Source organism: Vicugna pacos, chromosome 3, assembly GCF_048564905.1.
Source record: "Vicugna pacos chromosome 3, VicPac4, whole genome shotgun sequence".
Taxonomy (NCBI): Eukaryota; Metazoa; Chordata; class Mammalia; order Artiodactyla; family Camelidae; genus Vicugna; species Vicugna pacos.
In genome coordinates, this window is record NC_132989.1 from 71,276,989 (window position 1) to 71,523,470 (window position 246,482).

General features: G+C 39.3%; 5 protein-coding genes, 1 non-coding gene and 1 pseudogene across 12 annotated transcripts; 3 read left to right on the top strand and 4 right to left on the bottom strand.

Moving 5' to 3' along the window:
- The first annotated feature begins 18,275 nt into the window (after positions 1-18,275).
- Positions 18,276-103,320, top strand: FAM169A (family with sequence similarity 169 member A). Of its 6 annotated transcripts, XM_072958504.1 has the most exons (14): positions 42,579-42,697; positions 61,932-62,066; positions 63,132-63,231; positions 63,536-63,621; positions 65,693-65,864; positions 79,232-79,411; positions 85,475-85,603; positions 86,243-86,355; positions 89,401-89,440; positions 89,953-90,103; positions 94,722-94,878; positions 97,399-97,602; positions 99,044-99,633; positions 100,420-103,320. In XM_072958504.1, the coding sequence occupies exons 1-13, from the start codon at positions 42,692-42,694 to the stop codon at positions 99,590-99,592; spliced, it is 2,022 nt and encodes a 673-aa protein (XP_072814605.1). In that variant the 5' UTR covers positions 42,579-42,691; the 3' UTR covers positions 99,593-99,633; positions 100,420-103,320. The 6 variants fall into 6 exon arrangements, with proteins under 6 accessions (XP_072814607.1, XP_006197644.2, XP_072814606.1 ...); XM_072958506.1 differs by lacking the exon at positions 42,579-42,697 and adding an exon at positions 18,276-18,294 and having other exon boundaries at positions 99,044-103,320; XM_006197582.4 differs by lacking the exon at positions 42,579-42,697 and adding an exon at positions 40,704-41,017 and having other exon boundaries at positions 99,044-103,320.
- LOC140690250 (centrosomal protein of 120 kDa-like) lies at positions 83,631-84,512 on the bottom strand (annotated as a pseudogene).
- Positions 103,321-104,335: 1,015 nt separating the features above from the next.
- Positions 104,336-111,550, bottom strand: NSA2 (NSA2 ribosome biogenesis factor). The gene is made up of 6 exons (XM_006197581.4): positions 111,404-111,550; positions 109,511-109,698; positions 109,268-109,418; positions 107,435-107,614; positions 105,445-105,637; positions 104,336-104,563 (listed from the first exon to the last, which is right to left on the bottom strand). Exons 1-6 carry the CDS (start codon positions 111,404-111,406, stop codon positions 104,496-104,498), a joined length of 783 nt encoding a protein of 260 aa, XP_006197643.1. The 5' UTR covers positions 111,407-111,550; the 3' UTR covers positions 104,336-104,495.
- Positions 111,551-111,665: 115 nt separating this feature from the next.
- GFM2 (GTP dependent ribosome recycling factor mitochondrial 2) lies at positions 111,666-154,964 on the top strand. Of its 2 annotated transcripts, XM_072958507.1 has the most exons (21): positions 111,666-111,879; positions 116,972-117,055; positions 118,521-118,605; positions 120,545-120,602; positions 121,046-121,143; positions 124,505-124,630; positions 125,339-125,427; positions 128,673-128,761; positions 130,425-130,485; positions 130,740-130,919; positions 134,149-134,229; positions 135,574-135,722; positions 137,535-137,675; positions 137,759-137,858; positions 138,714-138,903; positions 140,993-141,069; positions 143,061-143,199; positions 148,819-148,998; positions 150,297-150,412; positions 153,740-153,922; positions 154,568-154,964. In XM_072958507.1, exons 2-21 carry the CDS (start codon positions 116,996-116,998, stop codon positions 154,694-154,696), a joined length of 2,331 nt encoding a protein of 776 aa, XP_072814608.1. In that variant the 5' UTR covers positions 111,666-111,879; positions 116,972-116,995; the 3' UTR covers positions 154,697-154,964. The 2 variants fall into 2 exon arrangements, with proteins under 2 accessions (XP_072814608.1, XP_072814609.1); XM_072958508.1 differs by lacking the exons at positions 111,666-111,879; positions 121,046-121,143.
- Positions 138,057-138,130, bottom strand: TRNAV-GAC (transfer RNA valine (anticodon GAC)). Its single transcript has one exon. It is a non-coding gene; the product is annotated as a tRNA-Val (tRNA).
- HEXB (hexosaminidase subunit beta) lies at positions 154,923-185,330 on the bottom strand. The gene is made up of 14 exons (XM_006197662.4): positions 184,979-185,330; positions 181,298-181,443; positions 177,166-177,231; positions 171,686-171,732; positions 171,313-171,423; positions 163,394-163,495; positions 161,052-161,181; positions 159,503-159,683; positions 158,878-158,961; positions 157,709-157,781; positions 156,751-156,925; positions 155,734-155,824; positions 155,502-155,606; positions 154,923-155,109 (listed from the first exon to the last, which is right to left on the bottom strand). Exons 1-14 carry the CDS (start codon positions 185,197-185,199, stop codon positions 155,043-155,045), a joined length of 1,599 nt encoding a protein of 532 aa, XP_006197724.1. The 5' UTR covers positions 185,200-185,330; the 3' UTR covers positions 154,923-155,042.
- A 38,170-nt stretch (positions 185,331-223,500) lies between these two features.
- ENC1 (ectodermal-neural cortex 1) lies at positions 223,501-236,012 on the top strand. The gene is made up of 3 exons (XM_006197578.4): positions 223,501-223,931; positions 227,459-229,273; positions 233,421-236,012. The coding sequence occupies exon 2, from the start codon at positions 227,472-227,474 to the stop codon at positions 229,239-229,241; it is 1,770 nt and encodes a 589-aa protein (XP_006197640.2). The 5' UTR covers positions 223,501-223,931; positions 227,459-227,471; the 3' UTR covers positions 229,242-229,273; positions 233,421-236,012.
- The last annotated feature ends 10,470 nt before the right edge of the window (positions 236,013-246,482 follow it).

Here is a 246,482-nt window from a genome sequence, read left to right on the forward strand (position 1 = left end):
CACACACAAACACATTGTGATGCTGTGATATCATAGGAAATATGGATTTGGTCTTCATCTCAGTTCCTGGCACAAAGCATCTAAAACCCTTTTAACTTTCTGAGTGGTAGGGGTGAGAGGAATGTCTTTGGTTATTCATAATAAGCCCCTACCTGAGTTTCTGCTTAGTGAGGTGACTTTTGGAAGATGGGGGCTGATTTCCAGAGGATCCAACCAGTTGGTTAAAGAGTTGGAACTTTTAGCCCTATGCCCTGACCTCCAGGGAGGGGAGAGCGGCTGAGGGTTGAGCTAATCACCTATAGCCAATGATTTAATCAGTCACATCTACATGGTGGAATCTTCATAAAACCCCTAAATGACTGGATACAGGGAGCATCTGGTGGGTGGTAACTAGACTTACCATGGTGATCATTTTGAAATGTATTGAAGTATTTGTTGACTGAAGACAAAATGTGAAACATAAGAGCTGTGAGTTGAATTTCATTCAGTGTCTTCCCAAGGACTATAGCCTTGGAGACCCCTCTCAGCAGCCAAGAACTACTCCAAAAAGGGAGGGGAGGAGCCAGGATGTAGATGAATTTTTGTGTCTGGGAAATACATGTAGTCAAGCAAACATCTTGGTAAAAGATTACTGCTAATCACAAAAAAACAAAAACAAAAACAGATACCTCAAGTTTATTATTTTAGTGCTTACCTATGTTTGGGAAGATGCAAGAATCTAGGGTCATTAAAATTCTTCCTCAGATACGTATCTTAACTATCTAGGGGCCCTTGTAACCACAACACAGAATGCTCCATCCTGAATCCCTTTCAGGTGCACTGTAGGTCTTTGATTACAGCAGTTAGTGACTTGATCCTTGTAGAGCAGGAATGGCAGGCAACATCTGTTTATGGGTTGAAGCACTACGTGTAGCCGGAACTAGCACTGTGTCCTAGGTCAATTATACATCAAAGACAAACAAACAGACTCATAGAAAAGGAGATCAGATTTGCAGTTAACAGAGATGGGTGGATGAAGGCAGTCAAAGGTGCAGACTTCCGGTTATAAGATAAGTAAGTACTAGGGATGTAATGTACAACATGATAAATATAATTAACATTGTATATTGTATGTTATGTGTGAAAGCTGCCAGGAGAGTAAATCCTAAGAGTTCTCATCACAAGGAAAAAAAAATTTTTCTATTCCTTTAATTTTGTATCTGTATGAGATGATGGATGTTCACTAAACTTACTGTGGTCATCGGTTCATGATGTGTAGAAGTGCAATCATGATGCTGTACACCTTAAACTTACACAGCTCTTTGTGTCAATTATATTTCAATTATACTGGAGGGAAACAAGAGAGGGCGCATCTGGTGGGGAGGGAGGTATATTCTCCATGCATTCACATACCCTGCATTTCATAGAGTAATAATACTTACATATTCATAGAGTTGGGCCATTTTTTTTTTCTTAGCATTTCCTTTCCCCTGCATTCCTTGCTGTTCATTTTATGATTATGTATTCCTTCAGTTGAAAGTCAAGTCCCTATATTAAATTCCAACAAAACTCTGTGTCTCTAATTAGGATACTCAAAAACTGAACTTTCCTTTACTTCCCTTTCCCTGAACATCTACAAGAAGAAAATTCTAAATTCTGCAAGAGTGGGCGTGTTTGACTATTTTGTTTAGTGTTAGAGTCTGAGCACCTCCAACAGTGCTTGGCACATAGTTGGCACTCAACATGTATTCCTTGAGCAAATGAACGCATCTGAGAGTTGTCAAGCACTTACTTGCCATGACTCCAGTTGTTGCTAGTTTAATCTGGGGCTGTATGCTCACAGCATTTTCTTTTCAGCACCAAAATCCTTTCAAGAATTGCCTTAGCATTTGTATTTGTTACAAGTTCATTTTTTGAAAAACTTTAAATTTGGAAACAAATTTTAATGCAGCTATTGACACTCAATTTTGTGAGGTGAATTGGTTTCAATGTTCCACTTCTTTTTTCTTACTCTGACTTTTCCAGTCTTGAGTTCTTGATTTTAAGTATTCCTCTGGTGGCTGGAATTTGTATTTGAGTAAATTTTTTCAGTAAGGATTCATGAATGTGTTGACTGAAATAAAAATACACAATGTGAGAGCAATGAATTTTGATTTTATTGGGGGGACTTAATGAGGACTACAGCCCGGGAGACAGCCTCTTAGATGGCTATTAGGAACTGCTCCAAAGAGGAAGGGGGGAGGTCAGTGTATATGTGATCTGAGCCCAAAGGTCTGTGCACTCAAGCACACATCTCAAAGAAAGTTACTGCTAGTTACAAAGAACGGATATCTCAGTTAAGTACTTTTAGTACTTTTCTAAGTATGGCAGATGCAAGAATCCGGGTTCATGAAAAATTTCTCCTGAAATATTTCTATCTAAGGATCTATTTTGACCTATTTTCCCAGAGCACAGAGTCCCTCATTCTGATCTTTACCTTGAATTCCTTTCAGAGTATATTATAGGTCAGCAACTGTAGTGGCTAGTGACTTGATTCTTGTAGAACTGGGTGGTGGGCAACATTCTTTATTTTACAATTAGTAGATTTAAAAAGCTTTGACATATGTAAGATTTCTTCTCCAGTGGTTTTCAAATTATTTTGCTAGCATAATCTTGAAAAGAATTTTGTAAAACTGTGTCCCTCTCACACATTTTAAAATTGACATATGAAAGTTTACACCATAAGTTTAAATAGGAACCAAAGGTGTATTTTCCAACATATGGTATGTATTGAGTTTTTAAAATGAAACTATCCCTTTACTATTTTTAAAGTGGCCAATGGAGTCTGAATATCATAGCAATTTGATATCCACCATTATCCACTTCAAAGATACATGAGCCAGCTCTTTGGCTGTCAGAAGCTTTACATAGCCCCTTTTGTCTTTGAACTCATATTTCCATTCCCACACAGAATTTGATCCTAATAAATCTTGTGCTTGAAAGTCTTGTATTGGTCACTTTATTTTTCCCTGCAATAAAAAATATATATCAATTGAATTTTATTAATTGACAATTGACTAAAACAAATAAATAGATCATCAATTTTAATCAAATTCTGATGAAAAGTACAATGAGACTGGAAGTACATCTCTTGAAGAAATGGTTGCTTTTTACTTCCCCCAGTTCATGACTTTGTGGAGGAATATGACTTATTACTAGAATAAGATAGTGTTCATTTCTATTCCTGTATTTTGTTTTTATAGATATAAGCACTGAGAAACCTCATTCACACAAATATGTTTTAAATGATGAAAAGAGGCTTTTTTGGAGCAGCTAAAAACTCTGTGAATTCGTGAGTTTTATGCCAAAATGTGTTTAGTACGCTATCATTGAAAGTTACTGTAAATTATATCCATCTATGCTGTTCAAAGTAAAAAAGAGAACACCAGGCTGACAAATGGATTTTTAAATCTGGTCATTATATTCGTTCGTTTTTTTCAAAACGGACACAAATATTTCAAACTGCCCTTTTGTTTTCTAGCGCAGTACCACCCGTGTCCCCCAGGTGACGCACCATAGAACAACTCTTCTTTCATAAGGTAGAAGAAAAGGGGCTAGAAAGAGGAGGGATTGGAGATCCTAACTCTCTCATGGGCAGGTTCTTAGGCAGGTGCGTCATAGGAAAGGTCTGGTGGAAACACTTCCATCCAAACACCTGTGCCCATGTAGCACTTGGAAATCTTCTCACACTCAGTTTAGAAGCTGGTGAGCCCTCAAAGTGTTTCTCAAATATATTAGTGGTCTGTTTGACGAAATATATTGGTGGTATATTTAAAGACAATCTTAATCCTTACAGTTTCATACTTATTCCTGTGGTTCTATTCTATTCATGGTCAGCAATCCTGGTTTTTGTTTCCTATTAAATGTTTAAACATTTTAAATAGTAATTTTTTATTTTAAAATAATTTATGTAAGAGATACATCAACTAAAGATTTAAATACTGGTTCAGATGGTACATATACATGACAAACTTATTAAGATGGTATGATATTTTGATATAATAAGAGATAGATATTTTGCTCTGGCTCCTGGCCAGAGCTCCTAAAGGCTTTGTAACTTCCTACGTGGTTAAAGTGCTAGGAACATGTTTTGTTCTAGTATTTGGTCTTTGACTCTGGTCCCTGATCAGAGCCCCTAAATCCGTTGGAATTTCCTGGGTGATAGGAGTGTCTTTTGTTCTAGTAAGATGACTCTTGGTGGGCCTCTCCATAACTTCAGAATGGGGACTGGTCACCAGTAAGACCAAGCCATGATTAGAAGCTTGAAATTTTCAGCCCTACCCTCCATCCTTTGTGGAAGGGAGAGAGGCTGGAGATAGAGTTAATAATTGATCATGCCCATGTGATGAAGCCTCCATAAAAAGTCCCTAAACTATGGGGTTTACAGAGCTTCCAGGGAGGTGTACACACCCAAGTGCTGGAGGACAGTGTGTCTCATCTCTAGGGGGACGGAAGTTCGTGTGCTTGGGACTCTTCAGGACCTCATCCTATCTACCCCTTCTTCTTACTGTTCATCTATAGCCTTTCTCATATTCTTTAACAAACTTGGCAAATATAAGTGTTTCTTTGAGTTCTGTGAGCCATTCTAGCAAATGATCAAGCCTAAAGAGGAGGTTGTGGGAACCTTGATTTATAACCCATGCGTCAGAAATACAGGTGATGACTAGGACCTGCCACTGGTGCCTGAAGTAGGGGCAGTCTTGTGACTGAGCCCGCAACTGTGGGATCTGATGCTGACTCCAGGTAGATTGTGTCAGAACTGAATTGAATTGTAGGACCTCCAGCTGGTGTCAGAGAACTGGTCAGTGTGACAAAAAACCCCAACACATCTGATGTCAGAAGTATTCTGAGTGTGAGTAAAGCAGAAATGAGAATTCTTTTCTTTACACGTGGTACCCAAACTACCAAGCTTGAGAAATGTTAACCTTTAAGATCCCGCTCAGCCCAAATACATGATTCTCTGTTCTGGCAGTAAGAAGCGACCCCTTGGTGTCCTGGAGGTTTACTCCACCTCGCACCTAGGAGACAAGAAACCTACTTCTTGGACAGGGTGCTGTCTGTGTCAGAACTAAGTGGACGTAGTGTCCCATTCAGTGCTGATTGGCAAGTAGAATAGCCCACCAGCCTGGATGGCTATCGTTTGTCTGCACAACACCCCTCCCCGCCTCCCCTCTTCTGAGAATTGTACCCTCTTCCTTTGGGGTAACTGTTCTTCCCTCCACTTTCACTTGTTGTAGTCTTAGTTTGGGGCTGTGTCTTAGTTTGGATCTGCCCAAAAAAGATGCTAAAGCGAGGATTTGGGTGTTAGAGTATTTGGGACGGGATATCGGATAGCACAGTGCAGGAGTCGGGAAGTGGGACGGGAAGAGGGAAGAACCAATCAAGAATACATTGTCTGGGGAGAGGGAGATCGCTCGTTGGTAGAGTGCATGCTTAGCATGCATGAGGTCCTGAGTTCAATGCCCAGTACCTCCATTAAAAAAAGAAAAAAGGTACATCGTCAAATGGGTTACCGCTGTGAATATCTGGGCTTCAGTCCCTCTGACGATCCTCTGAGAAACTGTAGAGCATACTTCAGAATTGTCCCACCAGGAGGTGAGGAGCAGGAGTATTTCTCTCCCAATGTCCAACTGTCCTTTGTCTAAGGATGCTCCACGTACTGCACTGGGGGTCTGCAGCACATGCAGGGTGAGTGTGCACCTGTACCACAGAGATGGAGGGAACCACAGGTGAGTTCAGCAGCGATCTTGCAGGGCAAGCTTGAAGGGACATGAGCACTAACAGCATCTGCTAGAAAGTGCCAATCAATCGTAACGGTAGCATCCTACTTTCTGCCAATGAATAATTGGTCCAGGCTAAGAGTGTAATAAGATCTGTGTCAATCCTAGTCATTCCCTTAGATCTTTTTCAATTTGCACTGAGAGACATAAGGCATACCCTCTCTGATGTCAAAGATGAGAGATGAGAGTCTGGGAGCTGCAGGCGGCTAGATTTCAGTTCTACAGAAGAAGCTGACTTGACAGAATGAGGCCGAAGCAAAGAGGGAAGTGGAGATGAGAAATTAGAGGGAGTCCCAGCTGCATCCAAGGCTCTGATTCTGAGGGTCCTTGAGGCTCATTTTCCCTAGACCTCCAGTTTACATCTTCAAGTCAATGAATTTCTTCCAGTACTAAGCAAATTCAAATTGGATTTCCATACCACTCAGCCATAAAAAAGAATAAAATAATGCCATTTACAGCAACATGTATGGACCTGGAGATCATCATTTGAAGTGAAGTAAGCCAGAAAGAAAGAAAAATACCATATGATATCACTCGTTTGTGGAATCTAAAAAAAAAGACACAAATGAACTTATTTACAAAACAGAAACAGATGCACAGACATAGAGAGCAAACTTAGGGTTACTATGGTTACCAGGGGTAAAGAGGGTAGGAAGGGATAAGTTGGGAGTTTGAGATTTGCAGATACTAACTACCATATATAAAATAGATAAACAACAAGTTTATACTGTATAGCACAGGGGACTATATTCAATATTTTGTAATAACCTATAATGAAAAAGAATATGAAAAGGAATATATGTATGTATATGTATGACCGAAACATTATACTGTATGCCAGAAATTGACACAACATTGTAAACTGACTATACTTCAATTTAAAAAATGAAGGGGGAGAGTATAGCTTAGTGGTAGAGTACATGCTTAGCATGCATGAGGCCCTGGGTTCAATCCCTAGTACCTTCACTGAATAAATAAATAAATAAGCAAGCAAGCAAACCTAATTACCTCCCTCTGTAAAAAAAAATGAAACAAAAACAAAAAACAAACAAAAAAATGGCTTTCCATTGCTACAACCAGAAAAGTCTTGACTACTTTTGAACCACCTCCTTTCCAAAAATATCTGTTCCTTCAATCTGCCACATTTCCTACAAGTCATCCAAAAGACAGCCACTCAGTTGAACTTCCAGGAATCCACAGCAATGTACAAATACTCCAATACATTTAATTTCAAAAACCAAGAGGGAAAAATCAGGCAAACTAACAATTTTAGAACAGCAAAACAAAATTCAGATGGACCATGTTTGAATTGACAGATGATTCTAAGGACATGAATTAAACCTCTAACCTAAGGCTTTTTATCATATCTTTCTGTGTGAAAGTTTCAGACTTCTATAGAGATGGACACTGTTAATTTAAAACATAAGCCCTAAGGATGGAAAATAAAAGTTGGACAGTATAAAACCACTGTAGAATACAAAGAAGCAGTTCTATGTGGACTGATAAGATCTCCAGGATATAGTGTGCTTGTTTGTGTGTAAGAAAGAGGAATATGTATATATTTGCATAAATAAACTCTTAAAGGTCATACAAAAAACAAAAGTGACTAATAAAAGTGGTTATATAGGGGGAATTGTGTGGACAGGACAGATGACGGTATACACAGCCTCATAAATGCTTTGATTTGACGTGCATGTCTTACCTACTCGAACTGAGATTTAAAATATAAATGGGGGAAAGTAATAGTTCAGCGGTAGAGTGCATGCTTAGCAAGCATGAGGTCCTGGGTTCAATCCCAAGCACCTCCATTAAAAAAATACATATATATGTGCATATGTGTGTGTGTGTGTGTGTATATACATATGTGTGTGTGTGTATAAATAAATAAAAGAAAGTTGACCCACTTTTCCCGAGAGCTGATGTGAACAGCACAGAATTTCACAGGTGAATCACTGACAAACTGACGCAGACCCAGAGATGACAGCTGCATCCAAAATCCTCAATGATAATCCACCTCCATCAAAGCCAAAAGGCTTAAAATCAATGGGTTTTTGAAACTGCGTCTCGTTTCGAAAGTGAAGGAAAGGAACACATGATGTCAGGCACATGGGAACCTTAAACTGAGGCATGAGCTGACATAAACCTAGGAACACGCTGTGGAGAAGGGAAAGTATTTGCTTCTCCTCCTCAACATGGAAAGAGGAAAGAAATACAGAAAGAGGGAAATAGAGGAGTAAATAAGATAGACATGTGTGAAGTCCATACAGTGCAGGACTGAGGTGGGCGTTGATCAAGAAATCGTTTCTCACGTTGATTCAGGCATGTCTTGATGAGTATGACGCAAAATTCTATGAATAGGGATAATGATACAATCTGAGGAGTTTAATGAATTATTCTGATTTAGTATTCAATTCCAATTCTAGAAATCAATGGATGTTAGTTAATGTATATAAAAGTTTTTTGAAAAAAAAACAAACCACAAACTACTATAAAAAGATTACTTTTTAAATTTAAAAAGGGATTGTCTCTTTTTAGATGAAGATTTTGAAAGATTAGAATGTTTCCTGGTTTGTAAACGAAGCATATTTCATTCTTAGGATGTATATGAGGAGAGTTCATCAAAATGAAGATTTTTATAGTAATAAGAATTATTATTTTCCTATTGTGGCAAAAGTGTGTTGTAAAATATTGTGCATTGCGATTATGTTATTATTATGTGTTTTGGATAAATTTAAATGAAAACTGAGAGTTGAAATATAGAAAAATGTAAGCCAAAGTGTGATAGGATACAGGGGTAGTCAGTGAAAGGTGTAAGGAAGAGCGTTAGGGGACAGAATTAACAGAGGTGTCCCAGTTCTAAGAGGTCTCAGCTCCAGTGCCCAGCGTTGTGGAAAGGCAAGTGAGCAAGCCAGCCTGTGGCAGCAGTGGCAGACCAGCCGGACAACACCTGATCCCTCCAAGGAGGGAACAGACTGTTCAACCCCAGCTCATTATCTGGGCTCATTATTCCAGGTCCTCTTTTTTTGTTTTTCCAAGAGAAGAAGGAAATCTGGATTTTGATGTGAACTCAACTATTTTTCGTATCGTGGCCGAAACCAAATCTGTCTATAAGCTGTAACTGACTCAGGCATCCAGTTTTGTGGGGGCGTTTAAAAATGATGGTGACTTACCATGTGAAATCAGCCTTTTCCCATAAATAACAGGAATCAGCAAACTCCAGCTCAGAAGAATCCAGCGTGTCCCCTTTCTATAAATAAGGTTTTTCAGGGACACAGCCACGTCCACTTGTTTGCATATTGTCTGTGCTGCTTCTGCGCTATAATGGAGTCTCAAATATTTACCATCTGGCCCCTTACGGAAAAAGTTTGCCAACCATGATAATGTTTTGACCTTTAGTCGCTCTGAATATATTGTGTTGAATTATGTTCTAAGAAGGTTCTACTAGATTTTAATGTTATATTATTTTAAGCTAAAGTTTTTTTCCCTCCAGAATATCTGTTAGACCATTTAAAATAATCATTTTGCATTAGAAATTTCACTCAATCGAATCTGATAGGAAATGGTGTTAAGAACATTTAGTAAAATTTCTTTTCCATATTTATTGATTTCTGTGGATCACAGATGTGTGTTAAGAAATGGACTAAGCAAAGAAAAAAAAAAGAAAAAGAAATAGACTAAGCAAACTGTAATAAAGAAGGTTAGAAAGGCCCTTTGTAAGGTTATGCAGAAAAAGTAAACCTAAAGTTACTACAAATCATCTCCTGTAACTAAACCTTGAAAAAGAGAAATTGTTTTTAGCTTGCACCATCTAGAGGTGAAAAATATAATTTCACACATAACCTTACCAGAGTGGAAAGGCAGTGAGTGCCCTGCCTCTGTCATTTGAGTTTGTGTCATTTCTGTTAGGAAGGGATGAGGGGAGATTGGTGCTCACTGACCGCAGAACACTGGCTAGCACAGGGTTTTCTAGCAGTGGTCTTCATGGTGCTTAGATTTTACCGCTTCTGTTATTATTAGTCACTTACTTTCTTATGTGATGTTCAGTAAAAATAAACTTTTTTTGAATTACTTTTTAAAAATTAATTAATTAATTAACTTTTTATTGAAGTAAAGTCAACTACAATGTGTCGGTCTCTGGTGTACAGCACAATGTCCCAGTCATGCATATACATACGTATGTTTTCATATTTTTTCCATTAAGACTTGAATACCTCCTTTTGGCTCATCCTGAAAGAACTGAAGGGTGTATGTTTTGGACATCCTTGTGAATGTGTGTTTGAACATCTTTGTCTAATCTTAACAAGCACCTTCATTGTAGGTAAAGACTTCTTTGTAGAATTTTTATAATAACCCATTTGTGCATTCTCCAAGTTATTTTGTACTTGGATCCAACTATTAAAATATACCTATATCTGCACAAATAGGATGATCATTTGTATCATGAAACAGATCACCCATTTGTATAGGCTCACTACAATCCCTCTGTGAGTTTTCGTTGGCTACCAAAAGAAATTTTTGAAAACTCTAACATCATTTTATTGTTTTAGGCTGGCTTCCCTATGTTGTACAACTGAAAAGCAAAGTTTTTAATATTGTTGTTGATCCCAAAATAGATGTGGTAAGAGTTGTCTTAATCTCCTTTGCCCAGCCCACAATGACCCAATTCTAGCCAACACTTAACTCTTCAGCTACCCTCTTTCCCACCTACACCTCTTTCCCTACTATAACCATAATCTTTCAACCCCTCTTCTCCAGGGGTGTATTTCCCTTTTTAAAACTCAACTCTGACAACCCCTGGGGAAGTCTAGGAAAATATGTGAACTCATTTATTCATTTATTTATGGTGGGAGGAGGTAATTAGGTTTACTTATTTATTTATTCTCAGAGGAAGTACTGGGGATTGAACCCAGGACCTCATGCATGCTAAGCGTGCACTCCACCATTTGAGCTATACCCTCTGATGTAGAACATAACTGCTTCCTTTGTGTTAAAAATGCATATTCTCTACATCCTGGGCATTGAGCTTATATGAACTTGTTTGATTGTGTTCTTCAGATCTTCTAGACATTCATTGATTTTTTTTCTACTTGATTTAAGAGTTATTGAGAGGTATATTAAAATCCTCCAGTGTAAAAAAAAAAGTAAATTCAGTTTTATATTAATTATCCCAGTGCATCATGGAGTTCTATTTAGGTATTATGACTTCAGAAATTCATTAAAGACACAATGGAACTACAAATGCAAAATAAATTTCAATATTATTCTTTAAAAAAAAATCCTCCACTGTGATACGAGTTTTTCAATTAATCCTTATATTACTGTCAATGTGAGCTTTATACATATTTTGAGTCATATTTATAGGTGTAAATGAATCCAGAATCATTATGTCAGGTTCACCAACACACACGCCCACAGCAGCAGTTCTGTCCCTCGTCTCTGCTTTCTTGGAGCGTGGTCGACAACGAGCACACTTTCAACTACATCAAGCCTGGTGGCATCTAGTGCAGCCGGGCAGGAGAGACCTTCAGGAGTTCTGAGCAGAAGAGATTCTGCCTTATGGCGGTGAATTTTCTTAAAGTATCTAAGGAACATTCGAAACAGCTTTACATTGACTGTAAAGACAGACTGTCTGAAAGTCATGGACTCAGGACCAGTTGTGACGATTGTCTGGGAAAGGCTGAATATGGCAAAGACAGCATGGAGACTTTTGCATTGAAGTTGGCAGGAACATTATTTATGGCAATGGTTCTTTAAAAACGGTTATGAAAATTTTCATGGGGACTTTCCTTCCCTACAGATGGGAGTTTTCTCACTGTTCTTTTTGTGGGCCAGCTGTTGTCCTAGTTCACCCTTTCACTAAGAATGCTGCCTCTTATTCTCCTATCCTGCTTCATATTCACTACTTTTATACAAATAGAATACTTCTAGAATAATACAGCATGCTAACAGTTACTCTGGGGAGAGAGCACAGAGGACTGGGGTCTGAGGTAAGAGGACATTTTCATATTGTTTGAATACTTTGCATGTGTGTTTAATTTTTAAAAGCTACCTAATTTTTTTGAGAGGGGCTCCTTCTTCTCATTTCCACTAAAAATGCATTAAATAATATATCTTTTGTTGCAGGGTGCAACCATACTGCTATAGGTTCCTACAACCTTCCCCTTTAAGGAACTCATTTAATTGTGAACTGTAACCTTCCAGCTTTGGGAAGGAGCCTAGACAAGGCGCTGAGGGCTCATCCAAGTCACCGCAGAGATGGGCAGAAGCATCCCGCTCTCTAGTTCTTTATCTGCTCACCAGAAAGTGCAGCTCTTCCTAAGATTTCATCTTAGAGTCTCATTAGAGAGGAAACAGCTGACCTCATCAAAGCTCTCACATCCTCTTTGGTGGAACTAGATATTTCCCCGGGAAGGATGTATCTGAAACTGAACTGATAGCAACAAATACGTTTTCAGCTTTAAATAATATCTTTTTCTGTAAATAAAAATGAATATTCATTGACATGAATATGAACTATTAGTACTAACAGAGAAATATCTCCAAAACACGTAATGAAAAAACTAATTTTAGAACACTATACATAGTACTGCTGTAAGTTAAAAAAACTAAAGGCCAAACTAGTGTTTTATAATAAGAATATATCTGTATGATATATAACTCTTTGATATTATGTTCATTGTCTAGATTATGGTAGATACAGAAAAGTTTAGGAAGGCAAATTGAAAATGAATCATAACACTTCCCAACAGAAATAATTCCTAGATCCAAACTGGTAGATTTCCTTCCAGCTTACCTGTCTCTCTACCTCACTGTTTCTCCTTCTTTCTATTTTTCATCTGTCATATGTACACTGGGATATAGATATATAAATATTACAGTTGTAATTCTAGTGGGGAGGGTATAGCTCAGTGGTAGAGTGCACGCTTAGCATCCATGAGGTCCTGGGTTCAATCCCCAGTACCTCCATTAAAATAAATAAATAAACCTAATTACCTCCTCCCGCCCCAAATAAAATAAAATAATTGCTTAGTAAACTTTAAAAAAAATTACAGCTGTAATTCTGCTTTACTCTCTTTGCGTTATATTATAAGCATGCCTCCATGTCAACAAATATTACTTGAAAATACTGTGGAAATATCATTTACTTGGCCATATTCCTATTTTTGCACATTTCCTTTTTTTCTGCTGTGTAACTAACTTCAGTGAAATCCTAATATGAAAAACTTATCTCTATCTTCAGTCATTTCCACTGGAAAATTTTCTAGGAGTAGAATTACTGGGTCAGGAAATGTGAACATTTGAAAGCAATTTTAAAGCCTAATTTACTAATCGTTTTGTCAGTGCACACTCACACCAAGCCTATAGGAATGCCTAATGCCTATTTTCCTTATCCCAGCAGTGGGTATAACTTTCTTTAAAATTCAGTACTAAACACACACACACACACACACATACACACACACACTCTTTAAATTTCTTTAATTACTAGAGATATTGAAAAAATTTTAATGTTTACTGACCGTTTGTATTTCTACATTCGATTTTGTACTTATTCCCCATATAATAATATTAATTTCGCTTCTGAGTATGAGTATGTGTATGTGCGTGCGCATGTGTGTTCTAGGTGCTGAGAGATGAAGTGTGCAGAGTTACCACAAGAGGCCCCTAGCACAACAGTTATATCACAACTGGAAGCCTATTGGGTTCAAGTTCCAGCAAGTCAGCCTCTTTAGGAGTGGGGACAGGTTCATTAATTCTAGTCTTAGAGCCTCCAAACAACTGTCCTGGCCTCGTAAGACCAGACCTTCTGACACTGACAAAAGTTATTTAAAGGAACCAGGGACAGTAACTCAGGAATTCAGAAAGCTGGGTGTCAAACAGCTGAACTGTGCCCTCCTGCCTCCCTCCTTCACTTCCTGTCAAAATCTCCTATGACTTGATTCTTCTTATTAGATATAGTCATTCTCAGATTTCCAGAGAAATGTAATCACTTTGAGTCTGAGATGCCCTTGCGTCATTCATTTGATTGTCCAGCAAATATTTCCTATTCTTTTCATACTTAACCAGAAGAATGATGGGCTTTTTCTTTTGACTCAACAAATATTCACTACCATGTGCCACTGTCCTAGGTACTGGGCGTATAATGATGAGCAAAGTGAGACCCCGACCCCAGCCTTGCAGAGCTCACACCTGTCCCATCCATCCTAGGACCTCCACACAGACCTTCAGGAAATTCACCCCCACAGATGCTTTTGCCTTGATAGGAGACATGGTGTGCAGCCCGCACGGGGAGTGTCTGCTGCTCCACAGTCCAGAACATTGTCTCCAAGACCTATGATTACATCCTGGTCTCTTCTGCATACCACACCATCTATCTAGCTATGACTTGTAAAGAACTTTATAGAATGTAATATACCTACCCCATAAAGAGTTCAAATTATACTCAAGTATAAGTAACAAAAATGAAAATGACTCATAGTCACAATCTTCACAGACAGCTATCTTTTATAGACAGATCATTACATACACACACATTTGACAAATACGTATTGACTGCTCACTATGAGGAAGGCATGTTCCAAGAGCTGTGTCTTAGTCTGCTCGGGCTCTCATAACAAAACATCATAGACTGGGTGGCTAAAAGAACAGAAATTAATTTTCTCACAGTTCTGGAGGCTACAAGGCCAGTCAATTGGTGTCTGGTGAGCGCTCTCTTCTTGGCTTGCAAAAGGCTACCCTCCTGCTCTGTTCTCACATGGTGCAAGTGTAGAGTGGAGTGGGGAGCTCCCTTGTGTCTCTTCTTAGGAGAACGCTAGTTCTGTTCGTTCAGGGCCCACACTTACAACCTCTTTTAACCTTAATTGCTCCCTCACTCCAAATACAGTCATGCTTGGGGGGTTAGGGTTCAACATATGAACTGGGGAGAGGGGACACGAACATTCAGCCCATAACAGGCTGTGAAGTCCCCACATGTGAATGTGAATAAAGCACAATGTTTGCCCCCTTCCCACTAATGTAGGAACTCATGATGCAAACTCTCTTTCTGTCTCTTTGTGCTTGGTTTACATTATTATCTTTTGGCATTTCCAGCAAGGGTGGATATGCAAGGTAAAAAGAGGAAGTGAGATTCAAGAAAGTTTTAGAAAACTGTCTCTGGAAGAGGAGGTTGGTTGAAGCTCTTGACTACTCCAGAGATCCACACTGAAGCATCTCTCATTTTCTGGCTTCTCCCCAAGGAAAGGAGGCTGTTAGATGTACAAGACATGACCCGCCCTTTACATCCACCTGCTCTACAGAGGAGCGACGATTCCAAATGGGGCTGGATTCATTCCTTCAGAACATGACTGCTGATGCATCGCTAGATGGGGATGAGTGGGACAAGGTCTCTGTCCTTGAGCTCATGGCTCAGTGAACCAGTGCCGAGCAGATCATGTGAGAAGTGCCGTCTGAGATGGAGGTAAACTCGGAGAACTCTAGGAGAGAAAAGGAGACCCAGAAAGACTTCTGGGAAGAAATGATACCCCCCACCGAAGTCTGAAGAAGGCTAAGATTGAGCTGGGGAGGAAAGGGGAAAGGCAATCCAGCTCAGGCTATCACAACGTGCAGCCCACCTGTGCAGAAATGAGCTGCGTTAGGACAGAATTCTGAAAAAAGCAGGTTGAATGTGCTCATGCAGGCAACTGTCCAGACTGTCTCTGGATAGCATGATCCCTCAAAAGGTTATCTTGAGATTTTATCAAGGTGACAAAAACTTATTTTTAATTTTAAAATGTATGTTGTATAATAGGATGGCAAATTCCATCCACAGAGGAGCCTGTGGGAATCCTCAGAGCCAGAGGAAAATGTACCTCTTCCAAATCTACCAGACCAGAAACAATAAACATTTGATTCCAAAAATTCCAACAAGAAAAGATAGAACAAAACTAACAGGAAAAAAAGGAGTCTGATGAAAGTGAATAAGAACAGAAGAAAACAAAACCAATCAATAAATAATATCTTTGGAAAAACAATAGAAGATTTTGCATCCATAAAACAAGGATAGGGTAGTACGGAAAAATAAAGAACGCTTGGAAATTCAAAAAATACAAAAACTGAAATAAAACATTGTGATAAAGAGTTGGAAAGTCAAGTTTATCATCCAGCAAGTGGAATAAAAAGACAAAAACAGAAAATAGAACAGAAAGGGGCTGATGACGTGAACAGAGCATCAATCCAGGAGATCAGACATCATTAAAAAAAAAAAAGGAAGAATGTTTCCCAAGGAAAAATACAAGAAAATGTCCCACATCTGAAGGACACAGAACCTCCAGACTGAAAGGGCCCTCATGATAAGCAAAATATCCACAAGGAGGCGCATCCCTGACACTTCAGAGCATCAGACATAAGGAGGCAATCTTAAAAGCTTCCAGAGAGACAAATCAGGTTATACACAAAATAATGAGAATCTGAGTGTCATAAGACTTCTCAACCCCGCTGGATAATAGAAGATAATGGAGTAATGACTTTAAAATCATCCAGCCAAACCATGAGTCAGGTGTAGGGGTTGATTAAGGGACACTCTCCTTTCTTGGAGCCTGCTGGAAGCTGCCCTTCAGCTAACACAGAGAGCAAACCAAGGGAAAGACTGTCGTTGACTCTAGGAAAAGAAAACCCAACAGAAGAGAAGTAGTTTGAGAGAGCAGGGAATTCTCAGCATGACCACGGTGCAGTAGGGCTGAAGAGCAACTCACTCAGACTGCATGGGTGGGTAGCGTGCTGTGGGAGAGAGGCCTCCAAGAGAAACATGGAACTGGATTATCAGTAGGCTCGAGCACTGGGGCGAGGGGGAAGAAAAACCTACTGGGAGTACTTGACAGAGCAGATGAACCACTTTGGAAAAGAGAAAACAGAAAACAGAATTTGAAAAATTGTTCATTCCAGGAAAGGTAAAACTTTATGCAAGATATAATATATAATTAATTGGATCATCACTAAACTATATTTACATAGCCATAATAATTCATTGGCTACTGATTTATCTAGACTTTTTTATCCTGGAGAAGAAAGGAAGTAGGAGGTGGCAGTACAACAGACTAAATTATCATCTACCTAATAGGAGGTTAAGAGTTTTAAATTGATAAATCAAGAAATAGCAGTATAAATATATTACTTAGAAATATGAAGATAAATGCCAAGTTTAGGGGGGAAAAACTAAATTAGTTCAAAATAGTTGCCTCCAGGGACTAGAGGACAGATATTTTCATTAAGAACTTCCAGTATTATTTTGAGCACCTACTATATGCCAGACATACACCTCCTTCTCCTCGAGACCAGAGTCATCAGTCAGTCCACTCCCAAAGAGCCATATGGTGATCCCTTTCATTACCTCCCCCAGGCCCCTGCTCCATCCATATCTGCTTTTTTCATTTCCATCATCAATCACTCCTCTCCACTGGCTTGTCTCCCTGTGCTAACTGCTGTGTCCAAGAACTTCCAGCTTGGCAAACTGACTGGCCAACTTTGGCTTCATGCCCTGGATTCTGATCTCATTTCTTGGCACAGTGGATATCACTGGAATGATATCTACTACTAATGAGCCCCCACTGGGCCCAGCTCCTGGACCTCCCACGTATGGGTACTTGTCTGGCACAGAATGCCAGCCCTACCTGCCATGACGGGCACTTAGAAGTACAGGAACTGTGGAAAAACAAGAAAGGAAGGAGAAAGAAGAGTAAAGGGTGACATCAAAAGATGGCAGGGCCACTGTTGACACTGGGGACTCAAGAGCAGGACATTTGATGAGGGAGGTGAGGAATATGATAAGTTTCACTTAACTAAATTGAGTTCAAAGCTTATAGAATTGGGTAGTAATCAGGGTAAAGTGGACAGTTAATCATGATCCAGAAACAGTGAAATAGAATGGGAAAGGTTTTGGAGTTAATATGTATCCGATTTATATTCTGGCTCTACCAGTTACTACCTGAATTGGCAAGTTAACTTCCCTGAGGTTCAGTTTTCTCATCTACAAAATAGGGATTGTATCTTGATTAGGAAAGAGGCATGACAAATTTGAGATATCACCAGGGAAACAGAAAGTGATTCTTAGTGGCTGTGGTGTGAAGATAGATTGGAGCTGTCAGGACAGCAGGTGGGTATTCTGACTGCAGTGGCAGAAGATCAAGGATGGTGGGCTCAAGGGGTACTTGAGGGAGGAGGCAGCCAAGAGTAGAGAGAAACGGAACAATTAAGGAAATACCTGGGAGGCAGAACTAGTAGGATGCGGTGATCTCTTGGTTTGAAGCAGGGAGTTGGCAGATGATGTCAATGCTCCCCCTGTGTGCGCTTGGATCCCTTTACCAAGTTCATGCTGTGTTTTCACTTCCAATAGCCAACACCTGCAAGGAGAGCCAGACTATCTGGGATTCACATCGCCATGGGGAGAGACAGAGCAAATGGCTTCTGGCGCAGAAGTATAACTCCTCCCAGCTTCCTTGACCCTGGTCCAGACTGCTCTCAGGTATGACTGTCTCCAGACTCTTCCGTGGAGTTGAGCCTAAATCCCCCTCCAACGGACTTTGTTTGATATCAAATACTTGCTTCACTTCCTTTTCTCCCATGTTCCCCTTCCTCCCTCCCTTACTGTTTTTTCCTAGTGGCATTTCCTGAGTCAGTTTCACATGAATCCTCATCTCAGGTCTGCTTCTGAGGACTGCATCCTAAGACAGTGTGGTAGTCAGTAACACTGCTTACTAATGTTTCTGTTCTCTGCCTTCCGGGCGCGTGGTAAGGTTGTGCTTCTTGGCCGTCCATGGCTGGGTGATAGGGCCAAGTTATCACCTCTAGCAGGGGTGATGTGTGTAGCTTTGGGGCTGAGCATCAAATCGCCGGGATGGAACCCTTCAGAGCTCTTTTCCTTCTGTTACGCTGACCAAGAATGTCCCAGATAGTGGCTGCTCTCTCAGCCTGGGACCTGGGGGCGGTATGAGAAAGTGGGGCAGAGCCCTCACTTGGACTCCGTAGTCAGAAGGAGAAATAAAATCCCACTGTGTTAAGCCACTGAGAGTTGGGGGTTGTTTGCTTAACAGCAGTATAACCTAGCATGTTCTGACAACGACAGACGGTGAGAAAAGAGAGGAACCAAACATCACTAAGATTGCTTCTGCCTTAGGCTGGTGGATGGACGGCGCTGAGAAAAGCAAGCAGAAAGAGCTGGATTTTGTTTGTTTTTCTAGATGGGGAATTCAGTGCAGCTTTAGATGTTTTTGAGTTTGAGATGCTTGTGGAAATCGAAACTGAGATGTTGAGAAGACAGTTGGTTCTGGATCTCTGGAAAGTGATCTGAGCTGGAGACAGATATTTAGAACATATGTAGTAATTTAGGAAAATAGGAATAGAAAATCAGGACCAAGGGAAAAATAAAATGCATAGGTACTAATAATAAACATTAACAAAGATGCTACGATTGCAGTTTAAATTGGGCATTAAACTTCCTGGCCAGGGAAACAAAGGACACGTATTCTAATATATGACTCTCACTGTTGGAAAGAAAGAAGTATATCGGTTCCTTCTCTTGAACTAAATTTCAGAACGTCCCCCTCCCACTTCAACCAGAGTAACTTCTAAATAATACTGTCTTAGAAAAGGAACTTCATAACCCCTACCCCCACCACCAAAATGGAAAATTACAGCTGATCTTCCCTGAGTATCACTTTGGGGTAGATTTGTGATATAAACTGAATGGCAGAAAATTCAATATCTATTCTCTGAGGATCTCCAAATGGTAGAGTCCCAGGGGTATCTAGGCAAAGCTGACGTTTCTCCAGAAAGCAGCTTTGGAACTTTCCCAGCATTTATTTTCACTATCAGGTTGTCCTGTGAAGTTCAATTTTGTGGCTGGTAGCCCATCTTGATCACGAGTTTGGACAGTGCTGCTCTGTATTTGCCAGCATCTCCACTGAAGAGTGACTGCTACTGCTTTTGTAGGCACAGAACTTTCCCAACGAGTATTATAATGTCTTCAACAGAGCAGAAGGGAATAGTCAACCACAAAGGGGCCTGGAAGTGATTTTAATCATGGAGAATGACATTGCAAGATGACTACAATACTTAGCTAATGTGATGTGTAGGATTTCCTTTCACAGAACCGCAAATCAACTCAGTTCACTGAACAGACGTGGTCATTGGTAAAGCAATTCATGTATTTGTTGGCGTCTGGTAAGTTTTGTGAGAATGAAAGACTAACTCTAGCATATCTGTAAAATATCGGCATTTGAACAAAAAGCAACTGTAGGAAAGAAAACAGAAAAAAAATCACAAAAAATAAAAAATTTAAATTTAAATATCATATAAGAACTACCAATATATGTTCAATAAGAAGCCATGATAAAAGTCTTGTTTTATAGGGTTAATTAAGTCAACTAAAGCACACGTTTGGTATTCACGGTAAAGTCTAGAAGGAAAAGCCACCGTTCTTTAAAACACAAAGGCAATGATTTAAGTGTTCTCTTTAAGCTTCCTCTTCTAATGGGTTCCATAGGGTTTTATGGGAAACCTTAACTGTAAAAACACTCATAGAATGGGCAAAACATAGAACAAGGATAAAAAGCCAGTTGTAGGCACGAAAAGCACAAACCATGAAAGAAAAGATTAATACATTTAGACATTAAAACCACAATTTTCTATTCATCAAAAGGTATTATAAAAATAATTAAAATTTCTTGCCATCAAAAGACACTGATGATAGTAATGTATGTTTATATACTGCTTCCTAGATGCTAGGCACTGTTCTAAATACATTATGTATTTGCTTAATAATACTCAGTACTTACTGGATAACACAATAATACATACTTGCTTAGTAATGTTACTTCATTTTACAGATGAGAAAATTGAGGCACAGATGATTTTTTAAAAGTGAAACACAAGTCATGGACCAGGAGAATATATCCAAAACACACATGCACGCGCACACACACACACACACACACACAGAATTCCTGTGAAACAGTAAATAGAATAAAAATTAGCCAGTAGAAGAATGGGGGAAAGAGTATAAATAGAAGAGGAGACCCAGTGGTCTGTAAGTGTGAAAGATGTGCACAGTCTCAGTAGTAATAAGAGAAATGCATAGCAGAACAATGATGAGACCACATTCTCAGTGCAGCCCACCAGCGAACAAGACTAACAGTAGTGAGTGTTGGTAAGAATACAGACCAGCTGAAACATTATTCCACTGGTGGCTGCAGCAGAAATGGGCACAACCACTTTGAAGAACAATTCGACCTTATCTAGTAAAGTTGAACAGACTCAGCGCTTACAATCCAGTAATTCCACTCCTGAAAAGACACTCTGGAAAATTCAAGCTCATGAATATAAAGAAACATGAGCAGAAATGCCTACTGAACAGTATTTATAACGGCTAGTTATTGGAACCATATTAATTTCTACCAATAGGAGATAAATTGTAGTTGATTCACGTGCTAGATTAATACACAGCCGTGAACATTAATGACGTGCACCTGCCAGCCTGTATCTCTGTGAACTTCTCACTGTTCTCTCCTCTCTGCTTCCTGGGTTTACCAGATCTTTCTCCTCACATGATCTTACTGTGAACAAGGCAAATACAATCCATTGCCTTTCTGTTTATTAAATTACAGGGTTTTGCGGGTTTTTTTCCCTTTCTTTCTTTTTTGAAATCCAAGCATCTCTAAATTCTTCAGTCACATATTTATACACAATTTCTTGTCTTTGTCCTCCAGAGGGCTGATCACATACACGGTGTATGTGGTTTGCTTGTTTTATTCTGTGGTAGCCTTATTTCTAAATCACTGGGTAAGAGACATCTCACTGTGGCCTCCAGATAGAAAAAACACCCTTGTGTGTGCCAAGTTTTGAAAGATAATTAGAGTTTGCCTAGCATCCTATGGCAAGTAAGGGCATTCCAGCTGGAGGAACGAAATTATGTAAAAGCACAGAGACGGGATACAGCTGGGCTTGTTCAAGGACCTATGAGCAGTTTATAAAGCTCTCAGCGTGAGTGCAGCAGTGTCAAGGTCAAGCCTGAACACAGGGGTGTCAGATGGGAGAGGGAGGGCTTCATGTCTTGGGAGGGGTGAGGGAGCCCATAAAACAGGAATTTGACTTCTCTGCATGTTTATTAGTCTTGCTCTCACACTGCTTCCCCTTAGCTTTTGTTCACCATGGCCTTAGCAAGTCACGTCAGCATATTGATCCTGAAAAATAATCACTGAAAGGACCCCAGTTTTGAAGAACGCGCTCAGGAGGAGCAGTGTTCCTTTTGCTCCCCACTGTAGATTCCTTGGAGAGGTGGCTGGAGGTGGAGGTAGGCTGTGGCCTGATCGCGTGGGGCTTGGGACAGTGGGCTAAGAGCTGGGACTTAACCCAGCATGTGATGTGCCCAGCAAAAGGTTTTAGGCAAAGGAATAGTCCCCCAAAATCCACAGATGTGAGAGTAAACACACATTCCTCCACACACGTGAACATTTATGTGCACGTATGGATAAATAGACTCACTATTTAGAGGCATTAGATTCTCTATAAATGTATCAAATATGTATGTGGATATATATACAATTGCTTAGTTCACTGTACTTACACACATATGGTATGTTATATATATACACATACATGTATGTGTATACATATATAGTCTGGTAAGTATATATATGTAAATAAAATGATATGTATGTATGTAGTGTGTGTGTATATATGTATATCTAGATCTATATACTATATATAGGGAGTAAAAAGCAGTTGGAGAGAGTCAGAGAGATGGAGAAACTGGATGGATACCTACCCACACTATTAACAGTGGTTATACTTCAATAAAAAAACTGGAAAAAACTTAGGGAACCTTATGCAGATATAGGCTAATAGTGAACACACAATAAATGCCCAACATTCTATGGAAATAAGAGAGCAGTGGCAGTGGTGTGAGGTAGGGACTGGGGTCTGCAGAGGCTGGAGGAGGAACTGACTGGAGATCAGTCAGGAAGTCCTTGCAGCAGATCCGGGAGAAGATGAGGTGTGCAGTATATGCACTCTGTCACTGTGGAGGCTCTGTTCCTGCTCCTTGCCAAACTGGGAATCTGCCTCCCAGCCCAACTTCTCCACATACAGAGATTCTGCTCATCCTTCAAGGCTGAGTTCAAATCCTGGTTTCTTCATAAAGCCTCCCCAATCCCAGTCTTCTTGCAGGAGTCGCCTCCTCAGTGTTCCCACAGCTTTTTCTTTTATCTTGTTCCATCACTAGTTATTTATACCTCTCAACCAGACTGTAACAGCTTTGAAGGTAACAGCCATTTCTCTCTCTAGCCATTAAAAAATAATCTCTTGATTCTAGCACAGGGCTTTGCATGTCATAGATTCTCAATAAATGCTCCTTGAATGAAAATCATTCAAAAGAACCATATCTTGAGATAGAAACCATTTTAAAGTGACAATTTCCTTTCTTTTCCTGATGTCACTTATGATAAATAAACAAAACTTTTCCCTAATTTCATTACACTTCAATTTAAAAAACTGTAATAACCATATATCCCCAAAAAGTTTATTTTCCTAAACAGTGAAATTTGAAGTTCTGTGTATCAGTGTCTGCTTTATGGAATTTCAACCTTGTCTTCCCGGAAGAATCACCTGGGGAAATGTTTTAAAAGTATGCTCCCCATGTATTTTATTTTGAAAGTTGCTTGGACCTTAAAAGTAGATCTTAAAAGTTATCATCACAAGAAAAAAAATTGTAGCTATGTATAGTGATGGATGTTACCTAAACTTCTTGTGGTGATCATTTCTCAGCATATACAAATACTGAATCAGTGTTGTACACCTGAAACTAATATAATGTTATATGTCAATTATACTGCAATTAGGAAAATACAGTTTCCAGAGTTACTTACAGAGATTTTGGTTCAGTTGTTCAGGAGTGGAGCCCATGCCTTTATTCTAAAAGCTCCTCAAGTGATCTTGGCGTGCAGCCAGGGCTGAGCGTTCCTGCTCTAGTCCACCCCGGAGGAGTTGGACAGTAGTACAGTTCCTTTGAACTCCTTTACCAGAGGGAGATCAAAGACATCACCTGGATTCACTTGAGATCAGTCTCACTTGGCCATCTGGCTGGCTCTCCAGGTCCTGCTCAATTCCACCAAAATTCTAACAATGTTGAAGCCCCACCACCCTGTCCTCTCACCCCCTCAGCACACACACAGAGGTCACGAGCTTTATTCTTATTTCACTTTTTAAAAAAAATCATAAACACAGAGCACCTTATATTTCTTCGTAGGACACTGGAACATCTCAAGGCACCATCAGTATGTTCTCCTTTGGTTACTGTAACAACCTGATGTGACAGAAATGGACTTAATAATATTGCTGTGATTTCATGCTTATGTTTCTTTCTCCACTGACGCCTGCTTTTGAGATATTCAGGCTGTGTCTAACCTAGATGTTATGTTCAGAATCCCAGGCCTGGAGCATGACCCGTCTGCCTCCCCTTCCAGCCGGTGTGTGTTATGAATGCTAAGTTAAGGCATTTGAAGGAGAGGATACATTTCCAACTAGATTCTCCCTGCTGTCACCTTCATGTGTCTCTTAGTTTTTTTTTTTAATTTTGTTTTTCATTGAAGTGTGTTGACTTACAATCTTATTTCACTTTTTTAAAAACTCTACTCATAAGTTTGACAGATTATACTGAACTTTGCCGTTTTCCATTTACAGTTCACTATAAATGTCTTTGAAATAATTCTTCCAACTTTATGGCTTCATATTTTTCAAAAATACACTATTCATATAAAAAGATACAGGTGTATGCGTGTTGCATATATGTAAGCACACACACGTATGTATATCCCTGTATCTATTGTTCTGCACCTTGCTTTTTTTTTTTCAACTTTTTCTGGGGTCTTTCAAGCATACAGAAGAATATATATAAGAAGTAAATAGTCAATAAATGGAGGCATAAATCCAAATGACCAGTAGGCATATGAAAATATTCTCAATCTCATTGTAATTAGGAAAATGCACAAACTACAGTAAGAATATATTTTACATCTATCATCTTGTCAAAAGTTTAAAAGTCTGACAAGGGGAAGGCGTGGAGCAATGGAATGATACTGCTGATTTGAGTAGAAGTTATACAGCTGCTTTGGAGAACAAGTTGGCAGTATTTCGTGTATTAGTCAGCCATGCCATGATAATTCTGTGTTAAAACAACAATAAGAACAACAACTCCAAGTGAGCAAAGATTTCTTAAACAAGACACAAGAGAAAAATGAAAAGAAATGAAAACTTTGATAAGTGAACTTTATAATCTATTCATTAACACTGTTAAAAGGGTGAAAAGAGAATCTAAAAACTAGGAAAGATATTTGGAATAATACATCCTACAAAGGACTTATATCCAGGACATATAATCCTACAGATCAATAAGAACAAGAAAAAAAGGTAAAATTAAAAATAGGCAAAGTCTTGAAGAGACACGAAAGCTGATATTCAAGTGGCCAATATGCACATAAAAAGATGTTGTTCATCAAAGAAATAAAAGGATGGAAAAATATACCATAGAAACAGCAAAAGAGAACTGGAGTGGCTATGCAAATGTCAAAGCAGACCTCAACATAAAAAAAGTTACCAGAGATAAAAAGTGACATTTTATCATGACAAAAGGATCAGGAAGGTATAACAATTACACACATAATACTTACCTAAAATTGAGCCCGAAAATACATGAAGCAAACTTGACAGAATTGAGTGGAGAATTAGACAGTTCAATAATAATAGTTAGATTTGAACATCCAACTTTCAATAATGAATAGACTTAAAAGAAAACCAGCAAGGAAATAGAAGGCTTCAACTACACTTAACAGACACACACAGAATATTTCACCCAACAACAGCAGAATACGCTTTTTTTTTTTTAAGTACACATGGGAAATTCTCCAAGATAAACTATATTTTAGCCCAGGAAACAAATATCAGTAAATTTTATCTATCTATGTATCTATTTATCTAATGGAGTTTCTGGGGATTGAAGCCAGGACCTCATGTGTGCTAAGCACATGCTCTACCCTTCCCCCACTAAATTTTAAAAGATTGATATTGTACAAAGTGTATGTTTTCTAATCACAATGGAGTGAAATTAGGAATTAATAATGTAAAAAATTTAGAAAATTCACATATATGTGAAAATTAAACAGCATACTCCTACATAACCAATGGGTCAAAGAAGCAATCCCAACAGAAATTTAAAAACACTTTGAGGTAAATAAAAACAAAAATAGTGCTAAGTGGGAAAGTTATACTTGTAAAAAAATTTAAAAAGAAGAAAGATCTATCATCCAAAAAAAACACAAATAACAAGTGTTGGTGAGGAAGTGGAGAAAAGGGAACCCTTGTACACTGTTGGGGGGAATGTAAACTGGTGCGGCTTCTCTGGAAAACAATATGGAGGTTTCTCAAAAAACTAAAAATAGAACTACCAAATGACCCAGCAATTCCACTCCTGGTTATATATCTGGAAAAAACAAAACCACTAATTTGAAAAGATACATGCACCTCAATGTTCACAGCAGCATTATTTACAATTGCCAAGATATGGGAACAACCTAAGTGTCCATCAACAGATGAATGGATAAAGAAGATGTGCTGTATGTATGTCCAGTGGAATATTACTCGATCATAAAAAAGAAAAATTGCCATTTGCAGCAACATGGATGGACTTGGAGAATGTTATGTTAAGTGAAATAAGTAAAAAAGACAAATACAGTATGATATCACTTATATGTAGAATCTAAAAAATACAACTAGTGAATATAAGAAAAAAGAAGCAGACTCCTTACACTGCCAAGATATAGAAGAGAGAATACTTCATAACTCATTCTATCAGAGTTCAGCATTACTATGATAACAAATCCAAAGATATCACAAGAAAACTGCAGACCAATGTCACCTATGATCACAGGTGCAAAAATCCTCTGCAAATACTGGAAAGCCAGATCCAGCATCACATAAAAAGTATTATACACCATGACCGACTGGGATTTATCCCAAGAATGCAATGTAATACATGATATTCATAAACTAAAGGAAAAACCACAGGATCATCTCAACAGACATAGAAAAAACATTTGACAAAATCCAACACCCTTTCATGAGAAAAAACACTCAACAAAATAGAAGGGAACTTCCTCTGCCTGATAAAAGGCATCCATGAAAAACCCACAGCTAACATCATTCTTAATGGTAAGTGACTGAAAAGTTTTCCCCTAATATCAGGAACAAGACAGAAGTCTGCTCTCATTACTTCTCAACATTGTGCTAGAGGTTCTAGCCAGGGAAATTAGGCAAGAAAAAGGAGGAAAAAAGGGGAATCAAAATTGGAAAGGAGGAAGTAAAACTATTTCTATTTGCAGATGACATGATCTTGCACGTAGAAAATCCTAAAAATATCTGGAAAAAAATGATTTGAGCTGATAAACAAATTAATCAAAATTGCAGGTACAAGAGCAATGTACAAAAATCAGTCATTTCTATATACTAACAATGAACAGTCTGAGAACTGAATTAAGAAAACAGTTTTAGTACAATAGCATCTGGAAGAATAAAATAAAATAAATTTAAGAAAGTACAGGACTTGCACACTGAAAACTATAGCAATGTTAAAAAAAAAAAGACGCTCTAAAGAAATGAAAAGATATCTGGTGTTCATATGTTGGAAGACATACTATTGTTAAGATGACAGTAATCCTTAAATTGATTTACAGATTCAATGCAATCTGTATCAAGAGTTCAACCACCTTTTTTGCAGAAATGGACAAACTGCTTCTAAAATTTATATGTGTTTTGTTTGAGGGTGGTGGTAGCAAACTATACTCAGAGACTGAGATTATCTTTGCCAATATTTATTTATTTTGACACAGGTTTACTGCAGGAATTATAATTTCACAAACCAATAGCATATAGGGTAATGTCTCTTAGTAAGTCAATAAAAAACATAGCTCAGACAAATGATCGATTCATGACACTATTGTTCCAGGCAAGGGGAGATAAAAGGAATAAAGTCCAAATTTAGTTCAAGGTATACCTTTATGCAAGTTGGTTTTGGGGAGAGGCAGCTTAATCAACCATCAGCTGACATCCAGATGCCAGAAGAACAAAAATGAAAAGTCCCCTGTTGCTAGAACACGTTGCTAGGGAACCATGGCGCTGGTGTTGGCGGGCAGATGATCTTCTTGGGGACGCTGCTGCATGGCTTGCAGCACTGCTGCTCGAAGAGTTGCCTTTACCATGTCAGGTGCTAATGCCTTAAGGTCTTCAGAGAGCTATTTAGATCAGCAAAGGGTGGCCTTACCCAAACCGAACACTCTCAGGCTGTCCTCACAAACTCTCGGTATTTACAGGTCTAAATGTCCCTTCGCCAGAGTTTCTTCTTCATATGTTCTTCAGCTGAGCTACTGAATGCTTATCAGCAGCCACAGATGTGGATAATAACATCCTGACATATGATTTCAGTTTTTTATCAAAACAATATCTTCATTCTTAAAAAAACTTCATTTTTATCATAAACAAGGAGATTTAAAATCCTATCAAATGACTCTGCAACAATTACGGAAATGCCAAACAATCTTGAAATGACTGAGTCCATCAACCAGAGAAGGGGCAAATCCATCATGGCATTTTTATAAATGGAATACTGCACAGAAATCAAGGAGAAACAGCTACTTCTTCTACACTCAGCAATGTGGGTGAGTCTCACGCACATAATGTTGAGCAAAAAAGTCAGACAAAGAAGTTCATACTGTATGATTCCATTTATATGAAGTTCAGAAACATAATGTTGTCAGGTGTCAGAATGATGGTTACCTCTAGGGAGAGGTACTGACTGGGAGGGGGTTTGGGGGGACCCTGCTGACATGTTGGGAAATGTTCTCTATCTTGATTTGGGTGGTAGTTACTAGGTGTCTACATATTAAATATTCATTGAACTGTACGATTAATATTAGAGACCTTATGCACTTTTCTGCAAATGTGATGCCTTAGTTAAATTTCAGAAGTTTATATCCCTTCACTTTGTCTCATCTCAGTTTCTCTATTGTGTGAGTAATCTCACCATCTATACAGTTTTAATAAAGGGAGTATCTATGATGTTTACTCAAAATGCAGATTCTTTGGTCCCATTCTAGATGTTCTGGGTTGGAATCTTTGGAGGGAAGAGACTCAGGATTCAGCGTTTTTAACATTGAAGCTGGAGGGGAGTGCAGAGAGCCTGCACACTGAAGGCCAAGTTCCAGCCCAGCCCCCACCCCCGGTGGCGCTAATCAATTCCACTGTAGCGTTTGCAAACCAAGGCCAAGCTGAAAATTGAGAGACATTGTGTATTGTTTCAGCCTTGATGTGGGAGACACAGAAGACTGGCCCTCTTCTGAGCCTTGGCAGGACATGCCTTTCATAGCCGGATGTGCCTTTGTTTGGATTGAAAGTTCTTCTCTTTTTGCTCCTTTCCAATATAAAAGAAACTAAATGTTTTGCCTGATCTTTTCTTTTTCCTAGTCAACCTAGTGAAGCTGGAGGATTCAGAGTTTCACAGGTTTTTGTTTGTTTATTTGATTGATTTTTTTAGTTTTGAAGCTGGGGAAACAGTCTTTGCTTTGTGTTTTCTTGATTATAACACTTATTGTTTCCACCTGCAAATTTTTCCTTTGGAAGCATTTTTAGTTCCAGTATTATCTGCAGGACAGAATTATATAGTTGTTATCAAACCCCTCCTTCCCATAACTAAGCTGACATGAAAAAAGCCAATCGGTAATATCGCCTTCTGCTTCGCAGTATTTTCAAAAAGCAGTAAATGAACTTGGCAGTGGTGTTATCAAACCAAAACTTGCGTCTGCTCACCTGTGTGCAGTAAAGCCCATCCACTGACATGCGGTTGTGGTGAAGGGAAGTGCAGTGTTTACTGCGAGGTGCTGTACAAGGAGTCTGGACAGCGAGTGCTCAAGAGGTCTGAACTCCCCGAAGGGGTTCATCAAAGCAGTTTTAAAAGCAAGGTGAGGGAGGGGGAGTTGCTGGGTTTGTGAGCAGCTTGTGCACAATTCTCTGATTCACTGACGGTGAGGTAAACTAAAATGGCAATCGGTGGGGGTTTTAACCTCTATAAAATAACTCAGGAAATGTGCATCAGATATTATCTGGGTAATTCAGAGGGGAGCTAAAGCAGAGAATATGCAGAGGGGTCTGTCCTGGGAAGGCCCCATAGGGTCCTGCTTGCTTACAGTGGGGCTGGGCGGTGTTGGAGGTGTGGGTAGGAGGGTGAATGGCAGGTGTGGTGTTTTAATTCCTCTTTATCTTTAGTAAACACAAGTGTAAGTACTGTGTACATTTTGGTTAGTCGAGTGTTTGCATAACAATGTGCTCAGAGTGTGGACTGTGCCACCAAAAAACAAAACAATGTGCCAAAATTCATTTTCATTTAACATTATGTCTTCTTATAAAGTCCCGTAAAGGTTGATCTCAAATTGTCTTGGATCTGCTTTCCAGCGTCAAAGATCCTTCACTTAATATAGTTAGGATCACCTTAGTGTAGAAGAACACTTTGTTCAGTTTGAAAAAAAAAGATTATTTTTTTCCCCAGGATAGACAGATTAGTAAAGGTGCCCTGTCCTCTGGCTGATGGAGTTAGGGCGCTGGGCATGGCCCACAAAGCACAGGTAGGTTGCAGCCTTTCCTTGTGCCACCTCTGGTGTGTGGCCCTGTGGACGGCCTAGCATGTGTGAAGACCGTGGAACCAGGACATTCTGGCGTGTGTTCCCAGGCTCCCACTTCTTCCAGGGATTGCCTCTGCGGGTGAGTGGGCAAGGATTAACGAGCAGGGGCTCATTTATTATGAGATTGGTGAGGCAGCGGCCATTACCCAGTTGTGCGGGAAAAGGACCTATGCAGCCTCTCCTGGATCTGTCCCCTCTTGATCTGGGACACGTTGGCCCCGAAAACTGCAAAAACTCTGGGTACAAATGACTCCATACAAACCCCAGCACTAGGAGACGTGGCCAGACTCTAGCCCGGCTTCCAGCAGCCTGAGGCGCTGGGGTAACCCAGCCTCCCTTAAGTTCCGGTCCGGAAAAGCTCTCAGTTGACAAAAGAATGACTATTTGTTCCAGCCAACACCTGATGACAGGCCCTGGAATGCCCATTCTCAGAGCATTTATTGAAAAAAGTTACAGTTGTGAATCCTTCCTCTGTTCCTTTGGGATGTATGTGAACCTCCTACAACTCAAGAAGGTCTTTCTCAAAGACCTGAGCTATAGCTTTGAAGTGCAATCATCAGGATGATAAGGTCTCTGTCTCCCAGGCTCTGTGGGACGTCGATGCCTAACTTGGCTGAATTCCAGTTAGCAGACACACATGGTCGAATCACACTGACATTAATCAACCCTCTTACCTGCTTTTGGTAACTTTTCCCTTTTCTAATTCTGCTCAATGGCCACCGCTCCCCTTGCTACCCCCTAATTCTGCTTTTGAAATGCCCAGTCACCTCTGCACAAATTGGAATTGAGCTCACCTCTGTTCCCTGCTGTGGGAGTTGCTGAATAAGATCTGTCTTTAACCCCTTTAACTAGTGTGTGGTTTTGTTTATCCTTGATAGTTCTTATCAAGCTTCTTTCTGTAAAAGTAACATAACTTGCCATAACAACGTTCTAGCACACGTATTTTTCCATGTTGAACCCATTATGGTGTATGATGGGTTTATGTGCCATCAATTTCTTAATCAAAAACCCATTAAATCTGTTCTTATTATAAAAGGACTATATGTTCATCATGGAAAATGAGAAAAATAGTATAAACAAAATACAAATCACCTATCCCGTAATCCCACTACCCAATTTTGCCTCTTTTGAATCCATTTTCCAACTTCCGGTCTTAACAGTTCAATTTATATCCTTATGGTTTATACGTTCTTTAAATATATCTGTATGATTCAGCATACTTTTAAAAGCAAAAGTGAGATCATATTTTTTAGACAGATTCTTTTCTACTTAACAATTTCCCATGTCAGTAAATATTCACAATGGTGATTTAAGTGTTCAGAAAGGCGATTTAAAGACTATCCCATGTTCCATTGTACGGATGTACCAACATTTCATTATCTTCACAACTATCGTGGTGGGCTTTCCCACCACCAGTATTTCCCCCTTATTAACAATACTGAAATCATCTTGCTGGCAAATCTTTGTGCTCACCCTTAAATATTTCATCGGATAAACTCTGAGAGGAGCGTTTAACTCCACTGATGACTCAACTGCCTCTTTCGTTGGGCTTCAGTGACGCCACATGCATTCCCCCTTTCCTCTCTGGCTGTGCTGCCCATGCAGCATCTTCTTCTGTCCCCATCAGATTCTGCCTGGGCCTGTGCTTTCCCCTCCCAGTCTCCTGCACGCTGCGAGCTCACTCATCCTATGGCTCCAACTTCCATCCCTACGATAATGACTCCTCGTCTGTAGCTTCAGTCTAGATATCTCCCTTGTGGGGACACAGGGCAGGCCGCCTCAGAATAAGCCTCAATGGCACGTTGATGATTTCTTTTGTTTGTTTGTTTGTTTGTTTTTTAGGGGATGGTTGTTGTGGGGCAAGGCAGGCTGGTACCATAGGGGTGGTAAAAGAATTTACCAGAAACAAAGAAAAGTGAAAAGAAAAGTTTATTAGATACGCTGCTACAGGCAACAGGTGAGAGGTGTCTGTGTGCCCTGAAGCAGATTCTTAGAGTCTTTTATAAGGAAGGGCCTGACCATCTACCTGCTTTAAGGAAGGTGGTTGTGTTGAAGGTTTCCAGACATTAGTTGATCATTATCTAAGGGCTTAAGTTCATTATGTTTGGGGAAGTTACGATTTATCTTTAGGAGGGGATTTGTTAGGTCATAATTCAGGGTTGTTAGTTGGGCTAAAACAATTACATGTTGGGAGAGGAATGTTCTTTGTTTTTTCTGGTTTCTCTCTCCATGACATGAGTGATTAGGGTGCAGGGAGACATCTTGGGATTGGAGCCCCCTTTGGCTCTCCCCTGGGGCCTCTTACTGGTCCTCGAACCCCACAGTAGGTAACTAGATGTATGCATGTACGTACGTATGTATGTATGTATATATGTATTTATAATGGCAGTACTGAGGACTGAATCCAGGACCTCGTGCATGCTGAGCTATACCCCCCCAATATACTGATGATTTTGAATGAAAGTTACTTAAGAAACAGCTGATGCAGTATAGATACATTGACCCTCCTCTTGTTGCTAAACTAAAGTTAGTGTGCCCAATGCACATAGAGGCCAAACAACCCAAAACATTGGGGTTTGGAGCAGAAAAAGGTTTATTGTAGGGCCAAGCAAGGAGAACAGGTGGCCCATGCTTGAAAATCCCAAGCTCCCAGATGGTTTTAAGGGAGGTTTTTTTTTTTTTTTTAAGAGGAAAAATCTGGGGTGGGGGCTGCCGGGTGTGTGACTTTCTTCTGATTGGCTGGTGCTGAGGTAAGAGAGCGGTGCTCCAGGAATCTTGTGCTCAGCCTGAAGTTACCATCCTCCACCTGGGTGGGGGCCTTGGTTCCTGCAGAAGAACTCACAGATATTTTGTTATGTGTATCCCTTGAGGAGGAACCAGGACTCTGCCCCAAGGCTGCACTGTTGTCTCTTGACAGTTCCTCCCTTGTCTCTGCATTCCCTCCCTTCCCTGATTAGTAACTGTTTGAATCTGCCCTTTGGAACTCAGGAAAGGTCAAGGAGGCTGAGTGAAGCCTATTTCCTACAAACAAGAAAGCGGTGACACGGAGAGGACTTGTACCAGGGAGGACCCCACAGGGTCTTTCTGTTTTACTCTCTGTCTCTCTGAAAGCAAGAAATAAATCTCCCACGTGAAAGGTGCCCTCCCTGTACCGGGAGGTAGAAAGACATCCTTATCACCAGAGACAGGGAATTCAGGGCAAGAAGCTTGTGTAAATAAACCTTCTTACTAATTTACCACCCAAACCCAAACTTTGCTTAAATTCCTTATTAATTAAGCACCCAAATATAAGGTTCTTTGTCCTGTCAAATCCTCACAAATTTATTGTTTCTTTGTGTGAAAAGATATAAAAGCTGCCCACTTTTGATCACTCTTTGAGCATCATTTTATGATCTCCTATGTGCATGAAATTAAACTGATTTTTCTCCTGTTAATTTATCTTGTATATTAGTCCAATCACTGTTGCTGAACCAAACTTGGGTCCACTCACTCGTGTGTGATAAAGCCTATCTCCTGACAGCGGTTTGAGGTGAAGGGAAGTGTAGCGTTTACAGCAGGGCACCAAGCAAGGAGTCCAGGGCAGCTGGGGCTCAGAACACCCTAACTCCCCGACGGGTTTCAACGAGGCATTTTTAAAGGCAAGGTGTAGGAGAGGAGTCACAGGGGATGTGACCAGCTTGTGCACAAATCTCTGATTGATTGATGGTGAGGTAACAGGGTGATGGCACAGGGGTTAACATTATCAATCCTCAGGTTTTAGCAGGTCCGGAGGCTGCATGCTCGTGGTCACCTAGTAGTTAACTTCTTCCATTTGCTGGGGGTTTTAGCATCTGTAAAACAACTCAGGAAATGTGCATCAGATACTGTTACCTAAGTACTTCCGAGAGGAGCTAAAGCAGAGGACATGGGGGAAGGGATCTGTCCCAGAGAGGCCCCACAGGGTCCTGCTCAGTTATAAGACAAGCACTCAAGAATCCAAGAGGAGTAGAGGGGGAAATCCACCACCACCCCACTCCCCATCCCCGACTGCCTGAGCTGAGCTCCAGTTCCTGAAGATCTCACTATTTCACAGGTCCCCACCTGGATGTCTCACAGCACATAAAACTCAACATAGCTGAAATGGAATTCATGATTTTCCTCCCAAATCCTCATCCTCCGGTGACACCTATTGCAGTAAGCAGCACCGACATCCACCCTGTGGTTCAAGCCAGACACCTGGTGGTCTTGCTCGTCTTCTCTATTATGTTGCATATTTTGCCAAGTCCTATTTGATCCCATTTCTCACCTTTGAGCTTCAGAATTCATTTACTTCTCTTCATCCTCACTGTGACCCCTAGACCAGACTGCCATCTCTCACCCAGATTACTCATTCTGTTCAATCGCTGGCTCCCTGCCTCCAGTCTTATTTTCCTCAATTCATTTTTCCCATTGCAACTGGAGAAAATTTGCTAACATGCACATGTGGTCGTGTCACTCTGAAACTTAAACTTTTCAAATGGCTCTCCCCTGCCTTTGGAGGGAATCCACACTTACCATGGCTGACCAGGGTTTTTCAGAGGAATAACTGGTCCTGCCTGTTTCTCCGGCCTCATTTCTTGACATTCTGCTCTCTACTAAAAGAGACCATGGTTGTCTTCCCCGTCTGCTAATATGCCATCGTTCCTCAGGCACATCCACATTTCTCGCAGTCGCATTTGTCACTTTATCACATCACACAGTCTACCCAACACAGAGCCTGGCATGACAGACCTTTCAAAAGACACATGTCGAGTCAATAGATGTGTAACATTGGCTGAGAGGGGGTTATTATTATTATTTTTTGATGCTTGGATATATACTAATTAAGAAGCAGTGCAGTTAAGTCTACAGTCTAGTGTCTAAAGTCTAGAGTAATTCAGGACAGTGGGCAAAATCCTACTCTGCCACCTTGGATCAATTTCTTCACCTCCCTAAACCTCAGTTTCCTCATCTACCTCAAATAGATGGTATGAGGACTAAACAAGACAGCTTAAGTAAAATATTTAGTATAATGTCTGGCACATTAAGCGTTTAATAAATGTAACCCAGCAACAATGACAATGGTGATCATGATACTTTGCCTCCAGATGGGTGGTCCATTTTGCATTCCAACCTATTATAGAGTGAGTTGCTGTTTCAGTAAGCCTTGCGGTGGTTATTAGAAATCAAAAATAATACATTTTGTGGGAAGGGTATAGTTCAAGTGGTGGAATGCATGCTTAGCATACACAGGTCCTGGGTTCAATCCCCAGTACCCTCTCTAAAAAAGTAAACAAATAAGTAAACTCAATTACCTCCTCCCCCAGAAAAGTAAATTTTAAAAAAAATTTTAAAAAAGAGTTAAAAAAAAAATCTTTTATTTTTGGCAATAAAATAGGCAAACTTTTTTTGTATTTCTTTGATTGATAGCAATATACTGATTTAGACATTCATGGTATTATTTATACATTTTGGCTTTCTTGAAAAAAATGCTTCATGACATCTTCATGCACTTAGCTTTTTCTCCCTCACAGTTCTGAAAATTTTACTTATTTTCTTGTCATTTAACTATTCAATAGGCACTTTTGGAAATACACTCAATAAAAAACATTAGACTGTAGTTAATTTTTTCTTCTTCCTGAAAAATTCCTTCACATAAATTTCTAAGATTAGTATTAAGGGGAACATGTTCACACTCTCATCAGTTTTGGTATGTATTGCCAAGTTGCTTTCTATAAAGTACAGACTACTCATTCTAATTTTAGGATCCCTCTCTCTGTCTTGATTCTTCTACTTGTGTGTGTGTGTGCTTTTTTTAATTGAAGTATAGTCAGTTTACAATGTGTCAATTTCTGGTATACAGCACAATGCTTCAGTCATACGTGAGTATACATATATTCATTTTCATATTGTTTTTAATTAAGCATGAAAAGTGTAACTTACTTTTCTGTGTATTCTTTCTGTACTTGGCATGGTGATTACTTTGGCCAGTAACTTGTTTCTAGACCACTCTCTACTGTCACTTGTCCTTTCTCACAGTGATATTTGAGACTTAACTGAGGTCTGGTGTGAAACGTGTAAAATCAAATGCACTATATGATTAAGTATAAGATATATTTTTTCATAGTCAGGAAGTAGTATGTGTTCTTCACCAAATACTAGGTAGGTAAGTCACAGAGAGCACTGATTTCTGCAAAATGCAGTTACTTAAGACAGTAGCAAAATCCAAGAACAGCATCTACATAGTATAGAATATATGTTATAGGACAGTGTTCTTTTTTCTATGTGTATCAAGGAGACAGTGGCTAACTTAGAATTTTAGTGAGGACTGCATTTGTTGGCAAGTAACAGAAAAGATTGGAGGTAGGCACTCTGGCATTGGTATGGGAGCTTCATAATGTTACCATTGTCCCATGTTCCCATGTCTTGGCTCTGGCATAGTAAAGTCACAGATTTCATCCTCATGGTCAGCTCTGGGTACAAGGTGGCTGCTCTGATCCCCAAGGTAAGTCCTTCTTCCAGACAAGAAGAAGAAAAAAGTACAAATGGCAAAAGGCAAAGGGATAGCTCAGGGTGTTCTTATCAGAAAAACAAACGTTTCTTGGAAGCCACACCAAATAATCTGCTTACATTTCATTGGTCGAATGGTCATTTAAGCTGCAAGAGGAGCCTGGGAAGGAAGATGGCTTTAGTTGGGCACATTGCCACCCTGAACAGAATTGGGTCCATCAGAGAAAAGGGGAAAATGGATGTTGACTGGGCACCTTGCAGTATCTGCCATGGATGCCAATATGTTTGTAATTTTTCTTTGGTAATACGAAAAATATCACATCTTCTTTCTCTTAAACAGACACTAAATTTACCAAATGCCCTGTGCTTAAGCTTTTATCTCATTTTAGACCCAACCAGTCTAGAAGAACACATGTAACTGGTCTTCTCAAACCTGTTGTTTCTCTTGTTCTTTAGTTTGTTTTTTTTTTCCTTCTCAGTTCAAAGTGTCACTCAGGAATTTGAAATCTACAGATAGTTACAGTGTTTTGACAAAGAAAACCCAATCAAAATGCTGCTTTTAATCCTGAAAGCATTTATGTGACACACTTTGTTTACGCGAGGAAGGATTAAAGCCTTCTGTGATGTGCAATCCTTTTTCTTCTGGTGGAGTAGGAAAGGTTACCTTCTCCCTTCCCCTTTGCCGTGGCTGACACTGTTAGCTAACTAGTAAACTAATTGGCTAATCTTTTAGATCTAAAAGCCCCTGGACCACCTCAGTCATTAAAACCTTCTCACTGTAATTTTATGAACATAAAACATATGTATTGTTTGTGTTGGATCCTAATTCTACCCACTGAAGTCGAATGGGGGGTCAAAGATGGTGAGGAATCTTTTCCGAGGAACTGTGTTTCTTCCATTCAGTAAATAAATATAAAAACAAAACTTATAACTCTACTCTGGAACCTGAAAAAAAAAACTTGGAGAACAATTACCCTTAAAAGATGTGAAAAAAATTTTTTTTGCTTTTCAAAAACTAACAGATCATACAATTTTGCTTAATATATATGTGAGGAAGCCTTACAAGTTATCTTTCTAACTAATGGTTTAATTCTCTCTTCACGTCTAGGAAGATACTACTAGATTGAAGAAATTATTTAAACATGAATGTATTGGGTATTTGGTATGTTTTAGGGTTTGAAAAGCAAAATTCAATCATAATGGCGTAGGATTTTTGTGCCCATGAAAGGTGGTATAGAACACCTGTTCAGGGAGTGTGCTCTTGAGCCAAACTGCCAGGATTATTAGCAGTGTGACCCTGGGCAAATTACTTAGCTTCTGTTTGCCTCAATTTCCTCTTAGGTAAACTAGGGATAACATTAATATGTATCTCGAAGGATGGTTATGAGAATTAAATGAGTTAATTTCTACAAAGAAGTTAGTAGAGTGCCTGGCAATTTCTTAACAATCAAAAATATTAGTCATTATTTTAGCCGTTAGGAATTCCTCTTTTCCAGTAAAAATTAAGGGCTCTTTGCTGGGTCATTTGTATCAGCAACATCCAAAATCCAGTGTTGTGGCAAGATTCTCTTAACATGGTTCCACTCCCCTTTTGACATATACTAAAAATGCAATGAGAACTCTTAATATATTTCTTTCTGCTTATAACTTAACAAAGTAATAAAAGGAAGCATATACAACAATGAAACCAAAGCCATCATCCTCTTACTCTCTACAAAACTTTTTAGACAAAAGCCTCAAAGCATATTTCAAAATATTTTGATAGTGATTTACAGCATGTATTAATCTGATAAAAACTTATTTTTTTAGTTCTTTGTCCACTAAAAGCCTGTGAATGCAAAATATCGCCTGCCGTATCAGTAAACAAAGGACACTGCAGCCATCAAGTCATCAGCCACTACTGCAGCACGCCCACAATGGAGGGCAGGAGGGAGCTCAGAATGGAGACAGACTGGCAGCCGGTTTTCTGACACAACCCTCAAAGTTACACCTTGAGTGAACTCAAGATGGGAAAGAATAGGATACTGGTCCTAGACAGCTGAGTGCATGCACATCAAGGGAATGATTTCAATGAGCCCAGACTTTTGCATCTTCCCACGTATAGAAATGTGCTAAATTCTTTAACTTGAGATAACTGGTTTTCTTTAATTAACAGTAATCTTTTGATGTCCAACTACCTGGTCTTTGTTGCAAAAACTCCTATGTATCCTGACTCCTCCCCTGACTCTTTGGAGCAGTCTCTTAGAGTGATCGATTGGAGAGGCAGCATCCTGGGCTTAAATCCTCAGAAATGTCCTAGGAATAGAATGTAACTCTCAGCTTTTAGGTTCTGCATTTTTTTCAGTCAACAAGTGCATGGATCCTCAGAATGTGGGTAAAGATACAAGCAAGATTTCATGCATCTCAGCCAAACAGAGAAGCAATTTTTTTTCCCCTTGAAACATTCAAAGCCTGTTGCAAGTAAAGAGAATGAAGTCAGAGCCTCCTCACAGGACACTCATCACAAGGTAGGAGACAGGACTTTTGTAGGTCTCAGCAGGAAAGACCTTGCCATAGGAAGAAAGCTGGGCTTAGCTGATTGAATGGGGGCCACTGGACCCTCTCTTTTATGGGACTGGGAGGGTGTAGTTCTTATTCCTAGCAAAGTGGCCAGACATTTGAGAGGCCTCCCAGGCACAAGTACTCATGCACTGAAATAATATCTAAAAGCCAATTACACTCATGCATTTCAAACATTACGAACAAGTTGTATTGGCTAGCTTTGCACTAGGGCCCAAGGCTTCAACACCTGCAGTCTGGTAGCCAAAAGAACATCTTCCCAAAGTGGCAGGAATTGTTTGGAATTGCCCCAGGGACTCCTACTTACATACAGCTCAGGAAATACAAATTCAAACGTTATATAACTTCATTCATTCACTCAAGATTTGCTGTGGATTAAAACAATTCAACAATTCAAAATTCCCACTCAGTTAAATCTAGTTCAGTGTTAGGGTCCACTAAAAATGGTAACTATTTTATGTATAACATTTAAGATTGCTGCAAATTAAATATTACAAATTAAATATAACAGTGTGAGGTTGATTCTTACGAGCAACTGGAAGCAGAAGTCTTTGATTAAAAAAACCCTGAATCAAGTATATCTCTAGCAACAAGTATTCTTCGAAATATTTATTGATTTCGTTGATCATCAGTAAATTCATGAAAGGTTGGTAGTGTGATTGCTAAATATTTCCGAGGAATTAAAGATGCAATTTCAAGTATCTGGATGAGCTGAAAACAATGCCACTGCTCTTAGATGATGAGTTTATTTTTCAGAGTTTATTGATGCAAGGAAGTCTTAAAATTACCCAAATACAAATACTATTCCTCAATACAATTATTAAACCTATTGAAACCATGGCATGCCTTACCTTAAAGAAATCTACCATGCTCTAAATACTTGAGAGCTTATCTTTCTTCCTTGGGAGTGTTATTAGCAACAGGGCCCTGGGCTCTGAGGCAGATGAAGTCAGTAGGGAGGGGAAGGGGAGGAAAGGTGGGTGGAGCTGCCGTCCTTCTGGGTCAGGGAGTGTTTGCTTGTGCTAGATTCTGAAAGAGAAGAGGTCAACGCAGGAATTTGGTGGTTCCTTATTATCTCAAGATGGAAGTCTGGGCGCTTGGGCTTGTCCAGATTGTGAAAGGGACTCTTGGCTTCCTTTTCCCTCGCATCCTCCTGGGAGGCAGTGAGGAGGGAGGTGGCGGGAGGGGTCCCTCCGTCCTCGCGGCGCTCTCCGCATCCCTGTCCCGAGGCCGAGCTGGCCTCGCCCACCGGGGGTAGATTCCCGGAGGTCCCGCCCCTCGCTGGAGGAAAACTCCGTGGGGCGTGCAAACGGGCCTCTGCGAATGTTGACATTAAAGGAATACGCAAATTGAGCGTCGTGGTCCCCGCAGCTTACCCGCACCTATTTTTATACCTAAGCCAAGGTCACTCTTTAATACCGGGCCCTTGCCTGAGCTGGGGCGTCGCGCTCTGCCTAGCGACGGCGGCCGGGGCGGGAAGAGGGGGCGCGGGTAGCGGGGCGGGGGCCGCGTGGCGCCCCCCGGCCGGTCAAGCCAGTACCTGCCCGGCGCCCGCCTGAAGAGCGGGCCTGGCGGGAGGCAGGGCGGCGTCCCCGGCGCCGAGGAGGGGCCGCGCGGCGCGGGCGGGCGGACGGACGGGCGGGGGGATTCGCGGTGGGCGCGGGCGCCGCGCGGCTGCAAAGACTGGAGGCGCTGCAGCGCGAGTGCGTCACGCCGGCGGAGGGCACGGTGGGCTGCGGCCGACCCGCCGACCAGGAGCCGGGCGTCCCGGGCGAGGGGCAGGCGGCAGCACCCGCCCCGGCAGCCGCCAGCCGCGCGGCCCGGGCCCGGCCGGGGGTCGCCCGCGAGCAGCCGCCGGCTCCATTCATTCCCGCGGCTCCGCCTCTTTTCCCGGGCTCCGGCGGCTCCGGCGGCGCGTCCGAGGTGAGTGCGCGGCCCGTCCCAGGTCGGGGCCGCGGGCCGAGGCCGAGACTGCCTGGTTCGGCCTCGCGCCCCGCGGGTCCCGGCCCCGCATCTCTGCGGGCGGCGACGCGGGCCACACGCTGCGGGCCGCCCCGGGGAATCGGCCGCCGCGCAGGCCCACGCCGGCCGCTCAGGCCCGGGGCGCGCGTCCAGGTGCGGGCGGCCGGCCGGCTCCCCCGCGGGGCGTGTGGTGCGCCCCCAGGTGTGCCGGCCTCCGCGCCAGCGCCACCATTTTGTTTGAGGGAATGCCTCCTTCTTCCTCCGCCCGCCGCGGCCGGCGTCCTGCTCCCCGGCTGCTGCCTGCCGAGCCCCCTCCCCTCCCCTCCCGGCTCTCCCGCCTGGAGCCTGTCCTCTCGAGTCGATGGCCTTGGCGTGGGGAAAGCGGACCTGGTGGCGGGTGGAGCGGAAGCGTTGAGGTTCGGGTTCAGCCACTCAGGTGGCCTCCAAAGATGCTCTAACCACCTCCCTTACCTTTAACTACTTTTGGAATAGGTATTGTTTAAATTCTCTTACAGAATGCAGGTTACTGCAATTTTGTTTTAATTCTTAGGGGCCCATTATGCAATTTCCCGAGGCCTGTGCCCCAGGAGATCGATGGGTGAAGCTCTGGATTGTTATGGCTCAGGGACCTGGATTACATTTACTCCCATTATAGCCCTTTGGGAGAGATGAAGAAGTATCTCACTAGCTTTTCAGCATTTGGAAATTGGTATGGGTATTTTACCTGGAGTAGATTCTAAAATAACCACGACCCCGTCCCCCTTTGGGATAGCCTTTCAGACCCTCAGTCGAAATGCTCTCGAGTGAGGTTTTTTTGCGGGGAAAGAGACAGGTTGCTAAAAGACTCCCTAAAGGAAAACTTGTAACTGTGATTCAGAACTGTTACGTATTTTATCATTTTTTCAAGGTTTCTGACAATATGGCAATTCTTGTTTTGTCCCCTCGCAAATGTGCCTAGGTACCTAGGAGATTATACTCTGGCCATTTGTTTTTTATCACAGCATCACAGACGGGGATTAAAGTCTGGAATGGTGGTTGTTGCATAATACACACATTTGGGCCCTGGAGGGAATTCACCAAACGGATCTGGGTTTGTGCAGTGTATCATCTGTTTGCATGAATGTACGTAGGTACAAAAGATGTACAGGTTATCTTTGCAAACTATATCTTATTTTCCTCCTACAAGAGGAGCGGTTTTTAGTGACTAATAGAAACAAGACTAAGTTTGTTTTGTTGTTTTTTTTTAATCTTTTTGTTTGTTTGTTTGTTTTGGAGGGGGAGAGCGGAAGCGAGCACAGGTAATGTAGTGGTGAAAGGAACCTGGTAAAAGTTTATTTGTGATAAGACTTCCGGTACAAAAGCAAAATATCACAGTCTTTCATGGAAAGCCTGTAGCTGTCATATAGTGGTCTCTCTTTGAGTTCATGATGAGGATTGGTTTAGGGAACTTAGAAAAAGCTTACATCAATAGCCACATTGGCCTGCTGCTTGAGTAATTATGACCTAAGATGCTTTACCTGTGGATTTAGGTTCTAACAAGTTTCAAATTAGTCTGACCTTTGAAATAGTATTCAATTAATTACAAATGATATGCTTTCTCTGATAAAGATACAATATACATCAAACAAAAGGCTTAACTTTGATTTGGAGAAAAAATATATGATTAGATGCTTTTGACAGTCATTCTCTTTATTAAATTACTCTAAACTTTTTTTTTCTGATTGGTTGAAGAGTCACTTATTCTCTGTGCAAACAGATGATTCCATATCATGTACCGTCCCTCGCAGAAATGTCATGCCTCTTCTTAATGACATGTCCTGTGGAATTATGAAGGTGAAAAGGACCTTGGACATTGAAAGATCAGATGAGTCTTGTTTTAGAGAACTTACGTAGGTAGAGATTGCTAAGGACAGCATGTACCCTGACTGTACCTATCCTAGGTCCTTGGGGATTGAGTTCCACAGGGTGTCAAACACAGTCCCTACACCTTTATATTGATTCTGTTGATACACATGTCAAAGAGGTTCACTGAATTGGTAGTGTTGTATTTAATTAGTGCGAGTCTGCAAGTGATCTTGATGTGCTTTTTATCATGGGATTTTGAGCATTATTTTACCAGTGGTTGAAAACTTGAAAAGAACCTGTAACATTTTTCTCCTTAGCTCCTACCTAACTAACCCTTTTAAGCCTTCTCTGTGTATTCTATGCAGCCATCTGACTAACAAGGCAAAAAGACTTACTTTTTAGAGGTAATTAGAATATAAAAGGATTGAGTATTCAGACAGATGTTCAAAAATATTTTATCAAGGATTCTGTAGCAAGGATTGTTGGTTGGTAGGACTTCAAAACCTTCATGTTTCTTCCCATTTCTAAGATTTTCTGATTCTAAATTGAAAAAAAGAATGGCACGACTATTGTGTTTACAGTGATTTCTCTCTTCACACACCACTAAGTTTCTGATCCTTTGTGTATTTAACCCTGAAATTAAAGTTCTAAATTTGGTATGCTTCGTTGATAGTAGGGCTATTTCACGATTCTTTCCAACAACCACAACAACATTACCCAAGGTTAAGTTTATTAAGGAAAGGTATGATGATTTAAAAATAATCAGGGAAGAGTGATAATTTATTAAAGGTGTTATAAAATAATTATTAAGACTCATTGAATTTTAGAGCTGGTATATGAGACCTTAAGGTTTATCTGCTCTGTAGGAGGGATCTACTCACCTAACCCAACCTATTTTTTGGGCCAGAAAGTTTGTGACTTAACACATACTTTTAAAAAAAGTGTTATTTTAGTTACAGCTCCTCCAATGAGATGTTTCAGGTTAACACCAAAAGTAGCTTTCACTGAATGTCTTTATGTTACTGGGCAGAAAAACAAATAAATCCTACCTTCATGGTGTTAGTGAAGTATTGTGAATTGAAATGTTAAAAGTTCCCTTAAAATCTAAATGCACAAAGATTTTTGCAAATATGAATTGGAAACAAGTCAGTTTAGTAAATTGCATCTTTTAAAAAAGTGGCAGATTGCATGTTGCAGGGACCCTTCCAGTCATGGGTTGTGCAAAGGAGTGGGTTCAGTTGCTGAAAGAAACTGAGGAGGGAAAGAAACCAAGAAGTAGCATTGAGGGAGAGTGTTGTCCAAGGAAAGAGTGAGACTTTTAAGTAGCAGAAAGTAGTCAGTTGGGTCTCGTCTGTCATAAGGACAAGAGGGGTGAGAGTGCAAATAATCCCTTGAATTTGGGAGTTGAGAGGCTACTGGAGGCCTGAGGAAGCGTATTGTCAGTACAACTGTAAGGAGAGAAGCCAATTTAGGAATGAGGAGACATGGAGGAAAGTCAATGATCTTGACTTTTTGTTGTATAATGATTGGTAAAGTAGTAAGTTGTACTGATAAGGAATTTTATCGTCGTCTATAAGTCTTTTATACATATATACCAGTGCTTTCGAGTTTGGATCAGCCCACCCTTAATATATCAGATGAACTGATTCTTAAGTTAACAGTAGTTATTATTCACAGGCAGTATAAGGCCACATTTTAAGCTAAAGAGACATAGGTTTGAACCCTGGCTTCATAAAAGGGTAGTTACAACAGAGTTCATTCAAAACGTTGTTGGCAGAATTAAATGTGATAATATTCCTGAAGGTGAGCTAGTACTGATATCATCAATGAAATTAGGATATATATATTTTTGAGTATCTAGTTCAGTGTTCTTCATCTTTTTCTCCTTTTTATTATGGTTGTTGCCCCACAGCCACCCCTTGTACAGCACTTTTTTTGAGGTACATTTCAAAGCAGTAGTTTACTTTTTTTTAAAATTGTGATTTCTCTACCACTTGTCAATCAGAGCTTTTGCTCTTCATGAGATAAAATATACCAAACGAGTTGAGCTGGTAGAATTTTAGTTAAAATTATGAAAATCTTTGGTTTTTGTTAGTTCATGTATTAATGTAGGGGAAATGCATGTTTTTTTTAAAGCTTGAAAATAATTCATGCAATCCCCTTTATAGCTTTTGTGGATCCCAGGCAAAGAATCTGTCTTCTAATTTTAGATTTGGTCCTGTTTTCTATTAATTATTTGTGTATATGAGTGGAAAATATAGATAAATTTAGCAAAAAGCGACCACATGCTAGAAGTCTTGGTATTTAGTTTTGTAATACAATGCAAATCTAAAAGTACTGGAAATAAATTTCAAGGCTGAGGAGATTTATTGATACTATTTTCTAAACCATGAAAAAAGAAGTTGAAGTGATTCTGAATAACTTTTGTTTGGAAAATACTTTTATCTGAGTAGCTTCACAGAATGGCAACCACAAAAAAAGACGTAATTTTCTTTTATAAAATGATTCATATGATTTTACAATTTCATATGCAGTAACCACTCAACTGAAGTCTGTGGACTCGTGGCTCTCCTTGCTAGAACTGGCTTGGATGGAGATGGAAGTTCTTGTGGCTTTATTTACAACGGAGCGTAGAGTTGTTACTCCAACCAGAGTTGGACTGGATCACCTGTAACTCTCCACACTCTTTGACCAGCTAATTCACTGGTCTGGGTTTTCATGCAGTGTGATACATTTGGGTCGAATTTATTGTTGGAAGGGCCTATTTCTTTTTTTTTTTTTTAATTAATTAATTTTTTTTTTGGTTGGGGAAGGAGATAATTTGGTTTTTATTCATTTTTAATGGAGGTACTGGGGATGGAACCCAGGACCTTGTGCTTGCTAAGCACACACTCTACCACTGAGCTACCCCTCCCCCCACCAATGCGCATTTCCTTTACTCTTTAGGGATATGTAGAATAAATCTTAAGTTTTCATCTACATATTGACACTTCAAATATTTGAAAGGTAACTTTCTTTCCTCTTTTCCAAGACTTGACCTCACTGATTTCTCCCAGTTCCTGTTCCTCGTCTCCTGTACCATGGTTGCTAGATCCTTTACCATCCTGGTTTTTTCCCACTGGTGGCATTCCAGTTTTTTGGTGTGCTTTTTCTTAAAATGTGATCATCAGAATGGAATAAAAAACGATGGATGCTGTCTGACTCATGAAGAGGGCAGACATCTTTTTCTATCTCTGCATCTGGATAGTCAGAATCCTAATAATGAAGCCCTATTCTGGGGTCATTTTTGCCTTAACTGAAAATAAACAAACAAACCTTGCTCACTAGCTTGTGTTGAGTCTAGTATCATCTAAATCTCAAGGTCTTATTTATCTCTGTTCTTCAGTAATGGGTAATTAAAAAAAAACTATAATGCAACTTAGTGAATTTCATTTTTTCCCCTTAGCTCTATTTTATAGTAGTTTCTTAAGGAAATATTTGATAGACATTTTACTTTGTCAGCTTTTGTTTCCCTTTCACTTTTTAAACTTTAAAACAGTTGGCTTTGGATTTATTGTGTAGTAAACATTTAAGCATTCTGAAGAAGATGGATCATAGTGATTAGAACAAGCATCTAAAGTCTGAAGAGAAGATATTGCAAGATTTAAAAAATCAAATGCCTAAGGAGTGATTGACCAGTATGCTTGATATGTTCTGTGATAGTTGTGTAATCAGTTACATCATGGGTTATATTGACCTTTTGTCTTGACCTGGCAGCCTGGCCACCAGGTGAAATCCCCCTGGAGACAGACTGCCTAGGTTTGGAAACTGACTCTGACACTTACTTACTAGCTGTGTGAACTGGGCAGCTTACCTGACCTTCCACACCTGAGCCTCCTCTCTGGGAGAATGTGTGTACGAATACCTGCCTCATAGGGTCATTTTGAGGAATACGTGGGATAGTATGTGTGGGGTGTTGAGCATAACGCCTTGTGCAAGGTAAGCAAGCGATAAACTGTAGTTCTGTTGTCATCCTCAGAAAGCATTCCAAGTTATAAAAAGTGATTATAAACAAATTTGACAATACCACCCCTCTGTAAATTAAGACCTTTTTTCCTATCTTCTTCCTCCAAGTAATCACGTGTGGGCACCTAAGTTATTAGGAGGGACATCAGAGATTATTTGACCCGTCCCTACTTTCTATATGTTTGGAAAAATAGATTATGCTTCTCTGGAGATCTGAGCCTGGTAGGTTAGATGAAGAAAAGTAAATCTCACTATCATGTGATAAAGTATGTTAAAAGAAGTATGCTGAGTTACTTAAGAGGAACTCATAAGTGTTTCTCAACTTGTCTTCCTTAAATTCTACCTATTAATGCATCCCACACACAGCTGCTGGATAAGTTGTCTTACAGCATAGCCTTGGGTGTCTCTTTTCTGCTCAGGATCTTGAATTGCCTCCTACTGTATGCCAAATAAAAGTCCAAACTCTAGTCTGGTGTGTTCCACCCTCATTTTATTTACTGCTATGTCTTTTTATGTACCTTAACTGTCTTGGTGAACCCAGCTATTTGCCATTCTCAGCATGCTTTCTGGCTTCTTTTTAGAGGGCCTTTCCTTCTCTCTCTGCCTGCTGAGGGACCATCTCTTCATCCAGCAGCAGAACTGTGTATGTGTCTCATCTGGGGCAGCTCTTCCTCCTCGCACCAGCGCATACTTTATTTATACACACTTTTGTTTAGTCATTTATTTACTCGTTTATTTAGTAAATCTGTATTGAAGCCAGATAGGAAGGCTACTACTGTCTTTTTTCCCCTAGGCCTGCTGCCAGTGAAAGGTAAGAAAACAGTTTCACTTGATCTGGGTAAGCAAACCCACCTGAGTTTGCAAGAGGATTGCCGGGCAGGTGTATGGGGCCGCGGCTTCGAGTGCAGAGTTGGGGAAACCTGGGAGAGAGGAATGGTTAGCCTGTGGTTCAGAGGCTGCTGTTTTTCCAAGATGATGTGATGCTCTGCAGATAGTGGAAACCCTTGGTTACATTTTTAGTTGCGTAGTGAAAATATTAGGGGATGGTGGTGGGTGGTGATGGTGATTGTGACTCAGCAGAAGATTTCATCAGTCGAATGTCAAAATTAAGCACCACGTTTTGTTTTTGCTTTTGTTTTGAGCTAGATTTTTTTTTAATGAAAATACAGTCTTCGTGATTCTAAATGAGACAAACCTCTGTGATATTTTCTATTAAAGACATCCACAACAATATGCATATTATTTAGACTATTTTTTAAAATTGCCTGCTTCCTTGAGGTTTATGCCAAACCCCTGTTAACCTTAATAAAGCATAAGGAAGTCAGATCTTTTATATGGTAAAGAAGCCAGGTAAAAACAATAAAGAAATTGAGATTGTCTAATGTTGAAATGAAGGACAAGACTTTATGATACACTCATTTAAATAGTTCTTATTTTGTTTTCTTGACTTTTGTAAACTGCTCCTGTGAGATTGTTAACAGTGTTCAGGAATCTGGGTCCTGAGGGGCTGAGTGGCTGATGTGTTCCAGCAGCAAATGTCTTTTCTGCAGAACTGTATGTTGTCGGCCAGGTGGGCGCTTCAGTTACAAGCACATTTTTATTTCTTCCTTTCAGATATCACCTGTTAATTTATTGCTAAGCTTTTGCATATGTATCTGAGGAGTGTCAGTAGCTCTCTCTGTATCTTGCTCCAAGTGCGTAGATAGTAAGGCAAGGATTTCACATCCATTCCTGGCTGTGGCCATTAGTATTTATGTTCTGACTTGACTTTGCTTATGAGTCTCATTTTAGCCCTATGAGCCCTAATTTGCCTCCCCGCCTCCTCCCAAATCACATTCTGTCTCCCTTGGAGGTCAGATGCAGGCATGTAACCTAAATTTTGCCAATCAGATGCATCCAATAGAGACTTACTACAAAGTGAGTAGTTTGAGGAAGGAGGCTCCATATGGAATCTCCTTTCTTCCCCACCTGTCCCCTCCCTTGAGTCCCTCCTTGCTCCTTCACCAGGTTATTACTTCTGTTAACAATATAATGTAACCCCATCCAGATAATTTTCTCTACAATCATATGTGTATACTAATATTTTTTGTAAATTAATTTGTTTTAAAAATATTTGTGATCAACTTTTTAAAAAAATAGGAATTGAGCATTTTTTTGATATTTTTTAACTGAGGTATAGTCAGCTTACAATGTTATCAATTTCTGGTGTACAGCATAATGCTTCGGTCATACATGAACATACATGTATTTGTTTTCATATTCTTTTTCACCATACGTTACTACAAGATATTGAATGTAGTTCTGTGTGCTATACAGTATATATATATATATATATATATATATATATATGTTTATTTTATATATAATAGTTAGTATCTGCAAATCTCAGACTCCCAATTTATCCCTTCCCTCCCACTTCCCCCCTCTGGTAACCATAAGTTTGTTTACTATGTCTGTGAGTCTGTTTCTGTTTTGTAAATAACCTTGTCTTTTTTTTTTTTTTAGATTCCACATATAAGTGATATCATATGGTATTTTTTCTTTTGCTTTCTGGCTTCATTTAGAATGACAATCTTCAGGCGCATTCATGTTGCTGCAAATGGCATTATTTTATTCTTTTTTATAGCTGAGTAGTATTCCATTGTATAAACATAGCACAGCTTCTTTATCCAGTCATCTGTTGATGGACATTTAGGTTGTTTCCATGACTTGGCTATTGTAGACAGGGCTGCTATGAATGTTGGGGTGCATGTTTCTTTTGGAATTAAGCCTCCCTCTGGATATATGCCCAGGAGTGGGATTGCTGGATCATATGGTAGGTCTATTTTTAGTCTTTTGAGGAATCTCCATATTGTTTTCCATAATTGCTGCACCAGACTGCATTCCCACCAGCAGTGTAAGAGGGTCCCCTTTTCTCCACAGCCTCTCCAGCATTAGGAGTTGAACATTTTTGATGTTTGTTTTTCCTTTTTTATGAATTATCTGTTTATGCCACTTGCTTATTTATTTGCATCTTAGTTTAAAAACCATTGTATTTGGAATGGAGGGTATAGCTCAGTGTAGAATTTGAACTTAGCAGGCACAAGGTCCTGGGTTTAATCCCCAATACCTCCATCAGAAATAAATAAGTAAACCTGATTACCTCCTCCCCACCCTCAAAATTGTATTTGTTTTAAGGAACCTAGCTCGTATGTGTCATATTGGTTATAGTTTGTCTCTGAGTTTTTTGTTTTTAGATGTAAAAATTTTAATATATGTTGAAAGTTACTAGTTTTTACCCTGGCAGTGTATTCCTTCCTCGGAGATCCTTTTCCTCTGTCTGTTCAAGTAATTTGCCCATGGTCACATGGAGATAGTCCTGGCAGTTTGGCTCAAGAGCACACTCCCTTAACTAGTATTCTACATATTCCCCAGTTAGGGGCCCCAAATTCTATGCCATATGATTAGATTTTGCTTTTGAAGCCCTTAGATATTCCAAATACCCAGTACCTTTGTGTTTAAATGATTTCTTAGATCAAGGACCATTTCTTTGACATGAGGGAGTTAAACCCTTAGAAAGAAAACTGGTAAGATTTCTCTTCATATGTGTAAGCAATCATATCATCTTAGTTAGGGTCCTAAGATGCTATGTTTTCAGACACAGCATGGTGACTGAAAGAATAGTCCTTAGAGCCAGACTGTTTGGGTTTAAGTCCTAGCTTTGCCGTGTTCTATAGTGTGCCCTGGAGCAAGTTACTCTGCTGCTCTGTCTTGGTTTCCTCATCCCAAAATGAGATAATTAAATTACCCACTTCATGGGTTTGTGATAAAAGCTCTATCAGGGAATGCATGTGAAATGTGTTGGCTAGAAGTAGCCACATAGTCCACTGTTGGCTCAGTGATTATTACTTCAAAAGATGATTTTGCTTTCTACGTGAAATAAAAAGAGGCAATAGGTATGAACCCCATTTAACGTCTGCCTCGTTACCTATATAAACTTATAGGCAGTTCTCACCTGTACGTAATCAAATGTTTTTCCTTTCCCAGAGGACAGAAAAGGATGTCTGAGCAGTGTTGAGCCCACCTGAGGTTGGATAGTTGTAGCAGCCTATTCAGTGGTTTCATTTTTGTCATACTCAAAAACTCAGCTCTAAGAGTGGAGAAGGATTGATCTAGGCTTTAGGGCTTTGTGTAGGGCGGGAGAGGTAGAAGAATAAAAGTGAGTACGGTAGACCAGTTGAGCTGATGTAGCACAGAGACTAGGTTAGTTAGGGAAGGACATGACGTTAGGGAGAAAACAGACAAGGGAAGAATCAAGAAAAGAATCATAATAAGGTCCAGAAACAGGCTTTTTGTGTAACAGGTTGAGAGCATTGCGGATTATGTTGCTTGGATACCTAACCTATTTTCGGTGTTGGGGAAACAGTCAGGAGAGGTAGGATCATGACTTGGTTGAGATTGTTATTTTTTCTTTAAGAACTCTTTCAGCTCTAAAATTTCCATTTTTTTTTTGGATCTTCTCCTTCAAAAACCCCCAAATAATAGCAATAATCTATAAGAATCTTGAAATAATTTAGGAACTAAATTTAAAAAATATATTCCCCTATTTTAAGAGTATACTTGATATCTAGTGATTAACCTTAAATAGGGGAAAAATCACAATAATAGGAATTTGATTTTTAACTCTTTCTCATATTTTTTTTCTTGTTAAGAGCATTCAGTCTTTCAGATAGTTATATAATTTTTCGGAAAAAGGGATGAATTACTAATAGATGGGTGTAAAATAGCTGGTGGGCATCTTGGAGTTCTTATGTAAGAGATGTGAGTTATTAAGTTTTTATACAGGTTAGCCAGGATTAATGAACAAGCCATTTGCTTAATTTATAAATTAATTTGGACACTTTTTACACTTCGTTGTTCATTCTGCGTAAATTTTTTGATGAGTTACTTTGCTTAAGGCGATATTAAGCTTTCTCATTCATGTAGAATCTAGTTAGGCCTTTTTGCTTCTCCCATGGGCAGAGCATAAACTACTTGACACGATTTGATCTGACAGCTTTACAGTTATATAACAGAACAGATGCTTAAAAACAACAAAAAAGAGGGAGAACTGAGTGATGTATCACAGCAATCTCTATTTCCCTCTTCTTGACTCCCTAAACTAGCGGGACCAGCATAAGGCTAGTAAGTTGCACAGTCTTAAGTTAACCGCTATTTTTTTAAATAAACATTTACAAACTTTTAGAGGTGAAAAAGGTCTTTGGGTTTATCCTGTCCTATTGCATCACATTACAGATGAGAATACAGTCGCCTAAAGAGGGTAAGTACCTTGCCTAGGGTTGCAGAGCTGGTTAGTGGCAGAGGTGACCCAGGAGACAAGGCCACCGGCTTCAAATTCTAGTGCTTTCTGGTGTAATATGTGAATAGAATATTTAATAACAAAGTAACTGTTGCAGTATTTTACAAAAGGAAATTTCATATAGCCATGACAAATACCGTGATATTTGATTTTGCATATTGAGTGAAATAATTATATTGGAATATTATATATATTGGAAGGTATATTTGATTGTCTGAATTCATGTTCTTCTAGCTCCATAGTGGTATGACATTGATCAGGTCTTTTAATCTCTAAAGGTCCATTTCTTCATCTATAAAATGGGGCTGATAGAAGTACCTTATTATATATTAAATGTAACAGTCTCTTTAAAGTGTGGTATGTGGTCACTCCTCAGTAAGTGTTGCCTGCTGCTATTACTGATTTAATAATAATTTCTAGTTCTTTCATCTTCTTTAAATACTAATAAATAGGTGATTATTTAGCCAATAAAATTGAGCAGTGAGAGTGACTAGTAATAAAAGTAATGGATTTAAGAACAGCTACGAAAACACAAAAAAGATTTTAGAAGGGGTATGTGTGTGTGGGGCTTTGGAATTAGGGAAATATTTTCTATTTTTTCATATTAAAAACTATGATGCTATAGTTTTTAAACTGTATTCAGAATTCACAACTTTTTAAAAAAATTTATTTTATTATAGAGTTACAGTCAGTTTACAATGTTATGCCCATTTCCATTGTAGAGCACAATTTTTCAGTTACACATGAACATACATATATTCATTGGTGCATACTTTTTCACCGTGAGCTACCACAAGATCTTGTATATATTTCCCTGTGCTATATGGTATAATCTTGTTTGTCTATTCTATGTATACCTGTCAGTATCTACAAATTTTGAACTCCCAGTCTGTCCCTTCCCACCCCCTTCCTCTCTGGCAACCACAAATTTGTATTCTATATCTATGAGTCTGTTTCTGTTTTGTATTTATGTTCATTTGTCTTTTTCTTTTTCTTTTTCTTTTTTTTTTTTAAGATTCCACATATGAGTGATCTCATATGGTATTTTTCTTTCTCTTTCTGGCTTATTTCACTTAGGATAACATTCTCCAGGGACATCCATGTTGCTGCAAATGGCATTATGTTGTCATTTTTATGGCTGAATAGTATTCCATTGTATAAATATGCCACATCTTCCTTATCCAAGCATCTGTCGATGGATATTTAGGCTGTTTCCATGTCTTGGCTATTAAATAGTGCTGGTATGAACATTGGGGTGCAGGTGTCTTTTTGAGGTAGGATTCTTTCTGGATATATGACCAGGAGTGGGATTACTGGGTCATATGGTAAGTCTATTCCTAATCTTTTGAGGAATCTCCATACTGTTTTCCACAGTGGCTGCACCAAACTGCATTCCCACCAACAGTGTAGGAGGGTTCCCTTTTCTCTACAGCCTCTCCAGCATTTGTCATTTGTGGACTTTTGAATGATGGCCATTCTGACTGGTGCAGAATTCACAACTTTTAACTTTGTTGGGAGATGCCTTGGAGGTGAGATGAGAGAGAACACTGAAATAATTCCTTCTGTAGTGAAAAGAAATACATTCATTTTTAAGCCAGCTTTGGATTTAAGGACTTAACTCAGTTAATGCTTCCAAATCTCAAGAAAAGGTTAAAAGAATGCTTGAGATCAACAATATTAAAATCAAGTCAGATGTATCTGGAAATTGCCAGATTTCTGGAGCTCCAAGGCTAAAGTTTTTCACTGTAAGACATGCTCTTAAGGGTCCTCAAATGTGACACAGTACCCACTGTTCTATTAGGAAGGGCTTGGGTGTCAGATCCATGTCTAGGTCTGGGGTTTGCCACTCATTCTCTGTGTGACTTTGGGGAAATGAACCTCTCCAAGGTGGTTTGCTTTCCTGTAAAATAAGAATATTAATTGGGGCCACCACATATCTTTGCTGTAAAGCTTGAAAGAGAGTGAATGGTGTGCTTTTAGCACAGTTCTGACATATTCTGGCACTTAATAAAAGATAGCTGTTAAAAAAGAAATCCCAACTTACCAAGTAAGGTTTTTTTTTTTTCCCTCCAATAATGTTCTTTATGCAAATTTCAGAGTATTTAAATGATTGGATTTCAGGAAAACAGGACTGTTTCATTTTGTGTGTGTAAAAACATAAATAAAGGAATAATCCTTGACTAATAATAAAAATAAGCCCAGAAGTGATTATTTTTCTATTTAAAAACCATAATCTAAAAAGGTTTAAGAATGAAGGATAATGAATTTCTCTTTTTATGCTTTAATTAGTTTAATAATTCTTGCCTTTGCTCTGCAGCAGTTTTCTGGTAAGCAGCCCCATACATACACAGTGCAGTGTTTTCTGGAGTATGCTGACATATTGTCAGTGATTTAGGAGATGTTTTTAACTGGTGTTCAGGTGAACATTTTAAGTTACAATAGAACTTTGTATGATCTAATACATCAAGTTGGTGGTTTCATAGGTTTTATAGTGTAAAGTGAATAAAATGTTTCTAAAAAAGTAAGTTGAGATTCTGATGCATGCTACAACATGGGTGAACCTTGAAACCATTATGCTAAATGAAATAAGCCAGACGCAAAAGGACAATTACCGTACGATTCCACTTATTAGGCTCCTAGATAGACTAATTTATCGAGACAGAAAGTAGGATAGTGGTTACGAGAGGCTGGAGGGAAAAGGACTGGGGAATTACTGTTTAATCAGTACATAGTTTCTCTTTGGGTTGATGAAAAACTTCTGGACCTGGAGAGTGGTGATGATTGTTTAACAGTGTGAATGTACTTAACTGCCACTGAATTGTGAACTTAGAAATGGTTAAAATTGTACATTTTATATGTTTATTTTACCAAATTAAGAAAGGGGAGGAGAAGAAAAAATGAATTGAGAAAAACAGTAGTTAAGTAGTGTTAGAGGCACTTGATACACTGGAAAAAATGTTGATGGTGGTATGCAAGTTATTGAAGTTTAATTAATGCTTGGAAGGGAAAAATCTGTGACTTAGGGAGGGAAACCTGGTCTGTGTTCAGTCTCATCCTGCTATGAACTTAGAGTGGACCCGTACACCACTCTGTAAAAAGCATTGGATGAGAATGCAAGACTTCTTAGACTAGTTACTACCCTGAAGTTCTCTGATTCTGGGCTTTGCCTTTGGGTTCTTTATTCAGGTGACCTAGTTTGCCTATTTAATAGAATTTCCTTCTTTTCATTAATAAAACAACAAAAAAAGAAGAAAATATATTTTTTCCTTTTTTCAGTTTTATTGTGTAGAATTATTACAGTTTGCACATACACTTTATATTGCATGCAAATACATATATACAGTATATTGCACTTCTTTTTAGTTTACATATATGTACCAATTATTGTTTCTAAGAACAGATTAGATCTTTAGCTTTTTAAACTTACATAGTTATCAAAGGAGTAAAGCCAGCTACAAAATAAGAATCAACAGAATATGGTAATCCAGTCATAAAGGACAGTCAAATGTGCTTACGCATATTCAAGAAATCAAAATAATAATTAGTTCATTGGTGTCATTATTATTGTTATTAGTTTTTAGATTCTTCATGTAAGTGATATCATGTTATTTTTCTTTCTCTTTCTGGCTCACTTCACTTAGAACGACAATCTTCAGGTCCATCCATATTGCTGCAAATGGCATTATTTTATTCTTTTTTATGGCTGAGTAGTGTTCCATTGTATATATGTACCACATCTTCTTTACCCAGTCATCTGTTAATGAATATTTGGGTTGTTTCCATGTCTTGGCTATTGTAAATAGTGCTGCTATGAGCATTGGGGTGCATGTGTCTTTTTGAATTTTTTCTGTGGATATATGCCCAGGAGTGGGATGGCTGGATCACGTGGTAAGTCTGTTTTAGTTTTTTAAGGAACCTCTATACTGTCCTCCATAGTGGCTGCACCAATCTACACTCCCACCAACAGTATAGGAGGGTTCCCTTATCTCCACATCCTCTCCAGCATTTATCATTTGTTGACTTTTCAGTGATGGGCATTCTGGCTGGTGTGAGGTGATATCTCATTGTAGTTTTGATCTGCATTTGTCTTAACAATTAGCGATGCTGAGCATTTTTTCATGTGCCTATTGGCCATTTGTGTGTCTTCATTGAAGAATTGCTTGTTTAGGTCTTCTGCCCATTTTTGGATTGGATTGCTTGTTTCTTTGATATTAAGGTGTCTGAGCTGTTTGTGTATTTTGAAAATTAGTCCCTTGTCAGTCACATCATTTGCAGGTATTTTCTCCCATTCTGTAGGTTGTCTTTTCATTTTATTGTTGGTATCCTTAGCTATACAAAAGAAGGAAATACATTTTGAACATAACATTAGCATTTAAAATCTTTTAAGAAAGTTAATTTAGTAATAGTAGATGAAAAAGAAAGAAAATCACCCATAAACTTGCTGTTCTATCAGTCTCTTTTTCCTTATATGTCCATTTTGTATTCTTTGTCTAAAATGTGATATTTTTATGTGGTTGTAATCAACTGTGCTTTTGTGGACCAAGTTTTTGGCAGCAGTCTTCACATATTAATTTACATTTCATCCTTTTTAATCATGATTACTGTTTGCAGATGAAAAATTTAAATTTTTCATTCATACCTTGTTTTGGTAGCTAGAGTCTTTTGAGTTGGTTTAAGGGGAATACTGTGATATTAACCCTTCCTGGGCTTCATCTAGTCAATGGTATGGTACATTAAATGTCTTCAAATGTTTTACTTGGATGCACAACTGAGATCTTACATGAGAGGAAAAACAGCTATTAACGTTCTCTTAACTAGTGTCCTGTTTGTGCTTCTTTCATCCACTATTGACCATTTGTTTTGTGTTTTTAGTTTTGTCTAAATTTTAATCTTTGTTGCAATTATTAGATTTGACCACGGAACGTAATGTTGTTTTTACTTAGTTTTCTGTTGCATATTGACTTTGATAGAGACACAAAGATTTGCCAGACTAACAAATAAGCTTCCTTCAATGTAGAGCTGCTGTTTTATTTTATGGTCCCTTTCTAACTATAACATCTTATTTAGATAAGCTAAATCCTGGTTAATCTCTCTTGAAATCCAGCTTTTCCCCTCCTTTTTGTAAGTTGGCTGGAAATCTTGTGATACTGCTTTCATAAATAGTCTCAAAATTTTTTCTTGCTCTCTCCTTTTATTTAGACATTTATATTTACTAACAGATGGACTGAATTTATGTGTTCTATTTCTAGGTTTTGATTTTTTTAAAATAAATCAATTTGACTAAAAAATGCATATATATAAATATATATATTTGTGTGTATGTAAATTTACATATACAAATTAGGTCCCCAAACATGTATGTCAAGTTTTAAAGTCCTTAGGACCAAGATTTCAGATTATGGTAAAAAAAATAAGTTCCTCTCATGACCATATCTTCAAAATTTAGAAAAATACGTAATACACTTTTTAGAAAGAGTCATGTATGAGTCTTGTCTTTTATGTGTTTATCTCATATTTCCCTTAGATTTTCAGTTCCTTGTCTACTAATACTTTTGTTGTGATAAAATAGCTTTGAATGTCACTTTAGAGAAAGTAACTTTCATATTCTCAGTTTATTTTCTTCTCCCTTTCCCTTTATAAATTTTTTTAAAAATTAAAATTGAAGTTATTGACAGGTATAGATAGCAGTGGGGCTCTGCACTTTTTATGTTGCATAAATACAAGATAATATATACTAACTTTATTTATACCTCTTTTAAGAACTAATAGATCAGTATTTGACATAGATCATAAGTTTATTTTTTACTTACCTTTTTATGAGGGGTATTTTCAAGAGTACACAAATCAGGGTCATCTTCACAATGCATCTGATTGATGTCTCTTAAGTTTCTTTTAATTTACATTGGTTTCCACTCTTCAAACTCTGTGCCATGTATTAATTGAAGAAACCGAGTTATTCTAAATTTGGCTGGCTGCATACTTTAAATGTCATTTTACATATTTGTCTAATGACTTCATTAGATTTGGCTCCAATTGTCATGTTGCATTACATCTAGATACATATAGTATTTGGTTGTCTTGCTTTTAGTAAGACTGATAAGTGTGAGTATGCAGACCCATCACAGATAAGTGTGTTTACCTACTGAAATATTTGTGCAGCAATGCTCCTGGCAGCCCAGATGCCCACCAGCAGTAGAATGCTAACGTGTGTATGTGTATGATGGAATACTCCTAGCAATAAAAGGACAAATTAAATGATAGATGCAGCACCACTTAGGTTTCTCACAGAAGTGATGTTGAGTGAAAGGAATTGACCTATAGAGGGCATACTGTCTGATTTCATATATAGAAAGTTCAAAAATGGGCAAAATTAATTTCTCATTTAAACATTTTGTAAGACAGACCAGTGGAACAATAGTACCTATTAAAAAGTCCTCTTTCTCCCACTATTTGAGACAGCTCCTTAATCATGTATCAGTTTCCATAGGCATTAGGGTATACTTCTGTATCTTGTTCCATTGGTGTATTTGTATGTCTGTATCACAGAGAAGCTTTATAATGCCTGTATCATAGAAGTTTTATAACATGTTCTCATACCTTAGAGGGCTAGAACCTTTCTCCAGTCATTGCTGTGCCTTTTTAGGATTTTTCTAGTAGTTTTTCCAAATTAACTTTATAATCAACTTGTGCTTCAGGAAAAATAACCCTAAAGATATTTTCATTAGGATTACATTAAATTAATAGGTTGTTTTAGGGGGAAATGCTACCTTTATGATGCCGAATCTTTCTTTTCAAGAACGTGGTTTTTCTTCCCTGTTATTCACTTTGCTTCTTTCAGACATGCTATTTTATAGTTTTCCTTATGTGGGTTTTTGTTTATTGTTGTTAAAATTTAAGTCTGTGTTTTTGCCGTTGTAAACGGGGTCATCTTTTCTATTTATTATTTCTTCTTACTGGTTATTGTTAGATATGTGAGGGCTTGATTTGTGTATATAGTCTTACAGTCTGCCATTTTACAACATTTTCTTATTGTTTGGAATAGTGTTTCCATTGATTCTTTTGGGTTTTTCAATTAAATATATTGTTTGCAAATTGAAGTAGAGATAGTCTTCCCCTCCCACCAGCCCTTGCACCCATCCCCAGTTGTTATGCCTCAAGGGGTTTTCTCTTATCTAATTGCACTGAAAAGTATCTGTAATGTTACATATTAGTGAAGTCCTTATTTTTCTTGACTTTAGTGAAACAGTCTTTAGTGTTTCACTTCTAAGGTGCTGGCTTTTTTTAAGCAGCTGTACACATGAGAGGTAGAGCTTACATACTGTAATTTTTACCCATTGCAACTGTACAGTTCAGTGATTTTTTTTTAGTAAATTTATAGGGTAATGCAACCATCACCACAATCTAGTTGTAGAACATTTCTGTTCTTCTAAAAATTTCCCTTGTGTTGTTTTATAGTGACTTTTATGTTGACAGGTATATGAGGATATGTTTGTGTGTTTATATGTATATGTATATATCCTATACCTGTATAAATATTTATCAAGGAATTATCTGTTTTTTAAAATTGAAGTATAGTGGATTTATAGTATTAGTTTCAGGTGTACAATATAGTGATTCAATATTTTTATAGATTATACTCCATTTAAAATTATAAAATAATGATTGTATTTCTCTGTGCTGCACAATATATCCTTGTAGCTTATTTTATATGTAGTAGTTTGTACTTCTTAGTCCCCTACCCCTATCTTGCCCCGTCCCCTTTTCTTCCCCCACTGGTAACCACCAGTTTGTTCTCTGTATTGGTGAGTCTCTTTCTGGTTTGTTACATTCATTTGTTTTATTTTTTAGATGTCACATACAAGTAATAACATACAATATTTGTCTTTCTCTAACTTACTTCACTAAGCATCATACCATCTAGGTCCATCCAAGTTGTTCTTTTTCTTTTATTCTTTAAAAGAAAAAAATTATTTTTTATAGCTGAGTAGTATTCCCCTGAATACCATGTCTTCTTCATCCTTTCATCTGTTGATGGACACTTGGATTGCTTCCGTATCTTAGCTGTTGTAAATAATGTTGCTATGAACATTGGAGTGAATGTATCTTTTTAAATTAGTGTTTTTGTTTTTCTTCAGATATATACCCAGCAGTGGAATTGCTGGGTCATATGGTAGTTCTATTTTCAGTTTTTTGAGGAACATCCATACTATTTTCCATAGTGGCTGCACAAATTTACATTTCCTCCAACAGTGTACTAGGGTTCCCTTTTCGCCACATCCTCTCTAACATTTGTTATTTGTGGTCTTTTTTAATTATAGACATTCTGACGGGTGTTGGGGCGATATCTCGTGATTTTGACTTGGATTTCTCTGATGATTAGCTGTGTTGAGCATCTTTTTATGTGCCTGTTGGCCATCTGTGTGTCTTCTTTGGAAAAATGTCTATTTGGGTCTTCTGCCCATATTTTAATTTTTTTTTCTTTTTACTGAGTTGTATGAGCTGTTTATGTAGTTTGCATATTAACCCTTTATTGGTCATATCATTTGCAAATATTTTCCTCCTAGTAGGTTGTCCCTTCATTTTGTTGATGGTTTCCTTTGCTGGGCAAAAGCCTTTCAATTTAATTAGGTCCCACTTGTTTACTTTTGCTTTTGTTTCCTTTGTCTTAGGAGACAGATCCAAAAAATACTGCTTCTATTTATGTCAAAGAGTTTTCTGCATATGTTTTCTTCCAGGAGTTTTATGGTTTTAGTTCTTACATTTAGGTCTTTAATCCATCTGGAGTTTATTTTTGTAAGTGGCATGAGAAAATGTTCTAATTTCATTCTTCTACATGTAGCTGCCTAGTTTTCCCAGCACCACTTATTGAAGAGACTGTCTTTTCTCCATTGTATATTCTTGCCTCCTTTGTCATATTAATTGACCATATGTGTGTGGGCATTAATTCTTATTTCATTGCTGGTTTTTAATACATATGAGTGCTTTAAAGTTTTCTTTTTGACATACATTTAAATCAGCAGGCTCAAGTTGTAGTCTACCTTGGCATAGTAAAAAAGAAGTCTCCTTACAATAAAATGCTGCACTAGTACAATAAAAAGTTTTTTCTGTGAGTTAAAGAAGATAGCATTTCATATTCTGAAACATTTTGTCCCCTGTTGTTTGTTAAAGAGGATGGCATTCCCTGTGGATATGCTGGATAATTGCAGTCACGAGGAATTGGAAAATTCTGCTGAAGATTACATGTCAGATCTAAGGTGTGGAGACCCTGAAAATCCTGAGTGTTTTTCTCTTCTCAATATTACGGTAAGGTGTCCTGCAGTGATTTTTATCAATCTTTTCAATTGAGTTTATACATGAAATCAATATAATTTTATTATCATTTTAAAGTGTTAGCTAATCACTTCCGAAATTTTTATCAGAAGACTTCAGTAGAGAGGATAAATATTGATTAGTTGGTAAAAAAGCATGACCAAGTTTTAAAAAGACAAACTATAGGCTATTGCTTATTATTTGTGTTGTGCCTTTAAAATTATATCTAAGTAGTTTACCAGTTTTGCTAAGACTGGTTACCATATTTAAGCTAACTCGTTTCCTTTAGATTTGGAATTTGTAGTTTTAGAAATTTTTTAATTAAAAAATTAAGCAAAACAGTAAATTACACATTTTTTTAATCACAAATCTTCCTTTCCCCAAAGTATTAAAATAAGCTGTAATTAGTAAGCTGAGATGTATTTGATAGAAAGATCCTTAGACTTGAAATTATTAGAATTCTAGTGTGAATTTGATGATAGACAAATTCTCTAACCTCTCTATGCCTTTTCTTCTGGAGTTTTCTTCTGGAAAATGATATTTATTTTAAAGGATTCTTCAAAGTTTCTCCCAGCATCAATATTTTACAATTCCCTGAATTGTAATATTGTGTGTAAATAGGGAATTAGTGTCAGATTAATGAAGGCAGAAAAATTTTAAACTATTGCATATATCTCACTGGAAAAATGAATTTGTCCTGGTATCTTTTACTAGAAAATGGAATTTTTCCTCCTCAAGTAGTCTAAATAACAGATAATAAAGTTGTTTAACAATGTTAGTGATCATATCATGCTTTTGTTGCTATTCAGATGAATAGCTAGAGTACAGGAGTATTTATTGAAATAGACTTTCTTTTTTTTTTTTTTGCAAGATAATAAAATTCCTGCAGAAATGAAGTCTATCTAAATTACTCTTTTTTTTTTGAGACTGCAAATATCGCCTATGAAATGAAATTATTTAGAGTTAATGTATGTTAAAAATTTTGGTAGAAGTGTGGTGTTTTTGTCTGATATTTTCTTTACTGACTCTTCACTAATCTTTAATCAATTGTCATTGCAGATTCCTATTAGCCTGTCAAATGTAGGCTTTGTACCTCTTTATGGTGGAGATCAGACCCAGAAAATTCTTGCTCTTTTTGCTCCTGAGGACTCACTCACAGGTCTCTATTTTGCTTAATCTTTATACACTGATGGATTTTTCTTCAAACAATTAGAAATTTGTTACAAATAGGTACATGAAGGAATTAAAAAAAAACTTCTTCAAACTGTAAATTTAGGAAAATATAATGCTCATTTGCTTATAATTAAATGTTTAGTGAGTAAAATAAAATAAAAATGGTATAAATGGGGCCACATTGTATTGTAAAGTATAGGTATATTTAAGCATATCTGTATAAACCTTACCAAATGGTAATATTGTTTACTTTAAGACTTAACTGTTAATAATCATGTATTCTCTTTTAGCTGTGGCCCTTTACCTTGCTGATCAGTGGTGGGCTATTGATGATATTGTGAAAACATCTGTCCCTTCTAGAGAGGGGCTTAAGCAGGTAACAAGATCGTGTAATTTTAGAAGTGTTTCTTATGAGGCTTTTATTTCATGATATGTTTCCCACAAACAGTGATAGTTTTTGAAGTTATTGAGCTCTTCTCCACTTCAGTGTTAGCAGGTGATATTAGCCCTTAGAGTTTCATTGTTGTTGTGAAATTGGCACTCAGTTTGGGCTTCCTCAGTTTTATGTGGTTCTAAAAGTGTCTGCGAATGGGGGTGCGAGGTGGCGCGGAGAATGAGTACCTGTGGTTTAGCTGAGGGGTAGTTACTCACATCAGCATCAGTTGCTGAGTTTCCTTTTGGATGGGAGAAAGCTCATTCTCTCTGTGTGGTCGCTTCGGTTCTCCATCTCTAGGAGAGACCAGGAAACTTGCTTATAAGTAGGGCCATTTTGGGTAGTCTGTTCAGTCGTTTCAGACAGTGGAATGGGAGAGAGGTCCTCAACAGCATGCTGTGAAACAGTCCTTTGTCCTGTCCCAGTCACCATTTTATCAGTTACTTAGAGGAAGACATAGGTGGCGTGCTTATCAGTTCTGCGTGCCACAGTGCTGAATGGGAGAACTAATCTGTAAAGGCAGATTTAGGAAGCAAAGAGAAAGAACTAACACGATGAAAATAAGTGACTAGGTGAAGTCAGATCCTTGGGTTCAAAAAACTAGCTGTACGTGTACAGCATGAAGACCAAACTAAAACAGCAGCACACATGAGAAAGGTTGGGCTTAGTTAATTAGAAATAAAAATCAAGGTAAGCAAGAAAGCTAATAAAAACCTTAACATTTACGCAGAAAAGCCCCATTAGCTTTCAGTCTCTTCAGTGCTTATATTTGTAATATCTGTGTGCCCAGCCTGAAGAGAGATGTTACAGCTCTGGGGTAATTTCAGGGGAGAGGACTGGAAAGGCAGGAGCACCCCAGATCATTTTGGATTAGTCTTTTCCTGTGTTTAGCTTTGATATGAAATTTAGAGGAATCTCATGTCAGTCTTCAAATATCTGTAGACTGTGGCTCCAGAATATCAAAGTATAGTCTTTGGGAATGAGATTTCAGCTCAGTATGAGGAGTTTTATCCTGGTCAGAGCCATTCAAGGAAGGCATGGGCTGCCTTGTAAGCTAGCGAGCTTTTTTATTTCATGCGGTGTTTGGTATTACAGATCCCCTCTCAGGGAGGTTTTTGAGGAGTTGTGTATGCTTTTTCTCTCCCTTTACCTCCTTAAAGAAGACTCTTGTTTTTCTGTAAGGAGACTTGGGAGAAAAATAGATTTCACGGGTAGACTCTTATTTTCAGCAGTAAAAGGTGTCTATGCGGAAAACCCCACTGTTCAATGTCAGATAGTTGGTAACGGGGTCTTCTGTAGGACCGCATGTAGGAAGTGAGGCTCTGTTTCCATTCTGTGATTGCCTCAAGTCACCAGACATCCTGGTGCCACTGTCATTGCTCATCTGGTCTGGCAGAGGGCTATGTGTGTATGTGTGTTGCGGGTAGACGGGAATTCCTTATAGTTAGACAGCAGAGACATAATTGATAAATAAACATTTACCTGGAAAAGATGAGACCGATTCCTTTCCCAAGAGCATAATTATGGCTTTGCTCATCAAATGAGATAATTGTTATTAAAGTCTTTAGGGTATAACACAAAGGGTCTCCCTTTCCTTCCTTCCTTTCTTTTTTTTAATGTTTAGGTTGGAATGGGGTGAAAAAGAGTTGAAGCACTAGAGATGGTGGGGTCAGCAGTTAGAGATTGTGATCTGGGCAGCTGGAAGCAGAAAGAAAACACCGAGTGTTAAAGAGGAGATGCTGGGGCTTGGTATATTGGAAGCCTGTTTTGCCTGTTTTAGAATTTGCTGAGAGGCATTATTCCATGCATAACTTGTGTCTATAGAAATGAATTGTTATTGGTATGAATGACTCGTCTCATTTTGTGATCATAAAATGGTTTACAAATCATTTTGAATGTATTCAAAGTGCTGTGAACTTCAGTATGAGGTATGGAAGCAGGGAGCAAGGTAGACTGCATCTCTGAATTGCTGCGTATTGTAACTGTTGTGCCTGGTGTCTGACTCTCTTTGTAGGTGAGAACTCTCGGGGAGAGAGTGGTTCTCTATGTTCTGAATCGAATTATTTATAGAAAGCAGGAAATGGAGAGGAATGAGATCCCATTCCTGTGTCATAGCAGTACTGATTATGCTAAGATTCTGTGGAAGAAAGGAGAGGCCATTGGGTTTTATTCAGTTAAGCCTACAGGTGAGTCTTTAAAAGTTATTTAAAATATGTATTACGGAAACCCACTTTTTGGACCCCAACTGTGTCACTGTCCCTTTTAAATGAATCTCTAGAGTACAAATTGAGATGATTTTACTCAGTATTTCTTGGGAGTACTGTGATTCTATATAAGTGAGGATTGTTAGGAAAGTCTTTTGAAAAGAAAATTAAAATAAACCTTTCACAGAGGGGAAGATTTTTCCACATACGTGGAAAGAGAATTGTATGTTGAGCCTCAGATTTGTCTGTCTGCTTTCCTTCCGACGTCTTTCCCTTTATTTAGAAGCCCTTGTTTTACTTTGATTCCTGCTGCTATCTGTTAGTGGCTTCTTTTAAATCTCCTGTCTACCTGTGGACCAAATGCCTTGCCTTTTTCTTTCAGTGCAGCTGACTCAGCCTGACATATTAAAGGCAGCTTTGCTAATTACCATGAAAAACAAAGTACTTTAATATGTTTAGAGAATCTAAAGAGCTTTTTTGAAATAGTCAGTCCTGTAAAGTTTGAATTTCTGATCCTGAAGCTCAACTGTACCCTGTTCCTAAAAGACGAGTGCAGCTGCATCTCCCTTTACCAGTTTTCCTGTCCATTCAGCTCACTGGAGCCACTGGAGCCAGAAAGAGGAAACCTGCTTACTCCGTGCACACGCATACCCCCCGCCTTACAACCACCATGTAGCAAAGTCAGCCTTGTTCTGTACCTTGACCAAAAGACCTTTCACATTATTCTTCAGTCTTTTTTTACATTTCAAACCTTTCAAATGAAGCTCTTCTGGTCAGAACCAGTCTAAGATCATACCAGATTCACTGCTATATTGAAGGACATTTGTGACTGATACCTTAATTACATAATTAGGATACATTTATGATGAGAATTAGTACATAGAGTCAATAAAAGGAAGGTCACTTTTTCTCAAGAGTAAAAAAAAACCTGTGATCTATAGTATTAAATGGGTTTACTGTTTAGTAGGTACTTTAATTCTCCTGTAATATGCTGTTTTATTCCTATATAAATTTGAAATAGAACCAATAATTTATGTAACTCCGGAAAGATACCACCATACAGAGGCAGAATAATAATGTTTGTTAAATGGAAGCATAGTGCTGCATTGCATAAAAGGCATCACTTTATTGGTTTTAAAATGTTTTAATAACTATAACTCAATTAAAAAATGTTAAAAAAATTAAAAAATATTTTAATAAGTTTGAGGCCAGACTATGGTTTAAATATCTGATGCTTTATTTTATACAAGATAATTCCTATGGGAATTGGAGGCTTTTTGCTGCTCACACTGGCTCCAGGTGGACTTTCTACCTGAAACTAGCTCATCAACGTTCGGAGCCCATATGAGTTTATACTTTTTTATTTAGAGCTTCTGTAGATGAAAGACATACAGTGAGTAAAGGGCATAGCAACGTTCCCCTTTCAGTATTACTAGTTAGTATTTGATTCCGGGAGTGGGCTCCTCTTTGTTTTATGTGTACTTGGGGCTCCTCCTCTCCTCTGGGACCTGGCTTCTATTTTTGCTTGTTCTGGTGGTTAACTCAGTCTTGTATGCTCGAGCTTCCAAATGCTACTTGTCTCCCACTGTCAGCACCTCCCATGCTTTACTAATTGCCTTACATCCTTACTATTTATTTCAGTTCTTTCCCGCTCTCAGCTCTGGCTCTCATCTACCAGAGAACAATGGAATTAGACGTGCTTATGCTAGCCTTTGAGTCATAGCCATCTAATTCAGTCCGGAAGTACTTTTTATACAAAGAAAACCTAAGCATAAAATATTTTGGAAAAACTGTCCAAAAAATACTGAAACACTTTGTGATAGAAATATTCCTAATGTACATATCAGGAAAAAACTGTACCAGTAGCAAAAAGATAAAATCCTTATTAAATACATTTATAGTTGAATAAAAACCTTAATGATATCACTTATTTATGATTTTTAAATTATCTAACAAATCAGTAACAGGCTGTTTTTAGTTGGAACATAGAAATAGCCTTGATGTATAAAAATATTGAGTAACATCACTGTAACAAGATTTTCTGGTCCCTTTTACTGTTAATAAAGACTTATCCATTAAAAATAAAAAATAAGAACAAGATTAATGCTGAACCTTGTCTGATTCTGGTAGTAAGCAAGATTTATTCATAGACTCATAAACTGGAAAAAAAAAAACCAAGGTAAGCTCCATCAGTTTCATTAAGAGATGTACTTTCAGTAAGTTTTTCAAATGTGTAATATACTTGTGTTTTGATCCATCATATACTAATATTAAGTATAATGATAACTCAAAAGTTGCTTTTGGATTGGTACTTAGAATCTTATGATCATAAGAAATTTTTAAAATTTATATACAGATTGTTTTGCAGAGAATGATTAGATAATTAGCATATAAAGTATAAAAATATTACATCAGGATAACAGTCTGTATTTTAAATATAATAGAAGTTCAAGGGTAAAAAGGAACAATGTAAACTTTCTGAGTGTTAAGGAATGGTTAGTTCAGTAGTAAAGGAATAATTTGTTCAGTTGATGACAGTTACCAAATCAAACTAGTAATAGTTTTTAGGGTCCATCTGATACATTTAAAAGAAGAGCGATGTAATAGTTTTTGTTTTTCTTTTGTTAACTGAAAAGGGAAAAATGGTAAATGTACATAAAGAATCCTGGCAGACACCATGTTAACTAATAGATCATGTTTAACATCACCAGGAATAGGACATATCAACATCAGAGACCTTGATTTTTGGTGTCCTGAGAAGGGCGTAACATCATTTCTGTGGTCTTTTTGCCCAAAATGCATCACCTCAATTTTATCATGAGAAAACATTAGACAAAGTCAAATTGAAGGCTACTTTACAAAATAACTCATCAGTAATCTCCAAAAGTGTCAAGATCATGAAAGGCAAGGAAAGAGGATGAGTTATCAAAGACCAGAGTTTAAGCAGACATTAAACTAAATGCAGTATGGAATCCTGGACTGGATTCTGAAACAGAAAAAGGATGTTAGTAGAAAAACTGATGAAATTTGAATAATGTCTATAGTTTAGTCAATAATATTTTATCAATGTTTATTTCTTGGCTTTGATAATACTATTTTGGCTATGTAAGATGTTAATAGGGGAATCTGGGTGAAGGGTATGTGGAAACTATATATTTTTGCAACTTTTCTGTAAGTCTAAAATTATTTAAAAATAAATAGTTGTTTAAAAGTGAATATTGATAAAATGCTAGAAATTACATCCTTTGTAATCATTGAAACTTAAGTTGGAAATTTTAGATGTTACCAAAGATGTACGAATACATGGTATGTATTTCAAAATTATTTGATGGTTACATGAGCAAAACACTTTGAGGAATTTGACTTGGCCAAGAAAAAAAAATATTCTAAAAATACCAATATAAATGGTTCCCCTGGAAAAGGTCTCAGCTCATTGTCAGCAATCCCCACCTTGCACACTGATCAACTTTTTAATGTCTCATTCTTAACTATGAACAAACAGCTTAGGGAAACCTGATGTGAAAGATAAGAAATCAGAACAAAAAAAGAATAAAAGCAATTTGGAAGGGACCAACAATGCAAAAACAAACAAAACAACTCTTAATATGTTTGGAAGGTAAGAGTAGTTATTATATTCTTGAGAGTGATATATTTAAAGAATGTCCTTAGAGCTCTTGGAAGTTAAAAACTCAATATAAGGAAGATAAAGTTGATGTTGGTTAGAAAGGAGAGCCATGCTAATTCAGCTGCTAATGAAAAAAATCTCATGCAGTTATGAAAACCAAAACATGACACTCACTTGTTAATTTAGTGAAAGTTTTGTAACTGTCCTATGTCAAGAAATACAAAAGATATAAATGTGTATAAATCAGGTATAGTTCAGTTTAGACAAGCTGAGAAGAAAACAAAATTGAGAACACTATCATTAGGTGCTATTTGGGAAATGTCTTGTTATTTGGCTTCAACTGTGAATCACTTTGATCCAATCTGAAGACTCAATGTTTGGGAAAACACAGTAAAAGAACCACATGGGGGAAGCACTGTCTAATCAACAAGTACTTTAAAATCAGTTTGTTGACTCACTGCTAAAAGGATTTATGATCAATACCAGGAGACATATTTTTGGTTTTTGTAATCTCCACTTGCAGTAATTTATAGTGGAAGTGTTTTTTCTCTTCATTTGCTGGTTAGCTTTCCTTCTGACTTTCTGACTTTACTGAGAGCTATATCTGTCATCTTCCTTCCTTTTTTTAAGCAGATTACTCACTTTCTGTTCACTGAAATTCAGATTTCTGACCCTTCTGGTATAAGAATATTTTAAGGAATAACAAAACTAGATCATAAAATGGTAAAGACTGATAGTACGTATAGCTAAAGGCAAAACATAGCACAGGTTTGTGTGGAAAAGGGTTGAAGTTGTATTCTAGGGCTCTGAGCCTGTCTGGGTATAATCCTTTTTTTAAGGAAGTGAGCAAAGGCCTGGGGGACTCCCACATTCCTTTGTGGTTACCTGAAATCTGTCATGGGGAAATGAGATAGGTACTTAGTTTTCTGGGAAAGTTCTACCCTTCTAAAAAGCATACGCTCTCCAGTAAGATTTTATTTATTGGGAGGTAAGGCTGACTTCATCCTCCGAGGAGACACAAGATGACTTCGTGGGGTCAGAACCTCAAAGCACCAAAGATCTAGTGGGTAAAACAGAGGACTATAGCCAGCTAATCACAGTTCAGTTTGATAAGTAGTATATTTGTGGTATTAACAGTAGTGATCATTGAAGAATGGAGCAGTTAATTTTGCCTAAAGGGAGGTGTCACTGAGAAAGTGATATTAAAAGTGACTTTCACAACATTGTAAATCAAATATACTTCAAATAAAAAAAAAGTGACTTATAAGGGTAGGTGAGCTGTAAGTAGGCAGAGAGAGGAAAGAAAAGGAAAGTTCTTAGCAAACATATGAATGGAATATGAATATATGAAAGAAGGCAGAGTCATGAAAGTTCAAGGTGTGTTTGGGACAGCACCCTGAACAAGCTGGTGGGACTAAAGTGAGTGTAGAGTGGGGAGAGGTGAGGGTGGAGGTCCCCTTCTAAAGGGTCTTAAATGCCACACTGGAGCTTGATAGCTTCCTTGCCAATAAGATAAAAGTCCAAAAATTTTATGTAGGGGCAACATCATTAAATATTTTAGGGAGATAATTTTTGTAGCACTTGCTGATGGATAGGAAAATTGTATTCTGAGGTCAGGGAAGTCAGTAAGGGATATTTTAGTAGTTCTGCTGAAAGAAGGACCAGTACTGGGGAAATGGCACTAGGGATAGGGAAGGGAACAGAGTCGAGGGAGATTTCTGAATGGACAGGGTGGGGTGACTCCATCTTCTGTGTGTTGAAAGAGGGTGAGGAACCAGTGATGAATTTTGAGGGTTTTGGTGTGGATGTCTATGTGGGAAGCTGGTAACTAAGACTGGGAATAGAAGGAAGAGTTGACTTGGTAATACTTGAGTTCAGGTTTGACATGTGAAGTTCAGTGTTCCTATAGGACATGTAAGTAGAGCTACATGGTTAGGAATGTAAGTTGGACCACCTGAGGAGGTGTGCACATTTATGTGGGCCACAGAATTCAGTATAATTTTAAAAATTGAATGAGATCAGTCAGAACTATTCTGTAACATGAGTATATATTTGTGAGTATTGATGTGAGGCCATAAATTACTGACAACAGCCTTAGATAACCAAATGTAACTTTCAGAATGTTAGTCTACTGGGAGATAAGAGAAAGCAGAAAGTTAGCTGAGGCTGTTAGCTGTTCACCAAATATTTGTGTTTCATCTTCTATAGTCTTGTCATTGGCCAACAGCTGTCCAGTCAGGGATTAGGTTTTTTCAGTCACTTACACCATGAGGTGTGTCTGTGTGATTGGTTCTCCCATAGTAATGAGAAAAATGTTGTAGGATATCAGATCAGAGTGGTCAAGATGCATTCCTTTTCCTCATCTGTGTTTGGAGGGATACTGTTTTAAACAAAATGGTCAAGGGAAGCATCTCTTAAAGAAGTGAGGGAATAATGAGATAGGTGAATTTTCAAGAGGAGAGGTTTTCTGGCAAAGTACAGACAGGCAAAAGCCATGGGGCGGAAGCAAGTTCAGAGTGTTTCAGAAACAGCAGGGAGACCAGTGTGGCCGGAGTGGAGAGAGTGAGTGACGAAGGGATTCAGAGAGGCAGGGCCACATCCTGACAGGCCTAGTACACCAGGGGAAGAGTCTTAGTCTTGTTCTGTGGGTGACAGGAATCAGTTGAAGGGTCTTGAGCCTGTGTGTGAGTAACACTCTCATTGGCCTTTTAAAGAGGTAGCCCTGTTGTGTGGAAAACCAGAAGGAGAGATGGCAGGGTTAAGAGCTAACTTAGTTAAGAGGCTGTTGCAGAAAAGCCCTGGTGAGAGGTGATGGTGGCTTGAACAAGGAAATGGGGATAGAAGTCTTCATATTTGAGATAAATATGAAGTTATTGCTGTAATGTTTCTGATGGATTGTACATGGGCTGTGAAGGAAGAATCAGGGATGAGTTCTGGGTGTTTTGCTCTGAGCAATTGGTAGAATGGTGGTGAGACTGACTGAAAAATTAGTCAGCTGGAGGAGGAGCAGGTTTGGGGAGTGTCTATGAAAAACCTGATTATAAATGGTTTACTTGAGTCACATGTATAAATTTTTTTCTACTGCTTTTTTGTTGTTGTTTTAATTGAAGTATAGTCAGTTACAATGTCTCTGGTGTACAGCACAGTGTCCCAGTCATGCATATCCATACATACATTTGTTTTCATATTCATTTTCATTAAAGGTTATTACAAGATACTGAACATAGTTCCCTGTGCTATACAGAAGAAACTTTAAAAAAATCTATTTTCATATATAGTGGGTAACATTTGTAGATCTCAAACTCCCAAATTTATCCCTTCCCACCCCACATGTATAAATTCTTATGTTGTTTTATTTACATTTTTTACAGCTTTATTGAGGTTTGTTCACATACCATACAATTCACCCATGTAAAGTATACGATTCAGTTCTTTTTTAGTATATTCACAGAATTATACAACTATCACCATAGCCAATTTTAGATCACTTCCATCACCCCAAGAAGAAACCCCATACTCATTAGCAGTCACTCTCTGTTCCCTCCCCTCCTGTTCTCTCTGTACCTGGCCCTGGGTGACCACTAAGCTGTCTACAGATTTCTGTCTCTATAGATTTGTCTGTTCAGGACGTTTCATATAAATGAAATCATACAGTTATACCATCAGTAGTGTTTTGTGTATGGCTTCTTTGGCTTAGCATACTGTTTTCACGTTTCGTCCATGTTGCAGCATGAATGAGCACTTCATTCCTTTTTATGGCCAAATAATATTCCCTTGTATGGCTTTTCCAATATTGTCTTTCATTCATCAGTTGATGGACTTTTGAGTTGTTTTTACTCTTTTGCTATTATGAATAATGCTGCTATGAAGGTTTTTTTTTTTTTCATGTTTCTGTTTCTCTTGGTTATGTTCCTAAGAGTGGAATTCCGGGTTGATATGGTAACTCTAAATTTTGCCTTTTGAGAAACTGTCAGACCGTTTTCCAAAGTGACTATACCATTTTATATTCCCACCAGCAATGTACCAGGTAGCAATTTCTCCACATCCTTGCCAACACTTTTTTTTAAAAAATGTTTTCAGAGACTATGTAATGACAATGGAAAATATACTATTTAAGAAAAAGCAAACAGGATATAAAGTGCTTCTTTTTGTTCGAAAGGTATATAGATACACAGAAAATATAAATAATATAAATATTTCATTTAAGTGTTGCATTGTGAGCCAACAGTTGTTTTTATCTGTCTTTTTGATTATAGGCAACCTAGTGATGTAAAGTGGCATGGAATTGTCATTTTGATTTGCATTTCCTTAATGGTTAAGGATGATGAGCATCTTTTCATGTGTACATTGGTCACTTGTATATCCTCTTTGGAAAAACGTCTATTCAAATCTTTTGTCCATATTTAAATTGGGTTGTCTTTTTTTTTTAATCCTCCCCCCCAACTTTATTGTGATATAACTGACATACAAAAAATTGCCCATATTTAAAGCTTATAACATATTGTGTGCGTGCGTGTGTGTGTGTGTGTGTGTGTTTGTTTTTTGGCTGGGGGAGGCAATTGGTTTTATTTATTTTTAGAGGAGGTATTGAGGATTGAACCCAGGGCCTCATCTGTGCTAAGCATGCACTCTACCGCTTGAGCCATACTCTCCCTCCAATTTATTGTGTTTTGACTTAGGTGTACACCTGGGATTTCATCACAACCAAGATAATGAACATAGCTGTTATCTCTAAAAGTTTCTTTGTACCCTTTTAATAATTCCTCCTCCCCCAGTTTGTTCCCAAACAAACACTTATCTGCTGTCTATTATTATATATTAGTTTGCCTTTTCTGGAATTTAGCAAAATGGAATCACAAAGTATGTGATTTTGTTTTTTAGTCTGGGTTCTTTCAGCTTAGTTATTTTGAGATCCATCCTATTTTAATCCCCATATCATAAAACTCAGTCTTTTAAGGTCATTTTTAGTATATTCACACAGTTGTGCAACCATCACTACTGTCTAGTTGCAGAACATTTTCATCACCTCAAAAAGAATTCCTGTACCAATTAGCAGTCACTGCTCACTTGCCTTACCCTACAGTCCCTGGAAACCGCTAATCTACTTTCTGTCTAGATTATTTATTTTATAGGTTTTTTAAATGTTTATTTTATTATGGTAAGAAAACTTAATGTAAGATGTACTCTCAACAGATTTTTAACTGTAGTTTGCAATATTGTTCACTAGGAATGTCATACAGCGCATCGCTAGAACTCACTCATCTTGCATTACTGAGGCTTTAAGCTTGTTGATTAGCAACTTCCCATCTCCCCCTCCCCTTGCCTTTGGCAACCATTGTTCTGCACTTTGCTTCTGTGGGTTTCAGTATTACAGATACCTCATATAATTGGAATGATGCAGTATTTGTCCTGTGACTGACTTACTTCATTTAGCATGTCTTTAAGGTTCATCTGTGTTGTTGCATAATGCAGGGTTTCCTTTTTTTAATCACTGAATATTCTTCTGTTGTGTATATATATGCATATATAACCACACTTTCTTTGACCATCCATCCATCAGTGAACATTTAGGTTGTTATCACATTTTGACTACTGTGAATAGTGCTACATTGAACACTAGATTGCTAATATCTCTTTGAGATACTGATTTCAATTATTTTGGACAAGTGCCCAGAAGTAGGGTTGCTGGATTCGTATGGTAGTTCTATTTTTAATGGTTTGAGGAACCTCTACTTTTTTTTAAAGTTTTGAAGAACCTCAAAAAAACCTCCTGTTTTTCATAGTGCCTTTACCATTTACATTCTCATTAACAGTATACAAAGGTTCCAGTTTTCTGTATTTTTGCCAAGATTTATTATCTTTGTTTTTTTTGATTTGCCATTTCCCTGATGATTAGTGACATTGAATATTTTGTATATACCTGTTGACCATTTGTATGCCTTTGGAGAAATGTCTGTTTAAATCTTTAGCTCATCTCTTAACATTGGGTTTTATTTGTCTTATAATTACTGATTTGTAAGCATTTTTTCATGTATTCTAGATACAAGTCCCTTATCAGATATGTATATACTTTGATAATATTTTCTCTCATTTTATGGGTTGCCTTTTCACTTTCTTCTTCTTCTTCTTCTTCTTTTTTTTTTTTACTTTCTTGATGATGTCCTTTGAAGCACAGAAGTTTTTAATTTTGATGAAATCCAATTTATCTTTTTGTGTGTCACTTTTGCTTTTGGTGTTGTAGCTAAAGAAGCTTTTCCTAACCCAAGGTGATAAATATTTACTGCTATGTTTTCTCCTGAGACTAGTTTTAGCTCTTACTTTGATGTTTATGATCCATTTGCAGTTAATTTTTGTATATGGTGTGAGGAAAGGGGGTCCAACATCATTCTTTTACATATGTGGCTATCCACTTGGCTCAGCACCATTCATTTTAAAACGTTATTCTGTTCTCATAGAGTTACCTTGGGGCCCTTGTCAAAAGTCAGTTCACCATGAGTATGAGGTTTTATTTCTGGGACCTCTGTTCCATTGATCTCTATTTTCTTGCCAATACCACACAGTCTTGATTACTGTACCTTTGTAAGTTTTAAAACGGCAAGTGTGAGTCCTCCAACTTTGTTGTTCTTTGTTAAGATTGTTTTGGCTGTTTGCTTTTTTTTTTTTCCATTTCTCTGTGAATTTTAGGATTACCTTCTCAATTGCTGCAAGAAATACAGCTGGGATTTTGAGCCTGTAGGTCTGTTTGGGGAGTATTGACATCTTAACAATGTTAAGTCTTCTGTACTGTGAACATGGAATGTCTTTCCATTTATTTAGGTGTTCTTTAATTTCTTTTAAATATTTGTATACAAATTTCAGTACACAAGTCTTGTACTTCTTTTGTTAAATTTATTCTTAAGAACTTTATTATTTGTTGATGCTATTGTAAGTAGAATTGTTTTCTTAATTTCATTTTCAGAGTGTTCATTGCTGTTGTATAGAAATACAATTGATTTTTGTATGTTGATCCTGTATCCTGCAACCTTGCTGAAATCTTTTTTGTTTGAAATCAGTGTCAATTATTTTTTTTCCAGGATTCCTTAAGATTTTCTATATACAAAATCATTTCATCTATGAACATAGTTTTATTTCTTTCCAGTCTGGGTGCCTTTCATTTCATTTTCTTGCCTAATTTCCCTGGCTAGACCCTCCTGTAAACATTGAATAGAAGTGGTGAGAATGAACATTTTTGTTTTGTTCCTGATCTTAGGGGAGACATCCAGCCTTTCACTGTTAAGTGTGATGTTAGCTATGGGTTTTTCGTAGATTTCTGTATCAGGCTGAGGATGCTGAGTATTATTATCAAACGTATGTGCTGGGTTTTGTCAAATGGGTTTTCTCTCTCTATGGAGATGACCATGTGCTTTTTGTTATATTTACATTCATACGAGCTCTTCCATTGTTGATCTTGGAGTAAGTCTCATGCATTACAGGAATTAAAGATGAGTGGTCATGAGCATTTGGATAAATGGTAGAAGCCTTGAGAGTAGGTGAGGTTACCCAGAGAGAGCACACAGAGAAAAAGATGGCCAGAGATGGAACTCTGAGGAATATCAATATTCAGGCTGCTATGTGCAAGGCTAAGTTTTACTTCATTTCAATTAGTAGATTTAATTTAATGAAAACTTCATTTAAGTAATTATGTATTAAGTAGTTACGCTATTATCTTTAGCTGTTGACGTGGCTGAAGAATCTCTAGCAACATGGGAAGTTTTTCTGCCCTTTATTTGATTGTTTCTGTATAAAGTTAGAACCCTGCTCCAAATACAAAAATAAATATTTAAGATATAGGCAAAATAAGGGAATTAGCATGCTTTTTTGAAATGAATATGGACGTGGTGAGTAAATAGAACTTTAGACTTTGTGAGCCCTACTGGTTTTATAAATTGACCATTTTAACACAGATGCTGGACTTTACCTTTTTTCTACTAAAAGGAATATTTGTGTGGAAACAGAAAAAAAAATCAACTTGTGGAACGTTTACTTCGTACAGTTGGTGTTCTTTTGTAAGGACCGAAGCACGCACAGTAGTAAATAGCAGCAGATCCTCAGACTTTGTACTGAGAACCAGAACTAGACAGTACTTTCTCTTCTCATTTTCGCTTTGTCTTCTGAATTACTGCTGCTCACGAAGTAATGTCTCTCTTGATGTCATTATCGCTTCTGGCAGTGACTGTTAGGAAACCCTGATTTTAAGACATTAAGAGCTGATAATGGTCACAGTAGCTTGTTGGCGAGACTACCTGTTAGATTCAGACAAAAAATTATTTATTTATGTCAGTTTTGTTGAGCATAATCGATACTTTAAAGTTGTATATATTTAACATGTACAGCTTGATGACTTGATATACATTGCGAAATATTCACCAAAATCAAGATAATTAACATGTCTTTTCTCACATGGCTACTATTTTCTTCTTTTTTTTTTTTGATGTGACAACACTTAAGGTATACCTTTCTAACAAATTTTCAAATATATAATACAATATTGTTAACCAAAATCACTATTTAAGACATTTTGACTCTTATCAGTATCCTAACAATGTCAGCAGTTAAGATTCAAGCATATAGCAATGTATATTATGTATTCTAAACTTAAATTAGTTGATAGTCTCTGATAGTCTTGGAGACTATTACAAAAGGTTATTGAAGTTCTCCAATTTAATCATAGATCATTCATTGGTTGAACTATATAAGAAGTCTTATTATATTGACCAACTCATCAAGTGATATGATTGGTAAAAGTTAATTTGTGAGATGTTTGTTTCCTGAAGTTTTGTTTCTTTCTTGAACTATATTATTAGAATTAATCCAGAATCATATGAATAACTGAGAATAATAGATTATTTAATTTAAGGCACAGAGTTGAATATTGATTAATAGCTAACTGTGAATTAATACTACAATTAATAGAAAGTGGGATGCCCCACCATGATGCCCTCAACTTGTAAACTGTCTTAAGGCAGGAGCTGTCACATCTCTTTGAGGGTCAGAAACCAAATGAGGGTTCTTAAAAGACAAATCAATACAACTGTGTAATGAAGAGTCATATTTATACACTACAATGAACATTTCTTCTGTTAAACCTTAAACATACATATTTTAAATAGTATATTCACAGCAAAAAGATTGCTGACCTAGCCATTTCTAAAACATGTTTCCATTAAGTCCTAATCTATAGTCCTTAAACATTTGGAGAACTAATTCATTTCTTTGCCAGCATTAAATAGATAAAAATGAGACTATACTCAATAGGGAAAAAGTAAAGAAAAGATGACAGGTATGAAGGTTGGAATTAGATACTTCATGTATTATAAACTGCATACAATCATTAAATACTCTTTAAATTTGAAAATTTAGTAGTTGATGAGTTTTAAGGTTGTGCGAGTCTATGAACAGTGATATGTATTCAAATATATAGTTCATAAAATGGAACTAGTTATTTGTCTTGTTAGATACTGTGGCAAACAAAATACATAGCCCTTCTCATCTCAAGTATACATTATGATGTGTAATAGCTGGAAAACATTTTACCATATAAAGTTTATGCATTTCTTGAACATTCTTCTTGATGTAAGAAAAACTAACCAATTTTAGAAAGGCTTAACCCATGTTCTCTAAATATATATACATATATGGCCTTTCAAATGTGAAAAATTGTTGGACTTTTGTTTTATGACTGCAGGCAGCATATGTACCTCATTTCTTACCCAAAGCTACCAACTGCCAGTTCTCGATACAATGTTTGTAAGAAAGAAATACCGAGGCAAAGATTTTGGGCTTCACATGCTGGAGGACTTTGTTGATTCCTTTACAGAAGACGCACTTGGCTTGCGGTATCCACTGACCTCTCTGATGTACACAGGTAATTGGAATAAGTTTTAAAAAGTTATACTTGTCTCAGTGTCACTTCTGACCTGTTTTTGCAGAATATTGTAAATATGCATGTATCAGTATTAAGTAAATTATATGCTTTGGCTGTCTAGGGCTTAATTTTGCGAATGTGCCCTTATCTCACACAAATGGTATTTTGGGGGTGTGGTAGCTTTTTTAAAAATTGAAATATAATCCACAGTGTACAGTTTAGTGGTTTTTACTGTATTTACAGCTATGTAACCATAACCACTATCTAATTGCAGATTCACCCCAAAAAGAAACCCTGAACCAGCTAGCAGTCCTTCTGTATTCCTCCATTCCTCGTTCCTCTAGCAACCACTAACCTCTTTTCTGTCTCTATGGATTTACCTATTTTAGATATTTCATATAAATGGAATTGTATGATTCAGTTACACTGTAAGCTCTTTGTGTCTAGCTTCTTTCACTTTGTGTACATGTTATCAGGGTTCATCCATGTTGTAGCATGAATCAGTGCTTCATATTTTTTTTATGGCTGAGGAATATTCTGTAGTGTGGATATGCCACATTTTGTTTATCTATCATCAGTTGATGGACTTTTGGGTTGTTTCCACTTTTTAGGTATTATAAATAATGCTGTGTTAAACATTTGTGCAGTTTTTGTCTGGACATTACTCTGCTGTATATACTTAGGTGTGAATGGAATTGCTTGGTTATATGGTGACTCTGTGTTCAGCCTTTTGAGAAACTGCCAAACTGTGTCCCAAAGCACCTGCACCATTTTACATTCCCATTAACAGTGTATGAGGGTTGCAGTTTCTCCATATCCTCACCATTTGTTGTCTGTCTTTTTGATTATAGCCATCTCAGTGGTTATGGAGTGACATCTCATTATAGTTTTGATTTGTGTTTGGTGTTGAGCATCTTTTCATGTGCATTTTGGTCTTTTATGTATCTTCTTTGGAGAAGTGTCTGTTGAAGTCCTTTGACCATTCTTTGGGTTATTTGTGGTAGATTTTTAAATTAAAAAGAGAAATTCCATATATATACAAAAATTACATAAAGAAAAAGGTAACAGATAATCGTGTACCATCCAGCATGTACCATTGTGAGAAGTGGATCATTGTCAATACAGCTGTACTCCTGTCATATCCAGTTAGTTCACTCCCTTGGTCGAAATGAGCACCATCCTCAATTTGGCATTTATTTTCCCCATGTATGTACGTATCCTCCAACAATGCATTGTTGTTTTACATATTTTAAAACTTTATATAAATAATATGTACTGTATGAATTCTTTTGCAGTTTGCTTTTTCTACTAATCTTTATAATTATGAGATTCACTCTTGTGGATTCACATAGCTCTGTCTTCTCTTTTTCAATGCTGTTTATCTTTCCATTGTGTGGATATATTGTGTTGTGATGTTTTAAAAACTATTGGTGGATTTATATTTGCATTGGCATAAAGCCCATACCACTACTTTTTTCTTAATGAATAAGATTTAATCCTGAAAAGTAAATTATTTGAAAACTTTTATAAAATATACTTTACCATTGATTTTAATCTAATATCAGATATTTATTTTCACTGAAAAAACATTTTTGTTTTTTGTTTCCTCCTCCTTTTTAATATGAAAAATCCCCAAAACAAGAACCAAGGGTTGCATGCCCATCTTGAATCATGGTTTCTCTCTAAATCCATACATGAGAATGGAATGAACCCTGTATAACCTTGGATAATCTGCAAATGGATTTTGCTCTTAAAGTCTAATTAGTGCTTCACTGAATCTGGGGAGGAATGCAACCACATCTACTGCAGGCGGAACCTCTTATTACTTGCCCTTTCCTGGGATTCTAATGATAAATAAGTTGAATACCAAATGAAAACGGGTGCTTATGTATTATGTAAGGTATTTTATTTCAGTTATTTTAATTTAGGCAAAGGACTCACTGTGGCTTGTCATCCCCCACCCCCAGCTTTTCCCTTCCTGTTATGTATGAAAACTACAACCAGAAAACATGAGAAATATTGTCAAACATATGGGAAAAAAGTGAGAGAATGGTATCCTAGTGTCCATGTATCCATTGTCCAGATTAACAGCTGTTAAGATTTTGCCATGTTTGTTTTCATTTATTTTTAGGTAAACCTAAACAGAACGTTGAAGATACAGTTGATGTTCTCTCTGGATCCCTCCCCAGCCCCGTTCCTCTTTCTCCTTTCCTCCCGGAGATAATTGTGTTCCTGAAGTCGGCGGATATCCTTCCTGCCCATGGTTTCATACTTACGTTTTTGTCCATAAACACTGTAGAGCATTATTTATTGTGCTTTTTTAATTTTAAAATTTAAAGTTTTTGGTGATAAAATTCATATAACATAATATTTACCACTTTATTTATAGGGGTAAATAGTTCGATGGCAGGAATCACTTTCCCAGTGCCGTGTACTCATCAGCACTATCTGAACCCAGGACTTTTTCATCGTCCCCAATCTAAACCCTGTACCCTTCAAACAGTAACTCCCCTTCCTCTTTCCCCTGCATTCGCTAACTTCTTTTCTGCTCTCTGTCATGAGTTTGCCTGGTCTCAGTACCTCACAAACAGGAATTCATACACTATTTGTCCTTTCTGTGTCTTATTTCCATAGCATAATGTTTATGGTCCATCCATGTTGTAGCATATATCAAAATTTCATTCCTTTTTATGTCTGAGTAGATTTTATTGTGTGACTGTATCACATTTCATTTATCCATTTATCCATTGGTGGACGCCTGGGTTGTTTCTCCCTTCCTGTGTTTCTGTGAATAATGCTGCTATGGACATTGGTGTGCAGATATCTGTTTGAGTCCCTCCTCTCATTCTTTTGGATATAAACCGAAGAGTGGAATTGTTGGCTTAGAATTCTGTGTTTCACTTTTTGAGGAATTGCTAAACTGTTTTCCCCGGAGGCTGTATCACTGTGTTTAATGTGGTTTTAAACTTATAAAATGACATCGTTTTGCTTTTTTATTGACTTGTTTTTTTAGATTTATCAGTGTTGATTATACACAGCTGTAGTTTATTTGTTGAAGTTGCTGTATAGTATTTCATTGTATACATATTATAGTTTATTCCTATATCCCCTAATGATGATGAGCACTTAGGTTGTACGCTGACCCCAGTTTGAAAACTGTTCTGTAATGAACATTTTATTCATTATACGATGTCTTCTGCATATGTGTAAATCATTAGGGTATCCCTAGAAGTAGAATTGGATCATAAAATGTTTGTCTTCAACTTTACTAACCACTTCACAGTTGTTCTCACACTAGCCGTGTGGGAGTTTCCATTTCCCGTATTCTTCTGATGATTGTTACTATCTGATGGGTGTGAAAATGGTATCTTGCTGTTTCATCTTGGCAGCTAGTGAGTTTTATCATCTAGTGACCATTCAGGTTTCATTATGGGTGAATTTCCTGTTCATAACTGCCAATTTTTCTTTGGGGTTATTTTGTCTTTCTAATTCAATTTTAGTAATTTTTCATATGCCCAGAATACTAATCTTTTGTTTTATTCTGTTTATCTCCTAATCTGTGTCTTCATTTATTTTTTTTAATCTCTAGTAACTTTATTTAAATAAATGACTAATTGGTCGCTCAATAGATCACATATGGCTTCTCTGCCCTGATCCTGCTTTCTGTTTTCAAACTTGTCACCTGCAAATGTTACAAGTTAAAAAGACAGATCATCTAAAATGAATTAAATAAAACTAGTTACATTTACAAATGGCCTCGACTTATAAGATGTCTGTATTCAAATGAACAGGACAGCATTTTTAAAGTGCAATATGCACTCTTCTGGCTCACCATAAAAAATTATGTAACTGGAAATTCAGTCATTTCTCTGAGAGCAAATTTAGTGAAAAGCTGTTTTGAAAGTTAGCCACTTGACACAACATTGTAAAATGACTATAACTCAATAAAAAAAGTTAAAAAAAAGTTAGCCATGAAATTATAAATTATGAGAAACCCTGAAAAGTCATTGAAAATTAGTAGATAAGATGCAGTTAGAAATAAACCAGTGGAGAGGCAGCATAAAGTAAATAAAGTAAAATAAATACTATACAATAGCATAAAAAGTTTTGCTTATAAAAAATTGAAAATTGCATTTTAAAATATCAATTTTCCCTTCTTTTGAGGGTTTTACAATTAAAATTTAGAACTGGAGTCTCTGTAAAGATTTTCCAAATGTTATTAATTACTGGCCTTGTTTTTTGCCCAAACCTCTCTGATCTGTCGGTTGAGTTCACTCATCATTCGATCCTCGTGATTACACACACCCATCCTTTTCCAGAGAAGAGGCATCCTTTCTTCTAGGAGGCGAGTCAGATAATCATGCAAACCTTCTTCCCGTGTCCTGCCACGTGGGCCGTCCATTTTTCCAGCTGCAGTCTCTCTGGAATCCTGGTACTGCTTTTGTTCTTGTTGCCTTAGCCTGTTCAGTTCATTTCTTATATCCAATAATTTTTGTCTTTCAGTTTTTACTGTGTCTTTTTCCTCAGCAGCCAGGTAATGCAGCCTTATCTGTTCCAATTCTTCTTGCTGTTTTTTAAGACGAGCCATTTGACTTTCCTGCCCTCTGCTGCTTAAGTCTGGCAAGTTCTTCCAAAGCTCGTCCCCACTGCTGCTTGTAATGTAGTTTAGACTTAGTTGCAGGTTCCAACTTTGTTTCAAGTTCAGCCTTTTCCACTGTGAGATTTATTTCAGACTGTAATTGAATTTCTGGTTTGTTGCTTTGCTGATCCTTGAACTGATGGAACTCTCTTTCTAAAATCTTATACATGTTTTTGGCATCATTAAGCTGCTGCTGAAGTCGATGTTTATCCCCTTCTAGCTGCTTGATCTTTAACCTTTCTAGTTCAACTTGGGGGACACAATCTTCTTTGGCCCTGCGGATACAGTCCTGGGTATGGTGCCTTTTAAATATAAACCATGTAGTCCAAATAAAGCAGCTACTGATATAAATTAAGTTTAGGTTAATTAAAATTAAATCAGATTGTAAGTTCAAGTCATTAGCAGCCCCATGCGGCTCTGGTAGCTACTGGATTGGACAGTGCTGCTGTAGGTCATGTCCATCTTCACAGAAAGTCCTGTATAGAAAGTTTTAAACTTTAATAATCATGTTTCTCATACTATTTTATCACGGATTGTGATTTTTGTATCTTTTATAAGAAATCCTTTAGTACCCAGATATCCTAGAGGTATTCTCTTATGTTTTCTTTAAACATTTTGCTTTTTATAATGGGTATTAGAATTCATCTAGAACTTATTTTTATGAATGATATTGATATGAGGTCAAGATCTGACTTCTTTTATTCTAACATCATTATTTAATAGTTTTATTCATTCTCCTCTGAAATGTGATTCCTCCTCTGTCATTTGCCAAATTTCTAGTTTATATGTGGTTCTTTCTTGGTGTTTTTTTTCCCCCCTTGGTATTTAATTTTCTTCCTCCTCTTCCTCCTCTTCCACATTATGTCAATACCAGGTTGTTTTTAATTACTGTGCCTTTAAGATGATTCTTGTTAATCTGCTAGAATAAGTCCTCCTTGGTTTTTTTTCCCTCAAATTGGCCCGAATATTATTTCATAGCCCTTTGTTCTTTCATTTTGAATTTGGGATCAGGTTTTGTCCAGTTCCATTAAAGAAAATCTCTGTTGGGATTTTGTTTAGAATTGCATGGAATTTACAGAATAATTTGGTGAGCATTGGTGTTTTCACACTATTGAGTCTAACAGTCCTTTTATTCAGTTCTTCTTTTATGTCCTTCAGTAACATTTAGTAATTTTCTCTTTAAAGGGGAAGTATATCTTTTATGAGGACTTGAATTCCTTGGTTACTTAAAACTTTAATATGGAATTTTATTTAGGATTTTGATTCATAAATGAGACTGCTTTCTTATTTTTGGTTGCTTGGTGATTTTGCTATCGGGGTTATGCTAGCCCCATTGAGTGAGTTGGGCAGTTTACTTTCCATCTTCTGTTTTCCCAAACAATTGATTTTTGGGATTTCTAGGAAATTCTCAATGTGTTTTTCAGCTTGCAAGCAGTATTTTGAAAAGTATCCTGGGGACCATGAGCTCCTTTGGGAGGTTGAAGGTGTTGGACATTGGTACCAGCGAATACCAGTCACCAGAGCATTACAAAGAGAAGCGCTTAAAATTACGGGTAAGAATGTTTCCATTTTGAACACAAGTCCAGCTTAAAAAGGAGCGCCTAATGAAGAATGTGACAATGAATATATGTATGTTCATGTATAACTGAAAAATTGTGCTCTACACTGGGAATTGACACAACATTGTAAACTGACTATACCTCAATTAAAAAAAAAAGCAGTGCCTAATGGTTGCACCTTACAGTCCATAGTATTGGTATATTGTTATGTGATCTCTTTAGTAACAGAGCTTCTTTTCTAAAGTTTGAATTTTTGTTCTTTGTAAACATTTGAGTCACTAGTATAAGAGGATCTAGAATAGCCCAGTGGAATGTAACAGTCCAGTAGGAACTGATGGGTGATAAATTAACACAGATTACTCAAACAGGGAGAACAGGCATCAGGGGCAAGGCTGGTACCGGGGTCTCATCCATCTCTCCTCGAAGCCACTAAGTACAGATAACTATTAAAGATTCTACATCTGCAAAGTCTCATTATAAGATGTTGGTGAAGGGGATATCCCACACCAGATTTTCAACACCCTTTTGTTCAGGCTGCTTTTCAGGGCTTTTGTGAAAATCAGTACAAACGATGTTACAATTAAAACCAAATATTAATTGGGTTACAAATTTTTTAAATTCTTCTACATACAGCTGTTTCTCAAAATGAAGCTAAAAGACCTATGTCTGGAGAATACGGTCTTGCATCTGTTCCAGAATTTGAAGCCGGAACTGAAGATAATCAGTCTAGTGAGATGCAGCTAACTGTAGGTACACTGTGTGTTTATGTAGGGAATAATTAGTTTGCTGTTTTTTAAAAATAGGGCCAGCTAATATTTAGCTTTTAATGTTACTGTTCATTCAACAATCTTATGTAATTTCTACTGTGTTAGTTACCTTGTTATTTTCTGTTAGCTGGTCATTGAGGATTTAATTTGAAAAATAATTTGGAATACACAAAATAATATAGAAGAAAATAAAAATCTATAATCCCATTATCCTAGATATAGCAACTAAAATTTTTATATATGTACTGAATATATAATAAAACATGTATCTGCATATGTTTTATTTTTGTTCTTATTCTTTTATGCTACTTCTAACTGCTCTTCTCCATTAACATACTATTGTAAGCATTTTCTGTGGCATTACTGTTTAAAAACATTGTTAAATAGCAGCACACTGTTCTAGTCTGTGTAGGTAACTATCATTTATCTCCTTAACATATTACACTTAAGTTTTTTATATTTATAAATGGCCCAGCCATGAACACATTTATTCACCTTTGTGCAAAGTAATTATTTCCTTACACAGATAAATTTCTAGAAGTAATTAGTAGTAGGTCAAAGGGTATGAAGTTATTTGAGAAGTTTGAGGCTACATATGCTAGGTCTCTGTAGAATGTCATGCACTTTGCAAATAGTAGGTGACCCAGAAGTAGAAGGACAGGTCCCATTACTGAATTCCAGAGGACTCACCAGGTGCATTTCTAGAACCTACTTAATTGTTATTACTTAAAATACAAGTCCATTGGTAGGATTCTGGAAGTCTGTTTTTATGCAGTGTTTTGTTGTGATGGCATTTATTACAGTCATATTTGTTTTGTACACAAGTACCGGAGTATATCTTTAGTGAGTGTTGAATATGTCTTTGTAAATGTGTATGCGATTCAGAGACACGTGTTTTGGTGAGTCATTTGTGCCTCTTTTTTCCTGTCTTAATTAGCATGAGTGTTAACTCTTTGAAACTATGTAAAACATTTTTAAGGATAATGTAAATAATACAATAGCTATATGTAAGGAGTTCAAGTTTTTGTTTTTATTTTTTTCTACCTTTGGAATTTCAGACTTCAGAATAAGCCCATGTTCTATTATGTTGCAGTCCAAGTTCTTCAGATTTACTCAGAGTCATTTAATATTGGTCAGATATCATAAAACTAAGGAACGTTTAAAAATCTGCTCTTTTCATACATGTAGTGAGAACAATGATTTATTTTATATTAAGCCAAATAATTTTAAATGTGTCATTTTAATGAAAGTATATTCAGATGGTATCATATTATAAGGTCAGCAGCATAAATTGGATTTTTGTTTTTAAAATATATAGTCTTCATATTACTTTAGTATTTTAATTCAAGGAAAATAATTTTCTATTAAACTATTTATCTCTTTTCATCAGTAACCACAGGGGAAGTGGTTTTGTTTGTTCATTTTAACTACATAGTTTTTTTTTTAGCTTTATTGAGGTATAATTCACAAAAATGTACATATTTAAGGTGTACACCTTGATGTTTTGATATATGCTATAAAGTGATCAATCACTACCTGATTTAGTCTTTAGGTGATGTTGATATTTCTATCTGATTTTTTTTTTCTGTTTTGGGGCATAAATATTACATGTATTTCTCTTAGGATACTTTTGGTACCTTTTATTTATTCATCTCTATCTATGTGTTAGCCATGTCTAGTTGAACTGTAGGCTTCTTGAAGGCAGAATTTTTAGTTGTTTCCTTGTTTGTCAGTGTCGTGTAAATAGATCTTCTTGAAGTCTTTGTGTCTGCCATATTGTAGGGTTTCAATAAATGTGTAATGAATGAACGGACAGCAATTTATATAATAAAATAGGTACTGTGGCAAGCATTGGACATACAGAAATATTGTTCTGAGAAGCATGGGGGAAGTAGATGGTCCATTACTGGAAGCAAATAAGTAAACAAATATACTACACGGTAGTTATTGCCATAATAGAATATAGAGCAAATAATTGAAGGTACATAGCAGAGTATGATTAACTCTGCCTAAGGACTGGAATAAGTGTAGTAACTGAGCTGACTTTTAAAGAGTGGACAGGAGTTCTATGATAAAGGTTGATAGGGCATTCCAACAGATAGCATGTAAAAAGCACAGGTGTAAAAGAAAATGGCACGTTGGTTTGTAAGAGGTTGAGAGTTTGTATTCTAGGTGGTGCTCAACCATTACAAATCTTGATGTTATTTGTATATTTTTTAAAGCAAAGAAGTGGTACCTTTTGTGACTTGGAAGCATCAGCTGTGATAGTGGAGGAGATTACAGGGCACGTGATTAGAGTGAGGGGTACCATTGAGGAGCGCATGTTAAAGATGAGACATGCCTGATTTAAAATCATTAGTAATAAAGATGATTGGTCATACCAAAGAGGGGGCAGTCTTGAGGGATTCTTCAGAGTAAAAATTGACAGGCTTTGTGGCTGATTGAATGAGGGATAGGAAGAAGTTATTACTGCCTCACAGGTTTTTGGTTAGAATGGCATAATGAATTGTTACCGCCATTAACCTAGATAGAAGATAATATTGGGAAAAATAAGAGTTCAGTTTGGGACAGGTTGTATGTGAAATTGGGTGAAGTATCCACTGGAGAGATATTTCATTGGAAATAGAGCTTTGGAAATCAGGGGGAAAGTTGGGGAGATTAAACTGTGTATTTCGATTCATCAGCAAGTAGATCTGGAAGTAAATGTGGCAGATAAAATTACACAGGAAGAGAATATGGACTGAGAAGAGAAGGTAGGTGAGGACAGGACTCGGGAAACTGCAATGTATATCACTTTAACAGATGGCTTGATAAGTTGTTAGGCTTATAATAAACAGGCTATGATATAGCCTTTTTATTTCTTAACTAAATTTTCCTTATTGATGAATAGTGAGCATGAAAAATGCTATTTGAAAAAATTTTTAAAAGATTTTCTTTGACACTGAATGAAGTAGCTCCATAGGGAGAAAAAAGGATCTAAAACTTTTGGTTTTTATCTGTATCTATATTTGGTTTTTATTTTAGATTGATTCTCTAAAAGATGCCTTTGCAAGCACTTCTGAAGGTAAGAAATTCACCTGGTCTATCAGTAAGTGCATGAGACACTTAGAATTAAGTATGTGTTCATGTGTGTGTGTCCTTTAGAGTAAGTGAAGACTTACCCAGCATTAAAATCTAGATCTGGGTTCTAATGCCACCACTACCACTGGTTTTGCCATGTGAACAGGTGGGTAAGCTGTCGTACCTCTTTTCCTCATTTCCTTACCTGTAAAATAAGGACAGTACTGTCTACCTCGTTTATTTTCCAAGATTATTGGCCGAGGATATAAGTGAAAACACAGAAGCACTTTGCAGAGCTCAGGGTAGCACAGAAATGTGAGGAATGAATAGTGACATTATTTTGTAATTTAGAAAGAGACACTGACATGGTTTCTTAGCCTGATGTAAGTGAGAGAAAGGAAGTGTGTGATGGCGGGGATACAGGTGAACCAGCGTAGTTCCTGCATTTCTGTGTGTTTAAGAGGTAATCCTTTGCATACATAATCAATTCATTGTAGTGTTGCTGGTTTTTCTCAGGTCATGATAAGACACCTGTTTCCACTCGTGCTCGAAGTAGTCATCTAAAGCGGCCAAAGATTGGAAAGCGGTTTCAGGACTCTGAATTTAGTAGTTCGCAAGCAGAAGATGAAAGGACTCACCAGACTTCACCTACAGCTTCAGTAAACAAGTAAAGTGTTGTTTATTTCACACTCAGTATTTTGTTTCTTTTTCTTATCATATTACTAGTATTTGGTTTTTAAGGTGAAGGTTATTATATTGTTTGTATAGCAAATGACCTTGGTGTAGGAGTTTGTATTTGAATTCTTCCACAAGAGTGTTGATGACACTTGGTAAGTGTCCCTTTGACAGTGTTGTAGGGAGAGGTTGCTAGTAAGAGAATAGAATAAACTCACGATTTCATCTATCGTGTAAAAATCCAGGAGAATATTCTAGTGATTGTATTATCCCAAATGAGTCATTTTCACCAACTTTGAATTTGGCAGTAGCTGTGGTTTCTAGTAATGCTGAGCTCTAGTCAGTTTAAAAAACCCTCAGTTTTACCTTATAACTGATACATCTTCCTGGGTTTTAAAACATAACATAAATTAGCAATAGCCATAAATGGTATCATCAGCTCCTCCAGGAACTTACCAACCAGCCGAATCAACAAAATGCTTGGATCAAAACCTTATTTTCTATCTTCCTTTGACTCTTAACACATTGATTGCCTGCTGTCGGTCAAGTGCCCCTGAGGAAACACAGCTGTTACCCAGATTTGAGTGACATGGTGATCTACATGTTAAAGCAAGATTTAGAATATTATAGTACAAATAGACTTTTGCCTTGGAAGCCCTGCTAACTGTTCCTGAGTCACTATTCATAGCTCTGCCATTTTAGTTGTGAAATTATTCTACTCAGGTAGAGAGTTCTATAGCTATGCTAGTTTTATTATGTATAGATTTGGGTAATTAAGTATGTAAATGTTATATTTTGATGAAAAATTCATCATGTTACGGTCAAATTTAAGTAAATATTTAAATCTAGTAATTTGGGAAAAGAGTAAGAGCTTAGATAATTATGAGTTTATTCACTGAGCCACATTTTGATGTAATACCCTTTTTAGAAGGGAATATAACTGCATTTAAAATTGAACACTGTAGAATTATTGTGAAATTTTCTTTTTTAAAATAGTAACAGTGAGACTAAATGCTTGAATGCTTACTCAGATACTTCATCTTTGCCCTTGAAGAATCGACTGCCTGGTGGTTTCTAATACACGTATCTGTACCTGTGACACAGATTAAGAGCACTGCAAGCACATGCAGTAATAGAAGTGCAAAATCCTGTGGATGTAAAGGAGAGCATATTGATTCTCATTGAGGGGATGGAGAACTTTCACATTTGGGTCAGGGCTTCAAAGATAAGTAGAAAGCACAGTTGAGAAGAAGACTTTCTAGTCCAAGGGTATACGAACTATGGTCTGTAGGCCAAAGCTGGCCCACCACCTACTGTAAATAGGATTTTATTGTAACACATCCATGCTGAGTAGTTTACATGTTTCTAATGATGGCTTTGCTTTACAGTGGTGGAGTTGAGCAGCTGTTCAGTGACCACATGGCCCACAAGACCTAAAGGAAGAGTTTGCTGACCCCTGGTGTACACCAGGGCTGTCCAAAGAACTTGCTGTATGATGAACATGTTCTGTATCTGCCCTGTCCAATATGGCAGCCACTGCTCAGTGTGCTTATCAGTGAGCACTCGAAGTGTGGTTAGTGCAACTGAGGAACTGAGCTTTTAATTTCATTTAGTTTTAGTTACCATGAATAGTGATGAGTATCTTGTGACTACTGTATTGCACTGCGTAGTTCTAGACTACAGAAATAACATGAGCAAAGGCACAAAGCTAGGAGGGGGGTTGATAAGGATAACTGATATATAGGGTAAATTGTAACATCTAGTAGGAGATAAAAATACAAGAGTCTGGTCATGTTAGGCTTTGAAGGGAGGCACACTTTATTCTCCGAGCCATAGAGAACCATCAGAATTTTCTGAGCTGGACTGTCACAGGTACAGATACTTGTGTTTGAAACATAGCTCTGGAAACCTTACTGAAGAATGTATGTACTGCAAGACTGAAGATGGATTAGGAAGATGTTACAGTGGTCCAGAGAGAATTGGACCTGAAGTAGGAAGATGAAAATGGGAATAGAGAGTTAAGGATATATTTGAAAGGTATTTCAGAGGTAGAACTAAACCATATTATTTATTGTCCAAACTGATATTTTTGAGAATGAAAGGGGCATTATTAATACAGGTATACCTCAGAGAGACTGTGGGTTGGTTCCAGAGTGAATATCACAATAAAGTGAATCACATGTATTTTTTTGTTTCCCAGTGCATATAAAAGTAAGTTATGTGTATGCTATACTGTAGTCTGTTAAGTGTGTGATAGCATTATGTCTAAAAAAACCCCAAACATACCTTAATTAAAAAATAGTTTATTGGTAAAAAATGCTAACCATCATCTGAGCCTTCAGCGAGTTGCAATCTTTTTGCTGTTGGAGGTCTTGCTTCAATGTAGATGGCTGTTGATTGATCAGGGTAGTGGTTGCTGAAGATTGGGATGGCTGTGGCCATTTCTTAAATAAGATAGCCATGAAGTTTGCTACATAAATTGACTGACTCTTCCTTCCACTGACAGTTTCTCTGTAGCATGCAATACTGTTTGATAGCATTTGACATACAGTAGAAATTCTTTCAAAATTGGAGTCAGTCCTCTCAAACCGTCCTGCTGTTTTATCATCTAAGTTTATATAATATTCCAAATCCTTTGTCATTTCAGTAGTCTTTGCAGTATCTAACCAGGCTTCTCAAGAAGCCGCTTTCTTTTCTTACCCATAATAAGCAACTCCTCATCTATTTAAGTTTTATCATGAGATTGCAGCAATTCAGTCACATCTCTGGCACTATCTATGAAAGCTATAGCCTTATGAAATGTATTTCTTAGATAATAATACTTTAAAGTTGAAATGACTCCTTGATCCATGGGTGGCAGAATGGATGTTTTATTAGCAGGCATGAAAACAACATGAATTTTGTTGTGTGTCTTAGAGCTCTTGGGTGACCTGGTACGTTGTCAGTGAGCAGTCATATTTTGGAAGGCAGCTATGCTCACCACTATACCACCAACGCATGCAGCAGTCATATTTTGAAAGGACTTTTTTTTTCCCCCTGAGCAGCAGGCCTCAACAATGGGCTTAAAATACTCAGTAAACCATGTCAATAGATGTGCCATCATCCAGGCTTTGTTGTTCCATTTAGAGAGCACAGACAGAGTAGATTTAGTATCATTCTTAAGGACCCTAGTATTTTTGCAGAGGAATATGAGCATTGGCTTCACCTTAAAGTTACTACCAGCGGTGTTAGCCCCTAACAAAGAGAGTCAGCCCATCCTATGAACCCAGGCATTGACTTCTCTTCTCTGGCTGTGAAAGTTCTAGATGGCATCTTCTTCCAGTAGAAGGCTGTTTTGTCTCCATTGAAAATCTGTTGTTTACTTTCATTAATGATCTTAGCTAGATCTCCTGGATAACTTCCTGCAGCTTCTGCATCAGTGATGGCTGCTTCACCTGGCACTGTTACGGAGATGGCTTCTTTCCTTAAACCTCATGAACCAAACTCTGCTAGCTTCAGACTCTTCTTCTGTAGCTTCCTCACCTCTCTCAGCCTTCATAGAAATGAAAAGAGTTTTAGGGCCTTCCTATGGATTTGTCTTTGGCTTATGGGCATTGTAGCTGATTTGATCTTCTATCCAGACCACTAAAACGTCCCCATATCAGTAATAAGGCTATTTTCCTTTCTTATCATTCATGTGTTCACTAGAGTAGCACTTGACATTTTTTTCAACAACTTTTGCTTTGTATTCCCAAGTTGGCTAACTGTTTGGCACAAGGGACCTAGCTGTTGGCCTGTCTCAGCTTTCAACACGCTTTTCTCACTGAGTTTAATCGTGTCTGGCTTGACTTAAAGTGAGAGACATGCGATTCTTCTTTTCACTTGACCACTTAGATCCATCACAGGGTTATTAACTGACCTAATTTCAATATTGTTGTTTCTTAGAGAATAGGGAGGCAGAGGAGAGAGAGATGGGGGAACAGCTGGTTGGTTGGAGTAATCAGAGCACACATGTTTATCCGTCAGGTTTGCCATCTTATGTAAGTGTAGTTTATGGTGCCCCCAAACAATTATAATAGTAACATCAACTAGTCCCAGATCACCATAACAAATGTAGTAATAACAAAATAGTTGGAAGTATTTTGAGAATTACCAAAATGTGACACAGAGACATGAAGTGAGCAAGTGCTTTGAGAAAAATGGTGCCAGTAGACTTGCTCAACATGGGATTGCCACGAACCTCCCATTAGTAAAACATACTGTCTTTGAAGCACAATAAAGTGAGGTGCAATAAGATAAGGCGTGCCCCCAGTTAAGCCGCTGCCGGGGCCAAGCTGGAAACTCAATTGGCTGTCCTAGGTGAACTGGGAGGTATGTGCTTTCTAGGAGAACAAGGTCCAGTCAGTACACATAGAGTAAAAGAAAGGTCTAGTTTACATGATTGAAAAGATGGTGATCAAACTGGAAAATGAGACAGTAAAGAGAACAGATTTGTAAGAAGGTCAAGAAATTGGTTTTGGACCAAACAACAGTTAGTTGGTTCTCTAAGGTGTTACTTTGTTAACAGATTCCTAAAATTTTGTATTCATCCTTAATAAAACAAGTTGGGATGGTTTACTTTGGTTTTCTAGATTGGAGTCTACTGCACATACATCAGAGAGCTCAGAAGAATTCTTGGAAGAGGGACCTGAACAGAATGTGATGGAATTTGCAGATGTAAGTAGTGATAAAGATGTTCGGCCAGCACCAGAAACCCAGCCACGCCTGGAAAAGCAAGATGGTGAAAAGGTATGAGATTCGCTTATTAAATAAAATGAATGGAAGTAACCAATTTTAACTTTCTTAATCATATATGGTTAGAAAAGTGCAATGATATATTTTAGACTGTTAGTGGGAATTGGATTTAATGCTAAAAAGCATGTATGTCTGTATTAAGAAAGATCAGGAAGTGTAGGATAAAGTTACAGGTACTTTATATTTCAAACTGAGCTTATAAAGGTTGACTTACTGAGAACATAAAATAGAGGATGTTTAGATAGCCATGTCCCTCAGTGTATTTAAGATACAAATTAATTTGTGGAATTAAACATACTTAAGAAGTGACACAAGTGATGTGACTATACAAGGTCTGCCTTATAAAACAAGTTAGAACACTTGGAGGTTCAACAGGCCCCCCGTTGCACTCCTATTTTGGTTAGAAGGGCAGAATTAGTTGTCCAGAAAAAAATATGTATTTGACCACAATTGACTTATAAATTCCTGGAGAGATAACTAAATGCATTTCTTTTTTAACACTAGAAGACAAGTAGGAAAATCCTTTGTGACTGAGTAAACTTTTTATCTGGCTTGATTTCTGCAGCTCCCCAATTATTTGTCCCTTTCTTTCTTCTTCTCTATTTCCTGTCCTGTTCTTCTTCAATATCTTCAGTCTTTCCCTGTCTATAGATTTCTTATTTCTTCTTTCAGATGTGCTTAAGTTGCTTTAAAAATCGTTTGCGTGTTTGCCAGTCCAGCCAGGAGCCAGTTAAGCAAGTCAAACTGCATTGCCAATTTCACTTCCTTAACTTGCTCCAGTTTAGCTCTTCTTTCCTCTGCCTCATGAAACTGTATATTTAAATGGCATTTCTTCTTTTGTTGTAGAAAATGGGGAGAAAAGCACATATTTTAAAAAGGGATTTATTTGTTTCTAGATGTTTATGGGAATGTGTATTTGTGGGACTTTTTCTCTTTAAAAACTTCAGATTATACTGTATGTACATCATGTAACCTGTTTCTTTTGTCCAATGAACTATTGAGCAAATACTCTTACAGGTGACCAGTGACACTTTCATTCAATTCCAGTGGCTTTCCTTACCTCGACTGACTACTCTCTCTTCCTCAGCATTCTCTGGTCTGACTTCATAACATGACTGTATTTTTTTTAGTTTTTTCGTTTTCTTGTCTCTGAAGTTTTGGTTTGGTTTTATTTGTCTGCTTTTTGAGTGTTCTGTTTCCTGTTTTTTTTCCTTATATTTGTGGACGTTCTTGAAGACTCAGTTCTTGACTTCCTGCTCTTTGGTTCATGCACCTAGTCTAATGGCTCCGTTGTCATCTCTGTGGGGATGACCAGTAACTAGACTTCCAGCACTGATCCAGACTGTAGTCCTATAATGTTACTTGCCTTCTAAATATTTCTATTTAGACAGATGTCTTTTATCTTAAATTCAGTGTCTCTATTCTTTCCTGTCACTTCAGTATTGAGCCTTTTTTCCTATTTATTTTTCATTCTGTTTCCAAACATAAAACTTGAAGGACTGAGTTTTTCTCTCCTGTTGCTTCTCACTTTTAGTTACTCACCAAAATTTTTTGTTTTACAAAAGCTTTTGCTGTGTTTTTCTCTTTTTCTTTCTTTTAACATTCTCCTACCCTAATTGGTCCTTCTATGAGCTTTATTATAATTACCTTCTGTGTGCAATTTATTCTTTATACTACCTGGCCAGATTAATTTTCTAAGTCTCTGATCTCACTATTCCTAGGGAAAATGATTTCAGGGGTCCTATATAATCCATTCAAATCTATTTCTTAAAATGAGCGCATCGCTTTTCTAATTTTTAAAATGATAATAAAATAAAATGCCCTCTAATTATTAAAATGTCACTAGGATAAATTAGAAATATTAGACATTAAATGGAAGTCTTGTTAATCAATAAACCTCGGAGGAAGCAGTTTCAGAAATTGGAAGGTTTGTGTTATCAGATTGCTTTTCCATATTTTAATGGGATTTAAGGAGCAGGATTGTTCAAAAATGACCCTGGGTTGACTGGACAATGAGCTGACCAAGCCGGGCCTCTCTTCTCCCAGGAGGAAGCTGAAGCCAACTCGGCTTCCCTCAGGACTCGTAGTACTTCCTCCCCCCGGCAGTGTGAAGTGCAGCTTCCCACAGGCTCCAAGATTCCAGCTGCTGAACAGCGGATGTTCTGTTCAGAGCCGGCACCAAATTTAGACTTTCTCTGGTGCCTTTTTACTGAAGTTCTTCTTGTGATTGCCGCATTAGAAGGATGAGCAAGGAGTCAGGGTCACTTCACTGAATCTCAGACGCACCCTGGGTCTGCAGGGCATCCCGGTCCTGTCCTCTCTCCACGAGGACAGCGGGGATTTCGGGTGCATATGGACTCTTTTCTCTTACTGACTCTACTGTTCCTTAACCTGTGCCCTGTGATGTGGTAGAATGTATCTTGAGTTCTGAGGGGAGCTGAGAATGGACCCATCTTGCATGACAAGTAAGTTAATCTGTAATGTGTCCTGCCTTTTTTCCCCTCTGTGGTGTAGGAATCTGAATTAGAGCCCGTGAATGGTGAGATAATGGATGATACTCTTAAAACTTCACTTATGCCAGAAGAGGAGGACTCCACTAGTGAAGTTTTAGATGAAGAATTAAAATTGCAGTCTTTTAATTCCAGTGAAGATTCTACAAATCTTGTTCCACTGGTGGTAGAATCTTCAAACCCCCCTGAGGCTGCTACTCAGGATAAGGTAATGGGGGGAAATAACCAAATTTTTTTTATAGTTAGAGTGTTCCAGTGTTGATGGCTTGGCTGGGGCACTGTAGGATATATATTTGCCTCAACTTTAACATGCACAGTCCTTCTGGAAAATTAAATTATACTAGATTTGGTATTTTAAGTTGCAGTCAATAATATTCCATATATTTGCATCTTTTGTAACCTTATTCATTCATATCTGGATAAAGCATTATTTACCAAATATTTGAATACCTATTGCTTACGTAGTCTCTGACCAACATAGTCATTTTAATTTGTTTTAATTAGGGAGACACTAATTAGACAGTAATTCACAACACTGTAAAATGATTATGAATCAATAAAAAATGTTAAAAAAAACAAAAAAAACTAATTAGACACTAATTAGATCAGATTAGTGAGGAAAACTTGAATGGAGTATTTTAAAATAAAATTTTTTTTGAAATAAAGTTGATGTATAACATTATGCGAGTTTCATGTGCGCTGCATAGTGATTTGATTTTGCATACATTGTGAACTGATCACGGTAAGTCTAGTAACCGTCTGTCCACCATACAAAGTTGTTACAATATTATTGATCATACTCCTTATGCTGTGTATTATATCCCCATGGCTTGTTTATTTTTATATCTGAAGGTTTGAACCTCTTAATCTCCTTTACCTGTTTCAGTCCCCTTACTTTCTCCCTTCTGGCAACCATTCATTGTTCTCTTTATCTGAGCCTGTTTTCATCTTGTTTTGTTTCTTTGTTTTGTTTTTTAGATTTCACATGTAAGTGAGACCCTATGGTGTTTGTCTTTCTCTAACTTACTTCACCTAGCATAATACCCTCTAGGTCCATCCATGTTGTTGCAAATGGCAAGATTTCATTCTTGTCTTTATGACTGAGTACTATTCGATTTTTGTGTGTGTGCGTGTGTATGTATCTAAAAAGAATTTAATTTTTACTTTTGAATATTCCAATTTAAGGCTAAAAAACTATCATAAAGCATTATTTTTATTAGCGTTTCACATAATTAAGTGAATGCCATTTCCACTGCCCTCACCTGTCATCTCATAGTCTAAACTCAGTGGGGTGGCATGGTATCAGGTTCCCAGGACTCTTGGTTCTGGCTCCAGGAACACCAAGAGACTAAAAACTGAGTTGGTTCTTGGTTTTGAAGAATCTTGATATAAAGTTTAAGTGTCTTAAGTACTTTTTGAGATAAAATTACTTTTACTATATATTTAAAGCAAGAATTTAATGTATCCAAATTATCATGCAAGACAGTTTTGAAGAAATTGAGCTGTATTCAGAATATGTGCCCATGCTTAACAAAAGTAATGAGTACTGAATCCTCTAAAACACAGTTCAGGGTCATTGTGTAGCAGTGTCTGAGAATAATTGATGTAAGAACTATATTGCAAAAGTTCACCAGGTTTTCTGTTTTTAGACTTCACGTATAACTGACTCAGAAACCTTGCTAGACGAAGGCCCATCTGATGAAAAAGGGCACACTGAGGAGAAGCTGCCTCTAGTTTCAAGAAAGAAAGCTCACTTTGGCAGTTCAGACAACGCTGCTACTATCCCAAATGAAGAACGGTCCGACAGTGGTTTTCCAAACTCTGTGGTCACTGAATTTTCTGAAGAATCGATCTCTGAAAATGTGTCACCCAACACTACTTCCTCATTGGAAGACCAGGGTGAGGAGGGGGTCCCTGAGCCCCAGGAAACGTCTCCGGCTCTCCCGCAGAGTTCTTTGATAGAGGTTGAACTTGAGGATGTGCCATTTTCACAGAACGCCGGACAGAAGAACCAGTCAGAGGAGCAGTCCGAAGCATCTTCTGAGCAACTGGATCAGTTTACACCATCAGCAGAGAAAACTGTGGATAGCAGCTCAGAGGAGATAGAAGTGGAGGTGCCTGTCGTGGACCGGCGGAATTTAAGAAGAAAGGCCAAAGGGCACAAAGGACCTGCAAAGAAGAAAGCCAAGCTGACCTGAATAAAGAAGAAATGCAGATGAAAAAGCCTCTTCTTTGTTACGTAATTGTCGTTTTTAAAATATGGCAACTAATAAATAGCATGGGACACAGGATAAAAATTCCAAATTTTCAATTCGAACTTATTTATGATGCTGTTTTTCCCTCCCCCATAGGACCTAGAATTCACTGTTCTTTTTAATTTTTCAGGCTATTTTGTGTAAATACAACTTTTTAATTTTTATTAACCATGTTTCGATTTGGGGAAACCAGATCATACTATATTTTCATTAGTAGTTGGGGGCTATCTGACCATTAATATTTCAGAAAATACAAAGTGAAAAACTGAAAGTAGTAGAGTTCCCATCAGTTGTAAGGATCACAGAAATCTTTTATACTAAAGGTTTTAATAGTAAATTTGGTGAAGGTTCTAGAAGTTTTATCCTAAATATCAAAACTAATCACCATTTTTTAAAAACGTAGGCATGCTTAAACAAAAATGTCAGTAAATTAGGATAAACATAACTTCAACTAAATGAGAGCACAAATTCAGAAATGTGTGGTCAAAGGTTTGTGAAGGTGGGTATTTTGGCCTTTCAATTCTTAGTTGAAGGTGCAAGTTTCTTCCTTTGACTTCACTCTTTATAACGTCTGGTATTAACAGTACTGCTAGGGATTTAACTCTGGCATGTCGACAGTATTACTATTTAAAATATCATTTGAAGCCGGGACTACACTTTTGTCCTCACCCAATTAACGTGTATACTTTAGAAGTGTGAGAACCTTTCCAAAGGCTTCTCCTTAATCTGCCACTGCCTTTATTCTAGAATCTTCTTTATATTCCCCTCAGCTTTCATCCACTTCCCTAACTCATGGAGTGATTCCTGTCTGAAGATCTGCTTGCCTGCCTGCCTGCCTGCCTGCCTGCCTGCCTGCCAGCTTATGTCCTTGGCTTTCATTTTTGGTAGGTTTGGAACTGCGCCCCACAATCTTAGACTGAGACGGCAGGGATAAGCTACTCTAGGAACCGCAGTTATGAGAACTTAAGTCAGATCAGAGCTTCGTTTGTCCCTTCGGGCTTACTCCCTCTTGATTTGTTCTGTGAGGGCAGGTTACAAGCAAGCTAGCCTCTGTGTGTACATTGAGTTGCCAGAACAAAGGGCTTTGCCTGGGAAAACTGAAAGCAAAAAATAAACCCCAAAACCCCCAATTGTTTTTTTTTCTTTTTTTTTTTGTTGTTGTTGAAGTAATTTATTTAAAAATGAACAAAATGGTTATTCTTATGATCCAAAGAGAATCTTGAAACAATCCTACTTTTTAGACCTATTGTATGTACTCAGATTTTCACTTAAGTTTGAGAATGCTTTGAGATCATTTAGGTTGTTTTTAAAACTGCTTGGTCCTTAAATGAAAAAAATGTGTTGTGACTTTGTGTCATTATTTGAGGTGCTAAGGATTGACGTTGAAAGTTTATTCAGTCTACTGTCAGGTGACGTTGTTAAATTTTATTTTGGGATGTTGGCATTTCAGAAAGATTTAAAGTTGAGATGAAATCTTTAGCAGGCAAAATAGCAAACCCTCCTTATTCATGTAGAATTTTTGAATACTTGTGTCCCCTACATTTTCTTTAGTTTATTGGTCAGAGGTAAGCTAGACCATTTCATTCTAAGTGAAAGTTAAGCTCTTTGACCATTTGTTTTCTTAACAGATGCTAATCAAGTGAAAGAATAAGTATGACTTAATACTAGTGTATCTATCAAACATTTATGCTGTTTTATACATTTTGTGAGAAATTTTTGTTAATACCACAAATAGGGAAATAAAGATTTAGTAAATTCTTAACCTTTTCATTTTTAATTTCTTAAAATAGGTTTAAAAGCCTAACACTGATTTACTTTTTTACTTGGATTCTTCATTGTTCTCTTTAAAATACTTTCTTTAAAGTATTTTAGTGTATAATTTAAGACTGAGCTCACTGACAACTCTTAACATGTGAATAGTCGCTGAGTTTACAAAAAAGGTTAGTTATTCATATATGATCCCTAAGGACTAACAGTATAAACTTATTAAACTTGTTTGGTTTATTCTTAAACAGTAAGTGCATTTTAAGAAGTTTCAGAACTTTTTGTTTAAGTAAGAAAATTTCTGTCACGTGTCTCTGACAGAATGTTATTTTGGGGTTTATAGATGGTAGATGAAAAAAAAGTTAGGTCACATGGAAAAACCGAATTTTCGTGTTCCGTAACGACGAGTTCTATACTCAGTAGGTGAGGACAGACTTTGTAACAGCATTTATCCTCAATAAGGAATCTAAAGAAAACTTAATCAGATCACTTACACTTTTTGCAAAAGGCATTAAAAAACCTCTGGGAATTCCAGAGGATTGCAGTCATACTTCAGCCAGATAAGCTAGTTGTTGAGTGTCCAGTCACATTTCTGTAGTCCTTTGTGAACTGCTTTTTTCTGTTTAGAAGTCTCATTTGTGGAGAAGGGAAGTTCACTTCAGTTTGTATAAATACGTATATATTTCCTTGTGTAATATAAAGCAGACAGTTATTAGCAAAATTTTAGTTCTACTTTCAAGTTTAAATTATTCAATTGCTAGACATCACAGAAATATATTGAAGAATTTATTATAAAGTTCCTCTACAACTTTTAAAGGTGAGAGGGTCTATTATGGTTTTTTATAAAATCAAATAGCATGACAGAATGTCTATCTTCTACTACTTAAAATGTGTCTATATTCATGGTGTTTCCATTCAGTGCAGAGAATTATCATGGCAAGGATAAAAATTGCTAGTGATTAATGGTTCACTTTTAGCTGACCACCGAACACCACCTAAAAAGGTTTCAGTGATTGTAGAAAAATATCTTGAAGGTTTATGATTGCATCAAATTGAGCCTTTACCTAGTATCTAAATACCTGCTCTTACATTCTGCTTTACCCTTAGGGATTACCTTCTAAGGTTTGGTCACACCAGCAAACTGAAACAGATCTTAATGTAAATAAAAAATTTATACTAACATTACTCATCTGTGTAACAGTATTTTAGAAGTTTCTGCCTTGTATGTCCACTAGTAGCAATATGATGTTTGAAGTGTTATCCAGTCTTTCATGGGTGTGATTAGTTAAAATGTTAATGCTTCTGTTTGCATACTTAGTATCAAGCTTTATTTGTACAAGCTAGTTAACTTGCTTATTTTTGGTTGTGAAAAATAAGCAAACCTCAGTTCTGTATCTAGTGTTTAGCTAATTTCTTTTCTTTCATCCTCCAAAACTTGTTATTCACACCTTTCCCATTTCTCTTAGTGGCAAAATCATTTGTTAAACTTTTAAGTGTAAGGAAGGTTAGCTTCTGTTATCTTGAAGTAATTGTGTCATACTGGATAGCCACTCCGGAGGAACTAGCCTTTCTTTTTCTAAGTGTCTCTGTGTTCTAAAACTTTACTGTGTTTATAGAACTTAGAAAAGATGTTATATTATTCAGAATAGCAAGATTTACTCAAGTACTTATGTTTGTTTTCTTGGTAGTTTTTTTTTTTTAAACAGTAGTAATTAAATCTATATTTTGTGATTGTTTCCTGGTCTGTGTTTTGAAATTCCTTCCCTTTCCCCTAATTTCATTGGTGAAGATGTGTTTAGATACTGAGTTTGTTTAGACATTGATTTTTGTTAATGGCACAATTTAATCACATTGGTTGTACTTTCAAGACAAGACTTTAAAAAATAAACAGAATTTAAAACAATTAATGTGATTATAAATTAATGTAATATATAGGCACCCTAAGTCTCAGTCACAAACGTTAACTCAGATCGTAGACGTGTTTTTGACAACTATATAGCATGACCCTTTTAATGTTATCTAAGTAACTAGATTTCTCTCTAAGGGTATCAGTGTAGTCTTTTTTAAAGTATTTTACCTGGGATTATTTAAACAAATTTTTACTGTTCTAAAAATATACAACCCTAGGTTTAAAGTATAGAAAATGCTTAAAGTACAACCATTTTGGTGGGTCTTTTTTCTTTTTCTTTTTCTTTTTGAGTAAAGGTAGATTTGTTCAGAAAGATACATACTCCATAGACAGAGTGCAGGTTGTTTCAGAAGGCAAGAGAGACAAAGGTCACGAGATGTGGGGGTTGGGTACTTACTTTAAAGTAAAAGTAGATACACACTCCATAGACAGAGTGTGGCCCAGCTCATTCAGAAGGGAGAGTGGCCCATTTTGGTTTATTTTTCTCATATGTCTTGAATAGAAAATATAGTTCCAAGTACATGGTATTATACATGATGAATGAGAGGGGAAAAATGTTTAAAATATTAATTCCCTCCATGACTTACTGTAGGAAAAAGTTAAGGATTAATTAGGGGTAAAAAGTTTTATCTAAGTTCTTCTGAACTTTATAGTGTAGTGTGCCTTCTCTCATATACTTTTAGTTTATAAAGTATTTTCATTTAAACGTTGTGTTAATGCTGTATTTCTTAGGATTCTTAGGATCAGTAATCTACGATGAGGTGGAAGAGACCTTGGGTAGACATGAGTTTCTTGGCCTAGACCTCACATTTAAGTACACACTAACCTTTATGATAAAAGGTGTTTTCAACTACAGTGGCTTTTCTAATAATGACAGACCTGCACTGCTTAGTACCACTTATTAATGCAGATACTGAGGAAGCAGGATATTTCTATAATTGATTTTTTAATCATTCAGTTTTATGGACATCTAAACACTGAACAGACACAAAAGACCAATTTGTAAAACTAGGCCATTTTAATGTTTGTTTATTTTATAACAATAAAGTAGTTTTCTTGATGACTACAGACATGTAAGGCTGATTGGCAGTATTCAGAAACATCACAGTAATAGTTTCCTGATTGAGGTGTAATTTTCAGTAACTATAAGGAGTTATTTGTGTGTAACCGCTATCAAACCAGTAAGACGGCATTTATGCAGCCATCATTTTCAGGGTTGTTGGTAACCTGGGCGTATTTTCCTAAGGGAAACAAAACAGAAAAAGGAGAGATGTTAGGTAATAATTAACTTTAAAGAATACATATAACCTTTGCCCAAAATATTTATAGTTTTAGAAAAGAAAAAATGAACAATAGTAGGATAGGTGAAATTTTATAAAATTAAATCACTCAGGACCAAGCTTGAGTTCCGAATATAATTTTTATATAAATACTGTTTTTACAAATGGCCAACTCCATACTGTTAGCAAGTTGTATTAATAATAAGCCTTTGTGCATTGACCTGAGCATTACTATTGTCCCACACCATTCTCACTGGAAAAAGCACCAAGTATTAAGTTTCAACCTATTAACAACCTATTTTAAAATTGAGGACAGCCAACATGAAGTACATGCCAATGACTCGTTGAAGTTTCAAACTATAGAGTGCATTCTTTTAAAGAATATTAAAGTTTAGAAATATCAGGGTACTAAAAGCAGAAAACTAAGAAAATGAGGAAAAAAATTTAAATCACTGCATGATGTATTTCAGGTTTAAATTATTACTGAAATAGTGTGGCTATGTTTGATGTTTGCCTCCCTTTCCCCATTCATGGTTATTTTATTGTATTTTCTAACAGTATTTTTCAGTTATAATCATACTTCCCATCTGCTTTCCTCGTAATGCCTTTTTAAATAAACAGCATCAAAAAATATCTAGCAATGTAGTATATCTTATATAACTGAAGCCATAACTTAAGAACTGCATTCATAGCTACTTTTTCTACAAAAAGTATTCTTAAAGATTGAAATCTGATTCACATCACGTTTAACTGCACTAAAATTTGCTTTGTCCTTTGTCAATTTCAGGATTTCTATTTTAGAATTCTAACACCAGTAGCCCCATATTCAAAAATTAACTTACCCCAGATGACCTTGCCTCCCTGTGTCACAAGGCCCAACTCGCTCACGTTCACTTCAATGACGGTACCTTTGGTGATAACACCCAAGCTCGTGTATAGTGGGGATGAGGGATTCTTCTTCACACCAAGTATCGGCAGGCAAAAGGTAGCTTTCAGCTCAGGATGTGTTACGTGGGCCTTCTTGAAACGTAAGCCCTAGTAAGTCAAACACAAGAATGTTTTGAATCGAAAATGTTAAGTATGATGAATAATGATCCTTTTTGCTTATCTTTTCCAATCATTTCCCCATCCCGCCAAAAAAGGACTGAATAATGTCCAATCTTAAGGCATCACAGCAAATACTTAGAATTAATCCTACAGACTAAAAACCTGACAGTTACAGGAAAGTATATAGGGAAAACACCCAAACATGTACTGAAAAGTTTTCACTGTGGAACAGCTAGCCAGCATCATACTCAGATTTTCCTCTATTCAGTTATCTACACTCACTGAAGACTTGCTACATACCAGGCACTCTGCTGGAACTCACAAACAGCTCATTTAAACATGATAACCTTAAAACTCCTCCTATTTTTTTTTAAACTATAAAACAAGGATCAGCAGATTAAATGACTTGTTCTCATACTAAACAGTGTGAGGATGGAATCAAACTTAAGTATCCTGATTCCAAGTCTTTGTATGCATCAGCCACCTTTCATGATGAAAAAGTCTGTCAGCTTTCTTTGTGCTGATGATAATACTGGTCAAAGACGAGAGAGCCCAGAGAGGTCTCTATTACAGACCAGATTCACCCAATCACCTAGGCATAGTCTTTCAGGGTAGAGCACTTTAGAAGCCACAATGCTTTGTAGTCTCTTCAATTTGATTTTTGTCTGTATGTGAGTAGGGGGCAAATGACAGTAAATCAGATTCTTAGTAATACACTCATTAATCAAGCTTATATACCACTCAGAATGCTATCTGATTAATTCATAGCAAGAAACGTCTGCTAAGCTACAGTAAGTCTACAACAGCTTGACTAGTATATTTCTCTCCCTGTAGAACTTGATAAGGTTACCAAAATGCATTTAGAAGATTGTGAATATGAAATGAAAACAAGGGGAGTACATGATGAGATTCAGGAATGAGTGAACACTTTCTGTAAATGACCAGATAGCGAACATTTTATTTTAGGCTTTGCAGGCCATATGGTCTGTTAGATACTCAAACTCTGCAAGAAAAAAATAGCCACTGACAATATGTAAATGAATAACCATGGCTGTGTTCTAGCAGAACTTTATTTATAGAAGCAGGCTGTTTGACAACATTTTAATCCATTGAAAATTATTCAGGTTTAAGAGATAGAGTAACACTGCCAACTTTCCTGATTCTTTGTTTTTCTAAGCAAGCTGATATCCAGTTGGGAGATTAGTTCATTCTGTTTAAAGGGATTTTGCAAAATATATCTTCAGTTATACTTGGGGAGGCAAGGAGGAAATTGGTTTTGACCATCACTGCTGTCAATAGAAATTCAAGTCCCATTTTAGTATTATATTCTCTTTTTTTCAATGATTGCATACTAAGTATTTTCAAAAGCATTAAGATACTTTTGTTACTAAACTGGAATTAACTTTAAAAAATCCCATTCAAGTTTTCTAACTGTTCACAAAGACAAGTGTCAGGCATATAGTAATCACTTGCTGAATGAGTAAAATGACTTTGTATATGGAAAAGTGAAGATTCTAAGGTCATGTTTAAAAGTTAGGATTCACTGACAGTCTCTGTAATGAAATTTTTTTTCACCTCTTGTTAACCTGAAGATAAGATTCTTGATAGTCGTGGAAAAGTTCTAAGCAATTCCTGTGATAACCTAAAATAACAAAAATAGCCTAAAAACATCTTTCAACCTTTTTTTATGTATCAATTCTAAGAATATTGGGAAATTGTACATCACTTTATCCAGTTTAACACAGGAAATGATATTTAAACCACTGGGCTCTAGTAGGGACTTACCATTGGCCTAATGAATCTTTCATATTTAGGTGGTTTTCGAGTAAAACCATCTCCAACAAAGCAGACTTTAGTAACCATCCTCTTCCAGGCTTTCTTCTTCCTCTTTCCTGTTCGGATAACTTTTAATACTTCTGTTTCTCCCTGGGCGCGAACTTTGGGCAGCGGGACTTCCCATTTTCCCTAAAATAGACCACAGTTAAAATTTATAGTTAGTAAAAGGCAATGAGGATAAAAAATCAAATATGAAAATGCTATATATTGCTTATATGTAGAATCTAAAAAAAAAAGGCACAAATGAACCTACCTACAAAACAGAAACAGACTCACAGACATAGAAAACAATCTTATGGTTGCCAGAGGGTAAAGGGGTGGGAAGGGATAAATTGGGAATTAGAAAATTGCACCTCTTGGGGAGTGGTGGAAATGTTAGCTATCTTGTTTGCGGTGGTGGTTACTTAGTGTATACATCTATCAAAATTCATCAAACTGTATATCTGAAATATGTATAATTTACTGTACAGGAATCATACCACAATAAAGGTATTAAAAGAAAGTCAAATATGTTTTAGTTGTTCAAAGTAGTAGATTCATTTTTTTTGCTTAACTAACAAGATTTTGGCTCTATTGTTTTCTAGAGGTCTGCACCGTCTCCTCAGAAACTCCTAATTAATCAGAACTACTTAAGTTTACATATCGTGGGTACATTAAAAAAAAAAAGACTTGCCAAAAAACCTTTAATGCCTTGTTATGGACAAAAAATACTGTAATATGGCAGTAATTTCTCTAAGCAGTATGTATGTTTGATATTAAATAGTAAACAGTGTAAAACTGGAAGACTGTCTCCACCTTTTAACACATCTCTGTACTTCTACGTCGAGTGGATTTTAAGATTACGTTACTAGTAAGAAAATCATCACCTGATATTTTGTACGACCCTAGAATGCAAATCCTATGAGAAAACGGAAGCAGTTTAAGGCAGTAGGAAGAATTTTGGACTTATTACTATAAGTCACAGGTTCCAGAAGCAACTACCATTTCATAGGTAAGTGCCCGTAAGAGTAATTTACAATCTCATGGACTACAGTCTCTTCATCTGTGAAATGAGGAGGAGTTAAGTAGATAATCTGTAAAGTTTGTTTTGGTCCTAAGTTCTACCGTTCTAATTTTGAAAACTGCATGCCAAAAATTAGCGGTAAGATTTTTAAAATCAAATTTGAAACCGTAAGTTCTTTAACTATAGATACTGCATATTCCGCTATCTAGATTTCTGTCAACTTATACACAGGTATTTAAAATAGTTTCTATGTCTTTTCCTTTGCTTTTAGCAGAATTTAACCTAATCTGACACCAAACGCAACCCTATTTTTTTAAAAAACTGGAATTTTTAAGTCAAATCACTTAGGATATTTTCCACCATTCTACTTTTTAACCAGTTTTGGCACACTGCAGGATAGAAAAACCAAGAAGCAGATATATCTTTCTACACAAAAATACGTTAGTTGTCAAGTATAGGAAGCCACTAGAACACTGAATGAGATTCACTGCTTACTTACAACCTTTTTGTTTTTAAATAATTTTTTAAAAAACTAAAGATGTATGGCATTCTAAAATTTTTAAAAACCCACTGAATGCCAAAATGTTCTGGTGATGAAAAACAGTTTTTATTACTTAAACATTTTATACAAAATGAAATTTACAAAGACTTCAATATCTAAACAATGAGAATAGTTGGAATTCATTTTTCCAATTAAACTGAAGAAAGAAACCAAGAATCTCAAATTCGAATTTTCCTGAACAACATCAAAAATAAAGACTCCAATTTTTATTGCTTACCGCTTTCTCTTTTCTTTTTTGTTTAATCATATTGGAAAGTACTTTAGCTCGGGACTGTCCCTCTCTGTCCAGTAGATATGCAGGTACTGCTCCTTGTGGAGTCTTTTCATCATTCTTCTGTTTGGTGTTTCTCTTTTCGTGCATCTTGATACTACCAAGAAGGGAAAAGATTCAAGATGATCAGTTTTAATAACTGTTACTCAAAAGGTGTTACCTTGATACAACAAATAAATGATCACTTACGTCTTTTTCATTTGTATTTTCTCAGCATGGCGCTGTTTATGGTACAGCTTAGCTTTCAGACCAATCATCTTTTTTGCCTTCTTTGAACGTTCATGAGCCTCTCGGCCTTCCTTCTTTCTCTTTTTCTCATGGTAATCCAAACGGTATCCATAGCGCTTACGGTGTAACTCAATATATTCGTTTTGTGGCTGTAGCAATGCAACAGGCGTTACTTTAATTTTAAAAAACTGCTGACAAAATTATTCTTTAATACTTTCTTTTGAGCAGCATATAAAGTACAGAAGATCCAATGTCATCCACCATTCACTTGATTAAGTAACTCTTGCACTATTAAGCCTATTCACATGATGTAAGTTTTTTTTTTTTTAACTGAAGTATAGTCAGTTTACACTATGTCAGTTTCTGGTGTACAGCATAATGTTTCAGTATACATGTACGTACATTTTGATCCTGAATGATATGAGGCATTAAGATTTACATCTGTAGTAATCTCAGTGAAAGTTACTGTTCATTGAAGGGAACTGTCCAAAATCCACCGGACCACAAAAGGGATAAACTGATTCCAGGATCTCTTTTCTTAATATCAACAATCTTGTTTTTCAGTATCATCATTATTCATACTTCTTATTTAAACATTTAAAAATTTTACTCAGTTTTATTGAAGTATAATATACATACATACAGTGGAATGTGCCCTTTTCAGGTGTATATATAGAGTTATAAGTTTTGACAAGTTCTACAGTTCTGTAATCACAATCAAGACTGAGAATATTTCCAACACCCCAGAAAGTTCCCTTGTGTCACTCTGGTCAGCGCCGCTGGTGTAGTGGTATCATGCAAGATTCCCCTTGTGTCACTCTGAAGTCAATCCTCTTTTTCCACCTTCAATTTGGTATCTATTGTTCTAGTTTTGCCTTTCCCAGCAGGAACCTACAGTAATGAGGATTTTTCATCTACTTTTTCACTTAGCGTAAGACTTTGAAATCCCCTCATGTTACATATATCCACACTTCAATTTTTAATTAACAAGTAGTATCCCACTGTATGGATACACCACCGTTTGTTTATTTATTTACCAAGTGATGGATATTTGGGTTGTTTCCAGTTTTTAGTGAGTAAATACTTGCACCTAAGTCTTTGTGCGGACATATGCCAAACTGTTTTCAAAGTGGCTGTACTAATTTGCGTTTCACCAACAATGTGTGGGATCTCCTTTTGCTTTTTAAGTGCCTGTTTTATTTTATACAGTAATGTTTTATTTTAAACATGCGGCTCCATTCCATGTGTACTTTTAAGACTACAAAAATAAAACAATGCAAAGCCAACTCCCGTACGGAGAGTAAAGTAACAACGAGGTAGTTGGGATCAGGTGTGGAGTTTTCAACTGCTATCACATAAACTTTGCAGCAACCGTGAGAAAGGTCTGAAGAATGCCATTTTGCAGAGAAATAGAGATTAAAGATGTAGTAAAAAAGACAGAATCTGGCAGCCCGATTTGGGCTGTATGCTTGGTTCTGCAATTCATTAGTGGCTTGGCTGGTGACAAGGTGTGCCTTCAGTGTGCTCCGCAGAGATGAGAATCAATGCGAGATTAAATCCTACGGTAGAGTTATCAGTAGGCTCTGACACTGATGTCCACACAACTTTCAGCGAAGCCAGGAATTGAATAAAGTGAAACCCGTCTGGCTCCAAAGCCTGTGCTCTGGCAAATACCCGACTCTATGGCCCCAAAGTGAACGTCTTCACTTTACAGAGCGCACCGCACGGTGTCCACCCTCATTCCCTCAACAGTACCTCACTTCTGCCTACCACCTCTCACTGCCAGCCCCAGCGCCCTCAAGCCCCGCCAACTCTGATGCCGTCGGTTGCGAGCGCCCGAGGAGACCCTCTCACCATGGTGACGGCCGCCGAGCCGCCGGGTGCAGCAGCCGGGAAGCGAAGAAGCTCTCAATTTTCGGGTCTCAGAGACCCACGAGCCGACTACACACCACCAGCGACAGGAAAGGGACGCTTCTAAAAAGGCCGACTTCAGAGAGAACGCAACGCAGCCGTTCCGACCCTCGGTTCTCCACTTTCAGCTAGAAGTGCGGAAGTTGCTGGCCGGCGGCCTTTGAGTGGGGCACCACCGGAAGTGGTGAAGAGCGGCGCTGGCGGAAGTGGTAAAGCGCAGCGCCGGCGGAGGCAGAGGGCAAGAGCGGCGCCGGCGCGGGGAGAGCGAAAGAAATTAGCTTCCCTCCGCCCGTCCCTGGGCGTTCGCTGAGGTAGGGCGTCGCGACAGAAGGCCTTTGCAAGCTTGGGGGCGGCCCGCACCTCCGCTCTCACCAGCCTGGCGGGAAAAAGCCGGCCTTCGGTATGCGACCGAGTGACAGGTGAGTACCAAGTCGCGCGTGCGACTCCCGCGTGTTTAGAGCCCTGCCCCACGCTGGCCAGCGGCCACCCTCCGGGATGCCACAGCTAGGCCTGGACGAGGACGGCAGGGCCTTCCACATCTCGCCTCTCGACGTCCGCCCAGGTGTGGGCCTTTCTCTTTCTCTTTCAGCGAGAGCGGCTCTTCTTTGTTCCTGTCATCTTGTGTAATGTGTGCAAGGTTGAGAAGGATGCAGAGGAATGAAAACTTAACTGTAGGAGAAAGCAAAATTGGTAAAAGCTGTAGGAAAGAAAGACAACGCCCTGTTTTTCTAGACTGGTACCTGAAATTCCTGAGGCCTTTTGGTGCACGGGACGGTGCTGAGCGTATTTGCATTTAGTGGTCCTCTAGTGCTGCTATATGTACTGTCACTGTAAGACAGTACATCTAACTCAGGAAGCGGCCAGTTTTACCTTTTTACTGCACAGTCACAGGAGTTCCCTTAATTACTCCACCGTCTGGAACGTCCTTCAGTTACGTTGCGAAAGTCACATTAGTCACCTCTCTAGGTCTTAGTGTGAATTTCAGGCAGGTTTTTAAGGCTCCATCTTCTAACTTGATTGTCATTTTATTTAAAACTCGAACAAATTCTAACTAGCGTTTGTATGTTTTCAAGTACAGTAAGATACGTAAGTAACCTCTTCTTGGAATGCACTTCCTTCTGGTGTTGCCTTTCTCACCTACAGTCAGGTCTTTTCTTAAATGTTACTGTTTTATTGAGACCTTCCCTGACCTCCTTACTTAAAATTAACTACTGCCCCTGTTCCCCTTTCTTACTTAATTCTTCTTATAGCACCTATCACAATAAAAAGTGCTATGTTTTTAAGTTTATTTCTTTTGTTTATTGTCTGTTCCCACTGACTAGGATACATTATTTCTGTTTTGTTCTTGTCTTTTGTTCACTACTTTTAACCCCATTACCTAGAGGGCAACAGTAGACACTCAAATTCTTGTTGAATAAGTGAATTTAATTCTCACGTGGATCCTGTGATGTGATGGATCACAGGCTCAGAGATTTGACGTGAAGATCAAAGAAGACTTGAGACTTTAGCAAGTCCTCTGTAAAGCCTACTCCGGCCTCTTCACCACAAGTGAAGGGCCCAGTTGACATTTCTCTTATAATTTAAAGTTTGTGGAGAGTTTTTAAAAGACTTTTTATTGACATGCAGTAATTATGACACACAGAAAAATGCATCCTGGAGATGTATGTTTTAGTAGGTTTTCAAAACCTGAATACACGCATAATAAGCAGCACCCAAAGCAAGAAATTGTGTTAACCTGTGCCCGAGAAGCCCACTCCCAGGGTTGAACCCTATCCGGACTTCTAATTGAGTGGATTAGTTTTGCCTGTTTTTAATTGGAATCACACAGTGTGAGTGAACTCTTTGGTGGTGGTTTCTTTTGTTTAACATTGTGAGATTTATCCTTATTTCCTGTTGTAGCTCTTTCTGTTTATAGAAATTTTTAATAGGTTTGTTTAAATTGTGAACTCATCAGTAGTTTTTTCTTAAGTCTCAGAGCCATAATGTCCTTTTTCCTTCTGAATCAGGAATAGAAAATAAACGGTTTCAAATGTTAAGCAGTAGTCACATTTTGATTTGTGTAAAATAGAGGCAAAGTGGTCAGCTATCTTGTTTTTCTTCATACTGTGTTCTTTCATCTGTGACTGTGGGATAAAAATGGCCTAAACAGATCAATGTCAGCAAAAAGCTCTCTGAAAAAAACTTCTTTCTGTGTACTTGGCAGTAGCCAAGTTGGGTATCATCACTACTTTGTTACATTTGCCAAAAATATTTACTAAATACTCACTCTTTGCGTTTTGGCTATCAGAAGTGTAAAAATGTGTTCCTCTGATCTGTATGAGACTGTAGGCAGTATTGGTGTAGACAGGATTAGAAGGATAAGCCAGGAGGATGTGAGAACTGCTTTATAAATAGTGTTAAAAATATCAAGCTTATTTGTGTTAAATAAGGAACAGATACAGTATTAAGAATCATGCAAAAAGCATTATGAATGAAATGTTTGTTGTGATATGCAGGAGAGTAGGGTTTTTAAAGTTAACTTTTTTCTTGAAGTTGGGGATCAGGTGTTACTCATTTTTATGTTTGCAATAACCATCTCCTCGTGTTGCTCCAATAAATGTTAGATGATCAGGGATTTGGAAAGTGCTTTTTCAGGCCAGGTGACCTAAATTTAAGAGTATCTTTACTGAGCTTTTTTTTTTTTTAGCAAGTAAAAGTTGATTTGTCAGATTTTCTTCTACAGTGAAGTTAAAGGCTAGAACTAATTTTTAAAATTTAGGTGAATAGCTTGTTCTAGAACTTGTGACATAAATTTTGTTGTGAAAATGAGTTTAAGTTAATAGCTTGAGTTTATCTATTCAGCATAAAAAGAAAAAAGGCAAAGATGATATTAGGGATTGATGTTAATTAATAATGAACATATTGGTCTAATTCACATTTGATACTTTTAAAAAACATTGGATAAGACACAGATCTGAATTAAAGTTTCTAATTTAGGGAAAATTACCAAGTACAGTAACAAATACCATATGCAAACACAGATTATTTTAACCTAATCCTTTAGGTCTCTTTTCCTGCATTGCTTGATCCTCAGCAGCAACATCTCAGTTCTGCTTGCATACTGATGTGTTTTGTGATTGCCCTTTGTGTCCCATGATTCCTGTTTGTGTGTATTTAGCCTTACAGGCATTTTTAAAAAATGGTTCTTGGATTCTTTTATTTACTGGTAGTGTAATTTGTTGCTAATAATGTAGAATGGGTATTTACCCATTTTCTCGCATTACCAGTCCTTTTTAGACCGTCAGGTGTTACAGTGTTTAGTGAGTATGTATTGCCCAAGGCCTAAGGAATTCTGGGCTTTGTGAAATAACTCGCTTGATAGCACCAGTAGGAAATCATTTTTGTTAAATCACTGAGCCATGTGGAGGAAGAATGTCAATGGCAGGCCATAAATGACTTTATAGGTCAAGAAATGAGGCACAGGCTGCTAGTAGAAGATGCCTCCTTTTGGGGAGCTCACAGTAGTGAGGATAACTTGGAAGTATGTTTGTTATGAGTAAGTTAAATTGCAGGTGTTTTCACAGAAAAGGTAGTATTAAAAACTGTAGGAAATTAGGAAAGGCTTTCAAGCCAGGGCTTGAAGATTGAATAGAAATTTGCCAGGTATGTGGCTTTGGGAATAAGAGGACTGCTTTCAGAAAAGTGGCACCATTACGTGAAGAGGTGTGAAGGTGTTACAAGTGTGATGTTTCTGGGGAGTTTTGGCTAGAGCTCCTGTATAGAGTGGGGAGTAGGGGAGAGTACGGGGCTGTGAAGGTAGTTGAGGACAGATTTTTCATATTAAGAACTTCTACAGGTTTTTAAGTAGGGAGTTGATGACTTGAGATTGTTTATTTGAAGGATATATGTCAAGAATGGATTAAAGCAGTTTTTCCCACTGAGTACTACCTTTTAAGACTGACATCACTTGTGCTATTAATTACTGAATAATTTTCCTTAAATTAATTCACATTTTAACATAAATAACTTCATCATAGGCAACACTGTCTGCAAAATCACAGATTTTGTTGGCTATTTTTTCTAACATTTATCTAGTAAACAATTTTTTTTTGGTCTATAATGTAACATAATCATGGGCATTCATTTTGGGAAACACAATATTGGAATAAGTTTAAAAAATTTTTGGTCAATAGGAACCCTTTATACTTTTAAAAATGATTCAGAACTCCAGTTTTGTTTATATAGGCTGTAATTAATATTGAAATACTAGAAATTAAAACAAAACTTAGGTTTTAATTCATTAAAAGTAACAAATCTATTAAATATTAGTATAAGTAATACAGTTTTATGAAAAATATCTATTTTCAAAAACAAATTATTTATTTTGAAGAGTGTTACAATTTTGCAAGTCTTAAATGTCTGGCTTAATAGAAAACGACTTACGTCTGCTTTTGTATTTCATATGTTACTCTATTTTTAGTTGAAGTGTATGAAGCAGATCTTGCAGCGTAGATATGTGTGGGAAAGGGAGGAGTATTTTAATAGTCTTTTCAGAAAATTGTGGACCATCTTAAATGATATACCAGGCTTTGACAAGTGAGTTTTTTTAAAAGGTTAGTTGCACTGTGGAATCAAACCATATTAGTGAGCTTTTTGTATTCTGTTATGTTAGAATCCATTGTTCTGTTTTAGAATGGATCTAACATACATGATTTTTGCAAACACTCAGAACTTTGGCATTGGAAATGAAGAGGAATGGATTCAAGATATATTTAGGGAATAAATCAAAAGGACTTGGTGACTTCCTAAATAAAGATAGTGACTGTATCTGTCTTAAGATATGGAAAGGAGCAGATTTAGGGGGAATAAGGAATAATAATGAGTTTTGACATAGCTTTTTTTTTTTTTTTGACATGTTGCACAATGGTATAACCTTACCTGTTTACTTGATACCCATTCCCCTCAGTTTCATATGCTTCTGTGCATTTCTCATAGCTTTTGAGAGTGTACTTGATACATAGAGAATATTTAGTAAATGTTTTTAAACTAAAGATCCTTCATTTCTGTGATCATAGAGAGGATTTACTTCTGTGTATTTTTTTACATAATTTTATTTTTACATATTTATGGTAGAAAAGTCAGAATACACAGATAAACCAAAAAGTTATATTACTTTTTGAGAAATTACCAAGATGCTTTCTATAGTTAATTATTTTTCTTACTTTTATGTAAAAATGCATTTTGGTTGATCTGACATTTTGTAGTTTTAGTATATCTTTTTCTTTAGTATCTTCATATCTTTCTGGAAGAATTAAAGGATGTTGAAAAATAAGGGATTTTTAAGCTTGAGAACCATATTTCTTATGTTAGAATTATTTTCTGAATATGCATTGACTTTGATAGCTAAAAATATTGTTTCTGATTTTTAAAAGTGATACATTTTTACGATGTATATTACACATGACTGACTTACATATGTCTTACATGTAATGCATAAACTTAGTTTTATAATTTTGTATATTTCTTTTTCAGAGAATAACAATTTAGAGGGCCAAGATGTCCAGCCTGAGGATATTTGTAGTGAACCATAAGAATATATGCAGCTTGCACATTAATGTAAGCTTTTTTTTTTTAACATTTTTTATTGATTTATAATCATTTTACAATGTTGTGTCAAATTCCAGTGTTCAGCACAATTTTTCAGTCATTCATGGACATATACATATTCATTGTCACATTTTTTTCTCTGTGATTTATCATAACATTTTGTGTATATTTCCCTGTGTTATACAGTGTAATCTTGTTTATCTATTAATGTAAGCTTTTCTTGTAAAATTAAATGTACTTCAACGACTTCAGCTACTTTACTTCCCAAAGGCCTAGTATATCTTATGTATTAGTATATCAGCAGCTTCTTAACAGGGAATATGGGAGAACTTGTAACCAGGAAGAAGTGTGCCTTATCATTAGTCTGTAAATTCATTTTGCTACTTTAAAATTACCTGTACAGCATTTTGAGACTATCTGTAGTCCATTTTGAGGTCATTAGTGGCCCAAGGAATTACATAGTTTTTCTTTAGTGTTTTCATTTCTGATGCTTTCAGATTATACACCCAGTGACAGGTGATCCTGTTTTACCCTGGTCATTATGAAGTGAAAATTTAAGTAGTTTGATTCTCTTCTCTACTCTTTCTTAGGATAATAGTGTTTTATTGCCAGAAACTTGGTAACTCAAGTAGGAATAATATGGAAGGCACAGGTATGCATTCCGTGACATCATGAAAAGCAGATTGTGGCAGCCCAAAATCATTACATACTTTGCAAACAATTCCAGATATGTTGGCAGCCATTAAGTGTGTATCTAGTGGTCTAGGCATGGATTGTTGGAGAACATTTGATCTCTATGTGGGAACATTAGGAGAAGATACCTTGGGAACTTTAAAAGGTGCCAGTTCCTAGTTCACCCAACTTCTCCCACTTCCCCATCCTCCAGATGTTTTTAAAAAGCTTTCCAGGTGATTCTGCTTTGTAGCCACTGTTATAAAGGTAGGTGAAAACACCTAATGGCTTCAGAGTTTATGACCCCCCCACCAGCTCTTAACGGCCTTAAAGGAGAACTGAAGTATCCAGGGTGAGCGACCTTATTTAACCTTTCTAACTTTCTGGAACCTTCAGTCGTGATCCTCAAACTGTAGCTATCAGAATCACCTGGAGGGCTTGTTAAAACAGATTTTTTTCAATCCCATCCCTGGAGTTTCTGATTCTCTTATCTGCAGCAGGTCCTGAGAATTTGTCTTTCAAATAAGATTCCTGTGATGCTGATGCTGCAGGTCTATGAAAGTCATCATCTCAGGTCAGCTCAAAAGAGCAAATCAGTATTAATTTTATCCTTATTTTTTTTTCTGTAGTGTAATTTTGTGTTGTCACTTTGTAAAATAATTAGAGTTAAGAAATTTTAGGACTACTTTATGGAGATTCACAATATTTTGTCCTCTGACAAAGTAGAGTCATGATCTTAAAACTACTGTAATAAGTAATGCTAAAATAAAATTAATGTCAAGTTTCTTTTTCTTCTTACTAGAATACTTGTTGCTATAAAATAAGAGCGAGTCTAAAAAGATTAAAGCCACATGTGCCTCTTGGAAGAAATTACAGTTCCCTCCCAGGTACAAATGTTAGATTCTTTTCATTTTACTTAAACTGCTTGCTTGCTTTCTGCCTTCTCTCTGTCTCTGTCTCTCTCCCTCTCTCATTTCCAAGCATCTCCCTTATTTGGGGTCTCAGGCTCCCTTTTACTTCTTGGCTATTTCCTTGAGATTATGAGGAGTGTTCTGGTAGATGCCAGGAAGTGATACCAGTAGACTTATGCTCCTCAGCTGCTGGCTGTCTAATGAGCTGAACAAAGGGAAGGGTTGGTGGCTTGAGTAGCTGGCTCAAAGGTTTAGCAGGTGAGTCTACTTGTAGAGTGCTCTTGCTGTAAAATACTGATTGTCCTACTTCCTCTCTGGTTTTCATACCAGAAGTATTTTCTGTCAGTAGAGGTTTAACAGAATATTTATTTTGAGGGTTCTTAAGAGTAGTTTGGTTTACTATTTATTTAGGCTAGGTTAGGTTAGATAATATGGCTGTTAAAAGCCTGAAGGCTGAGAAAGTGACTACAGTTGCCCCTTGAACAGGTTTGAACTTCGAGGGTCCACTTATGTGCAGAATTTGTTCACTAAACATGTACTACACTACTACATGATCCATGGCTGGTTGAATCTGCCCGTGAGGAGCCTAGGATACAGAGGAGCTAGGTATGGGAGGGTGAGGTGTAAATTATACTCGGATTTTTGACTGCACGGGAGTGGGCACCCCTAACCCTTAAGTTGTTCGAAGGTCAATTGTACCCTGATTGTCCTTTATGTGTTTGAAGTAAACAAGCATATGGGAGGTCCACTGAAACTACAGTTGACCCTTGAATAATGAGGGGGTTATGGGTGCTGACCCCTCGAACAGTTGAAAGTCATGTGTAACTTTACAGTCAGCCCACAATAGCTGCAGTTCCACATGCACAGACTTAACCAGCTGCAGTAATACTGCGTAGTACTGTGAAATGCACGTATTGACTAAATCTTTGGGTTTAAGTGGACCCATGCAGTTCAGACCTGTGTTGTTCAAGGGTCACCTGTAGCTTCATTCTGTAGCTGTTCTTGTTACCATCTTTGTCATGTGAGAGTAATGAAGTAAAAATGCTCATTTGCTGTGTACCTTGTCCTTACAAGTGAATTTAGTGACCTGCATTATTGGTGTGTTCCTGGGTTTCTGTATTTTGCCCATGCAGATTTATCTGTAGCAGTACAGGTTATCTTTCAGTCTTCAAACTGCCATGCAGTTTTTAAAATATAATAGAAGCCTTCTTAATTTATTACAGAAATTTGGGTGAGCTGGTTTAAATAGCAGGAAGGTTAGATTAAATTTATAAGTGTAACTGCATTGTTGCATTAGTATTAATAAAGTATGGTAAGCATGAAGTAAGTCATTATGGACTTTATTCCAGAAATACTATTTGGCCTTTTAGAAATACTAGGTTATTATAGCTTCTGTTCAGTGATATCTCACAGGCTGTCTTTAAAAACATTGTGTCCAGGTATTACAAAAATTCATTATTAGCTGACATTTAGATCACTCTTAGCCCATCAGGCCTCAACAGTGTAGGTTTACAGGACTGTGCATTTTATATTTTTCTATGGTTCATTACCTTCTAGTGCCTCAAAGTTACTATTAGGAACATTAATTCTACTTCTGCAATTCTATTTATTATAGAATTCTATTTATATAGAATTGTAGAAGGTGGCAGAGATTGGGATAAATCTCTATTTTTCTAAGGATGTAATCTAGAAATTGATATTTAAAAACTTTGCCTTGTTTTATTGTCATCCATAGCCTTTTCTTTAAAGATTGCAAGAAAATAAATTTTAGGTAAATGAGAGTTTTACTTAGCTTGAATGTTACTTTAATTGGAATTACAGTATTTGCTTAGAATTATTTTAACTTGCTGCATTTGTAAGCTAAAGGAAAATTTCTTTAAATTTAACAATTCAATTTTAACACTCTTTCTATTAGGTTTAATAGGAAATGATATCAAATCCCTTCATTCCATCATCAATCCTCCCGTTGCTAAGTAAGTACTGTCGTTGTTACTGTCTTTTCCATAGGCTGCTGTGAAAGGTTACAAGTTTCTCTCCTAGGCTTAATTCAGCATTTAGTGAATGCTCTAATTTGTCTAACTTTCTGCCCTAGCTAATTATAAGTAGATATCGGTGTGTATCTTAAAAGCTTTTCTCTTGTCTGAATTCCGTGCTAAAAATTTTTAGTATAGCAACATCACATTTTTCATAGAAATAAATATAAGATATTCACAAGATTGTAGTTAGCTCTTTTGTTACTTAGATATTTTATCAGAGTAATGTGATAGTGATGCTTTCCATTTTTCTAGTTTTTATACCATTATATAAATTATAAAAATACTAACCAGCTTTGAAATTTGCATGGCATAGATATTTGGTTTTACAGTTTTAGTGATGTCCACCTTATAATACGTTTTTTTTTCCCCCTTTTAAACAGAATCCGTAATATTGGAATCATGGCTCATATAGATGCAGGCAAAACTACCACCACAGAAAGAATACTGTATTATTCTGGATACACAAGATCACTGGGAGGTTAGAATGGATTCCTCCTCTCCCCAACCCCCATTAAAAAAAAAATCATCAGAGAGTATTTTGATTAAGAAGTCAGTGTAGAGATCTTGAGTATGGTATGGAAGTACTGATGTCTGAACCACAAAATAAGGTTAAGGTAGTTGCAGTACTCACCAAAGGGTCTTTTTAGGTTCAACTAAACATTCAGATTCGTAAGACTATCTTGGGCTATAGTTGGCACTGGTCTATTCAGAAGGCTGAGACAGAAACCATAGCTTACCAGCAGACCAACAATAGATCTTATTCAGAAGTTCTTACAGCAGTCTACATAGCTATGTGGGGAATATCTTCTTTGGCCACTCAAAAGTGATAGCTTAGTTGCAAGCTAACAAGATTCATAGGAGCCACCCTAGCTTAGAAGACTTAATGTCCCATAGGGACGAATATCTCTTACTACAGCTTCATGGGCCATCTTCCAGGTTTCCCACAAGGGACCCTGTGCCATACTCGACTCAGGGAAGCCTGAAACTATGACTTTTCACCAGGTGGTATTTTTTTGGGTGGGGGGCATAATTTGGTTTATTTATTATTTATTTATTTTTTTAACAGAGGTACTGGGGATTGAACCTGGGACCTTGTACACACTAAAGATGCGCTCTACCACTGAGCTATACCCTCCCACTTCACCAGGTGTTTATAATTCATTTATAGTTCTTCCCAGGTCAGATGTAGTTTACCAATCAGAAATTATTTTTTCCATAAGGTATGTTGCCTAGCAATGTAATTTACATACTTGTTTTCTGGACTCTAGAAGAAAAGAGACAGAAAGTTAACCAGAGGTCAAATTGAGTATATTCACACTGGTTGCAACCATTCTCCCCAATTTTTTCATCTTGCAAAACCCAAACTGTATGCTCATTAAAATGTCATTGAGCCTTAACTCATAGTAATAGCAGTATTTACCTAAGTTTTGAATTTATTTTTTAATTATAGTATGCCAAAATTTATGACTCTTGACCAGGCATGCACATTTAATACCCACGTAGCTTTAAAAAATTTTTTTTATAAATAATAATGCCCTAGCTCCATTCTGAAAATTAAGATGCAGCTTGTTTGGGTATGGCCTGGACATCTGTATTTTTGTTATGTATTTTGAAACTCTCTATTTGACTTATACACATTTGTGATTGTTACATTTCTCTGATCAATCTTTTTGTCATTGTAGAGTGCCTTTCTTTAGCTGTGATAAAACAGTTTGTTTTGAAGTTTGAGATGGAGATCATCAGGTCCATAATACCAGAAGTGGGAATATCTTTTTCAAAAGCTCAACCGTGATTTTGAAATGCACTCTATTAAGAACTATTTCTCTACACCCTTGGAATTGGCGGAGACAATGTTTATAGAGGAGAAAACCACTCAGGATTAGAATCTTCATGAGGATGGGAACATAATTTCTCATAGAATTATTGCTGTGTAAATGGAAAACAGCAAAACTTTGAACTTTGTTAGGTGTCCTCTTTTGTGTCACAAATCTGATTAGAATCCTTCCCTCACATCCCCAGTTTGTATCCTTGAAGCAAGGATTCAGATTAGGTGGACCTAGGTAATTATCAAGTTTTTTTTAAATTGTTGTTAAAAAAATATGCACATAAAATCTACCATCTTAACCATTTCTAAGTGTACAGTTCAGTAGTGTCGAGTATATCCACACTGTTTGTAACCATTCTCCAGAACTTTTTCGTCTTGCAAAATCCAAACTTTTTCGTCTTGGAAAATCCAAACTATATACCCCATTTCCCCCTCTGCCCAGCCCCTGGAAACCACCCTTCTACTTTCTCTTTCTGTGACTCTGACCTCTCTACATACCTCATATAAGTGGAATCATACGGTATTTGTCTTTTTGTGACTGGCTTCTTTAACGCTTAGCATAATGTGCTCAAGGTTCATCCATATTGTGGCATGTGTCAGAATTTCCTTCTTTCTTAAAGCTGAATAATAATTCCATTGTATATATGTGTATGTGTGTATGTGTATATATATATATATATATATATATATATATATATATATATATATATATATATATATATAAAATATGTTTTGAGGTTCTTTTCTGGTTCAGGTCAGAGGCCTAGAAAATACCCAGATTGTGACAGAACTTGTTGATTCAAGGTTGAGTTTATGAGTGATATGTGTAAATTATAAAGAAGTAATAGGAAATAAAGATCTTTCTCTTTGTAAAAATTTTTATGAGTGTCTTAAAAACTTAGTGCCTTATTTAGAATTTTTGGTTAGTTATTTGGTCTTTGTCTTAATGATGTTTGTTTTCTTGGTTAGTTAAACTGTGAATAACTGGCAATACTAACACAGGTCTTTAATACTGATATTTGACGGATACATTATTCTCACTATTTTCCCCTCTGTGTAATAGCAATAGCAAGAAATACACACATACACACACAAACTTGATAATGGGTAAACTAGTTAGCATTTTAGAGGTTTAATGCTTATGTAAGTGGTGGTAGTATAAATCAATCATAACCTGGGTTCTTTAATTTTGATAGGTAAGAATCAGCTGTCATTTCTTTTACTGTGTAAATTTCATCAGAGTAAAATATATAAATCAGGATTTTACTGCAGAGTAATTTTGAGTGACCGTTTTGGTAGTCAGAATAAACTTTATCCCTAACTTTATGCTGTAGAAATTATACGAAGACTTAATTTGCATTTGTATAAGTAAATCCCTTTTGGTGGGAAAATTTAGTAATGAGAAAGATTTGTAAAAGATAATTTAACTTGGAAGGAATTTTTTCTTTACCTTGTTCCATGTAGCTACCATTTACTTATTTAATGAGCTAGGTACTTTACACATGTAGTCTCATTTCAATCTTATAACAGCCCAGCAAGGTTGGTTTTCTTAGCCTTATTTTACAAACAAGTTTAAATAACTTGATAAAGATCACAGAGAAGTAGGTGATACAAAGTTTGGATTTAAATTTGGCTTGTCCGTCCTCTTTATTGCACTACTCTGCCTCCTGTCTAGGGATCAGCTATAAGAAATGTCAGATAAAGAAGGGGTAATGAAAGTTAGACTGGGAAAAAATGGAAGAAGTATATGGTTCAGTGAAACTGAAATGTTTAAACAGAGTTTAATCTTACTTGTTACAGAAAAAAAATCTTTATGCAAAAATTACTAATCTGCTGAAAAAGCTTTTACTAGAATGAAGATTTATTTAAAGAAGGATTAAGGGCTTCAAATATTGAACCAAATATTTTATGAACAGTTTCTATTAAAGCAAATTAAACTATGTTGGATAGATATCAATACTAATAAATAACACTTGCTATCAAGCCTAACTATGTCATCTTTTTTCCTGGTTAGATGTTGATGATGGAGACACAGTGACAGATTTCATGGCTCAAGAGCGAGAACGAGGCATAACTATTCAATCAGCTGCTGTTACATTTGATTGGAAGGGGTATAGAATCAATCTAATTGATACACCAGGTATACTGCTGTTCTTGTAATGCAGAGGTGATGTGTCATTTGAGGTTTTTGTTTGTGTATGTGTGGGTTTTTTTTATTGTGGTAAGAAAAGTGTATCATAAAATTTACTATCTTAACCATTTTTAAGTGTACAGTTCAGTAGTGTTAAGTATGTTTATACTCTTGTGAAACAGATCTCCAGAACTTTTTCATTTTGCAGAACTGAAACTCTATCCGTGTTAAAAAACAACTCTTCTCTTCCCCTCCCCTGACCCCTGGTAACCGCTGTTCTGCTTTCTAGATCTGAGATTGACTACTTTAGATACCTCTTACAAGTAGAATCATACATTTTGTGTCCTTTTGTGATTGTCTTATTTCACTTAGCAAAGTTTTTCAAGGTTCATCCATGTTGTTGCATGTGAAAGGATTTCCTTCCTTTTAAAGGCTGCATAGTATTCCACGCATATATATAACACATTTTGTTTATATACAAAATTTTGTGTATATACCATTTATCCATTGGTGGATATTTGGGTTGTTTCTACCTCTTGGCCATTGTTAATAATGCTGTTATGAAAATGGGAGTATAAATATCTCTTTGAGATCATCTTTTCAATTCTTTTGGATATATACCTCAGAATGGGATTGCTGGATCATGTGGTGGTGGTAGTGGTGGTGGTGGTGGTTGTTTACAGATTTTAAGTGTTAGATTTCTCATCTTTGTTTTAGGTCATGTGGACTTTACTTTGGAGGTTGAGCGCTGCCTAAGAGTGTTGGATGGTGCCGTGGCTGTGTTTGATGCCTCTGCTGGTGTAGAGGTAAAAAATATTGCCAGAGTAAAGTGAAGATAGAACAGCATGATTTCACAAAAAGTAGAATGTATCAGATTGATTTAACTATAACCTTTTGGTAAGTTCATATAAATTGAACTAGGGTTAAAGGAAGTTGGAATTTAATATTGAGATATGACCTATATATGATCTCATCTGTTTCACAGTAAAAGGAAAGTTTACTTTTCTGTAGGAAGTATGAACGTTAGTTTTGATAACTCTGAAGAGCCTGAGATTGTACCTTACTTTCAAGCTAACAAATTAGTCTGTCATAGTTTTATGTATTCTGGCAGAAGACACGAGATTCCTGAGTCAGGGACAAAGGACTTTGTTTGTTAGTCCCTGAAATAGCAATATCCAGAGCACCAGCATTTCCTTGTGTTGGTTCCTCAAGCCCTAAGTCCCATAGGGTGACAAAGGGAAGTCAGGTGACAGCTGCGCATGCAGTGGAACCTTGTGCTTAGAGAATGGAAATATTTTATAATGGGTAGTAAGCATGCTTACTCTTTGCTCTGAAGGGAGACATTGTCTTCCAAGGTTGCAAGCCAACCTACCATTTGCTCTGGAGGGAGACACTGTCTCTGTCTTTCTAAGCTGTTCACTGTACAGACATCTTTGCAAAAAATAGTGCAGAATAAAGGCAGTCAGTGCCTCTCTAAACAAAACATGGAGAAATGCGAGTGAATCGTGAAGAATTTTCTCCCAAAACTTAATGTAAAGCTCCTTGGATAAATCCTGAAAATAGGTTCATAATAAATTTTTGCCACTGGGGTCAGCTATGCTCTCTTTAGCTGGTACCCCATTTGCCTTACAATCTCAAGATTGGCTTTAATATCCTCCCTCCCACCACCACACCCAAAACTTAGTTTGGAATGGATCATAGTGTTAAGCTATATCTGTATATTTTCTAAAGGAAAAATAAAGTATCTTCATAACCTTGGGTGATAGGTAACAGTTTCTCAAGACACAAGAAACATAAAGCAAAGTTGATTCATTGGACCTTATCAAAATTACATATTTGATACTGAAAAATAAAAAGGCAAGCCTTAGACTGTGAGAAAATATGTAGCATTAAATAAAATATATGAATATTAAATTTCCAGAGTGCAGTAACACTTGATTACGTAGAGAATATCACTGTCTTAGGAAGTATGTGCTAACATTTTCACAGAACATGTTTGTGATCAATCCAGTATATATGAAGAACTACATATCAATAATAAAAACTAACGCCCCAATTAAAAAGTACACAAAGGACTTGAATGAATAGATACTTCACCAAAGAAGACATGTGAGTGTCCAGTAAGCACATGACAGGATGCTCAGTCTCATTGGTCATTAGGGAAATGTAAATTAAAATTACAAAGAGAGGCTGTTTTATACCCATAAGAATGGCTAAAATTAAAAAGAATGATGGCAAATCTTGGTTGAGGATGTAGAGTAAGTGAAACTCTTAGATATTGTTGGTGGAACTGTAAAATACTATAACCACTTTGGAAGACTATTTGGCAGTTTCTTATAAATATACACTTGTTCTATAACCCAGCAGTTCTACTCTTCTGTTTTTATCCAAATAAATGAAAACATTTACCTACCAGAGATTTGTGCGCAATGTTTATAGCAGCTAAATTCTTAATTGCCTCAAACTAGAAATAGCCCAAGTGCACATCCAGATGTGGATAGAAAAACTGGTACATTTGTGTAAAGGAACTTAACAATAAAAATGAATGAATCAGTATACCCAACAACATGAATGAATGTCAGAAACGTTATGTTGAGTGAAAGAAGCCATACCATTTACATGAAGTTCAAAAATTGGCAGAATCTATGGTGACAAATCAAAAGAGGTTGCCATGGTTGTGTGGGATATAAGAAAAATCTATCATGTTGTGTATGTTCTGTCTCTTGATTGGGGTAATAGTTATCACCAGTATGTAGATTTATAAAAATTTATTGAGCTGTACACTTAAAATCTGTACAGTTGACCCTTGAGCAAGATGGGTTTGAACTTTGTGGGTCCACTTATACATGGATTTTTTTCACTAAGTACAGACTACTGAACTACTTAATCCATTGTTGGTTGAATCCACGGATGCAGAACTGCAGATGGGAAGGGCCGCTTGTAAAGTTTTAAGAGGATTTTTGAGTTTGCAGGAATTGGTACCCCTAACCCTTGTGCTGTATTTTATCATATAAGTATATTTTACCCACTAAAACAAATTATGGGGGGAGGATGTAGCTCAGTGGTAGAGTACGTGCATGCATGAGGTCTTAGGCTCAATCCCCAGTGCCTCCATTGAAAAATAAATTAATAAACGTAATTACCTCCCCCCTGCGAACCTCCCCCTGGAAAATGACAAACTGGCTTCTATTTTAACTAATGTCAGCACATGAGGCTTTTGATGCTCTACTTCTGGGCTCTTGGACTCCACTAGTCACACTATTTATATTTAACATGTATAGAAAGTGGAATTAAAAGAGGCTAAATAGAAAAGCATATGAGGATTGCAACTTAGCAATACAGATATTGGCTTCTTTTTTACCCTTAAATCCTCTTCAGTTTACATGAACATCCAAATATTCACAGTACAAATACCTGATTTTTATCACAATAGTATCTTTATAATACCCTCTTTTCTGTTCCTGTCTGAATTAAGGCAAAAGTCCATATTTCACAGAGCAGAAAACTGATTAGTTCAGTATTGTGAGACGTGTACTAGGTGAGGTGAAGCCAAACAAAAAGTAGGTCTTCTAATAAATCCCCCAAAATATTAACAGTGGTCATATCCCGGTGTGGAATTACAGATGATTTTAATCTCTTGCTTGTGCAGTTCTCTATTGTACAAATGTTCTATAGTGTACATCAATTACTTGTTCTGTCAATTCACTTTTGAAAAATTTAAAGAAAAAGTAGGTCTTCTAGTTCTTTGTTAAGTCCCATTTCTGTGTCTCCTAGTACATCACAGTTGTTAATTCCCTTTGTGTTGTGTCCGAGTTCACCTAAAGTATTATTCTCAGTTTGAAGCACAATCTTCAGTCATACTTGATCACATTCTTAGCTGTTTTAACCTGATAGTGTAAGAGTGGGTCTAGAGGTATATGTGCAGTGACACTAACTCTGTGCTAGAACAGGGCCCAATTCCATGTTGTAGAGCCTTAGATTTGCTTGTTCGATGTGTAGTAACCTAGTTATTTTTGTTTAATGTGTGTTTTTTTCCTTATCTTTGCTTCAGGCACAAACTCTCACAGTGTGGAGGCAAGCTGATAAACACAAGATACCTCGAATCTGTTTTTTAAACAAGATGGACAAAATTGGAGCAAGGTATTTAAAGTCTGTTTCTTTGGCTCATCAAAGTAAGAATGCAGTTTGAGCTTTTTTTTTTTTTAACTTTTTTTTAACATTTTTTTAATCGAGTTACAGTCATTTTACAATGTATCAAATTCCAGTGTAGAGCACAATTTTTCAGTTATGCGTGAACATACATATATTCATTGTCACATTTTTTTTCGCTGTGCAGTTTGAGCTTTTAATGGACTATAACTTAAATTTAGAAATAGTATTCCCTATAGAGGATAAATATTCCATGGACTCCCAGTTCAATCCTTTTTTAGAAAAATTTCAGAGCCGCTAACTCATAGCTTAAGTACCAACCTGTGGGATTAAAGAGAGCTGATAGATGATTGATCATTCTGATTCTGATGTAGAGAGGCTATGTCCTAGTTTCTAGGGTCCTGACAGTGATGTCTTGCTGATTCCACTGGTTTTATTTAGAGCGGTATGGTATAGCCCTTATATTGATGAACATTACAGTGCTCCCTGTCATTGCCAAAGGTAGAGGGGTTGCCTCAGAGAACAGTGTTCTTCCTTGTCCCCTGATTTTCTTTAGCTACTAGGTAAAATACTCTCAACAAAAGGAAACTAGGAGAGGAGAAGATGTTTTGAAACCTACGGGTAGGACAAAAGTTAATGCTGAGACGTAGTCATAATACTCCAGACTTATAGAGTGATATTCCAAAATGGATATGCTATCTGAGAGCAGAATTCAGAAAATCAATAGTGTATGAAGGATTTGGAGAAAATGTGAAAGGGCGAAAATTAAGAATACAAAGGATTGTGGGGAAATGTGATAGGGAGAGATCCTAGTCTGTGATATGAGAGTGGCCATGGGAAAACATAAACTATGCCTCTCCTAATACCACACTGTGTGCTTTGTGTTTCTGTAACTCTCTGCAGTAATTCTAAGGCTACTGGCTTAAAGGACTTTTGATTAGTAGAAGCATAGCACCCTTACAATGTGCTAGGCTAAGTTTCTGACACTTTTCTGTTTGGAGTTCCTTGAGGTAGATGGAAGTACTACCTGTACTGACTGACAGCACCTATGTTGATGGGGAGGGAGGTTCTCAAAGGCTGGTTTGAGAACTAGGCTGGTTCTCAAAGACAGAACCGGAATGGTCTGCATATGTATATGAATCAGCGCATGTGCCAAGATGGCATGGGGGTCCGTAGGTAGCCAACTCTAGTATTAGCACAGAAATGAACAATGTAGCATGTGAGATTACGAATGTCTAAGATAAAAGTGTAGAAAAATTAGTCAGACTGGCCTTTGGAAGAAAGTGGGTAGCCATGTGTGATAACAAATGTAGTTTTTAGAGGAAAGAATCTTTGGGAATCACACATCTTGCGTTTGAATCCTAACTCCAATTTATTATCTGTGACCTTGATCAATTCATTTAACATTAACCTCAAACTTTAGTTAAATGAAGTTCACAATAATAATAGTACCTTAAATATCTGTGGGGCAGAATTATGGTAGGTAATCACTGATATCTGAAATCAACATTAGAAGTTTTGACGATACTGACCTGTGGAAAACTGTAAATGGTGAACATTAAGGATAATAAAAAGGGTTATAATTTTGGAGAACATTCTTAAATCCTGTTTTAAGAATTTTAACATTTTAAACTAATTATTTTGCTTTCTACAGTTTTAACTATGCAGTTGAAAGCATCAGAGAGAAGTTGAAGGCAAAGCCTTTGCTTTTACAGGTTGGTTGATTAATAGCAACAACTGCTCAGTGTCCTCATCAATTTATTTTATTGTGACATACTAAACATTTTTGAACTATGTCAGATTCTTTTTGGAAAAAATTAGGATATAAATAAAAATAGGTATAGATTATGGTAATAATAAGAGACATTTTGGGGGAGGGATTGGGGAAAGACAAATTTTATCACCATTGCAGTTCTAATTGAGTTCTAATGATCATTTAATAAAATGTTAATCTCATTCTGGCTTATAGTTACCAATTGGTGAAGCCAAAACTTTCAAAGGAGTGGTGGATGTAGTATGTAAAGAGAAACTTATTTGGAGTCCCAAATCAGATGATGGAAAAGACTTTGAGAGAAAACCCCTCTTGGAAATGAGTGATCCTAAATTGCTGAAGGAGACAACAGAAGCAAGGAATGCCTTAATTGAACAAGTAAAATAAATACTTTGAGTTTAAAATCGTATAAATATTTATAAACGTTAAAAATACTTACTGTGAAGTTTCATGTAAAGTTACATATGGAATATGCAAAGTATAATGAATAACACAGCGAACACCAGTGTAATCACCACCTAGCTTAAGAAATAGATTATTAGCAATACTCTTGCATCTCTGTGTGCTACTTCCTGTTCTTTCCCTTCCACTAATCATCTACACTCCCGTGTTGATTGCAGTGTTTAGCTTTCATTTGCTTTCTTTTATAGTTTACTGCAAATGTATACCTAGAGAACTTAGCTTTCCATGGTCTGAATTTTACTTAAATGGAATGATACTGTTTATATCTCATTACATTGCTCAGTATCATGTTTGAGATTCGTTCATGTGTTATTTCATTCATTTTCAGTCTTCTGTAGTGTTCCAGTGTATGATTATCCCACAATTTATTGTCTGTTCTCTTGTGGATGGACTTTGAGATGGTTTTCTCTTTGCTGTTAGAAACAGTGTTGCTGTGAACATCTTGGTGTGTATCTCTGCACACATGTGCAGGAATTTGTTAAATGTAGGAGTGGAATTGCTAGGTCAAAGGGTGTGTCCGCTTTTTACATTAGCAGATGTCACATTATTTAGAAAATTTTAAAATAATCAATTTTATACTTAATATATAACTCTGGACCTCATCCACCTTCTAAATTTTAATACAAAGCCTTAAGAGTGTTAGTATTTATAATATTTATATGATATTGTCAGTGGATAGAGCAATAAGTAAAACATACTCTGTACAAACTCCCAGATTCTTGTAGTCGAGAAAAGCATGAGTCCGAATCCTTTGATTTTTACACTTCTAAATTGATCTGAGCAAAATAGATCCACTCATCATTAATTTTTTCATTCCTCTTTATATGAAGTTATTTTTAAAGTGATTATTTTCCATTATAATATATAGTAGTCATCAACTTTATCATCAGTATAGTAATGATTGTTGTTATTGTATTATTGAATAATAGTTGTTGAGGACCTCCTAGGATCTAGCATAAGTGCTCTACATGTATTACTTGGTCATCCTGGCAACCTGTAGTATCCCCATTTTGTAGGTGAGGAAACAGAGGCTTAACAGTGTTTCAATAAGTTGTCATAAAGGTAATAAGCAGCAGAGCTGGAATCAGTCTCAGTTTGGCGCTAGAGCTGTTATCTGTTCTGCTGTTACTGCTTCTCTAATTTGGAGGGGCTTAAAAGAATATAAGTGGAATTGACATTCATTAATCAATAATTGGTTACATAATTGGTTCCCCTTTGAGGGTTTTGTTTTGTTTTGTCTTATACAGAATAGTGACCCTAAATTGCTGCCTAAACCTCAGAATAAACCTAAGAAGGATTTTTGTACTCTGGTTGAGGAGCCAACATATACTTGCATATATATCCCCTGTTGTTCCAGGACAAGGTAGTATATAATAAAAATAAAGAAAATTTGAGACAATCAGATAATAATAAGGTGATGATTACAAGGAATACATATGTATGTGTAGAACTAGAGAATAAGACCACATCACACCTCTTAGGATACCTACTGTCAAAAAAACAGAACATAAGTTTTGGCAAGGATGTGGAGAAATTGCAGTCCTTATGCACTGTTGGTAGGAATGAAAATGGTGCAACTACTGTGGAAAACAGTATCATGGCTCCTCAGAAAATTTAAAATAGAATTACCATATGATCTAGCAATTCTACTTTTGGGCATAAATCCAAAATAATTGAAAGCAAGGTCTCAAAAAGCTATTTGTACATCCTTGTGCACAGCAGCAGTATTCACAATAGCCAAAAGGTAGAAGCAACCCAAGTGTTCATCAGCAGATGAGTGGATAAACAAAATGTGCTATATTTTATTCAGCCTTAATAAGGAAGGAAGTTTTAACATGCCACAATGTGGATGAACTTTAAGGACATTATGCTAATTGAAATAAGCTAATTACGAAAAGGTACTGTATGACTTCCCTTACATAAGGTATCTAGAATCCTCAACTTTATAGAGACAAAAAGTAGAGCTGGAGTTGGGGACAATGAAGAAGAGTTGTTTCATGGGTATAGAGTTTTAGTTTTGTGATATGAGAAAATTCTGGAGATTAGTTTTACAACAGTGTGAATGTACTTAACACTACTTAACTGTTCACTTAGAAATGGTTAAGATGGTAAATTTTATGTTTGTTATATTTTACCACAATTAAAAATTTTTTTTAAATTAGAGAATAAGATTAGTGTGGACCAGAAGCAACTTTGTGTTCTAAAAGTGAATAGTGATGAAAACCATACTTACTGTATACTTAACCGATGTTCTGGAAGCATAGTTTGAATTAGTTAACTTCACAGCAGCCCCAAGGATAAGTACTAGTATTATCTCCATGAGTAACCAAGGCAAAGAGAGGTGAGTAACTTGACGAAAGTTTTTTTGAACAAATTTGTAAGTAGCAGAGCCATTTTCAGACAGTTTGACTCCAAAAGCTGTGCTTAACCTTGCTGCTTTTTGGAAGGATGGTTGGGTACATTTCTGCTATAGTTAGCTGTTAAAAATGTGTTTTTCTCACCAAGTTTGAATGTTTTGCTCCTTTGTACTCTTACAAACTTTTGAAACTTATTAATTTTATTGTCAGCTGAATTCTCCTGTCATATATAGGCAGATGATTATGAAAAGAACATGAATTAGAGCATTTTTATTGTTGAAATGGTACCATAATCCCCTCAACTTAAATTTATTCCCTCAGTGAAGGATTACAAACAAGATCAGTTCTTTTACTTTGTCTTAGGAGATCTGGTGAATGTTCAAAATATTAGACAACTACCAATTATAACTTTTTTTTAATAAACTAAGATTTCCCCCAATTTATCTAGAAACAGCAGTCCATTGTATATATTATTGGCTCTGAATTGTGGGTTTTCTTTTATTTCTTTTGAGCACTCAGAGTAGGTAGCACTTTATTGAGCTGCTTTATCTGACTATAGATTCCCATGAGTTTAGGAAACTAATGAGCATGTATCTTCAGTTTTCAGTTTCTTTTTCTTTGAAAGAATAACTCTTTATCTCTTTAGAAAATGCGAAGAGTTCCTTGGCCTGGATAAGTTACGTTGTGTGGCTTGAAATCTTTGGACAATGTGTATTTATGGTATATAGACTTAAGTTAATAGTTGTGACAATGCATGCAAATTATAGAACTAAAGCCTTTCTTTATAGGTTGCAGATTTGGATGATGAATTTGCTGACTTGGTTCTAGGAGAATTTAGTGAAAATTTTGATTTGCTACCAGCTGAAAAGGTATATTTTATTCATTTACTTTGACCAAGTTTTACTGATTGGATGTGGTTTGATTTCTCTGTTGTAGGGGTGTGTGTGTGTGTGTGTGTGTGTGTGTGTTTGTTTTCAACTTTGCATAACATTAGAAAATGTAGACTTAAAAATTAGGAGAACACTGTTAAAAATTAGAGAACATTGTCCATTCGCTGCAGTCTTTTCTCTTCATTGTGATTCTTTAGTTTTAGGAAAGTCACAGAAAAAAAATTTTTTTTTTAATTTACTGTCTTTCAGACTACTACCATGATCATTTTTCTCAGAACATTTTTCCTGAATCTGTTTTAATTGTTAGTGGAAACTTATTGCAAGTCTTTCCTTTTTTTTGGTTTTCTTTTGAAGTACATTAAACCAGAGAATAACCGAGTAAAATACTGATAGTATTTCAATTATGACAGATTTCTTCAAGGCATTTCTGGTTTTTTCTGTCAGGGACTTTCCCCTGTGAAAAGTGTTTTTAAGTAGTAATATGTGTTATATTTTTAAATGGGCTCTAGGATGAACTCAGCAAATTCACTTGGTTATTTTTCATGAAAAGAATGAAAGAAAAACACAAGATCTGTAGCTCAATTTCGAGCCATTTGAAGTTAGAGGTGAAAAAAATGATTTTTTTCTTTTGAATGAAATGCCATAATTTTGAATTTTTTTCTTGTTTAGTAATTGAGTGCTTAAATGTGGTGTTTATTATGCCCTATAGTCATATAACATGATACCTGCTTTCAAAGAGGTTACAGTCTAAAATGAGATTGACCTACCATCTCTCTTATCAATAGCTTGCAAGCACATGTTAGCTTTTCTTGGTTTTGAGGTCTTATAAAAATGGTTTTTACTTTGATACCTCATTTTCCTTTGGATTTTATTTGATGTGGATTTAATTCATTTGAAGAAATTGCTAACTCATATTTATATTTCTAACTTTCAACCAGTTACTCTATTGGATTATCAAGGTTAAATCACAAGTATATTAATTCACTTGTTTAAGAAATATTTTTATGCACCTACTTTATTTTAAGCACTTTTCTAGTTTCAGGTGGTTTAGCAGTGTTTTTATGAGACTTAACTGTAATGTTTGTATGGATTTTGCACTCTAGTAGATAGACAGTGAACTAATAAATACATATCTAATGTACCAGGTAGTGATTAATATTATTTACAATGAAAAATAAAGAAGAATAAGACCATAAAGAATGATGAAAGTGTTCTGAGGAGTGCTGTTTCATGTGGTTGCTTAGGGAAGGCATCTAATTTTGAGGTATTTTGGCTGAGACCAGTATACTGCACATAAAACACTTACATATCTCTGCTTCGTAGCTACAAACTGCTATACGCAGAGTAACACTGGCTCAGACAGCAGTGCCTGTACTTTGTGGAAGTGCCCTGAAAAACAAAGGCGTCCAGCCCTTGCTAGATGCTATTACCATGTACTTGCCTTCACCTGAAGAGCGCAACTATGAATTTCTGTAAGTATGCAAGTGCATAGATTAAAATCTTACAGCCTTGAAAAGACAGGTAGGCACACAGGTCATGCTTCACAAAGAGAAGTTGAATCACCATTCTTGAATAGCATTGGTAAAGAGTATTACTGTAAATAACATAATGTACAGCCATAGTGATTTTTACTTGAAAGGGACATTTGTCATCATCTCTTGTAACCTGCTGTGTTTACAGATGGAGCTAAGAATGTGTGGCTCTTTTGCTGTATAAAAGTAAGTGTTGAGCCTGCCATCTTAGTTTAAAAATAAAAGGCAGTATACTGGGGATGTTTGATGAATATGCTATAGATATGTTTACATTTATTCTAGATTTCAAGATTTTTTCATAAGCTCAAAATATTTTTGACTGTAAGGACGGTCCATTGCTTTACTATTGTCTCTGTCAGCTTTGTCCTTGATAGTAAGTGGTCTAAAATCTGAGTGAGTTCTGTGCAAAATGGCAGACAGAGGTAGACTGTAATCTTATTAACTAGCACATTGATCACTTTTCATCTCTCCCAGTTGGAGAGGCATTATGATGAAGTTATGAGCATGGACTATGTACTACCTGATTTAAATCTCAGGTCTTCCAGGTTGCTTAGCCTCTCATCTATAAAATGCAGCGAGTAAGACTTATCTCATAGGACTGTTATAAGAGACAAATGAGCTAATATGTATAAAATATTTATAGAACAGTGCCTAGTATATTGTAAACTCTCTGTATAAGGATTTGTTAAAGTTAAACCTCGGAGAGAATAGGAATAAGATTTGAGAAGTTCTGTAACCTTAAGTGAAGTAAGCCAGAAAGAGAAAGAAAAATAACCATGTGATACCACTCATATGTGGAATCTAAAGGAAAAAAAAGACAGATGAACTTACATATAAAACAGAAACAGACTCACAGACATAGAATACAGACTTGTGGTTGCCAGGAGGGAGGGGGGTGGGATGGGATAAACTGGGAGTTTGAGATTTGCAGGTACTGACTGGTATATGTAAAACAGATAAACAAGTTTATACTGTATAGCACAGGGAACTATATTCAGTATCTTGTAGTAGCTTATGGTGAAAAAGAATACGAAAATGAATATATGTATATTCATGTATGACTGAAGAATTGTGCTGTACACCAGAAATTGACACAACATTGTAAATTGACTGTACTTCAATTAAAAAAAAAGAAGTGTCTAACCTACTTTGAGTCATGGACTCCTTTTAAAGTAGTGAAAATATGGAGCTTTTCCTCAGAAAGATGTACTTACACACAAAATTTGGTAATTTCAGAGGGATTCAAACTTTCTGAAACCAATCAGTGAACACCAGTTTAAGGATGTCATTCTGTAGGTGTTGACTGTGTAAACAAGTTCAAGTTTATAGTGTGGATTTAAATGACTATGCAGCTGAAGAGAAAGTGGGAGGAGAAAGTGAAGGCAATAGTTGGAAGTACCTATTTGTTTACTTACTCTGTACAGTTTTTAAAGTGGTGTGATGTTCCTAGGTATATTTTTTGAGGAAGGAGTTCTTTGCAAGAATTATTTGCTGATAGAGATAATGTTTGGAAGAGAATCCATTGTTTTTAGTTTTGAGAAATTAATGGTAAGATCTCCATTAAATAACTTTGTCTAGTGGAAGAAGAGAGTTACATAATGTATTATTTAATTGGCCTGGGTAGCTAAACTAGAAGATATGAGAAATCTTTGGAGGACATCAGAGTTAAGTTAGTGCACTGATTCTGATCTGTATAGACGCATAGGAAGTGTATTTTAAAGGCTTTTCTGAAATTTCTCCTTAATTTTCTAGGCAGTGGTACAAGGGTGACTTATGTGCACTGGCATTTAAAGTTCTCCATGACAGGCAGCGAGGACCACTGGTTTTTATGCGCATTTACTCAGGCATGATAAAACCCCAGTTGGCTGTCCATAATATTAATGGAAACTGCACGTAAGTAGAAGCCTAGGTTATTTTCTAAAACTTCACTCATTTCTTTAAAAGTACTTTTACTAATTTAAACCATGGTTTTACAGGGAGAGAATAAGTCGTCTGCTTTTGCCATTTGCTGACCAACATGTAGAAATCCCTTCACTGACTGCTGGTAACATTGCTTTGACTGTTGGGCTTAAACACGTAAGTGACCAAATGGTTTCTCTTAAAAATAACAGCTTGATTGTTTAATTAAAAGTAGATATTTTGTATTAGCAGAAACCTGTAAACAATCCAAAAGCTATCAATAGTGGAATAATGAATGCTGTAGCATATTTATCAACATGGTTGAGTCTCAAACATTTATTGGGGGGGAGGAAGGTATAGGTTTTTTTTTTCTTATGGAGGCACTGGGGATTGAACCCAGGACCTTGTGCATGTCAAGCATGCACTCTACCACTGAGCTATACCCTTCCCCTTCAAACGTTTAATAAGAAAGAAAAAAATATAAATTATAGAAGACACTAAGCAGTATTAATTGTATTCATGTAAAGTTCAAATCTAAGTAAAATAATACATTATTTATGGATACATACATATGTTTTAAGTTTATATAAAATAATACTATTCCCATCGGGGTTTTTTTTTTTCCTCTATCTTGATTGTTGCAGACAATTTAGTCTAACTTTATAATTGATCAGGTAGAAAGCAAAGATATTTTGCCAGTGAAATCCCCATAAAGGCAAGGATTTTTGTCTCTTGTTCTTTTATCTCTTTTGTTCAAAGATACATTTGTTTTGCGAGATGAATTTTGAATGTATTTTGTGTGTGTGTGTTATTAGAATTTATTACAGCAGTGTTTTGGATAGAGTTCTTGTAGAAGTTAAGTTAGCTTTACCTATGCAAAATTGTAATGAGCTTTATAAATTTCTCTCCCTTTTAAGTTCTGATGAAAAGAAAGTACCACATTAAAATTTTTCTTTGGTTTTTGTGGTTCTCATTGGAAGCTGAGTGTTCGCCAGTAGTCTGTTTTGTCCCAAGGCATCTTGTTTGTTGCAGACTGCCACTGGAGACACCATTGTCTCATCCAAGTCCAGCGCGTTAGCTGCAGCTCGTCGAGCCGAAAGGGAGGGAGGAAAGAAGCACAGACAGAACAGTGAAGCAGAGAGGCTTTTACTGGCTGGGGTGGAGATTCCAGAACCTGTTTTCTTCTGTACCATAGAACCACCTTCAGTGGCTAAACAGCCAGGTACAAATAGTCATGGTGTATCAATTAATTAGTGCTCTGATCATTTTGATAAAACAGTTACATTTTAATGCCAAAAGATTTCTTATGTCATTGAGTTCAGTTTTATTAGCATTCATTGGTAAGTATTTCTTGTGATTTGTCTAGTTTTTATTTAAGATGCTTTGATTTTTACAAACCCTTTTCATTTTTTCTTTTATGTTGGCCCTTCTTCACTTAAATTTGTCCCTACTCTTGTTCTTGTGGTGTTATCTATGGGATTCTAAATTACTGACCTTAGGCCTGCCCTTCCAGTGTATTAGATGAGACAGTAACCAATTCATTATTGATTCAGTTTCCCATCACCATTTATAAAAATCAACTTTTCCCTGTTTTCTAGCTCAATCTTTAGAACTCAGTCAAGATATTTATATACTGTGGTTAATGTCATTTGACCTTTTTGAATGTTAAATACTTTGTTCTTTAGCATATTTGCCTAAAATTCTTCAGTGGCTTCTCTGCTTATAGGACAAACCCAAACTCCTTGGTATGGTGTATAGTAAAGCTCACAATTCCAGCTGTATCATTTCCAGCTAGATTTGGTTACACAGAGCAGCAAACCCCCAAATAGCAAGTGTTTCAATGGCAAAAGTTTCTTTCCTTCTCTTGTAAAATATCCCTTGAGTTGGTAATAGCCCAGGGGTTGGAGGGTGGCTCCTCAACATCGTTAGGCAACCAAGCTCCAGTCTTTCCACCCTGCTTCTTAGAATTTTCCTCTAGCCGCATTGAAAAGAGTTAAGGTAAAATAATTAATTTTAGTAATATATTTTACTTAACTCAGTATATCAAAAATATTATCATTTGAACATAAATATCAATATTAAAATTACTGAATTATTTTACTTTCTTTTTTTTTTTCATGTTGAATCTTTGAACCTGATAATGAATTTTACACTTATAGCACATGTTAATTCAGACTAGTGATATGTTGTACAGATGGCTTGTGGCTACCCTTTGGACCATGCAGGTCTAGAAGATGTGGTTTATATACCTAAGAACACTTAAATGTGTGACTGCTAAGGTTACTTCATTATTTCATTGCTCAGCTCCTTTCTTCAGCTTTATGTCTGGAATTTCTAATGTCTTTTATAAAGAGGGAATATATATGTATCAATTTGATTGTATTAAAGTATCATTTTACTTTAGATGGCATATTTAATATAAATAATATACAGTTGACCTTTAAACAACAGGGGGTATAGGGGCACCGACCCTCCATGTAGTTGAAAATCCAGGTATAACTTATAGTCAGAGTCTCTGTACCTGTGGTTCTGCATCCAGAGTCAACCAACCACAGATCGTGTATACTGTACACTGCAGTAGTTACTATTAAAACATTCCGAATAAAAGGGGACCTGCATGGTTCAAACTCCTGTTGTTCAAGTTTCAATTATATTCTTATGTCTTCTTTGGTTGTGATAATTCATCATAGGGTGAGCATGTTAGCATCTCTTTATTCGTGATGTAATTTAGCTTACTTCTGCCAGTTTCTCATTACTGTTTGTGTTTCTGAAGGCTTTTCAATTTTTTGTCAGCTCCTAGATTGACCATTTCAGAATATAATCAGATGATGTTATTGTCCCACTTAAAATCCTTCAGTGACTTCCTAGTGCAAATCCAAACTCTTCACCATCTCCTTCAAGACCTTACATGATGTCATCCTAGCCATACATCTCCCTTCTCTTCTGATGCTACTCTTCCTTTTGTCCACCAGTATCTTGCTACTCTGGCCTTCTTGTTTCTCTAATAGAAATCATTCCTTGCACAGCTATTTCCTCCATCTGGAATTCTTTTTCTTCAGGATCTTACTTATGAGGGCATTCTTTTTGGTTTGTGTCTTTATCTAAATCATCCTGGAAAGTCTTCCTAGGTCACCCAAGTACTTTCCCATCACTATTTTGTCACCTTGTTTAATTCTCTACAAAACATTTATGGCTGTTTGAAAAAAAATTTTTTTAAAGTTGCTTGTTCATCTGTTTTCCCCACTAGAATGTATGGTACATTACTTTTTTTAAATGAAACGTAAAGGTAACAGTTATTATTTATCATCTAGATTTGGATCATGCATTGAAATGCCTTCAGCGTGAAGATCCCAGTTTGAAAGTGAAGCTAGATCCTGACTCTGGACAAGTACGCATATTATTACTTAATCCCAGAAATCTTTCAGTAACTTATAGAAGCAGCTTATTAAAGGGAGGATGCAAAGGCACTTTTAAAGATGATAACACACATAAAATGGATGAGAAGTGATTACAGCTTAACAATGTGGGAGGAAATAGAGTCTCAAAGGAGATAGAGAACTGTGCTGTATATTATAGCACAGTAGAACAACACATGTTCATTCTGCATCTTCTCTTCAGAAAGCCAGGGAAGAGTTTATACAAGATTCTAGAAAAAGTTCCTTAAAGAAATTATAAATTTGTCTTTAAAAAGGATAAACTGATTTCCTTTGAAATCAAAGGAATCTGAGGAATACGGAGTACTTTATTTTCCTAAATGCCAGCCAAATCAAGTAGCAGTTTAGTTTAATTGATCCTGAAGGCTGCAACAACAGACACTTTTTATTAAAAAAAACCTTTGATTTAAAAAATGTCAATACATATACTTTTTAAATAGAAATAGCATGCAAGTGTACAAAGTAAAGAGTTACAGTCTCCCTTTCTGTTTCTCTATCCCATTCTACACATGTAATCACTGAAATCTTGGTGAATTGCCTTTTATTCTTTTCCAAACATCTGTTTTTTGGCTGTGCTGTGTTATAAAGCAGAGCATATACTTCTTCAAATATGTACAGACATATATTATAACAAGTCATTCTATTGTATTATTCTACAACTTGCTTTTTTTTCAAAATAATTCACTTCTTTAACTTCAAATTATAGCCGTCATATACCAAGTAATTTTTTGTTATTCCTTACAATTAGAGTTTTATTTCAGTGAAAGGATACAAATTAGAACCACCCAAAGGAAGAGACACATAGGGCAGAATTTGGGAGAGTTCCAAATGCAAAGCTTTCTTCATCCTCAGGGACTTGTTACCCTCTTGGCAAAGCCAACCAGGGAAACTCACCTAAGCCTTTGGTGTCCAGAGTTTTTAATTGGGGCATGATCACATACTGCCTGTGTGGTTGACCTTTAATCTTTAGTGCCTCTGTGGCTTTGGGCCACTGTCTTTATTCTTGAGGTTGTAAATGGATATGGCTATTCCAAAGCCTGCATTGTAAATCAGTTGTTAGACTTTCTGGTGGACAAAGGCCCTAGACAAGCAATGACTGTTCTATCAGGCAGCACCTTGGCCTAGATATAACTTCCCAGTAGCTGAAGGCAAGGGCCAGATCTCTCTTTGGGGTAAAGTTAATTCTTCACCACACAGATGGTATATGAATAAGATGGGGGCAAGTGTTGATTCCTTGCTCTGTACTCTCTCATACACAGAGACCTTCAGGAATAACCATTGTTGCTTTAAAAGAAAAAATAAAGCATGGTTTAATTGGTTTTGATGCAAGTTTGGCTTTTCTAACAAGGACCCAAAATAACATTGGTTCAAAGAAGATAAAGGTCAACTTCTCTGCCAAATAAAGATCTAGCTAGTCTGGAAGTTTTGACTGCCCACAGTACTGTCAGGTGCCCGGGATGGCTGAGAAACAGCCATGTGGTTGGGAGTGCTTGGGGGAGGGTTATTCTCGCCATTCACAGAATGTTGCCCTCATTCACATTTCAAGACAGTTGCCTACATCTTCATTAAGAAAGTGGCTTTATTTAACGCCCTTTCCTTAAAGACATTACCCAGAAGTTGCCAACATCACCTATACGTTATGTTCCATTGGCCAGAACTTAGCTGTGTGGTTGGGAAGTGTACCCTAGTTAGGTGCCACTTGCCCAGCTATAATTCAGCTATCAAGGAATAAAAGAATGACATTGTAATTCACTTTTAATTGATTTATTATCCTAGTCAGAAAAGCTAAAAACAGTGTTTTGATGTAAGAGCCAAAAAGAATTACAGAAAAAACTGTGTAAGTAATGAAAAATAAAATGTATTGATATAATACCTTTATTAGTATTTTGTAATAAACATAGCTTTTTCCTTGATTTTTGTTTTGTTTTCTTCTTCTTTTAACCAGACTGTCCTTTGTGGTATGGGGGAGTTACATATTGAGATTATTCATGACCGAATCAAGAGGGAATATGGACTGGAAACCTACCTAGGGCCTCTCCAGGTGGCATACCGAGAGACCATCCTAAATTCAGTTCGTGCCACAGGTAAAAAAAACAAAAAACACTTAGAATTTGCTGGTTTTGTTTCTCTCTAGGATCTGTTTTCTGATTTTCTGAATCTCTTAGTTTAGCTGCATAAAGCAGAGTTCATAGTCTCTAGTGTCTTCCATCAATGAGGACACGTTTTATGTCTGCATTTTCTTGTTTTTTAGGATGTGTTTTGTTTTAAACGCAGCCTCATTTCATTACTGTTCATTACGTCTATTGGCTGAGCCACTCAGCAGGCCAGTTTGCAGCAGGATGAGCCCTTGAAGTAGATGGCTCGTCCCAGTCCTCACTACCGGGAAAGTATAAGAATTTGAAGTTGGTGTGTTATTTTTATTCTATAAAGTGATTGGAAAATGGGAGGTCGTGGGGGTGGGTGGTGAAGTCAAAAAGCACAAACTTCCAGACAGGTAAATAAGCACTAGGGATGAAACATAAAACATGATAAAGATAATACTGCGATATGTTATAAATGAAACTTAACAGAGTAAATCTTAAGAGCTCTCATCACAAGGGAAACAAACTTTTTTTCTATTTCTTTAATGTTGTATATGTATGAGATGACAGATGTTCACTAAACCTGTTGTGGTAATCATTTCATTGTCTATGTAAGTTAAATCATTATGTTGTTCACTTTAAACTTACACAGTGCTATGTCACATCTCTCAAAATTAGAGATGTAATTTTTAAAGTTTAAAAAGAAAAAACAGTGAGTGGAAAATAATTTCCACTATTTAATAAATATGGTTATCCTATGCTGATGACATTTTTGAGAAAGTGTAGTTTTTATATTTTCTGTTCCAAAATGTAAGAATTCGTGATTTTTCAACATATGATAATTTGAATTTGGTTCCCTTAAGCAAAAGAACATGACAATGCTGTCCTCCCCAAGGAGAAAACATGGACAAGTTTATGAAGAAATACAGAAAAAAGATGTTTCAGACAACTAGGCGCTTTAAAGCAACTCAGTGATTTGTAGAAAGGCCAGGTGGTTACTTTTCACTGAACTTTGAAAAATTAAACAAGCAGAATATAGGAACAAATGACATGATGATTTTTCTTTCTGGACTCTACATCTGGAAAAACTGAAAATGCTGGGAAAATATAAATAATATCTTTTAAATTAGTAGCTGAGCTGGTTAGGATGTGATGGAAATTTCAAGAGGTCAAAAGGAAGCTGGAACAGGAATCTTGGAGAATAAGTCAGCACCAAAGCCTAGAGGAATTCGCAGTCATCTCTGCTGTTTCCATGGAGACTTGGCTGAGGACAAGGGGCAGAATTGCTGAGAATTTGTAACCATCGGCTTCTGATAACATTTTTGGCCTAAATTCATAGAAGCAATATGACCTGAAAAACTCTTAAGAATTTAGTATAAAGTGCTGATGGATTGGTAATATACCAAGGTATTTGGAGAGAACAATATAGGGCCTCCTTAGATAACTGTATCTTCGGCCTAGGCCTCAAAGAAAATCCCACAGATAAAAGAATATGAAGTCCTCACAATTAAAAAAAAAAGGGTTTAAAATCGTAAAACCTTGAGAAAAGGCACAACGAGCAAGAAAAGCAGTATACACTATAAATATCACAGTCAGACCAGCAGAGACCTCTGATACTGGAATTATATGCATAACATGAAATAAGAATTGAAGGAACAAGAAAGGGGATAGAAAGTATTAGTAAGAAATAGGAGACTATCAAAAATAAGCAGGCAATGGAACATCATGTTGTCTGAGAAAGAAAGGAAATGCTCAAAAAAATAAAGGGGTCATGCCATAAGGGCACAAGAACCAGCTTGAAGAGGCTCCCCTGGCTGAATCTGGATTAATTTGAACTCCAGAATAATTACAAACAACAATTACAGACCATTGAGAAAAGGTTGGAACTCATGAGTCCTTACTGATAATAGACCAACAAGAAGAGGGTGTTCTTCCTTACACTGGAATGCGGAGTGCTGAGTGTTAGGTGATGAAGAGGAGGACTGGAGTGGGAAATCGTCATTTTGCAGCTATGGTGAATGTTTAATGTTGGGAACTAGACATTAAAGAAGACCAATGTTAAATGGAAAACCGTACTATTTATGGCTAAGAGTATCATGAAGATACCAATTCTACCCAAAGAAGTGTTTCAGACATTAATACTTATAAAACCACAGTCATTATGATACTAACCAAGCCAGGAACAGACAAGTATACCAGTGGAATAAACCAGAAAGCCTAGAAACAGACTCATGTATGTCGAAATGCGGTTACTAGTAACCTATAATGAAAAAGAAAATGAAAACGAATATATATGTATGACTGAAACAGTATGCTGTATACTAGAAATTGACAAACAACATTGTAAACTGACTATACTTCAATTTAAAAAAATATGATTACTGTCAGAGTGATATTGCAGTAGGAAAGGGTGGACTGATGTTCAATAAATGGGCCTGGGATAATTATCCATATGGAAAAAGACATAGATTCCTACCTCATGCCATATAGAAAAGTCAATTCCAGGTGAATTTAAAACCTAACTGTGAAAGGAGTTTCCCTTGGAGCACAAAAGAACAAAGAGAATAAACGCTAATATATGCAAGAAAGAGGAAGAAGAAGAGAAGAAGGCTGGAAACACTAAAACTTTGCATTTGTTAGAATACACTAAAGAAAGCAAAAAGGCATACCAAAAACTGAGAGAAGATAACTTGCAACGTTTAAAAGCTGACAGATCAGTATCCAGAATATATAGAGCACTTCAAAAATTCAGTAAAAACATGACAACAAACCAAGGAGAAAAGTGAGCAAAGAAGATTGAACAGATACTTCACAAAAGATGATACCCAGAGGCCCAGGAACATATTAAAAGATTCTCATTCTCAGTAATGATTAGGATTGCAAGTCAAAAGGACAAGATAATCATTTTATACTAACAAAACCGCCAGGAATTAAAATCTGACAACGCCAAGTGCTGGTGAGATGTTGAGCAATGGAAACAAAAAACTTCTGGTGGGTGTGTAAATTATATAACCACTATGAAAACAATTTGGCGACTTTCTGATGAAGTTGACCATGTATAGAACTTACTACTTAGCAATTCCCCTTGTAGGTATATGCCCTAGAGAAACTCTTATATGTGTGCGTTCAGAGATATAAGAACCTTCATTAATAGTATTGTAATAAAACTTTAGGTAGAGAAAGCACCCCCAGATATTTGTGGGCAAAAGAATGGGTAAATAAATTGTACTTTTGCTCATGCAGAAGAGTGAACTACATCACCAAGTATCAGCCCAGATGACCCAAAAATGTGAAGCAAAAAAACCAAATTGCCGAATACATGCAGTATAACATATTCAAAATGAAGCAGAAGTAAACTATGTTGTTAAGGATACATGCATCTGTGGTACAGCTCTAAAGGAAATCATGAATGATTAAATACAGCATCATGATAGTAATTGCTTCAGAAGGCTTCTAGGTTACTAGTAACATTCTGTTTCTTTAGTAATAGTAGGTTTCATGGATGTTTTTTGTTTTCAGCTTATGCATATATTTTTAAGTATGAAGTATGTCATAAAATTTAGCTTTAAAAGGAATTATGAAGAGAAATTGGGCTATAGTTCTTAGTTTTGAATTTGGGCTAGTAGTCACTGCATTACATGGTCACTCACATAAATACAGCATAGTTTTGTTTTAGTGAAATATTGGAAATTGGTGACAGCTATTGGTTGTTAGCAAATGAGAGATCCTATTTTCAGTCAGAAAAAGATCACTAGTGTTTTGGGAAAAAAATCACAAACATGAAATGCATAAAATATTGCTGGAGAAATACATGAGCTTTAACAGTTTGTGGATTGGCAGGGTTAAAAGCCTTTTAATTTTCATTAGATAACTTTTGTACTCTGTTTTAAATAAAAATTTTGTAATTGAAAGACTTTCGGTCATATAAGATGTTTAAAAGTATAATCTGCATACCAAAATTTGTGTGATCAGCTGCCTGAACACATTCTAAACACTGAAGCAATCTTAACAGGTGATTCAGAGCAGGTTTTTAACAGTAAACACAGAAGCAGATGCTTTTCTTTTTTTTAAACAACTTTATTGTGGTATAATTTCTGTACAGTAAACTACAAATATTTCAGGTGTACAATTCGATGAATTTTGAGAAACTAGTGAAACCACTGCCACAATCAAGATAGCTAACATTTCAGAGACTCACAGACATAGAAAACAAACTTCTGGTTACCAGGGGGTAGGAGGTGAGAAGGGATAAATTAGGAGTTCAAGATTTGCAGATACTGACTGGTATATATAAAATAGATAAACAAGTTTATACTGTATAGCACAGGGAACTATATTCGATATCTTGTAGTAGCTTATGGGAAGAAGAATGAAAATGAATATATGTATATTCATGTATAAAGGAAGCATTGTGCTGTACACCAGAAATTGACACAACACTGTAAACTGACTATACTTCAATTTAAAAACAACAACAGATAGCTAACATTTCCATCTCTCCCCAAGAGGTACAAAATATCAAACTCCCAGTTTATCCCTTCCCTCCCCCTTTACCCCCTGGTAGCCATAAGTCTGTTCTCTATGTCTGTGAGTCTGTTTCTGTTTTGTAAGTTCATTTGTGTCTTTTTTTTAGATTCTACATATAAGTGATACAATAGTTTTTTTTTCTTTCTCTTTCTGTCTTACTTCACTTAGAATAACGATCTGCAGGTTTGTTCATGTTGCTGCAAAAGGCATTATTTTAACTTTTATGGCTGAGTAGTATTCCATTGTGTGTGTGTGTATGTGTATATATACACACACATACACACATATACATGCATATACATATACACACCACATCTTCTTTATCCAGTCATCTGTTGATGGACATTTAGGTTGTTTCCAATTCTTGGCTATTTTAAATAGTGCTGCTGTAAACATTGGGATGTGTGTGTCTCTTCAAATTATATTTTTCTCTGGACATATGCCCAGGCGTGGGATTGCTGGATCATATGGTAAGTTTTAGTTTTTTAATGAACCTCCATACTGTCCTCCATAGTGATTGTACCAGTTTACATTCCCACTAACAGTGTAGGAGGGTTCCTTTTTCTTCACACCCTCTCCAGCATTAATGGTTTGTGACGTGAGGTAATAACCTCATTGTAGTTTTGATTTGCATTTTTCTAACAATTAGTGATATTGAATATCTTTTCATGTGCTTGTTTTGTTGATGGTATCCTTAGCTGTGCAAAAGCTCTTAAGTTTAATTAGGTCTCATTTGTTTATTTTTGCTTTTATTTCCATTGCTCCAGGAGGTTTGAAAATAAATACTGCTTTGATTTATGTCAAAAAGTGTTCTGCCTGTGTTTTCCTCTAAGAGTTTTATAGTATCTGGCCTTATATTTAGGTCTTTAATCCATTTATTTTCGTATATGGTGTTAGAGGATGTTTTAATTTCAGTCTTTTACAGGTAGTTGTCCAGTTTTCCTGGCACCTTTATTGAAGAGAATGTCTTTTTTCCATTGTATATTCTCACTTCCTTTGTCATAGATTGACCATAAGTGCATGGGTTTTTTTCTGGACTTTCTTGACACTTTTCCAGAACAAATCTCTGAGGTACTATATTCAATTTGTTTACAGATACCTTAGATAGAACTTTAGGAGACAGACGGCATCTTGTGACTGTAGACCTGGAAGCAAAGCCAGCCGAGACTTCATCTCTTCTGCCAGTTATCGAGTTTGCAGAAAGTGTTGGTGAAGACCTTTCACAGGCCTCACGAGAGGCTGTTGAAAATGGAATTCATAGCGCATGCCTCCAAGGTAAAGTACTCAGATAACAGCAAGCATCAGCATCACACTCGGTGATTTAATCACTTCTAATATTACAAATTGTTTCATTCTTCTTTTCTAATTTTGATGGTGTTTTCTCCCTGTCTCTTTGCATCATGCATATGTCACACCTTTATAGTTGTCCCACAGACCTTGGGTATTCTGTTCGGTATTTTTCAGGTTTTTGTTCACTTTACTTTTCAGTTTTGAAAGTTTCTGCTGATATATCCTCTGACTCAGAGACTCTTTACTCAGACACGTCCAGTCTACTTTAGAAGCCCATTGTCAGTGGCATTCTTCATTCGTGTTGACAGTGGTTTTGATCTGAAGCATTTCTTCTTGGTTCTTGGTTAGGATCTCTCTCTTTGCCGTCATTGCCCGTCTGTTCCTGCATGTCTGCTTTATCTGTCAGAGCCCTCAGCCTATATTAATCATAGTCATTTTATATTCCCAGTCTGATCATTCAACATCCCTGCCATGTCTGGTCTGGTGCTTGCTCTGTGTATTCAAATTGTGCTTTTTGCCATTTAATATGCCTTAAAAAAATTTTTTTTTGATAGCCAGATATGATGCATGGGTAAAAGGAACTGCTATAAACAGGCCTCTGTTACTGGTGGTGAGGTGTCGGGGAGCACTCTGTAGTCCTAGGATTAGATCTTAGTCTTCTAGTGAGACTGTGCCTTTGGACTCTGAACTACGCAAGTGTTTCTCAGTTTTTTTCACCCCCCCCCCCATAAGTGGGACAGGATGGCTAGAGTAGGCTGGAATTGGGTACTTCCCTCAAGTCAGTTAGGCTCCGTTTCCCCTGTGGGCAGGCCTCGTTAACAACAGAGTGCCTTGGAGTATTTCTGAATGGAGTTCCCCCTCCCTTGAGTTTCTGCTATTTACTGTGAAAACCTGCTTGAACTCCTAGAGGTAAACTTCACAAAATTGTGCCCCTCCCATCCCCAAGACTGGGTCTCCTGGAAATTTTAACTCTTACTTGTCCACACTGAGCCTCCAATAATTCATCAGTTACAGTCCAGGTGTGACTCCGCACTCACCTGTCTGTTTCTCTTGTCTTGGGGGCAGTGGTTTGCTCTTTGTCCTCCCCTGTCTTACGGATCCAGTAAGATTTGTTGACTTTTCAGTCTGTTCTGCTTTTTACTTATCGTTAGGACAGAGTGATGACATCTAAGCTACTTACATGCAGAACTGGAAACTGGAAGTTCTCTATCTCTTTACACTTCCCAGTTACTCCTTACTATATATGGAGTCCTAACACTGTACAACTTTTTCTCCTTGCCTAGGACCATTGCTTGGATCCCCAGTTCAAGACGTGGCAATTACTTTACATTCACTGGTAATTCATCCCGGTACCTCTACAGCTATGATTTCTGCCTGTGTCTCCAGATGCATCCAGAAGGTACAGAATTGTCCTAATCTTTGTTGCTTAAGGGTGACAGTATTGTCTGATCCTGATCCACTGGTCCACCGACAGCTGTGCTCTCGCAGTGCCTGACCTTGCGTCTTTGCATCTGAGCCTTATAGTCAGTGAGAGTTTTTACGGTAGAGAATCTTCGATTTCTTAATCACTAAGGTTTTATTCAAAAGAGGATCTAAGAAATTACTATTTAACACAGCTAGCTATTAAATATCCTCTGATTCTGGCAAAGAGGCAAGTTTTCTTAAGTGGCAACTCTGCTTTCCCCATCCCAGATACACAGCCATTAGAGGCAAGCTTGGTCGGTTTGAGTAAAAGACATTTCTGGCATCAGCTTGGCCCCAAATGTACTATAACCTAAAGGACATTGAAGATCTAATATTGGTTACAGTGTTGGAGTTCATGTTTATTCAAAGAAGATTACTTTAATCAAGGATCATTGAAATCAGAGAAGTCCTGCTGAGTAACAGATCAGATAAGCATCTTCCCTTCTCAAAGCCTCAAGCAGTCTGGTCTTCTTGGTGTGATTATTTGGGGGCTGTGTCCTTGAGTGTGTTGCCCTAGTCATCTACCAGAACTGGATTAACCCCCAGGACCTTAGTGTGCTGAACGCTGATTCCATGCATTTTCCTCAGTGTGGGAATACTCTAGTTTTGTGGGTGACTGATTTTGCACTAAAATACTCGGTTTTATAACCATTTTCTAGTATTTCTGAACTGTGTTTGAGACTTGATTTTCTGTAGTCTTATTTGAATCCGTAATTATAAAGTAATTATAAAGTTAATTTAAATACCCTCAGTCCCTAATTTAATGTCTCTTTCATCTGAGTTCAAATTCATACTTCTTAAAGTTTTTTGATTTAAAAAAATACTTTCAAAAATAGTCACTTATTGTTTGCCTAAGCATATAGTTAGAAATACCACCTGTACAGTAGTCATAATAAAATTGTTAACATTTACCTTCCAGTAATTCTTACAGTTTCTCCTGAAATTGGTTTTGGTATTGAAATACCAATAACCAGAAAGATGATGTAATGTTTCTGAATTAACCCAAAGCCTCAGTCCTTCAAAAATCTAATATGCCTTCGTTAGCCTTTTTATTAAGATCATAGTAGAGAACAACGATTAACTTTACGGGGCTGTCATTACTTTAAGTAAAATCCTACTAATGGAGGTACTCTAGCCCTTGTTAAACATCATCTGGTGGGGAAGCTCCTCTGCTTAAGAGAAGTTAATGATGCTTCATATATTTATTGAGTCATCTGTGTTGTGCTTACCGTGCACTGGGCACTGAAGACACAAATAAGATGCATATATTTTTCTTGACCTAAAGGAGTTTATGATTTAGAAGGGAATTAAATATAGCCAAATAGCCAAAATATTAGATGGAGTAGACTGAGATCTATAAAAGCTGGAAAGTGGGGAATCTGGGCAGGTTCTTGGAATATTTAAGCTGTGATGATTTGAAGGATTAGGCACAGTGAGGGGGCGGGGGGCATTCCAGACAGGGGGAACCTAAAGAGTCTCTTTAGCTGTAGTACCAGATGAAGGTAGGAGAGTAGTGAAAAAGAGGGTTGGAAAAGTAAGATAGAGTCAGACTCTAGAGAAACCTTTAAAAACCACATTTAGGAGTTTGAGGTTTGTTTTGAGAACAGTGGCAAATAATTTAAAGTTTTTGAAAAGAGTAGTATAATCATTAAAATACAGGATGGACTGGAGTAGGGAAGGGATAGTCTAGGATAGGGAATGGACTGGGTCTGTACTAGGATACCTGCAACAGGAATGGAAATCTTTCAGCTCAACAGTGCAGGTCCTGGTGAACTGAAGGCTTGTGATGCCACCAACAGAAAGAGGAAAGAGCAGACAGGGGTGTTTGGAAAAGAAAGCAGGAGTTCAGTTTGGGGCAGATTGGGTTGCTGTAGGATATTCAGACACTATCCCAGGACAGGCCAGTGGATTACAAAGCTGGAGCACTTAGAAACTCTGGCCTGGGTGAAGTTGAAAGTGTTTGAGGAAGCTGTGTAGAAACTTTCTGAGGCCCTGTAACTGAGCAGTGTTGCCAAGGAAAAGACTGACGAGGAGGGAGGACTAAGGACAGGTCCATGAGCACGGCACATCCTGCTCAGTTACACAGAACTCAATCCTTTCCTTAGTTGTAACATTTTTTTCTCTTAATTTTTAACCTTTTCCCACTCCATTATTTTGTTCTAAAAGACATTATGTGAAGTGGCACAAAGCTTTTTAGTAAGAATTGCAGGAATACAGAGGATATATTTAGTTGTTTGCTGTTGACAGTATTTTTTAGTAATATTTTCATTCAGTATTAGTATATTAGGTTTTCTGTAGTCGAGTCATTTTGGTTGATAATGATTTTAAAGACTTAATTCAGCTATGAAGAACTGAGAGGTTATGTTTTTACTACTATGTGTTCTGTTTTTTTGAAATTTCTATGATAGAGAATATACTATTGGTGTTACTGATCTGGCCACTTTTCATGCTTTATGAAGATAGGAGGTAGAGGAGGAGAACGTGAGGTATCTGGACAGAAGGGTTGGCGGCCCAGGCCACTGCTTGACAATGCAGTGAAAATACCCACACCTAAGGCCTTAGTAGTAATGAGGCGTGAGCGGTGGCGGGGGGAGTGGAGAGATGACCAGCCAAACCCAGAGGTGAGGCCACATCCCATAGCTCTAGCTCTTTCATCTGGTTTCCTTTGCTAAATCTAAGTTTACATCCCACCTGACCACCAGCCAGAGGCTTAACATTTACAGGACATTGTTTTGTTACTTTTGACCTCTGTGGGCTGGAGAGGTAGGATAGCTTTCTCCCAGTAGCCACAGCACTTGCAAACGCCATCCAAAACGCATTTACCAATCTGTTCCTTTTAAAGAGAGACTGTGTTTCCATTAACTTACTGTGTGTATGTTTAGCTCTCCCTTTTATTTCCCTCCTGACTTGTAGCATGCCTATTACTATAGGCATCAAAAACAAAAAATAAGTCTTTGGAGGGGGAAAACCATTTTATCTTCCTATCTCTGGGCACATGTTCACAGGTGCTCTACATGTTCAGACTTTACTAAACATCCCCTTGAAACATACCATTTATGAGATCTCAGATACACTGTTGTCATGAATGTACAAGCAAGTATTGCCTTCTTCTTACAGAGTGTTAAAGCTGGCTTATGTCTTTCTGGTAGAGGCTCTAGGCCTAAGAGTATGGATAGTATATGTGTTTTTGACTCTTCCCTTTTTAACAGAAATTTGATCTGTAATTTAAGGAAGTAGGGTAAACATGCTTTAATTTCTTTAGGCTCTGAAGAAAGCTGATAAGCAAATTTTGGAGCCACTGATGAATCTCGAGGTTACAGTGACTAGAGATTACCTCAGCCCTGTCCTAGCAGATCTGGCACAAAGAAGAGGGAACATTCAGGAAATCCAGACTCGTCAGGACAACAAAGTTGTTATTGGATTTGTTCCCCTAGCAGAAATTATGGTAGGTACTTTGTGACTAAAAGTACATACTCTTCTTAATACAAAGGATATATATATATGCTTAGCAAACATAGATGACTGCTAACACCTAAAAGCAGCATCAAGGCTCTGCTTTAGAGACATGTCGTTTCATCCATAGGGAACTATTGGGAATTTGGACATAAATTGCTGGGGGAATCCAGGGGATTTCAGCAGCACAGGGTGGATGGGGTGGGGTGGGAGGTCTTTTTCAGTCCTCCTCAAAGGTTGAGGTCTGCTGTACCAAAATGTGTCACCGCCCTAAGTGACCATTTATTTTTCCCATTCCAAGTGCTTCTCTTACTTCTAGCATTGCCAACTTTCAAGTGTCCTCCTCCCCACAGCCTCTCCTGCTCTAGGACAGGTACCTGAGTCAGGCCAGCAGAGTCATCTCACCAAATGCTGGGTCCAGGGAACACTTTCGAAGCATACCCAGACTATTGCTGGTTTTCTGTCCTCCACAATACTTACCAAATTTCTCCTGAAAAAAATGTTAAATGAGCCATTTAGAAGAAATGATATGATATGGTTAATCCTGACCTTTCCTGATAATGGTCAGAAGATCAGCAGGAAGAGAGACCTGAGGCTTGACTTTGCTGCCATAACTGACTGACATTATTTTGATTAGGGTTATTCAACTGTGCTTCGAACGCTAACATCAGGCTCAGCTACTTTTGCCTTAGAACTGTCTAATTACCAAGCCATGAATCCTCAAGACCAAAGTACGCTGCTCGGCCGGAGAAGGGGCTTGTCCTAAGTGCGTAAGGTCCTTGGACAGAAACCACCTACTTCATTTTCAGTAAGAACAATTTAAAAGGATACTTTATAGAATGAGCAACATGCTTTGATGGTGAAGGTTAGTGAATGCACTGTGTATCTATGAAGTTACTACTATCAGTAGTAAGTACTCAGTTGCTTGGAATAGCTGGTTGAATCTCTATCTTACTATACATTTAGAAGACTGTCATCTTTGTGAGAGCAGCTTAAAATCAATCAATAAAAAGATCTTTTATTTAAAAACACGATTTTAAAACATGATTTTAAACTCAAGTTGATTGTAGTACAGTAAGTGCGAGCTTTTTTCTATTTTTCTTCATTTCAGCTCATTGTGACATTCCATCCTCGTAGTTACAATATCCAGTAAAAAGAGGTTGTGCACTTATTCCTCGTCTGTAGAACAGATAAATTATAAAGAAAAGATGTTTTAGATTGATATAACTCAGCTCCATCTCAAGGAAAAATGAGAATCACTAAACCATACCAGTAGTTACTGAAAAAAAAGATTGTTAAAGTGATTCAAGATGGAGTTCTAAGTTATAGCAAAATTTAATATATCTATAAAACAGCTTCAAGTCCAAAACCAAACATTTTCTCCTTACAGGTATTGTTGTCTTACCTCCAAGAAAGTTCCCAGTTTCTTCTAAATCACTACATCTTAGATGGCATACTTTTCTGTTTATAGCCAAGAAACCCCAATAAGCTAGATAACACTAAATATGGTTAAAAAAAAATCACCCTGTACTTAATAGTATCCAAGCTTGAAAAATAAGCATTTGTCTCACCTGATCATTCTGCAGCGGTGAACCGTTAGTCTGCTGTAGGCGTCCCCTAGATCTCTGACACCCTGGTGACTCCAGAGCCTCTCACCAACAGCACTTGCCCGGGGCCTAAAATTTAAACCACATGCCTCCAGTACAGTTTAAATTCATGTTTTCTTAAATAATGCTTTCCTGCTTGGATGGAGAAGGAAAGCTCAGTCACCTTTCTTTAAATATTACCACTTAAATTCCATACCACAGTCTTGGAGTGAGGTTAGTAGAATCCACATACTCTCCCCATAGACAAGCTTCTCCGCCAATGACAAGTGTTTTCTGTTTCTCAGAACCTGCATCAAAATCATTGAATTGATGTGAGTTAGGGAGTTGCAGCTCAAGGTTTACATACAGAGACTGTACTGATTTTTTCTGTCATCATTCTCTCCTGTAATCAGCAGGGCCTTGGGCGCTGTTCATGGTTGTAGCACAGAAAGAGGTAGTGATTCCCTCCTCCCCTCCCCCGAATGCCCTACGTCAGAGAGAGACGAAAACAGTAAGCTAGGAGAATCCAGCAGGGACTCAGACTTGACTCACACAGTATTCATAAGCATATATCGACTACTGTGGCGACATTAAACATACCACTGTTCTCTGGTTTTATGCAAACTTATTTGTACACCAGAAAGATTTTGCCCCTGATTCCCTGTGAACAGTGTGCCACAGACTACAAGGTGGCCTACTAGTGACCACTCCTGCCTTCAGTAGCTATCTCTCTCTTGGTATTAAAAAGGACTATCAAACACTATGTTTTATAGTAGTTATGACTTTTTGATTCTCCAAAAATGCTTTTTAGACATAATGATAGGGGTTTGAGAGCCTGGAGCTCCACCACTCAGACATGCCCACCCCCAAGTGTGCCGCCGCCTCAGAACCTAGGAGGCACTGATGGGCTGCGGTTCCCGCTTAGGTGTCTTACCCTGGAGAGGCAGCTCAGAAGAGATACAAGGTTGATGGAGTCAGGCATCTTTAAAATGCATCTTATAAGTGAAAATGGAGATATAATCTAAGGGAGTCTACTTTTGAAGTTCTTTTATTTAGGGAAGAATATGGTTTCTTTCACAAAGTTTAAAACGATACTGAGGTCAGTCTAAGTATACACAAGCAAAATCCAGGGTCATATATAAAAGGGAAGCTGGCTAGTTAGGTGGTGTTCTAGGTAAGGGCTCCCTGGTGAGAGGGTAGGGGGAAAAACTAAGTAATGATGATGCTCACTTACCAGGAAAATCCAGAGGTTCTACTTCATAGTATCCTCTCCAGTCTTGTCCGTAACGAATCACATCTAAGTACCAAGGAGCAGAAAGGATCATAGGGAATCCAGCTTCTGTAACTTTACTTTGTTCATGAGGAAACTTGTCCGATTTCCACACTTGAACTACTGTGCCTGGCGAAAGCTATTAAAGTTACAAATTGCAATATATATTATTAGGTCTAGTAACTACAGTAGATGAAATTAAAAGTCCAAAGCACTGTAGCTAAGAAAATAAGATCTTTCAAAAAAATTTTTTTCTTCTTCTTTCCCTTCAGAGTTAATGCCAAATGCTATTTCTTGTAGGGACTTAAAATTAGAAGTTTCATCAACCTGAAGGTTGGATATTTAACTTTCGCCTGTATATGATACCAAATACATGTAATGAATTAAGGCGTTAGTCCCATTTCTACCACACTGTTTTACTTTAGAGTAATGAGGATGCCACCAGCCTTCTAGAAAGGTAACAATAGTAGCTGGACTTGCAAATTCTCAGTTGCCCCAAAGGAAAATTTAGAAATTCTGACTGTCAGAGAGAAATGCCATTTAAAATAGACGGTTTTACTTAAAACTGTCTTAATGGCAGTAAAGACTTATTTGTTCTAATCTGTTTGTTCTGCCCTTCTGAAAAAAGGAACATACTTCAGAGTACTTCAGTTTGTGATTAACAAACAATGAGACGGCAGGGGAGGAGGGGAGACGGGAGAGATGAGGAGGAGGCGCTAGAGAATGAAGCAGATGGAAGAAATGAAACAAATACCATTATCCCTGGTCTCCTTGTACAGTTCGTGCCTAACAGAAGTTTAAATGGAAAGGTAAGCTAATTTTTCCCTTAATGTTGGGGAAAGCTTCATTAGGGTTCCTTCCATCCAAAATGTTAGAGTATTAAGTCTCTCCTATCTGAATCAAATGCAGTCTTCATACTTACCTTATCTTTATTATCAAAAACCTCTTGCCAGACTATGGATCTCTTGCCCATGGTTGAAACCATATCCAAAAGCCTACCATTGAGAAAATTACACAGTTATTTCAGATCACAAGCTTACCAATAAGTGTAAAGAGTACACATTTTATACCAAGGACAACAACATTGAGAGGTGCTTTTCAATACAGCACAGCTTTATAAATAGTAGAACTAGCAAAAGTTGGGTGGTGACCCACACGGTTCCTTCTTTCTAGCACATGGCTCAGAACCTGGCACAGCAGAGGGGTTTAACAGTCATTTGCCGAATGAACGAGCTAAGCGTGCCCCAAAGACAGGAAGACGTGGGAGCTCACAGGGAAGTGTGCAAACATCAATCTTCGGTAATTTCATAGGTATCTCAGAATAAAGGAAACTATAAACTAGTTTCTGATGTCACCTTAGTAACTTCCAACAGTGTTGACAAATATTTCCTGATACTCAGAGGATACCAGGTGCTCTACAGGATAAAAAAAAAATTAGACTATATCACACAAAAAACTTAACAAGAAAAGGCTAGACTCTGGGCTTGCTCAGTGCAGGGATTGGCAAACTATTGCCTGAAGCCTGTTTTTGTCTGGCTTAGGAGCTGAGAATGGTTCTTAATTTGTAAAGTGTTGTTTAAAAAATAAGAACATGCAACCATATGTGCCCCACAAAGTCTACAGTATTTACTGTCTGGCCCTTTACAGAAAAAGTTTACTGCTCCCTACACAGAGCAGCACTGTCCAGTAGAGCTTTCTGCAGTGATGGAAAAGTTCTATAGCCACATGTGGCTATGGTACCACAGCAGACGACACAGGTATAAAGTAAAAGAAATGCTCCTGGAGTTGACCAAAGGGGATGACTTCCGGGGGCTGGATGGTGACTTCGCAGGGTAGCCAGGGCTTTGTGCTGAGCTTTTACACCTATCCTTGTGTTTCAACAATTACTGCAAAAAGATCAGTCACCGTGTTAAGGATGACTCTCCTTTACGATTTTTCATCTGTATACTTTATGTAACAATATACAGCATCTGCACTTTGGCAAAGGCGTGGAAAGAAAATGAGAAAATACAGTAGTACTAAATAATAGCTCACACTTTCACAAAAGGCACTAATGAAATAAAAACAGAAGTAGACTTTCAAGTAACTTACTTTTCCATATAGAAAGACTCTAGTCGCTCGAAATTGGCAAAACCTTTGGATTTCATGAATTTCTGGATGTCTGGATTGGACTTCCTTAAAAAAACAATGATTAGAATTTCATTAAGTTTAACATGCTCAATCTTTTTAAAGCAACATTTTCCCTAACATTTATACAGATTTAAAACTGTTAAAGTCTGTATAGTAAAATAAGCCTAAAAACTTAATTATGGGTTATCTTAGCTTTCTACTGCGAATAATTTTTTCCAAAAGCTGATTTCCTATAAAAATGGCTTTCCCTAACCTCTCACCTCTCTCCTCCATCTAAGGCTATTTGCAAAGAGGAATTTTATTTGAAAAATCTCCCCCATTTAATGATTACCCTCTTTCATGGAAGCTGTTCTTGTGCACTAGCTGGCCTTTTCTAAAATCTCCCTTTTAAGTTCTCCTTCCTAGCTTTTTGCCATATCACCCATATGGACATTCTATAGAAAGCCACCATCTCAGGAATGGGGTTGCCAACCTTACAGAGGTGTTACCCCAAATCTTCCCTTTTCACATGGAGACCTCTACACCTACTTCAAACGCAACAATTTAAAAGAAGCGGGGAGGGGGTAGTTTTCATGAACTGTCATACCAGCAGTCAAATTGTACTTCATCTCCTCCCAAATGAATGAATTTATCTGGAAATACAGTACTGATTTCTTTGAAGAGGGCATGCAGGAAGCTGTAGGTTGTATTTAGAATCGGGTTTATCGGCCCAAAAGTCCCAGACGACTGTGTTCCTTGGTAGCATGGAGTCAGGAGGTCTTTCTGACCTGGAAGGAAACATGAATCTTTGCTAAAGAAGTACTTCAGTCACAAAGACATGGCTTTTGCACGTGATTATACGACTGTATTTTGTTGAAGTGTTAAGAGATTTTATACAGAAAAGGAGAAGCGTGTTTATTTACTCAGAGTTACTATGGTAACGTCTTCCAAATAAGAAAAGGGAGCATTGTTTCCTGAATACTATTCCCTGTACCGGTTTCCCTTTCTATCACAGCCTCTTCCTGAAATTTTATCCTTTTCAAGTATTCTCTCGAATACTAATGACTCCCACATCTTCAGCTTACCCCAGTCCCTTTCCTCACACTTCAATCTGTATTTCAAATTCCCTGCTGAACAGAGCAGGATATCCTAGCTTCACTTCAAGTAGATCTAACAAAAACCAAACCCTCTTCCGCAAACTCCTTTGATAGTTTCTCCTGAGTTTTGTGTTCTGGTAAAGCCTGCCAACATCTTGTCTGTAACTCATCCCTCTCCTCCTGGAGTCAGGCAGTTGCCAGGTTCTGTGGATTCTACTTCCAGAATGTCTCTCAGTTCTGAATATTACTCTCCATTTTCTTTTTCACCATTCTGGTCTAGCACCTTTAGTCTCTGTCCCCTTCCAATCTGTCTCCTGCACGTAGGTTTTCCCGTGTTGTGGCTCCCATCATGTCACTCTTGGCTGTAACTTTCACTGGTTTCCCTGTATCCTGATGAAGCCCACATTCCTCACCAAGGCCTTCTCTACACGGAACTTTTTTCAGACTGACTGACCACTATTCTCCATGTATACTCTAAAAATGCTAGGTGCGGTGCTACGTGCTTTACATTCAATCTTCAAAAAAGGTTAATGATAGCTACTGCTAATATTCGCATCTTTAGAGATGGGAAACTGAGGCTGAGGTGTTCCATAACTTGCCCAAGGTCACTCAGTTTATAAATCACAGAAGCAGGATTCAAACCCAGGCAGTCAAGCCCCCGAGCTAGTTCTTAATGACCCTGTAGTACCTCCTACTCCCTGCTGTACTTTACTCCAGCTAGATGCCTTTCCTGTTCTTCTGTCTGAAACAGGAACATACTCTGATTCCTCAAGAATGATCCCTTTTAAGTGTCACCTTATTCACAAACCTGTTTAATTCATTTATCACTGTTCTCCTTTATTCCTTGTGTTTATACTTTAGGCAATGCCTGGATACCGTAACTTGCTCACAACAGACACAAAATAGTTACTGAATTACAACTATCAGTAGTGCTACCTCTGTGCAAAACCACAAGTAGCAAAACCACAAGAACAAAATGAGCAAATACTAAGTCATAAAGTTAAGAGATGCAGGACCTCAAATGTTCACATTTTATAACTCATCAAACATACTCCTTACCTTTTCCCCAAGACTGCGTATGTCCAGGGCTATCAAATTCTGGCACGATCCGAATCCCTCGTAATCGAGCATATCCAATCACCCTACGGATATCGTTTGGTGTATAAACACCAGACAAAGAAAAGCTTCCCTACAAAAGCCACATTTATTAAAATTAGAAGGTACACAGTGGATTTGATTGTGGAAATTGTTTACAGTTCTGTTTGTACTTTGTGATACTTGAAAAATCTGCCAGCAGATATCAAAATATCAAATAGTACCATATGATATTAGATGTCTCATTTAAATTATTTGTTTACTGCATCTTATCAGTAAGGGGTCAGCACACTTTGGGTTAACTTCAGATATGCTGATAGAACTATCTCTACGAACACCTTTTGTTTCAGGAATGTCTACCATCACTTTTTTTTTTTAACATTTTTTATTGATTTATAATCATTTTACAATGTTGTATCAAATTCCAGTGTAGAGCATAATTTTTCGATTATACATTGTTTCAACCTCATGTAACCATACAACAAAACAAATAAAATGACTCCACCATGAGACTCTGAATACACTGCCCTTGTCAGTTTCTGAATCAAAATTCGTGCATTATTACAAAACATAGCAGCTGCCTTTCAAAGTCACTTTAATTACTATCAGCTTAAAAAAATTACTCCAGAAATGCTCTGGTAAGTGGATTGATTTTTTTTTTAAAGATTACCCTTGGTCCCTTAAAAAATTAGAACTCAATATTGATTGTAACTAAAGGTAAAGGTCCATTAATGGTGTTACTGTGGCACATTTCTCAAGGTATAAATATAACATATAAATGTATCTGGTATATAAATAAACACTCAACTCCTAAAAAGTAGTCTTACCCTACCCCTAACCCCAAAGTCAAATCTGTAATGAATCAAGACTAAATCTAACCACCAGTTTATAGCAAACACAGGGACATGGAATAGCAAAACCCAGACTGTGGGAGTCTATAGGACAAATGACTTAGCTTCTTCAACAAAAATAACAAATTTTAAGAAAAAAGAGAATTAATAGACATTAACTGACCACAATGTATGGAACTTACTTGCATCCAGTACAAATAAATTTTTTAAAAAGGAAAAGGCACTTGGGGAAACATGAATAATGATTGGCCGTCTGGATTATTGCTAATTTTTTAGCTGTGATAATATTTTTTTTAAATAGGCCTTCTTACAAATAAGATGTGATGTCTGGGAATTACCTTCAAAATAATAGCAGAGGGAGTATAGGTAATACAAGATCGGCCATTTATTGATTACTGAAGCTGAGTGATGAGGAAACAGGAATTCATCAAATTCTACTTCTGAATACATTTGCAATTTTCCATATTAAAAATAAAACAAAAGCAAACAACAACAGGAGTGCTGCTAGGATTTCAACCCTACATCAATTCATACTACATCAAAATATTTGGAATTGTAGCCAGAGTCCTGGCGCTGCCCCTTCCCAACTACAACTTTGGGTGAGATATATACGGCTTCTCTGGGTGTGGGAGGCTATCTCTGTGCTGCAGGGGGTTAACCTGGATGCTACCGAGGCTTGCTCTCAGCGCCACTGTTCTGTAATGCAGTCAATTTCAAAACTTCTTTCTAAGACTACCATTATTTTCTAAGATGAGGCATTTATGTCTAAAATTCCCTACTTTGTGTAGTTTTTCAGAGAGAAAAGTAGTAGTCGTTTACAGAATTCAGAAGAATTCAATTTAACTCTCAGACTTAGTAAACAATCTTATGGTTACTGGGTAAAGGGGGTGGGAGGAAATAAATTTGGGAGTTTGAGATTTACAGATGTTAGCCACTACATAATAAAAATCAATTTTAAAAAGCTGCTTTTGTATAGCACTGTGCTCAATATCTTGTAATAACCTTTAATGGAAAAAATATGAGAACATATGTATGTATATGCAAGACTGGGACATTCTGCTGTACACCAGAAATTTGACACATTGTAATTGACTATACTTCAATTTAAAAAAAAAACAACTCTGTTTAAAACAAACACTTGGACAACTTGGTAAATATAGTTACTTAAACTTACATTTAGCACGAATGTCTCAGGTCTCCTACATTTGTTAAGTTTGTACATTTTTATCTGTGTGGCCCCTGGGGACTGTTTACATTTACAATAACGATAGTTATAAAAATGGAACCGTTGTATGGATCTAAAATGCTCAGCCACAGCCTATTAAAAAAATGTAAAACCACAAATATCTTTTACACTTTAATTCTGTCCATAAGGAGAAACATTTAGCTATAAACTTCTAATGAAACTATACCAAAAGTATTTGTATACAGACAAAAATAACATGAATTACTCACTTTATTGCTTAACTCAGGAAAAGTGATGCTCTGATAAGGGAAAGACTCGTCATCAACCATGTGCCAGTGGAGAACATTAAACTTATTAAAAGCCATGGCGTCCTGCAAACAAACATGTTAAAAAATTATACACCTTAAAATAACAATGAGCTATCACCTCACACCTGTCAGAATGGCTGGCTATCATCAAAAAGGGCACAAATAAATGATGGCGAGGATGTGAAGAAAAGGGAACTCTTCTATACTGTTAGGGGGAATGTAAATTGATGCAGTCACTGTGGAAAACAGTATGGAGGAATTCCACTCCTGGGTATATATTCAAGAAAACAACACCACTAACTGGAAAAGATACATGCACCCCAATGTTCATAGCAGCATTATTTACAATTGCCCAGATATGGAAACAACCTAAGCGTCCATAAACAGATGAATGGATAAAGAAGATACTGGATGTATATACAATGGAACACTACTCAGCCATAAGAAAGAACGAAATTTTGCCATTTGCCACAAGCTGGATGGATTAGGAGGGTTAAGTAAAATATGATACCACTTACACATGGAATCTAAAAAATAAACTAGTGAATATAACAAAAAAGAAACAGACTCACAGATACAGAGAACGGACTAGTGGCTACCGGTGGGGAGAGGGAAGGAAAAAAGAATCATATAACAGAGATATATTATACAATCCAATTTATCTACATCCAGGATTGTTTCTAGCATGTCTGCTTCCTTTTAAAATTTCTTTTTCAGCAAGGGAAGAATGTGAAGAAGTATAAATTCTTTATCTTATATACTTTACATGGCATGTCACTTTTCAAGAAGCCTGTATAGAAATATTTATCCTAAACAGTAAGTTATAACTTTGCCCAGTGGGAAGGGAGCAAGCTTATAAATTCCCAAAGTATTTAGGAGTTTTCCAAGAATGGGAAATAGTTCTTGGCTGCCGCTACTACTGTGTTGGGGAATGGAGCAGAGGAAAAAATGGAACTTAGAATTCCTGCAATTCTGAGATTTGAGTGCCAACTCTTCCTTACAAATGAAACAAGCTCAGTACAAGGATTGAAGGGATTTACTGATGCATCTGGGAAGTAGCTTACATACAAGGGAACTGTGCACAGAAGCAAATGAGGGTCATGGCAGGATTTCACTGTCAGGGAAGGGAGTTCCTCACGGTTTTTAATAAAAACCAGGGATTAGTAAACTTACATAAAGGGCCAGCTAGTAAGTATTTTGGTTTTGTGAGTCAGATGGTTTCTGTCACAAGTGACCCAGCAGTTGTGGAGTGAGACAGTATGCAGACCAATGGATGGGGCTGTATTCCAGTAAAACCTCATTTGCCAAAATAGGTGATGAACTGGATTTGGTCCTTTGGCTATAGTTTGCCAACCCCTCATATGGATAGATACAGAAATAAGTAAAGAAGTTATTATATGTATTTACTGATACACAGCATTAGAAATGTTCCTATAACCACATGATACAAAATAAATCCATTTAACTTTCTGTTCAAAAAAAGAAATATATGGGTATGTGTACATATGTATGTACATACATATGTTTTCTGGCTCTGCTGAGAGGGCTTAGATACAAAGAGTACACTTTTAGCTTATATTCTGGTTTCAAAGTATCATTCACTACCAAAAGGGTTCCTTGGAGAAAAGTTTGATTCCAAGACTGGGAAAGAGCCTCGAATATCACGTGCTTAAAAAGCAAGAAAGTACTCCAAGACTGAAGAGGATATGCCAAAAGGATGCAAGAGCCCTCTGGAAGGAGTGTGGCTGGCCAACGCTGGGACAATTTAACTACTGAATAGGGATAGTGACAGATTATAACCCACTCAGTAAAACAGTAATCCCTGTGTGCATACAAATAAAAATAATGAATCAAATGCCAAACAATAAATATAGAAGGAGTAATGGAATTAGAAAAGTCAGCACTTGGCAGCCATCTTAGTAATAACCGATTTAGGCAAGAACCATCTGCGGATGCAAAAACTACTGGGTGAACACTGGCTGAACAACAGGAATTTTATTTATAATTTATAATTTATAATAAGTCTCAAAATAATGCCCCACAAGATACCTAATTATTTATTAACAAGTACAAAATACCTGGCAGATGACATCTTAGCCAACTTACGAGTTACCATTGCAAGTAATGGAATAAATAAGGCATCATGCCACCTGGTACGCACACAGAACACAGCATCACTTGTCTTATTCCTGCCAGAAGGGCATAACTTGAATCTAATCCTGTGGAAAAAACAAGCTAAAGGATATTCTACAGAGTAACTGGACTGGATTGTTCAAAAAATCTCATGGTGTTGAAATACAAGGAAAAATTAATGGCTCCAAACTGAAGGTGGCTAAAGAGGCACGACAAGTAAATGCAGCACTGGATCCCACACTGGACGCTGGACCTATAAAGCACGTTACTGGAACAACTGGCAAAATCTGAATGAAGTCTGTGCTTTGGATGGTAGTAGCATGTCGGTTTCCGGATTTGTGATGGTTGTACTGTAGTTATTGAGATGTGGAAATCCAAATGGAAACATTAAAGGGTCTTTGGAAATCATATATGCACCTTGCATATGGCTTAGGGAAAAAATGTTTCGATAGAATAAGGCAAGTAGGATACAATTTTATAATTCGGATGTCTGAATAAACAGTATATATAGGAGTTCTTTTTATACTCTTCTTACAACTTCTCTGTAAGTTTGAAGTTACTTCAAAAGAAAAAAAAGTCTAAAGTTTAGAAATTAAAGCCATCTGTACTGGTCCAAGAAGATAAACTGGTAAATAGGACAGACTGAGAGTTCAGAAACTGACTCCTGTATTTATGATTTAGTATTTGCTATTCATGAGATTAAAAGCAGGGGGGAGATTATAGGAATACCTTGGAGATACTGCAGGCTCAGTTCCAGGTCACCACAATAAAGCGAGTATTGCAATAAAGTCAGTCACTTGAGTTTTTTGGTTTCCCAGCACATATAAAAGTTATGTTTACACTACACTGTAGTCTTTTAAGTATGTCTAAAAAAACAATTTAAATACCTTAATCAAAAAATACTTGATTGCTAAAAAAGAAAAAACCATCATCAGACAACGCAGGGTTGTCACAAACCTTCAATTTGTAAAATCATAATTACCCACAAATCTTAACAAAGTGAAGCACAAAAAATTAGGCATGCCTTTACAGACTGCTCGAAAATGATGTCGGGACCAGAGACCAACTAACCATCTGGGGAACAAAGTTAAAATATAAATCATCTACAACACATTAAGATAAATTCTAGCCAAGTCAAGAATTTAACAGGAAAAAATATAATATTAAAAGAAAATTTGAGAGGTTGCTTTTATATTTTTACCCTTGTTTTGGAGGCCTTTCTTAGCATACTTCCCAAGGCCGAAACAGTAAAGGATTAAGATGGAAGGATACTACTCTGTAAAACATTTAAACTTCTACAGGCAGAAAACTGTAAACATGGTTTAAAAAACAATTTAGAGAACTTTACAATATATGGTAGGTAAGTAAATAATATAAATACAAGAAAATATAAAAGTATCACTGACATATCTATCAACAAATACAACATTAAAGAGTTCTTAAGCCAAGGAAGGAATGAACATCCTAGGGGGAAAAATGGATGTCAAAAATAAACTTGCAGTTTACAACATAAAAAATACAAATAGCTAGTAAGTAAAAGAGGCCTATATTCACTAAACATCAAAATATAACAGTATAAAATGATAACAGTTATACTTTATCAACAGATTAGCAAAGTATATGGGCAAAGGTGTGCCCCACTATTGGCCAGGCGTATATTGGTGTGACCTCTAGAAGACAGTCTGATGGTAAGAACCAAAAGACAAAATATATCAAAAGATAAAATACATCTATAAGCCCAGGAATTCACTTGTAAGAATTTATCCTCAGGAAGCAACCCTGGCGAGTGTGCAGATAGAGGAATGCTTACTCTGCAGTGTTGTTTGTGATAATAAATCACCCTAGATGTCCATCAGTCTGACACTGGTTAAAAACATATCACAGGATATAAAACTGAATATTCAACTGTTTAACATGATGATACAGGCCTTACGTATTCTTTCATAGAAAGATGCCCATAACATAGTTTTTTTTTTTTAAAGGTAGCAAAAGTACAAAAGTAAGTTTTTTAAGAAGTCACATTATGATGTGGCCAAGATGGCACAGTAGGAAGATTCCTGAGTTCGCCTCCTGCCATTGACACACGAAAATTACAACCATTTACAGAGAAATTATTGATGAAAATGACCTGAAGGCTACTAGCAGAGAAGATTTTCCACAACTAAAGATACACAGGGAACCACAAGGAGACAGGTAGGTGGGTCAAGACCCCCACCCTCTGGGCAGGCGACCCACAAATGGGATCAGATCATAACTGCAGAGGTTCTCCACCAGTGGGAGGGATCTGAGCCCCACACCAGGCTCCCCAGACTGGGGGTCCTGCACCAGGAAGATGAGCCCCCCTGAACATCCAGCTTTGAAGGCCAGCAGAGCTTGCATATGGGAGAGCTGGAGGGCCACAGGAAACAGATTCTGCTCTTAAGAAGCACACGAAAAATCTCATGGGCTCCACGTCCCAATGCAGAGACAATATGAAAGGAGCCTGGGTCAGACCCACTTGATGATTCTACAGAGCCTCCCAGCGAGGCAGGAGACTCCTGGGACTCCCCTGGGGACAAACACACTGGCAGGAGCCATTCTGGGGAGCTAGTTCTACCACAAGGACACTGGTGCTGGCCAGTGCCATTCTGGAGTCCTCCCTCTAGACTGTCAGCACCAGGGGCTTACCTATCCACCAGCAGGCCAGCACCAGTCCCAGGAACCCCAGCCCCCACAGCCAGCTGCCTCAGGACCCAGATCTGTCCACCTGTGGGGTGGCAGCCACCACATCCAGGGGCCAGCCCCACCTACCAGTGCACTCACAGTAGTCCACCCCATAACAGAAGGGCCCATAGAGCCCACATACGGGGCACCCCTTAGGTGGCTCAGGTGGCCAGACAGGAGTGTGCTACTGGGCCCCATGGGACCTCTCCTACAAAAGGTCACTTCTCCAATATGAGGAAATGTAACTGACCTACCTAACACATAGAAATAAACACAGAGAATTAGGCAACACGTGGAGACAGGAATATGTTCCAAATAAGGGGACAACAAAGTTTCAGAAAAAGAGCTAACCAAAGTGGAGATGAGCGATCTACCCAAAAAAGAGTTCAAGGTAATGATCATCAAGATGCGTAATGAACTTGGGGAAAGAATAGATGAGCAATTTTAACAGAGTTGGAAAATATAAAGATGAACCAAACAGCGGAAGAATACAGTAGCTGAAATTTAAAATACACTAGAAGGAATCAACAGTAGATTAGATGATACAGAGGAATGGATCAGCAAACTAGAAGACAATACTGGAAATCACAGAGGCTGAACAGAAAAAATTTTAAAATGAGGATAGTTTTAGAGATCTCTGGGGCAACAGGAAGCACAGTAACATTTCCATTATAGGGGCCCCAGAAGGAAAAGAGAGAGGAAAGGGGGCAGAGAGTGTATCTGAGGAAATAACAGCTGAAAATGTCCTTAATCTAGGAAAAGAAACAGACGTCCAGGTTTAGGAAGCACAGAGCGTCCCAAACAGGATCACCCAAAGAGGATCACAACAAGACACACTGTGATTGAAATGGCAAAAATTAAAGGTAGAGAATCTTAAAAGCATCAAGAGAAAAGCAACTAGTTGCTTCCAAGGGAGCTCCCATAAGACAGCCAGCTGACTTTTCAGCAGAAGCTCTGCAGGCCAGAGATATTATTCAAAGTGATGAAAGATAAAAACCGACAACCAAGAATACTCTACCCAGCAAGGCTGTCGTTCAGATCTGAAGGAGAGACAGAGCTCTACAGAGGAGCAAAAGCTAAGGGTTCAGCACCACGAAACCAGTTCTATAAGAAATGTTAAAGGGACTCCTCCAAGCAGAAAGGACCACAACTATAAATATGGAAATTACAGAAAGGAAAACCATTGGTAAAGGCAAACATACAGTAAAGGTAGTTGAGGATCAATCACCTAAAAAGTTAGAAGGAAGGTTAAAAACACAGAAGTAATAAAATCATAAGTAGTTAAGGGATACACAAAACAAAAAGATGCAAAATATAAAGTCAAAAACAGTAAACATGAGAGGGGGAGTAAAAATGTAAGGCTGTTAGAATGCATTCCAACTTAAGAGATCACCAACTTAAAATGATCGTGTGTGTGTGTGTGTGTGTGTGTGTACAGGTTGGTGTATATGAACCTCATGGTAACTACAAACCCAAAACCTGTAATAATAAATACACACACAAAAAAAGAGAAAAGAACTAAACATAATACTAAAGGTAGTCATCACATCACAAGGGAAAAGAGCAAAAGATGAAAGGAGCAAGAAAGAGCTACAAAACAACCGGAAAACAATTAACAAAATGGCAGTAAGCATATACCTATCAATAATTACTGTAAATGTAAATAGACTAAATTCTCCAATCAAAAGACATAGTGGACTCAGCCATTAAAAAAAAGAAATCTTGTTGCAGTTGTGACAATATGGATAAATCCACAGCATCCTCTAATATTGTGTTAAATGAAATGTCAGACAGAGAAACAAAAACACCATATGATCTCACTTATATGTGGAATCTAAAAAGCAAAACAAACAAAATGAAACAAAAACAGATTCATAAATACAGACTCATAAATACAAACAGGTGGGTGCCAAGAGGGAGGACAGTGTGGGCGGCGGGTAAAATAGATGACGGGGATTAAGAGGAACAAACCTCCACCAATATAATACATTTGTCATGGGAATGTAATATACAGCATAAGGAATATGATGAATAATATTGTAATAACTCTGTATGGGGACTGATAATTTTCTGTCATGGTGATCATTTCACAATGTATACAAACATCAAATCATTTTTTAGTACTCCTGAAACTAACATAATATTGCATGTTAACTATATTCCAGTAAAAAAAGAAGTCATATTATATGTTGATATTCATTTTTTGAGCCTAAAGTGAGATAAATGGGATAAAAATTGACATCAATCTTTGGTAAATGAAATTACAGGATCCCTACTTATTTTGTGCATATCTGTGTTCTAACTTTTTACACTAAGCATTTATTTCTTTCATAAAAATTGCAATAATATCTTTTCGAGAAAAGAATTCAGGGTATTAATGTGAATGTAAAAATAAATTTTTTGTAACATGATGTTTTCATAAATGATCAAATGAAAGGGCAGAAAAACATGGGAGGAAAACCTTCTCACCTCTGAAAACTGGCAGTGATGGTGGCGATGAACCAATAAAACGTCCGTAAGAGAAAGTAGTTATTGTCAACCTCGGGCCCCAGCTCCCACCACCGAGGCTCCATACGCCTTTGGAACATTTCCCTAGTTATAAAGGTTTTCCCAGATTCTTTTCTAGGCCACTTGAAAAAAGCAAGTGGAGATCACAAAATTAAAGGACACTAACTAGAGGTACAGTCACCATATATTCCTAACCAAAAATCTAGACCCAGGATTTGACAAATAGGATTATACATACAAGGCCAATAAGCAGTATTAAAATTGAGTCTTTCTCTTAAGGACGCTGACTACTTGTTGAGCCCCTCCCCCACCCCAATGAAAATCAGAGGGTGATTCCCTAGGGGGGCCTCCACTTTTCAGCAGAGGAAATGCACTTCCCGAGGGAGGGAGGGAAGGACGAAAGCCCAGTGCTTATACTCAGTACACGAAAAATGAATTCCCCTGTTCCAGCCTGCACCACAGTGTATGTAAGCAACATAGAGTAACATACAAGGGCACATTTTCAGAACAGACAATGGATTAAAATAATCACCTACCAGAGTTTTAAGAATAGTCTTGACTGGCAGAAAGTGTCTGGATGTATCGATTAAAATTCCTCTATGAGGAAATCTTGGAGAATCGATAATTTTGGATTCATTGACGGTGAACTATAAAACAAAATAAAATTTTGATTTTTACAATTTTCTCTTGATGTGAGCTCAATAAAGATCATATCTATCTATGCAAGTATTTGGTAAAGATTAATACAGACCCCCCCCCACCCTGAACAAAAGGGGCAAAATTTACATTTACCAGCTAAGATAAATACTTTGGGAGAAGAAACGTTCAAGAAACATAGCCAAAAAGTTTACATTTTTCTTGTAGCATTTGTCTACCCAACAACGTTAGTAACATAATAATCATACTTACAGCCCCATAAGAATCTTGATAAATTAACTGGCTAAAGGTCTCTAAACCTAGGGAAAGTAAAATTTATAATTTATTGCATCAATTTATAAAATAGAGATAATAAAAATTGTACTGTCCAAACACGAACCATAACCAGGAAAGACAAATAAAATTAAATATAATGTTATACATATACCCTCTAACATATTTTCTAAACTTACAACTCAATTAAAAAAAAAATTCCTGCTGCCATCTAATAAAAACGCTTTACTTCATACCTGGGTTTTCTTTGAATGATAAACACAAAAAATAATAGTGACTTCATAAAACAAAATACTAGTTCCTTAATAAAGTTCTAGCATTACCAGAATTTTTATGATAAAATATAGAAGGCACCTAAACTTACCAGAGGGCAAAGAGGCTCAGAAAACACCATGAAACTATAAATAAAGGCCCGACTTACAACTGACAGTGTTTCAGTCATACCTGCAAAGACCATCTCTAGAACTTTTGCTACTCAAGTGGATTGTTCCCTGTATTACAGGCCAATTCCTCTATCTGGCCTTGACTTTATGAAAATTCATCTTTCTAGCTGACAAGTAGATTGCCAGGAGAAATTTACCTAGGAATGCAGGGAGACCTGGTTTCGTGCGCTTCACTTTACTGCACCTCACAGATACTGCATTTTTCACAAATGGAAGGTTTGTGGCAACCCTGCATTGTCAGATGATGATCAGCATTTTTTAGCAATAAATTATTTTTAAATTAAGGTATGTGCATTTTTAAAGATATAATGCTGCTGCACACTTAACAGACTACAGCATAGTGTAAACACAACTTTAATACACAGTGGGAAACTGGAAATTGTGTGTGACTCATTTTACTGCAATAGTCACTTTATTGCAGTGGTCTGGAACTGAACCCACAATATCTCCAAGGTCTGACAGTAGCTCAAAGTCAGGAATAAAAGAGAAGATGTGACAACATACCACAGAAGTATGAAAGGTCATAAGAGACTACTATGACCAATTATATGCCAACAAATTTGACAACTTAGAAGAAATGGTAAATTCCTAGAGAGAGAAAACCTATCAAGTCTGAATCATGAAGAAACAGAAGATCTGAGCAGACTGCTTACTAATAATGAGATTCTATCAGTAATCAAAAACCTTGCAACAAACAAATGTCCAGGACCAGAAGGCTTCATTGGTCAACTATACAAAACATTTAAAAAAGAATTCTATGAAATAGTCTCAAACTCTTCCACAAAATAGAAGAGGAGGGAACACTTCCAAACTCACTTTATGAGGTCAGCATTGCTATGAAACCAAAACCAGACAAAGAAACCACAAGAAAAGAAAATTATAGGCCAATATCCTATATTGCAGAAATCCTCAATGAAATATTAGTAAACTAAATTTAACAATACATTAAAATGATCGTAAAACATAATCAAGTGGGATTTATTCAGGGATGCAAGGATGATTCAATATCCACAAATGATATACCATATTAACAGAATGAGGGATAAAATCATATAATCATAGATGCAGAGAAAGTGTGTGACAAAATTCAATATCCATTTATGATGAAAACTCTGAACAAAGTAGGTAGAGAGGGAACGTACATCAACATGATAAAAGCCACATACGACAAGCCCATGGTTAATATACTCAATGGTGAAAAGCTGAAAGCTTTTCCTCTAAGACCAGGAACAAGAAAACAATGCCCACTCTTGCGACTTTTATTAGACATAGTACCAGAAGTCCTGGTCAGAGCAATTAGGCAAGAAAAAGAAACAAAAGGCATCCAAATCAGAGAGGACATAAAACTGTCACTGTCTGCAGATGACATGATACTATGTAAAAAAACCCTAAGGACCTTCACCAAAAACCTGTTAGAACTAATCAACAAATTTAGTAAAGTTGCAGGATGCAAAATCAATATCAAAAGTCTGTTGCATTTCTATACAGCAACAAACTAGGAGGAAAAGAAATTAAGAAAACAATCCTATTTACAGTTATATCAAAAAGAATAAAATGCCTAGAATAAATTTGAGAATTTGAAAGACCTCTACACTAAATACTTTAAGACACTAATGAACAATACTTAAAAAGATATAAATAAATGGAAAGATATTCTGTGCTCATGAATTGGAAAAATTAATATTGTTAAAGTATCCATACTACCCAAAGCCATCTACAGATTCAGTGCAATTCCTATCAAAATTCCAAAGGCATTTTTCACAGAAATAAAAAATTCTAAAATCTGTATAGAACCACAAAAGACCCCAAATAGTCAAAGCAATCTTAAGAAGAACAAAGATGGAGGTATCATGCTCCGTAATTTTAAGTTATATTACAAAGCTATAGCATCAAAACAGTATGGTATTAACATAACAACAAGCACAAAGATCAATGGAACAGAATAAAGGGCCCAGAAATACACTCATGCATATATAGTCAATTAATTTACAACACAGGAGCCAAGGATATACAATGGGGAAAGGACAGCCTCTCTAATAAATAGTGCTGGGGAAATGGACAGTCACATGCAAAAGAATGAAACTAGACCACTGTCTAACACCATACACAAAAAATAACTGGAAATGGCTTATAGACTTGAACCTAAAACATGGATTATAGACTTGTACCTAAAACATGGATTATAGACAACAATCTCCTATAGCTTCTATGAGAAAACAGGTTGTAAACTCTGACAGTCTTGACAATATTTTTTGGATGTGACACCAAAAGTAAAGGCAACAAAAGCAAAAATAAACAAGTGGGACAACACCAAACTAAAACGCTTCCGTACAGCAAAGGAAATCATCAACAAAATGAAAAGGCAACATACCAAATGGGAGAAAATATTTGCAAATCATGTATTTGTTAAGAGGTTAATATATAAAGAACTCTAACTCAATAGCAAAAAACCCCTCAAACAATCCAATTTAAAAATGGGCAGAGGATCTGAACAGACATTTTTTTTTTTCCCAAAGAAGACATACAGTGGCCAGTAGGTAAATGAAAAAGGTACTCATCACTAACCACCAGGAAAATGCAAATCAAAACCACAATGAACTATCACCTCTCATATGTTAGAATGGCCATTCTCAAAAAGACAAGAAATATCAAGTGTTCACGAGGATGTGGAGTAAAAGAAACCCACATGCGCTGTTGGTAGGAATGTAAATTGGTTCAGTCACTATGGAAAACAGGATAGAGGTTCCTCAAAAAATTAAAAGTAGAACTAGCAGAAATCCAGCAACTGCACTTGTGGGTATTTATCTAAAGGAAACAAAAACACTAATCCCCAAAACATACGCACCCCCATGTTCACTGCAGCATTATTTACAGTAGCCAAGATATGGAAACAAACTGTCCATCAATGGATGAATGAATAAAGATGTATATATATATGTATATACAGTGGGATATTACTCAGCCATAAAAAATAAGGAACTCTTGCCATTTGCGACAACATGGATGAAACTTGAGGGCATTATGCTAAATGAAGTAAGTCAGACAGAGAAAGACAAAGACTGTATGATCTTACTCAGATGTGGAATCTTAAACACCAAGCTCATAAATATAAACCGCCTGGAGGTTACTAGAGGTGGGCGGTTGGCAAAATGGGTGAAGGGGGTCAAAAAGTACAATCTTCTACTTTAGAACAAGTAGTCCTAGGGATGTAAGGTACAGCCTGATGACTATAGTTAATAATACTGTTGCCTATTTGTAAGTTGCTAACAGTAAACCTTAAACGTTCTCATATGAAAAAAAATTTTTTGTACCTGTGTGTGGTGAGAGATGTTAACTAAGCTTACTGTGGTGATCACTTCACAACATATACAGCTATCAAACCATTATGTTGTATACCCGAAACCAATATAATGTTATGTCGAGTATGCCTTAAAAAAAAAAAAGACAGGAAATAGGAAAGTAAAAAAGTTCATTTCTACTATGCCTCTCTTCCACCCCCAAATACAGGCCCATGCCAGGAAGAATTAACTTGGGAATTTTCTGTTAAGCGGCAATACACTCAATTATCGTCTAGAGCGTGTTACTTTCTAAGTCTGACAGTAAGCAGAAAATAAAGACTTCTTGGACTAGCTGCACACAATGCCCTCTCAAAACTTCTGTTATTTTGATGTGGATCAAGGCAAACATCAAAAAAGCTCTGTTTTCCCTAACAGACTCCAGACAAGACAGGCAGATGAGGCTGATAAAAGCTTAAAGCCACGTAACATTATATATAAATGACCTAGATGAAAATGATTGCAGTTACATTTGCGGTAAATATCTACAGATATTTTCATGTTATATTTTGAAATGAGATCATAATTATATCTAATTAATAATTAGATCATTATTATTATTATGACTATAAAACATACAGCATTAACAATGATTATTTTAGTCTAGATAATACTCAACCTGAGTCAAATCCAGAGCCATCCTTATTTTTATTACTATAACGTTGACTGGCTAACTCACATTAAAGAAAATTATTCCTCTCCTTTTTTAAAAGCTGTACTAATCTGGAAGTCAGTACAATAGTATCTTATCCACTTAAAAGAGGTAAAAGCAGGTTTGAACACAAAAGTAAATGTCCCAATGCCAAACTGTGAAGTTCAGACTGAAATTCACAGGAAAATCTTTCAAGGTTCCTTTTTCCCCACTGCCTCCAACCACTGTAAAGTATGTTTTTATCTTTCCAAACTGTTCCTGTAAACTTCTTATATATCTAGATCCATAGGAATTTTAAATGGGGGAAAGATTCTCTTCTTTTCTTTGCCATCAGGGTTTGTGTGGTTGACTCTGTTCCTCACATTGTCATCTCACAAGACCCCCAGGAACAAGTGATTCCTGGCCAAGAAACAGAAGCAGAACTGTCCCATTTCCCAATGGATTCAGATGAAAATGGGATAAAATCAAGTCCAACTCCATGCTGAGATGAGGACTCTCAACATCAGATGGCATGCGTAATTATGCTGTTTCAAGGTCCCTAGCATCTTACCACACCCAGGGGACAACATCACCACAATACAGACAGCTGGACATGTTTTATTGGGAAAATGATTTTTCTCTTTTTTTCATGTGGCGGCACTAATAGGCTGGTTCAGAAATAAATATGTGAGAACTTTTGTTTTAATAAACAAAGTGTGGGAAGGGAGATGTTTGCTACTGAAGGCAGCAAGAAGTGATAATGAAACAAAATTCCCTAATCAGAGTAGGCTGGGGCCATTTATAACTCTACAAACAGTACATTATACAGCAGTACGAATGTAATAACCTGTAAGTACTTTTAGAAGGTCAAATGCTCTTTCTCCCATGCTTTAAGTGGTACATACCTAATGGAAATTGTTTTGGAAATACCCAACAAATCATCCTACAAAGGGTCCCAGGAAGCAAAGTTTTGCTGTGCTTGATTTCCCAAAGCAGCAACTGAAAATATTTCTTTACTAGAAAATAACAATGAAACCACATAGAACTTACCTCGTAATACTCCCCAAACTTTGTTGGCCTCCAGCAAAGCCACTGGTCCTTTCACCTGTAAAGTATCTGTATTAAAAACAAACAAAAAAAGTTTCTTGTATGGTGACAGATGATGACTAGACCGATCATGGTGATCATTTTGAAACGTACAGATATATCAAATCACTATGCTGTGTAAGAGGAACTATCATGGTGTTGTAGGTCAATTATACTTCAAAAACAAACAAACTCATAGAAAAAGAGATCAGATTTGTGGTTACCGGACAGGAGGCTGGAGGAAGGGGAACTGGATGAAGGCAGTCAAAATGTACAAACTTCCAGTTATAAGATAATTAAGTACTAGGGATGTAATGAACATGATAAATATAACTAACACTGCTGTATGTTACATATGAAAGTTGTTAAGAGAGTTAATCCTGAGTTCTCAACACATCTCTATATGAGATGATAGATATTCACTAAAGTTACTGTGCTCATCATTTCATGATGAAAGTAAGCCAAAGCATTGTGCTGTACACCTTAAACTCCTAGAGTGCTGTATGTCAATTATATCTCAATAAAACTGAAAGAAAAAAAGGTTTGTTAATCCCTCAGGGACACACATTTCCTCAACATATAATTGGTATTTCTGGATCATTCTTTTCTGAGTTCAAGACCCGTTTCTCCATCTGCCTCCCATACATCCTGGGTTCCATTAACTCCACATGCCCCAGACAGAACTCTCCCCGTCTCGTGCTCCACCCACTTCACCAGGCGGACTCCGGGCTCCCCACCTCCGCACCACACTCCAGCAGGTTGAGTTGCTCAAGTCAGGAATGTGGGTGTCATCACCACGATTCCTCATTTTCCCCTGCAGGAGAGTTATTCTCCCCAACTACCCCTCAACAGAGTAGGGTCCTACTTAGGCGAAGAATTTAAGTCAAAAGTGCAGACTTCTCAGTGCCTGTGATTTCTTGGTGATGCCTCTGGTCCCACTCAATCTTCCACTCCCTCTATGGCGAGGGAGTACTTTCTCCTCTACCCCTTCTCTTCCTGGGCTCCCCTTCTTGCCCTGTACCTACCTTCCCCCAATATCATCCTAAATCTGCCTTCAGACACACTTCCTAAGTCACTTGAGCTTAATCTGGCTTTGTCCCCCTCAATAATAAGTTCACGCCCATCTGGAATGAGGATCCCGTTGGCTGCTTCTGGGCAAAGGGGAGCTAGTCTTTCAATCCTTGAAATCATACTCTGCCCAGAGTTGCTCCAGGAGTCATTGTTAGTCTTCAGAGGGGTTTGGAGTGCAGTCAGCCACAGACAAAGTACCAGGAAGAACAGAGACTGAAAGCTAAAGGGTGCGACAGATGCAGACTTTGCCACGGGGAAAGACACTCGAGGGCTGCAGGTTAATGATTTAATATATCTGGGGCTGCATCACCACCCCCACCCCCACTACCCAGGCGGTCACATGACAGTTGGCCACAAGTGGGGAAAACAGTTCTATCAACAGCCAATAATCTGGTGACAGTCTTCTGACAAGGCAGCCTTTCCATCAGAAGGACATAGTCATGAGTTAGCTGAAGACCAGGCTAAAAGTGGTATTTCTTTTATGACTGCAACCTAATCATGATTCCTCTCCATCTATACCGAGTTCTTAGTTAGCCACCTGGATAGATAGAGCTCACTGTTCCATTGGTCACTGACAGAAAAACATTTTTTTTTTTGCCACATTATAGTTTTGAGATCTCCCAGAAACGGTTAACACAGAGAGTTATCTAAAAATATTAACATATGTATTGTACATCTATCAAAATCCATCAAATTGTACATTTGAAGTATGTGTAGTTTACTGTACAGGAACCATACCACAATAAAGGTGTTAAAAAAAATAAATAGAACGTAAAATAGTCACTAAAAAAAAATAAAATTTAAAAATAAAAACATTAATATGTGGCAGGTGCCGGATGCCAGTTACTGTCCAATTGCTGAGGCTGGCTGGTATCACAAAGGGTTCTGATTCAGCTCAACGCCAAATCCGGAGACAAAGCACTCAGGAGGAGGCTGTTTTCTAAACGTATGGACATGTAAGCTCTAGAATGTCAATTTTTATTTCAAAGCCAAATTCTTAGTGTCAACGATGATCACCTCCCTGATGTGGGATAGGAGGCATCTTTTTTCAGTTACCCTTTCTGTACTGTTTTTAAGGGCAAACATACAAATAACATTAATATATTCCTCTTTTTAAAATAGTAAAATATTATAGATAAAGCGAAGATCCCCTTTGAGATATCCACTTAACTCCCCCTCCTTTCCTCTGAGGAAGTATCAGGCCTTTTCCTAGGTATCTGTATGCACACACGTAAGAAGGATGTATTGCTTCACATGCGCCCTCTTGTGTATATGCTGGTGTGTAAGGGGTATCCTTGTGTACACAGTATTATACAACTCCCTTTGTCCTAGTCAGCAATTTATCTTGTCAAACTCCCCATGTCATTTCTTTGTAAGTCCACTTCTTTATTCTTATCTGTTGTACAGTCTTCTTTAGTGTAGACTGAAAAGATATATTTAGCCATTCTTCCAGTGATGGACATTCAGTTTAGCTTACAATTCTTCACCGTTGCAGGCAAACTGCATGGAGCATCCTTGCTATATGTAATTATTTCTCTACAGTAGAAATCAGTCTACTTCTGGCTCTGCAGATATATATACTTTTATTTTTAATTGCTGATGCTAAAACACTTGTCACTTCCTCCAGGATTTCCTCATAATCTGAGACCACAGTTGATATCTTGTTCTTCCCGTGTGTGTGTGTTATTTTTGTTATCATCATCAATACTAGTTTAAAACTTACAACTAGTTTATCCTTCAGCCAGAAAATTTCACCATCATCTTGTCTCAAGAAGCTTCCCTTTCAGAATAAAGAGAGTTTGCAAAGCTGAAAGGAAGGTAGGCTGTAACCTCTCCAGCCTTAACACATTCCAATTTTTTTTTTAATTTACAATATGTTGTCTTGACAGTCAGCAGAGATTCCTTAGTAGTCAAATGACCATTTCTATCTCACTTCAGATCGCAAAACCTAACTTATACAGTATCTGAGTGCTGACGTCAAATGAAATCACATGACTAATGTTGGCAAATTATCCTGTTTCTAACAGCTACAGAACTGAAGAAAAATGAAGTTACCTTTCAAAGAGATGTATTAAGAAATCTCATGTATATCAAGAGGATGAAGAGATGTACTTCACTCTGTGAGGCAGTCTGAGCCACTCTTTTCTGTGAGATACGCAGTTTCCTTTCCATTTTTACACCCAACTCACCCGTCTACTCTCTGTACTAATCTTACATCACCCACGTCCCCACACTGCTCTGATTCCGCGGTACAATCCCACGCTACTCCTAGTCAGCACGCCCTGAAAAGGCCTGCTTATTTGTTTATTCCTTCTAAAACGACTTGGGAAAAAGCCTTAGAGAATAATGTTTTAGGTAACAAAAAAAAAAAAAATCATGTAGCTAAATGTTGATTATACTGTCAAATCAATATAAATAAAAATGAAATAAAAACATAATACAACAGAAATGTAAATGAAAATGTAAAGCTTCACCCCTCCCAGTTCTGCATTGTGTCAAATTAATTCTAAATAGAGATCATGGCTATAAACACAGACTTCCAAATAAATAACCCAGATATCCCAAAATAAAGGATTAGTCATGTAAGTCATGACACATCTGAATAGTTGGTAGAACATTATTCAACCATTAAAAATGTCATAGAAAAACATTTAGTGCAGTACATGTTTATAATGCACTGTTACGTAAAAAAGAATATCAGAACCACAGGTACAGGATTACCCCATTTTCATACCACTGTTCATCATATGTTTCATTCAAAATATTTAAATGTATCACTCTGCCAAAATAATCTGAAATAAAAATGGTGAACTCTGAGTGTGGGGGTTATGAGTCATTCATTTCCTCGTCTTTACCAACTGTACTTAAAGATTTCCTGCAATGATTGTGTATTTAATTACAAATTTTTCAAACAAGAATTATAAAGTCAAGAGCTCACAATGGTTCACGGCATGGAGCTGGCTTCTGACACTCAAGTCTGAACAGGCAGTTATGACTACAACATAGTTACGACGCAGGTACTCACAGGACTCATCTGAGGAGATACTGGGGAAATTATCACACTCTGGGTCCTGGGTAACTGAGACAAGAAGCTTCTGCAAATCCATTTCACTATGAGGTTTAGCAGGGCCATGACGCCACTTGTTGAAACCAAAAATATAGTCATAATACCTGTGTGAGAGATAAATTCAAACTAATTTTTAAAGCATTGTAGCCAAGTTTTAAATACACATGTGGTGGTGGACATTGCTGTTGACTCCTCAAATCCAGGCTACCCCACTTTAGTCCCACCAGAGGCTCTCACCCCAGCTGCACATTAGAATCACCTGGGGAGCTTTTAGCAACTACATCCTGACTCCAGACCTTCAGAACCAGAATCTTGAGAGTGTGAACCAGGCACAAGCATTTTAAAAGTCTCCGGGCCACACTCCCCAGTGACCCCGATGATGTTCCCGTTAAGAACCAGTACAAACCAATAATCCCACGTGTGCAAGCCAGTTTTGACCAGTGATGGGGCAGGAGTGAAAGGAGGACGGTAGAAAATCTCCTAAGTGAGCCACAAGAAAACTTTTTCTGTATGTGATACCTAGGCCAACCACAGCCACATCAAAGAAGGCAGAGGAGAGACCGGAAGAATACAGATTTCCTAATCATACTGTTGAGCCACTTAGCCAACTAGCCCTGAAATCCTCCCTGCTCGTGGACTTCCTAATATGTGAGATAAGAGGTTTTCTTAGTGTTCAAGCCAGATTGAGTCAGGGTGCCTGTTACCCTCCAACAAAACTATTCTAGCTAATACATAAACTCCCCTAAAGGTCAGCACACCACAGTTCTCCCTAGGGCCTTAACATTTCACCATCTACCGGTACCCAGATATCAAAGAAGATATTAAATAAACATTTGAAGGTGCTAAAAGATAAGATAGTCTTCTAAGCAACTGTTTAAATGATATTCAATAGATTCTGATAAGCCAGAAGGTTGGTATGGTACTTCTCTGTAAGAGTGTCTTGTATTTTTCCAGGGAAGAAGTTGGGAAATTCTGATGAATCTGAAAGTGTATGGAAGTTAACCAGCAAGACAATGGAATGGGTGAAGGTGGCAAGTGCCTTTCTCATAGGAAAACCTCAACAGACTCAAAAGGAAATTAAGATCACTGAACTTAAGTTCACTGATTCTTAAAATGGTTAACATGGTAATCTTATATATATTTTACCACAATTAAAAAAAAATTCGGGAGGAGGGAAATAGCTCAGGGGCAGAGAGCAAAGCTTAGCATGCACGAGGTCCTGGGTTCAATCCCCAGTGACTCTATTAAAAAATTTTTTTTTAATTTTTTCTTTATGGAAATTAAAGCTGCTAGCAGCTTTGAGACTTGAGTTAGGTGCTGGCTTGTCTCAAATAAGGAAAATCCTGGCCCTGGATATTAAAACTCTCTATTAGAAAACTCAAAGGGTTCTGAGGCAGTGGTGTCCAAGGTATCTGGGTTCATTCAGCTTTTCAGGAACCAAGGGAACAAAGCTATTCATTCATTTAAAAAAATGAGTATCTAGCATGTGACAGATCTTTTCCTAGAAGCTGACGAAGCAGCCATGTACCAGACAGACAGATCTCTCTGCCTGCAAAATGCATACTGTTTCAAAGCACGGTTTGAGACAGAAGTTGGGCTCTTCAGAGATAGGAGCCACGAGATTCGGAACAAAGTGAGGCCCAAGGTATGCATGTTCCCCAAGGTCTAGAGCTTTTGGAATATCTCCATCATTCCTCAGTATTTCCAATCCTATCATGGTTTGACTCTGAAATAGATGCTGCCCCTCCTGAGTTCCTAGAATGCTCACCTGAATGCTTTGAAGTCTTAGCCACAATGGCTGTTTCATCACCTGCTTCCTAACAATGCAGGGTGTAATTAGCAGCTGCTTCACATGCAGGGCACAGGTTAGTTAAGCAATGTCTTTAGATAATGACCTGCACCTCCTTGAAACGCCAAGCCTTGTTTTTCAACCATGGCACAGCTGATTCAAACTCTAGTTATCTAACCCTTGCTAACTCATGTCATCTATGCTTTCCAGCCATATTCCTATCACTGCAGCTTACTGAGAGTCCTTGTTTTATTAGCAGCATGGCACAGAAGGAAAATCCAGTTTTATGAACCGAGTTCTGAAGCAAATACAGTGTGTCTTTTTTAAAAAGATTTCCTAGTCGTGATCGTCCATGAGAGAGCCTTCAGGTACTTTTTTCCCCTCTCAATATCCCAAGGCAACCAACCACCTTGGCTTTAATTCTTCACCTAGACTCTAGCCATTCTGATCTGTTAGCAGACTTGACACCAAAGGCTCATCAGTGTGTACACCTAAAAGGAGGGTAAACAATGCCCGTTTAGTTGTACAAAAACTGAAGAAGAAACCATCTCTGCCATCAACATCTTGAGTCTCGTCAGCTCCAGGCCTATCTAGGACCAGCAGATGTTACTAAACTAGTTTTGCATTTTTCGACCAGCTTTCTGGCATCCTGCAAGCACAATTAAGCTATAATGCCTAGTACTAAGAACAGAGAGAAAAATTTGAGGGAGGAAAGGGGCAGTAAGTTCAGCACCAAGTTACAACCCTTCAGGGCATTACATACCCTCAGGGCAGTCCCACTTACACAGGCCTCAGAGTGAGGGAACAGTGTGTGGCATGCTAAAACATCTCCCCAAGGGCAAGTTGCTTTGCATACGGTGGAGTTAGCAAAGCTAGGCCGTGGCACAACACTGTACATCAACTAAACTTCAATTAAAAAGAGTTGGGGGGAGGATATAGCTCAGTGGTAGGGTGTGCATTTAGCATGCAGGAGGTCCTAGGTTCAATCCCCAGTACCCCCATCAAAAATAAATAAACCCAATTACCCCTGCCACCCCCAAAAAGCTAGTGCTGTGGAGTGCCTCCCCAACCACACAATTCACCCTGTGGCCAAAGGGGTGACAAACACGAGGGCTATGGAAATGTGAGATGCTATAGAAGGAAACAGGAAGCTGGGAGAGCAAGCACAGGACTGGTGCTGGGAAACAAAAAAAGCAGCAGATACTGCAGCAGAGAGACCGTATCAAAGTAGCTAGGTGAAAATATCCAACATTTTGCACAGAATAGAGATTTTTGGAAGGGAAGGAGAGTTTCCGGCAGTGCTCCAACCTAGAGACTTTCTGCCATCTGAATTGTTACCAGATTGGGGGAGGGGCTGAGATGGCTTATAAAGGACAAGCAACTTTAAGGAACCCCTGCTCCCCAAGCTTTAAGCACTCATCTTCCTCCTAGAACTCTCTTCCAATAAACTACCCTTTCCCTCCTTCCCCTCCACCCAGCCCATTCTACCCGCGAACACGGCCAGACTCTGAGCAACCTACTCCTACTCAGTACCCTGCACGCAAACCAGGGTTCCAGAGCACCCAGGAAGTGCCTTAGGAGGCAGGGGGGAAGGGGATTCAGTCCGTAATGGTTCGAGCCCGCTCTGCCATCTTCTAGACATGTGACTTTTGTCGCGTCACTGGCCTGCTCGGAGGCTGTTTCCTCATCTGCCAAATGGGGATAGGAGGGTGGCAGGATGGCTGTGTGGGTGGTTAGAGTCGCAAAGGCGTTCCTCTCCTCGACCCCCGCGCCAGCACAGCGACCCAGGGTGGTCCGCTCCTTCCCGCCCCGGGGGTCCCCTCCCCGCCTTCCGGCCGCCGCCCGCTCACCGCTGAAACGCTGACTGCAGAAGCGCGCAGGAGGGGCCGGCCTTGGAAGCCGGGCTGTGGTCGATGAAGAAGCGGTCAGGAGAGACGTGCAGCAGGCGTGGGGTCATCTGCACGGAGCCAGGCATGGGCCACAGACCCAGGTTCCGCGTGGCGAAGGCGGGTGAGGCCAGCACCGCCAGAAGCCCGAGCAGCCTCGGCCACCCCAGCCGGCGTTGCTCCATGGCTGTTTGGCTTCTCTCGGCCTGGTCAGCGGTGTACACCCGAGCCGCCGCCCGAGCACCTGACGTCTGCTTATCCGCGGCGGAGCCGCACGCAACCCGGAGTCACTGAGTCAGCTGATGATGCTTTCCGCCCCGGCCCCGCCTCCAGGAGGGCGGGACCGCCCCGGGCCCCGCCCCGCCTCAGCTCCGCCCCCAGGCCGGCGGCACCTAGCCCGGGACCACCGCCAACTCCAGGCGGCGATCCTTACCCAGCCCAACCCGGACTCTTCCAGGAGCAGAGCGGCACGCTGACCTTGCTCCTGCTTGCAGCTCAGGTGCTCCTTCGAGCCCTTGGCCTCAGTGAAACTGGAGAACTCTAGCCACGGAACACCCAACTTCCCCTTCCCCACCAGCCTAACACCGGAAAACCGGAGTGATTATTCGCCCCGAAGTCTGGACTTCTCCGTAACAAGGCAATTCAGCTTTAATTATTAGAGACTCCCATCAGAACTCGCTAGGGCAGAGTTTTGAACAGGTGGGAGGTTATAAATGAAGCAGAAGATACTCTATGAGAGAATGGGCGATATTGAATCTTCTTACTTAGAAATAATCTCTTAATTTATAAAGTTGTTTGATGCTTGTCACCGAAGTCTCATGTCTACTTTACTTAGTCTTTCTTATTAGGCATGTTCCTAGACCTTTTATTCTTTTGTTGCTGGTGTTAATAGAATCCCTCCTGACCCTCAGTTTCCTCCCAGAAATTATAAAAGAATGAAGTGGACCTTTAGGTATTGGCCTGGAAAGATCTTTCCACCTGCTGCTGATACCACTGGCCTCGCCCCTACCTCAACCAACGTAGAAACACAGCTGCCAAAGTGTTCCTTGTAAAGTATCAATTAGGTCATGTCACTTCCTTACTCAGTACATATCAACGGCTTGTTTCCCACTGTCCCTCCCTAGAATAAAATACAAGTTCCTTAACATGAACCACACTGTACGGCAGAATCTGGCATCTGCAGAGCTCTCTGACTACATCCACCCTTGATTACCCTGACCTTCAGGTACTGGAATCCACTGAGCCTTCTCCTCCCTCGCAGCCTGACCTAGGTGTTAGCTCAGTGGGAAAGGGAAAGAGAGCCAGTGCAGCCTGGTGTTGCTCTAGGCTGAGATCACTGTTTCTTCTATCAACTAGCAAAGAGCTTCTCCTTGACCAAACTTGAGTCTGGCCCCCTTAAGCCCTCTTCTTGACCAGCACAGCCCAGTAATAGCTAGAATGCTGAAAAGTCAGTGCATTAGGAATCCCCCCACCCTTGGTATCTGATACCCTGGCCTCCTTCAGCAAGAATCCCATTGGTGGTGGTTTAGCAAGAATCTCCCCTACTCTTGATGTCTCCTCTTCACAATTTTTTACACCCTGACACCCCCCTCACCCCCCAACCCCCAGTCATTGGCTGTAAATCCCAGCTGTCTTTCTTGTACTCAGAGTTGAGCTGACTTCTTTCCTCTGTTGTGACAGTCTTGTCACCTATGATAGACCTGAATAAAGTCTTACTGTTTTAACAAGTGTCAGAATAATTTTTTTCTTTAAAACTTCTTATTCACACGTACTTGTGGACCAATTAGCCATGGGGAGTGAGAGGAAAAGGGACACTTAGGAAATTTATCATATTTCTAGCTCAGGCTTGGGGATAGGTCCTTTATCAGTCATTCAGGGCTTAGTTGCAGGCAAGCGAATCCACTTCACCTTGTTTTAGCAGAAAGGAATTAACTACAGGATATCAAGTGGCTCACAGAATCTTGTGAGAAGGGGAGAAATTGATCCTTGGCTGAAATTCCCTGAGCAGCTGGTCCTACTGTGACTAGGAAGCTGACTGCTTACTGGAGAAGCCTCTACTATGGCTGTTAACTCTAGAATTGGGGGATCCACAGACATCTGACAGATTCTTGCTCCAAGGCCTCTCAAGAGTCCAGTTGCTGATCTTTAAAGATAAAGAACATTCCTTTCTAATCTGCCTACCTTTGCTCAACTAACTACTCTATACAACGATCAACCTTACAATGACCAGACACCTGGCCACCAGGACCGGTTACAACACCCTACCAAAATCCCTAGCCCTACCCTTTCATGACCCCCTCCCTTCCCTGTTACCTCAACATCAACCAGTCAGAGAATTGTGCACGAGATCACACTCTACCACCACTTTGGGCCCAACATCAATTAAGCACAAAGAGTTAAAGGTTACTCTTCCTTATAAAGACCTCAGCAAACAACCCTTGGGGGCATAAATACCTGTCTGTGGCCCAGTGTTGCCTAAAGCAATGTATCTAATAAGCTCCTTTACTATCTTCCTCCTTTGTTTTGGTAAATTCTTTTACTGCCCAGGCCTGCCAAATCTGATTGGCTCCAGTCTGCACCAGTAAAAGAGATACCTCATGCACTGTCTCTGTCCCCGCTTAACTCACTTCTGAATTAGATTCTCAAGTAACCACATGCAATAACAGAAACTAAATATGGAAGCCCAGCAGCCGGGAGGTGTGAGAAATGTAGTTTCCAGCCTCTGTAATACAGGAAGACATATTGGAAGACATGCTAGAAGGAAATTGAAATGGATGGACGCTGAGTGAGCAAATTCAGCATCCTCATTGAACATGATACTGAGCAAATTCAGCGTCCTCACAGAACACGATATGAATAATTGAGGACAGCCTAGGACCTGGGCAGATGGGTAGGCAAAGCAGCCCACCTGAGGAAGAGCTTGTTCTGGGCGGAGCTCCTGATCTTTGATGTGGATCTTGCCTCTGACTACATCGCTCTGTTGTCACAGCATATCCATAAACAATCCTGAAATATGTGTAAAATCTGTCGTTGCCGTCATGAAAACTGAGATGGAGCTCCATTGAGCAGCGTAGTACCAAACTGGGCTCTCCCAGAAGAGCAAGGGGGTTTGGAGTTAAATCTGGTCGGGCACCTAGAAAGCATTTTTTTTGCAAAAATTAGCCATAGAAACAACTCTCCCACTCCCTTATCTATTCAACAGTGCCACCTGGTGGGAATCCTCGCACTCTCTCCTTCAACAAGCCATCTCCACCTTCCTCTATCCATGAATAATGTTTATATAATTTGGCTAGTCATTTAATCTGTTAATGCAGACTGAGCACCAAGATGCTTTGTTAAAAAAAAAAATCTCAAATCCATCAGGAAACTTCTTGGTGACCAAAAGCTGCTGTTATGGCACAAAATGCAAAGATCCACAAGAAGCTGAACTTCTAAGACTTCTGAAACAAAAATCTCTGGATTGAGGGCAAATGTCATGGACTGGTGTGAGAAGAGAGGCAGAAATAACCAGCAGCCAGGGAGTGGCTACTTCCTGGTTTTACCAAGGTGCCAGAATCCACATGGGCAAGAGAATACTTTGCTAGGATCCACCAAGGAATTCTCTCATTCCACAGAGACAGAATCTGAGAACCAGAAAGCAGCTCAGATAGCCAGGGCTTCTCACCTTGGAAGCTCGGGGAAAACACTGATGCTTGAGTTCCATCCCTGATCTATGGAATCAGAACCACTCGTTGTAAGATGAGAGTGATTTTTGTTTTTACAACTTTCTTGAGTATAACTGACATACAACAACCTGCCTATATTTAAAGTGAAAAATCTCATAAGTTTTATGTATGTAACGGTGGAGCCATCTCCACAATCAAGATAATGGACGTACCCATCACCTCCCAATGTTTCTTCCCACCCCTCTAATCCCTGCCACCTGCTCCTGCCATCCCTACCCTCACCCCACTCCCACCTCACCTCCCATCCAGACAACTGCTGACCTGCTTCTGTCCCCAAAGATTAGTTTGCATTTTCTGAAATTTAAAGAAATGGAGTCATACAGTACATTCTCTTCTTTGGTCCTGCTTTTTTAACTCAGCGTAATTATTTTGAGACTCATGCATGTTGTTGTGTGTATCAATCATTCACTCCTGTGTTTTGCTGAGCCCCACTTCATGGTATGGATATACCACGATCTGTTTACCCACTTACCAGTTGATGGACATTTGGATGCTCAGCAGAGGTGGAGTCAGTCTGGGAAGGATGAATCAGGAGACACTTAGTATTTCTACTGTCCCTGCAGCACTTTGTTGGTGATGCTCTTGTGACATTGTCATTCCTTCTCACAGTGGTTATTTTTTCATCAGTGTTTCTGTGTACTGCCCTCACCTCTGAGGACGGCAATAATATGTCTTCCACAGTTGTACATCTTTTATGTCACTGCACATAGTGTTAAAAAAACAAAATTCAACCGAGTAAATTGGAAGATCTAATTGGCTTTAGTCAATAATTCATGAATCAGGCAACAACCCATCTAGTAAAAATTCAGGAGGGGTTGAACAAAATGGAAGACGTTTATAGGCAGAAGAAGGGTGGGGCAAGGGGATATTAGCAGAGAAAAGAAAGGATTGTTTGAGGTCTGATCACCTTCTTTGGGGGAGGGGGAGGGCCTATTACGCAGTTCACCTCTTTTAGAGGGGAGCAGGCGGAGGGGGGCTCAGGTAACAGGTTACCTTGCTGCTGAAGAGAAAACTCCAGGCTGGCCAATTAAGACTGTATTTGTGGGGAAGGCCAAAACTGCGGTTAGGGCAGGTATTAGATCTAGGTTTGGTGTCGTGGGCTTTAGCGCCAGTGACGCCATTCTGGGCCTGTAGTTTTCTCCTTAACAACAGTAATTTCTTGTTAACCCGGGGCTCTGGCCCCTCACACTCACCCTTACAGATTCCTCCCCAGTTTTCAGCCAAACTGAGATACCTACTTTCACCCTCTTCCAAGGTCTGAACTTCCCTTTTGCCCTGTTTATGCTCAGATGGCACTGTCTGCTCTGCAGGTCCTTCCCGCTCTTCTCTGCCAGCCTCCTTGGCACCCTGTGTCCCCCAATTCTCATCAGCATTCTAGAGTCAGCGTGGTGCTCCTCTAGGAAGAGGCAAACAGATCAACGACATAGAACTGACAGCCGTAAGAATGCAGTGTCACAGAGCACGGCACCACAGGTTAGGGAGAAAGAGGATTGTCAATTAACGGCACAGGAGCAACGGATGAACTTTTTGGGGAAAAAATCAATTGAGATAATTACCTTAGCCCTCCCAAAATTGATTCCAGATTTGTTGATGAGGCAAGTTTTTAAAGATCTAGAAGACATTGCAAGTCAGAATTTATTAAATAGTTGGAGGGGGATGACGCTCCCTCTTGGCTTAGATGTGGGTGATTCTCATCATGAAAAAAAAAATCAATAGTTAAAAAAATCTGTTAAAATTTTGCATATGAGTTAAGTAACCCCAATTAAAATGAATTTCTTTGGACTTTAAACATTATTCTGGAAAATACAGCTAGTAATGGCATGGCATATTTATTATAGAAAGTGCTCACATAGACCAATAAACACTCCACAGAAAAACTGCCAGAGGACACGAGTCCATATAGGGCAATACGGTTGGTTCATGACCACATGGACAAATGTTCACTCTTGTTTGCTATACTCAGATATGTGGATCATTTTAAAACAGAATGAGCTGAGCTACTATCCTTGGTAGACTAAACTGCTCAAGTTTAAGACAATTAGAGCACTTAATGAATGACACTTCTGCTATCTGTACCTGATCATGCCACGTATGTGTTGCTATTTCTCTGGATGCTTTGCTCACAGCCAGAGGCTCCTGGGGGCCCAGAGAAGCCATCATTTTAAAAGCTCTGCTCTTACCCATTGCTTTAGACACAGTATCTCAGACCCTTATGACAACCTTGCAAAATGCATACGATTGGTCTTATTTTACAGGTGAGGACAGTGAGGCTCAGAAAAGCACTGCTAGGAAGTTTGAGAGCCTGGATCCGAATTCCACTCAGCCTGACTACACGTTCTATTCTTCCCATGGGCCGGGCTGCCTCTCTGAAGTTCTCTTAGCTGGTAAAGGAGTCAGCTCCTACTGCGGACGCCTGAATCTGGAAAACCTACCTTCCCCCTCCTCTCCCCAATCCCCCATCTACCAGAAAGATGAACAAGAATTTATAAGGAAACGGAATCTTTCTCTGAGAAGGAAAACACAGAATTCAAAATCAAAGGACAAAATGTGCAGAGAAAAACACAAGACAAAACAAGCTGCTGGAACAGACACGCTGCTGCAGGCATCCCTTAGGATGTTACCCCCATGCCCTCCGCAAACTCTCCCCTGCCTCCACCAGGTGACCCCGCCTGGCTGGATCCAGCCTCTGAGCAGATCACAATCAAGGCATTTTATGGCTGGATATCAAAGAGCCAGGCTCCATCCCTTTATGGGACAACAGGACAGGTCGTCTGTCCCCTAAGAGTCTTTTTCCCTTCCCAATCCACCTATTACAGATAGTGGATGTCATGTCACCTGACATAATTTACTTTAATATTACCCAGTGTAAGCAGTGTGTGTGATGTGTGCTGCCGGGCCAGTTAGAGTTTGAGGACCCCTCACCAGGAATCCACATTTCAGGGATGGTGAGTGAGCCTCTGAAGTACCCTAATCAAGAGGATACACTCCAAAATTATGAATTCCAATACCATTTCTGAAATCTACAGAAAACCACAGAGGCTTGCTTAACCAGCATAAGTAATGCCAGGAATGAGCCCTCACTGAAATGCAGAGTTGAAATGTGTCTGACTAGGAAGACTGTCCCAGGCCCTACCGCCCTCACCCAAGCAAGTACGAGGACCTGGCCAGCCCAGCCCAAAGCCTTTGGGACAGCACTGACCCTCAGACGTTCTCTTGACCCTGTGCTGTTCCTCCCCTCTGTGGGCTCTGTTCCTGACCCAACCAGTGAATTGGCTGATCCTGCTGCAGAAAACATTGTTCCTCCTTGGAGTGAACCTCTCAAACAAAGACTAGCTGGGATGCCTGAAGAGAGAGGGGCCTTTCCCCTACTCCCAAGAAAGCACTGTTTGAACAGTTTTATCCCTGTGTTGATGGAAAATTAATCAGTCAATCTAAGGAAGAAATGGAAGTTTTTGTTGGAGCCAAATTTGAGGATTTTAACCGAGGAAGAGCATCTCAGAAAGCGCTGAGAACAGTTCCACCAGGTAGGAATCAAGGCACAGTTATATACGTTTTCTGAGACAGAGGGCTGTACATCAAATGACGTATTATTGACAGTTTACACAATCCAGATCTAAGCTGCATCCTGGTGGGTCATGTGACCCCTTAGAAGATCAAGGAGGCATGTTATCTTTTAAGGAGTTGTCTTGTTGATGCTAGGACAATGTTGCTCTCTATGAGCTTTGTTTCATGACAATGTTGAGCAGGTATTCCTGCCGATGGGGGAGGTGTGGTTGATGCATAATGCAGATACACGGTGCACAGAGGGTGGAGAGAGGAGGCCAAAGGGCAGAGGATTTTTTATGTTAAAATTTTCCTTGTCTCGCCAGACAATATGGATCTTCTCTCCCACCTGCTTGTTTGTAAACACTACATTTAGCAGAATTTGGTCTCTGATTCCCTTTCTTGGCAATAAACAACCTGGGAGCAAATTGTCAGGGAGAGGAGTACAGGACCACTGTCTCTAGTGCCAGGGGCCACAGGAATTTGCAAGAATAACAAAAACAACAACAAATAAATTGACCAACACTCACTCCGTTGTGAATACAGTTTGCAACATGGCCCTTTTAGCCTGGAAACACATTTCCTCGATGCCCTGAGATCTCCTATGTATGTGTGCAAAGCAAAGACAGATACTAACTTCAGAGCTGTGAAGCTAAAAAAGATTTCCCTCCAACACGCAAATCCCTACTTTGATTGACAGGTGGAGAGAACTGACCACAGTGAGGTGCCTTCTAATTAGCTGACTGTGGTCGCCTGGGCCAATTTGGCTAGTGTCCCAAGGCCAGTGCTCTGCAGGTTCTGACTGCAGGGGGCGGGGAGGGGGGGAGGTAGGCGGGGAAGCGGGGAGGAAGGGGATGGGGTGGAGGGGGACACCTGGTTGGGGAAGGGGTGAGGAAGCGACACCTGCTCCCGTAGAAGCTGATCCTGCGGTCTTTATGAGGACAAGACTTCCAACTGGTCCAAGTGAGAATTTAGTTGCCTGTAGACAATAAGATGCAGGCCTCCCATCACAGCCAACCTGGGCCATTTTCATGTCACTGCCAACTTGACCTACTATTATGGAAATTGCTCCAATTATGTGCATAACATTTGCATGTGAAATGACAACTAAATGCTTGCCTGAGAGGCAATTTTTGCAAATGAAGCTGGGTATTAACAGAATAGGGTAGTGTGTCCTTTGTTGGGATTACTTGTGACCCAATGAGATGACAGCCCTCTTCAAGCATTGCGTTATGGCCTGTCATAAATTACTTGTCCCTCAAATGCCTCCTAGGGCTTGTAGAAGAGCCCCTTGAAATAAATGGGCTTCAATCATCAGTTTCAACAATTGTCCTGTCTCCAAGTAATAAAACATCTGGAAAATTGGGCTAAATGGATAAAACAGTTCTCTGTAATAAGTATCTGGCATCCTTACAACTTTGTATAGTGCACTTTTTTTTTAATGACCAGATGTGGTACTTCTGTGTTATGAAGAACAGAGGCATGTTTAGTCCTGCCTTTTATTGCATTTAAATGCAAGGTATATTTTCATAGCTCCCTGGAGAAACGCTATCCCATTGATTGGGAATTGCTGATGTGTTGGTTTACAAACTTGAAAAGTAAGTGAACCGCTCAGAAAATTGCAGATATAATTTAAACAGTCATTAAACTGGACACTCGCAGGGAATTGGCTTAAGAAAAAGAATTCAGTCTATAAATTTTACCTTCTCTCCTAGTGGATTTGTTCTGTAGCCTTTGATCTGGCGGTTGTTTATGGTCTTATCTGTCTTCTGTAATATTTACAACTTTATGAAAAAAAAAAGGATTTCATCAAACTTGCTGTTCACTTCTTCCCAATTTCTCATTAAGAAAGCTTAGCTGGTAACCCACCTGTGTAGTCTCCATTTTATAGTCCTCTGTGGGGTTCCAACAAGATGTTTTTAACATGTGTGTGTATGGGGGAGGGGAACAGAGGTACTTAGAGCCCTGTCCGCTGGGCTACCACTCCAAAACCTCCCCAAGCCCCACACCACCAAGAAGATGGTGTGTGACCAGTTATTACTATAGTTTATATAGGAAGTGCTTTTTATTTTATAACATTATAATGATGCTCTATGTGTTCTTTGGTCATTTTAAATACCACAAACATTTTTCCTTCTGTTAAGCGTTCTTTTAAAATAAGAGTCTTGATGGAAAGGCTGTTTTTATTGAACTAGTTTATTTGGCGACATTACGAATTTTTACAAGTGTTCACTACCATCAACAGTCTATGATAAATATCTTTATGTAAAAATCTTATCATCAATCTCTGATTCTTTCCTAGAAGCAGAACTGCTGGATCAAAGGGTATGAGCTTTTATTTTTAAGGCTTTAATACATGCTGTCCCAAGTGTTCTTCAGAAAGGGTGTAACGATGTATGCCGTACACGCCCACCGCGAGAGCACGAGCGCTCCCGGTTCCATGCACGCTAGGTCTTCCCATTAGTAACAGTTACCACAGTAAAGACATGAGTCCTCTGTCCGCTGTGTAAGTTGCCATTGTTTCCCTAGGTTGATATTTGCCTTTTAACTTGGATGATGAGCTGGAAGCTCTTATTTGTTTTGCCAAGTCTTTTTCCCTCCCTCCCTCCTGTTTTAGAAGTTTGAAACGTCTTTCTTCCCAGTCTTTTCCTTTATGGCGTCTTCCTTGGCTTTTAAGCTTTCCCACCTTGAAGTCAGAATCTAGATTTAGGCTTTTTCCACATTTGTGTTTTTCTAGTTCTTTAATAGGTTCCTTTTTATATTTAACAGCCATCTACCCAGGACTAATGTTGCCATATTGCATGAAGTAGGGGAGCTGAGAATTCTCTTCCAAAGGGTTAACACATTATATCAGCACCATTAATTCAATATTCTGTTTTAAAATAATTCATTAAAAAAATTAAAGGCAGAGGTTGTATTATTTCTCTATCTCGGTCTTTCTTAAATGTATTTACTCTCACAGATAATTCACGGTTATTTAAGTTTTCCTTTAGTCAATATCTCCGCCTGAAAATAGGATTTACCTATTTTTGTTGATTGCAAACCACAGCTCTCCCTGACTTTGAAACCCATAATTCCTAACAATTCCGGTTAGAAATGAATTCTTCTCAGTTTTGATCCCAGCTTGAATATTATATTCCAACATAATATATATCTCTGATGTATAAGTATTTACAGCCTTAAACCTAAGAGAAGTCACAGAGCGCAGTATTACAAACAGGTTGTCATTCTAACAGAACCAACTCTAGGTCTGCAAGAGATGCCCATGTGAGGCTGTGGGCTTCAGTTTACTCAACTGTAAACCTGCAGAGAAGCTATGAGCTTGAAGTGCTTCCTTTAAAATGTACTTATTTTATGAAATATTGCAAACAGGGTTGAGGAATTTTTAAAACATGGCAGTGGCGGGAGGGGAAAATACTTAAGTGTGCCTCGGAATGCCCACACTGGACTCTTCACTTACCCATGTTAATGGTTGTCTAGCCTTGGGAAAATGGTTTAACTTCTGCTAGAATTTCCCCCCCTCGGCAGTAAGATGAGATTTGTTTCTGATCTAGGACCAAATCCTTCACGAAAGATAAAATGTAGCTAGTTAATAGATTTCTGGAAAGATATACCAACTTTAGTGTTAATCGAAGACATGAAAATTAAAGAAAAATGAGATATGATTTTCTACTGATAAGGAAATCGTTTTTAAAAGACCCGCTCAGTGCTGAGAGGATATGGTTCAATGGATACTTTGGGACTATTGATGCTACAGTCCTTTTGGGAAGCAACTTTGCAATCAAACACTTTAAAACCTTCATTCCTTTTGGATCAGGAGTTCCATCTCTAGTTCTAAAAGAAATTCACCCAAGACAGAGGAAAAGATTTCTACATACAGATTCAATTGAAGAGTGACATACCAGGAAAATCTTCAATTGTAGGGAGAGTGATTAGCTTGGTAGATTTTACAATGGCTTAATTCATTTAGAGTTTTGCTTAAATGATACTGACAGGGTAATTCAAAACAAAATAAGTATTTTAGTAAAGTATTTCTTTATCAGAAGTAAGTGAATTCTAGTGTGCAATCATTAAAAAATGACATTTAATAAGAGATATTTAGTAACAATATGCTCACGTTATAATGTTAAAGAAAAAAAGCAGAAAATAAAATTGTCTAGTCAATATTATCACGCCTATATAAAAATACCGTGCACAGTGCAAAGACTAAAAGAAAAACTTAAGGGGACATAAAGTGCATCATGGTGACAACGGTTAACAATACTGTATTGTATATTTGATTCTTGCTAAGAGAGTAAATCTTAAAAGTTTTCATCACAAGAAAAAATATTCTAACTATGGATGGTGACAAATGTTAACTAGATTTAGTGTGATGATCATTTTGCAATATATACAAGCATTGAATTGTTACGTTGTATACCTGAAAGTAATATAATGCTAATTATATTTCAATAGAAGAATAATTAAAAAAAAAAAACCAAAAGCATAAAATCATGGTGGTTTTCTTGGGGTAGGGAGAATTTTTCCCCTTCTTTCCTCTTTTCTATATTTTCCATTTTTTTGCAATGAACACATAAATTTTATACTCAGCTAAAAGTAAACTTATTTTTTAAATGAACATTTGTTCTTTGGAACAAACAACATACGATTATGAAAGGAACAGATTTCCCCTTTAGGAAAATCCTTAGTGTTGTCATAAGTGTTAAATGGAACTGTCAGGAGGACATGTTCGGACACGTGTAAAGTGTGAAGCTGTGTGACTGTACAGGGACGCGCTGCTGAATTCAAATCTAGGAGCAAAGGTGTATGAAGGTGCCTCTGTAGTATGTAAAATGAACTCTCCATCTGCAATGTGAACGATCTTTTGATTTGTTCTGTAGATTTGGATTTTGATCTGTTGAATTTCCTATCAGTAGAACTCAGTTTCAAAATATGTCAATTTCAAAATACGGTCAATATTACAAGAGAAAAGCCTTAAGCTAGAGGAAGACATGGCCCTCGGCTGGGTTGTCTAGCATCTGTTCCTTTCCTGGCTTTCATTTCCACCTCCCTGCATCTCTGTTGATTTTGCCTTATTTTTATTCTCATTCTCATTCAGAGAATAATTCTTGGGGTCAAGGACTGAAAACTTCAATTTCGGTTTGACCCCTGGAACACTCTGGGAATCTAATGAGTGTACCAGTGCTGCTGGCCTCTGCTCAAGCTCTGGGCCTGTCACGCAGGGAGCCCAAGACGGGCCGATTGCTCGGCGACTTTCCCCATCAACACCAAGAGACACGGCTCCCCCAGGCTCAGTCTGCTGCTGTCTGGCATGCAGGCTGGAGGCCCAGATGAAGTGGATTTCTTACTATCATTTTCCCTCGGCCAAAGGGATGCTGGGTGGGCCCATGTTCATGTTTTCCTGAACTGTCCCCTCTCCTCCAGTAACACCTCATCTTTCTTACCCTCGCTGTCATGGCACCACTGGCTTGGTTCAGTTCTCAAACTGGAGGGTGTGAAGCCCTGAGGATCAGAGGCCTGTTTGATGGATTCCATGAGCTCTAAGACAAAACCTTAAAAAAATATTGTAAGGCTTCTCCCCTGGTAATGCAAACTGTGGTTTTACCAGTTAAAAGGCAAGACTTCAACATGGAAAGACATTTCCTTGGAATAAGACATTTGTATTGAGACTGCATTTAGTGTTGCTGGGAAGAGAGGGCACCACCAGGGGTAGCTTAAACAAACAAGTTCTAGTTTTTCTCACCTCCCAGGAAGTCCAGAGGTGGGCAGCTACTGGCCCAATTCAATGGCTTAATGAGGTCAGGGCTGGTGTCTCTGTGACTCTCCTGCCCTGTCCCGCAGAGCTGCACATTGGCTGCTGCAGCCCCAGGTACCACGGTGTGCGGTGGAGGCAGGAAGAAGAGGACAAGAGGACAAGACATCCGCCACACTGGTCTCTTTTCACAGAAAAGCAAAACATTTCCAGAAGCCTCCTAGCAGCCCTTCTCATATATTTCATTGGCACCAACTGAGTCACACAGCTCCCCTAGCCAGAGGGAGGCTGGGAAAACCAGCTACTTGGTAAGAGGAACAGGGTTGCTACAACTGGCTAAGACCAATTGCCATTCATAACTTAGAGCTGGACACACTCTTTGGAATCGGATGGCTGCTGGGTATGATGTGTGGGCCCAGCCAAGCCAAGGGTCTGCACCATGCGTGCCTTTCCTCTGGTTTCCTTCCCACATGACCCTGGTTTCCTGACAAAGCACAGAGCCTCTCCTCTCCTTGTGCTTCGTGCTCAGGTAATGCGGCGACTGCCTCTCTGCCTTCGGGCTCCTCACCTCCTCCTCCACTCCATCGGTTACAGACAGGGTGTTATTCCCCTCGCCTTTCACCACCTAGGGTGGCAAAGAACATTATTTCTAAGGTCAGAGCCTTCTTTACCTTTAGAGGTATGATATTAAATTCCAAGTATTTATCAAGCTTTTAAAGTTTGAATTTCACTTACTCTCATCTGAACGCGATTTCCTGGGTTGAGAAAGAGCATGCCTGCTCAGTTGACAATAAGGCAATGATAGTTTTTGCTAAAAGCCCCCAGTGTTCAGTGTTGGCCGATTGAAAAGATAAAGGGAGAAAGAATTGAGCGCAATCCTTGGTTTTTCCCGGAACAGGAATGAGCTGGGCTTACTCCCCTGTTCTTGGTGCTTACACCTCAGCCCGAGGCCCTCCACCCCACTTTCTCTTTGCGTTCATGTCTACTACGTGCCTCTGTCTTCCTTCACTGCTGTGGGCACAACGTGGCGGCCCAAATGGGGACATGGTGACATGCAGGTTGGTAAAAGAATTTACCAGAGGTAGAGTCTGGGAATAGAAAGGAGTTTACTGGGGCACGCTGGCACAGACAACAGCGGGCCACACAGACGAGCTGTGCCTGTGTGAGCCCTAGGGGCTAGTTGTTGGAGTGTGTTATAAGGAAGAGTCACACGGTGTCTGATCAGCTTGTGCACAAGGCTCTGACTGGTTGTAGGTGAGGTAAGAGGTTTAGGGCCCATGAAGGGCAGTGGGTTTATGACCCTGATAAGATAGGCTGGAACAAGCCAGCCTGAGCTATTGAGATTAGTACCTACGGCTATTCGTTTATGAGGGCAAACAGTCCAGCAAAGAATGTACTTTATCTGTTGAGGGATCACAGGCAGACATCTGAGAGCCTAGAAATGGGGGTCATTGGACTTTGAAGGAGTCAGTAGGTCCAACATTCACGCCTTCTTTCTGCTTTCTTATCACCTGCTGCTGGGGACCTCGCATATGACTTGGTGATCTCTCCGAGTTCAGAAATGCCTGCAGCCTCCCCTTCAACCTTTCTGTGTTTTTCCTGAGGCAAAGTTCCTTCACGTCTTTCTGGCTCAGCCTCTTCACCTGCTCAGCACTGGGGGCCACGTGCCTGCAGTGTGTTCTAAGGTTAATGTGTCTTTGGTCTTAACCATGGTCTGCTGGGCAGAGGGAAATCAGGCATTTCAGGTTTTGGTCTCAGTTTTGCTATGGGTGCTAAGAGGTCTTAGGCCAGTGACTGAATTATGCTGGAAAATTAATCCTTTTAATCATTTTAAAATTCTGTTTTCAGAGTATCTTGGGACTTACTGATGCAAATATTACATGAGTATCAGATATGTCTTTCTCCTATTTCAAAAGACCCTTTCCTTCTGTGAAGCCACCATCACCCTGATACCAAAACCAGGCAAAGACACTACAAAAAAAGAGAATTATAGGCCAATATCACTGATGAACATAGACGCCAAAATCCTCACCAAAATTTTAGCAAATAGAATCCAACAACACATAAAAAAGATTATACATCATGACCAAGTGGGGTTCATCCCAGGGACACAAGGCTGGTTCAACATACGCAAATCAATCAATGTAATACATCACATCAACAAGAGAAAGGACAAAAACCACATGATCATCTCAATCGATGCAGAAAAAGCATTTGATAAAATTCAACACCCATTTATGATAAAAACTCTCGCCAAAGTGGGTATAGAGGGAACATATCTCAACATAATAAAAGCTATATATGACAAACCTATAGCCAGCATAGTTCTCAACGGTGAAAAACTCAAAAGCTTCCCACTAAAATCTGGGACAAGACAAGGATGCCCACTATCACCACTCCTATTCAATATAGTCCTGGAAGTCCTAGCCACAGCAATCAGGCAAGAGAAAGAAATAAAAGGGATCCAAATTGGAAAAGAAGAGGTAAAAGTGTCACTATATGCTGACGACATGTTACTATATATAGAAAACCCTAAAAGGTCCACAAAAAAACTACTAGAGCTGATCGAAGAATTCAGCAAGGTAGCAGGTTACAAAATTAATGTTCAAAAATCAGATGCCTTTCTTTACACTAATGATAAATCAACAGAAAAAGAAAGTAAAGAAACAATCCCCTTTAAAATAGCACCCAAAGTAATAAAATATCTGGGAATAAATCTAACCAAGGAGGCGAAAGAATTATACACAGAAAACTATAAACCATTGATGAAGGAAATTAAAGAAGACTTTAAAAAATGGAAAGATATTCCATGCTCTTGGATTGGAAGAATCAATATTGTTAAAATGGTCACACTGCCCAAGGCAATCTACAGATTTAATGCAATCCCTATCCAATTACCCAGGACATATTTCACAGAACTAGAACAAATCATAATAAAATTTATATGGAACCATCAAAGACCTAGAATTGCTAAAGCATTCCTGAAGAGAAAGAAAGAGGCTGGAGGAATAACTCTCCCAGACTTCAGACAATACTATAGAGCTACAGTCATCAAGACAGCATGGTATTGGTACCAAAACAGACATATAGACCAATGGAACAGAATAGAGAGCCCAGAAATGAACCCACAAACTTTTGGTCAACTCATCTTCGACAAAGGAGGCAAGAATATACAATGGAATAAAGACAGTCTCTTCAGCAAATGGTGTTGGGAAAACTGGACAGCAGCATGTAAAACAATGAAGCTAGAACACACCCTTACACCATATACAAAAATCAACTCAAAATGGATTAAAGACTTAAACATAAGACAAGATACAATAAACCTCCTAGAGGAAAACATAGGCAAAACATTATCTGACATACATTTCAAAAATTTTCTCCTAGAAGAAATAAAAGCAAGAATAAACAAATGGGACCTAATGAAACTTACAAGCTTCTGCAGAGCAAAGGAAACCAGAAATAAAACAAGAAAAAAACCTACGGAATGGGAGAAAATTTTTGCAAGTGAAACCGACAAAGGCTTGATCTCCAAAATATATAAGCAGCTCATACGACTCAATAAGGAAAAAATAAACAACCCAATCCAAAAATGGGCAGAAGACCTAAGCAAGCAACTCTCCAAGGAAGACATACAAATGATCAAAAAGCACATGAAAAAATGTTCAATATCACTAATTATCAGAGAAATGCAAATCAAAACTACAATGAGGTATCACCTCACACCAGTCAGAATGGCTGTCATTCAAAAATCCACAAATGACAAATGCTGGAGAGGCTGTGGAGAAAGGGGAACCCTCCTACACTGCTGGTGGGAATGCAGTTTGGTGCAGCCACTATGGAAAACAGTGTGGAGATTCATCAAAAGACTAGGAATAGACTTACCATATGACCCAGGAATCCCACTCCTGGGCTTGTACCCAGAAGGAAATCTACTTCAGGATGACACCTGCACCCCAATGTTCATAGCAGCACTATTTACAATAGCCAAAACATGGAAACAACCTAAATGTCCATCAACAGGTGACTGGATAAAGAAGAGGTGGTATATTTATACAATGGAATACTACTCAGCCATAAAAACCGACAACATAATGCCATTTGCAGCAACATGGATGATCCTAGAGAATGTGATTCTAAGTGAAGTAAGCCAGAAAGAGAAAGAATAATACCATATGAGATCGCTCATATGTGGAATCTAAAAAACAAAAACAAACAAAAACAAAGCATAAATACAGGACAGAAATAGACTCATGGACAGAGAATACAGACTTGTGGTTACCGGGGGGGGGGGTAGAGGGTGGGAAGGGATAGACTGGGATTTCAAAATTGTAGAATAGATAAACAAGATTACACTGTATAGCACAGGGAAATATACACAAAATGTTATGATAAATCACAGAGAAAAAAATGTGACAATGAGTGTGTATATGTCCATGAATGACTGAAAAATTGTGCTGAACACTGGAATTTGACACAACACTGTAAAATGATTATGAATCAATAAAAAATGTAAAAAAAAAAAGACCCTTTCCTCTGTGAAAGCTTTTAACTATGACACAAAGAAATATAAAAGTTATGGGAACTGGGGGAATGGTATGTAGTTCAGTATGGAGTGCGTGCCTAGCATGCATGAGGTCCTGGGTTCAGGCCCCACTACCACCACTTAAAAAAAATTAAATAAACCTGATTACACCCCCCACCAAAAAAGGAAAAAATTAATATAAAATTACAGCTAAATGGAAAAAGGAGGATGCATGTTGTATTGAACTGAAGCACCTTGGAGCAGAAGCATCAATACCCATACAGGACTGGAATGGACCCAGAGTTAGCCAAACTGCGAGGTTTGGAGGCAGAGTCCCCAAGACTGTCCTCACTTCTGACACCAGCTGTGAGTTTGTGGGAGGAAGTTCCCTAAACCATCCTCAGTTCACTAGAAGGATTTACAGAACCCGCTGAAAGCTGTTACCCTCACAGCTAAGGAATATCACAGGAAAAGGATACAGATTAAAATTAGCCAAAGGAAGAAACGTGTAAAACAGAGTCTGAGGGCAAAGAGGGTCCGGAGAGCAAAGCTTCTGCCTTTGGGACACGTTCCCACCCTGGCATCCACGTGAGACAAAACACACAGAATATTACCAGCCAGGGAAGCTCACCTGCGCCTCACCATTTGGAGGTTTTATTGAGGCTCCATTACGTAGGTATGGGTGACTGACCAACTGCCCGTGAGCTGATCTTGGCCTCCAGGTCTACAACACGGTGTGACACAAAGCTCCCACCCTAAGCCGCGAGGTTGGTCTTTCTGGCCTGGCTAGCTCCCACCTAAAACCATGGGGTGTGGCTAGTCCCCTCCGAAGACCTGCTGTATCCAGGCTCTGCCCTAAACAAAGACACTTCTATCAGGAATGACGTGGATCACCTCCCGGAAGCCGAGGGCAACCAGACTTCTCTTTGGGCAAAGCCAAATTCTTTACTAGTGGGATGCTTTGCTTCTTACTCGTCACTGGCCTCATGGTGGTACCTCCAGGAAAGTGCACGGCGAGAGGGGCTTCGGGGAACCTCCTGCAGGCAGCAGTTTGATGGTGGCACTGGCATTCACACACAGTTGCTTTGGGGCCATTGTCTTCCTCACCAGAAATGCCTTCGCGATGCCGGGGGCCCTGTGTCCCAGATCCCTAGGCGCTACTGCTACCACCTTCCACAGCTCACGGATGTCAGAGGTGCTCTGGAGTCTATGTTTCAAGACACTGACGCCCTGGGGACTCACAGATGGTTGATATTTCTGGCAGCTAACCACCTGCTCTAACTAGGTCAGAGTATGTGAGCACCTGAACGGGCGATTTAGGGGTGCAAAGGCTTAGGGGATTCAAAGAGACCGAGAAGCTTGAGTTGGAAACTGGCAGGAAAACCTGGATTTTATATACAGCAGATGGGTGAGGCAGGTTGGGGGGTGGAGGGCAGCACACCACACATGAGGCACAGAGGAACTACAGAAGCCAAAGGAGCATGTGGGACCCAGAGACGCCTTAGAAAACACGTGACTGCACACACAGTCAGTGTCAAGTTTCCAAAAGAAAATACAGTCTTCATTAAGTAAAGGATTTACTAGCCTTCAAATAAGATTCTGATGAATAACCGCTATCTAGTCACTCACCAAGCATTCACTGAGCGTTGACCGTTACCGTGCACTGTTCCAGGTGCTAAGCACACAGCAGAGGGCAAAACAAAGACCCTCACCTCACGGAGCTTGCCTTTGCTTCCTAACAAGAGATATAAATAATAAATAGATATAGATCTCACGGTGGTGATAAGTGTGCTGAAGAAAAATAAAGCAGGCGAAGGAATGGAGAGAGAGTGGCTTGTTCTCTACATCGGGAGCTCAGGGAGGGCCTCGCTAACCAGTGAAGGAGGGATGTGAGCAGAGATCTGAGTGAAAAGAGGGACCTGGTCATATGAGTATCTATGGAAAAGTGCTCTCGGCAGAAGGACAGTAAGTGCAAAGGTCTTGAGGCTGGAGAGTTGTTGGTGATGAACTAGGTGGCTAGTGTGGCTGAAGCGGAGATGAGGCGAGATGAATAAAGCCCTGTGGTTGCGGAATGGAGACGGAAGCCACTGGAGGCTGTAAACTGTATGTTTCTGTGACGGGGACAACAAAGGTTCACATAACACACACCCACACCCCCTCCCCCTCCCCCTCCTCAGTTCTGGGTTGCCTCCTGGCCCCATTGTTGCCTTGACCAAAGATAACTGTGGAAGAGCCTTAGAGGAGCTGAGAGGTTAAACTGATCTTAGAAAGGATACGGCGTGACCGTAGGAAGAAATGGACTCTGGAAGGCTGGGTGGGGGTGGGGGTGGCGGGCAAAGGGGCAGCAAGAGGGCAGCAGGGGGTGTGGAAGGAAGTCTTTTGGGGAAGAACCATGTTAGGGGGAGCAAGTACTGAGATGAGGGAGACTTCGGAAAAAAGACTTTAGAAGGTTCCCCCGTGTGTCCTGCTGCTCCTCTTAGAGACGCCTTACATCATTTGATGTGGCAAGGCTTATTCCCAGCTGGATTTGTGCTTCTTTTGGACACAGCACTCTGCCAAGATTAGCCCCAAAGTGGCCCAATTTTATTCAGGTTTCGTTTCTGTTTACAGCATCCGTGCAGTGATGGAACTAGCTATTTAATAGCCTTTTCTAGTAAACTTGAAATATTTTCTTATTCCTTGAACAATTGGAAAAAAAAAACCCCTTGGTGTCATGAGAATATTTATGCAGCTGTCATCATGCAACAGGTAACCCCAGCTGAGGTGTCACATTTGCCATGGAGGCCATGCTATTTCAGGGAAGTCAACTGATCCCTCTAAGCGCCAGTAGTCTTCTCAGTAAATGGAAAATCATTTTTAAAAGTTTCTGAACAAATCTCAAGAATTAAATGATACTGTATATATAAAAAATAACACAAACGGCAGTTGCCATTTTAACTGGTCCCTTTTCTTTTAATTACCAATTTGGAAACTCATGCACTTACTATATGTGAAATAAATTTAAGAAATAATTAAAATGAATGATTCTGTATGTTGTCAACTTAACTGTGCATAAATATCAGTGGTAGACTGATTTGGTCAGAAGAGAGAAAATGTGCCTCTGGGTACAGTAAATTTTATCAAATTGCTGGAATCTCTTCTTTATCCCACATAGGTCAAGAAAGATATAGAAAATGTTGCTTCTGTCATTTTTTAGAGGCTGCAATCCTGAGAATAAATCTTCCTTATTAATAATCAAAATAAATTCTTCCAAACTATAACTGATATATCTCAAGTTATACAATGATTATTGAAATTATAACTTAAAAATAAACACCAGTAAGATACACAAATCCATATGGAAAAGACCTATTATGTACAAGTTCTGGAAAATAACACAGAAAACTGTAAGAATAATCAATGATACAAAACCAGTTTTGCTGTGAAAAGGAGAGCTGGCTCCCTTAAAATAATAAATTCTGATTGTTTTTATCACTTCAAGTCATTTGTACTTAATAATAGTGCAAAATAACATATGATATCACTCATATGTGGAATCTAAAAAAAGAAAAAAAGAAGACACTAATGAACTCATCTGCAAAACAGAAACAGACTCACAGACAGAGTAAACAGTCTTATGGTTACCTGGGGGGAAGGGCGTGGGAAGAGAGAGATTGGGAATTCGAGATTTGCAAATATTAACTACTATTTATAAAAATAGATGAAAAACAAATTTCTCTTCTATAGCACAAGGAACCATATTCAGTATCTTGTAGTAACCTATAATGAAAAAGAAGAATATGAAGAGGAATATATGTATGTATATGTACAACTGAAGCAATGTGCTGTACACGAGAAATTGACACAACATTGTAAACTGACTATACTTCAATAAAAAAAGAATGCAAAAAAAAAAATCCCTCAACACACAGATCAATGGAACAGGATAGAAAGTCCAGAAATGAACCCAAGCACTGACGGTCAATTAATCTACAACAAAGGAGGCAAGAATATACAGTGGAGAAAAGACAGTCTCTTCAATAAGTATTGCTGAGAAAACTGGACAGCTACCTATAAAAGACTGAAATTAGAACATTCTCTAACACCATATACAAAATAAACTCAAAATGGATTAAAGACCTAAATATAAGACCAGATACTATAAAACTCCTAGATGAAAACATAGGCAGAACACTCTTGGACCTAAATCACAGCAATAATTTTTTCAAACCAGCTCCTAGATTAAGGGAAACAAAAGCAATAATAAACAAATGAGACCTAATTAAACTTAAGAGCTTTTGCACAGCTAAGGACACCATCAACAAAACAAAAAGACAACCTACAGAATGGGAGAAAATATTTGCAAATAATGCAACCGACATGGGACTAATTTCCAAAATATACAAACAGCTCATACCACTTACTATCAAAAACACAAGTAACCCAATCAAAAAATGGGCAGAAGACCTAAATAGACATCTTTCCAAAGAAGACATCCAGATGGCCCACAAGCAGATGAAAAGATGCTCAACATCACTAATTGTTAGAGAAATGCAAATCAAAACTACAATGAGGTATCACCTCACACCAGTCAGAATGGCCATCATTAAAAAGTTCACAAATGATAAATGCTGGAGAGGCTGTGAGAAAAAGGAATCTTCCTGCACTATTGGTGGGAATATAAATTGGTGCAGCCACTATGGAGGACAGTATGGAGATTCCTCAAAAAACTAAAAATAGAGTTACATGATCCAGCAATCCCACTCCTGAGCATATATCCGGAGGAAAACATAATTTGAAAAGACACATGCACCCCAATGTTCACAGCAGCACTATTTACAATAGCCAAGACATGGCAACAACCTAAATGTCCATTGACAGATGACTACATAAAGAAGATGTGGTATATACATACAATGGAATATTACTCAGCCATGAAAAGAATAAAATAATGCCATCTGCAGCAACATGGATAGACCTGGAGATTGTCATTCTAAGTGAAGTAAATCAAAAAGAGAAAGAAAAAATACTATATGATATGGCTTATACGTGGACTCTAAAAAGAACACAAATGAATGTACCTTCAAAACAGAAACAGACTCACGGACATAGAGAACTTATGGTTACCAGGGGTTAAAGAGGTTGGGAAGGGATAAATTGGGAATTTGAAATTTGCACCTCTTGGGGAGTGATGGAAATATTAGCTACCTTGATTGTGGTGGTGGTTTCATGGTATACACATCTTTCAAAAGTCATCAAATTGTACATCTGAAGTTTGTGTAGTTTATTGTACAGGAATCACGCCATAATAAAATGTTTTTTAAAAAATCCCTCAAAAAGATAGTGGAAAAATTGTGTGAATTAGCATAAAGACTGATGGACGGCTGGTTCTGGCTGGCTTTGCCACAGTAACGAACGCAGATTCTTAGAGATTCTGAGAGATCAACACTCAATGGTACAAAACTATCCAAAGTTTTTTTTAAAAAGTTCAGCACTTTAAGGATTTGTATCTCCATGCTTATCTGGATATCGGTTAGAACATTCTTAAAAGAACGTTGACGTTTTTATCACAGCCCTTATTAGCTCCCGGCGTAAACAACTTTGTCATTTTATATCCTTATCTTAATGGATACTTGGTACTGTTGAAATGGGAAAGCGCGCCCAGAGCCAAAGAACCACTTCGTGTGGCTTTCGCAGTGTCTCACTACCCCTTCACCCTACCTGGGGCTCTAGATCCAGCATCCTAGAGAGACACCAGCTTCAGAGAGTTGGTGTCCATCTCCGGGACATTCAACTGCACCCCGCCCTCCAGTCCTGCCCCGGATTTCAGCCACTGCGCAGCAGCGCCCCCTACTTCCCAGTCCCCCAACTGTCGCGGTAAAAGGCGCAAGGCCTAACATCCACAGGGTGTGAAGATCCTGCTTCCCGCTTCCCTGCTCTCTAGGCTGAGCCCAGAGCTTGGCTGTCTCTTGCATGAGACAGTTATCTCCCTGGCGCTGGCCCACCTCCCCTCTAGCTGACTCCCTGCGCAGCAGGAGCGCTCTCTCAAACGCATGTTGATGATGCGTCTCCAGTTTAACCTTTCAGTGCGGCTGTGTGTGCCTTGCAGGGACTCACCCCTCTGTGCCTGTCCCTCCTCTCTAGACGCTGAACTCCCATCTTTACACACCCAGCTCAGAGTCCCCGGAAGCCTCCCCTTACCTCCCCAGAGCGTCGGTCATTCCCCTTACATTCTGTGCAACGTATTTATTTATGGGTCGGATGCGCTTAACTAAGGAACGAAAACTAACCTCATCTCCAAGGAGCCGTGGACCCAGGGGACTGAAGAGCTGCTAACGTAACTCGTGGGAACGTCTTTGTGCGGTCCTGCAGACGGCTTCCGTAGTGACGTAGCTTGCAAGGCGTCGCTGCTCAGGTGTGGCCCGCAACCCAGCATCGTGGGCATCACCTGGGAGCTTGTTAGAAAACCCTGTTAGAGCTTGTTAGGAATCTCTGTTCCTGCCCCAGACCTTCTGAGTCAGAACCTGCAGTTGAACAAGATCCCCAGGTGATTTGTATGCACATCCATTTGAGAAGTGTTGCTGTGAGGGTTAAACACAAAGTCTACAACACCTGCTAATTTCTGGGGACAGATGTTTTAAATGGACCAGATTCCAGAGACGTGTTGGCTCCTCACACTCGGCGCTAGAGTCAGCTGGCTACACCTGGGTCCACAGGCACGCGCCTGCGTGGGGCAAAGAGAGCGAAGGCCGCCTCACCAGTGGAGAGCTAGGCGGGCTCACCGTCTACATCCAGAGCCCCCTGGCTGGTGTCCACAGGATATGTGACATCTTTATCTTGTTGCAAAGGAAATCGCCATGTTTGGCATGAGGTGGCCTTGTGGCTGACTTAGAGCCCTTAGACTAGAACCCCCACCACTAGTCTTTGAGCTCCCTGAAGGTGTATCCTCGGACCACCCCCAACCAGACACAGAGGGGGGCTCCAGAAATGCTGATGGTCAGATGTTGGCTTCAGTGATGCACATGGTGCCTTCTCATGCCTCTCAGGCCATCACAGTGCACAGTCCTGCCAATTTTATCAGAAATGGTTCAATCACAATTGAATTCCAGGGGCTTTCAGCCAAAATTATCTACAACACCAACATCACCACACCTCCTGTGGAAGCCTTACACGGTCAGCTGTAAATACGTCTGTTCATTCAAGCAAGAAAGGGGAGATACTTAATGGAGGTCCTGCGGGAAGAAGTGTGACCCAAAGGTTGGACCTTGGCCTGTAAGGTTGGCCTCCATTGCCTGATGACCCAATGTCTTGAGGGCCCTTGTTTCCTATACTTTGTCTAGTTTAGTTATTTCAGGTGGGAAGGTAAACCCGGTCCCATTCTGGCCAGAAGTGGAAGTTACCCACTTTGCTTAGAAACACACAGTACTTTTGTGGTGTTTTAATTTGTACTGAATTATTCAGGAGGGAGAATACTGTGAAAACTGAAACAGCTCTTTGTTTCGTTAGAGACTTTAGCAAGAGCTGACCATCATTTTGTTAAGTCATGTTGCTAATGTGAGTCATGGTACCTGAATGGGCAATATAGTGCCCAGTTTCAGGCTCCAATGTGAAGACCTATACTCACAACGATTCTGTGAGTGTGTGTGGCCGTCTGACTCCTTATAGCGTCCTTTAGAGCATCAGAGCTAGGGCATTCACATGTTTAAGTGCATATGATTTTATTAAAATTTTCCATTTGCTTCTCCTCTGTATCACAGTTAAGGAATTTTATTGAGTTTTTTTGAGTTCTATTTGATAGGTTATATTGTCTAAAAATTCCATTTCAGGAAGGCAAAGGGGGCACTGAAAATGACTGACATGAAAAGAGACAGCATGTCACTGTTGTAGATGTGGAAATTTCCCTAAAAAGGAGGCTTTTCCCCGTTGCTCCTTCTGGAATGGGCCTGGGATGGTGGCGTGACATCAGAGGAAGCAGGCTGTGACGTGTGTTTGGGCTGAAAGGGCCTTAGACCCCCTAGCAGGGTTTCCAGCATGAACAGGGCAGAGATACAACACAGGGTAACTGGGAGGGGCAGGGAAGCTGGGGTGATTTAGTGACTAATGAAGCTAAGAAGGGGTGATGGTTGTCCCCTTCATGGTGGTGCCATGAACAGATGGTGGAGAGGACCTCTATTCTTGACCTTTTGGCTCCTCGACAGCACAATCCTGGGGGAAAAGTGGGGGGCAGAGGGTGGTGAGGGAGGAAATCCCTAAATCACTCATATTTCCTTTGCATCAAACCAGCAGATGAGGGGCTTAGAGTAAAAATCAAGTTTTATTCTAGAAAAATAAAATTATCTTTCTTAAATTTCTAAGCTTGTGTACTAAGATGCATAATTACTACCCACGTATGAGAACCCCTTTTAAAGTAAAAAAATTTTGCAGGTCGTCCCCAAGCCTGAGATCTGCTGTGATTTTTGTGTCCAAAAGGCCACTCTGTATTCGGGAAGCTGCTTGTCTGCTGCACAAGGGGACTCACTGATCAGTAGGCACACAAACCAGGAAGAACTCATGTTCTGCATAAGAAAGTCTGGGGTCTGCTGTTTGCCATTTACTAACTGTGGGCTCTTGGGCAAGTTAAAATACATTGTTACTCCTGTTTTCTCATTAACAAAACAGGGGTAGAAATAGTATCTACCTCACAAGATGACTAAGAGCATTCAACACACCCTGTGTTAGTGGTGTGCCTATAAATGGACGTGAATTATTATTTACAGATGATCCGTGTATATTGTATTACCTGTGGAATTAAAAATGAGCATGAATTTGATGTCTGTGTTGGCTCCTCACTCCAGACTTAAGTACTAGACTGAGCGAAATAATTTAGGGTTAGACTTTTAAGGGAATTCCGAGTTTATCTGACATAAAGGTAGTGTTACATAGAGCTGGTGAACAGGTGTACCTATCAGACCATAGGTCGGGAGGCTTCGTGCTGGCATGTCAGAATTAACAACCCACTGCTTACTGGGAAGCTTTCCCACTGGGAGATAGGCTCTGGTTTTCCATTACCTAAGTCTTATTCCTTGCACCAAGGAGTATGGACCAATTAATCACCAGGGAGCAGAAATAAATTCCCTCATCTTTGGGTGACTTGCTCTTTGCGTGACTTAACACTTACCTCGAGAGGAAGAGCACAGAGATGCTAGTTAGGTTGCAGTTGGAATGGGTCACGCTTCCAAGGAAAACCCAAGTTATCTGCGAAAGTTCATTCGTCACAGGCTGATGATGTCCCTTCTTTGGAGATCGGGGGGGACTTTCATCTAATTCAGGGCTCTGAATGTGGTCCTATTATTGAGGCATCCAGTGATTCACTGACTAAGTGAAATATTCTGGAAATGGAGTTTTTTGGGTAATGTAAGGCAAATCATCTGGGTTGAACATCTCTTTTAAATGTTTTGGTAGACTTTATTGACTTAGCAAGTATGGAGCAATGAGCATACTTTGGATATTTCTTTTTGAGCCAGCTGCAAGAGTCATTCATTCATTTGTTAAACCACTCCTTTAGTCATTCTACAAATAGTTATTGTTTTACTACTGCATGATGGGCTAGGGGCTAGACACATGGTGGAACAAAAAAAGGCCATTTAATAGTGTAGTGGAGGCCAAAAGAACCAGTGTGCAGGCTGCAACACCACCACTTAGCAACTGTCTGATCCCAGGCAAGGTATTTCTTCTCTCAGACTCAGTTTCTCATCAGGAAAATGGGCCCCAGGAACTATAATATCTAGCTTGTCAAGGCATTTGAGGATCAGAAAGCATAAAACTCTCTAAAAACTGCTGTTCTCTGTGAATGGTCATGTTATTTGATGCCTGGGAATCTTTTTATTTTAATTTGATTTTTTTGATTAAAATTTTTAAAAATTTAAGTATAGTCTGTTTACCGTGTTCTATTAACTTCTTTTCCTTTTTTTTTTTAATGGAGGTACTGGGGATTGAACTCAGGACCTTATGCATGCTAAGCACATGCTCTACCACTGAGCTATACCCACCCCCCATGTTGTATTACTTTCTGGTGTACAGCCTAGTGATTTAGTTATACACACATATGTATCTTCCTTTTCACATTCTTTTTCATGATAGGTTATTACAAGGTATTGAATGTAGCTTTCTGTGTTATACAGTAGGACCTTGCTGTTTAGATGCCTGAGAACCTTGCATTGCTTTATGAATATCAATCTAAATGGTCCAAACATTAGATCACTGAAAAAGAAAAAGCCATTTCTATTTTGATTCTTTAGTGTATGAAAAACAGTATTTCTTTGGGAGACACTATCTGGGTCAATTCCTTTCTTATACAAATTAGGAACCCAGTGCTTCAAGAGGTGGATTGAGTTCCTAAAAGACCCCGTTAAAAGATGAACTGAAGGATATTAAAAAAATTTGGGCAAAAATTGATTTGAATTGAACAGCGTCCAATCTAGCAGACAGAAAGGAGCTCTAAGGAGTTGTACAGAATGAAGGACTTGCAGGCAGAAGGGAGAGAGGACAAGCAAATTGTACTAGGAAGAAAGCAGCTTGGTGATTGCAAGGTTACTTTCCTTTAGGGACTGGTAGGTCTATGAGGCAGATGACCTAACCAGTGCTGATCAGGCAGTTCCTGATGGACTGGTTTAAGATTGTGTTTCTGGGAGAGCTGAAGCTATAATTAAGTCTCAGTTTGGTGATGTGAGGCTTAGCATAAATGATTCCATTTTAGGCCTATTGCCTTCTTTTAACAACCCACAGAGCTGGGACTAAAGCTCAGGCCACTCTTGTTCTGGTCCAGTTCCCATACTCATGGTTACATGCCAAGCCTACAAAACATCTCATGACACGAGCTGACAAATAACAGGAGCCTGGTACCTGATATTGGGCGGGAACTTCTCTTCACTTGCATCTGTCTTCAAGGGAGAAGAATACAATTATTGTTCCTTCAATTGTTTCTAAGAATGTTGATTTTATCTCAATATTTAAGCTTGTGTGACAGGCAGAATTTTGGCCCCCAAGGTCTCAGCCCTCCCTTGTCATGCCTGTGGTCATGTTATATTATGTAGCAAAAGGGACATTGCAGGTATAATCACAGCCACTAATCAGCTGGTCTTATGAAAGGGAGATTATCTTACATTATCCAAATGGGCCCAGTGTAATTACATGAGCTCTTAAAAGCAGAAAAGGCAGACAAAGGAGGGAAACAGATAGATTCAGCAGAAAGGGGAGTGGGGGCTGGAGAGTCTAAGCAGCAGGAGGATTCGATGCACCATCACTGGCTTGAAGATGAAGAGTGTCATGTGTCAAGGAAACTGGGACCACAGTCCTACAACCTCAAGGAACTGAATTCTGTCAACAGCCTGAATTGAGTTTGGAAGCCGACTCTTCCTCAGAGCCTCTACGTAAGAGCCCAGGCTGGCTGAACCACGACTGCAGCCTGGGGAGGCCCTGAGTAGAGGACCTAGTGGAGCCATGCTGTGCTGGCACTTCTGAGCCACTGTGAGATAATAAATGGGTATTTAAAAAAAATAACAGTTTAATTTTTGTTGCTGACTTTTTAACATTCTTAACACTAACTGAAGTAGTAAGTGCACGTGGCTGCATGATCAGCACAGAAGGATGAGAGGAAAGGCAGCCGTCCCTTGTCCCCACTCCTGCCAACTGCAGCCCACTCTGCAGGCACCATCATGGGGAGTGGTTTCTGTTTTCTGTTCTTCAGTTGTACCCCACATCTGTCAATACTGCCTTTATACTGTTTGTTCTTATTTCTCAGTTTGAGATATTTCTTATTGATTTGTTGTTTGCGTAGATGTTTCTTGCTTTTAAAGGAAAGCTCCAACAGGGGCATATTTTCTTGTGTTTAGCATCTTTCCTCTAAAGGTTCAGTATAGGAAAATGTTTTATTAATCATTCTAGTGAGTTGGCTTCTAGACAATGGGGGGTTTTTATTGTGTTTGGCTTCTTCAGGGAATTCAAAGCACCATAACATTTTCAAGGAGGCTCCATGCTTGCTCACTGACAGCATCCTTCCCATTCATAAACCATTTTCCAATATAAAGATTTTACACTTTAGCATAACCTGGGTATCTTAGTTTTTTAACCATAATGTCACAGCTGTTGGATATAGCCAAGATGTTAAATGCTTTCTTTATCTTCCATTTCATTTTCTTCCCAGATCCTTCCCGGAGGACACACAGAGCTCCCCCAGATATTTGGACTGCAGATGTTGAAGCGGGCAGAGATGTAGCTCTCAATATTTGGTCTTTAATCATTGCTGGGGAAACAGTGCTTCGTTCCACAGTTAACAAACTATGCCTGAACTAAACTTTCAAAAAAATTGATTAGGACATTCTTTTGCTTGTGAATTGATGTACCAATCTCTAGTGGATACAGTGTACCAGAATGAAAGAATGATTTGGTAAGATGTTTAGTCAACTATGGTTAAAGGGTAGAAATGAATTTAAAAAAAAAACCAGGTAATTTTTGTTGATTCCAGATTCTCATTTTTCACATCGTTATCAGACCTGTCAATGTAGCACAAAGCAAACCAAGCAATTCACGTCTCCTCCTCCCCTCTTGTAAATTCACTGCAGATGTGCCAGGTGTGCAAAGCTGGCCTTCCCGGGGATGGAAGAGCGGGGGCCCTAGCTGATCAGGAGAGCAGAGGAGGCAGGGTAGGTCAGTCGTTAGGAACTCAACTCTAGTGGGATAAAGCCCACTTTGGGTTCTGGCTTCACCCACTGAGACCTTCAGTCTTTCAGGGTTGCTGTAGGGATTAAATGAGGCGGGCATATCTCATGCTCACTTGATAAGACAAAATAAATGTTAGGGATTCTAGTCATTCTTATTAGCTCCAAGAGCATCCCAGCAGGCAATGGGTCCCTGTCCAGAAGCCTTGAGGACAACTTACATTAGCAGTGTATGCAGAGGGGACAGTGGCACTGGATACGCCAGTGGGAACTGCCCCATCTGTGCCGAGGAGACAGGTGGCCCGGCTGGGCCCTCTGCTTGCCAGTCTGTAGAGCACAGGAGTGGCATCACACTGTCACAGACTGGCCGGCCCCCAGGTCACACTTGGCATTGCTCATCTGAGGCATAAACTTCAGGGCTATGCAGCTGCTCAGAAGGCTCCATACCACGTTTCCTTTTTCTTTTCCAGTATCTTCATTTTCTTCTCTTTTTCTTTTCAAACTTAAAAAAGTATGTTATTGAGGTATGATTGACACAGAAAAAGCTATATATTTTGATGCATTTTTAATATATACAACTTGATGAGTTTGGGGGTATGTATATAACCACGTTTTCATCACCACAATCTAGGCCATAAACATATCCATCACCTCCAAGTTTCCTCCCACCCTCTTTGTTTATTACTAGAACTTTGTGATAAGAATACTTAGCATTAGACCTATCCTCCTGGCAGAATTTCAAGTATATAAGACAATACCGTTAATTATAGTCACTACGCTGTACAGTTGACCTCTAAGACATCCTGAATTTGGGCAGATTCTTTTATAATTCTTTCTTCATTGTAGCCAGAAGAGGGCACTGTTGCTTCACCCAAATTCTGCACTGTGGTTCCCGCCTCTACGTCCTGCACTAGTGTCCCATTCCTGGCTTTGTCCCAGGTGACAGTTTCCTTTCTTAGGTAAAAAGCAAGGGGGGAAAACCCCAACTTTTTGTCTGAAGAAAGAAAATATATAGAAACAACTATTGAGACTTTTAAAATATTTTTTAAGTTATGCAAAATTGTGTATGGCATTTTAAAAATACACAGGTGAGACAGAGAATATGCATGCTGACGAAGCTGATCAAGGATCTGCCTGGAACACCAGCACTGCCTGAAAACTCAGAGTGTGGCTTGCTGTTCCTGCTCATTTTGGGCACCACAAGTGAGCCAGAAAAGGTGCAGAAGAAATGGATGGGAACCCTGGGATGTTTTCTGGCACGGGGGCAAAACTCAGAGCCTCTTGGAAACAGGAGTCTTTGTGAAAAGCAAGGAGGTGCGATGTTGACTCTCACCTCCCGCTTAGGAGGTTTCGCTTTTCCTTTCTTGGCCAGTGCCATTCTGAGCCCCTGTACCAATTTTAACGGGCCAGTTTTTAATGAGGCCATAATGACTTTATTTATAATCCTTGGATGAAAAGTGGCAATGGAAGAACATCATTTCACAACCCAGGCGGTCTGCATGCTCGTGCTCTCCTCTAGGCTAACGGTCTAATAAGGGTGAGAGAGGTCGAGGTCCTTTTCTGCCTGTGTTTATGTTCTTCCCCCCTTCATTCCTCTCACGTTTCTCTATGTGACTTCTTTCCGTGGTTTCAGAGTTGGAAGGAGACACATTCGAAACACAAACACGAGTATGCTGGTGGCAAGCCAAGCCTATGCTGTAAAATCACCGTGGAAGGATGGAAGGGACCTAATGGAACTGGGGGAAACCCCTGCCTTAAGCGCTAATATGATGCCGGTAAGCAAATATTTGCTGGATGAAGGACAGGCTGAATGAATGAGTGGCAAAATGAATGAATGAATGAAACCACAACTTCTCAGATAATACTGGGTATAAAAACTGATTTATAGCTACTTGAATATACAAGTTTCCAAAGTTATTGTTTCTTCCTGATAGTTCAATATTTCTAAATATCCTCCAATAAAGAAATAGTTAAGTCTTCCAACTTTATCTGGGATTTTATAGTGACTGTTCTCAGTTACTTATGAGGCTAAGGGAAATTTGTGACCCATAAAATGCTTGTGACTTTATATCCTTCCTCAGGCTGGGTTTTTTAAACCATGTAGAGAAACAGTTACGGGAACTTTAAGACAACACACTCACCAGCATCTTTCTCTTTTTCATTCTCTCTTCATTCTGGTAACGTTAACTTTCAGCTTCCTGGTTTCTGACTCCTGCCTGAGCGGGGCTCTACACAGTGAGTGAAGTGTTTGCTCACAGAGTGCCATGCAATCCTTTGAATATTCATTCATTCAAAGGTACCAGATCTTGGACCACAAAGGTCCCTTCTTCTGGTCCCTTCTTCGTGCCCAGACGTGCTCAGACTTGGCATCATGCCCTGGAAGCAAAGCCTATAGGCCAAACAAAACCTTCATTCTCACTGCTTGGAACAATGGTCAATTCTTTAATGTAATTACTTAGAACAAATTAAGAGTTTAGGTCCAGGGGCCTTGGGACACTCAAAAACTATGGAAAAGAGGGGGGGAAATGGTTTAAGATGCCTCTGGGCTGTGAAAGGCCACAACCCACAGAGGCCTGGTGTGATTCTGAGAGATATGAGTGAGCTTTTGACCCAGTGCCCTCTACAAGATCTTTAGGGCAGTGGGAGGCAGGGGCCTGTATTCCACGTTCACTCTGTTTTGGCCTGTTGCCTTCTAAATACGACTAGCTGCCTTTTTTTTTTTAAATGTGATTCCTTAAATACACCTCCCATTCAGCAGCTTAGTTTTTAAGGTGATGGAGAGTAAAGAATTGTTTCTCCATCATCAAATGAAGAACGAAGGTCGCAGAACAAAGCCAAGACAGTGTCAGTAGGAGGTGGAAGGAAGCCAAGGTAGTTCCCATGAATTTGAGCTTTTACTGCACAAGCTGTCAACTTCCTGCCTTTGAGACAAGCAGAGCCTCAGATAAACCCTCCAAAAGAGTATGTGAATTCATTCAAGACAGGAAGCGCTCCTTAACCCAGTACTACTGGGCAGCTCGTGGAAATAGCAACTTTGATAAAAATTCAAGTCACTTTCATTTAGGAGCCTTTCTAGGAAGTAGCTATGGAGCTGCAGGAATATCATTCTCCTTAAACAGCTTAAGACAGAATCATAAAAGGAGACATCATACAGCACTTACCACTAGCCAGGCGCTGGTCTACGTGCTTTATATATGCTAATTTACTAAAGAGCCAGTGCATCCTCGGAGCCAGGTTATTATCTGATACAGCCAACTGGGAAGCTAAGGCACGCAGACATTATAATATTTGCCCCCCTCAAAGACTTAGCCAGGAAATGTCAAAGCAGGAATTTCAGCTGGGGTCTATCTCTGCCCTTAACCACCTAACCACTAAAAATAAAATACTAGGTGGATACAGAAAGACTAGAATCTAAATGCAAAGTGTTATTATCTCTAACTGGTGGGTTTATGGTTAGTTTTTTCTTTTACTTTTCTGTCCCCGCCCCCCCCCCCCAACTTTCTACCATGCATGGCTTTTGTAATCAGAGAGAAAATAATAAATGTGGCTTTAAAAGCCTGACCCTAAAATCTATACAACCTGCCACAGGCTGCGAAGATCACTGCTTTGAAGATCCCTGGAGTAGAAATGACTGAAGCAGACTAAAATGGCTTGATTTACTAATTCGAGGAAGGCCAAGGAAAAGTGCCTCAAATGTGTCCCGCTGCCGTCACATTTGCCAAGAAACTATCTGCCACTTGCAATGTCACCTGGGGTCGTGGAAAGTGACAGGATCACAAAGGAAGAATGAATTCCCAGTTCTAATCACCCAGAATAGAGGAGTTCAGCCCGACGCTGGTGCCCAGCACTCAAAGGACACAAATACATTTTTACACACAATTTTCCACTAAATGGCACTATCCAGAAGTCCACTGTACTTGTATGTACCAGTCAGGAGCAGTTGGAAATTGGAAATTAAAAAGTCACACTATAATCCAATTCAATTCACAAAATACATGTACAGTGGTAATACATACGACGGATTTAGGAAGCAACTGAAATTTAAAAATATGACCATGCCAATTTGGACACAATTTTAAGAACAGCCTCAAAGTTTCTCGTAACATACTTCAAACATACACAGTTACAAAGACATAAAACGCAGAAGGTAGCAAACCAAAATCTGGACAACTGAGTATCAGTTTAGACCTCTTGTTTGTGCTCAGAGAGACAAAAAACTGACCTAGACAACGCCGATGACTTCTTGTATTGATTATCTTTTTCCTTATCCTTGTATTTTCATTTTTTAATAATTTACTTCAAAAAACTTCAGGGAGGTACTGGGGGTTGAACCCAGGACACCACGCATGCTAAGCACACGCTCTACCACTGAGCTACACCCTCCCCACCCTTGTATTTTTAATAAATAGCCAGCTTAAAAAAATTCTCCCCTTTTTGAAAGAGGATTGCTGGGAGGAACTGAGGCCTCATTTTCCTCAGTTTTTATCTCTGGGTTAGGGTGAAGTGTTGAAGTGGGCACTGGATTAAGTGCCTGAGAATCTCCTTCAAGAATTAAGGACTGCTCTCCTGGCCCCCGGGGGTGCTGGCAGCAGCAGGCCCTCCTCAGAATGGAGTCTGTGGAACATGACCATGGCCATGGCCCCTTTCCCGGGAGTGGGCATTTGGCAACGGGTAATGCAGCCATCTAAAGCCTGGCCTTCTGGCCTTACCTGAGAACAACTCTGCAGGGTCATTTCCACTCTTGAGCTCTGCCTGGGGTAGACTGAGGCCTTGACTGAGATGCGTCCCAGCTGGACTTCTCCCTTGCCCTTCCGGCTTCCCTCTCTTTCCTTCCACAGGTGTTGATCCCAAGATGTAAGGGCGGGGGGAGGGGTGGGGGCTGTCGATCCTGGCTGGGTGTTCTCTTCCCAGTGGGAACTTGACACCAGGGGAGGAAGAGCACAGGTCTTTGATGGGCGTCGAGCCCTCAGCCACTCGGGCTGTGCAGGCCACCGCCTTGAGGCCCATCTCACAAATAACACAAGGAGGCAAAGCCACGCCATCTTCCTCACAGAGATCCAGGAAGAGGAGCAAAGAACAAAGAGGACACGTTTGGAAGACTGGCAGGGAATGTGTCTGAGATTCGGGTGGGGCTTCGGGGGGGCACGGGGGGCAGGACGGCAGCTGCTTGGCTCACTGTTTGGTCTAATCCCTGGAGCTGTCCTGTCCCTGGTACTATGGTTGCACCGTGTTAATTAAATCATTCTCATTAATTCAGCCCGAGTGTAAATTAGGAAGGAATGAAGATAAATTAGGTTCGAAGGCAGCTAATGCATTTAACCCCATGCTGCTTATTTTGCAGCCTAACAAAATAATGTTGTTAAGGGAGATAACGAGGCCAAAGCCTTGGGCACAGCTTCTTAATAACATTAAAAACAAGACCTCGGTTTGGTGTCACAAGTTAGAGGCGAAGACCAGCGCCCAGGGGACTGGCCCAGCATCTTGAGGGAGGCGGTGGCCGATGTACAACACGATGTCTGCAGTATTTCCTGAGATGTTTGTGACTCCTATCTACAGTATCTATCTGGACACAAGTCTGTCTGGAGAGTTCCTCCTGTACAGATGCAAGACTTACCTTTTCTTCGCTGTAAATGAAGTGATAAGAATTACCTTTAGGATTGGCTAAGAGATGCGGGAGGAGTAACAGTCTGAGCTGCTGTGATCCTAAATACGCTGACTCACGAATCCCTTTCAGCTGTGAAATAAACAGTAGACACTGCCCACGGGCCTGAAAACGTTTCATATATGGGCTCAAGCAAACCGGTGTATGGCTTGTCTGAGGTCATCAGCAGCACACACGTTTGCCCTAGAAAAGCAAATGTCATTCCTGTCTCTCAGCAGGAATGTCTTCCAGTTTTTATAACCCAGATGATAAGCAATTTCTTTTCCCTGCCTCCAAGTTGCTTATCTCCCTGAGGGAGATGAAGCAAATGTGTATGTTCACTGGACGCTTTCAAGATTTTCTAGTCTATAACTTTTTTCCCTTCTCTTTTCTTGAAGCTTAGAAAGGTGGCAACATTGTGTAGAACAGACACAGAAACGTGGCCAGAGAAGTTCACTCCTTTCTCAGCGCTGTCTGCTTGGTAAAGCTATTGACAATGACACAGAAACTTTGCTGTCCCCCCTGGTTGAGGACACGCTGCAGTTTCCTCGTGGTAAAGAGGCAACGGAAACAGATGGCCTGTTCCTAGCTGGGTGACTTCCTGTGGCAAAATCCTCAGCCAATGAAATGAACTGAGGACAAGTTTCATTCCTGGGCAGGGTCATCTAGGTACCATTCCAGGTAGATTTGCTCAAGGAACTGAAGGAAGAAGGAAATACTTCTCTCTAATGAGAAAAAGTGTTAATCTCAGTTTAAACAGAACACCCGCTAGCTGCATCACCCCGTGGAAGACCAGTCTGCTGCTTCAGAACCAGAGCACTTGCTTTTGACCCACAACCCAGACAGACAAAGCGCTTGGAGGAGGTGTCTTCAAAGGCTGCACCGGTCAACGTCCCCCACACCTCGCCACAGGCTAGAGAAACATGTTTTAAAAGACAAATGCGCAACAGCTACAGGTTTCCACCTCCCGGCTTTTCAGCACTGGCGTCTGCAGAGGTTCTGTCCGTCTGGTCTTGGCTGATTTTATCCACGTCTTCAGGAACCGGATCAGCTCGCGGCGATCTGCCTCTCTTCACCTCGCAGCTGGCAGAACCCCTGCACGTGGGTCAGACCGGGAACTGATCGGGCCTCTCTGGCTTTGTGAAGACTGCGTAACAAAATAGGAAACAGCTTTGTAAAGGCTCTCGGTGAAGCTGACGAGTTAATGCTAACAAAGGACTTCAGAGGGCAGTGTGTTTCTTTGTTTGCAAGGAGCGAAATTTCTCAGCGCGAATACCAGGAGGCTCCGGGGCTAAAGGAAAGTGGAATTAGAATAAAGAACCCACGGAGTCTTGGTTTCGGCAGTCCCTGGGCGCGCCAGGTGGAACGTCCCCGGCCGGTTTAAACCATTTCTGCGTCTAATATTTGAAAGAAACCTGGGAGGTGGGGGAGTGGGGAGAGAAAACGCCATCGAAGCGGTGTGCCCTGGAGCTGGACAATTCGATTCTCCCTGGGCCTCAGTTTCCTGACCTGTAAAACGAGGGCGCTGGACCGGTAATCTATACAGTTCATTCATTTACTTTATTCCAAGTACCTCATAAAACAAAATAAACAGGCGTTTCAGTTCCCCTTCGAAAGACAAGCCCTTGGTACAAAGATCAAAAATGGGTTTCACAAATAGTGATCGCCGTGCGAGATTATTTTTCTAACCACCTTTCTTTCTCGTGGCACGCGGCGCTTCAAACGTGTGTGCTGAACCATTTCTTTGCTGAACTCCTAACTAACACAACCTAGCGATAAAAGACAGGAAAGGGCCCGGTCTCCGAGGGCGATTGAGGCTTTATCGCAACGGAGAGGAGGCGGCGTGGCAGCTCCCTGGAGCAGTTCGCTTTGAATCAAGCGGCCGCGGCGATTGGCTGCGAAGCACGTGGTGCGCGTCCGGCCGGACAGCGCCGGGCTGCTGTTACCGACGGCGGCGCGGGGCAGAGTCCGGCCGCCGGTGCCGCACCCGCCCGGGGCAGGGAGGGAGAACGCGGGAGAAACGCCTGGAGCTCGAGTCTAGTCTGTCTAGTTCTCTGCCAGGGAGAAACCCTACAGCCCCTAGAGTGTCCAAAGTAGTGTCCAAACTTGCCACTGTCCTCCCTGCGGGTGTCCCACCCAGCGCGCGGGCTGTGCGTGCCCAGGGCGCGTGCCGCGGACACCCCGCTTGCCCCCCGCCGCCCTTTCATGAGTATCAGGCGGGATTCGGCAGCGCGGAGCGCACAGGGTCCCTCAGCTCTGGGGCTATCCAGGCATCGGGCTGGCGAGAGAGGCGCAGACACCCTGACCAGGGAAAACTTGTCTTATTCGCGGTCCCCGAAGGTTGCAGCTGCTCAGGGCTGAGATTCCACGTCTGCTTTGTCTCTCTCCAGTCGCCGCAGCCCCCTCCCCCGCTTCCTCTCCCGATTAACTCCCCCGACACGCTCTCCTCTGGCTCTTCTCCTCCTCCCTTTCCTCCTCCTCCTCCTCCCTTTCCTCCTCCTCCTCCTCCGCCGCCGCCGCCGGCCGCATTCACGCGCTTCCTCCCTCCCTCCCTCCCCTGGTGTCACTCTTTGCCTACGCGCCCTCTCTCCTCCCCTCCCTCCCCTCCCCGCCGCGCCGCTTATAGCCGGGCCCTGGGCGGCCGGGCGCAGACTGCTCTGGCAGCCGGAGCGGAGGCGGCGCGGCGGTGGCGCTGCAGCGACCGAGTCCAGACGCCAGGCGGCCGCCGGCGCGCACGGCGCTTTCCAGCTCCCTCCCCCAAGTGCACAACCCGCCTCCTTCCGCGGCGCCTGCAGCCGCGGGCTGGCTCTCCGCTCCAGAGCGCACTCCGGGAGCCGCTCCGCGGGTGGCAGTCGCAGAGGCCGCCGCCTGGGGATCGTGAGGCCGCGGCGATCCGCCCGCGGTAACCCGCTCGCGAGCCAGAGTCCCATGCGCGCTCCTTTCGCCCGAGCAGTCGCAGTTGCTCCCCGGGGCTGAGACGTCCTCTTCGTCGCCTCCCCGCCCGGTGATCGAGGCGAGAACCCAGCCGGTTGTGCGCTGTGGCCGGTCGCCACTGCTGTAAGTTTCCCCCATCGCCCAGGACCTGTTGCGGGCGCCGCGGGTTTCGGGGGCTGCCTGGCCTGCAGGGATGTGCTCGCGAGGGGTGTGTGCGCGCCCGGGAGCCCGTAGCTCCGACTTAGGCGGCGGTGGGGAGCTGTTCTCGGGGCTGTGACCCGGTGTCCGCGGCTGCCCGCCTACAGCTCGCAGAGCAGAGCTCGACCCAATGGGGAGCAAGGAGCAGAGCCTGGATTCTCTCAATACCCGCTCCGCGGAAAGAGCGCTTTCCGATCGCACGGGACGGTTGGCTTGCGTTGCGCCCTGCCTGGCAAGGGGAGCATTGGGCCACGCGCAGACACTCCTCGAGAGGGCACGTTCACTGCGGCCAGATGTCTGTAGGAAATGAATGAAAACTAGTTTCTGAAAAATTAGTTTCTTCTCTTGCAAATATTTGGCCTTTAGTGTTAACGTTATTAGTTTCTAGGGATAGGAATTGGTGGGCGGGATGGAGATGAACCATTGAACTTGGTCGGCGTGTATTTGGGGTCGCCCTCACAGGCATGGCCAGAGTGTTGAAGAGCGTTGCAAGTATTATAGAGGACTGAATGGTAAAATGCTTTTCTTGGTAACAGTCTCTTTAGAATGTTGCGTTGTTATTAATAACGTAAATGCCTGAGAAAATCTGCCTGGTTTCACCTTTGCATTGAGATCAGGTTCAAAACCCAAAGAAATGTGACTGGACGCTAAGTATTGAAGGCAGAGAGCCTGGTTAAAGGGTATTAAGTGAACTGAAGTTACTGTAACTAGAATCCCTTTTGATGTTCACAGTAATAGCAGCCCTTTTCTCTTTCTTTGTAGAGGCAGGTTAAGTAGACGTGTGCATTTTTTGGCCCCTTACTTGGCATGCAAGTATTTCTCTGGGGACTTAAAAAATGCAAGAAGGGTGATTCGTTTTTCTGTTGAAGGTGTGTTTAGTGACTGTATACGTGGTTTTTGCGGATGTTTTCATGTTTGCATAATTTTAATCCAGAAAGCATGTCTTTTCCCTTGGGTCTTCAAATTTACCTTTCATTTTATAGTCAAATATTGCTCCATGATTGTTGGATTTGGACTGTGACCCACTTCTCTATTTGGATGGTATCCAAGATGACAGGCTAGGGTCTTCCCACTAGCTTTAATGAGCCAATGTGGAAAATACAGAAGCATAAACACAGAATGTACCGAGATGCAGGTCCTGTATCCCAGGGTCTTGTACATTGTTTTCTTAAGTGTAAGCCTGGCTGTAAATGTGGTTTTGCCACTGCTCAGGGAAACGTGTTCTGGGCCCTGTAAGTGTGAGTCCAGATCAATGTGCTGGCACTTTGGTACTTATACACCTTGTGCAGGAGCCTCATTCTTTACTCAGAGCTGCATTCACTCTTAGCTGGAAAGGAGGCAGCTTTTGAGGTTGCTTTGGAAGCATTAGCTTAAAAAAAAAAAAAAGCAAAGCTACTCATTTGGAATTTTTATGAGTTTCAAAATAAGGCATGGGAATATTCATCCCCTCCGAGGTTTGGGCTTAATATCTTCCTGACAGTACTTCAGACTGAATGTGCTAATTCACATGATAACTGCAGCGGTAGAGCATCAGGGATGCTAATGCACGTTGTAACACATTGGAAAACCTGGTGCATTCACATAGGATCCTGTCCGCTGTTCTCCTGAGCATTAGGCATTGAATAAATGGACCTGACTGGAGAAGCTTTGCTAGAGGTTGGAGTGATGCTTGCCTCCTCACCATTTGTCCCAGCCAAAGTCACCGGGGAGACTAACGGGGGCTTTGTAAAGTCTTCCTAACACCAGAGTCCAGGGACTTTGTTGTTCACTTTCTTCCACTAAGCTGTGTTTACTCATAATGAAAAGTACATGCCCAGAATAAAAGAAAACAAGTTGCAACCCCTAATAGCGTGAGGCCTGTGCCAAAAGGCAAGTTAGGCACCTGCCCCTTGTTTTCTGTGCCTGCTTCACCTCCGTTGGGCAGGGAAGTGCAGTTGAGTATCCAGCCCGTGAAATCTGTACAAAATCACTCATTTGCATTTGTTAATAACTCCTGTGATATACATTTAAAAATAAATACCTGAATGGTTCAAGGAAACAAGGAGGGTTTCAGCTCTGCTGTGAGGACTGGCTGTTCTGTGTTTGGAACAGATGCTGTAACCACACTGTTTACCCTCCTGGGATAAACAGCTTCCTTAGGTATCCTTTGACAGGCAGCTTCTTGAAGCCTTGATTCCTCTGAAGTAACAGAGGGGTAGGATTAAAAAGAGAGAAAAAAGGAAAAGCATATGATGGAATTTTTGAAGCTAGGTGATAGGCATGTCCTACACCTGTAGCCTACGGTTTACTTGCTGAGCAACGCCAAAGGTAGCATTCGGGTCTGCTAGCATTTCAATTTAGATACTGAGGAAAGCACTCCAATCGGCAAATAAATTCTAGAGTGGCCCTAAATTAACAATGGCTGGCACCACACACACATACATACATGTGTGTGTTTGTGTATTTTCGGACTTAGATAAAGTGATGTGTGCATTTTGAACTTCCTGTATGCAGGTGCCGGTGTTTGCAGGTGCACAAGAATGGTCCTGATGATGCGCTCTTTAATCGAAAGAGAGGGGTAGATAGAACCTTTGTTCTACAACTGGTTTCCTAATAATTGATCTACAGCAGGAAGAAGAGAAAAACAGAACATATGAGTGTACTATTCAAAGTATTCTCCCTTTTATGTGTCCAAATCCTCATTTTGGAAGCTGTCCAGAGCAAGAAATGTGGGTGGTGATTTGTGGCCAGAATCTGTTCTGTGTTTCCATGATAGCTTGCTGATCAATATATGGTAATGTTTATATTGCGGCTCTTTTAGGACTCTGCAGTGGTAGCACTGTCTGGTTAGAAATTATTTGTAATGCTAACTTGAAGTCTGATCTTCAGAAGTTGGCCTGAGCCTGTGATTTTAATGTTACCTTTCCCATTTACTGTATATGCAGGGACACTGGGTCTTACCAAAGGAATTCTTAATGGGATTAATTAGTAGGTATTTATTTTATACGTGGCTTTATGTTGCATAGGGCATTAAAGCCTGTGCCCATCCCAGCGTTACGAGAGCTGGAGGCCTGGCATTTCAAGTGGCCTTCAATGAATCAGCTGGACAAGGGCAGGGAGCTGTGAGACAGAGACCTCGCTCCTCTTGGCTTTCGCTGACTTACAGTCTCAAGGACTTCAGTATCTTGAAAGTTGGCAATCAGGTTTTCCAAGATGAACCTGCTCTTAAGCAGTGACTTTTTTTTTTAAACAATGTACAGTTTAAATAGCTCAACAGTATTATAGTGTCTTTCCTCATAAGTTATTGTCTCTGTATAGGCCTGGCCATTTGCTATTCAGAACAGCAGGCAGCCGGGCCAGCAGCGAAGTGTTCCACTTTCTCTGTCGAAAGCGATTGTTGCTGTGGTTCCTTTGGTCCGGCTGTTCTGAACACCCAGAGCATCACGTTCAGTCATTTCTGTTTTGTCTTTCAGGAGTGGAAGCAAAATGTCTGTCAGTGTGCATGAGAACCGCAAGTCCAGGGCCAGCAGTGGCTCCATTAACATCTATCTGTTCCACAAGTCCTCCTACGCCGACAGCGTCCTCACTCACCTGAACCTTTTACGCCAGCAGCGCCTCTTCACCGACGTCCTGCTCCATGCCGGAAATAGGACCTTCCCTTGTCATCGGGCAGTGCTGGCCGCGTGCAGCCGCTACTTTGAAGCCATGTTCAGTGGCGGCCTGAAAGAGAGCCAGGACAGCGAAGTCAACTTCGACAACTCCATCCACCCAGAAGTCTTGGAGCTGCTTCTTGACTATGCGTACTCCTCCCGGGTCATCATCAATGAAGAAAATGCAGAATCTCTCCTGGAGGCCGGCGACATGCTGGAGTTTCAAGACATCCGGGATGCATGCGCAGAGTTCCTGGAGAAGAACCTGCACCCCACCAACTGCCTGGGGATGCTGCTCCTCTCCGATGCGCACCAGTGCACCAAGCTGTACGAACTCTCCTGGAGGATGTGTCTCAGCAACTTCCAAACCATCAGGAAGAATGAAGATTTCCTCCAGCTGCCCCAGGACATGGTAGTGCAGCTCTTATCCAGCGAAGAGCTGGAGACAGAAGATGAAAGGCTCGTGTACGAGTCTGCAATTAACTGGATCAGCTACGACCTGAAGAAGCGCTACTGCTACCTCCCAGAGCTGCTGCAGACTGTGAGACTGGCTCTCCTGCCGGCCATCTATCTCATGGAGAATGTGGCCATGGAGGAACTCATCACCAAGCAGAGAAAGAGCAAGGAGATTGTAGAAGAGGCCATCAGATGCAAACTGAAGATCCTGCAGAACGACGGTGTGGTAACCAGCCTCTGTGCCCGGCCCCGGAAAACCGGCCATGCCCTCTTCCTCCTGGGAGGACAGACTTTCATGTGTGACAAGCTGTATCTGGTTGACCAGAAGGCCAAAGAAATCATTCCCAAGGCCGACATCCCCAGCCCAAGAAAAGAGTTCAGCGCGTGTGCGATTGGCTGCAAGGTGTACATTACTGGGGGACGAGGGTCTGAAAATGGGGTCTCAAAAGATGTCTGGGTTTATGATACCCTGCACGAAGAGTGGTCCAAGGCTGCCCCCATGCTGGTGGCCAGATTTGGCCATGGCTCTGCTGAACTGAAGCATTGCCTGTACGTGGTCGGGGGGCACACTGCCGCCACTGGCTGCCTCCCGGCCTCTCCCTCAGTCTCTCTGAAGCAGGTGGAACACTATGACCCCACAACCAACAAATGGACCATGGTGGCCCCCCTCCGGGAAGGGGTAAGCAATGCCGCAGTGGTGAGTGCCAAACTCAAGCTGTTTGCGTTCGGAGGTACCAGTGTCAGTCATGACAAGCTCCCCAAGGTTCAGTGTTACGATCAATGTGAAAACAGGTGGACCGTCCCGGCCACCTGTCCCCAGCCCTGGCGTTACACGGCAGCAGCTGTGCTGGGGAACCAGATTTTTATCATGGGGGGAGATACCGAGTTCTCTGCCTGCTCTGCTTATAAATTCAACAGTGAGACTTACCAGTGGACCAAGGTGGGAGACGTGACCGCAAAGCGCATGAGCTGCCACGCGGTGGCCTCCGGCAACAAACTCTACGTGGTTGGAGGCTACTTTGGCATTCAGCGATGCAAAACGCTGGACTGCTACGATCCCATGTTAGATGTGTGGAACAGCATCACCACGGTCCCGTACTCGCTGATCCCTACTGCGTTTGTCAGCACCTGGAAACACCTGCCTTCTTAAATGCAGCGCATCCAAAAGAGGGCGAGGGTCAGGTAAGAAGTCAGCTTAGCTGTAGATCTCCATATGGTTGAGCTAGCTGTGTGAGCTCGTGTGTGGAGGGAGACATGCTCCATACGGCCCATCCTCCGGAAGCACCGCACAAACTATACAGATAAAAGCACATGCACCCCAGAACTTAAACACTTGTGGTGACCACAGCGGCCACCCACCCTATAGCATAAGACATTGGTTTTCAGCCTTTACTGAGCCTTAGAATCTCCTAAAGAGCTCCTTAAAACCTGCCCATCCTAGTTTTAATAGGTCTGGGTGGGGCCCAGGGGTCAGCATTTTAAGAAAGTTTTTCAGTGACTCTAACCACGGCCAGGTTGGGAGCCCTGACCTGTGTTAACGCCAGCTGATGTCTGCTCAGCCCTCCCCCGGTGCCTGCCGCTGGGCTGTGTGTTCCCCATGGATTGTTTCATTTGGTCCCCACAACAACCCTGGGGGATATTATTACTAGAGCACTTTATAGATGAAAACACCTGATGTACACGGGGGTTAGCGAAGTTGCCCAAGGCCGTAGAGCTTAGCAGGCAGAAGCAATGGTCCAGACGTCAGCCCCGGCCAGCTGGCTCCAGAGTATAAGCACGTGAGCCTCATGCCCAGCTGCTACTTAATAAACTTCACATTGGTTTTGCCCCAGGACATAGTTGTTGATATTCACATTTAACTTCCTCAAACCCCCTTCTGGAATGAAGTAGGAGTTAAAAAATTGAATGCTTAGTGGGGAGGGCTTAGCTCAGTGGTAGAGTGTGTGCTTAGCATGTACGAGGTCCTGGTTTCAATTCCCAGGACTTCTGTTAAAATAAATAAATAAACCTAATTACCTTCCCCCGCCAATAAAAAATTAAAAAAAATTGAATGCTTGAAGTTATTCCTGGTATATTCTCTCTAAAATTATTTATTCACTTACTTGAAATATTTTTCTTCAAAAAAAAAATAGCCCCCTTTAGGGCATGTATTAACTTTCGAGAAATCTAGGTCTGTCCTGGTAAAAGGTTGCAACCTTCGTGTTATAAACCTGTCTGATGTGAGGACACACTGAGCCATCTAGACCGCCCTATGGCAGCTTTTCAGAGTTAATTAGCCAGGCCGACCCTAATGTCAGGGCTCCCAAAAGCTGTGTTTCTGTGTCATATGTCTGAGTACATAATGGTTGTCTTGTGTATATAAGAGTGTATAATACTCTTGGCTCAAATAATTAATAGGTCTGCATGGTTCAGGGTTTGTGAAGTTAATGGCCGCTTTGCTGCTGGTAAAGCATTCTCGGGTTGGCCTGAGAATCACTTAAGCATGTCTAAGTGTAGCACAGAGCCCACCGAATGGGTTGATTTGTTTTGGTGATTCATGGGCTCACTACTAATTGAATAAAAATTTTTTGAAAATCTGCTTTGGAGGAACAGCCATGAAACTAACCCATTGCTTGGAGACACTTGGTTCTGTGTTCTCTAGTATGTTTCACACCTTCAAAGAGAAAACAGGAAACCTAGGGGTCGTTGTAAGCTAAGCAAAGAGGGGTTTTGACTCATTTGTCTTTTCTTTCCTCCTCTGTTACAGCTCATTTAGAAACACCAGTAAAACTGGCCTCCCTTTCACATGTTTCTTTCATTTCCTCAGTTACCTCTTCCAGCCTCTTCCAGTTAGTATATCTGTTAGAAATGCAATGTTTACCTGGAATGAAACTCCTGCAGAGGAGCAGGAACTGTCAGAACTATCCTCTGGGGAGCAAGTGGGGCTCCCAGTGTCCCACGCCAAACTGGTTTTTGCAGCCTTGCTGGCATCTCAGTAATCCTAAATAAACAAATGCTCTGAAAGAGCTTATTTCATTTGCGATATGAATGCATTACTCAACTCTCAAGCAGGTTTAAAGAACCTTCCAGGCAAAAGCATCAATTAACAGCACACTAAATTGGGTGTTAGTCCAGAACCGACTATATTTGCATAGGAGAGCCTTAAAAATTGCCAGTGATGCTGGCGGTACATCACAGCTGTACCCTGCTGGCATCCTTAGAGCCGGGTAAGGAGCGTGAGGCAGAAGGAGTGACGCCATGTGTGCATTCTGGTTCTAGCGCTAAGCTGTAGAGTCTGGACCACTCTGCACTTGAGAGCTCTTCTTGGTCAAATGAGTGATTTGACTTGTGCTTTCCTTCAGATCTGTCCCAGTTCAGATATGGGTAAATTGATAAATGAGGGGACAAAAAAGAAAGGAATGAGAACCCCTAATCCATGCCAGGCACATGTTAAGTGTTCAATGCTTGTGTTAGTTTTCTCTTCTCCCTTCAATTTAGACCTTCGCTTGCAGTGGAATTAGCTTCGTGTGTCGTGGGAAAACGAGGTTTCTTTGGCTATTATCTGCTTGTTATCTTTCTACTTCATTTTTGGTACCTCCTTTTTCAGCCCGTAGTGAGTATGTTCGCAAACACTTGAATTCACCCTCTCCTGGGTATTTGAACCTAATCACACACGGAAATGGAGCAAATAAAAGTGTTAGGTTGTATTCGAAACAACATCCTCTCTGCCCTTGGTGCCATTGGCCCGAGAGCCAGGCACAGAACAAGGAAATTCCACAGGGCCAGGTTCGCCTTTTTGAAAGGCGGGGTGGGCCTGATCAGAGCCACTCTTGCAGTTTCCGACGGGGAAAATGCTGGTTTAAATTTCTGAAGTTTCTTATACACAAGATAGTGTTAAAACTCTTAAGCTGGACGGAGTGAGTTAAAAGAGGTGCTGTGTGCTTATCAGTCAAGCTGCAAAGACCTCCGCAGACTTCGCTTTGCTCTCCAAATGTAGGTGCTAAATGGGTTAATACAGTGCTAACAAGAAGCTTCGCTGGATCTAAAAGCTCATCCACCAAGGAGGTTTTAAGTGTCTCCTGCTGCTCTGTCGGTGGGCGGGAGGGACAAAAAGGAAATTAGTTTGGATTACGCTCCAGTTTCATGGTGCTGTGTGGCCCCAGCCTGACAGCATTTGGATTTTGGTTTCCTTTGTTTCCTCCCTTTTTAGAGGTGTTTTTTGTTTTGGGTCTTTTTTTTTCTTTCTGTTTGAATATGCAACATCTTGAAATTTCATATTATTACAAGATACATTCTTCTGGCCTAATATTGATGTATTGGTTACAAGGAGGTGGGGGTGAGGGGTGACAAGGTAGTCTAAGGAATGCCTTGAAAGCTTGAATCACTGTTACGGAACTGCCAAAAGAAACAACTAATGAAATGAATCAGACTTCTGAACACACTAGGGCAAGATGAATTCAGTGCCAGTGATCGGTGGCCCCTCCCGAATTCCCTTTGTCTGTACTGAGAGTTAAGGCATTGGGGCTGCAGAGTCTAGGGCTGGAAATGTGCTCCAAGAACAGATAGGGTGAGTATTTGAAAGCCAAAAGCCCTCTGCAAAATATCCCTCTATAAAATTAGACTTAACAAAATGGAAAGGCTGGGTAGTGTGAGGAAATGCCAGCTCCCACGAAACGTGGGCACCTTGAATGTATTTTCATGTTGGACGTCGGTAGATTCTGTTGCTAACAAGCACTGCACACCCCAGCCGGTGTCTCCCAAGTGTGGACCGATGAACTTCGAGAATGAACTCCAGCCTGGGGCTGATGATGCCTGGTCTGCTGTCATGTGAAAGGAAGCGAGACTGATTTTCTGCCAAGATGAATGGCAGAGATGCATTTAAATAAGAGGATTAATATGTCTGCCTTCTATATGGTGAATAAATTTAATTTGGAATCCTTTATGGTAAAGGGGCCAAAAAAGAGGGCTTGGCACAGGAATCTCTTGTGACCCTCTGGTGATCACTTTATAGTGGCTCTGTTTAACCGTGGAGAGAAATTATGAATGTTGGAGGCAGAAGATGGCAACTCGTAACAACACTAGATGCATAGGTTTGAATTTGAACATATACATGTTTAGGAAAGAAGTGAAGGCCTTTCTTTGCATACCATTGTTTTTGTGGAGCCATCTGGAGGCGTGAATGCATGTGTGTGTGCATTTAGGGCCATTCCTTTAAATATCTATGCACGGTACCTACAGAATATGTAATTAAGACCTTTAGAAGCAATATCGACTGTTATGAGTGTTTTTTGTTTTTGTTTTTTTTAGATCTGAGACAGCTAACAAAAATTTTCCTTTTCGTCTATTTTAGCTGACTCCATTCCTCAGTGAGACCAGGTGAGACTTCAACTCTGGAGAGGCCAAATGTAATGAAGAGAAACAAAAGAAAAAGAAAACGAAGTTGCTTCTCGAGTACCATCCGCGGCACCTTGTAAATGCTCTAACTGGACATGAAGGATGGGGGTGGGAGACGGGGAGGGGGGTAGGGGTTTTCTGTGCAAGTAGCACAGGGTTTAAATATGAATGAACGAACCTGTGATCTAGTCCTTGTCTGTAATTGTGGATTAATGTCAGCGTTAATCAGCCCCTCCAAAGGAGAGAAAAGCCCGACCTTTTCCCTCGCTGTAGCATATTCAGCATCTGATGTCCATGGGCTCCGCCATTTATGTGTTAAAATTTGAAATGGTTGTCACTGCTCTTTAAGGAGCAAGGCTCCAAGCCTCCACACCAGCTGCTGTTGGAGATCGAAAGCCCAGCTGTGGGGCCAGGAGGGGACCTGGCTGGGCTGCTGCAGAGTGAGGACCCCTGGACTCGCTGCTAATCTCTGAGGGGCCCCAGGACTGTTCGTGAACAATGGGGACATTGTTGGTAGCTGTTCGGTAGATGTTCTTTGCTATTTATGAGTGACTTTCAACTTTCCCTTGGCTGATAAGAAATTTGTTCTAGGTTTAGCTATTTATTGTTCGAGGCCTGCATGCTGAAACAGTGCTTTACAGTCGTCCTTGTGTGTTTGGACCCGTGTGAACGGTGGTACGTTTTGCACAATTTTGTGGCTGTTGTGATGTGCTTGGCTGCACAAAAGTGAAAACTTTGGAGTTACAATTAGGAGTATAACTGGAGGGCGGGTGGGGCAGGGCGGTGGGTTGGGGGGAGGGATTTTGTAAATGTCAAAGCAGGGAAGGATTACAAGACGGAAACTTAAGTTACATCCTAGAGTTAAAGAAAGCATGAAGGTCATTTTTCTTAGACTAACCAACTTTTAATGAGGTTTCGTGGGCTCTGGTCATGCCGATGGCTCGTGGGGCAAGGAAAGGGTGCTTTCTGCCCTCTCCCTTCTGTCTGATTCTCTTACTTCAATCTCAGCTACTGAAATTTGGAAAGGACCAAATCATTTTGCAGCTTTTTTTTTCTTTGTGTAATATCCTGAAATCCTGGAAAATTCTATGGGATCGGTCTGTATATAGGGCACAGGTAAAGGCATTGTTCAAAGTTTATTTATTTATCTATTTATTTACCCGATGAGAATGCTTTGCCGTAACCACAGTTAACCCTCACAGATGGAAATTAATTCACTCACCAGATTTGCTTGACCTGGATTCGTTGTTCTCTATTCCTGCTGTACGATTAAGCAAGTGCTAAAAGCTCTCCAAGGCAATATTCCCATGGGTATAATGTATACTTTAGTGCTTCCCCTTTAGGTAAGTCTAAAGGAAGTCTTTGGTGCACAAAAGTGACACGTATGGCCCCTAAACACCAAAGAATTGTAAGCAGTGGCCCCTGCTGAGAGGCTTTCCGGGAGAGTTGTGAATACATTCTTTGCTCCTTCGAGTGCTTGTTTACTAAACATGTGCTGTGATAGGCATTAGTGGTAGAATCAAATAGGTGCTTCCTCTAAGGTGTCTGGGGAAGCCCAGAATTTGCAACTCGCGCTGCTTTTGTTGCTGTTTCTCACATTACTGTATTTTAGAAAATAGAGTTTAAGACCAGTAACCTTTTGCATCGTGTGTTTGCAGTGTCTAATGACAGATAGATCCTTCACATTTCTCTCCACCTGAATACTTTCAACTAATTGTAAGCGTTCGTCTGTGCCATGCATAAATGGGCTATAGTTGGACCAAAATAAATGAGCCATTGGAATCAAAAAATCACCATACTTTCCAGCAGTCAGTCCCTTGCTCCTAGATGTGTTCTAAGCAATGCAAATGCCTGATTGTACCCTGGTGGCATAGTCGGTGTCGCCGTATTGGAGCAGTTACAGCTTTGTGTAGTTTATGATGCAAATCTGCCAGGATGGGGGTGTCACTGGGTGGCTTCTGAAAGCAGGGTGAATTTTCTGCAGCTGTTTCAAAGTTGTGGTCTTTCCTTGAATCCTGTATTAATTGCTGTGTGTGAGCCAGAGAGAGCTGTGGTCAGGGTGGGCCCCCAGCCTGCAGGGAACTTTCTGGACTCCCGCTCTTTGAATTGATGTAGGCATTTGGGCTCACTACTTGACCATTCTCACCCTGTGAAACGTCCCACACTTTGAAGCAAATACAATTCACAGCACAGTGCACACAAAAGACCTTGGCATAAGACAGAGAAGGTTCTTCTTATTCTGTGGCCTGGTTGCCGTGGAAACGGACAACAAAGGGCAGCCTTCCACTTCTGGTATAATTGTGTAGCCCCCTTTTCTCTGGGCTTGACACCTGTCTGAATGAGAATGATTAGAGCTGAATAACATCCTTCTCTTGGCTATTGAATATGTGGTTCACGTACAAACCTCTGTGTAAGTTGAAGAAGTGAAGTGTTCGTGTTCATATGTACTTGTTTGCTACTATGTTTCTGAGGTTTTGTAAAACTGTTATTTTTTTTTTTCACAATGTGAAACTGAAGGTCAAATAAATTATTAGAGATTTTCTCTTCATCGTGTGTCCGGGTCTTTATTTGACTAAAACCTGATTTTAGGTGTTGAAAACTTGTGCTTTTTCTAGTTGAATCAAAAGGAGGATCATTTCAGATTTTTCTGGATGTCCTCTGCTTCACCGTTTAGTCCCACACTTTTATGAAGGCAATTTTGCACATTAAATCATTTAAAATTTTGGCCTTTTAGAATATTTAAGCAAAGCAAAGTACTTCCATGAGGGTTATTGATGGCTTAGAATATGAACAGTCATGTCCCATGCAGTGTTGAGACAGCGTATGTAATATACAGCAGGAATTGAGTTTTTGTGTTCCTCATGTGGGCTGTATTTTGATGGGAAAGCTGTGAGAGAAGGGGCTGGAGTTCAGTCCTCTTCTCGTCTGACATCACCTTAGAAATCCTTGAAAGTAAGTGGAAATACATGCATGTTATTTCTCTGAAATGGCACAGGAAACCACAAGCTTAACCCCTCTGGTACACTCAGCTGCTCCCAAGCTGAAAGCCGCCATCCCAGCTGGCTCGTCACGGGGCCAGAGGAAGCCGCTCACCCTCACCTCATGATGGCTTCCTGTCACAATGCAACGCTCCTCTATCACTTGGGTTGGACCCCTTGTTTTAATGTGCAGAGCCATGTGGGGCATCACCTTCCTTGGAGAGAAAGTAAGTCCTACCTAGTTAGAACTCTAGGAGAGCTGACAACTAGGCAGAATGCAATTTCTGCCCTTAGACCTTGACTAGAATGCCAGAGCAGATGCCTCAGGTTTTACAGAAGGATTACTCAGTCCCGTGCTGGGTGAGGCTGGTCCAGAGCCAAGCCTTGAGGACAAATGACTGGCGAATGTCCTCGGATCCCTGAGCCCACGGTGCCAATGACCCGTGGAAACCCTCCTGGTGACACCATATGTGACATCAGATGACAGGGAAGAGGGGAGACTTAGCAGTTGGGAGCGGACACATGGGAGTTGGATGTTGAGGAAAAAGCCTTGATGTCCATGCTCAGAAGGGTTGAGGATAATTCATGCAGAGAGGACTGGAAACCAACGTTCCATTCTCTGGAGTTCTTTTTCTTCGTCCTCTCAGTTGGGATGTGGAAACAGATTAAAGAAGACACTTCAAATTCTTTGTTTTCATTCGTTTGGAAATTGCAGTTCATTCGGACATTCACAGCACTCCAAACGGTGGCTGTATTAACTGAGATGGCCTTCCGCTGCATGGTAACAGAAATCTGGCCATGCTGGCTTAACCACAGTGGCGGAACCATTTGGAGGCTGGGACAGTATCCCTACAAGACCATCAGGGGTCTGGGGCTTTTCTTTCTGCCTTGCCGTCCTGGGCATGGGCCTTTGGTCCTCACGCACACAGGATGGCAGCTGTACCTCATGACCTTACATGTGCTTCCTAGGCAGCAAAGATGGGGACAGACAAGGGGAAAAGGTATGTGTCAGATGAGACCTCCTTTTTCTTGGGACAGTAATCATTTTCCCAAAAGGCCACCTAGGACACTTACACTTACACTTATCTCTCATTGGCCAGAATTAGGTCACGTGAACTTCCAAAGTAATAAGGGAGCCTGATGAGAGGAGTACTTTTATCAAGGCATGATGCCACTCTACACAAAAATGTGATGTTAGTAAGGATGAAAAGGAGAGCAGACTTTGGTTGGGTGATTGCTACTCAGGGTCTGCCGCAGTGGATAATCCAAGGGTCATCTTCAACAGGAGCCCCACTGACTGAGTGATTACGATGAGCTGAGCCCTGCGCAGAGGACATGCTGCACATGCATTAATCTCTTAGCCCTCATGACAAATGCAGGTGAGAACAGAGAGTTTCTAATATCTCTAAGCCTCAGTTCCTTCTCTAAAATAAGGATGATTGTCTCTAATAGAAACATTGCATAATACCACACATTTAAGCACTGAGCCCCGTGCCTGGCACATAGTAGGTTCTCACTGACTTTTAGCTGTCATTTTCCAACATTTTAAATGTCCGGTAAATCTAAATGGGAGTGCCTATTCTGTGTGAGGGCTCATGTTGAAGGTTTATCTGTTCCACTGCCTTAATTCATCCACCCATCAACCCTGTGAGAAGAGGCACCATTATTAGCCTCATTTTGTAGATGAAGCAGGTTTTGCGAGATTCTCTAACTTGCCCAAGGGAGTGGTGAAGCCCGGATTTCAAGGCATATTCTCTGACCTGTCTAGAAATGGGGAGGAAGGTGATCCTCAGGGCTGCGCCTGACTGTGGGGAACCCACAGCTGCCCATGTTCACCGCATCTGGGGAGACTTCACTTCTTGAGAAGGGCTGACTGAGGAGGTTCAGCTGTGAGTCCCAGCCCTGGACACAAGGACCAAAGAAGTGCAGGGAAAGAAACCCCGCAGCAACTCAAAACGTTCCTTGACCACAGCTTTCTGAAATTGTGACTGTGGAGAAGTTTCAAATAAATGGGGCCCCTGGGTGCTTGTTACACTTGAGAATTCACTAAGCTGTCTCCTTTTCTCTGTGTCCTTTCTTGTTCCTCCGATGTTTATGGCCCGAGCAATTGAATATACAAATGGACGATGGCTGGAGCACAATGAAAACAGAACTTTGGTCCGCAGTCCGCAGCAACCAGCCCAGGATGTCAGCCTGCAATCTACAAGTCACACTTGCAGGAAGTCAGCCCACTATCTCTGGCAACTGGTCTCGGAAGCCAAACAATAACCTGTGTGACAATTGGCCCAAACACTCAAGATTTGATTAACAACTTCCAGCTTCCTTAAGTTTTGTTCCTGCTTCCAGTTTAGAACCACTCCGAAAAAATCAAGTGAGCCCCTGCTAACCATCATCTGGGATGCCTGCTTCTGGTTATCCAGCCTCCAGCTTCCCCAGGCCACCAGCCTCCGATGAGGGAATATCCGAAACCTTCCCTTTTCTCCTCTCTACCACTTTCCCACTTCTGTGCCTGCCTTGGAGTCTCTGTCAAACCGCACGTGACAGTAGCGGCTCCCCTGCTAGAGCGAGCTCTGACCAAACAGCCCTTGCCTGTTCTCATTGGATCAGTCTTTGTTTATTTTGACAGACAAACGTTCGTCCAATAAAAAAAAAATACAGTATTTCAATTAAAAGGTTCATACAAATGAAGTGGGAACCAACAGTTTGGGTTCTGGGCAAGCTGGGTGTTATTCACATGCTTGAATTTCAGAGCAAACTGAGGGGTACACAATACACGGAGTAGGAGAGAAATGGATTTTGAGTTAATGGGGTTGAGATTAGAGCATCTGGTTTGCCAAAGGAGAGCAATTGCTTTGTTTGGGGATATTTTGAATAAAGTGAGAACCCTTAAGTAAGTTTTATAGCTGTATTCATGGTGCACATGGATGTATGAATAAATGCAAATACTTAGCAGTTAATTCCTGGTCTTGCCTGTCACAAATCTTAAGTGCTTTGCCTGTCTGACACATACTCAGACAAGCCATCTGTCCTGCATTTGAGTTTAATCACAGACAATGAATTTCAAAGCTCTGTTATTTGCCAGACATTGGACAACCAAGTGCGGAGGCCTAACTTTCAGAGGAGGAAAAAAATGTACATTGAGGCATGACTACGAATTAAAAGCAATTTGACTAAGTAAATTATAAATCTACCATAATCTCATCCAGCTCTGCTTACAGCCCAGCTTGCTTTGTGAGTCTGAGGGAAACCAAATGAGACAAAGTTTCTGTCTTTCTCTCTTTGCTCCCGTTTCCTTGGCAACCATAATCTTTATCTGCGCAAAGATGGGCGACTGCATCGAGGAAAGGCAGTTGGAAGTTCAGCAAAGTCTGTCACAAATCCCTTTCTTGTGTTATCAGATGATTGGGCGTGTTACGAAAAGTGCTTTTACACCCAGTGTTGAGATGGTGCTGGGAGTGTTTACGGGAGATCCTAGAAACACTGACAGTACTTTTTTCTCCACGAGACATGCTAATATTGTAACTACAAAGAAGATGAAATCAGTAGACACAAACTAGGCACTTGCAAAGTGAGAACTCAAATGTCTCTCCCTCTGAGGGTCTGACTAGTATATTTACAAGCTCTAAATTGCAAACACGGAGTTCTGGCCAAGGCATTGCTGCCAGGAGTACCATTTTGAGAGAACAGATCTTGGAATTTTGCGATCATGTGTCTGCCCCAAAAGGAAGGAAGGGAGAAAGAGGAAAAAGCAGAAGATAGCCCTGGAGAGAGGTCTCTGGTGGGCGCTGGGCCACCTCATATCCCTTCCTGGTACTTTGTGAGGGTGCATCTATTCAAGAGATAGGGGTCAGCCAGCACCCTTTTTCAAAACGGAAAGACCTAAGCCCCATTTTGGGAGCTGTTAGTCATTCACCCCTTCGTATGACTCAGGCCCTGCTGAGGGGTGGGCAGGGGTTGGGAGTGCTGAGAAGCTTCCTCAGGGAACCGTGGAAGGGTGCTTGCCTGAGTGGGGCTTGCACCACGACATTCCCTGGGGAACACGGGAGCTGGGAGGCCTGGGGGTGTGCTAGCAGCCAGTGGGAGTGGGAGAAGAATGAGAAAGGTAATATTTTACTTCAAAATGTTACAGTTAGGAGGGAAGGAGAGATGAACGGGCAGAGCACAGAAGAGTTTTAGGGTCCCGAAACCATTCCATATTGATGCTATGATGGTCGATACATGTCATTAGACATTTGTCCAAATCCATAGAACACACACTGAGTGAACTCGAACACAAACTGTGGACTTTGGGTGATAATGGTGTGTCAATGTACGTTCCTAACAGGCACAGGTTGTAATTAATGGACCACTCTCGTGGAGATGCTGATAGAGGGGTGATGGTGTGTTGCGTGGGGGTCAGCGTGTCTGTAGGAACTCTGCACTTTGTACCCAAGTTTGCTGGGAACCTACAATTGCTCTAAAAAAATAAAGTTCATTAAATACTCCCAAATAAAAAGAAACAAAAGGAGTCTTTTAAGGATATCAAATAAATTGTTTAATCTAATCAAGTATAATGTGTGCATATATATATAAAAAAAACTGTTACCACGGGTGGACGCCATGCACGGGAAAGAGAGAAAGCTCTTCCTCCCATGCTTGCGTTCATTGTCCCAGGACCCAGGGTGAGGCTGGGCCAGTGGAGGATCAGGAAACGAGTCATGATGGGTAACCAGGGAACTAACCATCAATTATAATGTCGCCGCTGGGAGGATATGTCCCCTGTTCTAGCTGCGAACTTACAATCCACACTGTCAGAACCGACGCAATCACAGGTTAAGACAGTGTGTATTTTGGCAAATATCTACACGTGAATACCTCTACACACAGTGTCAATGCTGATTCAGAGATTTTTTTTTTCTGCTAGTTTTTTTTCTCCACAAGACCTCGTGTTTGAAATTTAAGTGCTGTAACATATTTTAATTTCCATTTTCAGGTATTTCTCTGGAGCAGAAAGTAACTTTGTAAATGACAGTATGGGTGTACAAATGCCCATAGGACTAGAAATTCATTTCATCATTCACTGGTTTATTTGCTGGAAAAAATTTTTTTCAAAAACAAAGAAGGGAGGGATGATAATCCCAGGTGGAAATGTAGAAATGTTCAGAGATAAACCAAACCATTTGGTAAAAACAATGGCTCTTTCAAAAAGCTCTAGTAGAGCTGACTGAAGAGAGCTGGGGGGAAGCAGACTGCTCCTCTCTCCGGTGACACTAGGCTGGCCTTGCTGGCCTGCGCTAGGGCCGGGCTCTTCAAGGTCTCTGTGAGGAGGCACTTTTGAGCCTGGGGGTCCCTGGGGGTGGAGAATGGGGTGGGGTACAGAGGTACGATGGAGGCAGGTAACAGGTGATCAGGTTCTAGTCTCATCGTAGAAAGAATTCAGAGAGGAGACACAGAGGTCAAGAAAGTAAAGTGACATTTATTAAGCTATAGATAGGATGGTCTCAAGGGAAGAGCGGGCAGGTTGAAGTTAGCAGCTGCCCTGAGTTTCTATGGCAAGCTGGTTGCATTGGGTGTAAAAATGAATGGGCAGAATATTCATTAGGGAGGGAAAGATTCGGGGTGGGATCATATTCCCTGATCTCTGTCCCAGCTCCACCTTCCCGAAGGGAGGAGGGATTTTTGTCCTTATTTAGTCTGGATTAGAAGTGTCAGAAGTACGCATCGTTGCATGATGGGTACTTCTAATCTGCAAGGCTAATTCCATTGTAATGACGGCACCCTGAGCAAAAGGTTACATTGGAGATTCCTGCCTTTTCCCACCTTTCTTTGCCTGCTTCCAGGACACTTGTCATCCAAAAATGTGTGATTTCTTATCAATCTGGAGGTTCTTGCCTTTTTTCCTGTCTGCCCAAGGACCCCCGTTGTTCACAAGATGTGGGGTTTCCTGTATTTGGCCTGTACCCCCCTTTCTATGCTCATATCTAGCTACCTGCCTGCTCTAACACAACCGCCTCCAAGGGCAGAATCCTGAGGCTTCGGGCTGGCTCTTCCTGTGCTCAGACCTTCAGCATTCAGTGAGTTACTCAGGCTGGGTGGTGAGCTGTCGTTAGCCGATCCTTTCCCACCACTGAGAACAGGGAATGAGCAGGACTCCTCCCTTTGCATCTTGGAGAAAGCTTGCAGGTGCTCTTTAGAACCTCGAGGTCGGAAGGGGTGGCTGTAACTGCACCTAGAAACCAGGGGCCAGGCAGGAGCCCTCGGTGGAGAGCAGAGCGGGAGAACCAGGGAGTGGAGAAGAGCTGTCCATCCCCCGCTCCTGGGGTTTGGGTCACACATGGACACCCTAGTTCACAGGTGGGCCTGGAGGGGCGTCAGCGAGTCCGTGATGGGCATAGCACCCGTCTCTGTAACCTACGGCACTGGACAGAGCCTGCCAGAAAGGAAGGACAGATGAGTAGACAGAGAAGCTGGTGCCCAACACAGGAGCCCCACCATCAGTGGGAAATGTTAGTGTTTAGAAAAGCGTTTTCTCTTCTTCCTGCTGTGCTTCACAGGGGTCAGACCTGGGATGTGGTCTGAAGGCTCTCCCTGCCTCCTGCGGTACAGAGGCCTTGCTCCTGTACATATCCTGCTGGTCTCATCCCGTCTTGACATCTGCTTCTTGGAGGACCCGACTGTCTCAGGAGGGTTACAGCTGAAGACTAAGACTGAAGCCACCCCTCCCTGTTCTCTCACCCCGCGGCCCTGGGATTGCGTGTGGGCCAGGCAGGCCTAGGAGCAGGTGAGGGACGCTTTCGGAAAGGGGCACGATCACCCCAGTGACCCAGCTTTTGGTGTCTCACTTCCAGAGGGGTAGCTTCTTCACTTACTTTTTCATCTTTGGGGAGATGCCTGAATGTTTTTGAAACCGTGGTAGCATTTGGCAACGAGCTGCCTGAGCAGAGTGATACGAGCGCTCTGCTCACAACGAAGCTGCAGTTTTAGGCAGAATCTTCAGAGCATCTCCGCATCTAACAACTCCTGGAAATTGGGCGGTAGTTGCAGGATGCATAACATCTGCTTATTTCATTTTGTTACAAGTCACCTGGGCAAACACTCTTCCTCCCTCTGCCCCGTAAGTGAGCTAATGTCCAATTAGAACACTCTGGTTAGTAGCAGCAGCCATCATCCAGGGGCCGTCAACAGCAAAGCCTTCAAGGAAATGGCACGTCTCCATTTAACAAAACAAAACCATTAGTTTTCTTCTAGCTCAGATGGGCCATTTGCTAATGTCCTACCAGCTCTAAGAGCTTATTTTCTGAGGAAGAAGCAGCCTTGGTTTCTTGGCAAAGAAACTACTTCTTTTATCTGGGGGTGTTAAATAAAAGGATTTGGGAGCCATCGAATGTGCATTTTACAATAACGTGGCTTTATAACTGCACCATGGCCCACTCCCTTCTGATGGGTTTTAAAAGCAGGCCTATTCTGTCTATTCAAGATTTTCCACCAGAGACCTTTGAGCATTGTTATGAAATAGATGCCCAGCACACTGAGTTCCACAGTTATTTCTCCTCCTATTTTTTTCCCCTCAAATTACTAGAATGTTCCTCAGGAACAGCAGGTTGATGGAATGTACGTGTGAGGACCTTCCAGCGTAGGAAGCAGCAGGAAGCCCACGCTGGTCACCTTCAGTTTACTAAACACCCTGACCCCCTAGCAAGTGTCTTTCTTCAAGGTCAGTTTTCCGGTGCTGATGCGTAGAATTGGGAGACGTCCAAAGGACCACTGATGGATGCAGGTATCTCGATGCCACCGGCCAGGCCTGAGGACAGCTGGAGACACAGGTGTTGTGAGCTGCGTTCCTGTCCCGCCTCAGGGCGCCTGGGGCAAACTGGATGGGGTAGGGGTGAATGAAGGTGGTCTCAACCGGGGCTCCACCCAAAAGCTGAAAGTTCCCTTTCAGGGCTCTGCGCGGGTTTTCTCTCTCTACTCCAAAGGCAAAACTTTCGCAATAGCCTGGGATCAGAGCTATTACCAGTCTGGGGTTTCTGGTCAACCTGGAATCTCGACTCACGGCCTGTGCTTAATTTTCTGCGGTGACAATTAAAGCTCATGAAAAAGCTGACACATTGTTTTCAGCCTTCAGTTCGTCTCTGTGATTCACTTCAAAGTCTTAAGGAAGGAGGAGAGGAAACTATATTAGTCACAGGGAAAAAAAAAGTTGGGGCCTCCCTGTTTCCGTCGTAAACTTAATTGGAGAGTCCTTGAATGACTTCCACTGAGAAAAGCCCCTTCTGCTGAAACGTTAACAGCAGGAGAGGAAGCTGAGTCCCCTCCGCATGCTGTCCTTCACCCTCTGGAAATGCCATTGAGGGGACAAAACAGGATCCCCGGCAGCCACAGGCCTTGTCGCCAGATCTTCCTTCGAGTTTAACCGAAGGAGAAATGATAGACGATGAAGACTACGTTTTTTAAAACTAGAGAAAGTTCCCCGGAGAACTGATGAAAATGATCTCAAACTTCTTCTGACCAAAATGAAAATATCTAAGTAATCTAGGTTGTCCCAGGTAGGGTGCGATGCCTCACACTAGACTGATATAAATAGTAATAAAGATTCAGCTTGTTATTTAACCTGATTGTCATAGTTCCAGATGGGAATATTTCCCAGGGAATTTGAAAAAAATATTTTTGGAGGTGAGATGTGGGGCTTTCTGTGGCTCCTGTGGTGGGTGTGAGGGTCCACAGAGGTGCACCAAAGGCCTGGATGAAAGATGATGAAAATATGTTAGCTTGCTACTGGGAAGTGATTTTTAAAAACCATTCAGCTTTTGAGAAAGACGAATCAAGGAAGAGCCTCAGTTAAGCCATTGTGTAATACAATTTTGAAAGCCTTTGAGAATGACTAGTGTGAAAGCTAATAAGCAAGAATTGTTTGGCATCTGGGACACACCTTTTCACAGAGAAGGTGTTATCCTTGATAAGGGGACTTCCCATGATGGCCCCTGAAGTTTTGTGGCCCAAATGTAGCTGACCCATAATCCCATTCTTGCTTGGATTCTGATGAATTTGGTCATGGGGGTGGAGCCAGGAGGATCAATCATATGCAGTCATGAGAATTAATCTGCACCCTGCATTTTTCTTTTAATATGTCATTGAGTTCTTTCCATGGGAATATTTTTCTAATCTTGTTCTCTTTCCCTCTGGAAGCAGGTTGGGCATCAGGACATTAGGACCATTGTAGACACCCTGGCTGAGCTCTCCATATCATTCAATCAGCAGACATGTCCAACCAGAAACAGAACTTGTTCTGTTCTGTTCTTTTCTTTTTTCTTTTTATTGAGGTATGGTCAGTTTACAACGTTGTGTCAGTTTCTGGTGTACAGCATAATGTTTCAGTCATACATATACAGACATATATTCATTTTCATATTGTTTTCCATTATAGGTTACTGCAAGATATTGAATATAGTTCCCTGTGCTACAGTAGAAACTTGTCATTTATCTATTTTATGTATAGTAGTTAGTCTCTGCAAATCTCAAACTCCCAATTTATTCCTTCCCACCTCTTTCTCCCCCTGGTGACCATAAGTTTGTTGTCTATGTCTGTGGGTCTGTTTCTGTTTTGTAAATAAGTTCATTTGTGGTTTTGTTGTTAGATTCTACATATAGGTGATACCATACGGCATTTTTCTTTCTCTTTCTGGCTGAGACCTTATTCTTTTCTCTTTCACGTGCTGCAGGCCTCCTCACTCCAAGCTGCCTAATAAGCACTTGTACTTCACTTCTAACTGTTCTTTCTGGGTTTCCTTTGCCAGTTTAGACCTGGAACTTCAAGCATTTTGAATGAATGGAATCAGAACATACATTCTCAGTGGCTTGGCTATGGACAGAACTTCTTAACACAATCTCTCATCAGCATTACTTTACAGAAGTATAGTCTGTTGGCCAACAGCTCAGATCTCCAAACGACTTTCCTTGAACTCTTTGCAGTGCATTTAACACCCCATTGTGGTCTGTAGGTTTGGCCCTGTGGACCCTCTTACCGTCATGTGCTGGGATCTATGTCAATCAATATTGTCACA

Excerpts from the sequence above, each read along its gene's own strand:
- HEXB (XM_006197662.4), bottom strand. The coding sequence starts at position 185,199 with ATGGAGCAACGCCGGCTGGGGTGGCCGAGGCTGCTCGGGCTTCTGGCG. Across the intron at positions 171,733-177,165 it reads AGTTTGGGGAGTATTACGAG|GTTTAGAGACCTTTAGCCAG; the intron begins GTAAGTTCTATG and ends TACTTTCCCTAG. Across the intron at positions 155,607-155,733 it reads AACCTCACTCCAAGACTGTG|GCCCCGGGCAAGTGCTGTTG; the intron begins GTATGGAATTTA and ends TTTAAATTTTAG.
- NSA2 (XM_006197581.4), bottom strand. Across the intron at positions 105,638-107,434 it reads AAAGATTCATTAGGCCAATG|GGCTTACGTTTCAAGAAGGC; the intron begins GTAAGTCCCTAC and ends TTGACTTACTAG. Across the intron at positions 104,564-105,444 it reads GGGAGGCAAGGTCATCTGGG|GAAAATACGCCCAGGTTACC; the intron begins GTAAGTTAATTT and ends TGTTTCCCTTAG.
- GFM2 (XM_072958507.1), top strand. The coding sequence starts at position 116,996 with ATGTCCAGCCTGAGGATATTTGTAGTGAACCATAAGAATATATGCAGC. Across the intron at positions 125,428-128,672 it reads ATGCCTCTGCTGGTGTAGAG|GCACAAACTCTCACAGTGTG; the intron begins GTAAAAAATATT and ends TCTTTGCTTCAG. Across the intron at positions 135,723-137,534 it reads GAGCGCAACTATGAATTTCT|GCAGTGGTACAAGGGTGACT; the intron begins GTAAGTATGCAA and ends TTAATTTTCTAG.
- ENC1 (XM_006197578.4), top strand. The coding sequence starts at position 227,472 with ATGTCTGTCAGTGTGCATGAGAACCGCAAGTCCAGGGCCAGCAGTGGC.
- FAM169A (XM_072958503.1), top strand. Across the intron at positions 63,622-65,692 it reads CTAGAGAGGGGCTTAAGCAG|GTGAGAACTCTCGGGGAGAG; the intron begins GTAACAAGATCG and ends CTCTCTTTGTAG. Across the intron at positions 97,603-99,043 it reads AGGCTGCTACTCAGGATAAG|ACTTCACGTATAACTGACTC; the intron begins GTAATGGGGGGA and ends TTCTGTTTTTAG.